Below are 288,358 nucleotides of genomic sequence, written 5' to 3' on the forward strand. Positions count from 1 at the left end.
AAAGTGCCAGAGCCTGACTCAGTGCTAAGGAGGCTGGTCACAGGAGGTCCAGACAAGCCCAGGGTAGTCTGTCGCTCTCCTTGTCTTTCCCCCACCCTCCCTGGCTGCTCTGTTAGGCTCTCACTGTGACCCGCTTTGTTCTGATCACTCCCACCACTCCGGACCCCACAAGTATGAACTGCACTGGCAACATCCCCGTGACCCCCTCCCTAGTATGTGGCTCTGCAGCACCAAGAGGTAGCTCATCTGCCATCACTGTCTCCATTATATGGTGAAGACACTGAAGCCCAGAGAGGCAACTTCATGAAGGTCACAGAACTCAGGTTTCCAGAACACTGCCTGAAATAGGACTAAAGTTAAGTGGAAACATGGGTATCAGAATCCCGCATAGGACACCCACATTTGAGCCTGAAGAGGACACTCCCCAAAAGTGAAAGGACAGAGAAAGAGACCAAAGTGTTAATAACGGGTGTACTGGAGGTTGGGGTATGAGTAAAGGCATTTTTATTTTCTTTGGGTTCTCCAAGTATTTTAGTACAAGTATGACTGACGTTTACATTAAAACTGAAGTAATTTTAAAGGGAGGGGGTTGGTTGGAGGTAGGGCTCACTCAGTTGGTGGAGTGCATCCTGGAAGAGCTGGATTTTGATCCCCAGCACTGCATAAACCAGGCATGATGGTGGCACACACTGGAATCCCAGCACTTAGGAGGTAGAGACAAGAGAATCAGAATTTCAAGATCATCTTCAGCTACATAGAAGCTCAAAGCCAGTCTGAGCTAAACGAGACCTACGATGGAAAGGAGAGAGGAGGAAAGAGCGGGGGGTGTGTGTGTGATCAAAATGAATCTCTGACAGTAGAATTTTAAGAGCAAGTATTTGGGAAGGGACAGTGCCGAGGTGTTTATTAATCAGCCCTTCGAAGAGTCTAGTCCTTCCTCCAGGTGCTCAACCCAGAGTCCTGCCGCTAGAAATTCCAATTTAAGACCTTATATTCTTCATTCTCTTCTGACTTGTTCCATCTGGATCATCATGCTGATGTGTGTGGGGGGGGAGGCAACATGACATGCCCTCTCTCACCCTCCTGGGACCATTCCCCAGCCCTTGAACACAGGTATATCTTTACCTTCAACCAGGAAAAGCTGAATGCAGGGGGGTCCTTTAACCCCCCCAAACAATGGTTGCTTCCATTGCCAAGGGAACAGGTTTCCTCCCGGAAGCCTTTTCTCATTTGTTACTTTGACTCAAGAAACTTTATTGACACATTATATCAGTGACCACTCATGCGCAGTGTTCTTGAGTAGGAGATGTTTGGGATCCTTACTAAGCTGAGATCCTATGACCTGTTGTTGTCTTTTTTTCCCTTTCTTCCTCCTCCTCTCCATCCCCCTCTACCCCTTTCTTTTGTAAGGAGAGGGAGCAAACCTAGGCCTTGCATACTAGACAAGCATCCTACCACTGAGCTGCACCCTCAGGTTCCTCCTCTTTCTTTCATGCCCACAGTTCCTGTAGAGGAAGACTTGATCTTTGGCTCCAAGTTAAGAGATCATTAAGTATTAGAACATCAGTTCTCACCCTGTGGGTAGTCACCCCTTTGGTGGTCACATATCAGATATCCTGCATACCAGATATTTACATTATGATTCATAACAATAGCAAAATTATAGTTATAAAGTAGCAACAAAATAATTTTATTGTTGGAGGCTGACCACAACACGAGGAACTGTGTTAAAGGGTCACAGCATTAGGAAGGTTGAGAAGCACTAGATTAGAATGAATTAATGAATGATTGACCCTGAGCAGTCAAACTTGACTTACTGATGGTTAGAACTCCTGCCCTGGTCAGGCTCACCTTTAATCCCGGAACTCTGGAGGCGGAGGCAGGCAGATCTTGGTGAGTTTGAAGCCAGCTTGGCTTGTATAGGAAGTTCCAGGCCAGCCAAAGCTACATAGTGAGACCCTGTCTCAAAAAAATAAATAAATAAAAAGGAAGAGAAGTCCTGCTATGGCCTTCATGACATGACACAGAGGAAGAGTCCTCTCTTTTAACATAGGTGACAGCAGACAAAATGTTCTCAGCAGGCCAGTTCTGTAATCATGGACACACATGAAAGTAAGAAGTGACCCAGAGAGGAAATCCCATCGTCAAAGAATCTGCTCCATGGTTGCCAGTGAGACCCATAAATGGCAGGTAATACCTATGTCTGGCCTCTGCCTGGCCACTGGGCTCACTGGGGTATGAATTCCCCTCTCCATCCCTGGTGGCCGCTTTCAGAAGCATCAGAATACAATAGGATGCCTGGGCCAGCAGTGTGGTGCAGCCGGCATCCGTCCTTCACCATTGTGATACCCAACAGAGGTCTTCCGTGCAGGGCACCGTCACTGACTCTGACCACAGGAAAGAAAGAAAACTGAAGGAAAGCAGAGGGGGAGAAAGGCAAGGGCACCAAGCACCTCGGGAAATGGGAGTGAAGAATGAATACCAGAAGGAACACCCAAAACAAGCAACTCTGCACACAGGCACCCTCAGCGTCGTTTGGTTGATTTTCATCCTCTCTGCAAAGGACAGGAACTGCAGGTACAAGAACATTGGCAAGAAGTCTTGCCAACCATCCTGCTTGGTAAATGATTCAAGACATATTCCTACACTCAGAGTCAGGTGTCGGGGGTGTAGCTAGACTTCCTTCTTTTGACTGGGGGTGGGGAGCTAAAACTGAGAAACAGTAAAGTTGGAACCCATATGTACACATAAACACACAGGCCAGGTGGACCTATGCACACCTGCAATCCCAGCACTTGGGAGACTGAGGCAGGCTGATCTCTGAGTTTGATCTCTGAGGCAGTTTGATCTCTGAGTAAATTACAGGCCAGTCAGGGCTGCATAGAATCTGTCTGAAAAAAATTTTTTTGTAATCTTATATAATGTATAATTTTATATATTGTATCTATACGTTGTAATTTTATGTGATTACGTATAATTTGTAACATTTAGTATGGTGTGACCACCATGTAAATAGCTGTTATGTTGTTTAAGAAATAATGACAAACTGGGTGTGGTTGCGCATGCCTTTAATTGCAGCACCGGGGAGGTAAAGGTAGATGGATCTCTTTGAATTCAAGACCAACCTGTTCTACATAGTGAGTTCCAGGCCAGCCAGAGAGACCATCTCAAAAAAAAAGAAAAAGAAAAAGAAAAAGAAAAAGGAAGGAAGAAAAGAAAGGTAAGTCCATGCATTCAGAACAGACATTTTTAAAAACGTCTCTTTAGCTGTCCTGGAACTTTCTCTGTAGACAGACTGGCCTTAAACTTGGAGTTCTATCTGCCTCTGCCTTCTGAGTGTGGGAATTAAAGGGGTGTACCACCACTGCCATCTGTCTAGTATTAATTCATTTAATCCTCGCATTTTACACACAAGAAACTGAGGCACAGGGCTGGCCTGTTTGTCAGCCTAGAACCAGGAACCCTGAACCCATGGAGCTGGTGTCAGAGAGCATGTATTTAATTACTTGCTACAGTAAAGAGAAGAAAGTACTAAATAAGATGAGGAACCAGATAGGAAGACTATTGACCCACTGTCTCTGGGAGGCTGTATAAGGCAGTACTGAGATGCTGTTGTGTTTTGACCTGGATCTTGCAGGTGACTTTTCTGTTCTTTTTTACTCGATTTATCCACTGAGACATCACATCCTACTCTGCCACAGAAATACTTGAAACAAAAGGTGGGCCTCACAGTCTGGGCTCCTGATAAGCAGCCTGTCGGTGTCTACACTGACATAGTTGCAATTGCACATGCTTCCAATAGGGATCGCTAACTCCAACAGAATGGAGCCTGGGATTACACGGAGAGAAACCTGGACCATAGCAACTCCATCAATGGGTTATTCTGGGATCTCAGTTTCCTCACTCATTAGATAGGTTAACATTCTCAGTCTGCCGCCCTCTTAGAACGGAGAGGGGTTGTGTGAGAAATATGAGGACCAATACCGTCGCTTTCCAGCGTGACTGAGAACTTTCTTCCAACTCCTACCCGTATGTGTTCAAAACCCCATTTCTTCCAGTGTTTTGAGTATCACTCACTGTACTATAGCCATACACAACCCAGAAATCATTTCTATCTTTGCATAAAAGGACTTTGAATAACCATATAAGTCAGACAGTACTCTGGCCATGCCTGCAGGTTCTTCGAGGGAGGTAGAAGCAGACACTCTTGCCCTGCTAAAGAAAATGGCTATGAAGCAGCAACATAGCTAACTCCTCTGTGTCTGGAAGTCTCTCAATCATACCTAATTGGGGCCTGGGGAGACTGAGGCACAGAGAAGCAAGGATCTAGTTCCAGTGATTTCCCAGCAAGTTAACTGCAGAACAAGCAATAGAAAGGGCAGTGTGAGAAGAAAAGTGTCCGGAGTGGGCTGGGAGGGAAGGAGTGGTTGGAAATACTTTTAAGTTCTGACAATCCTTCAAAGGTGACAAGGGTGGTCAGCCTTCTGCAGGAGCGCCCCCTGCTGGTCAGCGTGGCCTGCGGCGATTGCGTGGAGGGCAATTGTGAAGAGGACAACTCAAGAAACTCTTACAGCACAGGTGGAGGAGGGGCCTTAATGCCTTTGTTTTGCACAGGGAAACACAAAGCTTTAGGGGAAGTGACCCGTTTAAGGGAAAGCCAGTATATCTGGGATTTTTCCGGAATGCCTGTCCTCAGGAGAACACAGTAAAGGCCCCCCTCTCCACCCACTTTCCCACCCCGGAACCCCCTTTAGTCTTTTCTGCTAGCAGACTCCTTTCCTGTAATCCATTTAGCTTCACCAAGACCCCACTAGAATGCTGTCTTTCACCATGGGCTGAAAGGGAAAGGCGGGGGGACTAACATAACAAAGAAGATGCCCTTTAGGAAAGGGAACAGGCCGGGACACTGAGTCCCTGGAGAACCTAGCGCTTTTACTTCTTGCACCCTGCCAGGCCCAGGGTAGGCCGCTGCAGTCCCAACACCTTCCTCCTACAGGCCCTGAGCCCTTCTTCCTGAAATCCTGCTCTTTGCAGTTCCCCAGCTGAACGGGCTCTCAAGGGGTTTTTGTTTGTTTGTTTTTCTTGTTTTGGTTTTTCAAGACAGGGTTTCTCTCTGTAGTCCTGGCTATCCTGAAACTTCTTCTGTAGACCAGGCTGTCTCTGAACTCAGAGATCTTGGGAACAGGGTCCTCTTCACTGTGAATTATCATCCCATCTACCCAGTCTCTTCCCCACTCCGAAGAGTCTTTTCTTTCTTGGGGGATGAATATTGATGTGTGACTCAACACCCCCATCCTACTTCCCACAAGGTGGCCAGCAGGACCTTTCTGGCACTGGCCAGTACTAGCTTTCCTTCCTAGGGGTGTGACCTTGGACGATTAAAGTCTCTCGATATGTCCATTTTCCTGACTTTAAAACGCTGCTGTTTGTGTTGAGTGTAAGGGGTGCAGTGTGCCTGGCACGTAGTAGGACTGGGTGCCCACTCAAGAGTTGACCTGGTCAGTCATGTTTCCAAGAAGGCGAGGGCTGGTCTGTCCTCCATGACATCCTCTTTGTTGGATGTGAATCTTCCTACCTTAATGGTACTAACCCCTGGCTCCCATTGAAGGCAGGCAGTGTTCTGGAGGAGGTCATGGTTGTTACAGCAGGACAAGAAAGGAAGGTGCTATTAGCAGAAAGTACAACAGGGGTAATTGGGCCACACTGTCAGCGAATGTTCCTGTGAATCACACGAATTCCAGATTTTAGAGTCTGACTTTCCAATTTGAGCTGGCTTCCTCACCCTGTGGTCTTTCTAAACAGTCTCCCTGCCTCCATTGCTACTTGCTTCTACTTCTTGCCTCTTTGAACTTGCAGCCTGTGCAGTGCTCATCATAGCCATTCTGGCATCTTCTCTATGCCATAACTATTCAGTGTTGGGGCTCAGTGCACCCAACACATATGACTAACAAGAGAGGGGACCTCACATGTGTGCTGTCTGGACCTGGTCAAGTGCTTTGGGCAGCTGAAGACTGGCTTTGGAAAGGCCATGTGTTTGCACCTATTCCCAGGGGACTGTGACCATGGGGACACAGGGTCAGTGCTGTGAAGCATGGCTACAAACATATGTATCCAACAAAATAACTATAAATATTATAATATATTAACATAAATATTACTCATTGTTATGAGTAATATTTGAAATCCGTGAAAAATTATTTGAAATTCTTTAGAAAAGGAAATCACCTTTGCAAGCTGTTACATATGGTAAATAAATCCTCTTTCCCCAGCCCCCACCCTTATCAAATTGTGCCAGACTCGGGGCTCAGGATATAGCTTAGTTGGCAGAGTGCTTGCCTAGCACACAAAAAGCCCTGAATTCAATCCCTAGCACTCCGTAAACCAGGTATGGTGGCATATGCCTGTGATCCTAGTATGTGGAGATACAGGCAGAAGGATCCTAAATTCAAAGTCAGCCTCAGTCTGAGGCCTGGACTAGATAGAACCTGTCCATAAATAAATAAATAATGGCCGGGGAGATGGTTCAATCAGTAAAGTGTTGCTACGCACACATGAGGACCTGCACTGGACCCCAGCACCCACAGAAAAGTTGGGTGCAGAGGCATGCCCATACAATCCCAGATCTGCTGGGAGTATGGAGACAAGAGGATGTCAAGTTCTGAGAGAGCCCGTCTCAGAAAATGAGGTGGAAAACAGCTAAGGAAGAAACCCAATGTTAACCTCTAGTCTTTACACACATTTGTACATCCACATAAGCGTGCACACACACACACACACACACACACACACACACACACACACACTATGGGGGGGTGAGTCCAGATTTGTATGGACTCTATCTGCTTAAGGGACGTAGCCAATATGGCCCCAGGGGACAATCTCCCACTGCAAATAAGACAGATGGGTTGGGAGATGTGCTTTTTCCTTCCCCCAGTGATCTTTGAAACAGGATGAGTTTTCTGGGGTTTGTTTGAAATAGGATCTCACCATGTGAGCTTATGGCAATTCTCCTGCCTCAGCTTCCTAGATGTAGGATTATGGGTGTGCATATGTACCACTTCTGCTCATTTTTGTTTCCTTGTTTTTAAAAAGATTTATTTTCAATTATGTGCAAGTGAGTGTGTGTGGTATCCACATGTGAGTGCATGTGCAAGTGGAGGCCAGTAGAGGGCATCAGACCCCCTGGAGCTGCAGTTGTAAACCCTAGGCTGTATGTACTGGGAGCAGAGTGAACTCTCAAGAATGGTATATGCTCTTAATCACTGAGCCATCGCTCCAGCCCTACTAATGTTATTTTTTTTTAAACGTAGTCCCTTGTGGTCTCTCCATTCTGTGGCTTTTTCTTACTTCCTCTCCCTGTTTTACTCTCCGTCACCAGGCTAGCCTGAATCATTACCAGATCACCTCTGATAGAAAACAGGTAGGGGCAGGGAATTGGTGGCTGTGTTCCTGTTGTTTCTGTAATACATTTGGTGGGGTTTTGTTTGGTTGGTGTGTTTTGTTTTTTAAGATTTATTTCTACTTTATGAGTGTTTGCCTGCATGTATGGATGTGTGCCGTGTGCATGCCTGGTGCCCATGGAAACCAGAAGAAGCCATTAGATCACTGGAACTGGAGTGACAAATAGTTGTGAACTGCCATGTGCATGCTGGGTCATCTTCAAGAGTCGCAAGTGCTCTTAATTGCTGAGCTATCACTCCAGCCCCTTTTTTGTTTTGTTTACTTCTAAGTTATTTTAAAAGATTTAAAAATTTTTATTTTATGTGTATGTGTGTTTTGCCTGCATGTATGTAGGTACACCACCTGTGTTGTGTGTCTGGTGCCTGCGGAGGCCAGTAGAGGGTTCAAATCTCTTGAATCTACAGCTACAGATGGTTGTGAACCACCATGTGGGTTCTGGAAACTAAACCTGGGTCCTCCGAAAGAACAACAAGTGCTCTTAAGCATTGAGCCATCTCTATATCCCTGTAGATTTTTGAAACAGGGTCTTGGATAACTCAGGCTGGCCTCAAACTTACTATGTAACCAAAGATAGCCTTGAGTTTCTGATCCTCCTGCCTCCATACCTAGAGTGCTTCCATTATTAGTCATAGGCACCGTGCCTGGATTGTGCAGGGTTAGTGACTGAATTCGGAGCTTCGTGTGAGCTAAGCAAGAACTCTACCAGGTGAGCTACACCCTCAGCCTCCTGAAATGACTTCCTGAAACAGTAGGAAGGACTCAGAAAATGAGAACATGCTCTCTATCTTCACCCCAGCACAGGGAGTTGGAGCCATGGCTTGGAGTTGCTGAATGCACACTCATTCTCTTGCTTGGAGGCAGATATGCAATACACAAGGGCAAGGCTAGCAGGACACTGTCCTCAGAGTGATTGAGAAGCAGATTTCCTCTCTAGGTGCACCATTTCCAGTTGGCAGATGCTGGTCATTGCAAAAATGGTCACAGTGTCCATGGGTTTGCCCCTTAGAGCATCCTTCAGTGATGCTCAGTAGGATTGTACCTGTCCACTGCAAGGCACACACCAGTTCTGTCCTCTGCGAGGCGAATGGAAAAGCAAGTCTTTAGGACCATTACCTGTCCCCATGCATGTATCCTCAAGGAGATGTCAACACCTTCCTAGGAAGCGAGCTTCAGCCCTGTGGAATGACCCCATGCCCTCAGCTTTGACATAAAAGGTGGTCTAGACTCACATCTCAGCTCCTGAATTTACTAGGACAGTGACTTCCATCAGCCCTCCAGCCTCCCTCGGCCATATGTCCCTTACTTGTGAAGCATGACTGGCACCAACCAGCCCTTACTTGGGGCTCTATTGTAGACTGTGAGGAAACAAAAAGGATAGAGTGAGACCAGGCCTGGTACTCACTGAGCCCTCACATTGGTCTCATCCCTCCAGGACATTTCTCCCATGATGGCTCAAAGCTCCATCTGAGGGGTGTCAGCATCGGGCTCCAGGACAGTGTGTATCTGGCACTCAGGCGCCACAGCAGGATTGATTCTATATCGGAAGGGAGAATGTGGGAAACAAAAGTGACCTGACACACTGGCAAGAGTCCTTTCTGCTAGGACCTTCTGAAAGTGGACGGGTTCTTTCGTTTGCTTCAGCACAAATGTGTGTGGAGATGCAGGAGACAGTTCTTTTACAAACTCAAATCCTCATGTGTAGGTTTCTTCATCCACACATCCCGCTTTTGAATCCTGACAGTAGTCAACGAGCAGCACACCTGGGTGTCGGGGCAGAGGTCATCAGGATAGCCCCCAGTGGTCTAGACAAGCTTACCTCCAGCCTGGCTCACCAGGGAGGCCAGCCACTGTCCCCAAAGTCTTCTGGATGAATTGCACCAGCACTTTGAATATGTCAGGTGTCAAGCCCGGTGCTATTCATCTCATTACCCTATTTATTCCTCCTGGTTCCTTAGCAGTTGACATTTTTAACCATTGATGTCTGGGCGGTGACAGCACTGAACTTTGCACCCCCTTATCAGGGCAATAAAACACAAAGGTATACAAAGCTTGTGCCAGATATGAGTTTGTCCTTTGCCCTCAAAACCTATCACACACAAGAATACAAAGAACAACCGGCCCTGCTTCTGCGGACATGGAAAGCAAAGCGGATCCTGAAGCTCTCATTTCATGAATGAAATGCAAAAACAAACAAACAAACAAACAAACAAAACAACCCAGCACCAATGCCAAGGATATAATAAGGACCCTGCCTTTTCCTGGACTCCCAGGTGGAATTTCAGTCTCCTTTCCTATGCACCCACCTGAGCCTCTCCCTAGGGAAGGGAGGGGGACTCAAAATCTATGGTGAGTCTTAGGATCCAGGGGGAGGTGCTATTATTAATTGCCCCCCAACAGTCTCTCGATGCTACTCCTCAAATCTCCAGCAGGTGTCACTCTCATCCTTACCATCCACCCAGACCTCAGTCCTAGGTTTGTTAGGGAACAATTTCCCAGGTAGCCTTGTCGCCACTTTACTGTCTCATGGGATCACTTCAGAGAAGGGCTATGGATGAGAGAAGGTGGTTCAAGGTCATGGTCTCAGTGCTGGGCAGAGTGGAGAGTGGAGAAGGAAATTGGCATCCTGGACTACCCTCCCTTCCTGCCATCCTGAATCAAGAGAGACCCTCCTGTTACTAATGTCCCACTCACCTGACTCCCAGCCCTGAACTTTGGGGGACAAACCTTGGTGACTGATCAGGGCCACTCTGGGTTAGTAAATCACTAAATTGATGAAGATTTGGAAGCCATAGAGAAAGTGGCTGAAGTCAGGGAGGTTTCCTGGAGGAAAAAACTAAGATATCAAGAAATGAAGCCATGATTTCAGCCCCGATTAAGACCCAGAAGAGGGATTGGGTGTGTGACTCTGTGCTACAGCCTTTGTCCGAGAACACAGTGTCTGATTTTGTCCAGCACTTCACCCTACTGCACTTTTCCTGACTCTTTCATTTTACCCATGGAGCCATGCCTGGGAACAGCCTGGAAAGCAGGGCTGCGGGGAGGGGGATGTGCACAGGGGTGCCAGCTCATGGCAGCCTCCAGCAGTGTCCCCAATGAGAAGAGAAGTCAGTGGTGCAGCTGGGGAGCTGGATGGAGGGCTGTTCATTTCCTCCCAACACCGGCACTGAATCTCAGGGCATTGATGATGTGCCCAGAACTAGAACGGGGCCCACTGGCCTTGGCCCAGGGGACTTCTGCTGTCCATCAAAGGAACCTGGAAGGGCTTCAGCCTCGCTTCCATGTGCTGCTGCAGTCTTGCTGATAGCCCCCTGAGGCCCCTGAGCCATGGCACCTGTCCCACTGTACACATCTCCCCATGGATAGGCAAGGATCTGGATCACGTGAGACCTTCTTTTTGTCAATAGTATGCATCTGTTTGCCCTCCTGACTGTGGAGTGGACCCATCTGACCACAGGCCTGACCACTGGTAGCTGCAGGTAGAGTCTCCAAGTACTAAGACACTGCCCCACTGACTTGTTTTCTCCATTGGGCCAGCATATCAGTCCAAGAGCCACTCCTTCTGAGTTCTCTGTTTAGGATTCTGAGAGTTCAGACACCCGCCCCCATGCTTCGTCTGAACCCCTACATTTCACCCAGAACTGACAGAAATGCATTTCCATGGAGAAACATATCACAAGCCCCTGGTCCCAGTGCGTCTACACTGCTGGCTTCCTGGGATCCTGGCTGGTGTGTTGTCACCTCAGAAGTGGCTGGGACATTTCAGTCTCCAGGACCACAGCCTTCTGAGTCTTTTTCAGTTACACTGCAGCCCAGCCCCGTTCATCTGTAACCTCCAGGAGGGGGGAGGGCTGGGGGCACAAGAGGCTCATGGGGCAGCAGGTGGGGGGGCCGGGGTTCCCCTAACTGCAGAGGCTAGCTTTACACACCCAGCAACACATGTCCCCCTTTATGGCCCGGGCTTTCTCTCGGTGCTTAAAGGCGACTGTGAAAAGAGCAGGGCTGATTCTGGCTGCCTGGCCGTCTCCTGGCAACAGGCCTGGCAGGAGGTCTTTCTTTCTCCCCCCAACCTCCCTTCTCTTCTCCACAACCCCCCTTTTCCTTTCCCCCCTGTGTCTTGTGTTGTGTATCATTAAAACTTCCCTCCCAGCCACTTGGCAGCCAGCAACCAAGCCCTTCGGGGGCCAGTTCCCTCAGGGCAGATCAGCTGGCCCCAGGGGTGCAGGATCCAAGGGGTCAAGCCCCCAGAGTGGCGGCTTTGTGTGATGGAACGAGGTTTAAACTCCAGTTGGCAACCTTCAGCACACTCAGAGGGGCAACCACTACTGTGTGCACACAAGCTCATATTCACAATACACCTCGGCTTTCTCTCCTCCCCTCTCTTCCAGGACCCCAGTGTCTTCCATAAGTGCTTGGAGCCTGCCAAGAGGGTCAACGGGCACTGCCCAGCCCTGTGACTGCAATCCTCACCCAGGACAAGTGTCCATGGAAGGCTGGGGCAAACACTACCAGGGACCCACAACTAGCCCATATCCAGTGTCTGCCCTGAAAGGCAAGGGCATCAAGGATAGTGGCCATTAGGGAAGTTGGAAAAGTAAAACATTCAATCACCTGGTATTATGAGCAGAAGGACTCAGCATTTGACCACTTCAATCTAGAGGAACAGTGATGGTCAAAGAGGTTAAGTGCCTTGCCTGAGAACACACAGTCCATCAGCAGAGAACTGGGTTGCCCCCCCCCCCGCGCCATCTTCCCAACTCCTGTCTACTTCTAGAAGGGTATCTGAGGTATGTATCTGAACTTGACCCATCCTCTTCTCCTTCCTCATCCCACACCTGAAGAAAGGCTCTCGTAGACCAAAGCGGGGTGATCCAAAACCTTGTCCAGCTCGTCTGGACAGCTGAGAGGCCGTCAAGCTTCCTGCCCTACTAAGAATACCTGGGTCACAGAGACCTCAAGACTGACCCATGCTGTCACCCAACTCACTCATAATGCTGGATTGTTGTCCCCAAATATATCTGATACTTTGAGGCAGGGGTGATGCTCATGACCAGGTGATTCCAGATGCTACCACAGAGAAACTCAATGCTATCCTTAGCTGCAAAGAACAGCCTCAGACGGGACTAGGAAAGCACATCCTCCTGCATCACAAAAAGATTCCAATGCAGTAAATGTCTACTATAGACCAGTCAATTGTTACATAGCATTCCACCAAGATATAACAATGTCCCAAAGCAGTAAAACTGAATAACAATGTCTCAAAGCAGAGAACCTCTTGCTCTGTCTCATTCCCCGCCCCCATACAAATCTCAAATCCTCCAGCTGGCTTCCCTTCATGTCCTTACTGAGTCAGTGTAACCCAAACCCTTGCAAATTAACTCATACTAGTCAAGATTTATCTCTGAACCAGGCAGGGGAGAACAAACTTGGGCTACTGAAGCCTACATAAATCCTTTAAATATGTATATTTGTGTTTGTATGTACCAATGGGTTATAACCATCAGAACTCCGGTTCCAGAACCCTGACCTCTGCAAGCATCAAGCGTGTAGATGGTACACACACATACATGCAGGCAGAACACTCACACACATAAAAATAAAATAAATAAATTTTAAATTAGGGCTGGAGAGATGGCTCAGAGGTTAAGAGCACTGACTGCTCTTCCAGAGGACCTGAGTTCAATACCCAGCAACCACATGTTGGCTCACAACCATCTGTAATGAGATCTGGTGTGCAAGCATGCATGCAGATAACTGTATATATAATAAATAAATAAAGTTTTTAAAAAAATAAATAAATAAATTTTAATTTAAAAAAGGAACTCAGCTGGGCTTTAATCCCAGCACTCGGGAGGCAGAGACAAGCAGATCTCTGTGAGTTCGGGGCCAGCCTGGTCTCCAGAGCAAGGGCCAGGATAGGCTCCAAAGCTACACAGAGAAACCCTGTCTCGAAAAAAAACAAAACAAAACAAAAAAAAAAACAAAAAAAAAAAGAAAGAAAAGAACTCAAAGGAAGCTTTCTAATCACTCAGCTCAGCTCGTGCAAGGTTCCATTTCAGACACAGCATCACCATTGCCAGTGAGGGAACAGGCTCATAGCACATAGGAGATGGCCCAGGGTGACATGGTAAGAGATGGAGTTGGGCCCTAAGGCAACCATTCAGGCAGTATATCCCTAGGCAGACTAGTGAAATCCCATCAGGACAGAGCCTGCTGAGATGTGAGCAATGCCAAGCAGGGTCCTTAGTTTGCCCAAGGCCCCACCACACAGGTGACAGCCACAAACATCTGCTCAGGGGTCTTTGCCGGTGAGGCAGCTAGTGACTGCCCACTGGACCTTTTACTCGTGTTCAGGCTTTCCCCAGAGCCCAATTCTGGCCCAGCTTCAGGTTCTAGCAGTGGCTGCTGGCCATACTAGTCTGTGGAGAGATGATTGGTGAACAGAGCTCTGGAGGGTACAAACCAGGGCTGGGGGATTGTCTGTGCTGTCTCCAAGGATAATAGCAGGCTTATTCTATCCCGTTTTCCTATAATGCCCCTATCAAAGTCTTCTCCCAAAAATCTTCCCAGCTCTTAATTTTTCTGTTTAGAAACAATTGCTCCTTGGGGCATGACTCTCCCTCATCAGATGACAAGCCCCATATACTCAAAACCTTGTTGGGATTCAAGGATGTTTACCTGGGGGCTGCCCACATACAGCTCTTCTCAGTGATGCCATGAATGAGTCACACACACACACACACACACACACACACACACACACACACACACACACCTACACACAGAACACCTGGGAACCCTGTAGCAGCACACAGCCAGTTTGCTATGCACAGAGCCCAGGTAAAGGGGAGAAGCTCAGGCTGACTGAGGCAAGAGACTGTAGAGCCCAAAGTTGGTTCTCATCCACCTTGGATTGCAACTGCCTGATAAACAAGTGAGCCAGAAAAAAAGGCTCTTACATCCCAGCCAAGAAAGACCACAGCAGACTTACACAGTCAGCTTCAGAGGAGTGGCTGTGCACAACTCCTGCATCCCCCACCCACCAGGTTCACAATGAAGCCGGGAATGGGAGGCCTGCAGTCTTGAGGTTCATGGTTCTGGGTGAAAGGCAGGAAGCATAGACGAAAGGAACGAGAAGGGGAAAGAGGAGAGAGAGATGGTACAATGTAGCTGGAGGAGCCCCTAAACCTCAGAGGCCTTCAGGTGGCAGTGATTTCTAGCCAGGTTGCCAAGCCCTCATCTCAAACCATCAGGCAAGGTGGGTGTTTTCATTGAGAAAAACAGGGCCCCAAAGCCAGCATAGTAGTTGGAGTGGACAGATCTCCAGGGAGCATTAAGTGCCTGGAAATACCACAAGGAACATAAACCCAGGGTCCTCCCATCTGACACCTCAGTGCCCTTCCCAGGCCCCTCACCAATGTTTATCCAGGGCCATCATGAGCCCATCCTGCTCTCGGTGCTAGGAGTTCCCCTGATTTCAGAGCAGTAAAGGGCAACACATAGCAGACAGGCTTGGTATGTGCCGTGGGTAACTTCATGTCGATGTTAGGGGCTTCATGGAAAAAGATAGTTGCTGGCTGTCTTAGGGTTTCTAATTGCTGTGAAGAGACACCATGACTACCACAACTCTTAGGAAAGAAAAAAAAATTAATTAAGGTGACTTACATTTTCAGAGGTTTAGTCCATTATCATGGTGCAACATGGTGTCGTGCAAGCAGACGTGGTGCTGGAGAAGGAGCTGAGTATCTTATATCTCTCAGGCAGCAGGAAGTGAACTGAGACACTGGGTGGTATCTTGAGCGTATATGAGCCCTCAAAGCTTGCCCCCACAGTGACACACTTCCTCCAACAAGACCATACCATCTCCAACAAGGCCACACCTCCTAATAGTGCCACTCCCTTTTGGGGAGCCATTTTCTTTCAAACTACCACACTGGCTCAGAGGGCCAGGGCCATAGAGTAGGGGTTGGCCACCAACGTGTGGGGAGACACTCCAAAGAGATACTGAGGTGGGTGGTGGTGTTGAATAAGTCCTACAAGAGAGGCCCTGGGCTCCTCACAGATTCTAGGTCAGGATAGTGGGAGAGAAGCCTTTCTTATCACAGGAAAAAAAAAAAAAAAGCGAAAGCCAGAGTTTCTTTACCATCTAGGTCAGGCAGCCTGTTGCATTAACATTTAATGTTGTCAATTCCCCAGGAGACAATTAAAGTCCATCCCCACATCCCAACTGAGGGTACTCTCTGGGCACAGTTGCTTCCACTAGTGGAGCTGTTCTTCATTTCACGGTCCCTTTTCAAAAGGACTCTGGCTCAGTATCCTCTCCCAAATCACCCTCGGTCTCTGGGGCCGCTGCTGGACAATCGCTGGAATAAGGGGACACCTGGCATCTTGAGGCCTAATAGACCTAGACCAAGAAAGAACAACTGTTCTGGGAGTGAGGCACTGAGGCATCACAGGGTCCACTCCCAGAAATGCCAACCTGTGCCACACTAGCCAGTCTCCCAACTGTCTCCAGGACCTGCAAGTCCTCCCTGGTGACCCACGGGTTAGGAGGAGAGGGGAATGGGGGCGCACCTGATCCCCAGGTAAGAATGGGATTGCATGGTAGATTAAGGGAATTCACTCAGAGAATGCATCACTAGCCAGGATTCCTAAATGTCTAGGCTGCTTAGGACAGAAGGCAGCCTGACTTCTTCTGCCTTCTATCAGCACCTCCTCTCTGGGGAACCTGGGAGGCAGCACAGAGGAAGGTCTGAGCTCTGGGACAGATATTCACATGGGGGGGGGCGTGTTCGGGTTCTCTACTCTGCTACTTGTATGCAGGTCACAGGCTTCCTGGACACGGAAACTTCTGCCTCTCCACCTCTTAGGATGGGGCCCGCATGAATAGAATCGTGCCCAATTCATTTCTGTGTCTGCAGGCCACCAATGGTCCTCCTACTTCCAAGGCCACCCTCTGCTGTCCAGTATCCCAGTGGCCTCCAGGGAACTCGCCTGAAATCGTCCAGGAGGCTCCTAGTGTTATTAGGAGACCCCTTTCTCCAGGTCAGAGGCCTTGGGGTCTCCCATTCTCTTTGGTGCTATTCTGAGAGTGTCTGCTTAAGGTCCCTTGACCTTCGCACTTGGTGTCTCCCCACTTGCCCACAGCGGTTTTCCCTCTTCTCCATTCCCACATCGGGCTGGGCTGCTTTGAGTCCCCCACCCCCATCCCGCAGCGCCCAGAGAACAGTCCCAGCAAAAATGAATGGCAGTCAGTGTCTGGGTGGGAGATTTCCTCCTCCCTCCTTGCGACAGACTGGCAGCCGCGTGAGGGCGGGCGGGGGCCTGGCTGCCGAATTCTTTGTCTTCGAGGTGCCTCGGCAGGGGTCCGGTGGAGCCGCGCTGAATACACAGCGGCTGACCGAGGGCTCCTGGAGGGAGTGCACTTCAAAAGGAACCTCCGGGCAGCTACAGAGGTGGGGGGTGGGGGGTCCCCATCCCAGGTCTGAAGTCCCTGTCAGTCACACACAGCACGCCGGCTTCCCACGTGCCACATCTTTTGCTGCAGGTCCCGGGCCCCGGTTGCCTACCCCTCCCTCGTCCAGGAGACCACCCTTCCTGTCCAAGGGCGAGCCTCGTGTCCACTAGCTGGTTTTAGATTGCGGATTAACCCTTTCTCGCCATGTGCAGCCTACCCTGAGCTTGGGGTGCCTATCAGAGAGAAGATACTCGTGGTAAGGGGGCTCCCTCACTGCCTGGGCAAGGTCCATTCCTGCGTTGCCACCCGCAGGCAGGAGGAAGAAAATTAAGCTTGTGTTGAAGGAAGGACACCTGGCAAGAGAGACGAAAGGACTCCGGAATCCCCTCCTCTGGGGAACTTTCAAGTGGGGGGAAATCCCCACGCAGGCCTCTACACTCTGCCGCCGCAGCGTGCGCGGCCACGCCCCGCTTCTGGTCCCCTCCTACTTTACTTCTTGCACTTTCCCCTCTGTTTCCTACCCGCTCAACAGCACCTGGGGCTGCCTCGGGCTCTAGGATGCATGTAAGAGGCACCTGCATACACACAGCCCGTCAAGGAACGACCAGTTTTAGCCACACCGGGACAGCTTCCCACACATCTCTCAGGCAACCAACATCTCACCCAAAGCCACCAAGAGCCTTTGCCACCACCTTCTAAGGCTGGCACCTGTGGAATCTTCAGGTTCTAAATGACCCTAAGAAGCCATCTAGATCAGCCTCCACACCACAGTGTTGAGTGTTGCAGGCCAGGGAAGACAACTTCCCAGCGCTCAGAAACACTAGTGTTGGGCTGTTGAACCCCAAGTTGTGGTGTAGGATCTAACCCGCATTGATGTTCGTCAAACTATGGGGAACACCCTCCCCCCTCTTGGGAAGAGCTGCAATCTAGTACTCATCTAAAGGGTACCTAGCAGCCAAGAGCCTGTGGAAGATCTCTCTTGACTGAAGCGTCAGCCCTGGGGCTCTACATTCCCAGGTAGTGGTCAGCCCCCTCCTACTGCCCTCCCAGGTGAACCAGAAACGGGACTGCAGAACCCAGGGGGGCATCTTTGGGAATGCCCAGCCCCTGGAGGTGTTCCTAGGGGTGCTTATCACAGTACCATCTTCCAGCTCCAGGTGGGGAGTTACCATTCACTTCTCGCCTCCTTCCCCTTTCTCCACACCCACCCCCCTCTGTCTGGGATCTCAACCTCGTCCTACCCCACCCCCGCCCCTGTTTTCTGTCTCAGTGTCTCTAACCACTTGTCTCTATCTCCCCTTCCTCCCCTCTTTCATCTCTCCCTCTACCCCCTCCAGCCGTGGATCGGGCTAGGAACTCGCAGAAGCAGTGACAAGCCCAGGCGGCTCTCCCGACCCTTGGTGCCCCCAGGGGCCAGTTCCTCGCTCTCCCTACACCAGAAGCAGCCGCGTGCCGAGAGCAGACCAGCAGGGGCAGTGGATCTGAGCTGTGGGCACCAGCCGCCCCGATCAAAGGCTAGGAATGTCTACTCATCTGTAGGACTTCCCCCAATCCTGTCCACTCCTATGAGCGGAGAGCCCGCCATTCCTGGCCAGGGAGGTTTGGGTGGGCACCTTCTCTGGCCCTCTACACAGTTCGGGGAGCAAGTCCCGCCGAGGGTTCTTCTCCGTAGGCTTGCTTTCTTGATCCCAAACCAGGAGCATTTCAAGGCTTAGTGTCTCCTGTGACCCGGGAGAGAGGCTGAGGGCAGGTACCTAGGTGAGGGGACTGAGTCCTAACAACTTAGCTATAACCTCGGCTCCACTTCTGGGGCTTAGACCCTAACGCCCAGGCTCTGGAGAACAGGAAGGAAGAAGGCCGCTTTGAGGCCTGGACGCTTCCCCCTGCATATGGGCTACAGTAGGTCGCGGGGTGAATCTGGTGTCTGCTCGGGACAACGCTAGTTTCTCATCCACAGAAGGGCCAGGAATTTGGGTCAGAAGACCTGGGCATAGGGGAGGGAGGGTATTCCTGGAGGTTTCCAAACACTACGGCCAGGGCTGACATGTTTCACTTGTCACAAATGGTCCCACTCCAAGATCTAAAGGAGACTGCAGGTGCTGCTGAGGTCTGGCCTGCAGGCCCGCAGGAGAAAGTGACCGAGCCCTCCCGCAGGAAATGCTAACGGCGGCTGGTGTCAGTTGCAGGAAATGCAAAGGCTGCAGGAGGTCGCGATACCAATCTGACGCTTGACAAAAGACTCAAATGACACTAGCTCTGTCCCCCGGCGCCGCCGGCTGGCAGACCTTAGAGCCTCTGCGGACTCTGGCGTGCGTGCGCCCCTCGGACACCCTGGAAGCGACCTGCGGCCGGCTGGTGGGGCCGCCAGCTCGCGGGCTCGGAAAGGCGGGAGGCTGGGAGGGGTTGTATTTCCCAAACCCCTGATCCCAGCCGCGCGATCTGCAAACAACCTCTTGCTTTCTAGTCTCGATTCCTTACGGGCCCACGATCCAAGGAATCAGTTCCCGGCCAGGAAAGTGAGCAACCCATCAATGCCCAAACCGACCACTTCACCACGTGAACGCCGGGTCAAAGCCCCAGTTCCCTAAACCTGGCTCGTGTGGTTTGGAGAGGGAGCGTCTCGGGCCGGCAGAGAATCCAGCGTGCTGGGTCCCCCCGAGGCCTCCGTGCGCCCGGGGCGCAGGCTTTGCCCAAGTTTGCCGGGAGATGCCCTTCCCAGAGCCGGAGTTGTGGGCCGGGAGGGAGGGGCGCGTGATTGACAGGCTGAACTACAGACTCATCTCTTACCTTAGGCCGCGGGCGCTGATTGGCTGCTCGCTGACATCCTCAAACCCGGCTGCTCGGCGCTGGGCTCCGAAGGGGGGCGGCTGCGGGTGGAGGTGCGCTTCTGAAAAGCCCGAAAGTCATTTCCAACCTCAAGTGGACTTTGTTCCAACTATTGGGGGCGTCGCTCCCCCTCTTCATGATCGCCGGCAAACTTCCTCCTCGGCGCTGCTTCTAATGGAGCCCCACCTGCTCGGGCTGCTACTCGGCCTCCTGCTCAGTGGCACCAGGGTCCTCGCCGGCTACCCAATTTGGTGGTAAGACTTGCCTCCTGTCTGCTTGCGGCCCCGATCCCTCGGCCGCGCCCGGGGACCGTGGGGCCTCTGGCCGGGTCTGGACAGCCGCAGGCCTAGGGCTCCTTTCTCCTTGCTTCCCTCCAGCCCCCCAGCCGTCCACCCCTCCTGGATTTTCTGCTGGTGTTGCCTACCGAATCCAACTCCTGGCTTCTCCGATAATCACCATTTTCCCTGCTACCCGCCGCAGAGGCGGGAGGGCTCTCCCTACCCCCGAAGGTCTCTCATTCTTAGTCTTCACCCTCTCCCACTCTAATTTGGGGGTCCCGGAGACCCTTCGTTTGCTTACAGTTGAATTTCTGTGCTGTCCCTGGGGCCCGGCCACTCCTCTTCTCCATTTTAGGGTCTATACATGGGCAAAATTATCCTGTCCTTCTTCGCCACCCTACCTCTTCGGTGTCTCGGTCAAGAGATTTCCCCCCACAATACTCGCGTTTGCCTTCATATTTCAGACCCTAAGGGGGCGGGGGGGCATTTCACCAGATTCCCCCCACTCTGCTCTAGATTAATTTTGAGCCTCTGAAGTGAATGTAGAATTTGCTGGTCCTAGATGCCATTGCTGATCCGGGTGTATTCGTTCTTTGCTTGTCCATCCAAGAGAAAAGGGGGTTGGGGGCAGTTTGAAAATGTAGTTGCTTGGGAGGGGTAGGATTGTTGTTCTCTGAGTGAAAACCCAATTCTCATTGTCAAATTCGTTGCTTTTGGAAGACGAAGAAGGGAAGAAAAAGGGAGAGGGAAAGGGGAATTCTGTCCCTGAGAAATACGGATACAAAAGGCATTTTGGTAAATAAGGCTGGGAAAGCAGGCGGAGTGAGGGCACTCATTGGAAGATAAACAGCCTTTTGGGAGCCCCCCCACCCCCGGCTTTAGGGACTCCCCTGTTTTCCAAGCCCCATTGCTGCTCCCCCTCTGCAGGTCCTATAGGGGAAGACACTAAAACCAGTTTTCTAAATTATACCCCAGCTCTCCCAGTCTCCAGCCCCCTGCATTCCGGAAAACTTTAATAAAAGAACCCTCCCCTCCTGGACAGCGGCAAGCGGCCTCGGGGTGGGAGGTGAGGAGGAGGAATTTGGGACCTGTGAGTAAGAAGGAGACTGGCCCCTGGGGTGAAAGTTAGAGAGGAGTGCCACCAGGGTGACGTGTTGCCTGAATGCTCCCCCTCCTTGCCTGCTACCTGCAAGTCTGAAACATGAGGCTTAGAGCCTACAAGATGCCGGGCCACACCCCAAGTCTTCCAGCTGCTTTGGGGATATTGGGTGCTAAGGGAGGGGACAGTCATGAACCCAAACCTTCAAGCTGGCCAACGGTCTATTTAGAGGGTCCAGGCATTGCTCCTCAGGCAGATTACCCCAAGGACAGACAGGCTTTCTTTGCTGTGGACTTGGGCTGGTCAGGGCCTCCCATGTGTATTCAGAGCCTGTACACGCTGGGGGCAGTTGGGGATTCCAGGGTGGGGCTCTGCCAGTTGGAGAAAGGTTGCCTCTTGACTCTTTTTTCATCCCCCAGCCGAGGCAATGCTCTACCTTTTCTGGGAGCCTGGGGATGCACAGGAAGAGATGCTTGGAACCCTGGGGATGACATGGATAAAAGAGGAGCGTGGGCTTCCTAGTTCTGCGAACTGGACAAGAGCACTTCCTGGGGCAGTACCAGTGTTAGATGGTGGTAGCAATGGGGTCTGTGTGTGATGGTGTCCAGGAATGTCTAGATAAGTTCCCCAACCAACAAGAAGCAATACTAGGAAAACCTAGAAGGCTGATACAGGCCCTAACACAACGCTACACACACACATGGCCTGTTTGGGGGTCGAGGGGGGACTAGGTGGCTGCTTTGTCTGAGCCAGAGAGGGGGATTTTAGAGATGGGCGGTTTGTCAGTTCCTGTGGCTGCCTCTGTGTGTGTGGTGCAGTGTGTGTTCTGGGTCTGTGACCCTAAGAAGTATGTCTGTGCACCAGTGTGTCTCTGTGGATAAGAGTTGGTAGTGCCTGAGACCCAGGCAACTGTGCATGTGAAATCTTGTTGCCTGCACTTAGGGGGTGCGTGGCCCACAGCAGGGTGCTCTGTGTCTGCATACAGGTATCAGCAAGTGTGTGATTCTGTGATATGAGACTGGTCTGCAAGTTTCTTTGCTTGTGTAAAGGGGACCTCCGGGCTTCTGCTTGTGATACCGGACGTGACATTATGTGTGTTTGGACCTGTGTGTTGTTTGTGCATGTGTCTGTGTAAGTCCCTGCACACTTGAGAGCATGCCTTCTTGATGGTGTAAGGGAGGAGGTTCAGCAAATGTCTTTGTGCATGATATCAGTGTTTGTGGCATGACCTGCTTGTGGTTGCAAGTACAAGAGTGAGCCTTGTCTTGGTACCTGAGTGAGGGCTGTTGTCTAGGCCTGCTTCGGATCTTGTCCCCAAGTGCCAGTGGCATAGTTTTGTGCCAGTGGCTATGTGTCTGTGGTTGTGTTTGCTGACACCTGACTTGTGGGCGTGAAGGACACCTGAGATGGGGTGCTTGGTGGACATTCATGACCCTGAGGGGAAGGAACAGGCAGGAAGTGGAGGTCTCAGAATATGGCTGCAGACACAATTGGCCTGGGTTTCCAGCTAGATTGGGGGCAGGGCCTTCCTTGGCCCCAGTGTGCCCTGTCTGCTTGAGGTCTATGACCATTGACCCTCCTTCTTCTGCAGTTTCCTTTTGGTCTTGGAGCTGGGGTGAGGCATGAATCACCTTTTCAGAGCTTGAATCGGAGAGTGGGTAGGCCTCAAATTCTTGATTCCCCCCTTTGCCCCCAGGCAGGCAGATTCCAGTCCTTTTAGCATTTGAGTCCATCACTGCCTGCCCTTCTTGGCCCACCCAGCTCACACATTCCCCAGGAGGGATTTACAGGGGAAATCGCTTAGCTGGGATTTCGGCCCACATCACCTCAAGGAAGATCCTCCACCCCTGGTTACTTGTCTTTGCTCTTCCTTGGTTGGGCCCCAAGACTGACAGAAAGCAGATGAGAAGGGGGCTCTGAGAGAGGCCTTTTACTCTGAAGGAAGCCCTGTGCTCCAGAGCCTCCCAGCCTGGTAGTGGCTTCTCTGGACCAGGACTAAGTGACAGTGTCACTAGGGCCAGTGACAGCAAGCCTGCTTTGTAGAACTCTCCTTGTTAGTACCAGTTAGTGGCTGGTAGAGAAAGCTGCCTTTCTCTTTCTTGGGAAAACTATCTTTCTCGGGCCTTGCTCTGTGTCATTTCTGTTCCACAGGAGACTCCTGATAAGAGGAACTTGGTTGGCTGGGTGGCTCATCTCATCACTGTGTGACTGAGGACCACTGACCCCTCCCCTTTCTGGACCAATTTTCTCACATTTTACCCAGGGTCACCAGCTCACCCAACCTTGTAGTTTAAGGGAAGATGTTTGCCTGTTAGAACAACGGAGCTCTTATTCCACCACCCCAGAGCCCATCCCCCACCCAAGTGCGTATCTGAAGCCCTGCCTCAGTTTCTCCATGTGTCACATCCTGCTGCCTCTCCCCTGCTCAACACCCACCCAACAGCCAGTTCTCAGAGGCTTGGGAACGTGTTCAGTCAAACCCCAGTGGGGGTCAGTAGGCTGGGCCCAGGGAGGCACCTGGAGACTGCGGGGGAGGAAGGCCCCAGGCCAGGTGTTAACACTTGTAACAGGCAGGAATTACAGCTGGCTGGGGCTAGAGCTGGTGAGGAGCTGAGCTGGCTGGAGGCTGTTGATCCCACAGACAGACAGACAGATGGGAGATACCAGATCGGATGGCCAAGGTTTAGCAGGGTGGTCGCCCTTGCAGAGAAGATCTTGCCTTGGGGGGATTCGTCTAGGGCAAATGAATGCTGGCCCCTTGAAAATGAGTTCACGGCCCTCCTGCCCAGCCCACCCCTATTGTGGGTGGGGTCTCAAGCTCCAAAGGGAGCGCAATTGGTGGTGGATCTGTTGGTATCCTTCTGATGGCATCATACATGATTGCTAAGCAAACAAACAGAAAAAGAACACAGGTCTAACGTTATGCTAATACCAGGAGTTGTGTCCTTGGGAAGAACCTACTGGAATATACAGAGAAGAAGGCATGGGGGCAGAGGGAGACACAACTGTGTCTAAGTGTCTTATTGACAGCTTCGGGACCAACAGGTAAAAGCTGGGCATGACCTGCTGCTCCATCCAGGAGATTCTGAGGTCTTGGAATTCTGGATGTCTATCCTGCAATGGACCCTGATGGCAGACTCGGGGAGTCTAGGTCTGGTACCTGTTGTGGTCGCCCCACTGTAAACTCAGCTGGAGCTCTCCAGGGCCCATACTCTCTCATATCTGGACTCCTTTTCCACCCCTGATTATAGAGGCCAGAGGCAGACAGGGTGGGGCGGGGGCGCAGGTAAGAACCCCCGAGGAACAGACTGGTCCAAGCAAACTTCTATCTTGTCATACAGAACTCAGTGTCTGCTGAAGGATGCAGTGAACTGGGGAAGGAGAGCTAAATCCAGCAGCCTCCTACCAAAGCTGAAAGAGAGAAGGGCCTACCCTATCTCTACCCAGCACCCCACTTGAAGGCTGGGTCTCCACATGTATTCTTTCTTTTTCCTTTTTTGGTGGGGTTGGAGTGGAGTTTCTCTGTGTAGCTCTGGCTGTCCTGAAACTCACTCTATAGACCAGACTGGCCTCAAACTCAGAGACCTGCCTGCCTCTGCCTCCTGAGTGCTGGGATTAAAGGAGTGTGCCTCCACCGCTGTCCTGCTATATATTCTATTTCTGTATATTCACACTGGGTGCTGGAAATTGTCCGAGCTAAGAGTAGAGAGACTCCTGTCTAAGTACTGAGCTTACCACCCATGGGTTGTGTGACCTGGAGTGAATCTCTGTCCTCTGTGCCTTAAGGTCCCTGCCTCTCTCTGGGCTTCATGTCCTTCACTATGCTGAGGGTTGTTCATTCATCTCCTCGGTGTCCCAGGCATATGATGGGGACTCCACAGCAGATACCTGGGACCTGCCTGGACAGTGCCCCCCTTTATGGCTATAGCTTGGTGTACTTGCTCTAAACCCCAAGCCCCTGCCCCACTTCTGCCAAGCCTTCTTGTTGCACTTCCAAACCTCTCCCCAGCACTCCATCCCTCTGTCTTCAGGCTGCTGGCACACATATCTGTATTATTTTTTTTCATGTTATCTGAGTAACCAAGGCAAAATGACCCCTCCTGGATTCAGTTTCCCCATATGAAGAATAGTTATAGCTCTACCTCGTGAACATTGGTGATGGAACACAAGCCCCTAGAACGCTGTCCACAGACAGGAAGTACGGTTGAATGTTTGAACTTCTGTCTGGTCTTGAATCCAGACTTGCCTGCTCCCAGGCTGGCCTGCATGACTCTTATTTCTCCTTGTCCCACAATGTTTGGCATTAGAGCCCACAGACTTGTAACTTTTGTTCAAAGTAGAGGAAGTTCAGCTTCTTGCTGCCCAGGGAAAGAGGGGTAAGGTGGGCAGAGGTGCTGGGTTCTCCCCTAATCTTCCTGACACCCCACAGTCTCCCAAGCTCTGAAACCACTGTCATTTCCAGATGGGACATAGAGCACATGGGCCTGGTGGGGAGGGCTAGGCTTGGGGGACTGGCTGCTGGAGCAGCCCCAACACGAGGTGAAGTTGCTTCTGGAGCTGGGGGATGACTCAGAAGGTGATTTATAGACGGAAGGCAGAAAGCTTGGCTCCTGGCAGAAGCCTGCTGCTTAATTACATTCTTTGGGGGGTGGAGGTATGTGGGGCGACAGTAAGGAAGAGACTTCCACCTCATCCCCTCCGGGCCTGGGACCTGTGATGTCCTGGCTCCTAATAGGGTTCTTCCTGGAGAATGACTCCCCTGTACTGAGTGCTAGGCCACTGAGAGGAAGAAGAGGTGGGAAAGAAGGACAGAGTCCCTTGGGGACCCCCTCCCCCAGGACAGGCTGGTGGGACCCAGTAGAAGAGTGGGATGCTGAGAAGGATTACTGGGTCTCCACCCTGCTTCTGCAGAAGAATAGCCACCTGGACTTCTAGAATCTCCTCCATGCAGCAGCTCTCTACTTCCCCTTAGGGCCGAGTCTATGGTTGCCTGTGAAGACCTTCAAGTTGGCATCTTGTCCTGTGGCTTGAGTCCTGGTGGCCCATGAGGATGAGAGACCAGGCCTGGTGTCCAGAGGCTCAAGTCTAAGTCTTCGTGTTAGACAATCTGTTGCTTGGAAGCATGGCTACTGCCTTAGGGCCACAGAGGCACTCCCAGTAGGACCAGCCTTGTAATAGGTGGGAGGAGGCCCACTAGCCCTCCCTTAAATTAACTTTTCTGGGAGCCCCATGGCTCACCTGGCTGCCTGGTGACAAGCTTCTGTCTGCCTGTGCTGACCAGTGTCGTCACTCCAACAATCTGTTGTATTTTCAGCCCCAGGTACTTTGTTTCTGGTTCAGGGGCCAAGAAAGGTATGGGGCAGGCAGGAGTAGGGGTGCCTGCAGCACCCATTTGCCTGTTTGAGCTCAGTTAGTACAGCTGGCAGGACTTGGCAGGGGTCAGGATGGGGACAGCAGACAGTTCTCTGGTTCCCCCTGAGGCAAGCCTTCTCAAAATGGCCTCATTAATGCATGTGGAGTGAATTCCAGAAATGTCAGGCACATTCACACATCTAAGGAAGGGATGGGGTCCCAGAAGTGTGCTGTGCTGGAAGACAAGAGGAGTCATAGTGTGAGGCAGTTTCCAGGTCTGGGGTCAGCGACCTGAGCAGTTGGACATAGTCTTCCTCTTCCAAAGTGATGCTTTGTACACAGGGTCAGTGGATATTTGAGTGGTCTGTGTCTGGTGGGAGACTGTGAACTGGTTCCAGGGCAAGGTACAGACCATGAACTTTACACTGAGCAACTGTGAAGTGCTGGCTGAGTTGCCAACCTTCCCAGAACTCAGCTTTCTCATCTGCCAAGTGGGCATTAACACACCTTCCCTGCCTGTGGGGCTGCTGAATGCTCAGAATGCCAGTCCTCCCAGGGTCAGCAGCTACCATTACTAGCAAGATGCCACCCCCTACCCAGAGGAGGTGCAAGAGTAGCTGCAGTGGACCCCTAGTCTCTGAGTAGAATCTGTGAGGAGCAGAGCCCTTGCTTGAGTTTAAGACCAAGTGACAGCAGGTGTGCCCCAGTTTCAGCTCTTGAGGTCCACTCAGCCTGCAGAAAGCTGGGGCAGGAGGTCTGGGTGGAGGTGAGGGATGTGAGGGCAAGGTGGGCAGTTGGAAGGGCCCTTTTGAAGCCTGAGGTCAGCAGGAAATTCAAACACCCCCCCCCCCCCCCAGGGAATGCCAAGAAAATCCACACCAGCCTGGCCCTGTTCCTCAGGCTGGGCTGGCGAGACCAGAGGAGAATGTGGGCCCCTGTGCTGGCAAGGGGGATGGGAGCAACAGGACCCGGTGCCCAGGTCTGTCAGGAGGGCCTTTCTGCCAAACCTGCCCCTCGGCGCAGAGTTCCACTTATCTATCAGAGCCAGCTGGATCAGCAAATGAAAACCAATCTTCCAGTGCCTGTTATGAATGCAAATGGGGGCTTGCGACCATGTGAACAAGCTTGCCGCCTCCCTCTGGCTTTGCCACACTTTATAATGTGGCTTTCTGAGGGTGGCACTCCACTCCTCTGAAACCTCCCATGGCTCCCCACTTCCAGTCTAGACTCCCCCTTTGTTTTGTTTTGGCCTAAACCTACACAACATGCTTTGGGAACCCCTCTCAAACTCCTCCCTCAAACCCAGCATCAAATAAAACATGAGCCCTGTGCTTATTCACTGACTTCTTCCTCTCCCTTCTTCTGGACTGGGGAAGGCAGGAGACTCTGTCCCCAGGTTGGCCAGGGCTTATTTCCACTCCATTCAGCATGGATCCAGCCTGGCTTGGGTCACACAGCTGATGGCCCTGCACTGTAGAGTGCTGCCAGTATTTCCCAAGGCAGTGGGACCACCACCTGAGCAGGCTGTTGCTACTGTTCTAGATACTGGGATGTCTGTCTCCACCATGTCCATTCCCTTGGCCTTTGTTCTCTCTCAGCCTGGATTGCAGTTTTTCTATTTATGTGTCCTTCTTCCATGTTCACCCAGCCTGTGCTGCGCATCTAAAGTTGGCAGGACCTAGGGACAGGTGCCCTTGGATGCTTCGCACTGTGTAGTAGTCGACACAGACCTACAGGATTTAGATGGTCTTCCGAGCTCAAAGATGAGCAGCTATGTCACATAGGCCACTCATGGTGGTGGGAGGGTTGGAACCTATGCCCTTTCTCCCACACTCCACTCAGGCTTGCAAGAGGACTTCCTAGTTCTGATGAGATGCTGTTTATTGCTGTAAACTTGGTTCTCCAAAAGATCATTCTGATGCCAGATCTTACTTGACTTTCAACTTGAGAGCCACCACTTAGTGTGCATGGATCCCACTATGAGGAGTCCAGGAAATCTTACTGGGGACAGGCACCTGTCACTGGAGGTGATCAGACTGTCCTCAAGCTGGGATGGTACAGTGTAGTTATGTGATAACCTTGGTCAATCATTGGGCCTCTGTTTTCTCAGCTGGAAGTCAGTCAGTGACTGCCAAGGTTGCTGCCTACTATTAGTGCCACCATCCTCCTGTTTCCCCTTTCCTCTTGGCATTTAATCTTCACCCTGTGTGGGCCAGAAGCAGTCTTGTCTTTGTGTGTGGGGGGGGCGGGGGAGCTATGTATGCACATGTGTGGGGGAGTATGTTCATGTGTGCTTTGGAGTGTGAAGCCACAACCTTGAGGGTCGTTCCTCAGTTACTCTTTGGTGTTTGAAGCAGAGTCTATCACTGGGACCTTGGGCTCACTTAATAGACTAGGTGGCTTGGCTAGTGAGCCCCAGGGATCTTCCTTTTTCTGCTTCCCCAGCTCTGGGATTGCAGACACACCACCATGCCCAACTTTCCCCCATGGGTTTGGAGCAATGAACTCAGGTCTTGGACAAGCCATCTTACCTCCCCAGCCTCAGAATCCATGCCCATGTCCTATTCCTGAGTTGGCGTCTCTGGGCTGTTGATTTTTCACTTGGCTTTCACAGTTAAACATTCAACATTATTTCCCACTGAGAAACTAGAATGCATTCTCCTTTCTTACAAAGCGCGTTCCCTTCATGCCCCGGCCGTTAGGAAACACAGAGCCACATTTGATGCCTGATGCTTACACCTACGCTGACCTTGAGAGACATATTTGTCTGCCCCTTTGCCAGATCCAGCTCTTCAGTCTGCATTCTGCTATTTACCCAGAAACATTTTGCATTCTAAACTCCTTGCAGGCAGACCCCATGCCTAGTTTGTCTAGAATTCTCCATGCTTGGTCCCTGTGTGGTGGCTACTGATGCTCCATAAATATTTTTTGTCTTTAGACGGATGTTGGCTGCCAGCTGTGCTGAATTCTTTCTGAAAAGAGGCAAGGCACACACACACACACACACACACACACACACACACACACACACACACACGATGAAAAAGCAAAATACATTTTTTTTTGAGACAGGGTTTCTCTGTGTGACATCCCTGGCTGTCCTGGAACTCGCTCTGTAGACCAGGCTGGCCAGGCTGGCCTTGAACTCACTCCATCTGTCTAGGATTCCATTAGCACTAGGATAGCATTCCAAGGGCTGGGATTAATGGGCTGGGTAGCAAAGTGCATTGTGTCAGCATGGTGAGCATGGTGGCAGCATGCCTGTGATCCCTGCACTCCAGCGGCTGAGGCAGGTGGATTGCAAGTTTAAAACCAGCTTGGGCTATACAATGAAATCCTGTCTCTATAAAAGAAAGAATGGAAATAGGCGGGGGTGGGGGGGGGGGGAGAAAAATTGTCATTTCAAAGAAGCAGTTCTGGCCAAACAGTTTGGGGTCAGAGGAAGTGTAGTCAGTTCTATCATCTGCTTCCCCTGAGTCTTCAGAAACCTTGTCTTTAGGGATGCTGCTGGCAGGAATGCCACCACCACGTACTTCAGTCTAAACTTGAAGGTGGCATCCTACCTCCTGGGAATCTGTTTCTCTTTCTTTCAAGACGTCTCCAACATTGTAGCCAAGGATGATCTCGGCTTTCTCATTCTCGTGTTTCCACTTCCCGAGTACTGGGATTAGCATGCACCACTGTGCCTGGTTTTATTTGGTGTTGATGGTTGAACCCAGGGCTTCGTGCATGCTAGGTCAGCATTCTACCAACCAAACTATGCCCCTAGTTGGGGACTCTTCCATGGCGATGCCTTCCCTTTGCTTGGTCCCCATCACACCTGTTTTGTGCCACCTCCCTCACCTTGGGATCTAACTGGTGCTCTCCAGACCCTTTCACAGGTGACACACAAGTGCCCGAGTAGCTCTTTCCCTCTTTCCAGTCAGCTGCCGCTGTTCCAGACGCCACTGTGGAACTATTACCCCGTAAGGAGAGTAGAGGAGATAGGTTCAGGATCACACAGGATAGCCTCCCTCAGGCCAAACTTTCCTGTTAGCAAAGCCCTGGGGGAGAGCCTGACTAGGCCTGGGCTGAGCCACACCACTGCTGTGCTGCAATGGGAGCCTCATCCTAGAGAGGAGCTGCGTGTTGTGGTACCTTTGACCCTGACACTCAGGAGGCCAAGTCAGGCAGGTGTCTGAAAGTTCAAAACCAGCCTGACCTACATGGCAAGTTTCAGGATGGCCAGGGCAACAAGAGAGACCCCGTCTCAAAAAAAAAAAAAAAAAGCCAAATAAACAGAATTTAAAACCTGGCGAACTTTGGAGGGAGGGGGCAGTGGCAGGTCCTTGAAGCTAGAGCATTGCCCCTGACTCTAGAAAGTGAGTAGCTGGTGAACTGGACTTAATAATCAGCAATCAGTCAATGCTCCAGCCTCAGCCACGTGTGCAGAGGGAATGACACACACATCATCCCCAAGGGTCTAAGAAGCATGTACTTGTTCTCCCCATTCTACAGGTGACAAACTGAGGCGCTATGAAGCACACTTCAGTGTCCAAGGCCTCTTAGACAGTAGACCGAAGCTCTAGTTATGATGCTGACTGCTGGAAGCCAGGCCCTCCAGGGTTCACAGACCCTTAATGATATTACAATCTACCCCAATAGCCAGGAAATTCCCTAGAGGTCTATCTGCAGACTTAATCTAAGCCCAAATGATTTCATTTGGTCTCCAGGGACATGAGCATTACTGAAAGTTCTCAGTTTGCATTTGAGGACTGGATATATTGTTCCTGGGGTCTCCTTTCTCCGGAACAGTCCCTTGGAGGTAACCTGCCTTGAACTACTTGTCCTTCAGGTCTTTCAGTGCATCATTCCCTAGTCCTGTGGTCCATAGAACTGCCTTTAGCCTAAGTTATGAGTGGCCCTGCCCAGGCCTTTGAGGCAGAGGGTTCTGCTCTACTGTCTGACCATGGAGCCTCTCTCTATGGGTCCAGGAATCTGGAGTCCCAGTGCTCACACCCCCAGGGTCCACACCACCCTGGTCATGCGCTAGGTATCCCAGTGTCTGAGGACTCCTTCCCAGATGACCGTGAGCCTCCTTCTGAGCACTGTGGGTTTCTGCCTGAGGTTTTTCCTACTGGGGCAAGGCACACCTGCTGATGGCCCCAAAAGAGGTCAGCAGGCTATTTGCAGGGATGGTAGATACCTATAGGTGTGGCCAGGTGTCTAGCAAGGGATGATGGAAGGATGAGTACAGTTGAAGCCAGGGGCTCTTTTTGTCCATGCCATCATTTTCTGGAATGAACTCCTTGAAGAACTAAACCTTTGTGGTATTTTTCCCAGATAGGAGGTTAGTATTGTTTAAAATTTTTATATTGGTATAACACACACACACACACACACACACACACACACACGCCACGCACGCACGCACGCACGCACGCACGCACGCACGCACGCACGCACGCATGCACGCACGCATGCACGCACCAAGTATGTGGCTCCTGTGAGTTCAGGTCAGTGAGCTCAGTAGAACGTGAATATAGACATTTGCTAAGCCGAGGTGAAAGTTTTTAGTCCCTGGTACTTAATGACTGAGTCTTCATTTAGTAGTCCCATCCCACACACTCCGGCCAGGCCAAGGAAGTTGGATGGGAAAGTGTGTCTCTCTGGGTTCTCCCAGCACAGAATCTGGGAGAGGGCTTGGTCCCTGCTCCAGCCTTGCAGCATGGGCTCACCTCAGCTTGTGAATCCCTTGTTCAGCAGCAATCCTGGGGGCTGTCCCAGCTGTGTTTACTCCCCACTTCAGGGCCTTCTTTGCTAATCTTGGGTCTCATCTTGACACTATCGGTATCCAGTGACCTTCCCTGGTTCTCACCCAGTTTTGTTGCTTTAGATTGTGTGGTCAGAGGGACAGTGACATCACCAGGTGACACCTGACTGCAGTGTTCTCTAACATCGACCCTGCGCCACCCAGCTTCCTCCTGGCTCTCCTCCTGACTACCCTGCTTTCCTTCTAGCCTCCTTCTACTAGCAAGGAATAGAGCATGGCTCCGGTGGGCGGCGGGGGGCGGGAGGCAGGGGGTAGTCCTAGGCTGACCTTATTTTCTCCAAGCCTCAACTTTTCCCTCTGTAAAACGGGGATCGTGAGGATTAAAGGATGTAGCATGAGACAGACAGGGTCTGGCGTCTACACAGTGAGTAATCCTCCCATTTGCCATCATTAATCTCACTGTACGTTTTGTTCCTCTTGTGACGCATCACCTCCCTGTGCCTTTGTGCATGTCCCTACCTTCTCCTGGGGAGGCTGTGAGGAGGTGAGGACCTCTCTGCAAAGTGAGGCTGGTACCACTGCCTCACTGAAGCTCTCCACCAGCACCTGCCCCACCCAAAACCTTCCTGGAGTCACAGTGGGACAGGGTCTTCTTCGTCTCTACCCACCCCTGCCAGGCAGCACAGAACACAAGGCATCCTGAGGATGGCTCCTAGGTTGAAGGGACAGTGCTGAGTGAGCCCTGCTGGACCAGACTCAGTCTTTCTGCTCTAGGTGTGTTCCCTTCTCCTCCCGACATCTTCCTCCTCAGGAAGATCTACTGTTTCTCAGCTTCCCAGTCACATCTTATGGATGGGCATCTGTCTTACCCTCCTAAAGAGGGGCTCAGCTCTTGAGGGCATAGATTTGTGTCTTTGTGGCCTCATAGAGCAACCCGAGGGATGCAGAGCACAGCTGGAGGAGCATTGTCATTCTCCACAGAAGCGCTGGTGGGTCTTACTTGCTTCCCACACATTGAATAGCATCTCTCTCACTCATGATGCCAGCAAGGCCCAGTCTTGAGCTTCTAGCCTGTGCCTTTCATTCACACACACACACACACACACACACACACACACACACACACACACACACACACACACACACACTCCTCTTGTTGCATTTGAAGAAGATCTGTTCAGGGAAACTGGCATGTCTCAGACCTGTCACTTGGTGGCTCCCAGACTTTGAAGGGAAGGGTTACTTGAAAATTTCTGAGCCTCCATTTCTTCTCTGTAAAACGGGGTGGGGGCAGTGTGATGTCAGGGAAGTTGTGAAGTCCCCGCTACATGGGGGCTGAGCTGACAGTGACTGACTGACTGGTCATGGGCGTGTGCGGGTCATTCCAGTACATCGAGGGTTGTCCAAGTACTCAGTGCCAGGAAAGAATGCAGGTCATTCTGCTCTAGAGAAAGGGCCATGCTTGGGGAAAGCCATACACCCTGTGATGGTGTGTCCCAATTATCACCTTATTTGAAAACCAGAGTGGGAGAGGCTCAGGGCAGGATGCTAGTGATTCAGTGAGGACACTGGCCTGACCCTGTGTCCTGGTGTCCTGCTCAGCCCCTGGCTCCTGGGAAGGGGTAGGCAAGTCAGATGTGGCTTCGGGGAGTTTTACTGGGGCTCCTGGACTGGTCTGTGCAGGTTTAATACGGCTGAAGCACCGGTCATTTCAGTCCTGCAAAGTGTGGTGAATAAGCCTGGCTGGGACTCCTGGGAGTCTGGGTTGCTGTGTGTGTTCATCTTTTAGGGAAGAGGGCCTTGTTGAGCTGCTTGGAGGAGGATCACAGCCAAGAAGAGGTAGGGTGCTAATGGTATGGCTGATATGTATCCTACACAGACACCAGCTGTTTCGCCGACGACTGGCGAATGAATATTCTTTTTATTATATGGCAGTTCACACACAGAGAGAGCAAACACGTAGATGGGATGCCATAACAAGATGAAACCCCGAACTTCCCCACACCCCGAAGAACCAGAACGTCGGCATTTGTCCACAGGCTTCTCCCTCCCCACCCCTTCACCATCTCCCTCCAGATGTGACCACGTCCTGAATTCTGCCCTTTTTGAGAGAGGAGAGGGCAGGTGTCTCTCACCCAGTATGGAGCTCACTAATTAGGCTTCACTGTCGATGAAGTCCTGTCGATACCTCCCCAGTGCTGGAGTTACCATCGCACTTGGCTGTTTACATGGCTGCTGGAGACTGAATTCAGGTCTTCAAGCTTGCAAAGCTTAGTAAGGGAGTTTTTGCCCCAGCCCTTGAGTGTCTCCAGGCAAGAATGTCTACACTACATTTTTCACTTTGCTTATTTTCAGAAATTTTTTAAAAAAATGTAGTTAGTTTGTGTGTGGTCTTCTGTGATTTTCTCTTCTTTTTGAGACAGAGTCTTATGGTGTAGCCTTGGCTGGCCTGGAATTTACTATGTAGACCAGGCTGGCCTCCAACTCACAGAGATCTGCCTGCCTCTGCCTCCCAAGAGCTGGGATTAAAGGTGTGAACCACCACATCGGCCATTGTTCTTCCTGTATTAATGTCTCTAAGTTCCATACTGTTGCTGTCTTCCTGTATTTCCTCCACGCTCACAGCCGTAGATGCTTGGTCTGTCCACTTTCTACCATGGCCTCACATCTTTCTGTGTACTTGGAGGAGAGCTCTCTGAAGACACTTGCTTAGGAGAAGAGCTGAAGGTTGTGGAGGTGTGGCTATCGAATGTTCTGCTTAGATTGATGTCCAGCTGTTTCCTAAACGATGATCCCATCTTCTTCTCATCCTTCCTCTTCCTGCCTGTGACCTTCCAAAGCTTTTTCAAATTCTGGCTCAGAGCCTCCCTTATCCCAGGTCTTTTGCCAGCTTGGCTTCTGTGCCCCACCCCCGCACCCCCAGCTCTTCAGAGCATCACCTGGGTCAGAGCACTATGTCTCCAAGTATGTCTCTTCACCCCAGCCCTATATGATCCTACAAGGAAAGGCTTCTTGGGTCAAATAAATTTAGAAGTTATCATTGTTCACTGGAATCCCAGGGGCACCAGGTGAGCTGAGAGGTGATCCTTGTTTTCATTTGTCTAGTCTGTTTCTCCAAAGTAGCTAGCCTAGGAACCTTTCCTCCCCTTAGGTATCAAGTGTTACTCGTTTTGGAAATTTCAGTCCTAGAAAATCCTCCTGCTTGTTTCGTTTCAACTCTCTGTTTGTTTTTGTGGTCTTAATTTCCCAACTGGGAGGCTGTAATTTTTTTCCAAGTTTTTTTGGGGGGACCATCCTGCATGAAGTGAATGAATTTAGTCCAGTGTCTCTATCCCAGAGGGGCTTGAGATGAATGAGTGATGCAAGCGTGAGTGGTGAACGAAGCCAGCAGTAAAGCAAGCTCATTGCTCTGTGGTCCAGCTGGTTCTCTTGTCCTATGAGGAGTCAGAAGCTAGGGACACTTGAGGCTGTTTGGCCAGTGTCCAACCCTGCCCACAGTATTTCTGCAAAGCCTTCCTCTAACACCCACGTGGAATGAATCACTCAAATTAGGCCTCCTGTCACTGGTTTTTAGGCATCTGTTTCACAGGGAGGCCTGGAGTCCTTGCAGGACAGAGGCTTGTTTCCATATGTCCCTCCAGTTCTCAAGAGTGGCCGCTTACTGCCTGGCTGCTGGGTGAATGCAGGCAGGGAAGGTCGAGTGTTTATCCTTCCCAGGGACTGAAGGGCACTATGGTGAAGTCTGCAGTCCTTTACCTGACAGTCTCTCCCTCAGCTTGGAGACTGGACAGATCCTCCTCTTCTTCCTGCCCACAATCACTCACTCCACTGACTATGTGAGCAGGCTTTTGTTTTATAATCGGTGAGACAGGGTCTCTCTTTGTAGCTCCGACTTAACCTGAAACTCAATATGTAGACCAGGCTAGCCTCAAAATTATGACAACTTCCTGCCATTGTCTCCCAAGTACCGAGTTATAGTCATGTGCTACCACCAGGGCTTTTTGTTTGTTGGGAGTTTTAGTTGTCCATTAGTTTAAATTGAGACAGGCTCTCACATAGCCTAGGCTGGCCTGGGGCTCACTGTATAGTGGAGGATAAACTTCTGACCTTCCTGCCTCTGTCTCCAAGTTCTGGAATTACAGGACCACACTCAGTTTATGTGATGGCAGAGATGGAACTCAGGGCATGAGACAAGAACTCTGCCAAACAAGCTACACTCCCAGACCTTTTTTTTTTTTTTTTTTTTTTTTTTTTTGGCTTGTTTTCTTTGAGACAGAGTCTCACTGTGTTGCTCTGGCTGGTATGGAGCTCACTGTGTAGGTAAGACTCTTCTTGAACTTGTGATGACTCTCCTGCTCCAGCCTCCCAGATGCTGGGATTACAAGTATGCATCATGCATGACACTGCTGGGTTTTTGTTGTTTTGATCCTTTATTCATCCCTACAAACTGGAGCCCATAACAGTGTGTGGTTGGGTTTGGAGTGGGGGTGGGGGGGTGGGAGGAAAAGAACACACAGGCAAGCAAGCAGGAAGTTGGGAGGCCCAAGGGTGGCCAGTGCTTTCATGGCAGACCCAGGAAGCTAAGTATACTGAGACAGAGATCACTTTGACATGGTGTGGCTAGAGTGCCTTGTGCTGTAGCAGTGTCCTTGAACAGAGGGCTTACAGAGCGTGGCTTCCTGCCATGGCCCTCAGCCTCCTGCACAGGACTATGTGTGCTGGGAGATGTTTGCATGCCGAACTCTAGGACCACTTTCCCCCAGGGTTAGAAGCTCCAGGAGGTCAGACAGCAAGGACTGAGGATGTTAGGAGTCCACTTCTCACGCTGGGGCACACACCACAGGATCCCAGGCTTGGCCTTGAGCTCATGGATGCTTGTCAGACCTCATCATTCCCCACTTACAAGAGGAACCCCACAAGCTTCAGGGCAGCTGCTCCCTTCTCTTTACACTGGCCAGCCTGCATTCTAGACCTGTTTTAGTTCTGGCCACTCAACAGCAGGGAGCAGGGGTCTTTGCTGTGGTGAAGGGCTGATACGACACATGGATGCCAGGGTTGTTCACTGAGGAGCAGCGAAGGCTAGGGGCTTTAGTGACAAGTTATAGTCCCCTCAGCAAGAGAGGGCAGAACACAAGGTGGTTCGGAAGGGTGGAGGCAAGTAGATGAGATTGCCTAGCAGGTGTTCCAAAGATGCTATTGAGCTGACAGTCAGAGAATCTGGTGCAGAAAGGCTGAGATCTTTGTGGCCTGGTTAAGGACGGAATTTAAAACGACTCATAGACCTCTGGTCTGCTGCTGAAAGCTTGGCTAGTGTGAGGAGCAGGGGAGGTGGAAGTTGTGGGGTTTTTTCCTCTCTGCAGTGGTACAAGATAACAAGTGATAACCAAGGTCAACCTGAATTTCCCAGAGATACAGAAGGACCCTGTTTGGTACTGACTCCTCAGCCTCAAGAGATACTTTGCTAGGCTAGACTCAAGAGTGCCCTGCCAATGTCCTTCTTTCAGACTCACAGATGGTCCCCACATTGATGCCTGTGGGTTCTAAACATGTCAGCTGGCTATCAGTCCCTGCTTCTGTCTTCCCTTGTACTTGTGAGTTGGTTTGGTGTCCTGCTTACATTTCTGTGTCTGAGGTCCCTTTCTTCTGAGAGCAGAAAAATCTGCATAGAGCACCCCCCTCTCCCTCTTGCCTCCCAGTCCAGGTCTCACCCACTGGTGACACCAGATTCTGGCTGAACGCATTTATTCTTCACCCACTGAGTGTACCACACATGAAGGCTTGCACTTGGTTGGAATGAATACATGATTTTAAAAACAACAGTGCCAGGTGTGGTGGTACAGACCTATAATCCCAGCTTCTGGGAGGCTAGGGCAGGGTGATTTCCATATATTAGAGGGCAGCCTGGTCTGCATAGTGAGTTCCAGGCCAGCCATGCAGGTCTATACAGTGAGACCCCATCTCAAGGTAATATAATACAATACACCAGCCCCCTAAGGGTCACCCATCCCATTCTGCCCTGTGACCCCCCTTCTCTAGGTTTTCTCGGCTCTTCCTGGAAGCTGGCTGTGTTCTTGTCCTCTATCTCCTGTGTGCACAGCCCCACTATTAGAATACACAGTCCTCTGGTTGAGGGACCATGACAGCATTGGGTTAGTGTAGTAAACACATCAGGTACAGAATAAATGCATTTTTCCAGAATGAGTTATTACCAGCAGATGGATCTAGACCATCCAACAATACGGCATCAGTGCAGGAGGAGAAATCAAACCGTTTCCTGTAGTTCCTTCTGAGCCTCTACTTTCTCACTGGTGCAATGACGGCAGCCTGAACCCTTTGAGGCTTTTGAAAGAGTGCATCTGAAGGGGGTTCTGGGAAACAGCTTTGTGGTCTCAAAGGTGCCCAGCTCCCCCTGAGAACCCCATATTCCCATTGATTCTGAGAGCCCACATCTTCTGGGCTTGGTATCTTAGAGGAGATTGGGTAAACTGGAATTTTCTGTGGTTACTTGAGCCCGTGTGTTTTCTCCCTCTGATCCCGGGAAAGGGGTCTCTTGTCCCCTGAGGATGCCTAGTACACAGCCCTCTGTATTAGAGACATAAACATCAAGGATAGAAGATCTACACCAACATTCTAAAGAAGAAATATCAGTAGACAGAGGTCCCTGTGTGAGTCCAGTGCTCAGCCTGAGCAACAAGACAGGCTTGAGTGTGTCAGCTCACCACTGACACGCTGTAGAGACCTTGTCCCGATAAATGTCTCTTCTTGCTTTCTTAGCAACCTTAGTACCACTATCACCAGCTACATGACCCTGGACATGTCACCTAGCCTCTAAACCCATATCATCACCTGTCAAATGGAGATGATACCATCATTGGGTTCTTTGGCAAATTAAAGGATGTATTTCATGTAAAGTGCTTTACCTGGTACCTGGCACAGAGTCAGGGCTCAATAAATGCTTTCCTTTACAAATAATAATAACCACTGTGAGTGCCCTAGAAGTAGGTTCCCTCACTCCTTACACCAGAGCTCAGAAAATTATTTCTTCATGGTCTTATTAACTACTGTCTCCCCAGATAAGTGCACCCTGTATTAATCTTGTTCACCACTGAGTATGCACCTGTAAAAGAACGCCCCTTTATTTCATTTATAGCTGTTTCCACAAAGAGGCCCTCATTACCTGTCACCCCCTGTTTTGTGGGCTCCTGTCTGTGGCCAATTGGCCAGAGTGACTCCTGAGGGATCCTTAGCCATCGGTCTGTGTTGAAATCTGCCCTCATGCTGAACACACAGCTCCTTTGTAGAAAAATCTATAATTTGTCCAAGCTCTGAGGCACAGCCCTGTAAACCCACCTATTCAAGAGTCTGAAGCAGGAGGATGCAAAGTTCAAGGTGAACACACGCCTTTAATTCCATCACTGAAGAGGCAGAGGCAGAAGCAGGTGATTCTCTGTGAGTTCCAGGCCAGTCTGGTCTACTCTGTGAGTTTTAGATCAGCTAAGACTATATAGTGACACCATGTCTTACCAAAGGTGGTTTAAAAAAAGAAAGTTCAGCTGGTGGTGGTGGCAGAACACACCTTTCATCTCAGCACTCAGGAGGCAGAGGCAGCTGGGATCTCTGTGAGTTCGAGGTCAACCTGGTCTACAGAGCTAGTCCAGGACAGCTAGAGCTGTTACACAGAGAAACCCTGTCTCAGAAAAAAAAAAAAGGAAGAAAGAAAGAAAGCTCAAGGTAGGCTCCAAAATTTAGTAAGACTCTATCTATATATTCATATCTATATAATAGGAAAAGTGCTATTATATATTATATGTAATATATTATGCATTATAGGGCCATTATATATTATATGCATATATATTATATGCATAGCACAGCAATTGAGGACTTACCTAGCAGTGTGAAGCCTTGGGTTTAATCCCCAGTACTAAAAAGAAATCTGTAATTAGAATTCCTTGATTTAAATATGTATGTGTGTATATGAGAGAGAGAGAGAGAGAGAGAGAGAGAGAGAGAGAGTGTGTGTGTAAAAGAGAGAGCACAGGGTCTTTTGTGCACAAAGCCCATTCTCCTCCAGAAGAAATACATGAGACTGTAGAGGCAGAAATACTTCTGCGGTTTTCTGGGATGACAAGGTTGGGCACACTGAGAGGAAACGGGTGAACAGGGTGGACTCAGCCTGCATCCTTTCCCTCCTGGGTTTTGTGAAATACTCAGACAGATGTGGACCCCTGTAGGAGTCAAGTCTTGAGACCTCGAGCCCCACCCAGGACTGTTTTCGGACACCCAGCATGTCTGAGTTTCTGTACTCACAGACATGTAAACCCCATTGCAAAGCTCAGAAATCTGGGTGGAGAAATCAGGGAGAGAGAAAAACTGCAGGGGAAGACAGATAGAAGGAGGAAAGTAGTATGGGCAGGGGTTGAGGTCCCCCACGGTGCCTGAGACAAGGTTTCTTTAAAAGTAATTTTCATTGGGACCTTCCTTTTCCAATGGATGCTAGTTAGCAAGCGGTTAGTAGTAAGGCTCTTAAACTCCAAGCTCAGAGGCGCCTGTGATTTATACCTGGCCTATGTAGATGAGGGACATGCCCAAACACTTTTCTTCACTCGGCGCTGATGATCAAAAAAACAGTTTGGCTGCTGAGGTTGTCAAGATGGAGGCTTGAGAAACCTGGAGCACTAGGATGAGGACAACACCAGGGCTTGGGAAAGAAAGGCAGGCCCACTATGGGTACCAGGAAAGGATGTGTGGCGTGGGGCGGGGCGGGGCAGACAGGGCCCAACTGTGGTCCCAGTCTCTGGCTCTTGGTCTGCTCCTTGAAATGCAGGGAGGACCCACTGAGCACCCAAACCCCTCACATCCTGTGGATGCGAGGTCTAGCAGACATCGTTATGTGAATTTGAATTTCGCGTGTACGCCTCTGAGTACAGGAATACCTACCTACCTAATGGGGTCCTGCTTCCATCTACCAGCAGCTTGGAGTGTGAGTGGGCACTCACAAACCCAGAGAGGAAAGGCCAGGCTCAGTGGAGGAACTGGAGGCAGGAGCTCGGGACTGGTGTGGGTGTGGGGCAGGGAGAAAGGAAGGTGTTCAGGCTCGCTCCGGGAATGGGACTGGGAGGGAGGAGCAGGCAGCGCTTTGAACTTGCGCGCAGTCTCCAGGAGGAGGGCGGGGGAAGTCCAGGTGCCGGCCGGCTGCCTTCACCTGCAGATCCTTGGCGCTGTGGGGGACGAGGAGCAAGGAAGACCTCCTGGGAATGAGGTGGAAATACCCACCTTGAAAGGCACGGAGCAGGAACGTAGCCCTGAGCGCCGGGTGTGGCGAGGCTCCCGCCCCCATCTCCACCCGCCCCTGGCTGCAGCCTGCGCACCTGCTGCCGCTGCCCAGCTGGTGCCGGTGTCAGCGCGGGTGCCAGTGTCGATTCCAGGACCCGACCTGGGGGTGCTCTCAACAACTGGGCTATCGCGGTGCCAAGCCTGGGCCGATTCCATCTAGAAGTCACCACAAATGAGTTGGGAGTTTATGTTGTTCTTCAAAGTTTTATGAAAATTGTTAATGACGGCTGTGGATGTTGCTTAGAGGTTTAGGGTTGGCAGAGCATGCTACAAGGGCCTGGCGTTCAACACCGCAACGCAGCGGGAAAAGTGAACCAGAAACGTCGAAAGGGGGCAGGAGAAGTAGCTCAGTGGGTAGAGTGCTTCCCTAGCATACCTGAAGCCATGGGAGCCGCGAGGGGCATAGCTAGTCCCGGGCTAGCCAGCGCTAGCTACATAATGAAAAATAATACATGCTTCCTAGTGCAGCCATCTTTTATGTTTTACACATGCACTTTGATTTTGCTGAACAATTGCAAAGTAAGTTCTATTCATCACGAACTCTGAGATCCGGATAGGTGAGGCTGGCCCTGTCCTCAAGACTTCATGCTGCTTAACAAAACCGCTTAACAAATCATTAGGGATTCCTAATGATTTGGGTTTTCTGGCGGTGTCCCCTACTGCCTTTACCCTAAGGGTTTTCAACCCAGTTATTTGTGTCTCTTGCCTTCATTTTAACCTAAAAGTATTTCTCCTCTTGCCCAATGCACTTTTCAAAATGACATTGGCTCTTCAGAGAGGTATGGCCTATAGTCTTCCATCACGTGACCTATTTTCAGGTAGTCTGCTCGCCTCTGGCATCATATGGCTTGTTCCTCTGTCTCTCATTCCCCTGGCAACCGAAGGTTACCTCTTAGGTCAAACATGTTTCGCTGGTGAACTTTACAGAGGAGGCCGAGCATCCTGTATTGCGCCATCCCCGGCCATCCCCGGCCATCCTGCTGTCCTGCTTCTCTGGAGGTGTTTAATGGTGTTCCCTAGTCTCCTTCCCTGATGGGCTGGTCCAGCGGGTTAGTGTTGGAGTCCATATGTCTGGGTTTTGCAAATCTGCCCTTGATAAGCTGGCTGCTTCAGTGTCTCACCTGCCTTCCTGACCCAAGCGTCCAAGGGCAGTGATCATCTTTGGCCCTCCAAAGGGCATGGTATGGGAGGTGTAAAGAAAGGTGAGTTCCCAAGGCTCTGGCTCCAGCAGTAGCTGGTATCTGGATTTGAAATGGCCAGGGAGGCACGTAGGTCTCAGCCAGCAGCTCTACGCTGCTCTTGGAGTCAGTAATTCTTGCAAGATTATATAAGTACACCCACTAAAATCTGTATGCTCTCAGTGTCTAGCACAGGGCTGGCCCAGGGTAACTGCCTCTGAAATGAAGATATACAGCAGGCTTGTGGCCCTCATGGATCCCCCAGAGAGATGATCTGGAATGAGCGTCAGGCAATAGCTTAGCTTTCTGTTTTGGACAACTCAGATAAGGACTTCCCAGGCTGTGTGCAGCAGCTGTGGAAAAAGCCCAGAGAACCAGCAGGGTGGCTTCTGCCCTCAACTTGTCATAGTGGCAGCCCGAGTGATCTGGGGGTTGGGGGGAGAATGACTGGGGAAGTCTTTGGGTGCCACTGGGTCTAGTCCAAGGAGGCCCTCCCAGGGCTCCTGTGCCCACTGGAAAGCCAGACTCTCCACTGAGTAGTTTTCAGTGAGTGAAACAATTTGTGCTCTGAAAAGCGTCACCATTTAATGGGGAAATAGACTTGAGAGGTAGCATGGGAGGGTGTTTAGGGTCATGTCTTCCTCCAATAAGCTGAAGAGATGACCAGAAGGAACAGTCTGAACTGGAGGCAACACTCAGAGAGAAAGGGATGACCAAATGGATCTGGGCTTTCTGGCCTAGAATACAGATGCTGCTGCACTCAGCGTCTCTCCACTAGACACTCTGTTCTTTAGAATTCCTACCCCAAATGAGACACCTCACACTTGGTCAACTGCAGGATGCCTCTTCTCATAGCGTGGGGAACCCCATCCTATATACACAAGTCAGGAAATATGCTGGTAACACAGAGTCCCTGTGTGCTGACTGACGATGCTCCGTGAGATTTACAAGAGGTTCCATGTGGTGTAAGGGCGATGGAGCTCTGGCTGGAGGTTGGAAAGCCTAGACCATCTTCCCTTCACCACTTTGAGACAGTGAAGGACATTGGATGAGTCACGTCGCTTTTGGAGGGCCTCAATTTTCCCTAAGAAAATGAAGTTAATGGTCCCATCAAGCTTTGACATTTCATGACTTGATACTTTAATGGATTAGCTGGCTGTGTGACCATTTACAGGAGGATTCCAGTGGCCTTTCAGGGCCATATATGTTCCACATACCCACTCCAACCAGCCAGAGGCCAACAAGGGACACTTTTCAGGTAGAAACTTCTATTCTACAGGCCTTTGTTTTCTATCATCCAGAGACCCCTGTTCTTGCTGGGGTTTTAGATGTTCAATATCTCCTCCCTAGAAAGACTAAGTGCATCTAGAGGGAACTAGGACAGTCATTGCAGCTGCCAGGCAGGGATGATATGACCCAAGTGAGCCTTTGATCCAACTGTGGTATCTGAGGCTAGGGGCCAGACCATGGTTTCCAAAGGCAAGGGCCTGACCTGCTCAGTGGGGGTGGGGAAGGGGAGATCATGGGATTCACTTGGGAACTGCCTGATAGGAAATGAGTCAGTTCTTAACCTAAGCTCCTGGAAGTCATGTCCCTGAGACAGCTGGCATTTCTCAGAGTGACCTCGCTGGGGTCTGAGGTGGGAGACCGCTGGCCTGGCCCTGCCATCTCTGGATGTTCTGAGCAAAGGAACCCTAGAGAAGGTGAATCAACCGGAACCTGCCGGAACCCCAGGCTCATCCCTCTTTTTCACCTTCCACCTTTCCCCTTCCAGTTCTCTGGATCCCTCCTTCTCTCCCCACATTTTCTAACCCTCTTCCCTGCTCTTCAGGAGCCACCAGTCTAGTCTGCTCCATGCTCCAACCCTCAATTTAGCCAGGAGGGACAGTCCTTCCTTCCATCCCCTCCTCCCTTCTCCACTGTGATCTGACTCCACCTTCCTGTGAAATGGGGTTGGGGGGGGCTGGCTCATGCTCACAACACCTCAAAAAACAGGTTTCAACATTTCACAGGTTTCAACATTTTTCAGGCGGCCTTGTCACACCTTATCAGATCAGGGCCTGAAGGCCCGCTATGGCAGAGAGTAGACATTGTTACATTCCATTCAGGCTGGGCTGTCATGGGTGGAAAGAGTCCACCTGGCTCTTTGGATGGAGGCAGAGTAGCTACCGCTTCCCTCTGATAGGGGCTCAAGAGTGACCCTTGGCTGCATGCTTCTTCCTACATCATCTTCCATGGCTGTCCAGCATCAAGACTCTTTGGGGTCTTGAAGGGCTCCACTTGGCCCCAAAAGAAGCTTCTAGAAGTAGCCAGTAAAAAACGAGATGGAATTGCTCCCAGAATGCAGGCAGTCTCTTGGCCAGCAGAGCCAGTAAGTTCTGTTGCTTGAGTTCCATGGGACCCTCAGGGAGAGAGGAAGAAGGCCACCCCACCCTTCTCAGTGACTGCTTCCTTCCAGAAAGAATGACTTTGACTCTGGTCTTCTTTCTTCATGCCTGTGGGTTTCACCCCATGGTGTAGGCTGCTAGCCTGGAGTCCCCCTTCCTTCATGTTCTCCAAGAAGCTCTGCCTCCTAGCTCCTGCCATGGTTATGATGGTCTTGGTGGCATGGGAAAGACTAGCCGAAGTCCAAAGACCTAGAGTTCAGCTGAGCCAGCCTGAGGAAACAGACACAGACACTGGTCCCCAGGCAGCTCTCACTAGGTGGAGGTCAGGCTGGGAGTAGATCCCACTTTTTCAGCCAGAAAGGAATTTCCACAGGAGGGGGGCATGAGATGATGGCTACACCTGGCTGAGGTGATGGCTTAGGGTGAAGCAGAGCTTTCGCCTAGGGAGGAAAATATAGATAAGGGACAGTCGAGGAAGGAACAGTGTGATGACTGCCCACACATACAGGCTGTATGCCTCTGTAAGGACCAGGGGACATAAGCCAGTGACATAACCCATGGTCTCACAGGTTTTAGGCCTATTCCTGTGAGGTTTGGGCTGGGCCAGCGTCGAACCTCCCTGCCCGGGTATCATGTGGTGTCAGCGCCCCATCATGAAGCTTCCAGCTGGCCCAGCTCCCCCAGGTACCTGTTGGGGAGATCAGGTCTAGAGTGCCATTCCACTCCACCTTCTGAACAACTGTCCTCAAGTGGGAATGACTGCCTTCTGTCTTCTTCTTAGTCTCTGTACGCCCCTCCCCCCACTGCCTGTATATAGGATCTACAGCTGTCACTGTCCCCAAGGTTTCCTTTTCCTTTCTAGCCTTGATGGATGCTGTCTCCATCTTCCTGGTGACTCTGCACCCTTTCTCGCCCCTTCCTCTCTTTTCGTCCTTATCCATGGCCTTCTCTCTGTCCCTGAAGCCCTTGTGAGACAGCCAGCAGACCCATCCCCTGCCACAGCCCAGGTTAACCTCTCCGGCTCACCTGAGGCTAGGGGCATTGAGGCCTCTGGCGGTGGCTATGTGTTGCCAGGTCTCAGAATCTCTTTAGTGCCAACTGTCACACCAGCCTCCCAGCTGCTTCCCAGCTTTTGATCTCCAGTGCTTCCCTTGTCCCATTGCACACGTGACTGATAGATCAACAGACCAAAGTCCAGCTCAGGATGCTTCAAGCTCTGCCAGCTTACCTGGAGTGGCATAAAGCTTGGCAGGTGGGGCCCCTTGCCAGCTTTTCTCCCCTCATCTGTTCCTCTGAATAGCCCAAGACTTTAGGTGAAAGATAAAATGGTAACCCAGGTATACCAGCTGTTCCGAGCCCGCTCTCTGTTCCAGGTACTTAAGAGAACCCGGATCTAGTTACCAGGTGCGTAGCTGCTCCTGATCATGGCATCAGGGACCTATTGGTCCCACTCTGGAAGATTCAGTGATCTTGCCCTATGCTATGACAAAGATGACAGAATTGTATATGGCAGGTGTCTAAAGACCATTTCCTGCCCATATGTGGCTTCCATAGTGCCCTGAGTTGGTAGGTGCTTGAAGAGGGATTGTTGGTCCGTCGTTGATAGATGCCTCCTGGCCTGGGTGCTCTTCTGTGGGGCTTCATTCATCTCTGTGTTCCTAGCACCTGGAGCTCTGCCAGGTTTGGAGGCATCATTCAGTAACTGATGTTGAGTGAGCAGGCGCTGAGTGAATGTGTTTACCAGGGAAGGACTTGAGCCCAGCTGCTGGGACCAGGCCCTGCCTTTGCTTACTCACCCTGGGCCCAGTCTGCCTACCCAGACACAGGCAAGCTGGAAACCCAGCCCTACCCTGGGCTCCTCCCTCTTCCCCTCAGCCCCCCCCCATATGTGAGCTGAATATCTCTATTCTTGCTAGATCCAGGAGGTGAACCAAACAGCCAGGGATGGAGAGAGGTCCAGGGGCTCCCCACTTCTGTGAAGGTCAGCATCTAGGTGAACTGCTAGACATGGCATCACTCAGACAGCCCCTCCTTGGCCATGCACTGTACTGCTGGGAAGGGTTTATAGTGGCACGCTCGGCTTGCACAGGGCCCTTGGACATCTGAGATCAGCACGGATTCTAGGAAAGGTGGCAGCAGGTGCATCTTGAGTTGTATCCCTCTTCTTACTTTGTCAAAGCTTCTTGCTGGGGGGCCAGGGCAAATGTCCCCTTCCAGGGCCCACAGAGAATCCAGGAATTGAAAGAACCCACCAGGCTCAGCTCCTTCCCAGTCCTTGGCCACATAGGGAGCTTTGTTCCCTTCTTTGTAATATTCACCAGCTCTACCTTGCCTGAGTGGAAAGGCCATACCTTGTTGGCTCTTTCTTCTTATTTCTCAAGATTGTCTTCTAGAAGTTTACATATTGCCCAGACAGGGTAGAGTTCTACTGGACCAGAAACAGGTTGGGTCTTTGTCTAGTATTGCCTAGAAGTCAGCAGACAGAGTACCTGGCTCCATGCCTTTATGGGGCTTTTGAAAAGTCTGTGGTCTGTGCAGGAGAAAGACCTTGGGGGAGTGGGGCCCTCTTCTCCCTCCCAATACCTGGGTGTTTTTTTATGAGGTCCTAGACTTGTGGATCAGAATCTCATAGTCACCCCTCTTTGAGGCTGGAAGTATGGTTACTTATCTCCATGAGAAGGAGAGGGCAAGGATTCCCATGATCCCAAGAAGAGCAAGATGAGCATTGCTTGACCTCAGAACTCACCCCAAGACCAATGGAGAAGTCAGCGAGTCTTCTCCCTATGTTGTGGCCCTGAAGTACATTCTGTCCACTCCTCTGAGCCCTAGAGAAGCTTCTGAGAATGTGTCTTTATCATATCCTGGGACTCACAGGAAGGGACAGCGGTGCAAGGAGAAGAGCCTATTGGCAGTAGAGAGCTGTGGCCATGGCTCCTCATCTTTCCAGTCAACCGAGTGACCCAGAAAAACAACAAACCTCTCTGAGCTTTGGTATCCCCATAAAAATAGAGCAGACTGGTGTTCTCCAAAAGTTTCCTAAAAAGTTGAGGGATCCAGTTCTGGGCACTTTAGCTATTATTAATTTTATAAATCAAAGTGTTTAAGTACATTCCAATGTCATGCAACTACCACCATTATTTCTAGAACATTCTCATCACCCTAAACATTCATTAATGTGGAATATGAGCCTAGGCTGGGGACTGCTGGATCTTAGGGAAATTCTGTGTGTTCGTTTTACACACACACGACACACACACACAACACACACAAGCAAATCCCTCTCCTTAGGGAGAGGAGGGAGGTTGTGTTTGTGCCCATTTTCAAACAAGAATAGCTAACAGTTAAGACAGACTGAACCTGGTGACCTCAAACATCTCCCTAAGCTCTAAGATCATGCACTGGGAGGCTCTAAACTTAAAAGCAAACAAAACAAGCTAGGCTTGGTACAGGCTACCTGGTAGGATGAGCCTGGTGTTGACAGGCAGAGCCAGCCTGGCCTCAGCAGGGCTCAGTCATGCTGGGGAGTAGTGGGTAGTCTGCAGGTATTTAAGGCCACAGGGACACTTCTCTTTGTAAGTCAATGCAGCAACTAGGTTGCCCTGAATTCTCTGGCTGGGCCTAGAGACTTAGCTCAGTTGGTAGAGTGCCTTCATAGCAGGCACAAAGGCCTGAGTTTGATTCCCAGCACTGTATAAACTGGGTGTGGTGGCTCATGCCAACAATCCTTACACTCAGGTAGAGTCAGGAGGTTCAGGAATTCAAGGTCATCTTTGGCTACATAAGGAGTTCAAGGCCTGCCTGGGATACATTCAACCCAGTCTGTAAAAAGGAAAGCAAAACAAAGAGTTCTATTTCTCACTATGAAAAGTATTAACAAGCCACTTGCACTTTCTTTGGGAACTGTAGCAGGTCTTTCACCCCCTTTCCTCCTAATTAATTATATGTGTAAATAAAGAATATAAATTAGCCCATTAAAATTGTTGTGTCTGAGTTGGATGTGGGGCGCACACCTGTGATCTTAGTACTCAGGTGTCTGAGACAGGAGGATTGCAAGGTTAGGGCCTGAATGGGCTACAGACTATGGTCTTGTCTCAGATCACTGATTTCTAGGGCTGTGGCTCAGCAGTAGAGCCCTTGCCTACCATGGGCAAGGTCTCAGGCTCCCTCTCCAGCCAGGAAAACTTTGTGTGTCTGATCTTGTCACATGCACACCCACCTACAGCCCTCTATCCGCAGGTGTCTGAGTAGGTGAAGAACTGGGTGGCAATGAGGACCTGACAAGGCTGTGGGAATGTTTTCATTCTGGCCTAATTGGAGAGTGGCATTTCTCTCATGGGGTCCCTCAGGTCCTTATAATCAGCCTATGGCTTGCTGCCACCTATGGCCCATTCATCTATCTGGCTGCTCATATCTGTCTGAGCCCAGCTGGATGGTGGGTAGTTGGGATGAAGAATGAGCTGTCCCTGGGGCTGAAGGCAACAGGGTCTTGGGCAGAGCAGGGTAAGAAAGGGACAGGAGCTGGGTATAAATAGCCCCTACTCAGCAGGGCAGGCCTGGCAAGCCGTCTTGTCCTCCCCCTCACCAGCTGCTGGTGCCAGCCATGCCCCAGCCTCTTTTAGGAGCTTGGCCATCATCTCAGATCCTCACTGTAGGAAGTCTCTCAGCGGAACCGAGGAGTCTTGTCCTGTGTGTGGGTGCAACCTCCGGCCGCCTGGAACCTGCCGAGTGGGGGCATCAGGCCCGCTCTTTGGGGCATCCTCGGTTTCTTGCCTGGGAGACCAAGTGTTCGGGTATATGTGTGAGGGGAAACAATAAAAGGCATGCCCCTTTGTGTGACATGCTGCAAACAAATCAGCCAGCCTTCTGTGGTGAGGTGCGGGAGAACGCAGGCTAGGAGAGGTTACTTCTGCCTGGGAGCTCATGGAAGTCTTTAGCAGTGATTCAGGATGGGTTTGCCTTGGGTGTGGGCTGCAGAGGGGCACGCAGGTGGGGGCCTGACATGTGCAAAAGGTGTGAAGCAGTTTCAACTGGCCTGAAGGCAAATCTAATCAAAGCCACTCACACTGGGGAGAGAGAGAAGAGGAGGCTCTCATGTTGACTCTCCCAGGGGGGCAAGTTTTTCTGTAATGGGGACAAGAAGTGGGTTACACTGATATGTCTGTGATGATGGAATGCCAGCCATGCTGCGTGGGCACAGCTCAGGGCCGGCAGGGCATGTCTGGGAGGGCAGCTGTCCTACAGAATTCAATCCCAAGGCCACAGCCTCAAGAGGCCAAAGCTGTCCGTAGATCTGAGCCCCATCCCCAGAGGCCCTGGCTAATTACCACAGGATGTCCAGATCCACTGAGACCTTTGACCAGAGCATCCTGGAAATGCTCCCATGCCCTTTGGTTAGTTTGAACATTCATCCAAGTCACACATGGCTTTGCTCAGCGTGGCCTGTCAGTCAGTCAGAGGGATGTGGTCTGCCAGCCCTGTCAGGGTTGTTGGTGAAGGGTCTCAGCTCTGTCCTGAGGCCTCCTTCTCATGTTTGATGGGAGGTGGCTTGGGAAATTCTGGTGTATTGTATCAAGTCAGGGAAATGAGGTCATGGCAGGGACAAAATACTGAGGGCATGGAACCTGGGGTGGCCACCATTCCTTGGGGGATTTTGATATGCCTGGCGCTGAGCTGTCTACCTCCACTCCTCCTGTGAGGTCTGTCTCATAGATAAAGAAACAGAGTTGTGGAGAAGTTAAGGAAATTGCTTGGACCAGCAGCGTGAGGAAGACAGCTAGGTGTGAGCTAGGCTAAGGGGACAGGTTTGGAGTGAGCATAACTCAGGGTGATGAGATGTCTACATTGAACTCTTGCAAGGTTTTCCTTTCTAATGACTTGGGCTTGGGGAGGGTAAGGGCAGACTAGGGCTGTGTGCTGGGAAAGGGCGTGGCAAAGGGTGTAAGGAAGGAAGAGAACACATGCCAGGAGGGGGGCTCAACTCCGAGACACTTTAAGCCCTGCAGATCCAGACAGGTTACTTAGCTTCCTTGCCTTGGTTCCTTGTCTATGAGATGGGCTGTTAGTGATGACGACAGTTTCTATGTCACAGATCTATGGGGATTAAATAGGTCGGAGGCATAAGCATTTAGAACTGTGTCCAGCCAGGTCAGAACTATAATACATGTTAGGTGTTTTCTTCTATACACAGGGTGGGCTCCCTCCAGGACTTCATGTGCTATGTGCCATCAGGCTCGGGGCTCACCATTGTCTCCCATTTAGACATGAGCCCACCAAGGTGGGGACGGGTTAGGCCTGAAGTTACACCATCTTCCTGGGAACCTAGGCAGGCATTGCCCATAAGGCAGAGAGGTAAGTGGCTTGTCCCAGAGCTCTGGAGCCAGTCCAGTTTCTAACATCAGTCCTTTGGCTCTGTGGTCTGTGCAGTGAGTGAAGTCCCCACTGTGTGCTGGGTTGCTATCAGGCAACTCGAGGAAAGGGCACTTAGTGAAGGGAGCCATCATGGAATGGCACTAGTGCTTCAGGGGCCACCTCGTTCTTTCTCACTCTTGTTCTGTCTCATTGAGACAGTCTCCTGTAGTCTAGGCTAGCTTGCACTGCCTAATCCTCTTGCTTCTACCAAGTGTTGGGATTACAGGGATGCACCACCAGATGCTTTTCCTTTTCAAAGGGGCTTGTAATGGGGAGAACTCAATGGGAGATCACTTGCCAGGCATGTATGAGGCCCTGAAAAGTGGGGTTGGGGACACTCAGATCTGGACATGGCTCCTTAAGGTCACCAAATGCAAAACCCCCAGTTCTGCTTCCTCAGTCTCTTTTCCCAATCAACAAATGATTGGGGGCTTCTTCCCCAACAACTGAGGTCAGAGGCTGCTGGAAGTGATGGTGCCATGTCTCCTGGAGTCTCTGGATTGAGCAAGACTGAGAGCGTCTAGTGTGGGGGGGAGGGTCTGGGAGGCAGCTCATAGCATATGCTGATTGGCCACACACGTGTTCCCAAGAAGCCTGGGGCAAGCATTCTGGAAACCCTGGTTCATCAGGGGGCAGAGATGTTCAAAAACTGATCAGGCCTGTTTCGTGCAAGATGCTGAGCAACCTGAGCAACCAGAGTCCGTAAATGACCAATGTTTAGTTCACCAGAGCCTAGCCAAGGAAGCTTTTGTATTCTTTCTTCTGATCCTCTCCAGAGGCTTGCACCCTGCCCTCTTCCCAAGGCTCCTACATCCAAGACTTGACCTTGGCCAATGCCTAGGTCACCTTCTTCTAGGACACTGCCCCCTATCATGGGGCCACCCACAACGTCATTTCTGCTGTCCCTTTCTTGGGAAGAGGGAAGGAAAAAGTAGACTCTGGCAGTACCTCGATTTTTCTAGAATATTTAACCCTGCCCCCCACGTGTACTTCCCAACATATAAAAATCCCTGGGGTAGAAGAGTGGAGGAGCTAGATTGAAGCAATAGAGTTGGGGAAAATGTCTGCTGAGATTTTCCTTTTGCTCTTGAGTTAAAACTAGTCATGACAAAAAAAAAAAAAAAAAAAAAAAAAAAAAAAAAAAAAGGTCTGGCAGTGGTGGTGGCACACACCCTCAGTCCCAGCACTCTGGGAGGCAGAGGCAGGTGGATCTCTATGAGTTTGAGGCCAGCCTGGTCTACAGAGTAAGTTCCAGAGAAACCCTGTCTCGAAAAACAAAACAAAAATAGGCATGAAACAGAGTCTGTCTCTGGTGGGAGGGGAGGTGGCACTCTAGAAATTTCTGGGGAACTATAGAGATGGTGGTGGAGACAGCATTTGATGCCACCAGAGACAGACAAACTCTTGGTCAACTATGTCTAATCCTGGGGAAGAGGCTGGGAAGCTTTGTGGTATGTGTGTGTGTGTGCAAGCTCTGCTGAGACTTATGCTTTTGTTTTTTGTTTTTTATTTTCCTAAGAGGTAACTGGAGTCACGATGGCCTCTGCTTCCTTTGTCCTTTTGTTTGGATTCCTTCCCGTGAATGGCTGTTAGTCTCCACATGAATCCTAGAGTCCCTGGGAGATGGCCCAGTGGGAGTCCTGCAGTTCCCACCAGGCACTGGGCAGAACTTGATCTCAGCCCCAATGCTACATTTCCAGTCCAGGGTTATTTTCATGACATAGTACAAACCCACAAAGTCCCTCCTCCTCCAGAAGCTTTGTTGCTCCAAATACCCTGCAAGTCAGATGTGCCCATGTCAGAGGGACACTGCCTAAACCAGTGCTATGCGCTTTGTGGGACACTGTGTCTGCAGCACCTGAGGTTCCAGGCTTCTCAGAGCCATGGAACATCCCATCCCCACCACCTCCCTCCTCTGTGAAGAAATGACATCCATACTGGGCCACATGTTTTGTGTCTACAGTGCCATCCCCATTGTCTGCCTGCAGGTCCCTGGCCCTGGGCCAGCAGTACACATCTCTGGGCTCCCAGCCTCTGCTCTGCGGCTCCATCCCAGGCCTGGTCCCCAAGCAACTGCGCTTCTGCCGCAATTACATCGAGATCATGCCCAGCGTAGCAGAAGGTGTGAAGCTGGGCATCCAGGAGTGCCAGCATCAGTTCCGGGGCCGCCGATGGAACTGTACCACCATAGATGACAGCTTGGCCATCTTTGGGCCTGTCTTGGACAAAGGTACTTGTCTGGGGCTGGGTGGGAGGTAGCTGGGAGAATGAAGGTGGCAGGAAGGGTCCCAGGACCCTGCCCCCTTCCTACCATCGTGGGAAACTCTTGAGTCCAAGATCTCCCTAGGAGGGTAATAAAGCTGGTGGAAAGTGGGTGGGGTCCATCTCTGGACAAACCAGGCTGTCTCCTCATCGCATCTTTTCCAGTGCTGCAGGGGGCTGGGTAGCCCTAAGATGCTGCAGGGTCCTGAAATTGGAGGGCAGGCACCAAGGAACCCAGAGCCTTCCTTCCTGGCTGACACAGCGGGAACCCAGGCTTTGATGTGGACATGTGCGACATTTCCCTTATGCTGTGTTAAGTGCTATGCAAATAGAGCTTTGGGGTGGGGGTGGGATGGTGCCAGGCTTGGGTGTTATGCCACGGAAAAGTCTCCAGGATCTGAGGAAGCTGCCTGGTGCACTGCATGGCCTCCAAGGATCCCCTGGGAGTTCCTTTTGGTTCCCATGTCTTGAAAGCAAGACATGCCCATAAACTGGTGGCCTGTAGATCGCTCTCAGCTATCTTGAGACCTGGAAGTGTAACCAGCTGTGACCCTAGTGGATGACTTTGACCATGGGGTGTGAGAGAGGGATGAGCGGGGCAACTACTCCTAAGAAGGGGACTTTGGCTTCAGAACCTCTGTGCTCAGGAATTTAATGACCCTAGCTGGGATGGCCTCGATTGGAGTTTTGCCAGCCGTGGCCGGGGGTGGGGGAGGTAGGGGGGGTAGCTCTTCCTCTTAGAAGGAATTGGTAAAAGCTGCATTCACAGCCAGGAAGAGGAGGGGTGAGCTGAGTTTGGGAGAGGGGAGGTGACTACCCTCCGGATTGGAGTGAATTCCGCTCCCTCCCCCCACCTGTGCTTCAAGTGCGAAGGGTCTGTACAACCTACAGGCAAAAAACGCTGGCTATTGTCATGGGACAGGAGGGCAATTAGCAAATCAATGGATGATGATTCTGTTTACGCTTCTATTATCAAAGCTAATTATTCCTTGTTTACATAAAAGGTTTGGCCTCTAATTGGGGCCAAGTGGCGGCGGCGGCTGGCTTTTCAAACCTGATCTCGCCCGCCTGTTGGTCTCACTGCCTTCCGGCGCCCCACCTCAGTCCAGGTAGCGCCTAATCAAACAGCCCGGCGTCCCGACGCCTCCCCAAAAGCAACACTGACTTTCTGATGACGCCTCCCGCCCAGGACATCGTCCACCCAGACCTTTCAGCTTTATACCGGTCCGCTGTGGGTCTGGCGTTTGGCTTCGCCTCAATGGGCTGTGCCACATGCCTCGGTCCCACGGCAAGCGGGCGGTTTGGGTCCCGGTGTGCAGAGAGTACGGGGCTGAGACACTGGGGTTTGATGAAGGCAGTGGGGTGAGGTCCCGGGAAGGCGTACGGGTTGCCCCGTGAGCAGGCGGTGGGTCCTGTGCACTTTGGCTCACGTCCCACAGCAGGTGTGGGGTGGGCTGCCGGAAGGCTCGAGGCCGCGGTCCCCCGCGGCTCCCCGAGGGCGCGAGCGCCGCCCCCGCCGCGCGCCCGCTGCGGTCGCCGCGCCATTCACACGCCCTCTGGCCGCCGCCTCCCGGGGATCGCGCTGCCGCGCGCGGGGCTGGGGGCGCGGCCCGCCGCGGGAGCCGCCCGTTGCTACGCGGTGGCGGCCGGCCCGGCGGCCGGGGCCCGGCGGCCGCATTATGCGGGTAATGCGGTGTGACACCGCGCGAACAAAGGCGGATTGAGCGGCGCAGCGGGCCCCGCCGGACGGGGACCGGCACAGCGGGGCTGGCAGCGCCGCTCCCAGGCTAATCCCCGCCCGCCCCGCCCCACCCGCGGCCTCGGCGCTGGGAACCGAGCGTGGCGGGGCCAGGTCGCCGGAAGCCAGGGGCGCCCTCCCCTGGGGCGCGCGGGCCCGGAGGCCGGGATCACCACCGCGCACTGCCCGCGGGCCCGGCCGCGCTGCTCCAGTTCCCTCTTCGGGATCCCCTCCAGGCTATGGGGAAAATGGGACGAGCCCCTGCTGTGCAGGTGGCGCTTGAGGGCGTCGTGCCAGCAAAGGCTGCTGTGGCTATGAGGACCTTGCATTAAGGATGGGCCAGGACCTAGCAAAGGAGTCCTGGGTCCGACTACCTGTGCAATATGGCACTACCTGCTCTAGGGTCCTATAAGAAGAGATGCTGGGCCTCTGGCCTCGCACTGCTGTCTATAAAATAGAGTTTAAAACATTTTAGGGAATAAAACACCCAAAAGACAGATCTGTGCGTGCGCAGCATTCAGGGGGATAGCTCTTACTGTAACAAGGCTAGCGACATTTTCTCTTCCCGGGACCCTGGGACCAGAGGCAGGAAAACTACCCTGTGTTTCAGCCCTTGTGGCTTTTAAGGATGTGGACAGGGAATGGGCAACTATGACGGGAGAAGCTGCACCCATTTTACAGAGTGTACAGATGAGGAATCTGCCTTCAGGGAACCGAGATTCGGGCAGAACATGGGTGGATTAGTAGGTTTAGGCTGCAGATTCCAGTCTCCGAAGTAGAGGGCTCAGAATTGTTTTGGGAAGGAGTGCTTATGAAAGTGCAAGGTTGCGGGGTTAGCGAGATGGTTCAGTGGTTAAGAGCACTGACTGTTCTACCAGAGGACCTGGGTTCAAATCCCAGTACCCACATGGCAGCTCACAACTGTTATTTCAATTCCAGGGGATCTGGCACCCTCACACAGACATGCAGGCAAAACACCAATGCACATTTAAAAAAAAAAAAAAAGCTGTTTTTTTTAAAGGTTGGAGATCAAGAGCCAGAACAGGGCATGGCCATCTTAGCTCATCAGTGATCATTCCCGTCCCATCATAGCCCCTTCTATCATAGCAGTGTTGCAGCCCTGGACTCAGTTTGCCCATCCGTAAAGCGAGAATACCAACTAGGGTCTGAACTCTTTAAAGAGGAGCAGGAGGGCACCTGGCTCTTCCCTCGATTGGCGAGCCCTTGAGCTCTTTCCCAGCCCTCAGAGGCAAGGCTGTGTTAGACTCCAGCCTAAGCATCTTCTCCCGACATCCTCCTGCAGCCACCCGCGAATCAGCCTTCGTGCATGCCATCGCCTCGGCTGGTGTAGCCTTCGCTGTCACGCGCTCCTGCGCCGAAGGCACCTCCACCATCTGCGGCTGCGACTCGCATCATAAGGGGCCACCTGGAGAAGGCTGGAAGTGGGGAGGCTGCAGCGAGGACGCCGACTTCGGGGTGTTAGTGTCTCGGGAGTTTGCGGATGCACGGGAAAACAGACCTGATGCCCGCTCGGCTATGAACAAGCACAATAACGAGGCAGGCCGCACGGTGAGTCAGCTACCCACAACTCTGGGGCGGGGTGGGGGCGGGCACCAGGTATCTCTGGCCCTCCTGGGCCAGGATTCCATCCACACCCCCACAGTAGCCTTTTTGACCACCCTCCTTTCTCTCTCCCAGCTGCTCCTGAGTGGGTTGTCATTTTTCTGTTTAAGTCCATTTGCTTATTTGTTAGGTGTATACATGTCTGTGTGTATACATATGTGTGCATACATGTGTGTGTGTGAAGTCAGAGGACAACTTGTAGGAGTCAGTTCTCCCCACTATGTAGGTTCTGGTATCAAATCAAATTAACCCGTTCCTGGTTCTTTGGGGGAAGTAAGTCTGCCAAGGGAGTGTGGCTGCCTAATGGGAGAAAGCGACTGCAGACTATACTACGGGGCTTGGCAGGCTTAGTCTGTATAGGTCTGTGATGTGGTTGCGGGGTGGGGACTGACTTTGACTCCAGCCTTCCCTGCTTCCTATGGTTGAGGAACCTTGAGCCAATCATTTAGCTCTCAGCCTGCCTCAGCCTTGCAGGAGGCACAGCAGTCCCTGGTTTGCACCCCTTGTGTGGATGAGATGTAAATGTGAACCCCGACTGCCAGGGCTTGAGGTGTGACTCGGGACACTGGTTTCCACCCATTCTTCCTGACATCCAGGAAGGGGTAAAGGAGGGGGTGGTACAGAGTGGAAGGGGCCCCAGGTGGGTCAGTCTGGGCTGCTCCTTTCCCCTCAGACCATCCTGGACCACATGCACCTGAAGTGCAAATGCCACGGGTTGTCAGGCAGCTGTGAGGTGAAGACCTGCTGGTGGGCCCAGCCAGACTTCCGTGCCATCGGCGACTTCCTCAAGGACAAGTATGACAGCGCCTCAGAGATGGTGGTGGAGAAGCATCGGGAGTCCCGAGGCTGGGTGGAGACCCTGCGAGCCAAGTACGCACTCTTCAAGCCACCCACTGAGAGGGACCTAGTCTACTATGAGAACTCCCCCAACTTTTGTGAGCCCAACCCAGAGACGGGCTCCTTTGGCACCCGGGACAGGACTTGCAATGTCACCTCCCATGGCATCGATGGCTGCGATCTGCTGTGCTGTGGCCGTGGCCACAACACGAGGACGGAGAAGCGGAAAGAGAAATGCCACTGCGTCTTCCACTGGTGCTGCTATGTCAGCTGCCAAGAGTGCATCCGAATCTATGATGTGCACACCTGCAAGTAGGAGCCAGGTAGGGTGCAGGGCTGGGTGCAGGGCTGCCCTCCCCTCCCCTCTGCTAGTTCCTGTTCCTAAGTTTCCCAAGCCAAACAAGTTCCCCCAGCCAAAGTAGGACTCCAAGGCTTCCCACACTTCCATGGGAATAGTCTTGGGCTGTAACATAGCAGATTTATACCAGGCTTAGATAATAACTGACAGTGTGCTCATAAGCCACAGGCAATTGGTTAAAAATCTTACACAAATTAGCTATGATGAGCTAGACCAGATTTTGTTCATGGCTGCTGGCTGTCATTACTGAGCATCTGTGCAGCCAGAAGAGAGATACTAAGGTCTGGTCCCAGCTGTGCCCCTAATTTTCATTTCTCAGGGCTTCAGTGTCTTTACTGTCCAAAGAGGAGGGGTTCAAATGCCAGGAACAGGAGCTGGGTATGGTGGTCTTGGCCTTTAATCCCAGCACTTAGGAGGCAGAGGCAGATGAGTCTCTGTGAGTTCAAGGTCAGCCTGGTAGACATAGAAAGTTCCAGATCAGCCAGAAATCTTTAGTGAGACCCTGTCTTAAAAAAAAAAAAAAAAAAAAAAAAAGCCTGAAACAGTGGGCTGTAAAGTCTTTCAAACCCTGGGGCAGAGTCATTTCACATCAACCATGGACTAAGAGGGCAAGGTTTGACCTAGCACAAATCCTCCAGAGCTTGGGGAGGTGGGTGGGGGGAGCAAGATCTGAAGCTTGGGTGGGGCAGGGAGCACTCTCACCAAGTTTATGGAGGGAGATGGGAAGGAGGAAGGATCCCAGTTCAGAGTGACTGTGGTGAGTAATTGTGGGATAAAAGGCTGGTGGATTATGCTCCCAAGCTTCCCAGGGGTGGCCTGCGTGGGAGAACCCCAGGGAAGGTCAGCCTGGAAGCAGAATGGTCCTAGAGTTTCTGGCATGGGAGGTGTCTCAGGCCAGTGTGGCCCTTCTCCCCATCCTCCTCTCCCCTGAGAAGGGGCTGCTGTGCATTGCAGGCTTTGTAATTAGGTCCAACTATCAGCCAGCTTATCCATTTGTCAACCAGCAACTCTGGCTTCAACATCTGTTACCTCTCCTGAGCTGCTGTGAGAAAGGAGGAAAAGAACACTGGGGACAGGGCCTGAGTGATGAAAAAGCATCAGTTTATGGCTGGCCGGAGCAGTGTGTTCCACCTGCTTACCTTGAGTCGTGACACACGGAAGCTGGTGGCTTGTGTCTGCACTGGGTAGGGCTGGGGGGTACCTGACATCCCAGGAACTACCTTTGATTGAAGGGTGACACCCTTCTCAGCCCATCTAAGAAGCTCCTATGGAGCTTACATTCCATCCCAGGAGGGTCTAGACCATACCTGAGGGGTGAGTTTTCTGTATCAAGGTCAAGGGTGGGAAGGATGGCGGTTGAGCCTGAGCACTCACTCGCCGGCTGTTGAACCTTGCCTGCCTCACAAGCACAGTGATGGCGGGATGGGGACCTTGCTGAATTTTTATAAGGCTCACTTTAGAGGCTGTGAATGCTCCTCTGAAGCCAGCTCTAGTCAGAAATATCAGAAGCCATCAGAGCATTGGCACGGGGCTGCTACAAACAAACAGCATCACCTTAGCATTTCTGGTTTTTGAAAGGATAGGAGAAAAGTCAGCAACTCACAGGCTAACCTAACAGTAGTGTTGAGGTGGAAGGAATGTCAGAAAACCATGGGTGGTCACCATCTCTGATACCCACTATGGCAAGAAGTAGCCCTGTAGCCCCAATCAGATGACATTAATTTTGGCCATTTTGAGGAGCTGTGGGTGTAGTCTCCTACTGGCCAGGAAGGTGGGCCATTTGTCTAGCCTGCCCATTTCACTGAAGGACAGACTGAATTAGTGTGGCCTAGACAGACTCATGTGCTTGCCCCCTATGTCAGCTTGCTGAGGTGACAGCATCAGCAGTCCAAGCCTCATATTGGACCCATGGGGGCAGTGTGGGTCCCATGTACAGACCCTGTGACTCAGTCCTTGCCTTTGTGGGCAACTGGGCTCCTCCAGGCAGAGAAGGAAGTTCAGGGTTGGCCTTTGATGTCCAGAAAATTGCTGTACTCCAACCCTTTACTAAAAACAATTCTGGTGTAGCTGGGTAGTAGAGCACTTGTCACTCTCGAGTGCTGTGGAGGAGAGAAAGCAGCCTCCTTTCTTTACCTTTCTACCATAGACACTTGGTGTTTTTCTAGTATCATGCAGGCATGGTTTCAAGACCATGTAGATCATAGCCTTAATCTTGTCACATGGTGGGGCTGGCTCTCAAACCCCACACTTCCTGATAAGAAGGGAGCTCTCTCCCACTGTGATGTTCTTTGCCTCTCTGATCCCTGGTTTCCTCTTGATAAGATCTGTGCCCTTCAGGACTGCTGGGAGCCTAGACACAGTCATGAAGAGCCTGACCTGGGGTCCAGTGCTAGAGGCCTCTGAGACTCTGGGGTCCAGCAGGGCTGGCCAACAGTTACTTTTTCTAGACTCTTGCAGCCTGGTTTGCCTGAAGCTGGTTGAGACCTGCTTCCTTCCCACTCTCTCAGCCCTGTACATGCTGCTACTGATGGAACCCAAGAAACCAGCAGGCAGGGAGGCAGGAGGCAGAGAGTCTCTGGCATTTTTCTTGGCAGAACAGGCAGAGAAGGAGCCACAGAGCAGAGTAGGGCAGGGCACATGCCCTCCATACTGCACAGGGACAGCATCCCTGTCCTTCCTAAGTGGGGAAGACTTTCTCCATTGCTCGAGTTTTGCTCACTGTCTCCGGATAGTACCCTGCTTGGTACCTGAATGCTGATAATTGCAAGCATCAAGTTTATGCTTTTTATCCCAATGTTGGAAAAGCTATGGACCCAGTCGCCTTATCTAACTGGCCATACATCCTGGGTCTGTCACCAGTCTTTTGTGGAAACTTGGGCAGATCCAGGTCATCTTTCTCTGTCTAGTTTATCTCTGCCAGCCCTACAGCTGAGGGGGTCTGGGGGTACCTGGGAAGTGGCCTTGGTACTTCAAATCCCAGGGACAAGACTGTACAGAGGGAATAAGCATTCTCAGTAGAGCGTTCTAGGAAGGCATTCATCATAACTAGATACATAGATTCCCTTTCTTTTGGACAATTCACAGCAAGCTGCTGGTGACCGGGCAGAAACACATAGCATATGTCTGGTGGCACTAATCCTGCTGGGGACTGACTGGTGGTCCCTTAGACTACCAGGTTTCTTCATCTCTACATAGGATAGTGCTTCCATAGTTACTAATAGAGGGCTTTCTCGGTTAGAAGGAGGTTTGAGTTTTGTGGATGCAGGCTCCACTCTTCCTGCAGATGGCATGTCCTTCCTCCACAGCAGGCTCTGAGGTTAGGTTAGGAGGGAGCAGAGTTAGCAGTGTCAGCACCCTGTGATCTTTGCATCCCAGGGGGTGATGTCAACAGCAGTTATTAGATTTCTGATTCTTCCTGTTTATTTCCCAAAGGCCACTGGGAAGGGGTAGATTGTGCGGCTGGATCCATTCATCGAAGTCCCGTGGGAAGCAGGATCTAGATCTGGGCCAGTCTTCGGCACTGGCCACAAGGAGCGCGGACTATTTGCCAGCTGCATGTGATGAACGACCTGGACCCAGCCTGCCTCGGACGGGAGGCCCCTCCTTTCTCATCTAACGTTTCTCACCCTGCTCTGGATGGTGGATGGCTTTACAGAGGGGCTTTCTGTTCTGGTTTTCCAGGGTCTGCTGGGGACAGACCTGAGGTTTACCTTTGCACATGTTAAAGAAAATAAAAATGAAAAAAAATTCTACTGCAACAGAACAGGCTGGGCTAATGTGAGCTCTTGGCCTGGTGGGAAAGACAAGAGCATGGCAAGATTCTGTCTCCAAGCTGCCTCTACCAGTGACATTCCAAGATGCCTCTGAGGTGGGAGTTGTGAAATAGGACAGAGCCCTGCAGTCCCCTTTTGTCCATTTACTTCCATTCAAATTGGACACACTTTCCCATTCTGAGAAAAGCCATAGGTATAGCTGGGATGTAGCGTCGGGGAGGCCCTGGGCTGTTGTTGGAGCAGGATCTTGAGTTTTGAAGAACTTGGAATTCTGGGCCTCCTGGGAAGCCATTGGAAGAATAGCTGAGTTCGTCTTAGCCTCCTTTTTTTTCTATAGCCCTGCTCTGCATTAGAAATAGTCAGATCTCAACATCTTTTTCTGTCCTTCTGCAGCTTCCACCCTTACTGAATATGTTTCTCATGGTGGGCCTTGTAAATAGGTTGGATGTGGAGGCAAGTCTCTTCCAGCTCCATCTACTACCTGCAGAAAGAGGGGACTGTTCTGCCCTTCTCAGCCCTGCTCACCAGCAGACACTAGGGAGAACAGCTGGGCACCTTAGCTAACTAATGGCACCAGTGAGGGAACAACTATCTTGCAATTCTAAATTAGTGGCTGACAGGTGTGTGTGTCGGGGGGGGGGGGGGGGGAAGAGGGGGTGAAGATTCTCAGCTTCATTTTCTCCTTTTGGCTTGAATAGCCCAAAAGACAAGAGATTCCTTACCCGGCCCATCCCCCTCCTGTGAATGACGTAGCCTATCTCAGTTCCCAAAGGTCTGGATTAGATGTTTGAGAGAGGCAAGCGGCTCCCAGCTCAGTTCTGATGCACGGTGGTCCTGGCTGGGGTTAGTGAGATGGGCCTGGCAGCATGGATCAATCCATCAACTCTGTCTTAAGGAGGATCAGAAAGAGGAGATGAGACAGAGGAATGGAGCAGAACAAAGATTTGTCCTTTCCCTTTCTGTCTGGGGTCTACTAACTCTTTCCTGTTGTGCAGTTGGCTTGCCAAGCGGGCCCAAGTAGGCCTTTGCCTGCACTGTCCACCCTGTGACCATGAGCACTGCTCAAGGTACCCCTCCCACCCCTTCCTAGCATCCCAAATGCTCCCTCCCATCTCTCCTTCCAGAAGTCTGAAATCAAGTCAACTGGATAATGCTTGCTCATATGAGGACACTTCAGCAGAACGTATACAAAAATTTACAAGTCTTTTCATATCTCTGTATTCTATATTAAAAGTGATAAAGTCATGTTTCTGGGGCGTATTCAAGTAGCTGACAAGTAATTATTTAATAATAGTACATGAGTGCATTGTAATTATCCTCGCCATAGTCAGGTAATAGTATCCAATGGGAATTTCCTATCAACCTGCTGTATCCAAAGTTTTGTAAAAAGTTGTAGAAGTTGTTGATCTTTTTGATTTTATATTCAAAAAGTCTCTTTTTATAAATATTATTTATTATACAATGTATATACCTTTGAGTTAACTAAGATTATATATTATATAAATATATATATATATTTGGAGAAAATCTATTTCATCATGCAGTTTTTTTCCATTAAGTCATTAAAGAAAAGGTAAACTTCAAACAGATACACTGTACAGTGTGTGGAGTCTCCAGATTCATCCTTAGGTCAAGGGTATCTGAAGGTCGTGGCCAAATTAAGATCATTTCCTCTGCTCTCTAAGCAAGATGAGATGTCACAGACAGCAGGTGTGACATGAGACTTAAAGGATTTGCTTGATACTAAGTCAACATCAAACAAGGAATTTCCAATTTGGGAAGAACAGATTTGGCCAGTAATTGTTCGCAGACTTGAACATTTTCAACATGCATGTTGAGGTCTCAGATGTTTCTACAAGATTTGGCCTGGGTCAGCCGGTCACAGGGACAGCCACTGTCTTACCTCCCTCCTCACCACATTCCCAACTCTGTTGGGGAATGAGGAATTGCTCTACTGAAAACGAAGCTGGATCAGAAATGGCTGCTCCCTTGCCAGCTCCGAGTAACAGCTGAACTGTGGAAGAGGTAAGTAGGATGGCAAGATGGTGTGTCCTGCCCTGGCTCTGGGCCAATTGGCATTGGCATTATAGGTTGGTTTAGACAAAAGACTTGCTGGGAACTCTGGGAAAGGACACTCTCCATGGGCTGGAGTTTCAGGAAGACTCGCCTGAGGCTCTCATCCTGTCATCTTTGTTGTTGTTTTTCAAGACAAGGTTTCTCTGGGTAGCCTTGGCTATAGAACTAGCTCTGTAGACCAAGCTGGCCTTGAACTTACAGAGACCCACCTACCTCTGTCTCTCAAGTGCTGGAATTAAAGGCATGCAGTTATGATGATATATGGTCCTTTAGTTCTCAGACCTGCCTACAAAACATCCTGGGCCGCCAGTGTTCCTGGGCACAATAATTCAGAGGATAGCTAAAGAGTTTTTTCTTCCTTTCTCCTGGTCTACCACTATTAGAAATAACTGTTACTCGAATTGCATCATCAGAAAATTAAGCAATCTATTTTTGATGGTGGAGATGGGTTGTCAGTACCAGGTCCCTTGCCTTACAACCCCTTGGTTGGAAATGACCACAAGAGCACCTTTTGCCCCTGGAAATCTTGCCCCACCTGTGTGGAGCACCTCGAGGGTAGGTGCTGGTAGAGGCAGGATGTCTGGCTATTTTTTTTTTTTATTTCATTTCATTTTTCCATGAGGTAAATACTCTTCTCTCCCAGCATTTTGTTTTTTGTTTTTAATTTACAAGATTGCCATATGTTTAAATGGTCTCTATGCATAACTAGTCTGTCTGCATCCTATGGCCATTGTATTCTACTAAGGAGAATTCAGTTTATAGCTGTACTTGAACATTAATCAGCAACACTGGAAAGAGGAAGTGTTAAGTTGTGCATGGTGGTTCATGTCTTTAATTCAAGCACCTAGGAGGTAGAGATGGGTGGATCTCTGTGTTTTAGGCTAGCCAGTGCTAGGTAGTGAGACCCTGTCTTTAAAAAAAAAAAAAGTTTAAAGGGGACAATATGGTGAGGTTTTCTTCAAAGCCACATTATTCTGTTGTGTTCATGGATGAGGCATAAATATAGGGAGAGGAGCTGAGGAGAAAGCCAGGAAAAGCCAGGCAAATAGGGTGAGGCTGTTCTAGGTGGGCTTCATGGTTGTCTCGTGTGTTACTAAGCATGTAGCATGAATGGCAGGTCTACACTCAGGAAGTGAGTTCAGGATAAAGTATGGCATTCCACTGCTATGCCTGGCTTAACAGAACTTGGGAGGCAAACAACTATCTCAGCACTAATTAATCCCCAAACAATGGCTGTCCATTATGGGGACTGTGCTGGAGAATCACAAATACATGCCATTGCAATTTCAGAGTGGACATAGCCTCACTCTGTAGTACTGGCTATCCTGGAACTTTGTAGACCAGGCTGGCCTCAAACCAGTGCTGATCCTCCAGCCCCGGCCTCTGGAGTACTGGGATTTTAGGTGTGCACCACACCCCATCCTGCTCATTGATCCCATTCTCACCTCCTTGGGTCTCCTGCTGTCACAGGTTTAATCTATGTATCTTGATGCCATGGCGTCAGTGCGCTCACACCCTCCTGGGCTGTCTCTGGGACTCAGCCTTTGCAGTTGCCAGTGGCTTTCATTTTGCAATAACTTCCAAATTTTATGTGAATTTTTGAACTCTTCACAAACCTTGCCCAGCCCCTTGTTTGAAGAGGGTGGCCCAGCTGCCAGGCGAGCAAACTGAAATCTTGCCCTTACCTTCTGTGTTTGGTCAGGTGGCTATTTACAGTTGACTCTGCTTCTGCAGGTCTGTTGATGAGAGATTGATTATTAGACATAATTGATTCTCCTCCATAATTCCTCAAACTTAGAGGCTGCTCACTGTATTTTTTAGGCTACAATAAAGACAAAGTTAAAACACATTTTGGATATTAACTACAAATATTACATGGAGGGGCTAAATGAAGAAATAAACATTTAGTAAGGATAAGATAATGTCTTTGGACGACTTAGGACTTTTCTTTCTTTTTTTTTTTTTTTTTTGGACTTAGGACTTTTTGATACTAAGTGAAAAGCTATGTAGGAATGGTTCATCAGAGTGGCCATGCTCTGGGCTGGAGAGAAGGAGACCTCTGGGTTTCCTCCCAGAGCTGGGGTGGGGCAACTGTTATCCCCAAATTTGCTGGAGCTAGCCTCTTCTCTACACAGCCTTCATTTTCTGGGCTTACTTGTGCAAAGGACTGGGGCTGGGCAGTTGATGTCTGAGAAATGCAAAAAGTGTGAAGGAAAAAAAGAGAGCCATGGAAAGACATCGGGGTGCAGGCATCTTCCGGGTGGCACATTTAAGAGGAGGAGCCATGTCACCGAGAGCAGCTTCCCTCTACTTTCTACTAACCGAGTTCATGGCCTCAGAGCTCAGATTTTTAAGGTAAAATAAGTATCAAACACGAGTATGAAAATTCTTGTATATTTGCATATGTCAAGGAACTTTTTCTTTTTAACAATTTCTCTCTCTCTCTCTCTCTCTCTCTCTCTCTCTCTCTTTCTTTCTTTCTTTTGAGGCAGGGTCTTTCTCAACCTTCCTAATGCTTTAACACTTTAGTTCAGTTCATGCTGTGGTGACCCCAACTATACAATTGCTTTTGTTGCTATTTTATCACTGTAATTTTGCTACTGTTATGAATTGTAATACAAATAACTGTGTTTTCCAATGGTCTAGGTGACCTCTGTGAAAGGGTCATTTGACCCCAAGAAGGTCAAAACCCACAGGTTGAGAACCACTGCTCTACAGATCCCTGGCTGTCCTGGAACTATGTAGACCAGGCTGGCCTTGAACTCACAGAGATCTGCCCGCCTCTGTCTCTCCAGTGCTGGGATTAAGGGCGTGTGCTATCAGCCTGGCCTAAAACTTATTTTATGTGCTCTGCTTGCATATATATCTGTGTACCACATGTGTGAGTTACAGACAGTTGTGAGCTGCCATGTGGATTCTGGGAACTAAACCGGGTCCTCTGGAATAGTAAGTGCTCTTAATCACTAAGCCATCTCTCCAGCCCCCTTAAAAACTATCCGTCTCCTGTGCTAGTTGTAACAAAAAAAGGAGGGGCTTCTCCTCGGAGACCACTCTTCTTCATAGTTCCATCAGTAATCGGTACTGTTTGGTATAAAATACTGGTCTACACAGCATTTCAAGTATATTTACTCTTTATTGCATTCCTTCAATTTGCATTACACAATATAATATTTATCTTTTTCAATATAGTTTTGGGCAAAAACACAAGACATTAACTTCATTGAACAAGAAACATAAGTTAGTCCATATACGGCTTTGTTGGGAGGAGAAAGTCAGGACCACAGACAACAGGGACCATGGTGATGGACAGGGACCACAGTACTGGCCACAGGCATCACAGTTTCACAACACAATTCACTCTTAAAGCCACAAAATAAGCCAGGGATGAGAACCCAAAACAAAGTATACAGACAGCAAATTAGGAGATGATTTGCCTTCTACTGTGGGGACAGTGTCAGGATCATACCTAGGTGCCCCTGCGGCATCAAGCCTCCTGGCTGACTTCTGATCACTGTCTTTGTATTTTCAGCAGCAGCGGGGAGAGGGGCATGCTCCCTAAGACTCATCACCGAGAATGACGAACTAATTAAATTTCTTCTAACCCACTGATTAGACAAATCACCCTCCAAAGGGCTGGGTGAGCCCCTCCTGTTTTGGAAGAACTGAGTACACTGGAATGGATATTCAAGGCCTGAGGGAGAGGACTAGGAGGTGGCTTGTTTTGCTGGATAATAGTGTTTTACTTATGTGCTTTAGACATTACAGATCACTTGAGATAGAGGAGAGTAAATTATAAGCCATTCAGCTGAGGAAAAGGAAGAATATGGCACTAATAAGCCTCTGACGTCATCCCAAGGAGCTGACCCACTTAGAGTTGGACACTAATTAGAGCTGAGAGGCTTGTAAATTATTTTAATATTTTTTTCTGTTTAGGGATGTACAGCTTTCCATATGTATCTTTCATAAGGTTTTAACAGCATCTACCAAGTGGTAATGATTAGCATATCTCTTACCACAGAGCAAACTAATTACACTCAGGGCATATCACAGCCACCACAGGAATGATCGGACTTCCGATTAGGAAAGCTCTCCTGATTGCAACTTGGAAATATCTCTGAATATGATTGAGAACAGCATCTTGGATATTCAAAGCCTGCTTCTCTAGGCAAAGATAATAGCCCATTCTATGGAAGAACCTTTTAGCCAGACACACAGCTGTTGGCACAGAGGAACGCTAAGGGAGTCCCTCGGAACTTGTGCCTTTGTTCTTGGTCACATCAGGAAGCCTACCTTCTGCTAGGCCAAGTGTCTTCTGGGGGGTGGGTGTGGCAGGAGCAATGTGCACAGGTGCAGCATGCCTCCCACATAAGCAGGGATCACCTGAGCTAGCACGGGAGGGTGAGCAGAGCAGTCTAAAGCAAGTCAACACCTTCCGGGAAACACTAGGATGTCTCAAAAACACGAGGGAGTTCACTGCGCTAGTCATGCTGAGCAAGTGTGGGGAGGGCGGTGAATGTTTCACTTAGTCTGGTGTCTTGAGGACGATGAGTGACGATCCCAGGCCATCTTCACCTTGGTCACTTCCCTTGGTCACTGCTGTAAACAATCCATTTTCAATCAAAGTCCAGGGGGCTACTGCAAAAGAAATCCCAAAACACACAAAACCATGAGCTCTGCCAAAAACAAAACAAAACAAAACAAACAAACAAAAAACATCCACCAAGAAGTCACTAAAAGCTTCGTGTTTTCTCTACATTTTCCACCATGCATTTGCTAGTTGATGGGCACTCTCTGAAAGAAAATGGTCACAGCTCCATGCATTTTGAAAGCAGGTTCCAATAAATGTGTACCACCAAGTCTTCCCTGTGCCGTGACAAGGAAGCTTTGAGAAGCAAGACAAGGAGAGTGGACCGACAGAACAGTCCACTTCCTCGCTTGGTCCTTAGACCTACAACACAGAAGATGCTAGTAACTTGGAAATAAGGTAGTACAGGAGAGAAACTGTCATACTCGTGCACTGCACTGCATCAGTCCTCGGGGGAAGCCCTGGGACCTCACAGATGGGGACCTGCAGTGGATGCTCCTGAGCGTGGCGTGTACTTACGCGCCTTCTTCTCTCAAGAGGGCCAAGAATTTCCTCACCCGATACTCAGGGTCCATCTAAAATCATCAGAAGAAACAAAGAGATGTGTCGATGGCACTTTTCACAAAAATGCACTCTTTTCCACCAGGCGAGGCCTTGTCACATGCTTCCAGTGGCACTCAGAAATGTGTCACTGCTCTGTGGCCAAAGCTTTGAAGCACAACAAAGCAGATTATCTCATTTAGAAGCCACTGTGATTTCCCAGTATGGAGAAGCCACTGGTCACTCATGGGCACCTCAGTCAAGTGCTCCCTCGGCTGTTTTGGTGTGAGGAGGAAAAGCATACCAGCAAGGAAAGCATCAGCACACACTAGCCTATGGTCACTTGTGGGGTGGGGTGGGGAGTTCAGACATGTCTGGACGCGTTCAGGGTGCTATGACTCATGGCAGCTCAAATCCTATCTAATCCATACAGCTTACTAAAGGAGGAAGATACAACTTGAAGAAACCAAATTGAGGTTGATTAAGTGACCAAAATACAGTTATGAGTTTCACATACTCAGTGATCTGGCTTTCTTAGTTGCAGGGCGCCTTTGGGATTGGTGGAGATGCTGCCTCACCTAAGAGAGGAGAAAGGGCTGTTGGGCTCTTGGGACACCTGGCCTCTGGCTGCCAGTGTGTCACAGACCAAAGACAAGATGGTGGGTTTTGATCCTGGAGCTCAGTTCAAGTCATTATTACTAATCTCTCTCTTGATTGTCATTTTGTATCCAATTTACTCCACCTTGTTAAAGTGTATGGTTTTCTTATTGGCCAGATTGGCCTGACGGAGATGGAGGTGATTTGGAAAGCTATCATTACAAAGGAACATCTTTAATTCCTTAGTACGAATTTTTATTGTAAGAAACACCTCACTTTTAAAGCATGTTGTAGGGCAGAAGTCTGTTCCCAAGAGGACACTCCCTGCCCTCTAGGAGCAGTTTACAAATGCTCTGCTGTGTGCAACTGTGTGCAACTGTGCAATCAAATTCCCCTCCAACCACTTTGCAAGAAAAGATCCTCTCTTCTGTCCCCAGCAAAATATGGAACAGAAGTTTCAAATGTATCAAAGTTAGGGGGTCAGACTACAAAGAACCAGGAAAAAGTGTGAACAGCTAACAAAAGAACCATTTTCTCTCTTTGGGACTAGAATTACACATGAATCAATTGTCAAAGTTCTTTCTAAAAAATGGAACTGGCTGGAGCTCGCCGTAGTCAGTACATGCAAGTCTTCGCCCATTAACTATATTTAATATGTGTGAGGGACGACTTACTGACTTGCCTGTAGCTATGGAATTAAAAGTCAAGAGAAAGGGAGGAAAAAAGTAATCTAGATAAATGACTTTATTCCCTCAGGTGACATCCAGTCAGAGCAGATCCTCAGCACTGAGCAAGTTTTAACAAAATCGGGTACTGCGAGCAGCAAAAGCATGACTTCTTCCATTCTGCTGAACTACACGCCTCTCCACTCAGGCTCGGCTCCTGAGGCGGATCTAAAGAGAAGTCACTCAGCTGCACGGAATCCATTTGACGTGAAGGGGTTCAAACTCCAGGCCTATGGAGTGTCAGTCGCTGGAGATTAGGCCAAACGCCCCACTCTCACTTTCTACCCCACACACATAAGAGGTATTAACTTGATCACTGAGCTGCAGGCATCAAAGGAGGAGGAAGAGGGGGTGGGGAGAAAAACTTGCATAGTTTCTTCTATGCAATTATTTTAAAAGATTGTCCCGAAACTGAAAAGAGAAGGGTAGAGCTGACTTTCTGACAGATTTATCTTTTTTCAGGGACAGAGCCAATGCACCTGTATGTACGCATTTACCAGGAGTAAGCCTGAGCACCGCGCTCAGTCGACAGTTCTAATTTACTGCCCATAATGCAAAATACATAAATCGACTTAAAAACAGTTGCTGGAAGCTCGGGAAACTTTTGGTTTCTAAAAACCACAAAAATTTAATTTTAAATTAAGTTTATCAGAGAGAATTAAAACAATTCTCTCCATACTTCTTATTTATTAGTCCTAGAGCATCCTTCAGCTGTAAATGTGAAGCGAGGAACCCCCGCTGTTCACACTGGGAAGGACAGGGCTGCCCAGTGACACACAATGCTTAGGATAACTCCAACCTTTTTACTCAAGTCTGGGGATTGATCACTCACGCATTCATTCATTCATTCATTCACGTACCCATTCATTCATTAGAGGGAGATTTATTGAGCACTCTAGTTACATTCGGAGCTGGCCCTGGGGCCATGCACAGTGGGTGGCAGCCCGGGTGTGACACACAGACCTTAGTCTGCACACATGTGTGATGTACATGAGTGTGCACATGTACACGCATATGGAGGTAAGGAGTTCCAGAAGAAGGGAAGGAGTTGCCTTAGATACAAGGAAGTTCCAAAGCAGTCTCATCTCCCTGTGGGGATGACCATAGTGGCAGGTTTGGGCTGAGTTGTCTATGGGAATCTGGGTGCTTTAACCCTACAGTAGTCTGCATGAAACTTAGGGAGCTGGGCATGGTGGTGCACGCCTTTAATCCCAGACTAGGGAGGCAGAGGCAGGAGGATCTCTGAGTTTGAGGCCAGCCCATCTACACAGAAAGCTCCAGGACAGCCAGGACTACACAGTTTCAAAAAAACAAGAAAACAAAACAAAACAAAACAACAACAAAAAAAGAAAAGAAAAGAAAAGAAAAGACATATCTAGGAGTTCAGTCAGGGGACACACACAGAAGCCATGTCTAACCTGTACAGGTCACTGCGTCTGCCCTTACACGTCTCCAGGTCTGTGCAGGCATTGACTGGCCCTGACGTAGGGCACCACAGTAGAGAGTGTGTGACCTGGGCTAATTCACTGACAACCTGTGGACGTGGCACTCATATTTTCTAGATTGCTCTTTTGAAGTCTCTTCTAATCTTTAGACTTAATAACTCTCCACATCAAGACTAAAAGTCACACTGTGCTCTTCTCATCTGTTTCTGAAGATTAAGGGTGGCACCAGTGTCCCTGGGCCTTGGGAGAGGAAGGAAGGCCCTGCTGGTGGTTCCTGTGACTCACACAGAGGAGTTGCCTTACCTGCAGGGACATCTCAATCAACATTAGTAACTTCTTGATTCCTATCCAGACCTTCTTCCCTTTGACTTGCTGAGCAATTGTGGTGCGTTCCTTATCTTTGAAGTTGCCCAGAAGCTACAAAAGCAATAAACAACAATAAAGACACTTTTACAGTTCACATACCAACACATTCACCTTTAAGTGAAGAGTGGGAGGAGCTACCTGACTGGGTTGAACTGACTTCCCTAGTCATTTGTGACCACACAGGGCAAGGTCTTATTCCAGAGCCCAGACTCTCCTCAAACTCATGGAAATTCTTCTGCCTTAGCTTCCCTGTTGCTGAGATTACCTTGTCTGGAAGAGACGTGTCTTAAGCTTTTTTTTTTCTAGAGACCTCCAGTAAACTTAGACACATATTTGCTGGGGGAAAACAGCTCCAATCCATAATAAATATAAGTTAAATGTGTCAAAATAGACTAACTTTTTCTCTTACCCATCCCAGCTATAAAAGGCTGCTCAAACAAGTGACCCAGAAATACTTGTCATATGGACTTCTGCTCTGCTGGGAGCACACAGCCACTCCTAGGTACTCTGGGGAGCACAGCAACTCTTACATGCTGGGACCTTAAGAAGCCTCCCTGACTCTCCTCCACCGAACAACTTACATCATATTTTCCAGCAGATCTCATCTAGTCACTTGTGGACATTAATATTAATCAACACTTACTGAAAGACTCAGTTTTGAAATTAAAGGCTTCCAAGACTAAGGAGACATTTCTATGCAATAAAGTTGGGAAGTCTGGGTAGCTGTTTTGTAGTTCCAAAGCTTTAATCATTGTTCTGGTTTATTAAATGCAAAGAAAATGTGTTGTCAGTCATGATGAAGAAACAGTGCTGACTCCCCACACTGCACCGGTCCTGTCCCTGTCCCCGCTGTGTCATCTGCAAGCACTGAATTCTGGGAAGAGAGTGACTGACCCCTGCAGTCTGTGCTGCCCACACCCAGGAATGAGAAGTTTATCTGCTTTCCTTTGTGTCCTGATCTTCCTCTAGCTTCTGAAAAGCCTTGAAGGTAACACCCCAGAGTCCCGCATTCTAGTTTGATGTGCCACTAAATGCCAGTTGCTATGGCTGAGGACCCTTCGGCATTATCTCAGGCCTCAACTCCTTTCTGATAAACAGATTCTAACAGCGACTCATCTTTACCTCCAAAGCTTCCAGCAGCTGCTCTCCTGTGGCAATGTTGGGCACGTGGATGGTGGTGCTGAAGGCATTCAGCATCTCCATTTCCTGAAGGACATCTTTGCGGCTGGTGGTCCCGATGATGAGAAGCTTGCGGCCCTGGTTACCGAGAGAAAGATGTGTTTCAGTGCACCAAAAAAGACTAATGAGGAGACTGGAGGTAGCTTGAATTAAATGAGCAGAATCCACTTATTTGTGTATGTAAATGAGTATGCAAAACACACATAAAACCCCAGGATTTTCCAAATAAAACTAAACAAGGCATAGATGCCATAACTCAGAAGCAGCAACAATGAAGCTGGTCCTTCCTACTGATGCCAATAGACAAGGGACCAGTAAATCAAGAAATATTAAACCAAAGACACCAAAGTGAACACAACAGTGTTTCAGCATGGTGCAGTGTGATGGGAAGTAGGGTTTTTCTTTAGACAGAGTCTCACTATGTAGCTGTGGCTGGCCTGGAACTATGTGGACTAGCTGATCCCTAACTCCCAGAGATCTGCCTGTCTCTGTCAGCTTGGTCTACATAGTGAGACCCTGTCTACAAAATAAAACAAGCCCTTCTGCCCCCACCCCCAACCTCTAAAAACTTCAACTTGGTCTTTGTACACATTATAGCACTGTCAACAAAGCAGAAAGCTTTTCTCAAACTTACTTGTTGTTTTCGTCCACTATGTGCTATGAGTAACAGTGCACCACCATAAAGTCCCATAAGAAACAAAGTGGAAGGCAGGGCTGTGGCTCACTTGCCTCCATGCACAGAGACTAGGTTCAAGTTCTAGCATATGTATGTGTGCACACATAAAAACACACACAAGCAGAAACCCTCCTGTGTAGGGGAAGCTGCAGCCATGCCTACTTAGGGGCTGGCTACAGCTTCCCCTACAATTCCCCTTTTAGTCTAACTCTAAACTTTCTTAATGCCAATGAAAAAGGACAAACAGCTGCAGAAAGACACTGGACTACGGAGAAAACTGCTGAACTCAATCAGCCGGTATACTTCAAAGATGTACTAACCTCTGTATGGAAACCAGGACATGTGTTACGTTGGGGTAGGGGTTTTGCATTGGTTTCTACAGGAGAAGAAAAACTTTGAACACCATCAAAGTTGATCAAGATTCGAGTTGAAAAGGAAAAACTCAACGAGGACAAATGACAGGTATTCTACTAAGGTATATCTCATAAACTAAATAGAAACCTCCCAAAGGAAAGGGAAGTGTTTTGCTTTTATCTTCACAGGAAAACTCATCTTCAGAAGGTAAAGGACACTGCATGGGTAGATACTTAAGAAGAAAAGGTAGCTATAACCATCACACAAAAGGAACGTGCCATATGGTAAACTTTACAGCTGTCTCTCAAAAAACTCTATTTCTCTTTATTTCCTAGTCCCTATTCAATTAAACCAATGCTGGATTTAGAGGTGGATTTGGCTTTCCTCCTCTAAAATCCAAGCACGTTATTTAACTAAACTTTAGTGTTTCTGTGTTGTATCAAGAAGCCAATTGATGTAATACAGAATAAAAGAAGAATTTGGGGACTGTCTTTGTCTTTTCTTGGATCTTTCTCTCAAGGTGTACACCCTCTCATAATTGTTATGCTCTCATGGTTGCATTCCCCAGCATGTGAACATATACAAGCAAACATTTCTCTGCTGTTTATGTTTGAGTCCCACACAGCCAATGAAGACCTGCCTGACAGCAATCCCTGGACACCCTGGAAAAAAAACGGGCCACACCTCCTCGACTGCACTGGATCCAACTTGCTCCATTTCAACTGACACTCCGGCCAGAGGTTCGGGTACTGACTTTAATCAAGTTGAGGATTTCAAGCGAGATCTTCAATCAAGTGAATCCCATCTAACATGGACTGGATACAATTCATTCAAGACTTTCACTATACTAACATTTTCTTCCTACAGGGCCCCACATGACTACCATTGTCCCATTTCAGCAGGAAGTAACTTGGAGGATGCTACACCCCCTTTCCCCATTGTTGTCACTTAGGATAGTGTATATACCTAGTTAGGGATAGCTTCTTATTGTTTATGGTTGGGATTGGAAGGAGGTGTTCAGGCTTGGACGCCTCTTTCAGATGACTTCAGGGTTTAGTTAAAATAGACAGTTAGGATGTGACATAAGCAGATTGTTGTATCTTCTTATATTTTATCTTTATGATTGTTAATTTTGGATACTTTACACTGTTAAGTTTTAATCCTCTTTTAGACTAAAAGGGGAATTGTAGGGGATGCTGTAGCCACGCCTACTTAGGGGCTGGCTACAGGTGTGCCTGACCATGCTTGTGAGGGTGTGGCCAGGGTGACTTAGAGTGACTGCATTTTCTCTTTCGGTTTCACTTTGGTACTTGCTGTACAGACTGCTGCCACGCTGGCTGGCTAGGTCACTCTGTAAGTAAGGCTTTTCCCTATTAAATACCCTTATATTTCTACCTGACTCCATATTGGTAATTTCCCACTATTCTCCTGACACTATTAGCTCTTTAGTTTAATAGATGTCTGTGCAGAGATTGCACGGTAGAAATTTATTTATGATGTATAAAGATTAAAGGATAATCTTTATTACTGGTCAATAAGTCAACTAGGAAAAAAAAACATATCAACCAAAAAAATCAAATACTTATCAACAGACCCTTGCCAAATTCCTGAATGACTGTGGAATGACCATGTATAGAGAGGCAGAAAGATAAAGACAAAAGGAGACCCCACACACTATGCCATGTGGAAAGGAGGCATATTCTACACCAGGAAGAAACCTGGAGGAAGAAGCTACGCTCTCTGCAGGGAGGAGACCTCAGGCCAAGCCTTAAGCAATGGGTGAGCTGATCCAGTTGACAGCAGGAACCACACTGAGTCAGATGGAGGGAGGTCCACAGGCAAATCTAGTAATCACACACATGAACACAGTTATATGTATTTCTACTATACCGAAAAAGGCTTCTATACTAAAAAACAAACAAACAAAAATAAACATTAACAATACATTCTAATGCTAACCTTGAAACATATTCCCCAAAGCTAATGGATACCAAAGCTGGAACAGTCTCATTACGATTGTGACTGTTTTTGACAGTATCTGGCTATGTGCCCAGGCTGGCCTTCAACTCCTGAGCTCAGTGATGCTTCTGTCTTGGCCTTCTGGCTCATCATAACTAAGAAAACTTAGCAGCTTTCCTCCCCTTAGGTGTCCAGCGTCCTCTGCCCAGCTCCCTCATCTCTCCTCTCATGGAGGGAACATTGGCCTCCCTAAAAGAGTAGCTCTGCAGACACTTGTTGCTCACTGTATATGGAAAGCTGGACTTTCCAAACACCACCACTTTTTCCTACAGCCACTCCGACGTGTTCAGAGTGTTGAAAGATTGGGAAGTGTGGGGTAACTTCTAATGGAGACGCTAATTTATGTTTTGCCTGTCTTCTTGTTTAACAAGACTGCAAACACCGTGGAGAGGTCATGACCCAGGCAAGCTCAGGCCTTGACTTGTAGAGCATCATCTTTAAGAAAACACCGAAAAACATTACCAAATAATTAAATTGTGCTGGATGGTTTTGTGTATTAATTAGTGGTAATGTTCATCTGGAAGTGTTCTCATGGAAAAACAGCTGTGGATGTATTGTAAGGAACCACTCTGGGTCTCACTTGAAGGATAGGAGCCGCCAGCAGCATGCCATGGGAGTGTGGCTCTAGAAGAGGCGGGTTCGACCCAAAGGGGAAATCTATCTTGCTAATGTGTGGCTATGCGTTTAAAGTCCATGGTGCCTAAACATGCCCCATGGAAGGAGGAAACAAAGCAGTGGTAGCCTATTTGGGGGGCAGGGAGTTGCTCCCAGCATCCTCTCCTGAGATTTGCTGGTCCTGATGAAACACAGAAAAGGCCTAAATAAAATGACGATCTGCCAATCGGATTACGATGAACATTGTTCCAAGGTTAAATAAGTATTAGTTAACCAAGTCTTAGTACTATAAGAAGCAACTCAGGTGAAAACATTACCATGAAAAAGGCAGGGCTCAGTCAGGTGTTGATCCTTCAAAAACCCACTTCTTTACAGGAGAAGAATGAACCAAGCGCCAAGCAACATCTAAGCCTTTTGCCACACAAAGGGCTAACCAGATAATCCACACCCTTTCAGAGGTCTGCCATTGATTGGCCCCAATCAACTGATTTGTAACAAAAGTTCATGTGGAATAAAGCTTTTTTTTTTTCCTTTCCTAAATAAAAAAATGCCACCAATATAATAACTGCAGTGAAATGGAAGGGCTGGCTTCAACCCACCAACAAAAGTGAAGTCAGTTATGCGGGAAAGAAAGGCTGTTCTTTTTTACCATTCAATGCAGCCAATGTAACACACCCTCGGTAAGAAGAATTAACCCCAAACAATCGGAAACCCTGGGATGGATTAAGAAGTGAGTTTAAAAGCGAGGTTCAAATCTGCCATGTGTGATGGGCCTCTATTTTCTAATGATTACAATCTGATGTTTTTGTAAAAGAGTGAAAAAAATGTCAGAATATTAGGGATTTGTAAACCCAGTGAGAAAATGATGAAATTAACATTCACTAACCAGAACATTAATAAGAATTTATTCTTTTTAGGTACGTGGTTGATGAAATTTAGTTTGTGCATTCAAAGTGACTGCAATTTAGCTGGCCAGCACATAGGGACCACACCAAGTCACACACCAGAAAACATTATGTGGCAATGGCTATGGAGACTTGGAGGGATGTGGAGTGTCTCAGAGTGGGGTAACCTGGACTAGCAGCATGGAGCTGCCAGGCCAGTGATGAGGGGGCACTGACAAGGCCCGAGAGGAACAGGGTAGGTCTCTAATGCTACCAAACCCCATGTGGGTGGAGGGAGCAGCTGAGCCACAGTACCAAGTCTCTCTGGAGAGATGAGGGCAACCAACGAAAGGAAGACTTGGAATGCAAAAGGAAGGAAGGAGATTTAATATAAAAAGCATCCGGAGAAACCAAAGCAGGGTCTTGAGGAGAAAGAACCGTGGTGGAGAGGAAGGATCTCGGCAAGTGCCTGCAGGATGCTCTCCTCTCATGGCCTGGGAAAAAGCAGCCTCATGGGTACCATGCCAGTTCTGAGTAAAACTCCGCAAAAGGTCCTACACCCTTTAGCCCATAGCTTACACATAATGGGGTGCTTCTGATGGTAGTCTGGGGACAAAGGGGGACGTAATGGAGTTCTCCTGAAGGCTGGGTAGCATGTGCAGTAGAAAAGCGACAAACACCATCAATTGCAGCTGTGTGACAGGTGTCAGGGGTAGATTATCTCAGGACCAGGTTCCTACTCAACCATAAGAACGGCATATTCTTGAGAAGGGTATATATAGCTTGTGTTATTTGCCACTGAGACTGATCTCTGAAGCACTTGGGTCCAGTGGCCTTTCCCCGTCAGCATGGCTCTTTCCCTCGTCAAGGGCTGGCTTGAATGCCAGCTTTTCCACAGCTTTCTCAAGCCCCATGCCCATCCTGCTTCTTCTCCCTTACTCTGCCCTACTGCCCCATGATCAAATCACCTTTTACATACTATCTACTTGACTCCTTCCCTGTATTTGCTTATTATTGCCTGTCTCGTGAGTGTTTTGTGAGGGAGGGCTGCAGTTTGGTTTTCCTGAACTATCCAGGAATAGCGCAGGGCCGTGTGCAGTGGACAGTTAATAAGTATATATTGAACAAATGAATGACGTCTCAGTTCAGGTTTCAAGGGTAGTAGATCTCTCTATTGTTAACGATTTCTTTTCTCACCCTAGAAAAATGTATGTTACACTGAATGTTTAACAGGAAACCATCATTTCAGAGCGTCTATGGCCCCGGGCCCTAAGTGTTGAATGCTAAGACATACTAAGCTTTAATGAAAATACTCTAGAATAGGTGGAGCGTGTGCTTTATTTACAACTTAAGTTGATGCCAAAGGCTGTCACAACATTCTTTTAAGCTGATCAACCACTTAGCGATTGACTGCATCCTACCAGCTTCACTAGCACAGGAAAGAGATTTATGGGAAGCTAGGAGCCCAAGTTATTGAGATAACAAGTACTAATGCCTCCTTCTACTCTTGGTTTGCTGTAAACCAAGTGAAAACCAGCCAGTAGCAGGATTGAGGGTAGCTTGGTGACAGACAACTTGCCCACATGTGGGAAACACTGGCTTTGAGCCCCAGCATTGTAAACAAATAGCAGTGATGGCCTCTTGGGTCTCTCTGTGGCCTGTCTGCATTTTGGATCATGGGTCAAATGTCTGGCGCTGCAATGACTCCTTCTCCTTCTCTTTTTACTCTTCATCCCCTTTTCCCCCTTCAGTTAAATGCTGAAGTTGAATACCAAAGGAAGGATGTTTCAAATAAATCATGCAGTAACTAGGCAGACAACTACACTTAAATTCTCCATTAGACTTTACCCTGGAGCGAATTCTTTGCCCAGCCCTTTGTAGCCAACCTGGTGCTGTAAGCAGAGCAGAGCAGAGGACAAGGGAAGGCACTCACGGCTGATGGGGTAGAAACTAGAGCCTGAACTCCAGATGATTTTTTAGACGGGCAAAAGCAGACAACTTTGTGATGTTTAAGAATCTGTCAAATGATTCACACAAAGACCCAGGGTCACTTACACTTGAAGCAGCATCTAAGGAGGCTCCTTCTCCCTTGTCCTCACTCTCTTCCTCATTTGGTAGCTGAGGAACCTGGGTGGGAGGTGATGTGTCTGGGCTTTTAGCTCCAGGAAGGACTGAACTGGGAAATCCATGCTCACCAACTTTCCATTAACCTTACAGGGTCCATCATTGGCTGCTTATTTGTCTTTGTGATGATGGGAATTGAACCCGAGGATTCACAGTAGCCAGTACTGTGTATAAGGATACACAGTAGCCAGGAGTGCCATCATGTGCAATCCTATTTATTTATTTATTTTTAATTTTTATTTTTGTTTGAGACAGGACTTCTCTGTGTAGCACTGGAATTGCTTTGTAGACCAGGCTGGCCTTAAACTCAGAGCCTCTCTGGCCTCTGCCTCCCCAGTGCTGGGATTAAAGGCCCATGCACCACCACACCTGGCACCATGTGCAATTTTAAACCCTTGTCTACAATAGCTGTCCTACTAATTACTAGTTTGGGATAGACATCTGCTAGAAATGACCTCTGAACTCTTAGGAGAAAAGGTTAAATAACTTAAGAAAATAAAGTTGTACTGACCATGCACACTGTTCTTAATGCCAAAGGAATGGCTTGTGTAGACACTGCTTCCCTAGGCTGTCCAGCCGGTCCAGCCTCTGATGTACCTGGGTCAGTTTTCAGCTTGGTATTGGTAAATTAACCTCTGTTCTGAATGCATCACTGTTCTAAACCATATTTCCACCTCTTTGGTTTTCACCCCAGGGAACCTCTCTTTTTGCACAAGCTGGTAGGAGTGTTGCACCAGTCTATATCAGTGTCATGTTCACATTTCAGAACCTCTCTTCCCCCGTACTCTGTCCTCATTTAACCACAGAACATGATTCAGAGTGTTCAGCAATAACATCTCACCTGCAAAGAGGCAACCTGCTAAACTATTTCAATTACCCAGAACACAGACAAAAGCTAAGAAAGAAGCAAAGTCTTCTAATGTCTAGGACTGAACACAATGAGTATAACCTTACAACCTGCTCATGAGGACAGTGTCTGAGGCCCCTAAGACTTTGAGGGGCCAAGAAAACATTTTAATTTCTTTTACAATTAAAAGCGGGTGATGGGGTCGAAGATGTTTCTAGTACTATGGTAACATACAGCAACAATAAAAAATTAAATTCTAAATATTTGTTCCTGGACAAGTCTTCCACTGTCCCCAGTCATTGTGTTCTTGTTCTGCTAACACCAGGGGCTTGTGACTCTTACTATAAGACATTCCTGAGCCCTGGTGGCTTCTCTCCTTAATTCTTTCAGACAGAAGCATCAAATTAGGTGAGGGACCCTTCAGAGAGCACTCCCTGGAGTCCTGCAAGTAACATCTGTCAACAACATCACCAAGGAATTAGGAAGCACAAAATCCTTAATACACTGGTGTATACCTTGCCCACAAACTCCACAACTGAGCAGGTATCATATTAATCTTCATTTTTTCTATACTGTAGAATAAATGGTTATTATATGTAAATTCTAACAAAAGCAGATATTCCTTAAGGTAGTGAGTATTTATGTTTTTTATTTTTCACAATATGGTTTCTTTGGCTGCCCTGGAACTTGATCTGTAGACCAGGCTGGCCTCGAACTCACAGATCCACCTGCCTCTGCCTGCTGAGTGCTAGGATTAAAGGTGTGTGCCACCACTGCTCAGCTGGTAGTAAGTGTCTCAATCTCAAATATCTAAAGACATGTTACAGATGGAAAGAACAACCCTTTTATTAGTCATTCATGAAACATGACGACTGCCATTTACCTTGGTCACCTTTAGCTACACAGGTGTTCAACCATCATCCATTCAGATGTGAACCACAGCACTGAGCGGAGCCAGGGACAACTGTGAGAGCCAAGGGGCCCTCTCACTACCACAGGGTACCTTACAGACAGTACAGCGGTTATCGTAAAAAGGCAAGGTTAGAGATACACATCACACATACTCCAATAAGGCGGTCTCACCGGATGCTTTCGGAGGCCGTCCTGAGCTACACAAGACCCTATCTCAACAAAGCAAACGAAATAAAACCAAGAGTTCACTGCTAGGCTAAAAATGAAAGTAACTATATATAAAAATTACAATTCTTTTTTTTTTGATTATTGAAGTAAAACACAATTACTTCAGAAATCTTATAAAATGTAAGAAATAATGAAGCAGAAAAAAAAAAATCACCTACAATCCAGGCAGAGCAGCTCTGCTTAAGATGTAAACAGTAGAACGCCCATCACCATAAGAAACTGCTTTTTTGTGTGTTTTACAGAGAACACTATCTTACAGAATTAATGCGTGTATGAGAATTTAGGGGATGCTGAGCCCAATTTTCCTTGTTTGTAACAGTATCGGAATGTCTCCGAAGATCTGGAGACCAATTGATGGAAAGGCAATTATCCCCAACAAACAGTCTGGGGATGTCTATTCTACCCCTTATGATTTTTTTTGAGACAGGTCTTGCTATGTAGGCCAGGTTGGCCTTAAACTTGCCATACTCCTGCCTCTACCTCCCAAAAGCGAGTCACGATACTTAAAAGTACCCTTTCTCTCCTCTCATTTCCTTGCATGTGTGTATGTTGATTCTGAGATAGGGCCTCACACTATAACCCAGGCTTGACTAGAACTCACTATATAGCCCAGGCTAGCCTCAAACTCACTTCAGCTCTCCTACCTCTGTCCCCCACATTTGGGGGCTGGGCACAGAGAGCTGTCTGCCTTGCTGCTGCCATTGTGAATGGCTCCCTCTCTTCTCTTCCCGTACCACCATTCTTTCTTGAGTTGGCCCCACTGCATCTTGCTCTGAGCTGCTAAGGCAGAATGCTTGGCAGCTAGGGCTACAGCACATGGCTGTGTTATTTCCTGTGACCTTACTTCCTGGGCACAGATCCTGAAGCCTCGTTCATTTGATAGGGTGGATTTCCCTGTTGTCTTTATTTATTTGTTTTGAAAATGAATAATGAGGTGATACTTGAGCTGTGCTTTGAGTTAATGAAGAACTAACTAGTTCTTGATCCCAATGCTCGCTTGTTCTCCTGATAAAAAGTGCTCTCTCTAGGGCTGGAGAGATGGCTCAGAGGTTAAGAGCACTTGCTGCTCTTCCAGAGGTCCTGAGTTCGATTCCCAGCAACCACATGTTGGCTCACAACCATCTGTAATGAGACCTGGTGCCCTCTTCTGACTTGCAGGAATCCATGCAGACAGAACACTGTATACATAATAAATAAATAAATAAATCTTTAAAAAAGTGCTTTCTATGTAAATACAAGGCCTTGGGTTTGATCCCTAGTACCCGGGTGGGGGGTGGGGGGTGGGGGGTGGGGGGAGCTGTGTGTGTAGCCCACTTTCCCATACCAGCACTGAGAAGAAGGACACAGACTGATTCTTGGGGTTCACTGGCTGGCCAGCCTGGCCTAGTTGGCCAGCTCTAGGCTACAGAGAGAACCTGTTTCAGCAACTGAAGAAACAGCTGGAGTTGTCTTCTGGCCCCCACATGTGCTTGCACAATGCATACACAGAGACCATAAACATGGTTCATATTTCCCATGACATCAATACCATTCCTCACACATCTTTTTTGAGACACTGTCTCATGTAGCTCAGTACAAGTGTGACCAGCACCAGTTCCTCATGGACCTCAGTGGCTAGAAGCCACTACACCCTGCCTTATTGAGCTCTGAAATTCTTGTCTCTATTTCCTTCTTTTAAAACAATAATATCTAAAACCCAGACAAATACATTTGCCTTAAGATTTAGCCTGAAAATCTCACTGAATGTGGTGAGATGCCCATTTCCTTCCTTAATACTGCACAGGAGGGGATATAAGCTGGAACTCCGAAATCACTCTGTGTGGACATTTTCTCTACACAGCAGGTGCAGTCCTCTGTTGTCTATCTCACCAGCTGAAAAGGTCCTGTGGATACCTAAAGGTGTTTCTGAGTGCTGGGATTAAATGTGTGCACCACATTTATAAAGACCTTCACTATATAGTATCTTTGTTGACCTTCAATTAGATAGGAAAAGAGGAATCCTTTTCACTTTTATAGATAAATACACAGAAAGAAAATAAGACCCCAGTTTAAGGCAATAATGCTAGAAGGTGTCTGAGCTAAGACTTGAATTCAGGATTTATGACCCTAAGCCCAATGCAAAGAGCAAATTCTTCAGAGAAGGTACTCCTAGGAGGTGAATGGTGCCGATGGATGCTAGGTGCTGTATACAACACCTCCAGAGCTGGTGTCATGGCGGGGAAACTGAGCTGGGATGAAAGAGGTCAAGGCCAAGTTCTAGATGTGAGGCAAAATTTTCATTAATATTTCTCTGCTGATTAAAATGTAGATATTCTGAGTTATTGGAAGATGGTACATATACCACAAACATTTGCACGTGCATGCTCACACACACGCACATGCATACATACCCCAGAATTGATCTTGGTACTAATGCCTACCATATATGTATTCTTCCAAAAACAATAAAAAAATTAAATCCTTTCAGATATTTTTTTTTTTTTTTTTTTTTTTTTTTTTTTTTTTTTGGTTCTTCGAGACAGGGTTTCTCTGTGTAGCTTTGGAGCCTGTCCTGGCACTCGCTCTGTAGACCAGGCTGGCCTGGAACTCACAGAGATCTGCCTGCCTCTGCCTCCAGAGCGCTGGGATTAAAGGCCCAGTGCAGAACATATTTGTAACAATGTTTTATAAAAGGACTCATCAAATGTCTTTTACTACTTTTTGATATATTTGAAAACTATTCTACACTTATACATTTTATTCAATTTACATGTAACTTTCTAAGAAAACCTATTTTAAGTGCATATAAAATAGTCTTATAAAACATTGACTTCATAAATGGAAAAATTAGGCCACTGAACTATCAGTCATTTTTTAAAAAATAGTAATTAAAAAAAAAAAAACAAAACAGAGCCCACTTCGAAAAGTCACCCTGTCAAGTGGTTACAATGAATGTGTCTGGCAAGACGACTACACCTCTCTCCTGAAGTGGTTACACATCTTATTGAGTCACACTGTAGTCATTAGCCAGAGTTAATTTTAAACAGATAGATGGAAAGATTCTCATGTTTAGGCCTGTAGGGCTTGGAGTCTTCCATTATCTGTGTATTCACTAAAGCAACCCAAAGCCTGAAGAGTTGCCCAATATTACCAAGACCTTCCCAATAACACAGCTACTCTAAGACTGTACTGAAATGTCCTGTAGGAATTACATAAAAACAGTGCTGTCCATAGACAGGTGCTGTTAAAACAAAACCCATGGAGAAACATACACACCTAGCCAGAGATCTACAGTTTTTTTTTTTTTTAAGAATATTTTTTAAAAATGTGTGTGCATTGGTATTTTGCCTGTATATATATCTGTGTGGAGTTACAGATGATTGTGAGCTGCCCTGTGGATGCTGGGAATTGAACCCAGGTCCTCTAGAAGATCAGCCAGTGCTCTCAACTGCTAAGCCGCCTCTCCAGCCCCTAAAGAATATTTTATTGGATACTTTCCCAAAGAGTAGTAACCAGATGAATGCCTGCCTAGCTATCGTTTTTTTATTGGCCCAGCTATGCCCCAACAATACCATCCCTCACATACCTTTTTTGAGACACTGTCTCATGTAGCTCAGGATACATGAGGATGACCTTGAACTTCTGATCCTCTTGCTTCTACTTCCTAAAGGCTAGGATTATATGTGTGAGCCCACCACGCCTAGCTTGCTTGCTTGCTTGCTTGCTTCCTTCCTTCCTTTTTCTTTTTTTCTGAGACAGGGTCTCACAATGTAGCCCAGGCTGGCCTCGAACTCAATCCTTCTGCCCCTGCTTCCTGGGAATTAGGATTACAGGCATGCCCCAGCACATCCTGTCTCCTTTCCTTTAAAAAAACAAAAACATTCCAAGGCACTAGAGCAATAGAGTCCTTGTAGTAAAATTCAGTTTAAGGTCTTAACTATTAGGTTTGAGTTTTACGTCAGTAATATTGCTAAGAATTTGGAGATTATTCTTTTTAAAGTTTATAGTTTCCAAAGAGTATACTATTGCTATGGCACAAATGAGTTATATATGAATTAATGTGTTGATTCTCATCAGATGAGGAGAAGGCATGGGTCCCTGGGGCATGAGTCCTTGGCTACTTACTCACATACATGACCAGGTGCCATTTTCTATGTGCTATATTAAGAATGTCAGGAGGCACTGAAAAGGGTTTGGCTTTCCACAAACTGCAAGGCTATTCTATTCTATTCTGTTCTGTTCTGATGGGGCTTCCAGTGTGATTCCAAACAATGTTAGGAACACCCAGAATTAAGAAGCCAATTAATGACTTGACTGCCCTTAGACATGTTGAGGAAACTGGGAAATCATGCTGTCTTATGGCCTGAAGATCTCCTTTTTAGGCACTTGTCTTCCAAATGGTGAAACTATTGTTTTAACTGTGGCATTAGAGACCCCAGAGGGAACATTAAAGCCCCAGGTGCCACTGGTTCAGGCAGTTCACCTGGCCTTCCCGCTTTACTGGGGCTCTTCCCTGTCAAGGAGACCTGGCTTTCATCCTGCAGATCTGGAAGAGAACACCCCCCACCCCCAACTTCCATAAATCTGCAAACCTTGAAAAGAGCCCCAGTGTCGTGGAGTAAAAGCGCCGGCCGGCATTAGGATCTCACTGCAAGGAGGGGTGTCTTCAAGCCTCTCACTGCTAAGCCGGACATTTCCTAACACTGGACAAATTGTACGTCCAGCTCAGGGAGGGTGAACTGCAGTGGTCTTTTACCCTCCAAGGCAATTGTTAGCTTTTCACAGGAATCAGCAGGGAAGCACATGTGAAACCTCTGTGTGCCGGTGAGCGCCCCCATGCCTTGTGTGACTCTGCATGTAGATGAAGCAGGCCGGGAGCTTTCTGAGCGGCTGCGGCTGAGTTCTCAGAGAGGCCTTTTCTCCGGCTCGGCTCCCTGCTGGGACAGCCCTTTTCAGGCTTTCTATCCCCCCTCGATCTCTTCTCCCGCAGAACACAGGGAAACTTGATTGAAATAAAGACCTAGGGAACATGTTTTATTTTCTCCTGCTCAATCCATTTTAGAAAAGCTTTTAATTGGTTTTAAAAAGATGCTAAACAAAATGTGATGATGTTTCTCAGTCTTCATGAACTACCGATACCACTTTTTATACTTTCAAAGGGCTAATAAATCAATCATGAAAGTAACTCTCCAGATAAATTTAAAGCAAATCCACTGAATACCAGGTTCATTAAAAATCTATGCATTTGCTTAGAAAAATTTAAAATTCAAAGAAAATTATCCTAGTAACTGAAATCTGCCTTGAATTTTTAGTTCTACAAGGAAAATCCAAGAACAAGGAGATCACAAAGGAAAAAAAAGAGGGCTTGAGACCCAGTTTTAATAAGCCAATTTACAAGAGGGGAGGGTGGGGGAGGGAAAGGGAGTATCTGGATACATAGCAACACGGCCGACGGGATTCTGTCACTGGAACATGTGCACACACGCACACACAATATTTCTGTGAGAAAACTGGAATTACAACAAACGCAAAATTAAGGCTCCTGTGACTGATACGATTGCTGGCTTGTAAGATGCACAGTGTTTCCTAAAGAAAGTTGCCCACAGCTTTTGTTTTCTTGCCAAAAAGAACAGTTTTCTGTGACCCACACTCTCTACCTGACTCAGTCAGTGCCTCTAGCTTTAATATTAAATAGAAAAATCCATGCGGCAATGGTTGGCTCAAGGGTACCTTCTTACTATCGAGTCGCCAACATTCTCTGCACTGGACCAGCTTAGAAATATTTTCATTTTCTTCAGACAATGTACAATGCATTTACAAAGCAAAGTGGTGTAGTCAAAGCATATTTTTATTCTGTTAAACTTGTGCCAACTAGAAATATTTCCAATACTAATTTCTTCTGCCACAAATTCACTTACACAGTAGGTCACCTGGCAGATGGGGTCAGAGTCACCAAGTTCTGACTAATGACAGGCCAGTGTTCCCTTAAAAGAGAATCCCTGCCATTCCCTGTCACTAAGGTAACCAGGTTCCTTACTTCTTACATACATCTTTACTTCTTAGAGAAATTCATTCCACAGCCCTTTTTAATGATCCAATTGCTGGGTGTAAGATTGCTCCCAAGCTGGGATTTCTCCATGTACCCTGGTGACTTGCCCTCTACTTTTAACCCTCTATATAATTCTTCTTTCATCATTTACATGGTTTGAAAAACTACATTTTAAAAATGTGACCATTTTATTAAGATATAATTTGCAAAGCAGACTCATTAACTTAAAGTGTATATATCGTGACAGTTTTCAGTCCATTCATGGATATGGGCAGCTCTTACCACACTTGATCATAAGATATTTTCATCTTTCCAAAAAGAAATCTCACGCTCATTAGTTGTTACCTCTTATTCTGAGAATCCAGCCCTCCCAGCCCCGGGCAATCACTGACAATGGACCATCTATCTCTACAGACTTCACAGAAATGGAATCATACTGGGGCTGGAGAGCGCCGGCTGTCCTTGCTGAGGACCCAGGCTTGATTCTCAGCACCCACACGGTGGCTCACAGCCATCTATGACTCCAGTTCCAGGAGATCTAATACCCTCTTCTGGTCTCTGTGGGCACCAGTAACACACTTAGTGCACAGACATACATGCAGTCAAAACCCCCATACATACAAAAGAAAATGAATAAATCTAAAAATAAAAAAGAAATGGAATAATAGTATGTGGTGGTTCTCTTTTCTAACGTAGCACGTTTTCCAAGGTCCCTTTATGCTGAAGCGTGTTCTGAGTGCATTCTCATTGCTGCATAACATGCCACTTCATGGCTAGACAACATTTTATTCTACTTAGAATCATACTGTTTTCCTTCTGAGTTTCTATGAATAATCCTGCTATGAACATTCAGGAACAAGCTTTGGTGCAGGTTGTGTGTTCTCCCTTGTTTTGGGTGGATTCTAGAAGTGGATTGATAAGGCATCACCTGACTACCAGTTGAACCTTTTGAGGAACTGTTAAACTTTCCCAAAGGCAACATGATTTTAATGTTTTTTTTTAAAAGATTTTATTTATTTATTATGTATATAACACTCTGCTCCATGTATATCTGCACACCAGAAGAGGGCACCAGGTCTCATAACAGATGGTTGTGAGCCACCATGTGGTTGCTGGGAATTGAACTCAGGACCTCTGGAAGAGCAGACAGTGCTCTTAACCTCTGAGCCATCTCTCCAGACCCCATTTTAATGTTTTAACTAACAGTTTATATGGTTTCCAGTTTTTCTAACTCTTCACTAACACATTTCTATCCAACTTTTGGATCATAGTCATCTATTATCCAAAATATAAAGTACTTCACTGTGTTGGTCTTGGTTTACAGCCTCTGATGAACAAGAAAATGAATGTTCTACTTAAGTTCTACTGGTCATCTGAATTTCACATAAACTGTTTTCTAAAAAACTAGTGTGTGTGTGTGTGTGTGTGTGTGTGTGTGTGTGTGTGTGGTTGTTGTTGTTGTTGTTGTTGTTGTATTATGGGGGAGAACACGTGCCATGGGACAAATGTGAAGTGGAGCCAGTTTTCTCCTTCTACCTTTTCATGGACTTGGGGAATTGAACTCAGGTCATCAGGTTTGCATGACAAACACCTTTACCTGCTGAGCCATTTTGCTGGCCACTTTTAAAAATGTTTGAACACTAAACATATCTTGTTTTATAACCTAAGACCATGAGCATGAGAAGATGCAAAGTTATAGATATGTATTCAATGTGTTTGTTGAATAAACTATGAGGGATGGGCATGTGTGTGTGTGTGTGTATGTGCTGTGAGATTTAGAAGCATAATTTTCCTTCCCTTAAGAGTCTTTAATTATTTTAAGAAACAGAAACAGTTATTCTTCAGTCTCTAATCAAAATGCAGCAAGATGTTTTGGGGGCAAACGTGCCTTTGAGGAAGCCTAACAACCCAGGTTCAATCCCTGTAACCCACATAAAAGTGAATGGAGAGAACCAACCCCTCAAGTCTGTCCTTTGACCTTTGACCTCCACAGGGCCTATGGAATGAAACCCCAATTATGAATACAATGAAATGATATTTGAAAACATGCCAATTGTTAGTATTTCCTACTTATATATCTATTTTAGATATGAAGAACTTTCAGGGAAGAAATGCATCTTTATTGAGACTCACGTGAACACATGACCAGGTAAAGGAAAAATTTGAAAACAACATTGAAAAGCTATTTGTTCTTCTCCTAAGTGAACCTTTGCACAAATTCTTTTTAAACAAAAAGCTGATTATAGTATATTTAAATGCCTGAAAAAAATTTCCCATTCTAAACATTTAAAACATGCTAGTTTCATAAAATTAGTATATGAGTATACGGAAATTATTGTTTTGTTTTAGCAACTTTAGACATATGTTTCCGTTTACTTATTTAAAAACAGAAGGAATCAAGAGAAGCCAAAAACAAACTCAGTTGTCTTAGCATAGGGAAAACTTCAATAGGCTGAGGCAGGAGACTCACTGAAGCCCAGGAGTTTGAGGGAGCCTGGGCAACATAGTAAGACCCCATCCCAATAACAAAACAGAAACTATGGAGAACCTGCCTAGTATGCATGAAGCTGGGTTTGGTCCCCAGCACAGGAAAAAGAAAATCCTTTCATGTTGCATATACTGTAAAATTTCAAGGACGTTATGCATCTTTTATGACTTCAGAAAAAATTTAAGAATCACTAAAAACATGGGGCTGGAGAGATGGCACAGTGGTTAAGAGCACTGAGGTGTTCTTCTAGAGGACCCAGGTTCAATTCTCAGGACCCACATGGCAGCTTATAACTGTCTGTAACTTCCGTTCTAGGGGATCTAACACCTTTATACCAATGAACATAAAATAAAGTTAAACTAATTATTAAAAAAAATCACTAAAAACCTAGAAAATCAAGACCGGTCTTTAAGTGTAAAATATGTATGCATGTGTATTTTTAACTGTTAAATTACATATTAGCACCACAAACTAATTTTATTATTTCTTTCTCCACATAGAGTATCATACATGAGACTGCCATATGGAGACTAAGATGTTTTCAAATAACTGTTCATCTTCTTTGTGTCTCCCTTTGACTGGCATTTCTTCAATGTTCAACCACATAGAATCAACCTAGAGAATGGCTTGTGACACAGCCGAGCATACCCCAGCAACCTCAACAGAAGTGACACATGTAAACTGTGCTCACAGGACAATGGTCAAAGTCAACCACTTCAGCAGTAAAGATGCAACCAAATAAAGGGTGATCCCAGCTCTGCTCCTGGAGAGCAGTGTGTGGCCCAGGAGAAACTTCTTCATGTCATCCTCATGAGCTAAAACCTCAACAGCAAACCTGCCGGCTTAGTAAATTCACCTGTAATTCTCAAATACAAATCCTCAGGAAAACCGTGAAATGCTAAACGAAAGGAACAGGAACACATATTTAATCCCTTCTACATTTGTATCACTATCTCCTTCTGAGGGTGATGAGGTTAAGGTTGTGGAATATGCTGGGGAATTCACAAAACAAGTTCTAATACGAACTGAAACTGTCAGATCTGGGTATTTTCAGAAAAGGGAAAAGGGGAAACAAAATCTGTTAAGAAAAAAATTTACCTTAAGACAGAAGGTTAGATCAAATGACCCTTCTGGAACCTTCCAACAACAGAATTTTATGTCTGTGATAACCTGCATATTCAGAGTGTGCCACTGTATATAAACTTCCTGGGAGATTCTGCAGAAATGGCCCTTTTCATTACTAATTCATTACTAATTTACCTGAGGAGGTGCCTTCTTTAGTAACACAAGAAGAGCTTGCAACACCAGGTTGGAGAACCGGGGGCCAATGGGGACATAATCTGAAAGAGAAACATGTCTGTGGCTCAGGATTGAGATCTTGGGGCACACGTCCAAACACGCACATCTGTCTGCATCAAGACTAACCCTCATCTGTATGTAGTAAGAGGCAGGCAGTTCTGCTGTGAAAAAGACACCCTGAATAATCGACATTCCCAAAACAGTAAGAACTCAACTGTGCATTTTATAAAACCTGCTAAATGTCCACTTTGATTCACGTAGACTTATTTTCTGCTCTTCAGGCACATGACCGGAAATGACTGGAAACCTTTACATATATTACAGTGTTGACAAAGTTTGCCACAAACAATAAGTAGAAACTTATTGTGGGATGAGACTCAGTGGCAGAGATCCCAGGAGGAGAAAAAGGTGCAACTGAAAATGAATGGAAAGAAATGCTAATATAACTGCAAGGATGGAGAATCGTTCAGCCTGGTCTTCAGAAAACTCAGAGCAGGTAGGTAATTAGGGAACTTTCTACCCCGGGAACTTCAGCATGAATGCCACGTCCCCAAATTCCTCTGCGTGTATATCTAGTCCTGTGCTTGGAGCCCTGTTGGCTTTGCCCTGTTTTCTGAACACCCAGGATATAGGTTTACATTACTTCTTGCCATAAAGGTTAGGTAGTATCATTTTCTTCTGAGATCCTTCTAGAACAGTTAGTTAGAGTAGTAATACTTGAATAAATGAACAAAGTACAAAAAAAAAAAAACCTATTCATACAAGTGAAAATATACTCAGAGGGCATACATTACTGACACTGTGTGTTGCTATGAGCACATGCCTTAATTGTGTTCAGATAAAGGGGTTTACATAGAGCGGCAAACATGGCTAAAAGTTCTGGAAGAAAATCCTATAAACTGGACTAAGATGTCCCAAACATGGGGTACCCAATCTTGGCTACTAGGTAAACCATATTAACTTAAAGAGGCCTCATAGATATACCTGCTTTGTTTTACAATTAACACTACCAACACAAAAAGCAAACAGCAAAGGACACAACATGACGTTGAACACCACGGGGAAATGAAGAACGGTTAACTTGACATCATTGCTGCACCATCTTAGCAGCCAGTGCTGGGTGCTTGCTCCATTGTTTATTAGGTTATCGGATGCTTCTGGTTCAGTGGTGTTGGTCTGGTCCTGATCTACTGTTATAATGATACACACCAGGTTGACTTAATTTACAATGCACAAGATGTAAAAGAAACAAAACTGATGTTTACTAGTTTACTGCTGAGTTGAGTGCAGGGACTAAGTCTTGTTCATCTTTGTGTCCCCTGTACTTCAACCTAAAAGATACTTAATTAGTATTTTTAAAAATTACTGTAGAGCACCTTTAATTTTCAGAATTTCAGCACTGATTACCCTACATTGCTCATTTACTATGGACAGGACACACTGTAGAAAATGAGGCAACTCATCATGACCACTGATTTCATATTGGAGACACTGTTAGCATGCCTGTAAGACAAGGCATTTCTATTGCTTCATAGTCTGCAAACTGCCACACATATACTTTTCTCCTGTAATTCCATGGTTTCAGTTGTCATTTGGCAGAGTACAGCACCCAAAGTTTCAACTCACCAAGTAGCCTTTCGATGTCATCCACCACCACACAACTGAGTTGAGATTTGTAAGCATCATCAAAGATCTGGAAGAAAGAAAACCATCTGTGACCTCACTGTCCTCCACAATGGTGACTATTTCAAAAAGATTAAATTTGGTTAATTTTTTCCCATCTTTTTTGGGACAGGGTCTCACTATCTATACCAGGCTGGCCTTGAACTCACAGAGATTCATGTATCTCAACCTCCTCAATGCTGGGATTAAACGTGTGCACCACGATGATACCTAGGTGAATTTGGTTAGTTCTTGAACAACACCTAAACAAAGCACAGTGCAACACAAACTGCCCAGACTACAATCCATGAATAGATTACATGACCTTAGAACTTCAAGAGCACTTGTGGGGAAACTGAAAGCGGTTAAATGACTTGATCACGATAACACAATAAGGTGGCAGTCAAATACAGTCAGGGAATTAAAGCAAGCTGTTATGTCCTGGCAAACGTAGATTAGCAGTTTCCAATCAGACAGAAGAATCTGTTGATGTAAAAGCTGAAGATCAGTGCCCATGCCTTCAGGCTGGCCTCCTACGAATGATGACTGGTCTGTTCTAGACACTGTAAATAGTGCTCAGCGCCTCCCACCAGTGTCGAAAATACAAATTAACCTCTGCATCCACCTGATCTCTCTGGTTGATACACAACCTTGGTGAACCACAGTGGCAAAAACTGCCCAGCCATGCCACATAACACTTTAGGTGGAACAACATTCCCTGGTTGGTATCCTTAAACCATAGAAGATTTAGAATTATGTATAGAAATAAAATAAAAACTAACATTTTTCATATTAAAATAACCTGCACAGAGTTGGTCCTTAAAGAATCCTTCACAGATAAGAAAGGCTACCATGGAGAGTTTCCCAGTCATCATTAGTTCCTTGTTACCTCTTCCGTGGCATAAACACAAACACAATTTTCATCTCCATATTCTACAGGGACGTTTCTTAAGAAAGGAGGCAAACAACTCAATACCACCTAGGAAGTCCCTGAAACCAACCAGATTATATAAACAGGAAAGACTGGGTGAATCACTCTCAGGCAAGCCAAGCTGCAAAGAGTACTCTCAGATAAGCCCAGCATTCAGGAAGCAAACACCAGGTCATCTGCCTGGAAGAGGCTCAACCCAATTGGACCATCTGGAAGGGACACTCTCCAACCTGTACAGCTGCCTGTAGGCTGTGCAGTGTGCCCCAGGTTCCCAGCTTGGTAAACTGTCACCCATGCTAGAGTGGGCTTTGGTGATGCAGCTGTCATTTCTGCTCCTTTAAGTAACCCCTCACCTATATTCCTGTAATTAACTGCAGTAAAACTCATAGATTCTGTCACACAACATTGTCCCACACTGTGTCACAACCCCACTTAGCCTTTTTCTCTTTAGCTACCTGTCTTCCCACTGGAATGTGAAATGTATAAAAAAAATATCACCCTTTAGTACCCAGCACAAGACTGTCCAGTACTCATGCCCACTCAGCAGATTCAATAGCAGAGACAACACAAGTTCCAAGTCCATTTTGCCCACATCATTTTTCTTTCTATTTTGTTGGCCCAGCATTTTCTGTACTATGTATATATTGTAGATTCACTATATTTTCCCATATATTACCCTAGACTAGAAAAACCCAGAAGGCAAGTACTATTTCATTATCTCTAGGTCCTCAGATCAATTAATTAATTAATGCTGGACCAGAAAAGTAACAAGTGTAAAAAAAATAAAATAAAATTTGTGTATTTATATTCAAGCGGAATATCAAGTAAGTAGTTGGAGATGTCCAAGTCAGGATAAGAAAATGCTCTCAGGATAGTGGCAGGTGAAAGTGTGACTGGACGAGGCTTTCAGGGAACAATGGTAGAGGAAGAGCGTAGTACGAAGGGAGGTGTTGGCACCATATTCAGTCACTTAGTCAACAGATATTTTTTACTTCCTGTCATATGTCAAGGGTTAATGAAGCCACTGGAGAGAGAGTAATGAGGCAGATAACTGTGCCCTCTCAGAAGTGAGAATGGGGGATGATCCCGTGTGACTGTGAAAGGCAGAGTCAGTGCCTGAGTCACTGTAGTCCTTCCCCTGTCTTGGATGCAGTAGAGCCACACATTACCTACCTGCTTGAGTCTTTGAGAAACTCCAGTGAGCAAGGGTCACCTTCTGAGCCACAATGCTCACATGCCCTAGGAGTAAGACACATGGCACAGTGTGTTATGGCGCTGAGATTTGGGGGAGTTCCTTAGTGCTGCATCACTGAAGCTATCCCAAGTCACACAGGCATGTAGGGGACAAGGGTCAAAGGTCAAAGCTGGTTTCCTGTTACCCCCCTCAAAAAAAAAAAAGACATTTAAGCCAAAATGTAAATAAGGAGGAGAACATATTATGAGTATACCAGAGAGAGGAAATTTGGAAAGGCTATAGGAACCAACTAGAATTTAGTTGATAAAATGAAGATGTGAGGATATCAGTGCGGGCAGAGTGGTGGGTGAGAGGTGGAACAGAAGAGGAGCTGGCAAAGGAAAATGGACCCAGAGCATCTCTAACTAAACCAAACCAAACCAAACCAAAGACCCGGGGTCTCACTACGTAGCCTGGCTGTCCTGGAACACGGTCTGTAGATCCACCTGCCTCTGCCTCCCGACAGCCGGGGTTACAGATGTGTATCACCACCACACAGCTTGGCCAAAACGATCTTAAATTTTTCTGTGAGCTAAAAATGTATTGTAAAGGCAATTAAAAAAAAAAAGCCACTCTAGAGTTCTAAGCAGTTGATGTGAAGAAAGCAAGAGGAGAGAATCTGAGGCTATTGAACTTGAGGTGAGAAATGGTGGCTGGGAAGTGACTGTGTGGCGCAGTGAGTAGATACTGCAGGGATTGGCGCAGTGAGTAGATACTGCAGGGATTGGCGCAGTGAGGTGATACTGCAGGGATTGGCGCAGTGAGGAGATACTGCAGGTATCGGCGCAGTGAGTAGACACTGCAGGTATCGGCGCAGTGAGTAGACACTGCAGGTATCGGCGCAGTGAGTAGACACTGCAGGTATTGGCGCAGTGAGTAGACACTGCAGGGATTGGCACAGTGAGTAGACACTGCAGGTATTGGCGCAGTGAGTAGACACTGCAGGTATTGGCGCAGTGAGTAGATACTGCAGGTATTGGCGCAGTGAGTAGACACTGCAGGGATTGGCGCAGTGAGTAGATACTGCAGGGATCTGAGCGGGGACAACTTAGTGAAGAATGAATGAGTGTGGTGAGGGGAGGGAAACGGGTCAAAGAATCAGTTTGGGAATGGATGCTGAGTACATCTGAACAGAAGGCGAGTACTATTTAGCTAGCCCACCCCATCCTCGCTTGGAAAAGGGAGAGGAGATGGGATGAAGAGCTGTTCTGTTTCCTGATGGCTATGCTACTTTTGGCTTTGAGTTAGTGAGTTCAAGATCACGGAAGGACCTGGGAGCAGTGGTTCTTTGCTCTTTCTGGTCTAGATTGGTATGAAAGCCTGTCATGTTGTGTAAATGCAGGGAATCACTAAAATAAAAAAAAAATACTTTGCTTTGCAAAACATTTTCAGAATGCATATCATTCTGTCACTCAAGCTGTGAAATCATAGATCAGAGTGATGGAAGCCCGGGGCACCAGGGCCTGGCCAGATGTTTTAAGTCTACACTCCCCCTGAATCAGCTCTTCTCCTTTCTCAATGCAATGTGTAATTTACATAGTAAACTTGGGACACCTGTGGGTGTGTGATAGTGCCCACTTATAATCCCAGCACTTGGGAGGTAGAGGCAGTAGGCTCAAATCTAGGCCAGTCTCAGCTGCATAAGAAAGTCTGAGGCTAGCCTGGGTTACATGAGGCCCTCTCAAAAGAAAAGAATATATACACACATATATATGTGTGTGTATGTGTGTATTCATATATATTAATAAGTAATAGATTGTCTTGTGTCATGTAGTGGGAACAATTTAGGGACTTTACAGTTCATTATATAGGCTACCTGGAATTTTAGAAGAAAAATACCAATGGTATTCATTTAATATAAAGTGTTTTGTACTTTTATGTTTTAAAAAACAGTTCTCAGTGCAGTGATGCAGTGAGGGTTACAGAGAGAGGAGAGCTCACAGCTAGCCCTGTTAACAATGTACTCACTAGGACAAAGGCTGTGCCAAAGCCAGTTGACTTGACTAGCTAACCCAGACCCCTCTGCTCTAATTTGAGTGTGCACGCAGGCCCCTTTCGCTCTCTCCACACACAGGCCCCTCTTTATTTGGTCACCGACTAACATGAGGTCTTCCCTCTTCCCCTGGATCCACGATTTATGTGTAGTCTTCACAAAAACTGCTTCCTGGCCCGGCCCCCAGCAGAGTGCTCGCTAAGTCAGACTCAGCCTTGACGGGCAAGCACAGGAGATTAGCTGCCAGCCTAAATCTAATGAGAGATTTACATACTGTGCTGGAAAGTTCTACCATAATTTTATGTAAATCAATTCAAAAGGAGGTGAGATATTGGAAGAAAAGATACAGAAAAAAAAAAAAAAAACAAAAAAACAACCACAATCATGCAAATTGCCCCGGTTAGAATCCTAGCACAGCTTGCCACCAGTAGCAGCACACGACAGATGCACCATGCCTGCTCTAGATTAGATAGATATGCCCCCACCCTGGGGCAGTCAGGTGGGCTGAAGCTGCAGCTAGAAGCTACCCTCACAGACTCTGAAAAGATTAATCCAAGGGCTGTGCGATCATTCTAGAGTCACCAGGGAGTGTCCTGTAGAGCAGGTGAATTGTCAGCATATAATGACAGAGCCTAAGTAAGTCAGGTGGGAAGCCTGGAGAAGGGTTGGAAGGAGGAAAAAGGACGGATTGAAGAGGGGCCAGAGGGAGGAACACTCAGGGTTTGTGTGGAGATGATGAGATTCCCAGAGTCTGCTTCCAGTTGTGGACACGGAGGAGCCCGTCACCGTTAAACACACTGCGTCACTTCCCTTCCTTGTGAAGAGGTCGGCAGTACCCAGACCTGAGGGTCATGAGAGACAACCAGACCATAGGCAACCCGGGGCTCCACAGGCGCATGCTGAAGACACAGAGTAAGCACTGAGGAGCAGGCTGGGTAGGGGGCAGGGCACTGCGAGTGCTCAAGGCACAGAGCCCACAGGGCCTTGGACTCTTCAGACAAGCTAGAACCACCTGTGAGGAGGGGCGGGGCAGCAGCTGCTTCTCGGGTCTGACAAGAAGGCTTGAGGGAGGGTGCCAGCATTATTAGCTCCACGTTAATCCCAGCCTTTCAGAGCCACAAGCCACAGCAAAGTATGCTTCAAGGAGCTTCTGTCCTTCATTTGCTATAACTGCTTTAGTGCTCTTAAGTAAGTAAAGCTAAGCTCTTCCTCTTGGAGACTGGAAGGGTTCACTTCAATTTTGGAGTAGCTGGAGTGAAGTACCTCAACCTAGTTAGCAGAAATCTAATGACAGGAGGAAGCTCATGGCTTAGAAAATCCCTAATGCAGTAAATCTGTCAGCAATTAGTGGAAAGTATATGCTAATCATATCTGGTAGCATATAAAAACGTAAATGAGCAAATTTAAACTGGCACTATCAGTAATAATCTCTGGTCTCTAAAAATAATTTGGGAGCAAACCAAGCAAACAGGCCATGCAGGAAGTGGACCTCAACTTTTGGCAAAGCACTAAAGCTTCTTGGATTGGCCTTAAAATCCCTTATTTGTTCTCCCCGATTTTCAAGAAAAAGTCTTACATTTTTCACTATCGTGATCCACAGAGAGGGTATGCCTCATCATCTAAAAGCCACATGGTCTCAGAGCTGTGCTCCCCCTTTATGTGCATGGCAGAAGACAGTGTGTTCACCCAAAAGCCAACGGACACCCACCAGGACTGGAGCACCCACACCGCTCAACTCAAACTTCACTGAATTAGCTCCTTGATATATTAGGATGTCAACCCAAAACATCCAAATTCTGTTGCTTAGTAACTGCTGTCAGAAGATCCAGTTTCCAGCTCTTTGTACTGACTAGAGCATGAAAGGAGGAGGATTAGGCACCATGACTGTCTGTACAGACTACAGTTTGCAGTGGATTTACAGTAGGATATTCACACAAGATTATTTCTTTCTCGGAAAGCTAGTGGGAAGGAAAATTTCTTCCGCTAATTTTCAAGCCTTTGAAAAGAAGAATAATCATGCTATGAATAGAAATTCCATAAACTGCCAATGTTTTTTATTTAATTTTGTTAAAAAAAATTTAATAATATCTGGCTTGTCTATTTTATCTCCATGCTAAAAGTGACTGAATGTGTACTCAGAAATAACATGATTAGGTAATTAGTTAAAATCTAATCCTATTGCTCTGTTCTCTTTATTTAATGTTATTAACAGCCAGCAAAATAAGAGTTTTGCAGTATAGATGCAAAAATGGATAAAGGAATTAAAATTTTAGGATAGAATAAAGTTTGGGAAGCAAACATAAAATAGGAGAAAAGAGAAATATCTGCAAATATTTCAAATATCTTAGCGAGGCATATGGCACGTCCCCCGCCCCCACACCCAGAATGAGAAGCTAATGCTTCATAAATACTTTGACAGGGTTGGGTTTATCCATGCAGAAAGGATTTATTGAAGAAAGTAACAGAAGTCCAAGGTGAATTTTAAATGAATTGGGAACAAACTATTTTCATGTATTTTTGTTCCATCATTTTAGGGGAAAGCAATAGTATAATTAACTCCCTCTTCATAAAAACTGTCTGCTACTGGTCCAAGTAATAAAATGATAATAAGGATATTGAATGGACTAATTTAGACCACTCCTATTTAACAAAATTAATCTACTGCATTATTTCTGAGCTTATAAACTATTATAATTATAGCACATTTGGGGACACACACACACACACACACACACACACACACACACACACACACACACACACACACGAGATGGAACACCAGGCCTTGTGTGTGCTAAACAGGTAGGTATTCTACCAGAGTCATTAAAATGTAGCTAAAGAAAGAATTAAATGCCTAACATTTAATTTAAATTAAAAACCTAACAAATTGGAAAAGAAAAATTTAATGACATTAAGCTGGGGGCAAAAATCCAAAGAAACTCATTCTTTTCATTTTTTTCAAGTATAAATTAGCATAACTTTCTGAAGGAATGGACCATGTAAAACTTTATATAAAAGGTTTGATAGCAATACATGTAAAAATCTCCACAAATATTGAGGTTTTTCTTTTTTTTGCTATGAGAATATGTCTCCTAGAAATGTCAAAAAGCTAAACCCACGAAGTCTCACCAACATGGCTGCCTAAACATGACCCGAACAAGGATTGTACCAACAGACACACTAATATGAAAGGAGAAAAGCTCACAGGGCCTCAGACCCAAAGGACCACAGGCAACTAAGAAATGCTGAGATTAATAATTGTCTCTGAAAGAGCACACCAATTGCTTATCCAACACCAAATTGTCAGCCCTGAACACATACCTACAAGCAATATTATATGCACTGAGCAAGTTGTATTTATATATGTAGGAATATGTATGCACACACACACACACACCAACAATTAAAGGAAAAGAAGCCATGAGTTTGAGAGAGAGCAAGGGGGTGCATGGCAGAGGCTGGAGGGAGGAGAGAGAAGGGGGAAAGGGTGTAATTTTATTATAATCTGAAAAAATAAAAATAATAGTGAATATTAACAACCCAAATCCTGAAGATTTATCCTAAAGTCACAAGCATAAACCTGTACAATAATAAGTAAACTGGCCACCATACTTAATTAAGAACACATTCTGTCCAAGCGACGCCATGCTACTTTATGTAAGCTACTATCTCATTCAATTCTCACACGGCCTCTATGTGGCAACCCTACTGCCTCAGCTTACTGAGTGCTGGGACTGAGAGATGCACCAGCATGCTGTAAATAAACATCACCTTCAACACGAAAAGGCAGAGGCTTTCAGGTTTTTGGAGACAATAATTTACTCAAGGTGACAGGAACCATGACTGTAGAGGGGATGGGATTCCAATTCAGGTCTATGTGAATCAGAACCCAAGTATTTAGTCACATCATGTTAATAACGCTAAGAAAAAGCTAATGAAAATGTTGGCACTGATCTCTCTAGTTTGGTAATTCTACACTATATATTTATATATTATATATTTGTTTGTTTTCAAGACAGAGTTTCTCTGTGTCCTGGCTGTCTTGGAACTCACTCTAGAGACCACATCAGCCTAGAACTCATAGAGATCCACCTGCCTTTGCCTCCTGAGTGCTGGGATTAAAGCCATGGGCTACAATGCCTAGATAGAATATTATTTCTCTTTCTTTCTTTCTTTCTTTCTTTCTTTCTTTCTTTCTTTCTTTCTTTCTTTCTTTCTTTCTTTCTTTATTGGTTTTCCGAGACAGGGTTTCTCTGTGGCTTTGGAGACTGTCCTGGAACTAGCTCTTGTGGACCAGGCTGGTCTCAAACTCACAGAGATCCCGCCTGTCTCTGCTTCCTAGTGCTGGGATTAAAGGTGTACACCAACTGGCTTATTTCTAACTGAAAAAAACAAAAACAAAAAAAACTTGGAAACAACTTAAAACAAAAGTGATTTTAAAAATATTTGCATTACTTTTAAATTATGTGTAAGTACCTCGGTACATGAGTGCAGGTCCCCTTAAGCTGGAGCAAGGGTTACAGTGGTTGTGACCTGCCTGATGTGGGTGTTGGGAACTGAACTCAGGTACTCTGCAGTACACGCTCTTAACTTCCCAGAGGGGACTGTTTAAATGGGTATTAGTCAGCCATTAATAATACTGACATAAGCTGTAGTTACGTGTTATTTATTTATTTATTGGTTTCTTTTCCTTTTTTTGAGACAAGGCCTCACCATGTAGACCAGGCTAGGCCCCACCTCACAGAGATCTACCTGCTTCTGCCTCCACAGTGTTGAGAATAAAGGTGTGTGCCACAACAATATCTTGAGTTTAAAGTGGTATGTCCAATATGCTCTTCAGTGCATTGTGATTTTGTATGCACTCATGAACATATGTGCATGTATGTGCATGACATGCACTAAAGGATAAGTGCAAATACAGACTACTTTACTTTTTTTTTTTTTTTAACCGAGACAGAGTTTCTCTGTGTAGCCCTGGCTGTCCTGGCACTCGCTCTGTAGACCAGGCTGGCCTCAAACTCACAGAGATCCGCCTGCCTCTGCCTCCCGAGTGGTGGAAGTAAAGGTGTATTTTACTTTTCTAATCTATTATTTTTGTATTTTCTCTATTATATTTGTGATTAAGAAAAGCTACATGGAGGGGGGACACTTAAAAGGAAAGAAATGCTTTTTTTCAGAATAAAACATTACAAATTATCTGTAGTTTGAAAAGAATGTTAAAACACCCTTTTCTGATCCTCACACTAAAATTGTGCGGACAAGAACAGTGGAGAGAGGCAGCTAGAAGGACTGAGGAATGGCATTTACATTTCATTTTCAAAATCAACCTGGGAGACCTAGAGTATTTAGACTAGTTTGAGCCCGCAGGCATTGTCAGCCAGCCATCGGGTAACAACATGGAAACTGTTTGCTGGCCAAGTCTTATAATATTTCTAATATGTTTCTAAGATACCTATATTTCATTATTTTCTCTGTTCTGAAGTTTAGTAACAGGAAATAATATTTCTCCCACTCCAAGGAAAACAAAAAGTCTAATGTGGATTTATTTATTATTCTGCCGAGACAGATTATTATTTTCTTTTCTTTCTTTTTTTCTTTGTTTGTTTCTTTTTTTTTTCTTTTTTTTTTTTTTTTGTAATTTTAAGAGCCCACAGATGATCCAGACAGTGAATCATGAATCAGAACAATTTTGAATAAGCTCATACGGACTCTTAGTTTTATATCCCTTAGCTTTCTGCTCATCTGAAACTCTACCTTGAAAGGCTCCAGCAATTTAAAGATTAAATCATAAGTTATTAAGTCATTAATTTAACCATTTAAGCCTCTAAAATCAGCACACATTACCTTCCCCCCCTCAAGTCAATTTGCAAGAGATTAAAATAATAAAAATGATACTATCTCACACTCACAAGGTGGCTTTGATCTGCAGAAGCCTAAAGTACTTTTTAAAACTTTATAGAAAAACAAGGGCCATCCACCCACATCTCAGAGCACTTCTGAGGTAGGAGCTGGCAGCAGCTGGAAAGCCTGGGAGTCGGTTGCCATCTGCACAGGCTGCCATCTGAAGCACGGAAGTAAATGGTTTAAGGCAATGTAAATACAACCAGATTTTGCCTAAATGCCCAGTTCAGTGACTACAGATTCCAACGGTTACTTCAAGTTTCAACACAAGAAGCTTAAGGGTCACCTTCAGAGGGAAAACACTAGCTTGAAGTGGGGAAGGGGCTGGAGAAAGAGTTCAAGTGGTAAGTACTTGTCTGGCATGTGCCAGGCTCACTCAAACAAAACTACAACCAAGAGCAGGCAAAAATTTTAGACTATCAACATCAACACAGGCTACCAAGTGAAAAGAGACAGGGTTTCTCTGTGTAGCCCTGGGTGTCCTGGAACACACTATGTTGACCAGGCTGCTCTCGAACTCACAGAGATCCACCTGCCTCTGTCTTCCGAGCGCTGGGATTAAAGGCGTGTGCCACCACTGCAGCTGCCACGCCTGAGATCTTACTCAGTTCTTGCCTTGATGCGGGTGACATACACCAGATGACCCTAATTCTACTCTGTGTAGAATGGCTCAGAGTGGTGGTTCCAGAAGTGACAACTTAGAGACAGGGTGAGGAAGAGGACATTCAGTTGAGAAGCAGCTTCTTCTTTAACACACAATACACACTGTCCTGTGTAGGGCTCTTGGGTAAATGCTTCGATAGGCATTCCAACCTCTGCTCTTTTCCCAACTATAGTCAATTTAATTGAACCTGAACAGTTCGGCTTTGTATGTTAATAAAGAGCGAAAGAAATCAAACATAAAAGAATTTGTTCCATTCTATCTGACCTTCTTAAGTGATTTTCCTTTAACCAAATTGATATAGACAAGACATGAAAATTAATGTTGATATGTACTAAGACAGTAAAATTTGGAAAGCAAAGAAACTCAATAAAACCGAATTACGAAGTTTTAGGATCTGAAACAGTCACCGTCCACTCTCAAGTTCTGCTGAAAGTTCTAGTTGAGGTCAGAGTTTCCCCAGCCCTGTCCTCATGTGTGTACAGATATGTGTGTGTGTGCACATATGCACACGCTCACCCAAGACTAGAGATTAAAATCAAAATCAGAATCTTGATACCTTCTTCATGGCCTGACACTTGGCTGTCTCAGAAAAGCCAATCATCTTATCGGGGGAGCAGATCTTGATGAAGGGAAAGTTGGATTCCTCTGCGATCTTTGCAGCTAGGGCAGTCTTCCCGCTGTGAGGGGGCCCTGCAGAGAAAGATAGGTGGAGGGGAAAAGCCAACCTAAGCACAGGGCATCAAACAAGTTCAAACTTTTATCCACAAGGCTCTGAGGTCTCAACTAGTTGCTCATTAACATTTCCTGACAGTTTCACAGCAGACATGTTTCCTTTTATTTATTAGCAACTAAACTTAATGAACTGATTAGCATTTCTCAAAAGTATGGTGAAATGCATGCCTTCCCGCTTTCTCACATTCCCTTAATCTTCCAACCTTCTGACTAAGCAAGAACACAAGGGTTCTGCTTCTGAAAAGGAAGAAAACGTATCCAAATGCATATCAGTACGTGAATTATTAGTTGTATCAAATCTTTCTTCCTCTTGGTAACAAAAACACAGTTTTCTTAGGAGATGATATTGGGTGCAGGGGAAAGCTGCTTTATAAAGAGACAAACGTGTCATGAGGCTAGAATGCTGAAGACTCATTTGTTCTCACAAAGACAATCAAATACATAAAGTCGCCAGCACTTAGACACCCCCTTCCTGTGTATTGGAAGACACGGCCCTCCTTCCAGTCATAGCCAATCAATCTTTCCTTGCTATCCTCTCTGGAAAGGGACATTAGTGACAGTTCCTCCCTCCTCTGAAGCCCTCTTTCTGGACTTCATACTCTTCAACATTAGCCCTTCATTTCCTGTTAGAGCGGAACTTCCCTACGTCTCTCCCTGGCTGTTTAACCTTTCGTCCCTCACCAGCTGCAGGGTTTCTGCTCACACTGGTCAGACTCTCTTCAGGGTCACCAAACTCCACACAGGTATTTTTCTGGCCTGTTAGGAGCATTTGCTACAGTTCCTCTGTCCTGAAGTGCCTCTCTTGGCTCCCTGACAGCACACCCTCTCCCTTCCTCCTCCCCTCCATTATTCTTGCTTAGTCTCCCTTGTCATTTTTTCCTGCTCTATTTAGTCCTGAACTGTTAACAAGTCTCAGATAAGAGTTCCAGGCCCTGTCTGCATCTTATCCACACCCTTTCTTTAAAGGACTGTCTCCACTCCTGTGACTACAAGGGCAGATCCCGATCTAGGGCAGCCATACTGCTCCCGAGAGCTACAGACCTGCAAATTAAATAGGTTAGCCAACACTGCTAATCACACTATCCTCCAGGAACCTGGACTTTAGCTGCCCAAAAGCGACTTCATGATCTGTCTTCTTAAAACTTGTCTCTGTGCCAGGGTTCTCTGGTGAACAGCCCTGCTGACCAGGCAAGGGCCATATTTGACACTGCCCATGCTTATTTAGCTTTTTATTTTTATGTTATTTTATTTGTTTTTTGGTTTTTGTTTCTCTGTGTAACAGCCCTGGCTATCCTGGAACTCACTCTGTTGACCAGGCTGGCCTCGAACTCACAGAGATCCTCCTGTCTCTGCCTCCCAAATGCTGGGATAAAAGGTGTGAACCTCTCTCTCTCTCTCTCTCTCTCTCTCTCTCTCTCTCTCTCTCTCTCTCTCTCTCTCTGTGTGTGTGTGTATGTGTGTGTATGTGTGTGTGCGCACAAGCACTGTGTCTGAAGAGGCCAGAAGGAGGTGTCAGATCCCTTGGAGCTGGAGTAACAGGCTGTTGTGAGATGCCTGACACAGACACTGAACTCAGGTTGTCTGCAGAAGCAGAAAGCACCTGTAACCACTGAGCTACCTCTCCAGCACCCTGCCAATATTTAATCTAACCAGGGTTTCTAAGCTTCTGCTTCCCTGTGTAGGACACAGGGATAAAAACAGTATCTATGGCTGGATATGGTGGCACACACCTTTAATCCAGCACTCAGGGCAGGCAGATTGAAGCCAGCCCGGGCTACAGATAGTTCCAGGATAACCAGGGCTACACAGAGGAACCCTGTTTTGAAAATAAAAAGTAATAATAACAAAATAAACAGCATCTGTGCTCACAGCCTGAGGTGAAGACTAGCAAGACAGTGCATGTGAAGTGCTAACAGAGTAAGTGGAAAACAGAAAGGGCGAAAAAGTGTGATTGCAATAGTAATTCTCATCAGGCTTTTATTCTACCTACCGCCTTCACATTCTCAGATAAACCCACTTCCCTGGGCACCACCGTTACCACACTGCTTCCGCCCACTGGCAGCCCTCATTAGGCCAATTTACCTGCTTCTACCCGGCAGCTCTCTGTATCCTTTTGCTCCTCCTATCCTTTTTCCATCATAAAGCAGCCATAGCTATGTTTTCACAATACAAATCTGCTTATGTGACTTCCGAGTGGTTTCCCAGAGCCCCTAAGACATGGTCTAAATCTTTTCTTTTTTCCCTTCTGCTTTTGGAGATCAGACTCGAGGCTTCACGCATGCCAAGCAAGCACACACTTACTCACTGAGCTTCAACCTAGCCCTATGTAGAACAGGTCTTTAAGCTATCCTGTTCGATTTCTATCATTATTGTTATTAATATTTGAATGTGTATATTTGCATGCTGTGGTATGCCTGAGGAGGTGACAGGACAACTTGGTGAAGCAGTTATCTTCTTACTGTGGGTTCTGGTGACACCAAACTTGCATGGCAAGCACTTTTACCCTCCAAGTCATCTCACCGGCCCCTCCCATCTGCATCTTCAACCCTAGTTTTAGCTAATCTTTCTGCTTGTAGGTCTTTTCTGCTAAGGAACTGTCCACATGCAGGTCTCTTTTTGTAGACTATCATTCTCAATTCTTTTGCCTGGCCAGCTTCTACGTATCCTTTGGCTCTGGGCTTAGCATGCTTCTCTCAGAAGCCTTCACCTTTAGACCTTAGAGGGAGCTAGGTTCTCCTGTCCTCTGGTCTCACTGGACTTTTCCACTGTCACATTAATATTAAGCTAACTGGTTATGAATGGAAAACCCTTCCCTTTGTCTACGTGAGAAATACGAACTGATCCTTCAATGTCTAAATTAGGCATCATCTCTAGTTATCTGACCACTCCTGGGCAAAGCAACTTGCACCCCACACATCTTTACATGTGTAAGCTAAAATTAGGTATTTCTTTTCTGTCTTTTTTCTTTTCTGTCTTTTTTTTGGGGGGGGGCTTCAAGACAAGATTTCTCTGTATAGTCCTGGCTGTCATGAAACTCACTCTGTAGACCAGGCTGGTCTCGAACTTACCAAGATCTGCTTGCCTCTGTCTCCCAAGTGCTGGGATTAAAGGTGTGTGCCACCACTGTCCTGCAGGATTTCTTTGCAAGTCTTTTCTATGATAAGACTGATATTCGAATGCCTTTGTATCCACGTTACAAGTTCCTGCACTGAGCTATGCAGTATTAATCTATTTAGTACCAGAGAAATACATTACTGTAAGAAAGCTGGTTGCTGTCATTTATCAGTGACATTCTACTCCCTGTTTCAATCTGTCCCAATATTGGCACATAGGCTGGGATATTACTTGCAGATCATGAACAAAGTTTAGAACTGAAAACCATTTATCTTTCTGAAATGTACTAAGTACTTTTTAAAAACAAATGCTACCTTTTCTGTGTTTTTCAAACCTTTGTGGCCACCACATCATTCTTCTTACCTTCCAGAAGGACGCTAACCAGAGGCGTACGGTCACTGTTTTTAGTCTGCTGGACCAGCAGCTCTCCGTCATCCAGGACACGGGTCACAGGGTCACCCCACTTGATGATTCCATTCATAATGTAACTGGCATAATCCTCTTGGTTTGTGCCAAAAGCCTATTGAGGTAAAGGACCATTTAGGGTATTTTAGTCATTAGTATTGAAACTAAAACGATCTTATCTCTCTCTGTCTCTGTCACTGCTGTTTGAGTCACACAACCCTTTCCTTGCTATGTCCTCTTGAAAGACATTTTGGACTAAATGATTTCTGATCAAGAAACAAAAAAACTGTCTCATCCCCCAATGCATTGGGTAAAAACTGGCAATAAAATCAGCTCCGACTCCACAGAGACTTTGGATAAGAACCAAACTGAGGGCTGAGATTGACCACAGTGGTGGGGAGCTCAGGTAGCCCATGTAAATCCCTCTGCACAGTGGCAGAAGAGGCAGGCAGATCTCTGAGTTTGAGATCAGCCTGGTCTATAGAGCAAGTTCCATGACAGCCAGGGCTATACAGAGAAACCCTTACTTGAAAAACCAAAAATAGAATAAAATAAGATAAAAAATTAAAAAGATTAGTATAATTCTGATTACCTGAGATTCATTTATGAATGACAATAAAAAGCTCCAAATAATATACATGTATGAAGATGTCACAATGTAACTCATTTTCTATGATAAAGGAAAAAATTTCAAAAGGACAAAAACCTAGCTTCACAATACGTGTGTGTGTGTGTGTGTGTGTGTGTGAATAAATATGAAGTAGGCTTTTTATCAGTTTTTATTCGATTAGCATTGCATTCCAAATAATGGTGACTCAAATGTCAGTGGTTATTTTATAGAATAATAAGTTAACCTTAAAATATTTTCCAGTTCTAATCATGTCTGATTTCAGTACATTTTAAGACAATCCAGCATTTTCCCCCAGAGGTATCTAGGATGGTTAAGAATCTTAGGAACTACAGCAGTGAGGGGAACCTGAGGTGCTGAGCATGAATTGGGATGCTCTGGAGACGTGAGGAGACAGGGAGGGAGAAGCGAAGATATGACTGTGCATTGTCTTTCTTTTCCAAAACTCATTTCATTATTTACTCATGTGTATGTGTGAGTGTGTGTGCACATGTGTGAATGCCATTTGTATGCAGTGGTCTTGGAGCCAGAAGAGGGCATCAGATTCCCTGGGGCCGCCTGACAGGCGCTGGGAACTGAACTCAGACTCTCTGTAAGAGCAGTGCACACTTAACCATTGAGCCATCTTTCCATATCTCAAGGGTTCATTTTCAATGTCATAGTAGCTGTCATGGAATGGAAGCATGGAATTTAGGTTTCTGCAGCTTGAGGTTATGTAAAAACATAGAGAACCACCTCACATTCCATATGAAGAAATAGAAAGTCTGAAAACTGAATGGGCTGCTTTGCAAGATAGTAAGGTCTCCATCACAGGAAGGATTGGTCAAAGACCGAGCACTGATGTGTCTACAGTAAGATTTTCTCATGTTATAAAGCCATGGGTAACAACAGGTCCTGCAGCTCAAAGTGGCAGGGCACTGTCCCTCTTTGATGGTAGCAGTCATCACTGTGGGCCACGCCGGCTCTGCAGGGCCACGCCCACTCAGCATGCACACTCACTGGTTTGATGTCATTCTCCAAAGAAGCCAGGAAGTCTCCTCTTGTCACCTGCAGACTCTCTGCTTTCTCCATGTCTACTTCCACTTTCGTACTGGCCTGAGAAGAGAGAAGGCAAAACATAAGAATTTAGAAAACTTAAGCAGTATTACCAGCCTAAGAAGAGTTAAAAGAATATTTTCACATATAAAATTCTCAAATATCTACAGATCATATATGTTAAAGGGGTTAATAGCTAGAACACATACGGCTCCTAAAACCCAATAACAAAAATTAGGTACTTGAACAGACATTTTTCTCTAAGGAATGGAGACAATGGTATCTGACCTTGACCAAACATGTCCTCTCGAGCCCTCCCAGACATGATGCAAATGCCCAACAGCACATGAAAAGATGGCCAACACCACTAATTCTTAGAGAACTACACAAAGTGAAGTGTGCAACAGCAATCAGGAGGCTAAGGCAAGAAGGTGGCAAGTTCAAGGCCAGTATAGGATACATATCAATAACCTGTTTAAAAAAAAAGCCAAATAACAACAACAAAAAAAAACCACAATGCAATTCCACCTTATATTACAGGGTAGCTAAGACTACAAAAAAAAAAAAAAAAAAAAAAAAGCAACCCCCCCCAAAAAAAAAAAAACTAGCAAATAAGTGACAGCAAGGATGTGGAGAAACTAGAACCCTTGGGATGTTGATAGAAATGCAAAACCCAAAAGCTCCTCACAAAAATAAAACCAGGACTGAGGACAGGGGTGGTACGTCCCTTTGATCTCAGCACTGGGAGGCAGATGCAGGCAGATCTTTGAGTTTGAGGCCAGCCTGTTCTATAGAGTGAGTTCCAAGATAGCTGGAGCTACACAGAGAAACACTATGTCAGGAGAAAAAGAGAGAGAGAAAGAAAGAAAACTGGGACTACCTTATGATCTAACCACATGCCCCTTGATATATACCTCAGAGAGCAGAAACTGGGTCTCAGGCATTTCACAGCCATGTTCTTATGAGCATGGAATGGGGCAGCTAAGGTAGGAAGCAGCCAGGTGTCCACCGACCGGTGAGCGGACAAACAAGACATGCTATGGACACCTAGTGGAGTATTGTTCAGCCTTAGAAAGAAGAAAATCTGAGTATCATGTAACACAGATGACCTTGAAGACATAGTGTTCACAAGGCAAGCCAGCCACAAAAAGACAAACACTGAATGACTCCACTTGAATGACATATTTAGGGTACTCAGGGTCCTACAGAAAGTAGAACCCAGGTTACCCTGGGTTGGGAGGAGATGAGAACAGAGAGTTACTTTTTTATTAGATACAAAGTTTCAGACTCACAAGATGAAAAGAATTCTGAATATGGGTGGTATTGATGGCTGAATAATATGAATGTATTTAATATCACTGAAATGTGCAATTAAAAAGGTTACATCTATTTTAACACAACAAAGAAATACTCAGGGACAATGATGCCCAGCCTTGGCTGTATATCAAGATGCCCTTTAGAGTCTTTCTGGGTGTGCAGATGCCAGCAGCCCCACCCTGCGGGATGCTGAACAGTTCAGTGGAGGGCCTGAGCACCTCTAGTTTTAGATGATGCCACAGATGACTCTGGTACTGGGCCGAATTTAAAAACCACGAGTTATTCCTGGAGACCTAGAAACCAAAACTTTGATTAGTACTCAGGAATCTACGTGCCAAATGCTCTGCTCCCTGCACCTGGAGCTGACACTTGGACATCTGTTGACACATCAAGGCCTCTATCAGCACTTGGAGCTGCCTGCACCTGAGGAGTGATTAAGGTAACAACACTTCTTTTTTTTTTTTTTTTAATGTGACTGGGCGCACTCCCAATAGCACAAAACAAGAGAATTTCGTTTTTTAAATTGATATCATGGCTTTTTTTTTTTAAAAAGGCATCTTAAAAAACAGTGATTATAAAACAAAACTATGTTAGGCACATATCAACCTTCCATCAATATTATAAAATATGAGTCATGTTCCTTTGGGAACAGACTGCTGAGATAACCAAAAAAAAAAAAAAAAAAAAAAAAAAAAAAGACATTTAAAAAGAAAAACTCAGCCTTGAAGGATAAAAAGAACTATGTCAGGAAACTGGATCAAGATGGCAAACAGAAAACATATATTTATTTGCTTTTCTGCTTCAGATCCCAACAAGTGACAGTAGCAAGAAAGATGAAAAAGCATGGACAATCTCCCACTCATCCAAACAGTCTCGAAGCAGAGGATGGAGAGACTAATTAGCACTGAGGAAACAATAAAAGGGGAGGGGAAATTTTCCACAGCTGAAGAAAGGTGTGTCTTCTCAGTTCAATGAGTGCTGATCGGGATCAATAGAGAGAAATCCAGTCTGTCTAGACACACTGGTGCAAACCCACTGAACATCAAAGGAGAAGACGAAGTCCCAGAGCTTTTCTGAGAAACAAAAACAAGCCCGTAAACCTGGAACAGAATTGGTGTGATGGTTCTTGCTGGCAATATCAGGAGACAATGAAACCAGTACTCACAGACACAACTAAATATCCATTCTAGAAAGTGGCTCCCTTTCTGTGTAAGGAGACATAGACGAGCACTGTTCTCATACCATTTTAAAAGAGCCACAGACCAGAAATAATTTAATGTTATATAAATCATTAGCTCATTCATTCATTATATTTATCAAGTGCCTCCCAAAAACTAAAAATAAAGCACAGAATCAGATGTGCATATTCTCTGGCCTCATGGCTTGTGCAGGCTGACCTCAAACTCCTGGGCCCAAGTGGACTTCCCCATAGCCATCTTCTACAGAAATTCACTACCATGCCCAGTCTCGATATCTTGTTTGTGGTGGTGTTTTAGACTACTGTATATCAGTCCAAAATAATGTAGGGACCTTGCAAGTACTGATATGCAAAATACACTGGAAAATGAAAAGTAAAAATCTTAGTACAATTACACATATGTCCCCTTCTACAAAGTAAGCATGTCTATGAATCCGAATGTGGAGAAAGCAAATAGCAAAGGTATATCTCAAATGCTAGGTAACTCTGGAGAGGGGAAGGGAAGGGCTGTTCAAGCTTTTCTCATTTTCCCTATATATCTGACATCCTTGAATCCTTAATACCTAAAACAGACTGACTTTATTAAAACAAACTAAAAAAAAAAGAGGTTTATTGATCTCGGTTTGGGATGCTGAAAAGCCTAAACAGCATGGCGTAGGCTCTGGCAAGGGCCCTAGAGTAAGGGCATGTGTAAGAGGAAGAATTCCCATCTCCAAAAGAGAAGCTGGAGGACTTGCTTTTCTAGAACCCTCTCTTGAGCACTAACAACCCCTGGAGTGATACCTCAGTTTTTCCTAAAGGCAGTAGTACCCCCAGGGACCTAGCAACTAAGAGACAGAGGCAGGAGGCTCTAGAGTTTGGGGCCAGACTGGCCTACTAAGACCTTGCCTTAAAACACAAACTCAAGTGGTTCCCAGAGGTCTTGGGTGTGAGGGGATGGAGAGGGTGGGTCCCAGGGCTGACACACTAGTGTTTATTTCCAAACTGCTAGTACAGAGATTCTGAATGTTTTCTAAACTAAGATGTGTACAAGTATGCCAATTACCCCAATTTACTCTGTATTAAAATAAGCCTATCATTGTATGGCTAATTGTTATATGTCAGTTATAATTTTTTAAAAAATTTAAGCCAGACATTGTAGCTTATATGTGCAATCCCACCACTTGGGAGGCTGGGGCAGGAGGAGAGAGTTCAAGGCCAGCCTCGACTACACAGTGAAGATAGTTAGGGCTACATGGAAGACTCCGTGTCAACAACAGAAGATTATAAATGAATTAAAATGTCTAGGAGTGGGGGTTGGAGATTAAACTGTTTTCAGACACTCCAGAAATTCTTAAAGTTACCTAACTATAAATAATATTCCAGTGATAAATTATTTCGGGTTGTTCATTAAAATAAAGGTTGGGTTTTTTCCTAGCTAACACCTATTATTTTATCAATATCAACACAAATTTATTTTTAAAACTCAATAATTCTGTACTTCTACACATTCAAAAACCCATTTTTCCCCATTTGGTTGAGCTAATAAGCTATTTTCTGCGTTTTATTTGTGTCAGCTAATCAATACAGAAGCAGTGACACCTTCCAGCTTAGACACAAACTCATAAGCTCGTATTTCAACACCAGCAAATATCAAGTGGTCGCCCTTACGCTTCGTAACCTTCTAAACCTGACCTTTCCAGGCTCTTATCATTCCTCTGAAATTAAGGGAAGAATGACTTTAATCAACCAAAAGGTCTCTGGAGAAGAAGTTACTTTATTGGAGCTCACCAGCACAGCACAGAGAGCTGCTCCAGCTGTAACTCCTGTATTATTCCTTTCTCTGGGTTATAAATCTTCTCTACCTGCAGCAGAAAGTCCTCTCATTGAAAAAAAAAAACAAAAAAAAACAAAAAAAAACAAATGTGGAGGTTTAGTTGACCAAGACCCTGGGTGTCAAGTACAATGGCACAAACACCAGGCAGTTCATGTGGGAACGTCCCACTTGTTTCAGAAAACCTGACGCCACTGCCCACCAGGCAGGCTCATCTTGTAGACCTAGCTCAGTCTTTGTGCTGGCCCAAATATTTTGAAAAGGAGATACAAATAAAACTTAATTTTTGTGTCCTCAAGACTTGAGTATCATAATGAATTGCTGAATGCTGTAGATGTTTTAAAGTTCTAACCAACTTTTAAAGTTTATTTCCTAAATGTATTATTAGTATGGCAGGCAGTAATTGCAGCACTTGGGAGGCAGAGGCAGGTGGAGCTCTGACTGTGGATGATGCGTACGTGTGGGCGGGGCATGAATGACACTATGTGCTTGTGGGGGTCAGAGGACGTCTTACAGGAATTACATCTCTCCTACCAGGTAGATTCTGGGGGTAGAACTCAGGTTGTCAGGCTTGGAGGCAAGCACCTTTACCATCTCACTGGCCCCTTAATTTACACTGTTTATAGCAAGAAGGAAGAATGAAAAAACAAACAAACAAACAAACAAAAACCAGGATCTTCATGGATGAATGGATCCATATTATCCAGGGCCCAATTCTATATCCTCAGACTACCTAAACCTTTGGGGAAAATGTACTATAAGAGTTACTTACTGCTACTATGTAGGGAAATTATGAATATGACCAAGTTTGATTTAAGAAGACATTTATTGGGCTGGCATGACAACTCGGCCAGTGAAGGTGCCTGATGTGCAGGCCTGGAGACCTTAACACTCTCTGGACCCACACAAAGTGCAAAAGAAGCAATTTCTGCAAGGCTATCCTTTAGTCCCTGCACAAGTGCCCTGACATGTGTGTGACATGTGAGCATCTCACATCTCTCCTCTTTCTCTCTCTCTCTCACACACACAAATAATAAATGAAAATTTAAAAACAATACATATGTAGGTTTGCTTCTTTACACGGATGGTGAGAAGATTCAGCAAGCAAGGGTGCTTGCTGCCCACGCCCCTCCAAACACACACACAAATAAATAGAAAAGTTCAATAAAAATTTCAAAAACTGCATGTACTATGTGCTCAGTGTTTAAGGGAACTGTGGGAGATTCCAAGATGAGTAAGATGTGAACTTAAAGGGTAGAATACTGTAAAAGTCTTTACAAGTCACATAGATTCTGCTGCAAAATAAGCTTTGCCATTATAGCATAAATACAGCCATAAATAAACACAGTCATAGATATGACCATGTTTTTTTTTTTAAGCTTTATTCAGAAGAACTAGTGGTTGGCTGGGTCTGGTCAAGTGTAGTCTAGAACCAATGACAGGATGCCCCCCAAAAATAATGCTCAACCTCACTCTTCAGGCCGTTACCTCCTGTCTGATCTATTGTAAAAGTCAGCATTACTCTCCTTGGCCCACACGGTAAAGAGAGAAAGAAATGGCGCACAGCACTCACAGGCCATACGCATCACCTGGTCATCGATTTTCCTGACCTTTATGTGTCGGTTCATGGCCGTCGACTGTGCTGCTCGCACCAGACCTTCCAGCTCAGCGCCACTGAAATTCTTAGTCTCCACGGCCAGTTCCTTAATGTCCACATCTGCAGACAGTAACTGATGTCCTCTCATCCTTGCTGTGTGGATATGAAGGATCTGCAGTCGACCCTTCTCATCTGGCAAGCCTGAGGAAACAAAAACAGACAGTTCTCTAGGCTTCAGAGTCCATCAGAGGATACAGTTACAATCCTAACACTTTTCTCCCAGGGAATCTGACAGTATTATTTAATATGACATTGCTCTCATTAATGAACTCTGAAACCACATATGAAAACACAGGTGCCAACCACACCACACACTTAGGCACACATATGCATTCATATATACACACACTCATAAAACATACCATACACAACACACACACACACACAACAGACATATATACATGCTCTCTCTCTCTCTCACACACACACACACACACACAATCGTACACACACACACATACACATACCAAATGAAAACACATGCACACACCCATACACACACCAAACACATCCCCACATGTACACACACTGCACACAAACACACACACACATGCATGCAACCCACACCAGTGACCTAACTTTACTTACCTATCTCCATTTTAACTTCCAGTCTTCCAGGTCGAAGGAGAGCCTCATCTATCAAATCTGGTCTATTGGTCATCCCTGAATGCAGATATTAAGAACAGTCAGCAAATGATCAGAATTAAAGTAAGGTAAAATGTACTTCAGTCTATGTAAAAATAGTAATTCCCAGCTGGACCGTGGTGGCATACACCTTTAATCTCAGCACTCAGGAGGCAGAGGAGGCAGACTCTGAGTTCAAGGCCAGCCTGGTCTATAGAGTCAGTTCCAGGACAGCAGAGTCTACACAGAGAAACCCTGTCTTGAAACACCGCTCCCTCCCGCCAATAGTAACTTCCCTAAGGACATTTTATAAAAGTCAAACACAACACAAATAACAATAAACTAAAAACAGCATTTACCTTTTATCTAGTAGAAAATACTGCAAGACTTTGTAATGAAATGTCTATTAAAAAGAGAACTTTTTTTTTTAAGATTTTTGTTTATTTTTTTAAGATTCAGCAAGAGCAAGTAAGTGGCTAAAGGGAGAGAGGGTTACGGCCTTTCCAGCTTGCAGGTCTCCCCTCCTTTATGCAGTAGTTTCAATGTCTGTGAAGCAGTAATGCTTTTCCCTCCTAAAAAGCATCTTAAACAGCGGCTCCAAACGTACAACAGGAAAAATGCTCTGGGAGTGTAGTGTAGGCCCCCAAGCCCAGCTGGAAGAGCCAGAAGCTAAGGTGTAGGCATGGGCCACACCATCCTGTATTGTAGACGTACCAATAACCAGGATGTTGTTCAGCTGCTCAACGCCATCAATCTTGGACAGCAGCTGGTTGACAACGGTGTCGTGAACTCCGGTGCTGCCAGCCATGCTCCCTCTCTGCTTGCAGATGGCATCGATTTCATCAAAGATGATGATGTGTAAGCCACTGTTAGCACCAAGCTATGATGGAAGGAGACTCTGTTAAAGGTCACAATCTGAAGGCATAATTAAACAAACTAATCAAGAAAGGCAAAACAAAGCACTCTGCAGGTTGTTTTGCTGCATTTTGACTAATAAATACAGATGCGTATAAATTAAATCATGGTTGTTGCCCTCTCAAAGGTGTTGGAATTGCAAAACAGCTAATAATTCATTAGCTAAATTAACATGGGCTTTCTAGAAATTTCTATTTAGTAATTAAGCCTCCTGTGAGGACCACAGAGAGGAACATGCTAAAATTTTAACTGACATATACTAACCCCACGGTTATTATGGGGTGTGATGACATGTCAATGGGTGCACACGTCAAGGTAAATGACATATCCACCATTTCAAACATGCAACACTTCTTCGTTTGGGAGGCAATCAAAATCCTCTCCACTGTTTTGAAATTTAGAATTAACTGATGTCAATCATGATTCTTTTACTTTCTATGCTTAACACTAAAAAGAACAAAGAATAACAAAACAGAAGAGAATGAACATAACCTAAACATGAAAATACATAAATAATATAAATTAAATGATGAGCATAGTGAACCTAAGGATAAGATATGATTAGAATTCACTAATCCCGGTTTTTTTTTTTGTTTTTTTTTTTTTTTTAATTCTCCTTTTAGGGCATGAGATGTGTGTTTTGTTTGAGACTGGTCTCTCTATGTAGCCCTGGCTGGCCTATAGCATCGATTCACCTGCTTTTGCCTCTGTACACCCAGCCTGTGAAAATACAATCTTTCAAAGAGGTTTAAGGGGCCACTGAAATGGCTCAGCAGGTAAAGGCTTGATGACCTGATTTCAATCCCTGTATAAGAACCGATTCCCACAAGTTTTCCTTTCACCTCTACACACATGCCATGGTAATACATCTCCATATTCACACACACACACACACACACACACACACACACACACACACACACACACACACACACACACACAATTTTAAAAGAGATAAGTGATAGCTCAAGCCTGATTATCCCATTAGATCCCTGAAACCTCTACAATGGATGGCTGGTTCCCAAAGGGAAGACCCTCCCAGAGATGTTAGAGGTCAATATGCACACAAACACACACAAAATAATCATAATTTAAATTAAGAGATTTTTTTACCTTAGAAAATGTGTTGCCTTAGCAAAAGTTGTAAAACAATTAAAATCAAGTTAAAGATCACTCTTTTTTAAAAAATGATTTATCTATTAATTTATGTGCATTGGTGTTTAGCCTGTGTGAGGGTGTTAGACACCTGGAACTGGAGTTACAAGCTGCTGTTAGATGCCATCAGGTGCCCGCTGAGCCATCTCACCAGTCCTAAAAACTATTCTTTTTTTTTTTTTTTTTTTCCGAGACAGGGTTTCTCTGTGTAGCTTTGGAGGCTGTCCTGGCACTCGCTCTGGAGACCAGGCTGGCCTCGAACTCACAGAGTTCTGCCTGCCTCTGCTTCACAAGTGCTGGGATTAAAGGCATGCGCCACCACCGCCCAGCCTTATTAAAATTATTTTCATGCAAAATATTTTGAGCATATTCTTTCTCCTTCCCCAACTCCACCAGGTTCTCTTCACCTTCCTATCCACCCAACTTCATGTTCTTTCCCCCTCTCAAAAAAGGGGGGGGCTGGAGAGATGATGGCTCAGAGGTTAAGAGCACTGACTGCTCTTCCAGAGGTCCTGAGTTCAATTCCCAGCAACCACATGGTGCTCAAAACCATTTGTTATGAGATCTGGTGCCCTCTTCTGGCGTGCAGGCATACATGGAAGCAGAATGTTGTATACATAATAAATAAATAAAATCTTTTAAAAAAGTCAAAACAAACCACGCCCCCCCAAAAAACAGTAGGAAAAAAAAAAAAAAAAAAAAAAAACAACCCAAACAAACAAACCAAAAAACCAAGACAAAAAAGCACACACACATATAAACCATGGAGTCCATTTTGTGTTGACTGTTTCTCCTGTGTGTGTGGCCTGCTGAGTGTGGCTGAAATATCCAAAGGCAGTCAATCCATTGGAGAAAACTGATTTGTTCTTTCCCAGCAGGTACCAAGTGCAAATAGCTTCTTGCTTAGGGTCCACTTCCTTTTCTCCCAGGTGCGGTTTTGTCTACTTTGAACTTGAGTAGGTCATGTGTGCACTGTTGTGGTCTTTGATTTCACATGTGCGTCAGTCCTATCGTGTCTGGAAGACTGTTCCCTTGGAATCATCCATCACCTCTGGCTCTTACAATCTTTCTGCCACTCTTCCCCATTGATCCCTGAGCATTGGGCAGTAGGGTTTGATAAAGACATTCCACTTAGGGCTGAATGCTCCATAACCTTTCACTCTCTAACTGCGAACACCTTTAATCCCAGCATTTTAGAGATGGATCTCTGTGAGTTCAAGGCCAGCCTGGTCTACAGATTGAGTTCCAGGACAGGCTCCAAAGCTACACAGAGAGACCATGTCTTGAAAAACCAAAACAAAAAACACAATTAGAGAAAATTTGAGAAAATATGTGAAAACATAAAGAGATTATAAGTACCAAAGGCAACTAGCCAAATGTCCTATTATGTATTACCATGTAATACGCTCAGCCTGCTTGCTGTTCCAGCCCAGTTGCCTTAAATCCATTTCCAACCTACAATAGGATTATTTGTAGCTCTCTAGTATTTCATCATGACTGGTTTCATAGTTCAACCCCCATACTCTACATTAATTCCTTTCTGTTAGATATTTAATTATTTCTAATTATATATGTTGCTGCAATTAACGTTTTTATACCTAAATCCTTGACAAAATACATAATTACTTCCTAAATACAACTGTTAGGTTAAAAGAGATACTGAATATTTTAAAGACCTTAAAATAGAGTGTCATATGCTTTTCTAAAATAATTTATTGCTGCTGTTTTGTGGTCCTGGAGATAAATTTGGGTTATAACCTCAGCCCCTTCAAAAATTTTTTAAAAAAGTTTAGTAAGACTGTGCCTATTTTGGAATGTTCTCACAAGTAAGAAATATCAAAAACACTAAAAATTAACTACTAATGTGTCAAATCAATAGTAGTATCTTTCTGTGTGTGTTTGGTACTAGGAACTGATTTTTCTGCTTATAAATCTATTTTTGTAATTACTGAAAAAGCTGGCACATTTCATAATTTATATATTTTTGAGCTGGAGAGATGGCTGTTTAAAGGCCAAAAATAGAAATTACACGTTTTTTTTTTTCACCATTGCTAAATTTTCTCTTATTATTTGATTTGTTTCCTATATATTTTTATTACTTATTTATAAAAATAATTTTTAATTAAGCCTACTAATATATTTTGTAAATATTGTATTTCAGTTTGCTCTTTGTCATCTTACTATTATTTACAGCACAATTTTTGCTAAGTAGAAGGTGAGTGTTCTCTTTGTTTTTAGTATTTAAACAGTGTCTTAGTTTGGGATTTTATTGCTATGAAGAAAAACCATGACTATGTCAAACTCTTATAAAGAAAACATAATTGGGGTGGTTTGCTAACAGTTTCGGAGGTTCCGTTTGTTATCATCATGGCAGTATGCAGATGTGGTGCTGGAGGAGTAGCTGAGTGTCCTTCATCTTGCAGGCAACAGGAAGTTGACTGACACACTGGGTGGCATCCTGAGCATAGGAAACCTCAAAGCCCGCTCCCACAGTGACACACTTCCTTTAACAAGGCCACACCTACTCCAACAAAGCCACACCTCCTAATAGTGCCACTCCCTATGAGATTATGGGGCCCAATTACATTCAAACTACCACAAATAGCCAATATCAGTTTTTATTTTTATTTTTTGTTACCTTTTAAAAATCCATCATTACATAAGTTGATAGTCACCTACATTTTCTTCTCTTTAAGAATTTACAATGCATATTAATTTTTAACTGTTGGGGGCTTCTCTCTCTCTCTCTCTCTCTCTCTCTTTCTGTGTGTGTGGTATGTGTGTGTGTGTGTGTGTGGTATGTGTGTGTGTGTGTGTGGTATGTGTGTCTGTGTGTGTGTGTGTGTGGTGTGTGTGGTGTGTGTGTGTGTGTGTGTGTGTGTGTATGTGTGTGTGTACACACAAGTGCGTGCTCTTGCAGAGAACTCATGTTTGATTCCTAGCACATATAACCATAACTCCAGTTCTGTGGGATCCAATGCCTTGTTCTGGTTCTGAGGGCACCAGACAAACACATGGTACACATGCATACATGCAGGATTTGCTCTGTAGACCAGGCTAGCCTCCAATTTACAGAGATCTGCCTGTCTCTGCCTCTTGATGGCTAGGATTAATTCTGCACCGATTACAACCAAAAATTTGAAAAAGGGAAAATAAAGTGAAGAATGGGGCTGGGACAATGACTCTGCAGTGTGGCTCACTTCACAGGAACAAGGACCCCAGTTCAGATACCAGCACCCGTATCAAAGTTGGCCAGTGGTGACATCTGCAGCCCCAGACTAGGTGAGCAGAAACAGGCAGATCCCAGGAGCTGTCAGCCAGCAAGTCTAGCCAAATGACAGCTACAGGTTCAGTAAGAAACTTTGTTTTAGAAAATAGCCAGACATGGTGGCACACGCCTTTAATCCCAGCCATCAAGAGGCAGCGGCAGGTGGATCTCTGTAAGTTGGAGGCTATCCTGGTCTACAGAGCAAGTTCTAGGACAGCCAGAGCTATTATATAGAGAAAATCTGTCTCAAACAAACAAATAACAAAAACAAAACAAAATTATTCTCTTTCCACAAACATTTTAAAAAACTGAAATGAAGTTTAAAACATTTCATTTCTCAGCATCACTGTATATACTCAAAAGATGTGTCTAGACAAATGATACTTTGCTTCTTAAAAAAAAAATCTGCCAGGTGTTGGTGGCACACGCCTTTAATCCCAGCACTCTGGAGGCAGAGGCAGGCAGACCTCTATGAGTTCAAGGCCAGCCTGGTCTCTAGAGCGAGTGCCAGGATAGGCTCCAAAGCTACACAGAGAAACCCTGTCTTGAAAAAAAACCAAAAAACCAAAAAAATAAAAAATAAAATCCGTGCCAAAAATGTACATTGTTCCACCCCCAGAAAAACTGGAACTTCATGCTTGACTTTGCCAGAGAGCACTTCTTCATCGAAGTATAATTAACTCAGTGAAAAGTCAGGACACTCTTGTTTGTGACTGGAACACTGTAGGATTTTAATTTTTAAAAGATATTCATAGCCTGGCTGGGCATGGGAGGCAGAGGGTTGTCTGCCTAATGGGCAAGAAAGAGAAAAGAGCTATACTGTGTACCTGTCCCTGTCTATATGCCCTGAGCTGTGTGGTGTCACAACTTCCATCTCCCTTTAACCCTGATGTCACCTACTCAAGAAGGATGTCAAGGTGCTGTTTGATGAAATGATCACAGGGGCAATTTGTTTCCAGAGCCTTGCTAATCTTGTGACCTGCCAATAATTCCCTTCTCCTACCTAGTGAGAAGAATAGCATCAAGTTTTACAGATATTAGTTTGAGGCAAGCTCTCATTATAGGAGGTTAGGGCTCAGGTTCACATATCAACATAACTGAGTCATCAGTTAACAGTGTACCAAAGGACCGAACTTTCCATAGTGCAACCCTCTTCAACTTACTGGCTTCTGACTCTGCTCTTACCAGTGACAGCCTTTCCCATAGAAACAGGGCCAATGCTATTGAGCCCCTGGCAACAGCTTTCCGCAAGTGGCTGTTCTAAATTTATCGAGTTGACCTATATGGAAGTACTCATCTCTGTCATCCTGGCCTGTCCAGAGTCACAGAGGGGAGGCTTTTGTAACACACATTTGTCCTCCATGGGATCATTAGCTGGGTATACCACAAGAGGCTGGGTATGATTAATATCTATATAGAAATCCTTTGCCAGTGGAGTTTTTCATTAGCAGTGCCATATTTAAGCTGTGAATTTAAAAACAGTACCAAAGTTATCTATGCAGCTACATGGAAAGTCTCACAGGTGAGATTTTATGAGCTGTTCCTCTAGACTACATTTCAACTCATCTTTGTTTAGTGTATAACAGTCAGGGCCCACTAGACTCAATTTTACCTTTTTAGGTATTTTTTTTTTTTTAGCAGTTGACACTATTTATAGGGACTGCTGCCTCATGGTTTCTTCTTTTTCTAAATTTCCAAAGAACAAAAAGAAAAAATGTATTCTTAAAATATACCAAACCTCATTTTATCTTTCAATAACCAAAGTCCACTGGACCTTTTCTTAACTCCTAAGATTTCACCATCCTTGAGATTACAGCATTAGCAATTATTCCCCCTGTGTTCAAGAAGATTATAATGGTAACAGAGTAGAAGAATGCAGAAGTTATGTGAAGAATGATGCAAGAATCCCATTCACAACACCGTTGTTGGCCATACACAGCAAAGAAAATTCAACCGAGAGGAACATCCTGACCTCCTTGTAGTAGGAGGCGCAAATCATTCAAATGTCAAAGTGAATAGGAGATCCCATCATTTATTTTTGCAGCGCTGGCGACTGAACCTAGGGCCTCACACAGTGCTCCACCACTTAGCCCTTAGCCCAATAACTCATATTAAAATTAAAAAAACATTTTTTCTCCCAGGCTCTTCTTAAAATGTCATTCGGTGGCTTCTAATTCTTTTGTTTCTGTTTAGATGACGTCTGGTGTCATTGAGAGGACCATCTGCTCTACTCAGCCTACCAATCCAAAGTTAAGTTTCTCCAGAAATACTTACAAACACACCCAGGATGTACAACCCAACATCTGGGCAACCTGTGACACATCAAACAATTGTCCCAGTTAGGAAACTCAGGTCTGGTTTTTATTTTTTTATTTTATTTTTCTTTGGTTTTTTTTTTCAGGTCTGGTTTTTAAATAATATTTTTCCTAAGGCCCAAATCTAGCTTTTGAGTTTTCAAACTGTCATCAGTTTAAATACAGCCCTTTGAGCCCCAAATAACTTCCACATTCTCCCATCTCATTATAGGTGGGAATATCGGTAATGCTGTAACTTGAAAGATGCTACTCCATAACTGAGCTGACTCAGTGTGACTAAGGAATTTACTTCATGTGGGGCTTTACACATGGAGAATTCCTAAAGTCTGTTAATGGACTTAACGTCCCTCCTTTTCCAAAAGACGAACGAGTTCAAGTGTTTGGAAGCAGTGTGGTCCAAAAGTATCACTTGAAAATATATCAAAGATCTGTTTTTGAACATGTGAGTAACGACATTTCATATCATGTAAACCCCACATAACCTCTAGGCCAGTGGCTCTCAACCTTCCCTATGCTGCAAACCTTCGATATCGTTCCTCATGTTATGGTGACCCCCAATCACAAAATTATTTTCATTGCTTCTTCATAACTGTAATTTTGCTACTGATATGAGTTGTAACATAAATATCTGATATGTAGGATATCTGACATGTGACCCCTGTGAAACGGTCCTTCGACCCCCCCCCAAAAGGGTTGAGAACCATTGCTCTAGGGCAATGCTGTATGTAACTATTGACCAACTAAAATTCTTCCCGCAAGTTGTTTCAAAATATAGATCACAGGTCAGCTCCATGTCTCTGGGTGTCACGCATTGTGTAAGCCACACTAAGGCTTTAGTGTGTTGGTCTTATGCTCACATACCCTCCTTTGCTCCTCTTCGGCATCAGCAAAAAGTTTACGAATGTTCGCCTCCGATTCTCCCACATATTTGTTAAGGATTTCTGGCCCATTGACCACCTTGGGTTCTCTCGCATTCAGCATCTTGCCAATCTGTCGAGCCAAGAGAGTCTTACCACAACCAGGGGGGCCGTACAACAGGATGCCTTTAACATGTTTACAACCTACAAAGGAAAAAAAGGCAGACTTACACCAACTCACTGAAATTAAGGAAGACATCTAAAGGAAGATCTGGCTTCTTCACAAGCCACCAATGTCACTTATATACATTAACATCTGCATGCTGAGGATAGGCAAGAATGAACAGTCAAGCCTGTAATATTTTTCTTAAACAGAAAATCCAGAACCCAGCCCTAACCACTGCTCTATTTGAAGGGGGGAAGGAAAACTGCCAGGTGCTGATTTTTAGAAAACTCTTTTTTAAACTATCACTTAGAATGAACACTTTTACTCGGGAACTGTCTCTTTGACCTAATATCTAGCTAGGAATTATTACTTGCTTCATTTTCCTTTGAGAGCCAGAGGAAAGTCTGCCTTGGGGAAAAGCTAGTGGAAAATACATCTATTGCAAAACAGCAGGGCTATGGGAGCTACATCTTCGTCACAAGATACTAGGTGGACCAGCTGAAACAAACTTGGAGAAGTCAGTGTATGTGGATCGGTTGGTACGTAAGAGTTCTGAGGTCTAGATGGATGGCACCAATTTGTGGATAAGGCTACATGTTTTCCATGTGGCACATATTGAATGACAAATGCATATGTCTTTTTAGGGCCACCCAAACAGAAATGAAGTTTCAAAAACAGTATTCAATTACTTGTCACTAATCAGCCACATTAGCAAGACTGACAATCTAGACTCCCCAGAGCATCTCCCGCTGACTCTACAGGGCTGTTTGTTCAGTTTCTTAAGATGAAGATGACCTGTGATTCTCTTTACTCTTTGGGGGACACTAACCTTCACCATTGCACTGTTATGGTCCATGGTTTCCGTTGAACAGTTTTTCTTTCTACTACACTGAAATAGTACTTTGTGAAGTAATTCATTATTAGACTTCAGTGTTGTTCTCATAACTACAGGTGAAAAAAAACTGGAAATGCAACACATGGTGTGTACCTGTAAAAATGGCTTATCCGCTGGGTGTTGGTGGCGCATGCCTTTAATCCCAGCACTTGGAAGGCAGAGGCAGGCGGATCTCTGTGAGTTCGAGGCCAGCCTGGTCTCCAGAGCAAGTGCCAGGATAGGCTACACAGAAAAACCCTGTCTCGAAAAACCAAAAAAAAAAAAAAAAAAAAAAAAAGGCTTATCCTTTTCGGAGATGAGAGTCTTAAAAATTCTAGCTTTAAAGGGGGAAAGTACAGTGCTACTGTTGACAGACAGCAAGTAAAGTAAATCACACGATACAACTAACTACTAGAAGCCTTAGACACTGAGGTGGAAGATCTTTGGGGTTGACAATGGCATCCATAGGTAACATCTTTATGTCAAGAAATGACCCCATTAAAAATTCTTGAAAACAATGAGTTCCGCACTCATGGTTAAGCTCACAGGCAGAAAGGGAACTTACTACCACAGACTCAGGAAGGCTTGGCACCACCACCTTTTTCATCAGAGAGTAAAGGTCCGCCCTCAAGAACCACAGCAAGTAAAATGTCTTTGACCTCCAGTCCAGCCCTCAAGCAGGAGGCCTGGATTCTGTAGGTCCTCATACTGTATTACCGGGTAAACCTGGCTCTTTCCCTGGAAGCTGGCACCGCCAATCACAGTCCACATTCAAGCCCCAGGGACAACTAGACTTTGGAAGTGACTCCTAATCTTCCTGTTCAAGCCAGCTGTTGCCATTCGATTGTCATATGCACAGGGGGAAGGGCTCATCGGTTGAGAGCACTTGCTGCTCCTGCAGAGGATCTGGGTTCAGCTTCCCGTGCTCTCATGGCAGCTCACAGCTGCTTGTAACTCCAGTTCCAAGGGATTATGCCATCTTCAGGCATGCACATGGTGCACCTATATACATGCAGGCAAAACCCTCATACACATACACACACACACACACGCACACGCACACACGCGCGCACACACACACACACACACGCGCACGCACACACACACACACACATAAATAAACATGAAGAGGAGAGGAGGTGGAGCAAAGTTTGATGAGGACCTACAGAATCCAGGCCTAGTCTCATCTTGCCTCAACTTTCTCCAATTTTGTCAACGTCCTCTTAGGGAGACCCCTTCCAGAATAGGCCACACTTTCTTGGAAAGGCTCTTCACGTCATCTTCTGCTGTCCCCATCTTGTGAGCCCTGAGCTCACAATATGGCCACAGAGCAGAGCAGGAGCAAACTGCAGCCCTGTGCTGACTGATGGCGCCTCCTCCCCCCACTATCCAATTTCAGCTCGGCTCTCGCAGCTTTCTCTACCACATGCCATCCTTTGCTTGTCTTTGTTATCTCTTTCCTAATTCTCCTTATGAATTATTGAAATACTCAGTTCTTCTCAAGAGCTACCTCATGCCACTAATTCTCAGAGATGACCTAGATTCCCACTTCACATATTTAAAAAGAGAGATTATCAATCGTGACCTCCCTTCGGCTTTCTGCTTCACTGGCAGACCCTGGCCAGCAGACACATCCTTTCTTAACCTCAACCTTGGCTCTCAAAGGAGGAGTTTGCCTTTCTCTTCTCTGAGGTTTACATTGCCGTCATTCATTTATATACCTTCTCTCTGGGTGGTATGCTGTTTAAGGGAAAACACTGTTATATTGATCTTGAATCACAACTGACCTAGCATAACGCTTAGCCCATAGCACGCACTCAAAAAAGGGCCAAATAAGTAAAATTTTGATTCCTTTTCTAGAAATTCAAAGAGGGAGAAAAATACTATTTTTTTAAAATTATTTGAAGCTCTTAATTTATGGATCTCACTACTGAACTGTAAAAGTAAAGCAAATAGATAGATAGATAGATAGATAGATAGATAGATAGATAGATAGATGCTGTTTGCAGTGACCAAGCCTTTGCAGGTTAGCAAAACAAACTGTACATGAATACCAGAATAGGAATTTTACAATTTTGTTTTTGTGCTTGAAAAATGCTTAGTTTAGTGTGGTTTTAATTAAACTAACTTGGGTATTATAAGTACTTCACAAAATATTGCCATGAAAATGAAAAGAAAAGGCAGTAATGCATTCTTTATGAAACGCATTATGTTATCTTTGACATGACAATATAGCCGGTGCAACATCAACAGTGCATCTTAGCGGCTTCATGGCAGCACCAGTCCTAGAATCCTTCCTAGCATACCAAAGAGACACACATTGACAAGAAGAGTTTCCAAATCCAGCTCCACAAAAGAATCAGTTATCTGAATAAGCAATGGAAATGAGGCCTTGTTATTACTATTATTATTATTATTACTATTATTATTATTAATAATAAGTCCTGACTTATTAAATAAGCACGGGTGTCTCTAATTTTCAGTGAGTCATATAAACTGATTCCATTCAACAAAGGTGTACTAACTCCGGTTGGGAAGCACTGAGGGAGATGTTAGGGATACAGACATGCAAAAAGCAGTTCCTACCTGCATGGAATTCCTAGCTTAGCTGGAAAGACCGAAGTCAGGCATCTACACCATACCATATTGTATCAGTGAAAAGTATGAAAATATTTTTGGCATCTACCCAACGAAGACTGATTTCTGCTGAGGTGATGGGAGAAAATTAGGACTGGACATAGGAACAGAGAGATGCTGAAAGAGAGACTAAAGGAAGCTGCAGGCACAGAGGTATGGGTATAGAGGCCAGCAGTGACCTGCTATGGCCAGAGCCCTGGAGGTGCCTAGATACTGACAGGCTCTGAGGCTGACCTCCACACCATGCCAGTGAGTTAAAATGGTATGTATTTATTTGGTTGGGGAGGGCACAAGCATGCCATGGTTGAAATATGGAAGTCAGAGGACAACTAGAGGGAGTTGAGTCTCTCCTCCCATTATGTGGATCCTGGGGATTGAACTCAGGTCATTGGGCTTGGCAGCAATCACCCTTGGCCGCTGAGTCATCTCGCCAATTCACCCATGAGTTTTGAACTTGCAGAGGATGGAAGGGTCACTGAAGGGAGAGGCTGCTCACTAGCTGGCTGGATTTTGCCAGCTGAACTTTCGATCACTCCAAGTTCTCTGGGATCAGGCACTCAAGGAAGCCCCATTCCTCTGCTATGCTCAGCTTTTCTCTTGAGCCTTTTCCGGCTCTAATTTTGGGAGCCCTCTGATCCTAGGCTGTAGAACCATCTGTTTTAACTTCTACCCCTGCTTAATGCTGTATAGACCCCCTCAGTGATCAGTACCCTGGACCAGTAACTAAATATAAAAGGGAAGATATAGAAGAAAAAGAAACAGGTGGAAATTATTTAAGCTGACATTCTTTCATTCATTCTCATTCCCATTCTTCCCCCAACCACTGTGTGTGTCTGTCTGTGTGTGTGTGTGTGTGTGTGTGTGTGTGTGTGTGTGTGTGTGTGGCTTTTGTTTCTTTGGGACAGCTCAAGCAGGACTTGAACTCCTGATCCTCTTGCCCGATCCTCCCATGTGGTAGAATTACAGGCATACAACTTCATGCTCAGCTTAGTCCTTTCTTTCCCATGAGTAGTCTAGTGGAACTCCCTAAGAAAAGGCACACATTCATCTCCACACAACTGAGGGGATTCCTAAACTCTCTAAGGTCAACCATGAAGACTACATGAAAGGCTCTGAGGAATGCAGCTCATTTAAAGCACTTGCCTAGTGTGTGCAAGGATTTGGGTTTGACTCACAGCACTAGGGTGGCCATGGTGCATGCCTTTAATCTCAGTACTTGGGAAGCAGAGGCAGATAGATCTCTGTGAGTTCCATGACAAGGTGGCCACCATGCACCTTAAAACTTTCCCTAGCACTACTGTTGTCATGGAATGCTGAGAATTGCATTGTCTATTGTACTTGTGAAAATCAAGCTCCAAATGAACACAGCAGCACATATACCACACCATAACATTACCACAAACATGTCCGTAGCAGTCCAATGAAGTCAGGATTTCCCACAGTGTTAGTTGTTCTTCCAAGTAGAGTACGGGGATCAATTCTCTTGTTTCTCTGGACATCAAGCAAAGCCCATTCCACCAATTTCTCAAATTCCTAAACTACCATAGCATCAACAGGTAGCCCCCTTCATAAAAGCCAAGCCACCACGATGATCAAGTCCACTGATGCATATCCCTCTGTCTTTTCTCCCATTTATCTCCAGAAGGTTTCTTTCCCAAAGTTCTCTTCATTTCCCCAACTGCAAGCCCTCTTAAATGTTCTACTGGGATTAGAAAGATACCACTGGCTCTTAGGGGCACATATTTTCTCTGCTTGAGCTTACCTGACACGACCTGCTTCTACTTGGAACCACATGAGCCATTTCTCAGTATTTGCCCAAAAGTGTATTATTGCAGTCTAGACTAGCCCACTGCATCTTTCCCATTAGTTTGAGGGGAACCAGCGACATATTATTTTTCTCCTTCTAACTACTAGTCTCTTAGCTAAATCAAAAATCCTTCAACAACATACAAAATCAGGATACACATTTAGACCCAGATATTAACAGACCTGTGAAAATTTTAATGGGGATAAACTTCAAAAGATGTTAAGATATACATTGCAGACAGCATGGAATGATTTCTGGTCTGAAAGTCCACATAGAACAGGGTGTCACCACAATGACAGGCATTTCTAGTCCCACTGATGAAGATAATTCACAAAAATATTCATAGGGCACCTTATAAGTTCATTACCATTTCCTAAAATAGCATAATAAAAATTACATAGCCTTAGTTCTGCAACCCAATGAATAAACAGTAATCTTTGCTGTTTATAATATTTGAAAATGCCACCAAAAATGAGACATGTCAATGTGAGTCAAATAACCATTTTTCTCCTAGATGCCACTAGAGGCCAACTGTATCAAGGAGAAATTGTCAGCAAAATCGAGGGTACTCAAAGGGGGAAACTCACTGTCAGGATGTCAATAAAATAGAAATGATCTCTATCAAATTAGCATTGGGATAGGAGTGCCTAATTCATTTCAAGGGTGGTGGCAGGATATGAATGATTAGTGATATTTAAAGGGGAATCCCAAGTGGCTTCCAGCTCAAACACAGACATCGGCTCTTGCCAAGGAGTCTGTCGAGACCAATGCAAGTCAGGGCATCGTCACAAGTCTTGCAAGCTTCTCTAAGCAGGTGTGCAAACCAGGTCTGAATGTTTAACACTCAAAAGTGCATGGACTTGTACAAAGCACAGTCCCAGCTATTATTAATAGTTGATCTCTAAATTTTCATAATTTCCGCTTCTGTGTCTTTAAAAAGTATGAATCGGAACTAACAATACAGTTCTTTCTACTTGACTTCCTCTTTTCAGAGTACAGGGTGATTATGTTAAGAAACATGTCTTTTTTTTTAAGTTTCACTTATTTATATCATTTATTTATTTTGATACAGGGTCTAGCTATGTAGTCCTGGTGGCCCTGGAACTCCTTATGTAGACCAAGCTGGCCCAGAGCTCAGAGATTCACCTGCTTCTGAGTCCTGAGTGCTGACACTAAAGGCACGAGCCCCCACCACCCAGCAAGACTTAACTTTGTGTATGCTGTTGTGTATATGTGAGTGCAGGGCTGGTGGAGGTGAGAAGGGAACATTAGATCCCTGGGAGCTGGAGTTACAGGCTGCTGTGAGCTGCAGAATAAGTGCTGGAAACCACACTCGGGTACATGCTTTAAACACTAAACTTCTCTTCAGTGCCAGCTTTTGTTTTTCTAGCCATGAAGCAGGACTTTCATCAACTTCTGTTTCTGAGAGAGCTGAGCAGCAAGGAAGGTAGGTTACCCTTTGCACTCCTCCATGTGTACTTTCCAAATCCTTAAGGAGACATTTAAAGAGAAGACCACTCACCCCCATTCTCTTTACAGCATTTTGTCTGGTGGGGGAGAGTGCGTGCTGCTGCAAGGGCACACTGGGCTCTTCTATGAGTAGGTGGAAGACCCATGCCCTGAGCACCAAGCAGCTGTGCTAGCTGTCTACCATCTGACTGGTCTATATCCAAATTAGTCAACTGAAATTCAGTATAGATCTTCTCATCAGATAGCCTAGAATGAGAGATGGGATGTGTGGAGCAACCTTCCCAACTAATCTTTGCTGACACCCCCACCCTTTTACACTCCCTCCTAGGGTGTTGCCTGGTATTTCACGAATTCTTGATGACAAAGATCATGCTCTTCTGTAGCAGGTCCTGCCTTGCTGCTATCTGGCATAGTAAGCTTTCTGATTTCAGCAGTCTACATGTGGCCCTCTGTTCCCTCTGCCCCTCCACCTGTAAGCTCTTGCTGCTCTACAGGACATCTGCTTCAGCCAAAACACATGGACTCTGGCAGGCAACTTAGGGCTGCCTTTCCTTTGCCTGGGACCTCTAGCTTACTAGTGCATGCTCGTCTGTCCCTCAGAAATCACAGCCCTAAGTCAGGCATGGTGTTACACGTCTGTAACCCCAGGACTGGGGAAGACTAGATATTGTTGTGATTTCAAGGCCATCCTGGGCTAAAGAAGTGAATTTAAGTGATATATATATCACTTCCTCAATTCACACTATGTGACTAGGTCCTATCTTTGGACTCAATTCTTCAATACTTACAGCAGCAATTGTCAAAACTTAATGTGCACCAAGGCCCTACAGCATTCATTTAAATGCATATTTCCAGGCATCATGCTAAGAAACGGAAATTCATGAAGTCTGAAGGGGATCTGGGGTAGGTGTAACATGTGCTCCTGCATGTCTCTAAAAGCAAGCCACGTGAGTTACAACTGTAATGAACTCAGTTGCCTGAGCACCTTCAAGGTTTATTTCATTTCATGTGTATATCCCTGGCCTCCGTTAGATCATAAGCTGATAAGAATACATTACTTATCCTTGACAATTGTAGCTGCAGAGTCTAGAGAGAGAGGGCCCCTGGTAGTAGATCAGTACTTATCCATAGCATAGGAATGGACTTTGGGAGCCCACTCCACATAGAGGGATACTCCCTGAGCCTAGACACATAGGGGGAGGACCTAGGCCCTATCCCAAAGGATATGACAGACTCTGAAGACCCCCCCCCCCATGGAAGGCCTCACCCTCCCTGGGGAGCAGAAAGGGTATGGGATAGGTAGGGTGTTAGTTGGGGGGGGCAGGGAATGAAGGGAGGGAGAGGGACCTGGGATTGACATGTAAAACAATCTTGTTTCTAATTCAAATAAAAAAAAATGGAGGAAAAAAAAAGAAGTCTAGAGAGATCAAATTATCAGGAGTAGACAGATGTAAGTTTCCTCTACATGAGTGCAGCAGGAGTGATAAGGATTTGTGAGAGATGACTCGTGGTCTTACTCAATGGTAAATTCAATGGAAGTGAAGACAAAAGGAAGATGTCTGAAGTGTTAACGCAGTTCCAGCCTGCACTGGAAGATGTTAAAGTTCAGAGAAGTGGACACAATGGTAAGGGCTAAACAGGCCTCCAAAAGAAGCCGCAGGAACTAACCCCACTGGGACACGCTCTTTGGAGAAACGATGGATCTGAGGAGAGCTGAGTTGGCAGAACTGCTTTCTTTGCAAATTTCAAGAACTTTTACAAGGAAGGAGAAGTAGAATTGTTCTCCTTCTGTGTGGTCTCAGGAAAACCAGAGAGATGCCTCACTTAACCTAGGAAGCGCCACCTGGAACAGAAGGCAGGTGTGTGGACCAGAAGAGCCTCAGGACCTGGTAAATATGGAGACCACACGAAGCTGACCGTCTCTGGTGGGGCCAGCTAGTCCTGCAGATCTGAAGTAAGTATTCCAGGATGGTGTCTCAGTTACTTGTGATCAAATACCTGACACAAGCAACTTAATGGAGGAAGAGTTGTTTGGGTTCACAGTGGGTGTCTGGCTCAGTAACTCTCTACCTAGTTTGGTTTTGTTTTTTTCAATGATTTATTTATTTTATGTGAATGAGTATTGTCTACATGTGTGTATGTGCACCACATGTGTGCTTGGTGCCTGAAGAGGCCAGAAGAGGGTGTCAGACTCCCCTGGAGCTGGAGTTACGGATAGCTGTAAGCTGCCATATTGGTGCTGGGAACTGACCCCAGGTATTTTGCAAGACCAGTAAGCTGTCTTAACCACTGGGACATCTCTCTAGCTCACTGCCTGATTTTTTGAGCCATGGTCTCTCACTAAGCCTGGAACTCACTGATTCCATGTGGCTATACTAACTGGATGGTGAGTCCCAGGGATCTACCTGTTCCCACTCCATACGAACACGTGACCAACTGAACCATCTCCCTGGCCCCTGTTTTAGTAATTTTCTAAGTCAGTTCAAATGGAACTTAAACTCCACCTGTGTGACCTGCATACCGTTTGGTCACTGGGTGACAAAGGAGGTGGAGAGAACGGAAAAGGAAAGGTTCCATTTGTTTTTCAGATAAATTCAGACTGTCTACTCACTGTTCTGTGAGGGCACTAAGTTAGTTGTGGTGTCTATGTGAAGCACAAATGGTGCTCAATGCTGAGACATTGTCGTAGAGTCCTTCTGTTACGTTAGGAGGCTTGTCTTCTGGGAGCATCCACTATTAAGCTAACACAGTTCTGCACTTTCACACTGAGTAGACGGAGAAGGGAAAGGGAAGGCCAGGGTGAAGCCTTTGCTAGTGTCCTCGCACCTACAGACACTTTCAAATAATTACCTCCTTCTATAGACATAATTTATTTTGGTAATGTGCCTGTGTTTATCAGCCCTTATTTCACAACACGAAGCTTTCAGATGTTTACAGATAATAATGTACGATAAAGGTGGAGCTAGTATATTAAACAATTAGCAAATTCTTTTGGTGAAAATTAAGAGAAAAGAAACATCTGGGATGTGGCACTGCTAAGCTACCTCGGAGCCTTGTTATCAATACTCACTAGGTTGTTAAGAAGGAGAGATGCATTCAGATACAGCCACATTTGCACCGTGGTTATAACCACTGACACGTGGTGCCTTTCTTTTGGCTGTAGTATAAGAATACAATATCAAACAATTAAATGAAAATATTGCTTATGCAAATATTATGACAGTGCAAATCTGATACTGAAGTGTCTAAAAAATTTCCACTCTAATGCCATGTACCTTGTTTTAAACTATGAATTACATGAATATAGTATTCAGCTGTCAATCTGCCAGCATGTATCTTCCGAGGCCTAATGGCATTTTTGATTTTAAGATATTTTTGTTTTTGTGAAAGATAATAAAATATATTGTCAATTTCATTGGTATTATATGCTTGGTTATAAAAATGCTCAAGGCTTTTGGACTTGTATATTAGTAAATATTCATGATTTATGGGAAAATGAGATACATACTGCATGAGCTCAGCCATGTAAATATATACATACACACACACACACACACACACACACACACACACACACACACACACGGAATAAAAGGGTACATGAAAATTGCTGGTATTATGCACAGTTTTCTAGTGCTTTGCTTCTTATGGTTTTCAGTATTCTATGAACATGCTAGTCCTCAAAAGTTGAAAAAATACAAACATTTTAAAATAAGTAAATAGATAATAAATGCATATAGGATCCAATAAGCTAGAGATTAAAATTACTACAAAATGGGAAGGACTATACTAAAGGTTTTAACATAGTTTTTGATTTATTTTATTAAAAAAATTAATTGATATTGGCTGCTCTTCCAGAGGACCCAGGTTCAATTCCCAGCACCCACACGGCAGCTCGATGCCATCTGGAACTCCAGCTCCAGTTCCACTCTCACATAGACACACATGCAGTCAAAAGACCAATGCACGCAAAACAAAAATGAAGAAAAAAAATTAATTGACACACAGACACATCAAAGTTGTACCTATTAAGGGATATCATGGAGTGTTTGATGTGTAGTGTCTCAATCAGACTGAGCCATCAGTGTGTTCTTTCCTGCAGTCACAAAGTTCTGTGACCAGGTGCTGTTCCTCCTCTCTATAGGAAAGAACATGGAGCCTAAATGATTTCCTCATGGAGACATCTAGAAAGAGGCAGATTTGAGTCTTGAGCAGGAATCTACCTGACAGAGCTGAACACCCAGGGAGGCTCAGCTACTGCTGGAGCTGGGTCTCAGCTTCGCCTGGCCTCATGTATGGTGTACTTGGGGCAGACCATGTAGTCTTTTAAAGCCTCAGAAATTCTTATGTATACCAGAGAAAGAGATCCCATGTCACTGAGTAGGAACTGCACCAGAAAGGATGGGAGACACTTGCAATAACTCCTCAAAGTAAAGAAACATGGTGGGCGCTATGCTTTGAATATGGTGTCTGCCCTCCAAAACTCATGTTGAAATGTAGTTCTCCAAAGAAAAATGCCAAGAGGAGAGGGGATGTTTAAGAGGTCACTGAGTTTCCAGGTATGGTGGCATACATTTTTAATCCCAGCACTGCGTAGGTAGGTTGATCTCTGTGAGTTCAAGAATAACCTAATCTATAGGGAGTCCCAGGACAGTCAGGGCTACATAGTGAGACCCTGTCTCAAAAAACAAAAAAAAAAAAAATAAATAAACTAGTGTTACCAAATATACATTGGGGGGATGGAGATACGGCTCAGGGGTTAAGAGCACTTACTGCTCTTCTAGGAGAACCAAGCTTGAGTCCTAGTGCCCACATGGTGGCTCACATCTGTCTGTAACTCCAGCTCCAAGGGATCCAACACCCTCCTCTGACCTCTGTGGTTACCAGGCATCATGTGGTGTAAGGATACACATCCAGGCAAAACAAAATAAATAAATCTAACATTGTTTTTGAGGAGGTCACTAAGTTGCTAAGAAGGAACAATGACTCCCTCGAGGGAGTAGGCTAATGACTACACTCACAGTGGGTGACCTTCACTTTTGTGGAACTGATTAGTGACTCTAAGAGCTGCTGCAAGGAGTGCCTGCCATGTCCACATCACCCCTTCTGCAAGTGTCTGCTTGTCCTTCTGCTTTTTCCTGGGTTAGGATACAGCACAAAGCCCTTACCAGTTGCATCTGTCTGATCTTGGACTTCCAGCTCTTATACCTGTGAGCTAACGATACTCCTTTTCCTTTATTAGCGAACCAGTCTTAGGTATTCTGTTATAGCAACAGGAAATGGAGTAAGAAGTGGGGTCTTCAGAAGAGAAAAATAGGTAGGGTATCTGTTTTCATATGCCAGGGATGTGGAGTCAAGGTGTCACACTCAACTTCCATGGATGTTTGTTCAGCCTCTAGAACAGTGGTTTTCAACCTTTGCAGGCCGTAAATCTGATATCCTGCATATCAGATACCTTACGATTCAGAGAAACAAAATTACAGTTGTGAAGAAGCAGCGAAAGGATTTTATGGTGGGGGTCACCACGGCCTGAGGAACTGTGTTAAAGGGTCGCAGCATCAGGAAGGTTGAGAATCACTGCTCGAGTACATAATCAAGAACTGTGTTAAGCAAAGTTCTTTCAGGACACAAGATAGCCTTTGTTAGAAGTAGCTCTATATTAAAAATCAAAGCTACCACTACAGGAAACAAACTTAAAATGCTGTGAAAGCCAAAGGCAGACAACTACCTCTCCTTGGAAGCATGTCTGGGTGATAATTCTTCCAAAGACAGTCAAGTTGCTCTGATGAGCACATGCAGCATCTTCCTGGCCACAGCCTGGATGTGCAGCCTTCATATTTCACTGGAATGAGGCACTCCCATGATGGTGATCCCACAGTGTTCTGATTCCTGCTCTACCGCCCCTTCTATAGCGATGAGGAAACTGAAACCCAAAAATAAATCTCAAACTAAACTAGTGCCTCCACACTGCCCGTCAGTTTTCCTAGACATTTTTAAATATTGCTACTTGTGTATATAAACACACACACAGAAATATAACAAAAACTAACAGAATGACACACCGAAGAATACTAACTTTACTTTTTAAAAACAGTTATTCTCTTACTTTCTTTCTGGTCACCTGTGCTTTGGAAACCTGTGATGAACATACATTACTAATGTTTTCAGAACAGAGATCTATGTGATCCATGAAAAGTCAAGGGACTTTTTATGACTAGGTTAAAAATGACTAGGTCAAAAAAAATTTCTCCCCAAGCCTGTGGGCCCAACAGGGAATCTGCAGTGACTGACAGAAGCAAGGAAGGGCTCTGTGAATCAACCTTGGACTCCAGAAGACTGAAGCTTGCTCTCAAGAATTTCTCAATCAAGTTGTGAAATCTGAAATTTAAAGAAGAGCCAACAATAAATCAGATCATTTGTGTGTCTGAGTCACAAAGCCTAAAGGGCCCCAGACTGGGGGCAGGCAGCTTGGCTCTACCTGACTGTGACTGGAGCCGAAGTAAGGTACTGGGTCTCCTGGGAACCTGGTGCTCGCTAGTGTGAAATAAAAAGGAAAAGAAGTACTTTTTAGCCTGGTGTTCCGTGGAACTCGAAGGGGTGGATCTTTATGTTGGCCCAGAAATGCCAGACTAGAGAGAGATCTCTGAGGTCCCCATTCTAACCCAGTCTAGATCTGAGCCAATGACACAGCTCCCTGATGCACTGAAACCTGGATGTACAGATACACATCCACTTTTGGTTTCTTCACAGAAAGGGAGAGGAGAATTAGATAATGCAGGGTGGATGACAACCCAATTGAGGAAAAAAAAAAAACAAAAAACAAAAAACCCACAGCTTGCCAGCGTCGATTGAAATGAGAGAAAGCAAAGGTTTACTAGTAAGAGGTTAAAACCGTGTCTGGTGAAGAAAATAGAGATGATGGATCAAAACAGTGTCTTTCCCTCAATGTTCTTCCTGTCATATTTCAAATTCTTTCTCGATTTTTCTAAAATCAGAATTATTCCATCACCAGTTGAAACCATTGCATTTTTAAAAACATTTTTTTTAAACAATGATTTTCTTTTTAGAAAATACAGAGAAAGGGCCCAGGCTTTGAACTTCAGCTATAAACTATGGTCTTTCATTCCAAAGATGGACAGTATCACACTAAAGTTGTTCCCACTTATGACGCACACAAATCAACAACTGAGTTCCATAGTCACCTTCTATCATGTGTGGTCAGCCTGCTACAGCCAGATAAAGAAGAGCAGCTACAGAGAATTTGTGATGCAGGTGGCTAATCCTGACCATCTCTCTCTCTTTAAAGCTTACCACAGCCATAATTGGTACATAAATAGCATCTACAGAGGAATCGAGGAAGTGACATGATTTGATAGCAGCAAGAAAGGTAAGAGGCCACACAACATGTAGGGTGGTAGCTTACTCACGACAGGTCTGTCCTGTTATAATCATGCACAGGGAGTCAAGAGGCTCTTCAGTCTAAGGTTTTTCTTAGGGCAGAGTTCTAGACAGGCTTTTAAAACAAAGCACTTTATTGGGAGCACAGGAAGAGGCGGGAGGGAGCTAGGAGAATGAGAAGGGGAGAAGAGGAGGGGTGCCGAGGACATGAGGGAGCAGAAAGTTTGAGTCAGGGGAAGAATACATGATAACAAGAATGGAGATATCATAATAGAGAGAGACATTTTTGGTTTACAGAGAAATCAGGCACTAGGGAAATGTCTGGAGATCTACAAAGATGACACCAGCTAACTATCTCAGCAATGGAGGAGAGGCTACCTTAAATGCCGTCCCCTGATTATGAGATTGATGACTGACTTATATGCCTTCATCCAGCAGCTGGTGGAAGTAGAAGCAGACGCCCATAACTAATCACTGATCTGAACTGGAATCCAGATGCAGAGAAGGACCAGTGAAGAGCACAGAGGTCCAGACCAGGCTGGTGAAACACACAGAAACAGCTGACCTGAACATCCGGGAACTCTTACTCCCCAGTCTGATAGCTGGAATACCAGCATGGGACTGATCTAGACCCCAGGAACATGGGTTTCTGTGTGGAAACCTCAGAAATCTATGGGACCTCCTGTAGAAGCCCAGTATTTATCCCTAGCATAGGTGTGGACTTTGGGAGCCCATTCCACATAGAGGAATACTCCCTGAGCCAAGACTCACGGGGGTGGGCCTAGACCCTATCCCAAAGGATACGAAAGACTCTGATGACACCCTATGGAAGGCCTCACCATCCAGGGGGAGCAGAAAAGATATGTGACAGATAAGGTTTTAGTTGAGGGGGAGGTAGGGGAGGACGGGTGGGAGAAGGGAACTGGGATTGTCATGTACAACAATCCTGTTTCTAATTCAAATAAAAAAAAAAAGTTGGGAAAAAAAGCACTTTAAAAGTCCAGGAAATTATGGAAAATGAGAATAGACACACATGTAAACCGCATAGAGGGTTAAGGAATAGATGCATGGACCTGTAGAGACCAATGTTTAGTCACTAGAGCAGGAACAGGACTCAAACTATGACTTTCTTATACTGCATTCAAGTAAAGGCGATAGTGCAGAGCTCAAAGTCACAAGTAAATCTTTGGGTATTTGATACATGACTTAATCATTTCTTTCAAAGTAAAATTGCACAATGTTTGTAAAATGATACGTAGAAGGGATTTACCTCTGCCTAATGTCTCCAAATCCTCCTCTTCCCACACCCCTTAGCACAACATCCAGTCCATATTAGTTTTTATTTTTAACACTTATTTAGTGCTGTGTGTCTATATGTGGTGTGTGTGGGGGGGGTGGGTGGGTGTGTGTGGGTGGGGGGTGGGTGGGTGTGGGTGTGTGTGTGTACATGTAGCGGTCAGAGAAAACTGGTAGGAGTTGGTTCTCGACTTCCATCACATGGGTTGTATGGATCCAACTCGGGTCATCAGGCTCCATGACAAGAACCTTTACCCACCTCACAGGCCCATGTTAATTCTTTAGGAAACAAAGGAAACTCACGTTCCTTGTAGGCATTTTCAAAGTACGAGCGCATTAAACTTATGAAAGGCAGACTGCTCTAATGACATGTATGGAACGCTGGGAAAGTCTTATTGTATCAAAGCAGTACTGGTCGAATAATGAGCAGCCAAATCCCAGGCAACATTTGCTAACAACGACTAATTCTTTCTGCAATTTCTCTTTCTCTGGCACTGTACTCCCTACTTACTGTATCTACCAATGTGTCTGTTGTTTTTCCAACTCAGTATGTCACACATAAGGAACTCACAAGATTTATAGCAGTGGTAGAACATTTATCAGTACTCTCTGATGGGATGTGACAAAGAGAATACAAATCAGCCCAGGTTTGAGTTCACAAACAGAAGAGGATAAGCCAAGTGTCCCCTTGACTACCTATCAACAAACACTATTCAGAATGGGTAATTACAAAACAGCCTAAGAAGATAATCCCAGGTGTTAGCTTTTCTCAACAGCAAGGAAAGGTTAAGATGAAAAGGAAACATCTCAACACCTGATTAAAGGGATTGGGCTATACATTTTTGCCCTTTATCAAGCTACAACGATGGGCAATGTTGTTATACCAAGTACTGTCTATGGAGTATAAGTACGGTACGAGATATACTTTTGTGGGTTAGGACACAAGGCTCAGAAAGTTTTGGGGACGAGTGCCTTGAAGTATTTCCAGGTCCAGGGTCACACAGTGACAAGCAGTAAAGAGAACTCGAAGCCAACCTTCTGCTGCACCCCAGGGCCTTCTCAGTGCCCAGGATCATGGGCTAACTCACCCCTACAGGACACAAAGACAGACAAGTTTTCTAATGCTATTGATCTTTTTAAGAAAATAAAATGCTATTCATGTTATATCATGGAAAAAAGACCAAGATACACTATTAAATTAAAAAGAAAAGTCACAGACCAGTAACTGTTGTGATCTTATTTAAAAGAAGAAAAATGCCTATGCATGAATAGATAGAGCCAAATATGCATATGTGTATAAATATTCATGAAAGGGTTTGAAAACACTCACTGATATTACAGTAATTACTCCAGATAAAAACTAGGGTGGGGGTCACTAGAGATCTTATTATTATTATTTTTTCTCTGCATATCAGTATTGCTTTACAAAGGTGTTACTTTTGTAATCTGTAAAGCAGAAAATACAAGTGTGTATACAGGTAATGAGTGCTGTGCCCTTCCCCACCCCGGAGCTGATGCTTTGACCCTTGAACTCTGTTCTTCTAACACCCATGCATATGATCAGCCATTGTCAAAGAAACTAAGAGCAGCTGAGCAATGCCTAAGACAACTTGTCCCCTTCCTGTTTCTAAGATCCATCTGGAACCATTCCAAGAAGTCTTTCCTAGAGCAAAGACAAATTGAAGAGTACCTACTCAGACTCAAAAGGGAACCAGAACCACCCTCACTGATCTGACTTGTAGAAGACGGGGTTTGGCATCACTCTTCCTATGGACATGTCCTTTTTTTTTTGAGACAGGGTTTCTCAGTAGCTATGGATCCCATCCTGGAACTCACTCTTAGACCAGGCTGGCCTGGAACTCACAGAGATTCACCTGCCTCTGTCTCTGGAGTGCTTGGATTAAAGGTGTACGCCACCACTGCCTAGCATGGACGTGTGCTTTATCACTTTGCCTTCTTCGTTAGCTTGGCTTGCAGGGTGCCTTGTGTTTTATGTACTGCTCTGCGATATACAAATGTTTTTCCCACAGAGACTGTAAACATCTTGAGGGCAGAGCAGGAAAGTAAGTGTTCCACTTAGTCCAGATTAATCAAGCTACTGGCATTTATTCGTTTCTAGAAAACACATAGGTATGTTATAAGCAACCATAACACAATGCAATAAAGGAACATAGGGGATACACAAGAAGCATACTAAAGCCGGAGCATTCTGGAAAAAGTCAGATCAAAGCTGAGGCCTGAAGGATGAACAAGAATTGAGCAAAATGATGGTCAAAACATGCCCCGAGATACAAAGGGAAGAGACAGTAGCACAGCAAATTAGAGGCACTGAAAATAGCACACTCTGGCTGGAACCCAGCGTGTGGGGGAAGGGTGCAGGCCCAGATGAGGCAGGAAAGTTTGGCAGCTGCCAGAACACTCAGGGCTTGTAAACTGTGCAAGGAGTTACGGGGAGCTGCTAAGGAGTTTGAAGCAGGGAAATGACAGGATCAGACTTGCCTTTTTATAAAAAAAAAAAAAAAAAAAAAAAGGTATCACTCAGGTTACAGTGTGGAGAATGGATTAGAGAAGGGCAAGGCTGACGCTCATGGAGCAATTCAGGCAAGAGATAATGGTGTTCTGAAGAGTGAGTGGCAGGGCGAGGTGGAGAGAAGTTCGGGACCAAGACAGTGGGAGACTGCAGCCCTGATGATATGTTCTATGACTGAACGAAATGGCACCCCATTTCCAGGCAGAGAAGCAGAGCTAAAGAGGAGACCCCAGCTTTGAGTTATCACACTTCCAGGAACAGACCATCAAAAGCGGAAGCCTGCTGGGGAGGAAGGCTGCAATGGGATGAGTTTAATTTGGAATTTTCTGCACGGTGGTGAAATAACCAGTAGATTATGACTATGAGAACCCTGAGCTCTAAACTGAGACAGAGAAAGAATTCACATATTTAAGAGTTATAGCATGAAGATATTAATTAACACTATGGAGGTAGACATGATCCATCTGAGGGAAAATACAGGACCCTCAAGCACGCGTCCCCTGCCCCCAATTGTAAGGGACACAAACGGGATGGGAACCAGGAAGTGAGGAGATAAAAACTTGGGAAAAAGCCAAGAAAAGGGGACACAGCAGGGCCAATGGGCGCTTCCTAAGTATGTGGAGACTGACTGACTGACTGATGTGGGCCAGGTTTGCCTGTCAGAATCCTGCCTTTCTCCGGTTCTGCTTCCTGCTCTTTTAGTGTTGAGAAGATGTATCTCTACTTCTTCCCACTGGCCTACGAGTAGCACCTGGTCATTTCCTTATGTCCCCTATCTTCTCACACGGTCCAACTGTCCCTTCCAAGTTCTGCCAGCCTTGTTTTCACCATCCTTCCCATCCCTGTTAGTGCCGTGCTAACCAAGGTTCTGCACACTGCACAGCTGGGCAAGCAGCACCCACCTTCTCCCAGGCCACCCTGTCCTCCACCTCCTCCCCGGTGGTCCCTCACACAGGGTAACCACAACAACTCCCCTAAAGTTCTAGCTTTCATTGCGCCACTCCACTGTTGAAAAGTCCCTGATAACTTCTCGTTATAATCACTTGTTCAATGATCTCATTTATCTGATAACTGTTTACCTATATATGTCCATCTTTCTCAAACCATCTAAACTACTTACAGTCTATTCCTTTCTTTTAAAAATTTCAATCTATTACAATATGTTTATAAAATACAATGTAAAACATCATGGTAATGTCAAATTGCCATAAGCTTTTCTAGTTGCTTACTCTTAGTCTCTCAGTATTTATCTTATCATAGTGATTCCCAGTCTGACAATGGCTGGTGGACAGTTCCTGGGCAGATGACAATATGGCTTTTCCCCTTAAAGCCTTTCAGCATGTACAGGATGATTCCACCAGCTGGGTGAGACATTATTTAACTGACACAGGGTGGACAGTAAGGAAAGAATCTCCCATCGAGGATAGACGCCGCTAAACATCCTATGATGTGGGATGTACATCATAGCAAACAATTCCCCAGCCTGAAGTACTCACAGGGCAAAGGTCAAAAACCCTTGCCCTAGGAGTGATACAAACAATATGGTTCATTAAGAATGACAAGCCAGGCAGTGGTGGTGATGCACACTTTCAATCCCAGCACTCAGAAGGCAGAGGCAGGCTGATCTCTGTGAGTTCGAAGCCAACCCGGTCTACAGAGTGGGTTCCAGGATAGACAGGGCTGCCTCAAAAAACAAAACCAAACAAAAAAAGAATGAAGGAGCAGCTAGGTTTTAAGTATATCAAGAGGAAGCATAGAGAAACAGGCCAGTCTGTTTGGAAGGTTATGTCAGGGACAGAAAAAGTATCACTGATTCACAGACTCCCACAACCCAACTCCAACTTGACACCTTGACCTTCATTCAAATCTTAAACTGTTGTTGCCAACACCAGGACTGCTGCGCTTCCAGTTCTCTACCTTGCTTAGTCTGCTGCGCTGTATGGACAGCAGGCCTTTGCCTCCTGCTATGCAAGGCCACTGGCATTTAAAGTCCTCATTCAACTTCTTCCTCCTCCATGCAGCCTTCAGTGAGCTTCCTTAAGTTCCTGGACGACTTACTCTGTCCACGCTACTTGGTTGGCACTTAATCACACGCTGGCCTCGACACCATCTATTAGGTTCTGTTTAAGTAGTCATTTGACGTTGGTTATGTTTTCCGTATAGGTCGATAGCTTACTTAAGACAAAGTCTCCTACATGGCATAGTAGTCACTTCCTGCATTATGCTACAATTGGTGCTAAAAACACACATGTTACAAAGTGGCATTATGTGTTAAGCATTGCAGCCCTACTGTGTCCAGTTCATGACACTCTGAACATATCAGAACACTAGAAAGAGTAAGTTACGGTGGGCAGGGCAGCTAGCTTCCCTACGGAATGATTATCTGACCCAACAGATTAATGATACCATGGCTGAAACAGCTGTGGCCAACCCAAAGACCACCTCCAGGGTTCCTCCAAACTGGGTTCAAGAAGATGCACTACAATGATTTCACATAATGGGGTTTCATGAGAGAAGAACAACACAGGAGCCAAAGGCATGGACTCTGAAGCCATGCTGGGTTCAAATCTTCCCTTACCATTTACTATGGGTCTTGTATTAATTATTTTACTTCTCTTAGCCTTAGTTTCTTTCTCCATAAAATGGGAACAATGCAGTACATGCCCCATAAGGTTGTTGCGAGGATTAAGTAAGTTAACGTACAAAACACAAGCGAAGTATTTAGAGCATTGTCTCCCACCTCACAGGTACCAGCTATCATCAACAATCTAAACGTGAGGTGAGTAAGACAGAAGAGGCCGCTGTTTCACTGTGGGAGTCAGGGGGAGTTGAGTCTTCAATTTAGAGAGTCTTTTGTCTTTGAATCTGGGCACAGTTCTTCAGACATCAGAAATTCTGCTCTCCCAAGTCACTCTTCTCCTGTTCTCTACTCAGCTGCCCACCTAAAGGCCTTGACACAAATGCTCACCCGCTTAGGGAGAAGACAAAGGACTAAACACTCATCGCTGTGGGAATTAGTGGGAGGAAGCAGTTGACAGGAAGTTATTACCTATCAAGAAACCCTTTCTCCATCAGTGGAGCAGGACAGGTGTTTCTGTCTGCACTCGGTCACACTGCCACCAGTGTCCTGGAAATCCAGGCCAGGAACCCTATGTGAAAGCTGAGGACAGACCAGAGCTCTGTACTGAGGGGTCACCCTGAGATAGCCTGTGCTAGCATCTGTTCGTTTGCTTACTTTTCAAACTGTACATTAGAGATACAAACTCCCAATAAAATATACAAAGGGAATAGAAAAGAAACACAGTCTTCGTTTGGTCCTCTCCCCCTTCTCCTAGAGGTAAACATCTTCTTTCTATTCAATGTGTCCTTAGGGACTTTTATGCTGCATTTGTTTGTTTGTTTTATACATTTTTGGCTGGGTCATTTGGCTGTTTGCTGTTATTGAGGAGTGAACCTAGGATCTGATGCTTGCTGGTCTAGGCCTCTACCACTGAGCTATATCCCCCAGGGATTATAGTTCAACCCTGTAATGACCCAGTTATTTATTTTTTTTTAAGATTTGTTTATTAAGTATACAGTGTTCTATCTGCATGTATGCCTGCATGCCAGAAGAGGGCACAAGATCTCATTACAAATGGTTGTGAGCCACTATGTGGTTGCTGGGAATTGAACTCAGGACCTCTGTAAAAGCAGCCAGTGCTCTTAACCTCTGAGCCATCTCTCCAACCCATGATCCAGTTAATGACCTGTAAGTCACACCACTGTTACCAGGCAATCTGACCAACTGTATACTCTACCAACTGTACTGCTCTGCCAAAAGATTTATTTTCCAAAGTCGGCTTATAAACTTTAAAACACCAGATGAATTTGAATATAGTCTGACTTTGAGATATAGATGCAACTACATTATTCCTACTCAAACATAAATGTAACTTAAAAGTAAAAAATCAGGATGATTAGATTTTGTGGTATCTGTCTCTAATTCCAGCACCCTGGAGGCTGAGGTGGACAGGTCAAAAGTGTGAGGCCAGCTAGGGCTACATAGTAATTTCCAGGCAAGCCTGGGCTACAAAAGAAAGGGAAGGAGGAAGGAAGAACGGGAGGAGGGGGAGGGGAGGCAAACAATGGGAAATCCAAGTTTTGGATTTCCAAGGTAAAACAGATTTCTACCTGCAGAAGGCTACCGTACCTAAAGGTGTTGTGTTGTGTTTTGTTTCAAGCATATACCCTTTGCCTCTTAAATCCTGCTGTAGAGACTTTGGAAGTTACATGATCATAAACTATTTTCTTTTCTTTAGAAAGAATCAAAACAAAACAAAACCTTTCTAAGGCCTCTGACCTGAAGTGAGAAATTAGTAAATCATCGAATTCCTCATACCCATAGCAAAGGCAGGAAGAGAAGTTTGCATCTCCCAATGACGAGCAACTGCTTGCTCTTCCTCTGCTAATAAATTACAGACAGACTTGAACAGATGTCAGGTTGGCATTCGAAACCTAAAATATAGCTGAAAAGCAAGTTATGACTAATACGAGGAAAAAAAGATGAATGTCAGAAACCTTCGTTTTTTTCCCTCCCCCCCCCTTTTTTTTTTTCAAATTTCAGATAAGCTCTTTAGCCTCAGGGCTCTGTTTACAGAGCCCCGAGTTCGCAGGGATGTGTTAACCCCCATTTAAATTGCAGCCTCTCCTCTTGAGTGGGGGTGTGAAAATGCATTTTCAGTGAGAGTGTTTATGTTAATCTTAGCAAGACTCCCTTTCTCCCAAATAGGGCCTGCGTAGTACCCCATGCCTGTTCTTCCCCGTGTCTTATTTGTGCTGTTCTTGGCATGTGAAAGATGTCTGGGTGTCACTGAAGCGCTCCTTATCTGCTCCCCTTCAGAGGAACTGCAGTCTCACTTATACCAGAGAGGAGCTGCTTTCCTTTTTAATTTCAAAAGAAACCTTAAACAAGGAGGTTGGGAATGGGCTTGGGGGGAGGGGAGGGGAGGAGACAGGGAAAGGGCACAAAAAGAACACAGCAGTCAGTTTCAAAGAGGGGTCAGAAGTCCTTAGGAAGGGGCTTTTGCCCAGACTTGGTGGCCTGGATGCCCAGAGCCCACCGGTCCCTGAAAGGCAGTGACAACCATTCCCCCAGCTCTCCAGACACAGCATCTGCCCACAGGGAGATGCGAACCTACTCCCAAGATGATGCTACGAGCCAATGAGTAGCTTGCCAGCCTTTATTCCAGTGTAAGGATTTGTTCTTTGGCTCTAACATTTACAGCTTCGAGTTATTGCCAGGGACGCCGAAAAATAAAGTTTCTTTGTAGAAACACCCTTTGCCAACATGAGAGCTACAATGAGAATGGAGGTGATTCATCATTCATGTATCCCGAGTATTCTCCACAAAACTGCATGCAAGGGGTAAGTGCAGTAAATGTCTGAACAGGACACCCGAGACCGCTCACGGGCAGCCATTAACCACTGAGCTCACTCACCTAACCTTCCAAGGCCAGCTTCCGATGCTCGCACTACTATGCTAGGACACAAATGGTGCACTGTTGCCCTGTGGAGGAAGGACTAAAGGGAGTTGCTGATTAAGCGTCTGTCATCCTGGGGCTGGGAGACAATCTAACTATTTGATGCTCACTCGGTGTCCAATATAGGTTTAGTTTTCATCATTTCTAAGAATGACCTACTCTACTTGGGTATAAGTTAGACTAATTGCTACAGACAGGAAAAAAAAAAAAAAAAAAAGGAAACCCTGACTAGACACAGTAACAGAAATCTCAGCGATGTTCACCATAGCCGGGCCCTTTGCATGGCTGTCTTCACATGTACTCCTCATCTGCTCTCCAGTTTTTCCTCATAACTGTGTCTCTGGTTAAACCCTCTGGTCATCTCAATTCCATCACAATAGTCTGTATGTTTCTAATCCCTATTTTCAGTTTTTAAAAGGATATATAAATTTTACAACCAAATAAAGACATAAATTACCTAAGGACATGACCATCAGTCTCATAAACATGACGGCCAAAGAAAAGAAAATTATTGATGTCTTGCTTTTTAAATTAGAAATCTTAACATATATATGTACATATGCAAAAAATCCAATTAACAATCTTATTTCCAAGTGAGTGGAACTCCAGACTTTTCAGGAAAGACAATTTGTTAATCCCCAAATAAAGTTTTCTGTTTACAAATGCCTAATAATCTACATAAATTATTATTTTCTAAATATTTTTCTCATTTTAATTGATTTAACCAATCATATATTGTCTAATTATTAAAAACATGCAGTACATTACTAAATCTACTTAGTAAGGAAGAGAAAAAAAATCAACCAATTTTATTCCTAGCAGAGTGAGGAACAGAATATAATAAAGGGACATTGTAATTTTATTTATATTTGGTTTGATTGTTTCAGCCTTTGTCAAAGATCAAGCATAAAAAGATTCATGTGTAACATTTTTCACTTTTTACCAAGCCAAGTGGTAGCTGTGGAGGGCAATGAAATACTTTATTAATTCCCCCCAGATTTAAAGAAACAGAAATCCTCAAGGAGAAGCATCTCCCTAGAAGATAATTATTTCTCTGACATCAAACCCTGAGCAATAGAGATTCCTTTTCTTTCTTTCTTTCTTTCTTTTTTTTTTAAAGATACTCAGGCAATTCCTGTAAGATAAGGAAAACAGCAAATTATTTTTTGTTTTTTGTTTGTTGTTGTTTTGTTTTTAAACCAGCTCAAAAGCCAAGGCAGCTTTACAGTAGGCTGTCATTTAAATTAAATTGATAATATGTGCTTTTTGATAGAAGAAAGTCATGGCAGGGTACTTTTAAAGGACAAAACTTAGTTATTTACTGTCTTAAATACTCTAAGTGTAGTAGAGAAACAACCATAAAAAAACCGGCTCTGGAGAGAGGCACTAAAATTCAAATCCACAGTCCTCGGTCAGCAAGCACAAGTGCACACAAACATGGCCTCCTGCTCATTTCATCTAAAACACATCATACTGATCAGATTCAAGGGTAACCGCCAATCCTGCTTGATTTAACTTCAACTGAGAGGTGGCAGAGTCACAAATGGACTGGCAGGGCTTGCCCCCCGATGCACTAACACCACAGCCTCAGTCGGAGGGCCGGCACACACGGGACACCAATGCCTGAACAACTGGTTCCTCAGTAGTGGGAAGACATTTATAGTAACACACTCACGGTACAGCACCCTCCAGGAGCAGCTGCTCTCCTCCTTGTTGGCTAGACCCCACAAACCATCAAAGACACTGAACCCTCTCCCAGCCCTCAGTCACGAACACGGTAAAAATAGTCCAAAGACTAATGCAACATTTAGAACTATCCCGAGAACTCCATTTTTACCTAAAATATATTTAAATAACATTTTCATGTCTTGATCAAAACACCTTAAGGATTTACCGGTCCTCAAAATACACTTTAAGGGACAGTGAATGCCACATTTCTTCCAACTTTCCAAGCTAGTGGCTTTAAAAAAAAAAAAAAAAAAAAATGGATTTGGCCTTTGTATCTTCCAGATAAGAAGTATGTCACTGCCATTTCAAGGTGTAGAAAACTCAGGTGATGAGGGTCTCTGTCATTTTGACTTAATCCAATTCTAAACTCGACCTTTACCCAGTGAACAGGTGTGTGCTATGCTTGTAATTTACCAGAGTGAGCAACCAGGCAGAAAAGCAGCCGAGCCAGACAGCTAATGCAGCCCAGAGCTCAGCGCCCGGAAAGCGGCTCTCACCCACCATGAATATACTATTATCTCCCGGTAGCAGTGTAAAGAGAAGGACTGAAGGAGAGGGAAGCAGTGCGTTTGTATTCCTCCACCTTTTTGGATCCTGTTTTCACACTTGGTCTGCAAGAAGCTATTATGAATTCCTTTCTCAGATACTCGGCTGTTCACATTCCAACCCAGCGAATGATACGGATATGAAAACAGTTCTGACAGTATTTCCACTGGGCAAAGAAAATCACTTCACACTGATAAATTAAATAAACCTTCAGGAGAAAAGTGACAAATGAAGATAACGAGTATTTCTTCACATGCGGTACGGAAACTCCCATATGTCTCCTGCATTTGTCTTTGGGGATCAGACTTATCTAATTAAAAACCTTGCCAAGTATCCATTTACTAGACTCGAGGAAGTGCTGATGGGGCCATAAGGTAGAACTACACGGAAAGCAGCCAGCGTCCGTGCAATGTCCACAGGGATGGATAGTGACAGTTGGACAGGTAAGTCTGACCCACAGTAGGTCTTCAGAATGAGGTACTGTTTCTAAAACTGCCCACAGAAAAACACTAAACTAAACAAATAAAATGGAACAACTGTATTATTTCTATTATTTCCCCCATAAGAGTAAATATTTTGAAGTTTTTTCATGAAACAAGTTTTTTTTTTTTTTGTTTTTTGTTTTTTTAAAGAAGTTAAAATCAGTATTACTCAGGTGGATTTGAAAAATCATTTCAGAACTACTTTGGCAAGCGTCTGTCAGCTGTGTGCTTCCTCAGGAGCACCAGCCTTGGGTCAGAAACTCACCCATCTGCTCCACAATCTCCGGAGGGAACACCCGAGAAGCAAATGCTCGTCGGAAAATATCTGAAAACTCCTTATCCAGACCGCCGATTCCCATTTTCTCAAAGTTCCAGTCAGGATTGATGATTGACTGGCGATTTTCCTTGGTTTTAGCTTTGCCTGTGTCAAACAAATACAAATCTGTGAGGAAAACAGCGGGGTTAAGTATAAAAAGGACAGATGCCCCCTGGACCTAAGTGAACTGACACACAGCTGTTCCATAAAGTTGGACAGCACGCACTAGGCTGGTTTTTCCAGTGAGAAGGGTATGACTGACTTACCTATTTTGTCTGCTCTCCATTCATGGTCAGTAATAAACTTCCCAAACTAACTAAACGTATGCTAGTCTAGTCTATCTGCAGTCAGCCCACGGAATTCCGATTCATTAACTTTTAATCCAACTAAAGTAACTTAGTTGATGAAAGGAAACACCATGCATGTATCTGACGCAGATCCCACCAGCTCCAGGGATGTAGCTGACGTTGAGCACTGGCTCACAGCCCCTGGTAAGTGGATATAAGATGTATGTATTTACCCGGGGGAAGCGTATGGCGGCAGATAGCCCCTCAGCCTAGGATGTATGGAATGAGTTTGATGTCTTGTCACAGGTACACAAAAGTCTAAAAACATTCTAAAGGCTTTAATGACTGCAGAAGTTATACTTACAAATTCTCTCATAAAGATAAAAATTGTTTAATTTAGATGTCAGAGTGCCACCTAAGGTAACTCAAGAGAACCACACCTTTTTCAGACACAAAGAACAGGGTACCCTGGCACACTCTAAACAAAAGGGGAAACATAGACTTTATGAAGTTGAGGGAGAAAATATCACATTAAAAAATTTGCAGATAATAATTTTCTGGTTAGTTTTGCAGACTTAAGATTTCCTTTAAGAAGGAAATCAAAAATATTTTATTATGCTCTACTGCCCTCTTGTGGTCAGACTCATTGCATGCCAAATTACTGCAATTTCATTTTCCAACTGAAATCACATCTCATAAGTTCCTTGAAAACACCTACACTGTCCAAACGCTATAGAATTGCCTTGGGATAAGATATTTTAACAAAAATCATGCAAAAGTAAAATATAAATAAATCACATCATAAACATCCTGTGTCCATAATAGGAAATTACAATACATCTATCTTAAAAATGGGATATATGTGGGCATTAAAATCATAATGTGAGATATATTTAAGATCCTTGAAACATGTTAAGCAAAGAAAAGCAAATTAAGGGTTACTGATGTGGCTTGCTTGGTGAATTAAGGCACTTGTAACTGGATAACCTGTGTTTGATCCCATCCCTCACAGACAGAAAGAACTGACTCTCCAAAGTTATCCTCTGAGCACATGTAACATGTCACATGTGCCCAAACGCCTATGCCCCCACACAATAACTACATAAGGTAAGTCATAAAATGAAATTTAGAATGTGAATTTTGTCTTAGTGAATGCTTATCCATAGGCACAGTGGCACAATCCTAGCATGCAGAGCATACAGAGCAAGAGGTCCACACTTTCAAGGCGTGTCTGGGCTGGTGAGATGGCTTAGCAGTTACTGTGATACACTGTTCCTGCAGAGGACCTGAGTTTGGCTCTCAGCACTCATGTTCAAAGGCTCAGAACCATCTGCAACTCCAGTTCCAGGGGGATCTGATGCTGTCTTCCGGCCTCCGTACACTGTATTCAGTGCACAGACCACACAATGGAAAAGAGAGTCTTTTTCAAAAAAGGTAAAAGACAAACTGCAATAGAGACTGGTAAATTACTGATTTAAAAAAAACAAAAACAAAAACAATAACCCACATTTAAACAAAGTCAAGTAACTTTGGACAGCCAATGAAAAACTTCTCTGTTCCATTGGGACAGACATGAACATAATTATGTCAACCATAAATTCCAGTTAGCACATCATTATTTAAATGAGTTGCTATTCTGAGAGATTAAACTGCATTATTTTAACATATCAAAGCAAGGCAAGTAAGCAAAAGCTAAATATGCTGGGAGGAGTTTAAGCACACACTCGTCACTCCATCACTAAAGAACAGTGATGGTATTTCATTTAACAAAGCAATTAGCTGAGGGGCTGACGGGTCACAAAAGATCATGAAATTCTGAGGAGGTGTCAGAGATGGGAAGAGTCCCACGGAACAACTCCGTGTAGTGCGGGATGATCTTGAATAAGACTCTAGAGCAGAGGGAGGCCGTAATGGAAAACCTGGTGGAATCTGAGGAAAGATAGCACCTTGGGTGGCAGCAGGGAATCCATGTGAACTTGTCAGCTTTGGTGACTGCATTGTATGACGCTCACACCAGGGGAAACTGGGAAAGGTCACGGGGCTCGTTTTAGCACTTTTACAGATCTTTATGAGCCTAGAATTATCTCCGAGTTTCAAAACTAAAAATTTCATTGTTTCTTTGTAGTCATTTTTGATACGGCTATGAGAAAAGGAAGTTAAAATGTGCCTGTGTGTTTCACATTTTATTTCTGTTGGACTAGGTGCTCCGGGTGGAGGCTTTGGAACCTGTGTCAGCACATCTGACAGTACAAATGTCCCGACTCTAGGATAAGGCTTCCGGGAGGAAGTCCCTCTTCTTTACCACGAGTCATATGTAATATCAGAGACACCTTAGCTTTATCTAAAACTGTAAATCTTACCAATAAGATTGAGCGATGAATTTTCTGCTTTTTCAAATGCAACTTGACTATTTCCAACAACCAGTCCGACTTCAATCTGCACAGAAAGATGGTAATTAGTGGGCTATCAATACCTCAAAGCAAGGCTAGGTATGGGGGGGGGAGTCTCTCTGTGCAAAGCAAACCTTGCAGCCAGTCATCTGACTTACATTTGCTTTTCTTGTGGTTACCTGCTACAACTCCTTCGTGGCAACGTCTACATCTTTACCGTTATGTTCTCCTTGATTTATAATAAATCTCTGTATTCAATTTAGAAGTACAAATTATGGGAGCTGGAGAGATGGCTCAATGGTTAAGATCACTGGCTGATCCTCCAGAGGTCCTGAGTTCAGTTCCCAGCACCCACATGGAGGCTCACAGCCATCTATAATAGGATCTGGTGCCCTCTATAGGCGTTCAGCTGCACTGGCAGGCACAGCATTCATATAAAATTAGAAAAAAAAAAAGTGGATCTGTGGTTAGGTATGCTTTCATTTCTATTTCAGTAGCAGTGACAGCTATAGCCAACAGTGAAGCCTTAGCACAGTGGTTCTCAACCTGGGGATCACACTTCAGATATTTGCATTATGATTCATAACAGTAGCAAAATTACAGTTCTGAAGCAGCAAAGAAATAATGTTAGGGTTGGGGACAGCACACGAGGAACTGTATGAAGGGAATAGCATCGGAAGGTTGAGAGCCACTGAGCTAGTAGCTCAGAGGGAAGAGTGCACAATACGGAAAGCTTCTGCACCATGAGAATGGCCAGAAACACGCCAGCCAGCACAAGTCACATTGGAAAGATCACCTAGTCGAGACCAGGAAGACAGCTTACCTTCTGCCTTTTGCCTGATGCAGGCTCTCCCTTCAGGATGCTAGGGTCCATGGCTTCAATGTCCTTCACCAGTAATCCGAAGAGCTTATCATTAAAGCTAAAGACAAGCTGTGGAGAGAAGAAGCAATAGGAGCAAAGTTATCTCATGCCACGATGGGCTTCTTGCCACATCACCAAGGTTTTCCAAAGACAAAAAACCAGTTTTCTTTTGAATACCCCTCTGGGTTTCTGCTCCTCAATCACACTACTCACAGACCCAAAGACAGGAAAAGGGAACTCATGTACATTAGTATGACAGGAGGTGACACAGTCAGCACTCAAACACTTTGGGAAACTACTAGTAAAAGAGCTGAGTTCTAGTCAGGCAGTGACACACACCTTTGATCCCAGCACTTGGGAGGCAGAGGCAAGCTGATCTCCATGAGTTCAAGGCCAGCCCAGTCTACAGAGTGAGGTCCAGCACAGCTAGGGCTACATGGGGAAATCCTTTCCCAAAACAACAACAAAATAGGCAAGTGTCGATCCAGAAATCCAAGAGTTCCAGGTCAAGCTTGGGACTGTAATTCTAAAAGTCAGTCCTTCCTATAAATAATACAAAACGCTTGCCACACAAGTGTGGGTAGCTTTGAAGGTTCAATCACTCATTTGCCAAGTACCTGTAGAGTGCCTTCTAGAAGGTAGGCCTCTTCTATGTGCTGAGGTGACCTTGCCATCATTACTACTGCAAACAAAGTGACTCGGTTAGGATTAGATGGGTTTTTTTCTGTTTTTTCAAGTATTTTCTTTCACGGTGGTATTGACATTTACATGTTAATTGTGTTTTAAATTATTATAAACATCAAAGAATTTCTTTTTTTAAGATTTTATTTATTTATTATGTATACAACATTCTGCCTCCATGTATATCTGCACACCAGAAAAGGGCACCAGATCTCATAACGGATGGCTGTGAGCCACCATGTGGTTGCTGGGAATTGAACTCAGAACCTCTGGAAGAGCAGTCAGTGCTCTTAACCACTGAGCCATCTCTCCAGCCTCATCAAAGAATTTCTTAAGATGGTACCTTAAGATACCAAAGCTAACATCAAAGGTTAAAATTCTTAATCTGAATAAAATTATACTCAAAACATATAGGAATCCAGAAGGATTATAGCACAGCCAAAAACAAAACAAAACAACAAAAAATCACAACTATGAACAGCCGTCAACAACTAGACAGCCGAGTGGCATCTAGGAGCCTTCTAGACCACCTGACACAAACGGCAGCGGCTTGAGCATGCATAGGTCAGGCTTCTTCCCTCGGTTGGCATTGCTTTCTCCTATTAACTAGAAAGTTCTGCAGCAGCAGGAAGTGTGCCTACTCTGTCCCCTGCTGACCTGCTATGTCAAAGATAATGACTGGGACATTCTTTATGCTATTAAACATTTATTTCACTCTTATCTATGTCACTGGCTGTGCATCCATGGGCCAGGATTCACCTTCTCTGAACCTAAAATTTCTCGTTTGGGAAGACATGAGACATGAAAATCCAAGGTTCATTCTAATTCTAATGTTTTCTTCTTTTAGGGTTTTTTGTTTGTTATTTGTTTATTTGCTTTCCCTCATCTCCCATAGGGCCTCACTATGTAGCTCTGACTGTTTTGTAATTCACTCTGTAGACCAGGCTAGCTTCGAACTCAGACATCCTCCTGCCTCTGCCTCTATAGTGCTGGGATAAGATGTGTGTCACTATGCCCAGCTCATTATAATGCTTTCATTAAAAATACATGGTAAGTTGTTCCTGTACATCAGTAATTCAGGTTCTGTCTACAAAAGTTTGATACCATAATATATGAATATTTAGACTGCTATCCTTGCATATTTATCAGGGAAGACATGAAGTGAAAGTAACACTCCATTCTCCACAACAGGGCTTGCCTTCTTTCCTCTCCTGCTCCCCCTCCTGAGCTGTCTCCTGACACAGAGACCTCGGGGCAGTCTGGGCACATCGGCAGCCACGGCAGTGCTGGTGGCCAGCATTCCCAGACACTTTGCTCCCAGGATCCCGCTATTTACTTCTGAGGACCCAAAGGGCTGTGTTTATATGGAATTTATCTACTGAGATTCACCATATTAGAGATTAGAAGAGAAAAACAAATATCTGTTTAAAATAAAATCACTTTCTACAGCAACAAGAAGAACAGCAAAAAAAACTACAAGGGCAAAAACCGTGCTGTTCAGTTTTTGCAAATCCCTTTCCTGTCTGGCCTCCTGGAGACAGCTGGATGCTTCCACTGCTTTGGCAGTCGGGGGTACCAAAGTACATGAAGTAATCGCTGCAGAACTGCACCAAACTCAGGCAACAGAGGAAGAGAGAGATGGCAAACCACCACAGTACATTATAAAGGTGGTTTTGCCTTTGTAGATGCTCTGAAAAGGACTCGCCTACACAGCTCTCCCACCGATGTTTGAGAACTGTTGCTATGGAGCTGTGATATGAGAAAGGAGTACAGAATAATCGAGAAAGACACAAAGGCAGGTGTGGTGGCTCGGGCCTGTTAGCTCAGCACTACTTGGGTAGGTGAAGGTGTTGGGATGGGTTTAGGGTCAGCCTGGGCTACATGGGATGAACCCTGTTTGTAAAACACAAAAATCACAAATAAGAAAAATATAACAGTAAAAGCAAAAGAGCTACAATCATTTACCGTATAAACAATGTATGAATTCACACTTTCCTTGTATTTTTTTTTTTTTGAGACAGGGTCTCAGGGCAACCTGGCTGGTCTCAAACTTGCTGTGTAGCTGAGGACGGCCTTGAACTCCTGAACCTCCTGCCTCCACTGTCCAAGTGCTGGGATTACAGACATGCACCATCATGCCTGGCTTTAGGTGGTGCTAGGACTAGTGATAGAACCCAGGGCTTCGTGCATGCTGGGAAGCACTCTATCAACCAAGCACACTTTATGTAGTTAAAAGAATGTTTTTCCTAGGAGATTAATCATCTGGTATTAACTGAAACACTGGCAAACCTTATCAGTGAAGGACTGAACTTCAGGGTCTCTATGATGAATTTATTCTGGGAAGTCCACCCTCACCAGAAGTTCAGACATACTGTGTGTGTGTGTGTGTGTGTGTGTGTGTGTGTGTGTGTGCGTATCCGTGTGTGTCCGTGTCCGTGTGTGTGTGTCCGTGTCCGTATGTGTGTGTGTGTGTGTAGAGGCCAGAGGTCAGCTTCCAGGATTGTTCCTCCATTGCTCTCCATCTGGTTTATTCCACCTTATTTCTGAGCCAGGGTCTCCTACCTGGAGCTCACTGATCTGCCTAGGCCAGCTGGCCAGGAGCCTCCAGTAATGCTCTGTCTCTGCCTCCTGGGGCGGGATTATGAACAAGTACGTTCATCCCATCACTCCCAGCTTTTTGCCTGGGTGCTAGAGGTCAAACTCAGGTCTTCAGGTTTGCTTAGCAGCCCCTTTACTGACTGAGCGATCTCCCCAGCCCCAAGTGCTGCTCTTCTACGGAAACATACTAGTAACACAGGAAGATATCCCAGAAACAAATCACATGTCCCATAGCAAGAAGAGAAAAAAAAAAAAAAGAATTTAACTATATCTCTACCATGTTCCCAAATTTGCAGGAAGAAAAGCTGTTGTGACTATATATGACATCTTAACATAATCTAAAAGATTTTTAAATTTTATGTATATGTGCCTATGTACCATGTACAGATACCCTTGGATGTCAGAAGACAGCACTGGAGCCGGAGCTGGAGTCACAGGCAGTTGTGAGTTGTCTGAAATGGGTGCTGAGAACTGAACTCGGATCCTGCAGAGGAGTAGCCAATGCTCTGACCTGCTGTGCCATCTCCCTGGCCTCCTAAAGCTGTGCGAAGGCTTTTCTGAACAGACTGCTATCGGTTCAGTAAAGTCACTCCACAGTTTGTGTGGAACTTTTCCTAGGAAAAGTTCCTCTAAGTTCTTCCAAAGCTGAATTCTGGACATTGGCATTTGGATGGCTATAAAGTGTCTACCTGCTGTCCCACTGAGAAGGCCTGGTTGTTGAACTGCTGGATGAATTCTGCTGCCATCTTGTCGGTATCATATGGGTTGGAGTCGATGTTTTTTTTCTGCAGAAAGTCAATCTCGATGGTCATGGTGCCGATGCATTGCTTGGCTTTGTCAAATGAATACAAGGCGACTAGGAGAAAAAGGAGCATTCTTTAAGAACCACAGGAACACCAAAAACTTAGGTTCCTAGTTACAAAGAGTTCAACATGAGGGAATATAGCAGCACTTGACCAAAAGGGAGCTTCATGTGGGCTTCCCTGGAGGAGCACACAAGCACAGACTTAAAATCAATAGGCAGAGATTTCCTTACTCACCTGAGTTAAGAAGAAAATATTAAACGACATTCCGTCACCTTTGACCCCTCATCCCTCCATGACAAAGAAAAACACATCACATCCCTCTCTTCACAGTCCCTGTACCTCCCTCCTCCTCGTTTAACAGAGGACAAAGAGACAGTATGGGTGGCCTCCGTGGAGTTGGCGCAGCATGTGGCTACCAAAGATGATTTTGTTTGATCTAGGAACATGCTGCCATGAGAGAGGTGGGACAATTCCTTGCCCTAAAAAAGTAAAGAAGAGGCAGTGGGGGGGCTGGGGGGAATGGCGGGTGGGTAGGTGGCGGTCTTGAGAAATGATACTTCCCAGGGGTTATATCCTGTGGTGTAAGTACTAACTTACACTTCTTCGTAACACTGCCAGTGTGTTTACTGAGCACCACTGTACCCAGGAGCTGAAGGCATGTGCCTACAATCCACAAGACAAGCATATATAAAGCTCTGACTAAGAAAATCCCTACTTAAAACTTAAAGAGTTTTAAACTGGCTTTCATGAACTTAAATATTAAAGCACTACATACAATTTTATATTATACAGTAATTATTCAGTCCCAAATGCTTAAGTGTACAACTCGCTCATGCCCAGTGAATAAAGAGCCCAGCCCTGCTCTTCAGTTGAACTAATGTCTGTATGTTTACTTCCTTCTGGTGTTCTGAAGGCCAGTTCTAGAGTGTGCGGATGGCCACTAGGAACATAGCCAAAGTGCTTTTAAGCAGTTGCTGAGTTTACCTGGCTGAGCCCCTCTACAATAGCCCCTCTACTTGCCTATGCCTTACCTAATGTCCTGAGTCTGCAGGTCCCCAGGCCCTGGAGCTATGCACACCATGGGTTAGCCATGCTCATTCTCTAATCTGTTTATGCTAGTGATGCTTAGTAGAGTTTATACAATGTAACTAGTTAGAATATGAAATTTGGACATTCTACTGTGAGAGCCAAAGTTAGGTTTTAAGTTTTAATTACTATGCCATAGAGATCCATGAAACAAAAATGCCTCTGATCTGCAAGCCCCTAGCCCAAGGACAGATAGTTCCTAAAATGCTGGAGGCTGTTGTTTATGAGAGATAACAAGCCACATGTTTTCACTGCCCTAAATGAGTTTGTTTGCCCCATCTGTACTGGATGTGCTCGATCACTTGTGGGTGGGAGGTTCACAGCCAAGAAATAGGTCAGGGTATAAGCTTGCACCTAATTGGACTGGAAGGGAAATGAAATGAATTGTGGGTTTTCCTTTTTTTTTAATTTTTAAAAAGTATTTTTAATTTATGTGCATTGGTGTTTTCCCTGCATGCATGTCTGTTTGAAGGGTGTCAGATATCCTGGAATTGTAGCTATGGAACTGGAGTTACAGATAGTTGTGAGCTGCCATGTGGGTGCTTGGAATTGAACCTGGAAGAACAGCTAGCATTAACTGCTGAGCCATCTCTCCAGTCCCTGGTTTTCCTTCTCAAGCCCTTACCATACTTGATTCTGGACCATTTCCCAGGAACCTGGGTATGGACCTGGCCAGAGGACCCATCCACCTGGCCAGTATTTAATTAAAGTTTGCTTCAAATTTGGCTTGAAACTGTGGTGGGATTAACATTTTCTGGAGATTCAGACTACCCACCCAAATTCTAAAGCTAGAACTATGGGCCTGAGGGGCTGCTTCAGGAGGCACGTGCCTTGAGATGTTCCAAGGCTGCAAGGTTCTGTTCGTGGATTATCGGAGTGAACTTCCATGCTGAGAAACACAGCAAGCATCTATGGAGGCCTTCTATTGAGTCATAGTCTGGTTCTGTTTTTGTGAAATCCCTATCTGGGACGTGGAGGGATTTCAACAGGATCCCAATGTTCTCCCATCCAGGGCATATAGAGACATCATCACCTGCCCATCTGGTTCTGGTTAGAAAGTTTTGTTTCCCGGGGAAAGTTATGTTCGTCTTGTTGGAAAATTTTGTCTGTCTATTTCTTGGGAAAGTTTTGTGTCTCTGTATTCTCTTGTATATCCATAAGTTTTGTTGTATTGTCTGTCTTGTTAGAAAGTTCTCTCTGTCTGTTTCTCATGAGAGTTGTGTCTCCCTGTTTTCTTGTAAAGTTTGTCTATGTTTTCTGGTGTGTTTGGAAGTTTTGTTGCAAGCATGGAGTTGAGACAGAAATGCGTCGGATATTTTTGTTGTCTTTGCTGCTGACAGCAGCCGGTCACCACCGCTACCATGGCTGCATTTATGGCGGGGGCTCAGAATTTATCTCGGAGCTCTCTGGCCACTGGATTTGGGTTAGTGGGAGTTCATATGTCTTTTGGGTGTGGGTAATAGTAAAATTGTTTTATGCTGTTCTATTTTGGTGGAAAGCTGGCTCTAGAGTTGGAAGTTTCCTCTATGTCCCAAGTCAGTCTGAGCTACCTGACACAGTAACAGAGGGAAAAAAAGCAAAGCAGACTAGCCAAAAAAAAATTATACTTGGTTTATGTAAATATTCTGTACCTTAAGATTTATAAGTTTATTTTGTTGTATATAGTTAAAAATGAAAAAAAGAAAAGTAAAACTAATAATACTGGATGTTGATAGTTAAAACTCTATGCATGGGTAATTTTAAAGGAACAAATCTATGCTTGGGTAATTTTAAAGAAACCATGTGGCATGATTCCATTTTGTGATATAAGCAACACATGGATTGCCACCATCTTTGGGCAGCCACAGGCCTGTCAGTCATCTTTGCTAGGGTTGGAGAGGGCAGATGTCATATGACTTCACCATGTTTGGACAGCCACATGCCTGGCCGCCATCTTTGCTAGAGTTAGAGAAGATGGATGTCATGTGATTTCATCACCATCTTGATTAAAGGTGACCAGATGGAGTGGGCCTACCAAGGAGGCAACATCAGGTCTCCAAGATATTTTGGATTAGGATACATTTTTATATGATAACTCCTGACCTGTCCTGAAAACAAGGTTTATGAAAGATAGGATTTAAAAACAATGTTTGTTTAATAAGGCATCGAAGCTTCGTGCTTTTATATACAAGAATGTTCCCTTGCTCTGGCAGCTAAAATTTGTAATGTAAGAGTCACCAGGTGACAATGGTTTTAAAGACAGGAAGGGATCATGTGGAACAGCTAGGTTTGAGAATGTGTGACTCAGAGAATGTGTCTCTCAGTTTCTGAAGAGAGTCCAGCTGCAATGGTGGACTTTAGTTTCAGAAATGCTGGTGCCAACTGATAGTCATCAGAAGCTTCAGACACAATGAAATGGAGCAGGCTGGGATCTAGGAGACAGGTTATGTAGATGCTGCTGAGGATGGGGCCAAAGAAGTGATCCAAGCCTTTCGAGGAAACCAAAAGATAATGAGCTTTGGATTGTTTGCACTGTTGGAGCTTGGTTTTGCCTTATGCAGATTGTGGTTATGCCCTGTTTCTTCCTCTTAAAATAAAAGAAAGGGTACTTTATTTTTGATGTTGCAGGAACACACAGTTGAGAGATTTTTAAACTTCTTTAAGAGGGAATTAAAGTTTTACAGAAAATTTAAAAACTGGTATGTTTTAAAGAACATCTTTAAGGATATTTAAATTACAAGGCTATGGACATTCTAAGTTTATAAAATGTTTTATATTACTAATATTTGAAGTTAAAATAAATAAAAGGTTAAAAATTAAGGCCACAGCTATGAGCACCAAATGTTCCTGTCTTATGATGCAGCAAGACAATGACCTAAGCAGCCTGGTAAAGAACTTGAAGTAGCTTCTCAACCTGTAAGTCTCATCTCTATGGGCTTTGAAAGACCTTTTAACAGGGGTAGCCTGGGACCACCTGTTGGATGCTTGCATTGAGATTCATAAGTAGCAAAACTGCAGTTGTGAAATAGCAATGGGAATGATTTTGTGGCTGGGGGTCACCACAACACGGGGAACTGAATTGAAGGGTTGAAGCACTGAGAAAGTTGAACCACTGGCTCAGAGAATGCCTCTCCTTACCTAAGGTCTATTCATGACTAAGAACGTATGTCTAGCCTCCTTGTCTTTGCTAGCTTGGTTAATCTTAAGCGATTTTGATAAATCATATAAGACACTATTATATGCTGTAATGGTATACTATATAGATAGGGGTCAGGAAATTTCCCAGTCTTTCTGTGGACTATGTTTATGAGTTAAAAGATTTATTTTGAGACTAAAGGAGCTTCAATTCAGAAACATTTTTAAGGCCCAAACTTAGCAGAGATAAAGCTATAAAATCCTTTCCCAAAGATCAGGCATTTAGACAACAGCCCCCATTCCCTCTGAGGTTTGAAGAAAGTTCCTGCTTGCTGAAACAGGAATCATTCTTAACTCTGGCAAAAGAAATTTATGGCCCTTTTATTAACACATGGCTATGGTGCCTATTAACTTGTCAAGGGCAATGTTAGCCTCTAGGCTCCCCCAGTCCCTGCTCACAAACCCTACCCCAGCAAGTCCTAGTCTTAGGAAAGCTAATAAGTTACTGTAAATTGTTAAAGATAATTAAGAAAAACCAGACTACATTTGGCACCCAGCATGGGGTATGGCCACCTGGGAGAAGTCATGCCAGTCAACATCACTACAACCTCTGCCTGGGCTTCTCTGCAAGCACTCTCAACAGTCAGCTGTTGCTCACAGGGACTCTGTAAAGTGGGCTGAACAACTTCCCAGAGCTGGGAGCAGTAAATGTGACTCCACGGGAAATGAAAAGATATGGATTCCTTCAAAACTAAAAAAGACACCGGGCATCGGTGGTGTACACCTTTAATCCCAGCACTCAGAAGGCAGAGGCAGGCGGATCTCTGTGATTTCCAGGCCAGCCTGGTCTCCAGAGTGAGTTCCAGGACAGCCTCCAAAACAATACAGAGAAACCCTGTCTTGAAAAACCACACACCACACACACACACACACACACACACACACACACACACACACACACACACAAAAAAAAAAAAAAAAAAAAAACTAATAAAGAATAAAGATAAGATTTGGATGGAGGAGACTTCCTAAGGATCTTGGCTGCAGGCATGAGGAAGGAAGTCAGAAAAGATTACGGGACAGGTGACGTGTGCTCTGATCCCTCTGCATGGGAACAGCTCTGAGACTGGATGAGACATGATAAATCCTGTTGGCTACAGAGTCCTCACAACACTTTGTCTATGCAGTCCAAATGGACTTATAAAGTTGACAGACGACAGATGTCTTTTACCTGCTCAAACATAAAACAAATCATTTTTAGCTGACTTGTGCACACTGCACATTCCATACTTGTGCTAATACAGATATATATGTTATCTTTAAAAGTTTGTGTGCTTTCAGAACAAAAGGACTAGACACAAATAAAGACAAGACAAGTAGCCCAAATGATCCAGCCTTTCAGAATGCCTTAGTTACACTTTCCTCCAAAATCTCCATCCAGAATAACTTCAAAGCTGCTAGCTGAGATGGTCCAACCTCACAGACTACTCCAGCCAAGACTTCAGATAAGCTCTACACTTTTCCATCACACAGAGATTAAATTAAAAAAATAATAATACAGTTAGCTCTCCCAGAACTGACAATTATCCCAATTTTCGAAGGGTCCCCTAGAGACGCCATCACCCCCAGACAACAGGAAACAATCTAGAGAACAGAATACCCACATTCCTAAGAGGTGGGATGGATGGTTTCTGGTGATTTGGTGGATGTTTGTCACTGTTTAAAGGGGTTGGTTGCAAGTTGTTATTGGTCATGATCATGGAGGAAACTAAACAAAGGAGGTTAGATTCAGGGATTTTTTTTTCTTTCTTTTTTTTTTTTAAAGGGGGGATATTAGGAAGGGGCAGATTATTGAACAACTTTAAAAATAAAAATGATAGGATAAAAAGGTAGATTATTGAATTTACTTTTAAACTAAAAAACAACTACTAGTCTCAAATATTTCACATTAGTATGAACTTTCGTATACTGATACAAACAAGGTTATTTCTGTTGTATTTGTATATATGTTTCTACTCTTGTTTAAGGTATTGTACCTATACAGCTCATTTTAAAATGTACTGTATAGGGGGCTGGAGAGATGGCTCAGAGGTTAAGAGCACTAACTGCTCTTCCAGGGGTCCTGAGTTCAATTCCCAGCAACCACATGGTGGCTCACAACCATCCGTTATGAGATCTGGTGCCCTCTTCTGGTGTGCAGATATACATGGAAGCAGAATGTTGTATACATGATAAGTAAATAAATAAATCTTTAAAAACATGTACTGTATAAATAAGAAATACATGAAAGTAGCTAGTCATCTATAATAATCAAAATTTTAGTCATCTTAGATATATTTGTTTAGCTTAGATACATTTAATAGATAATGGTCCTCAAATTTGTCAGAGATCTGATGCATATGGCATTTAAAATGTTTAATGGGAAAAGCTTGACAGAGAGAGACTCCCAGATCCGAGGAGTGACCCTGAGGTCTTCAGAGAAGATGATGAGGCATCATTATGTCTCCACCTGGATTGTGCTAACACTAACCACTGGGCAAGACTACCCCAATGCAGCACCTGCCACCACGACCTGACCCAAACTATGGACAAGCAAGACACTAAAGATTTGATTGCTCTACTTTGCCTAGACAAAGTAAGGTCAGTTTCTCTCAGGTTCCTCCTCCATGGAAAAGCCTCTCACCTTCTGGGTTTGGCAGCTGAAAACTAATGCTCTGCTCCCTATACCATGGAGCCACAGGAGCCTGGGATGACTACCTAGGTAATAGACTTGTCTCTGCTATTTTAATTGATACATAGACCATTTGGGTTATGCTGCATGCTATAATTTATCCTCCTCAGATCTCTGATTCTATTGATGGCTAGGATAACTATAGCTTTGTCAGCAGGCAGTCAGGTCCTTCCCAAGGCTGCAGCCACCTTGTTAGTTTATTTCATATGTAAAAACAAAGCCTTGCTTTTCTAGAAATACTAGGTCTCCTGTAGAGAAAAGGTAGACAGGGTTGCCTTGCTAACAGGCTTCACATTAAAAGATAAACAGGTTTCAGATGTAATTTTCCACTAAAGGAACAAGATTTGCATGATTGTTCTCAGTAATAACTACTTGTGTCTCTGGTAAGGGATTAGATGGAAAGAAAAAATATTAAAGTCTATGTAAGTACAGGGGTCTAAGGTATTATGACGGTCTGAAGATGTAAAAGCTTAAATAAGTTTTGAGGATCTCAGAAAGTGATTTAAGATGTTTAAATGCAAGTTACAAAAGTATAAGTAAATGATTTAAGAAGAAAATGGGAAATGTATTAGATTTCTTTCCATTTCTATGCTGTTGTTACATAAGATTTCAAAAATTCAGAGTTTTACCATTGACCAATGGAGTTCTGATAAGTTGGTAGAGCAGTGACTACTTACTGTTTAGTCACAAGCTCAAGATTTTAAATTTCCTTTGGCTGTCTTCTAAATATAGACTTAAAGATGCTTTTCATCCAGCCAAAGACATCTCTGTCTAATCTATATCTGGCTCTCTGGACAAAGGAAAAATGCTCATTTTTTTTTAACCCAAATCTATAGCTTTGCTAGGGCTTAAAGGTATGAATCTACTCAAGCCGTTTTACACTTGTTACCTGCTTTTTCTGAAATGTGCATTTCAGTGAAGATTGGTAATGCTATAATATATCTAAGACTTTTATGTCTTTTTGTAAGCTAAAAAAATTCATGTAAGCTTCAGAGAAAGGAGGGAGTCATAGGACTTGGATCCACCTCTCACAGGCCAAAAGGACTCCAGATAAGTGCAGGTAAGTTTCCCCGCCTGTCTATTCCCAAGAATGGTATTTTTCTCTCTCCTGGTCTTAAGACTCCTCCCTTTCTCCAATTACTAGGACTATGGGCCTGAAAGTTCCAAATGTAAGATTTTCCTTTAAGTTCCTAAATTTTAACTTCTGTCCACAGTCTGTATCCGTTTCAGCAGATTTCCACTCGGCTGACAGGCACATCCAAGCATCAGCTGCTGGCTACAACCTGCTCCAAATGACTTCGAGCCCTGGACTTGCTGGAAGCTGATGTGGACCAGTCCAGCCTATGTAAATGCTCCCTGTCTTTCCCGCTGGGTCAGTGAACCAGAGGCTTCTGCCTGAATCCCCTCCCAGCCTTTGACGAGCATCCCAGCCCTCCTGGACCCTGACAGCAACATCCTAGTTTCAGCAGGAAGTAGTTACAGAAGAGAGTACATCACCCTTTGCCCCCAAACAGGCTGGAATGTTAAATCAAAAGGCAACTCCCTAGCCTGGGGGACAAAATAGCTACCTATAGTGCCTATTGGCATACCAAGAAAGGTTAAAACCAAATAGATCCAGATCTATCAATGGGTAGATTCACTAGCTGAAATAGTTCTGTAGTATGATAGGACACTCAACCTGCTCTATGTAAAACAGAGAGGTCATTATATAGCTTTAAGAGAAAATTGTTGTTTCTATGAATCTACTCAGGAATCATTAGAAATAATCTGGCTGTACTCAAAAAACCACTGCAAAAAAAGACAGTAACTCTGATGCCAGCCATCACAGGGCCTTTGGCCCTTCTGTTTCTGATGTTGGCTCTTACATCATGGATGCCTTAATTAAACACTAATTCCTGTCTGGGTACCATTACGCCGATGGTCATTAGATCTCAATATATAAACAGGTACCCACCACTGAGTCAAGGATTTGACTCAGGATGCAACTGGGGGTAGGGGAAGTGTGAGAGCCAAAGTTAGATTTTAAGTTTTAATTACTATGCCTTAGAGATCCATGAAACAAAAATGTCTCTGATCTTCAAGCCTCTTGCCCAAGGACAGATAGTTCCTGAAATGCTGGAAGTTGTTGTTTATGGGGGATAACAAGTCACATGTTTTCATTCCCCTAAACAAGTGTGTTTGGCCCATCTGCACTGGATGTGCTTGATCACATGTGGGCAGGAGGTACATATGCCGGAAATATGTCAGGATGTATGCTTGTCCCTGACTGGACTTGATGGGAAATACAATGAATGATGGGTTTTCCTTCTTAAGCCCTTGCCATACTTGATTCTGGGCCATTTCCTGGGAACCTGGGTATGGACCTGGCCAGAGCCCATCCACCTGACCAGTATTTTACTAAAGCTTGCTTCAAATTTGGCTTTAAACAGTGGTAGTGGCCGGGCGTTGGTGGCGCACGCCTTTAATCCCAGCACTTGGGAGGCAGAAGCAGGTGGATCTCTGTGAGTTCAAGACTAGCCTGGTCTACAAGGGCTAGTTCCAGGACAGCCTCCAAAGCCACAGGGAAACCCTGTCTCGAAAAACCAAAAAAAAAAAAAAAAAAAAAAAAAAAAAAAAAAAAAAAAAAAAAAACCAGTGGTAGTGGTCTTATTCTTGATAAGTGGGATTAACACTATAATTGATGCTATAAAATACTCAGGAACACTTTTAGTTTTTTCTTTAAAAGAAAAAAATCAGCTAGGTATGAGCAAGAAAATTAGAAAAGATGAAATTCATATAAAATCCAATAGGAGGACTGGAGTGATAGCTCAGTGGCTAAAAGCACTTACTGTTCTTTCAGAGAACCCAGAGCTGGGGGAAGAGGTGTCATTTTCTTCAGTTAAGTACCATGCATAAGTTGCCTATGCTCCAGTAACCAACCTACCACCCATGTGCACACAGATGATCCTAAACAAACTCAGGTAGTCATATACAAACACAGAGAGACAGACAGACAGATGGACGGGAACACGGACACACACACACACACGAATGAAAGTAGAAAAGTTGTTGGGGAGAATGGCTTCAGTGAAGAGAGGGAAGAGGAATGAGAGAATAACGGGAGGCCAAGAATGACTGAATTTAATATATACATGTATGAAACTGCCAAAGAAGAGCAATAAACTCTTTAAGATTTTATTATGGGGCTGGAGAGTGACTTAGAGCTTAAAAGCAATGGCTGCGTTTTCAGATGTCCTGAACTCAATTCCCAGCAACCACCTAGTGGCTCACAACCATTTATAATGAGATCTGGTGCCCTCTTCTGGTGTGCAGGCATACATGCAGGCAAAGCACTGTATACATAATAAAAAATAAATCTTTAAAAATATTTTATTATGTGTATTTTAAGAGCTGCTGGGGAGAATGATTTCAATGAAGAGTGGAAAGGGGGGTGTAATAGGATAATGGGAGGGCAAGAATGACTAAAATTTATTATATACATATATGAAACTGTCAAAAAAGAAAAATAAACTCTTTCAGATTTATTTTATTATGTGTATTTAAACTATGTGTATAGTGTGTGTCTCTGCATGTGCATGCTGGTGCCCTCAAGGCCAGAGGTATCAGATCCTGGAAATTGCGAATGGATTGAAGTAGGTCCTGGGAACCAAATTCAGGTCCTCTGCAAGAAAAACTGCTGAGCCATCTCTCCTGTTTCAAAAAATAAATCTTAAAAACATACAAAAATAGATTTTTAACATTCATTTTGGACAAGGGGCATGGTTCATTTATGAGTTACACTGGTCAAATAGTAAGGAGTGAAAGCAAAGAGTCACTGTATGGCTTTCGAATGACTCATCACTATTAAACACCTGACACTAAGGTTTCAGTGGTTTACAAAGATGTTCTCTCCAAAGGAATCCTGAGTCTGTACATCAACAGATCTTGCTGGAATCTAAGTAACTCATTTAATCTCTCTGTGCCTTCAACTGTCACAAGTGTCACCAAGAAGACTGGTAAGTCTTAACAATCAGCAAAACTGCAATTTCTAGTCTAAACTTACTTCATATACTATAGCTACTTGAGTTGTGTACAAAGATTTTCTTTGAATGAAATTGCTTACATAATCACATTTAAAAAATACTTTAGCTTGGCATCTTAAATGGGGGCAAATATGTTTTAAATATTTCATAAACAAAATAACAGAGCCCAAATAAGGGCTGGAAAATGTACTAACGATGGAAGAATAAATTCAAGTTTTGGCCTAAAGTTTTCAAATACTCTCCTGCTTCCAATTATGACCTTTTGGTCACTTGTCACATTTTGTAGCAATTATAGGTTAAAGTTATATGTTGAGCAACTTTTTTTAACAAGATTTATTTATTTATTTATTTATTTATTTATTTATTTATTATGTATACAGTATTCTGCCTGCATTATGTCTGCAGGCCAGAAGAGGGCACCAGATCTCATTACAGAAGGTTGTGAGCCACCATGTTGTTGCTGGGAATTGAACTCAGGACCTTTGGAAGAGCAGTCAGTGCTCTTAACCTGAGCCATCTCTCCAGCCCATGTTGAGTAACTTTTATAAGCAAGAGAGATTCACTGTTGAAACATTGTGAAAATGAGTCAGTAATTCCACTACAGGTATTTGTTTCAGACACTCTTGAACATCTGTCTAAAGTGAGATCTACAGGGAGACTCAGTATGGCATCATTTGCAATGGCCAAACACTGAAAAACACTGATCGGTAGAAGAACAAGAAACAAAATGCAGTACACTCATATCATGGAACACTGTATAGCAATTTTGTTAGAATAAAAGCTTGATATAATTTAATAAAGATATATAGCCTCTAAAATGTTGAATGAAAAATATATTTCATAAGGATTTGTATACTGTGATACTATTTTGGGCATTAAAGATTCCAAGACAGTTTAATACATAAGTATTAATACATAAGTGTGCATATATGCACATACATATGAGTACTATCTTCAACTTGAGGAATCTAAATATGTATATTAAAATATCATCACTAAACTGTAGTTACTAAACACATTTTAATTTAAGGTCATGTTCCTAAATAGCAAAACCAAGCTGCTAAATTTTCTAAGGCTGTGGTCAGCACCACGGACAGTGTTCCAGGAGGTCAGCACCATGGCCAGTCCCATGGAGACAGGTGTCTGAAGGTTCAACACAGAACAAAGCGAAGGTGCTGAATTCAGTAAAGAAAAAAAAAAAATTATACTGCAGAGGCAGGCGGATCTCTATGAGTTCAAGGCCAGCCTGGTCCCCAAAGCAAGTGCCAGGATAGGCTCCAAAGCTACACAGAGAAACCCTGTCTTGAAAAAAAAATATTATACTGATTAAAGTGATTTCTACAAACGCTGGAGATACGGTTCAGCAGTTAAGAGCACTGGCTGCTCTTGCAGAGGATCTGCACGTGTCATCTCAGTTGGTTGTGACTCCAGGTTCAGGGAAATTGAATTAAGTCTGATAAAAAAGGAGGTGACCCTCCCAGAAAACACTCTCACACTAAAATGACTGATTTACCTCCCAAGCCTCACAGACAGGACTTCCATCTCAGATCCCCGGAATCGCCTTTCTCCAAAGCACACCTGCATCACCACCCACACTGATGAGCAGTTCCTGCCTTTAGCACCACACCATCCGCATCAGCCAGGTCCTAACCTGTGCTTCACACAGCTGCCCAACCCACCTTCGTCTGGCTCAATCACTTGACTTACAGTTTAACCCAGGAAGTCCCCTTGATTCACCTCTCTAAAGCTCTGACTCTCAGGTGGGTGGTGGCGGCGCACGCCTTTAATGGCAGCACTTGAGGCAGAGGCAGGCGGATCTGTGAGTTCAGGGTCTGCCTGATCTACAGAGTGAGTTCCAGGACAGCCAGTGCCACACAGAGAAACCTTGTCTTAAAAAAACAAAACAAAACAAAAATCATCTGATTCTAGACAAGAAACCATTTCTGGTAGAAGGAAACTATTTTTGAAACATACTGTCAAACATAAAATACATTTTTTTTTTTTTTTTGGTTTTTCGAGACAGGGTTTCTCTGTGTAGCTTTGGAGCCTATCCTAGCACTCGCTCTGGAGACCAGGCAGGTCTCGAACTCACAGAGATCTGCCTGCCTCTGCCTCCCGAGTGCTGGGATTAAAGGGGTGCGCCACCAACACCGGCTTTTTTTGGGGGGGTTCATAAAATATATTTTTAACCCATCAAAGTTTATAATATACTGTTCTATTGCTGTGATAAGGCACCATGGCCAAGACAACTTTTAGAAGAAAACATTTTATTTGGGGGCTCACAGTTCCAAAGGGTTAGAGTCCATGACCATCATGGTAGGGAACGTGGCAGCCAGCAGGCAGACCTGGCCCTGCAACAGTAATAGAGCTTACATTCTGGCCCATAAACACAGCAGAGAGAAAGGCAACTGGGAATAGCATGGGCTTTTAAAACCTCAATGCTAGCTCCCAGTGACATGCCTTCCCAAACAGTTCCATCAACCAAGGACCAAGCATTCAAATATATGAGCCTGTGGAGGCCATTGGCATCCAAACCACCTCATATGCCTTTTCAAACAGAAAACAATTATATTGAAAGTTATGTTTAAGGGCTGGATAGACAGCTCAGATGTTAAGACAAACACCTGGGTTTAGTTCCTAACAACCTCACAGGGCAGCTTGGAACTCCAGTTCCGGGGGGCATCTAATGCTCTGAAGGCACCAGCAGGTATGTGGGTGAACATACACTCACAAAATCATGCAGGCACACACACACACACACACACACACACACACACACAGAGAAAAGTAAACCTTTTTGAAGTTAAATTTAAAAACATTCTTGCCCTTCTATTTAAACAAATAAATTTAAGGAAACGACAAACTGGCCCCACAATCAAACACATTGCCTCATTAAGTATCTCACTGAGTATTTGCTCTTGTCTCTGCTGAACAGGGAACCCTGGCTTCACGAACTGACCTACTTCGCTCAGGTGCTAACTCCCCCACTTCCCCAGCTTCGCGTGATGCTTCAGGTGACGAGGTGATAGTTAAGGGAGTCACTTATGTCAGTGTTTCCAAAAGTATGACTGAGAAAAACCACTTAAAGGTGACTGTTAAAAACACAGACATGTGAGTCAGAGTCCCCCAAGAGCCCGTGAAACTATTTTTAAAAATAACCCTTCCAGGCAATCCTTTCAGGCTGGTCTGGGAGGTACCGACTGTGCGCTCCTCTCCATCCAATAGCCACATCTAAACTAAGCCCCTTCATTTTTACCCCCATTTTTTCTACTCATCTCTCTTATTGGTTCCACAACGAATAATGAGCCAACTAGAGGTAACCTCAATGCTTACCTTCCCTCCAACTCAGACAAAAAGCAAGCTGTCATGTTTCTAGGCAAACACTCCCACTGGGATTCTCCCCCAGATCTTTGCTGTCACTTTTCAGAGAAAGAGGAACAATGTGTTACCACTTTACCAACTTCTCTCAGATATTATCTTCTTTGATCCAGTTTAAAGCTACTACAACTGAGAATATCTTCAGAAGTGCTGGGCTGAGAGATAACAGTGGCCCCATGATAGCAATGAGGACAATAATACCACACACAGTCCCCAGTCACAGGACACCATGAACACTGAATTATTTGAAGAGAGAGATGAGCATACAGAATTCCCACTGCGGGAAAGGAGGAGCAGAAAAGGAGGGTGGGAGGCATAACCACACACAAAACCCAGGCAAAATCTCCCTCCCCTAAAAGGTAAACATAGCACCAAGTGACAGTAAAGCAAAGATTTGGAATTCAGCTAGGCATGGTGGTATGACTTTAATCCAAGCATTCAAAGGGCAAAAACAGGAAGATCTCTGTGAGTTTGAGGCCAGCCTGATCTACATAGTGAATTCAAGCCAGCTAGGGCTATATAATGAGACTGTCTCCAGACAGACAGACAGACAGACAGATATAGGACGTGGCAGTCTACAGCTCCAGATACAGAGAAATTACATGAAAATAAGACTAGAGATAACAACATCGATCTTTTTCCTTTAAAAAGAAAAAAAAACATTTTGGATGTGAGTCCAGCCTTCAATAGCTGAACCATTTCTCCAGCCCAACTGTTTCCTTTTTAAAATTTCAATGTACATATAAGTCTTTTGCCTTTATGCATGCCCATGCATCAATGCATACAGGGCCCTTGGGTCCAGAAGAGGGCTTCAGATCCCCTGGGACTGGGATTACAAAAGGTTGTCAGTCTCTGTTTGGGTACTGAGAATTGAACCTGGGTCCTCTGGAAGAGCAGCCAGTGCTCATAACCACTGAGCCATCTCTCCAGCCCCAACATCAATTATTTTGGAAAATAAGAAAAGATGGTGCAATAAGAACCATGGCAGTGGAGAAAAAAGGGCAGTTAGAGGGATTGGAAACGTGACTGAACAGTTGAGAGCACTGGTTGCTCTTCCGGAGGACATGGGTTTAATTCCTGGCACTCACATGGCAGCTCACAACTGTCTGTAACTACAGTCCAGGGGATCTGACACTCTCACACAGACATACATGCAAGCAAAACACCAATGTACATAAAATAAAAATAAATAGAATCTGTTTTTAAAAGGCAGTTAAAAAAAGAAAATGAAGGATCATAAAACCAACAGAGAAACAGGCCATATCAACCAACCTTCCCTTTCCATTGCAAAAATTATCCATGGTAAAGATTGTACTTCTCTATAGTAACAGAAAAGAATTCTTCTAGACCAATAATATTACCCATAAACCATGAGAAAGAAACTCGCTTGCAAAATCACTATAAAAAGAAAGTAATATGTAACTAAGTACCACAACATTTCAGTTGTGAAGTGTCTTCCTCCAAACATCCATGAAATGGAAAACCAAACCAAACCAAACCCACACACAAAAACACAATCACAATTTGAATGATCTCTCCTTAGACAAATCTTAGTTGTTTTATTATTTGTTTGTACATGTGTGTGTGTATGTGTGATGTGTGTATATGTGTCTGGACACAGTGGGGGGGCATGTGCATGCACATACATGTGAAGACCTTCGTTCATTGATTTCTACCTTGTATAATCTCTACCTTATTATATATAAGCTTGTTATACCTGGAGCTTACTGATTCTGCTGATCTAGCTAGCCAGCTTACTCTATTGTCTCTCCCTCACAAATTCTTGGATCATAAGTAGGCTACCATGCCCACCCCAAGATTTATGTGGGTGCTGGGGATCTGAACTCCCGGTCCTGAATTCATGAGCACTAACCCACCTTTCTTTCCAACCCGTGATTTTGTTTTTTCTTACTTGCTTTTTTTGATCTGGGGATCCAATATAGGGCCATATACACATACAACTGAGGAAGTGCTTCCATTAGATTGGCCTATAGGCAAATCTGTGGGGCATTTTCTTGACTAATGATTTCTTGGCTAATAATCCCAGGCAGGTGGTCCTGCATTGTATAAGAAAACAAACTTTGAGAGCCATGGAGAGCAAAGCTGTAAGCAGTATTCCTCTGACCTCTGCTCTGGTTCCTGCCTCCAGGTTCCTGCCCTGCTCAACTTTCTGCCTTGGCTCCCATCAATGGTGGACTGTGACAGCTATGTGCAAGCCAAACAAACTCTTTCCTCCCCAAGTTGCTTTTGGTCATGATCTTTATCACAGCAACAGAGGGCAAATCAATACATGAGGCAAGCACTCACTGAGCCACACCAGCCTCCTCAACACTAAATCAGGAAACTAAAACTGAGAACAGAAATAAGTGTGAGAAAGGCAATGAATTTAGCAAATTACTCATGAGAAGATGCGTTCAAATGAATTTAAGATTCTGTGAATGAAGAAAAGAAAAGTAAGATTTTAAAAAAGATAAGCCGGGCAGTGATGGTGCAAGCCTTTAGTCCCAGCACTCAGGAGGATCTCTGTGAGTTCGAGGCCAGCCTGGTCTACAAATTAAGTTCCAGGACAGCCTCCAAAGCTACACAGAGAAACCCTGTCTTGGGAAAAATAAAGATTTTTTTTTAAAGATAAAAATTATCAGGGGCTAGGGAGATAGCTCAGCCAGTAAAATGCTTGCCCCATAAGCATGAGGGCCTGAGCTCCAGCAATGCGGTAGAAAGCTGGTGAACTGTAACACCCTTAGGACACACCTTACTAAGAGAAGAGGAAGAGCTACCACACCTGTCCTCTCGTTTGTACAGCTGTGATTAGTACTCTGAAGGAATGAATGGTTAACGAACGATAATCAGTAATTATATAGGACTTAATAACTGTGAGAAAAATACAAGAAATCTCTTTTAGGTAGCTAAAAAAAAATACCTACCTTCTATTTCCTGCCCAATAGAAAGTCCAGCCCATTTTCGCTAAAAAATAAGTGAGAGAAAAAAATGGTTAAAATCAAGCCAATCAAAGTCAGAGAAAAAAGAAAAGATGAACAGCTGCGTGTTTCAGAAAGGCACTGGAAAGCCCAGACACACGTTACGTGCTGAACTGTGACCCCACACTCACCCACCCACACCCCAAAATGCCGGTCTTTAGCCCCCAGAACCTGTGGCTCTATTTTAGGATTAGGGTTTTGTAGACTGCAGTAGGATAAACCCTAAGCCAGCATGACTGGAGATACAGGAGCATGTCACATGATAACAGAGGCAGAAACCGAAGTGATGCCAGCCACGGACTGCTAACCCCACCACCAGCTGGGCACCGTCAGCCTTCCCAGAGCCCTCAGAGGCAGCTTGACTCTGTGGTACCTTTTCAAGCTCCTAGTTTTCGGAAGTATGACAGAATGATACTTTTTCATTTTTATCCATTTTTGTTTTCTTTATCAATATTTTATTTTGTTGAAATTTTCTATTATTTTAAGCTTAACCAAATTGTGGTTCCTTTTTTACAGATAATCCAGAAATGAGTGTATATTAGACCTTATAGGAAATGTATGAAGCTTGACTTTTTTTGTTTTGGGGATTTGGTGTTCATTGTTGTTGCTGTTGTTTGAGACAGGGTTCCACTATATAGCCCAGGTTGGCCTGGAACTTGGGATCCTTGTTAGGGTGTGCTACTGTGGGCCTCTTGTGCCTGGAGTCCCCTTCTAGAGCACAGCTGGCCATGGCGTAGAAAGCTTTATGCAACACAACACACCTCACCATCCTCACTCCAGCAGCTGTGTCTGTTTTAAGGGCACAGTTGATGGTAGTTTTGTATAACTGTTAGAATACCTCAAATGCAAATTTCATTCATGAAATTAAACTAGAACTAGTCAGATGATCCACACTGAAACTTAAGCTGGGACTCAAGCCACAAACTGGTTAGGATTACCCTGTGCAGTCTGACCCCCAAATTTTCAGGCACTTAAAGCCAGTCCCCAGCCCCGAGGACGCTGGCAGGAGGCAGGACAGGATGCATCGAGATAAGAATCCTACCTTGACACAGATTTAAAATCAGCTATTACTAAGAACACACCATAGAATGCTGGGAAAAATAACTTCTGCCTGAAAACCCATGGCTTGTCTACTTTGCCCACAGTGGATTGTGGGGTGGGTGGTTAAAGACGTGCTGTCCCATGAACAAGGGCGATGAACGCTCCCCTTCCAGCTTCTTTCCTAGGGTCACACTCCTTCCTCTGGCCCACATCCCCTAAAAGACCCTCTGTAAAACGCCACCTTCTATCTGGCCAAGGTGACATTTAATGATGCTAGTTAAACCTAGACCTTGGGACACAAAGTGGCTACACGGAGGTTCTGGACTTTTCCTGCCAAGACTGTCTTTGAATGACAATGACAGTATCCAGCGTTTGTCCTGAGGATTGAATCAGTTACCACATTGGAGTGTACTTAAAACAATGCCTGGCTGCGGAGTGTGTCTTGGGAAGAATTTGTTTTGTTTTTTTGAGACAGGGTTTCAGTATGTAGCTCTGGCTAGCCTGGAGCTCTGTTTAAAGCTGGCGAACCCAGTGACAGCCCAAACTTTCATTAAACTAAATTAATTAATCAGTTCATGTATTTTTTAGGCATGGTCAGGGTCTCATATAGTACAAACTTTTAATCTGTAGAGACAAACGTAAATTTACAATGCTAGGGGTGTAGGATCTTGAGTGTCAGGTGTCACTTGTAATACGGAGTGAGCACTGGGGAGCATGACTGGGCTCCTCACAATCTACCCATGGCTACATCCAGCACCTTCCCAGGGCTAAACAAGCTCAGGAAGTTAGGTAGTAATCTAAACAACTACTCTTTGCAGGTTAGGTCTGACACTACAGCATTATAAAACCTCTACTGGGGGCTGGAGAGATGGCTCAGCAATTAAGAGCACTGGCTACTCTTCCAGGACCTGGGTTCAATTCCCAGCACCCACATGGCAGCTCACAACTGTCTGTAACTCCAGTTCCAGGGGATCTGACACCTTTATACCAATGCACATAAAATAAAGTTAAATAAATCATCAAAAATTAAAACCTCTATTATTAGATTTCAATTTATAAATAAGATAACTGAGGTATTTTTTTAATATATTTTCTGTTACCCTGGGATTTAGCATCACACCTTTTCCAAGAGCTAACTGATATTACTTCAGACTTTTTTTTTAATTAGAAAAAAAATTAAGACAATACAAAGGTATTGCTGTAAATAACTGACAACTAAGAATGTATCTTTAGGGTCGGTGTGATGGCTCAGAAGGTTCAAGTGTCTGCCGTCAAACCTAATGACATCAACTTGAGACCCAGGACCCACATGATAGAGTGACTCCTGCCAGCTGTTCTCTGGCCTCCACTATGGCAGGTATACCCTCTCCAAAAACAAAATAAAATAAAAACTTTTTCAAAAAGGAATGTATCTTTAAATTCTTTATGATGCATCTAGGTGTTTTTCTCCAATGGGAGTCAATACAGTTACAGGGCAATGCTTGCTTGAAATGAGTCAACTGCTGTAGCTCCTGGGCTGTAAGAAAGCATGCTGCCTGCCGTTGGTTACCTGAGGTAAGCTGAATGCAACGCTTCCGGGAACCACCGACGGATGGGTCCTCAGTGTAAATATGTATTTGTGATTGGGGGAGGTCCTCACAATCACATGCCTAAAAGACAGAGCACAGTCAGGACTCCAATTCACAAGAACATGTCTTTCCCACCTTTTCTTCCCACACACAGATAGAAACATGAGAGTCCTGACAGAAAACTGCAAACTTAGTTCCCAAACTATAACTAGAAACTTCTTCTAGACCTAAAGACACCTTGGCCCTGTACAAAATCCAGCCAAGTACATCCAGCTCAAGGCATCAACTTTGTGACCTTTACAGGGAACTGAAGAGTGATTCAGAGTCTTTGCTATGAAGTAAAAGAAAGATGATTTCCTCCCCTGAGGGTAATTTCACACATCCCAGTAAAATAAACGGAGGTGAACAGACCAATGGCAGAGGAGCAAGGGTATATAGACAACTGTTTTTAAGGTTGCCTATTAAATCTTTCATCAGACTCTCTCAAAGCTTGAACATTTATGATGGCAATGTATAAAATAGTTATTAGAAATGAAAAATTTCCTCAAACACATCAACTTTCATACAGATGTCAAAATTTCAAAGAACTCTGGACCAATTCCTAAATTATCAGACATTATCCATCACATATATATTATGTAAAGCCATCTGTGATAGTCTTCTTCCCCAGGAAACCAATGAGTCCTTTGAGAGAGACTTTTCAAATCTTGTTCTGTGCCACACTATCTTTTGTATATAAATGACAGTGGGGATCGGGGACAGCTGCAGAACAAACCTGTCAGAGCCTATACATGCCAGGCACACACTCTGCCATTGTGTCACCTCCCGACCCACCTATCTTCCAACAAATAGCTTTTATACAATGTTATGTTATAGTTAGTATATATACATACATACATATATATATGTATATATATATATATTGCTTTGCTACTAAAACACTTAAATCTACTATATTTTAAGTGCAAAGTTTATGTGGAAGAATTCCATAAAAGTCTCTCATTGATCACTGACACCAGTCCATTTGTTGAAAATCTTATCTTCAAATTTAGCATCAGGGAATGCTTGATACTGTCTCCCGCTCATGCTGAGGGTAACTCCCTAAGACCCCAGAGGCAGCCTTTTGATGTAGGTGGCATTGAACTTGCCAACAGTCTTTGGAAGGTCAGTTCATGATGTGAATCAGTTAAGATAAATTATGATGAGAATTCCTTTAAAGATTTAAGGGTTTCATAAATCTTCAACTTTTACACCTCTTATATTATCACAGTAACAATGATCACAGTAGTGAAAATTATGGAGGGCTTGCTAACGTGCTGGGCACTGCTGTAAATGTTTCTTTGGAGTAAATTATTCCTCACAACTGCCCCATTTTATAGATCAGGACACAGGAACACAAACATGGCAAAAACTGTGATCATCAGTTTGTGACTGTCAGAGCGAGGATCCAAACTTGGGCAATGTGACTCCAGAGCAAGATGACTACCAACTATGCTATGTGATCCCTGTACCCAGTGTGTCTGTGATAAGAAAACCAGCTTCTGGAAAGGTTCTATGTGGTATGTATACTGTATCAAGTTTTGACATAGTAATGACTGAAATAAATGACTCTCATCTCCATTTTCCAAGTCAGCAAGCATAATAAAAAAGGGTAATTTCCCAAATTTTCCCTACAATGATTCTTTGGAAGTTTCTAAAACAAATCTTAGCAAGTTAAAAGAATCAAGTCAGAGAGCTAGCTACTTACTGTCCAGACTGGTAATCCTTCTCGCTCACAACTGCACAGTTGCTTAAGGACAATTCATCGGTAGGGCACCTCGCAGCTTGCATACTCTGTAAGGATCAATGATTAGAAATACAAAATTAAGTCATCCTTCCTTCCTTCCTTCCTTCCTTCCTTCCTTCCTTCCTTCCTTCCTTCCCTCCCTCCCTCCCTCCCTCCTTCCTTTTCTTTTTCTTTTTCTTCCGGGACAGGGTTTCACTGTGTAGCCCTAGCTATCCTGGAACTAGTTCTGTAGACCAGGATGGCTTTGAACTCACAGAAATTCACCTGCCTCTGCCTCCCAAGTTCTGGGATTAAAGTCAAGTGCCGCCACCACCTGCTTTAAGTCAAGTTTTCTAACCAGAAAGAACATGGCATCCGTCCTGCTCTTTACTCTCAATCACCACAGATGCTGTAGTAAGCATTCCTCCTTTCTAACTCTTGCCCTTCTTCCTCCTGGGTAGCATCGAGCCCTTCATTTGGGAAGCTGCCCATCTCTCATTCCCTGTGGCTTGTGTGACCTCTGCAGCCACACACACTCCTATCCCCCCTCCTCCATGGCTCTAGAAGAAAGCACTCTTCCTTGACACACTACAGGAAGCCTTTCCACTTTAAATGACAACAGTGTTCTGGAGAAAGCATAGGCTACAGACAATAATACACACTTGGAAACAGAGACCGGACAACCCAGTTAAAGCCCTTGAGGCCAGTCCGAACTATTGGGTAGAGCCAATAAATTCTTTTTTTTTTTTTGCTCAAGCTTATTTGAATTGATTTTCTATGTCTTTCATAGAAAAGAATCATGACTGATAAAATGGAATAAAGTCAAGTAGTAAATTTGATACAAGGTGTTATGAAACACACCTTTTTATAAGAGATCCCAAGTGGCTATGAATTGTATTTCATCTCTAGATGAAAGAAAATCATCTTCCAGCCTGAGGCAGGAAGATTACTGCAAGTTTGAGGCTCGCCTGGACTACATAGCAAGACCCTGCCTCAAAAGAGAAAACAAAACAAAGACAAAATCACAAAGAAACTTCCAAACATTTCTCAAAAAAAAATAATTATGAAGTGTACCCCGAAGGAAAAACAGCAACGAATAGCCTTTTTGGTCAATATCTACTAGCTAAATATTCTTCTAAATAATGTTTTCTGTTTGTTTGTTTCTGAAGCACAGCCTTGTGTAGCTGGAACTCAATATATAGCTTATGCTGGCCCTTGCATTTCTAATCCTCTTGCTTCCATTTCCTGAGTGCTGGCAGGATGGGAGTGCACCACCTTGCCTGGTTTATGTGGTGCTGGGGGTTGAACCTGGGGCACCAGGCATGCTAGGCAAGCTCTCTACCAACTGAGCTACATCCCTAGCCTCAGGAATGTTTTGTTTAGTAACCTTTTGTCAGTCCTGGCTAGGAAGCTCTAAAGAACATCCATAGCCATTGCTTTGTTTACTCTTCAAACTTCAAGCCAAAGCCGACCACCTATAAATTTATATAATACACTTTGACCTATTTTTCTTTGAGTTTATTTTATTTTCATGTTTTGACTATTTGAGACATGCTCTTACTAAGCTGCTCAAGCTGACCTTCAATTAATGAGCCTCCTTCCCTTGGCCTTGAGTGTTGTGACCAGAGGTGTGCATGCCCACACCAGGCTTTACGGGTAGGTGTGTGTGTGTGTGTGTGTGTGTGTGTGTGTGTGTGTGTGTGTGTGTTGTTTGTTTTTTGAGACAGGGTTTCTCTGTGTAGCCTTGGCTGTCCTGAAACTCTCTCTGTAGACCAGGCTGGCCTCAAACTCAGAGATCTGTCTGCCTCTGCCTCCCGAATGCTGGGATTAAAGGTGTGCACCACCACCACTACCCCTTGGCTCCAAGCTTTTGCTTAAAGGGCCACTTTGAGTACCGTTATCTGTTGTTAGTCTCTAAAGTGGGTTATGTGTTCTCAAAGAATTTGCAAGATACTCCTGAGGGATACACGATGATATTAGTACTTTAATGTTTCCAGACCTAATGACACTAAGAAAGCCCTCAAATTCTGTCAGGACTTTTAAGTTCTCATAACACAAGATGAACTTCTCTATCTACTGAAAGGAACAGGCTAGTTAATCCAGCACGTCACAAAACTATTAATGTTAATTAGATGCCCAGATAGCTGTTTCCCTAAGAGAAGAGACACAAAGTCCTGAAGTGCAAATAAAATAAAATAAAATAAAATGGCAATTACTGCCTTATTTCACAGGTAAATTACTGCCACAGGTTGTTCAGAACCAAAGAGGTGTGCAGGATGCCACTGAGGTCACTTTTATCTAAACAAGGTCTTTATTGAATCTTTCCTACACTCCACATAGTGATATGCAGTAACGATCAAAATATTTTCTTTTTAAAAAATATTCTATTTTTATGTACAGGCATGAGTCTGTGTGATATATGCCATGTGTTGTGGTTACTTAAAGGGCCAGAACAGAGCTGCAGCTGGAGTCACAGACAGTTGTGAGCCACCCAGTGTGGGTGCTGGGAGCCAGAGTGGTCCTGTCAAGATCAGCAAGAGCCCACAACCACCAAGCTATTGCTCTAGACTGTCTATCCCTTTCTTTCTTTTTAAAGATCATACAAGGATTACAGGTAATTGAAAAAAAACTTAAAAGAGCTGAAGGTGATGGTGCACATCTGCAATTGCAGCTGTCTTGAGATTGAGGAAGACTACAGCTTTCAGGTCAGCCTGGACATCACAGTGAGTTCCAGGCAGGCTAAAGCACAGCAAGACCTGTCTCAAAAACAAAACAAAACAAGGGGCTAGAGAGATGGCTCAATGGTTAAGAACACTAGCTGGTCTTCCAGAGGTCCTAAGTTCAATTCCCAGCAACCACACATCTGTCCACAACCATCTGTAATGAGATCTGGTGCTCTCTTCTGGCCTGCAGGGATACATGCAGACAGAACACTGTATACAAAATAAATACATAAATCTTAAAAAATAAAACAAAAGAGTTTGAAAATAGGAACGAATTATATAGTTCATATATTAAAAAGTGAGTGTTTCAAACATGATAACTGTTTCTAAAGAGTATAGTAGCATATTACCAAAAAGATACTAAATAGACAAAAACTTGCCCTGCACCTCTCCATAAAATAAAAATGTTTTGCAAAATGCAAAAAAATACATTGTTTTAAATGAATGCTGCATTTCAAAACTGTATAGCTACAAACAGTGCCATTGCTAAGTGACTGTACTATTGAAAAGAGTGTCCTCAGGCAGGTGGCTCAAGAGATAGATTAAGGCACTGGCTGCCAAAGCCGACCACCTGAGTTCCATCCCTGGAATCCACACAGGAAGGAAAGAGCTGACTCCTGAAATGGTCCTCGACCTCCACATTCAACCTAAAAACAAATCCCAAACTCCTGTGTGTGTTTTGAAGCCAAGAACAGAATAGAATAGTTGAAGCTTCTAAAACAATCATTCACATGACGGCTTGCAGGAGTTTTTCTGAACACATCTATTAGCACTATGAAAAGGGTAATGCATTTTGATTAATTTGCAGAAAAACAAGTAGACAGATGGAAATGTACTAGTCACATTTCAGCAAAACATTTCCATAAATGGTAATTAGTCTGATTAAGAAAAAAAAACAGAGAATATAATTTCAAAAGTGCAGCCAAATTCCCTTACTTTGCTCTAGGCTTTGATTGCCATTAAAATGGAGTGTCTTAAAAAGTAAGCTAAATTTAGGAACAGGCCTTTGAACAGATGTATTGAAAAACATTTAGGCAAGATATTAAAGAACAGTCTGGCAGTGCTGGTGATTTTCTTCAATCCCAGCACTCAGCAGGCAGAGGCAGGTGGATCTTTGTGAGTTTGAGGCCAGCCTGGTCTACAAATCCAGTTCTAGGATAGCCAGGGCTGTTACACAGAGAAACCCTGTTTCAAACAAAACAAAACAAGATATCAAAGAACAACGGCTCATCACTTTATTTTATGGATTACTAGTAAAAATATTAAATTATACATTTGATTGTTAGCTTGCTTATTCTTTTCTGTATGTTTCACTATGTGCATAAAATCTTAGTATAACATCAGTGAATACATAATGTAGATATACTGAGGTTATACAAACACGTTTCACATGTGGGATTCATGATCAAATGTTTGGAAGTCACTGATTTCCCGTGACATGAACAAAGTCAGGGTCACAAGTTCACCTTCCAAATGATACAGCCTTTTACTTAAGATCACACCTTGGCCATTGGTCAAAAACACATCGAGCAATTTAAAGTTTCTATCTTCCCAGAATTTCTTCACCTTCAAGTTTCTTCCTTTTAGGATTCCTTACTTGGCCAGTTCCTACACACTCCACAATTTCCAGTGTAGACAATTCTTGTTCTAAGAGACATCCTGGACAGCTGCCCCTCCCAACTCAGCTGATAAAAGGTAAACAGAGAAGCCCTGGATATGTCCTTATTGTCTTCCTGCAAGCCTGAATCAGACATACGACAAGTGTTAAGAGACACTAAAGGTCATTTAGGATATGACTTAATTAGACTCAAATGACTTAACAATTCAAAGTTACACAACTTGGAGCTAGGAAGGTGGGAACAGAAGATCTGGGCTCTCTGAGTTTGGCTGAGAGCTGCTATCTCAATGGATAAAGAGGAAGAGCAATTGAGGATGAATCTTGGCATAATCTTCCTGCTTTCCCTTCTGTACACGCAGAATATATGCACACACACACAAACAAGTGCACCTACACACATACAAAAACATGCATTTGCAAATGCATACCACACATACATATACACTGAAGGGACCAGCTCCCCCTGTCAGCAGCATAACAGCCGAGCATGTGCTTGCTTGACCTTGCCTTGGTCACTAGGAGGTCAGATGCTTGCCTCTTGGCAAGGAACCAATCAGAAGTTAGCTGGTGGTGCTATGCTTTACGGCTCTGGGTGTGCTTTATAGACAAGTGCACAGCAATGACGCGCAGAACATAGCAACCACCCTGGGAGGGCCTATGGGCCATAACAACCAGTTGACCAATCAACACAGGGCAAACCCTGCAAGCCTGGAGGCACACCAATCCTGAGCCTGTGCGTACCCCTAGACACTCCCCTTACGCTGCCCTATAAGATCTCCATGACTTGGCTTTGCAGCATCTTTCCTAGCCATCCACCATGGTGGATGGATGAAAGGTCAGAGCTAACATGGGGTTAGCTTGTTAAACAGCTGCAATAAAGTCTCTTGCTGTTTGCATCAAGGTTTCGCCTCCACCTGGTGATTGGGGTGGCCACGGTCCTGGGCTGAGATCCTGGGGGCCTGAGCCTCCGGCGGGGGGGGGGGGGTCTTTCACACAAACACACACAAATGGAAAAACAGAAAACAATAAATAGAACAAAAACTACACAATCAATAAAGCCGACACAATAAAAACTCTACAAACTGTTAAGGTGACCTTTTCATTTGTAAACCTGTTTAACTGTCAATATCCTTTAATAAGAAGGGGGTGGGGAATCTGTGGAGATCAGCTGGCTGGCCAATTGAAACAGATGCTACGGCTGAAAGGCCTCCCTATTAGAACCCAGAAGCATCTGTGTTTATGGTAAGCCAAGCAGGGGATCTCATTTTTAAACCAAGTGTAAGTCCCTATAAATAGTGAAGCTGTCTACTTACCATAGAAATGCCAAGGGAAAATTTCATGATTTTTCTAACTCTGGCTTTGTCTCTAAGGAGCAATAATAAAAGCCAGCCACCACAGACATACAGCCTTTTAAACATGAAAACACAATCAGTGATGGGTAGTTTTATTAAGTTGAGTTGTTTGAACCTGTAACTGTTTAAGGATATAAAACTGTCTTAAATAATAAACATTACAAACCACTGTGGATCACTGGCTATTTGAAAGAATGGCAATGTGGCAATGTCCACAAACCAAAGGAAACTGCAGTGAAAGTCATGGGGCCATTGGCTACTCCAGAACCTTTAAACCACAGAGAATTCACTTCTCTCGAAGGAAAAAAAAAAAAAAAAAAAAAAAAAACAGTGTGTGTGTGTGTGTGTGTGTGTGTGTGTGTGTGTGTGTGTGTTGGGTGGGTGGGAAGGGGGCTTAACCAAGACTTCTCTGGACAGTATTTAAGAATTTAAATAACACACTCTTGTGTAGAGGTTCCCTGAAGAAAATGGATTACTTGAGTAAACTTTTAAATCAAATAACAGTACAGCAAAATAAGCAAAGAAAAATATAGTGTGAGGCACAGAGTGGTAACACTCTCTTGCAATCTTAGCTCTTGAGAGGTGGAGGCAGGAAGATCAGGAGTTTAAGATAACCCTCAGCTACACAGGGTTTAAAGTCCAGCCTGTGCTATGTGAGACCCTATCCGGAAAGAAAGGAAAGGAAAAGAAAAACGGAATGTGCCAGCAGACTAGAAAGGGCTCATCACCAAACAGTTCCTCCTACCCTGACTATAACCCTTTAAAACATGACATCTCTTCCTCTGGCACCTCAGGCCTTGGTTACATTTCTCCAGAGATGTGCATATTCATTCCCACAGCGAAGAGGAGAGCAAAATATAGAAACTTGCCTCAGGGCCAGGCCAGATGACAAGCCCTCAGTTATTTCTCTAGGGTGGTCACTCCTGAAAAAAACTAACAGTTGAGAATTGCACTTTCACTGTGTGTGTGGGGGGGGGGGCAGGGGGTGGCTTACATCTGTAATCCCAGCACTGGGGAAGTTGAGGCAGGAAGAAGTTGACCACAAATTTCCGACCAGACCATTTCAACGTGAGACTGTCTCAGAGAAAGACCAAAGGAAACCTTCACTTTTCAACAAAGTAACCCCCAGACATATGACTGGTAACATTAATGAAAACTTAGAATTCCATTTGGGACTATCACTACCCACATTTCAAGCACCACAAGTGCCTAATCACTACCACTACAGATAATTCCAATGGATAGATTGGTCCAGAGCAACACAGAAATGTCATTGTAAATGCCTTCCGGCAAGCCTATAGAACCTCATACTATAAACTCCTACGAGAATTTCTAAACCACCTTCCTGAGTGCTTGAATTTCAGATGCACAACTACCATACCCGGTCTTCCTGTTAAAATGTTGAAGACAGACTTGTTGGTGAGAAACCTCAGTGGATAAATGTGCTTTCCCTCCAAGCCCATGGACCAGACTTCCATACTCAAGACACATACAGTGGGAGGAGAGAACTGACTCCCATTAAGTTGTCCGAATGCAGGCTATGGTACACACAGATACCTCCCCACCCCTACCCCCAACCCCCTGGCATAAATAGATGCAATTTAATTGTTTTTAAAAATTCTGAAGATGTGGGGTATTATAAATGATGGGACGGAGGGGGGAGCGTGGTGTGCCAGTTATTTTCAAGTCTCTTGGAATATCCTTGACATTCCCTAATTCAGGGGAAGGCTATGCTTATGAGTGAACCTCTTGACACCTATCAAGTCCTTAAGATTCCTTTATAAGTTTACATTTTAAAAAGCTTCCACTTTGGTCTTTCAGCAGAAATCCATGCCAGAAAATAAGAACATTAGAGGCTGACAACATCAAATATGGGCACAGTAAAAAGCAGTTTCCTAATGTTCATGTCATTTAGCAAATGTAACCCCATGTCTTTGGCCAAGAAACTGAAAACTATGTCCACACAGACACTAAACATAAAGGTTCATAGCATCTGTAGACACGATAAACCATACCGTAAACATCTCAAAAGTCCCCCAAAGGGTAAGAGGGTAAACAACTATGTCATAGCCACAAAATGAAATACTACTAGCAACTAAGTAGAAATTAATCATTAGTATGTTTACCATTCTAGGGGCAGTGGGACCTAGGAGAATGGAGCCAATCAGTGAGATGGATTAAAGTCTCATGCAATAGCCACCTTTATTCAGAGCATCAGACAATTTATACTCTGAGGGTCAAGAAAAATGGCCTGAGTAGAGTTCTCATCAGTTCAAGCTGTTAACCCCAAGGACAAGCTGCCTGTAGACATGCTTAAACCTTTACTAGAATAACAGCAACAGGCACCAGTGAGTAATCTGAAGTGAACTCACTCCTACCTGCTACACCTGGGAGGAGCAAGAAAAACATGTTCCAAGAACAATTACATGTTTTGAAGAAACTGAGGTCACAGGACCCTAGTTTTCTTGAAGTTTTCTCACAAGCACTCAGAATTCACCTCACAGGACTCCAAGAATGGAGTCTTGGACCATGTTCTGACAGGTATATACACAGTGACTTCAAAAATGTAATGCTGAGTAAAAGAAGCCCTCTGTGAAAATGCAATCATGGTGTTTGTGCTTTGTGTCTGCCTATTGCACTTGTAATGTTTTCAAGGTCCAATCAGGTTGAAGCACGTCACTACATGCCACTATTTTCTAGAACTGGGCCATATCCCACTGCAGGGACAGATCACATTTTGTTTATCATTTCATCTTCGATGAACGTTCAGATTGTTTCCATCTAGGGGCTTTAAGAATAATGCTGCTATGAGCATCCGGGCACAAGCATTATGTTCGATTTGGGGGTTTTGTTTGTTTGTTGAGATGGGGCCTTGCTACACAGCCAGCTGTGGTCTCTAACTTGTGATTCTCCTGCCTCAGTTTTGGAGTGGCAAGATTACAGTGTGCACCTCCATGCCTGGCTCTACACCCAAGTTTACATAGGAACGTATGTCTTGAATGTTCTGATAAATGCGCACCAGATATTTCATTTACAAATGCTTTCACCTGTTCTGGAAGTTGTCTTCACTTTTTTTTTTAAAAAGATTTATTTATTTATGTATATGAGTACTCTGTATTCCTGTACACCTGCATCATAGAAGAGGGCATCAGATCCCATTATAGATGGTTGTGAGCCTCCAAGTGGGTGCTGGGAATTGAACTCAGAACCTCTGGAAGAACAGCTGATGCTCTTAACCACTGAGCCATCTCTCTAGCCCTGTCTTCATTTTCTTAATCATCTCCTTTGACACATGAAAATTTCAATTTTGATAAAATCCTATTTTTCCCAATTGCTTATGTTTTTGTATCCACACCTTTAAAAAACATTGCTTAATCCATGCATTTTTAAAATCTAATCTTCCTTGGAAGAATCATGGTTAGGTCTTTGAACCTTTCTTAAGTTTATTCTTTCTGATGCTAGTTCAGGGAACTATTTCCTTATTTTCACTTTTAGATTGACCATTGCCATCGTATAGAAATGTAGCTGATTTCTGGATACCGCTCTTCTATGGTACAGCTCTGCTGAACCTAGTTACTAGCTCTTATTTATTTATTTATTTATTTATTTATTTATTTATTTATTTTGATAGACAAATTCTTTAGGAGTGTCACCTGGGGCTGGACATGTAGCCTGATGGTAGAGCACTTACCCAGCATGCACTGAGTCTCTGCATTCAATCCCCAGTACAACCCAAAACAACACCATCAAAGGAAAACCAGCAATACCATGCCATCCACAAATTGGTGGTAACAGATACCCTAAAGTGAGACACAATAAATGAGGATTGCTATGGAGTCAGAGCAAGTTTGATGAGCAGATGTTTTATTGGGAAAGTACTCACTCGATGAAGTCAGTCTCACACCACCAGGCAGGTCAGGGAGAAGAGAGAGCCCCCTACGGGCGACCCTCATATTTAAGGTCTTGCTACTCACTCTGACCACGCCCAGATGTGCATGGTCTGTGTCACTGATGCCAGCCTCCAAGAGGGCGTGGCTAAAATTTCCCCTACAGTGCCCTTTCTTTCTTTCTTTCTTTCTTTCTTTCTTTCTTTCTTTCTTTCTTTTCTCTCTCTCTCTCTCTCTCTCTCTCTCTCTCTCTCTCTCTCTCTCTCTCTCTTTCCTTGCACATTGATCCTACCTAAAACTTGCAATGGTGTGAACAGAAGTGGCCAAAGGAGACATCCTAGTCTCAGTCCTGATCTCTAGAGGAAGCTTTTAAGCTTCACCATGATGTACAGCCGTGGGGCTTAGTTGGCTGAGTTTTGTTTTGTGAACCAAATCTTCACAGTGACAACTCATAAGGTTGCTCTGAGAATCCAACAAGAAAAGATCTGTGAAGGTGTTTTCAAAACTGCAAAATGCCAGTTCATTTTAGGGTTGTATTCCACAACATAATGTTCTTATTCGGAAAAAAAATTTACTCCAAATATTGTTAAAGAAATCAAAACAAATTGACCCTAGTTTTTTTTTTTAAACAAATGAAAATATAGTGATGCACCTAAGACATTGAGAAGTCTGAGGTCTAATGAGAACTGTGTCTTCAAAGCAGCAAAATACAGTCACAGGCCTCATGATAGTTACCTTAATTGCTGTGTTGATCTGAAGCCCTGTAATTACATACGTACACACACACACACACACACACACACACACACACACACACACTCACAATGTATTTGTAAGACTGAGAGATTTCTCACTTAACACAGCTTTGTAACAAATATAAGCATAACATAATGGGATCATTTACATATTTTAGAATTTAGAAATTACTTTTAAATACTTATGTCCAAATGGCTGACTTTCATCAGGTCTACTGATTTTCATCAGTAGACAGGAATTACTAGCCTACGTCTGTTCCTTAGAAAGGATCTTTTGGGCAAGCTGGTAATACAGCTCAATGCTAGAGTGTTTACCTAGCATACAAAAAAAAAAGGAAAAAAGAAAAGGGGGAAAGTTCTACATCTTTCTTAAACTGGGCGTTGATCTCATAATGGATGGTTGTGAGCCACCATGTGGTTGCTGGGAATTGAACTCAGGACCTCTGGAAGAGCAGTCAGTGCTCTTAACCTCTGAGTCATCTCTCCAGCCCCCACTTTCTTAAATTTTTAAAATTCAATTTCCCATTGTTATTCATATTTTATTATTTCAGTAGTTACCCTGGAAATATACACATTAAGCCAAAAGCCATTCAAGTAGCTCTAACACCTTACTGAATAAAACAAAAATCATAAAACACGTAAGAGTCTACACCTACCCCAACCCCATCATATATTTAGTTCTAGTGGTTAAAATTTCCACATGACATCACTGATTTATTTTAACTACTATTACTGCCCTTGTTCTTATTTTGAAACGGGGACTTGCTATGTAGCCCAGCCTGGCCTCACCTCACAGCAACCCTTCCACCCCCAAGTGGAGGAGAAGAGCCTGCACATCCCGCTACTTCAGACTTTCTGAATTTGCAGACAGGTCAGGTCTCCTGCATTCTCTCTTCAAATACAACCTTTGCCTCGCTCTTCCCCACCGAGAGCCTGGCTGGCCCAGACCTCCTTTTGTGTTCTCCTAAATGCTTTCCATCCCTTCCCACTGCCCTGGAACTGAATTCGGAATAATTCTTTTTTCAAATTTTTATTTTCAGTCCAGAAGTGGTTAGCCAATATAAAATGAACTCAATTGTGTTTTCACAGATTTTTGTCTAATTTTGCTATGTTTAGGCTTTTTTTTTTTTTTCCTTATTGGTCTTTTGCTTGTATATTTTGGTTTCTGTTTTTGTGTTTCTGTAGGGTTTTGTTTTAGTTTGTTTGGTATGTTTCTTGGGCTTGTTTGTTTTAAAGAGAGTGTAGAGTTGGGTGGGTGGGGAGGTGGGAAGGATCTGGGAGGAGTTTGGGGAGGGTGGAAGCGTGATCAGAATATAGGTATGAAAAAAAAATCAAGCTGAGTGGTGGTAGCACACACCTATAGTCCCAGCACTCAGGAGGCAGAGGCAGGTGGATCTCTGAGTTCAAGGCCAGCCTGGTCTACACAGTGAGTTCCAGGACAACCAGGCCTACACAGAGTAATTGTGCCTCTAAAAACCAAAAGGCAAATTTATTTTCCAAATCTCTTCACATTTATCATTTCGTACTCTCGTTCAATTCCAGGGATTGAACTCAGGTCATCAGGCTTGGCGGCCATCACCTTTACCCAACAGCTCTCTAACCCATTCTTTATTGCTTCTGCTGACTTTCATTTGCTGAGTCTTGCTTGTGTCATTTGTGTTTATATTTTTCCAAAACTTCATTTTTAGGACTTTCCTGCATCCTGGGGTTCTCGGAAGATGACTTCTTCCAAGAAGCTTTATGCTCGATGCTACTGGGGCATCCAAGGCTCGTAGGGGCGCTGCCAATATTATATCTCTTTACACCTAATTATTGGCTTAAGAGTTTCATACCAACCAGGGAGTGTGAAATCAGAATTCCAAACTTCAAGGTGATCCAGTGGATAAAAACATTAAAGAAGACTTGTTGTTGTTGTTGTTGTTGCTATTTGATTTTGTGACCTTACCCGGCACCAAAGTGAAACAGAAAATTTTCCTTTCAGATCCCTGGGTGGAACAAGTTTACTCCTAGCTGATATTTATTATGAGATGCATCCCCTGGAGAAACCATCTTTACTGGGGGGATGCTACCAAAACTGCCAGTGTTTATTTCCTGTTCTCTGAGCTATGGAGGCAAAGGTGAAATAATTCCCTCAAGGCAAAAGCTCTTGTCTGATATTTCCCACTTGTACACAGGTTTTGGCCTGATTATTCTTTAAGCTCTGACTGGCTACCACCCTGAATTCAATTATTTCTAAGACTTATTTTTTTTATTGTTACTTATGTGTATGTGTGTGTGTTCATCACACACATATAGGAGCCTGCAGAGGCCAGAAGAGGACATCAGCTCCCTGGAATTGAGAAACTGGTGCTCGTGATACACCCAATACGGGTGCTGGCAACCAAACTTGGGTCCACTGAAAGAGCAGCAAAAGTGGTCTTCACCTCTAAGCCATTTCTCAAGCTCTGAACTCAGTTTTTTTTAAAAAATGTATTTTATCTAATATTTTAAAAGTTTTATGTGGGAAGATTGATGAGAGGACCTAATTCTGTAAGAAATAACTACAACTTCTCAGATATTTGAAAAATTGGGTGCAGGCAGAGGTCTTAAAGAGAAGAAAGGACAATCTTGAAGTTTATGAACATTAAGGTTACATATATGTTTTTAAAAAAAGAAAAAGAAAAAGAAAAGAAAACCTTCAACAATCCACAAAGAACCACATTGGAGAAGTAAGATATAAAGGCAACAGTTCTCAGCCCACTGTGCACCACAATCAACCGAGAGTTGTTAAAGGAGACTGTGGAGTTCCAGACTCAGCACATCTGCAGAGTGGAACAAGCCTGAGAAGCTCTTTCCACAAGCTCTCAAGTGATGCTATCCACTGGTCTGCTGGTCTGCAGAAACACTGTGACAATCCTTGTACCAGGAATACATAGATTTCATTTGAAAATGTAATGCTAAGGGGCTAGAGAGATGGCTCAGTTGGCTAAGAGCATTGGCCACTCTTCCAGAGGGTCTGAGTTGAATTCTCAACACCCACCTGGCAGTCAGTACACAACTGTCTATAACTCCAGTTCTAGTGGATCTGATCCCTTCTTCTGAACTCCTCAAGCACACATTCATACACAGAAAAACACGAATACAAGACATATACACATAAAATAATGAATTAAAAAAAACCTGACACACATACAAACAGGTACTATGGCAGCCTGCACAGGGCCTGCACAGGTTCAAGCCATATAGGGTTCCCAGTACTGAGAGAGGGGAGTGGACACAGGCTCCCATCCCTAACCAAGACACTATCTCTAACTGACATCCACTTGTAAAGGAAAACTTACTTTATTCCAATTGTGCCTCATGGGTATATTAGCCATACTTATGGGTAGACCCTATAGGACAGTAGATGGCCAACATGAAATGAACACAATGGTATTTTGCAGAATTTTTGTCTCCTATGGCTTTGTTTGGAAATCTTTTATCTTACTGGCCTAAAAGCTTCTATATTATGGCTTCTGATTTTGTGTTCTTATGAGTTTTGAGTGTGTGTGTGTGTGTGTGTGTGTGTACATATGTTTTCTTTTTTCTTAATTCTGGTTTGTTTCTTTTGTTTGCCTGTTTGTTTTCTAAAGAAAAAGAGAAAGGAAGGTTATGGAGTTGGGTCAGTGGAAAGGATCTGGGAGGAACAGGAGGAGAGAAAACCATGATCAGAATATAATGTATGGAAAATGATTTTCAAATAACTATTTGAATATATTCAAATATATGTGTATACATCTATAACATAGACCAGTTCCTTTTATTCTTTTTACAGAAGAACACAAGCAATACAGAGACTTCAGTGTGTATACAAAGGCTTCAGTAATACTCAGTATACTGTATCATTTAATTTATCAAACACAAATTAAGCTTATACTGTCGTTTAATTCATTGTAAATTGATTGGAAGGCTAAAAACAAGACTCAATTTATCTACAGGTAGAGAAAAAGAACTATAGGAGTCAAGCAGTTGTTTACATTTAGTTCTATGTTATTAATGATTTGGAACTCAAGAAACAAAAGTATTACTTAGGATTATTGGCCAGCTCAGTAGAGAAGATACCATTAAGACTGAACCACACTTCACCGGTGCTGGTTTGTTGAGCAATCACTTACTGAGTGCCATACATCCATTCCAGGCTCTTTCTAAACAAGGGGAATTAAATCTGTTATCTCACAAAATGTTATCAGTATCATTCCTTAGGAGAACAAGTCCTAGTAACTAAGACTAATTAAGAATAAAGAAAGGAAGAAATCCCCAACAAAGACAGTCTTTAAAAGACCCAGAATTTGGTGATAGTATTAGCCTAGCTTGTCAAGTCACATATGAACTTGTATGTTTATAAGCTCTTAATACCAAAACCTCTTTGCAACAAAAGTAAATCCCATCACTAAATCTGTAAAACATTCTATTGGTCTAGTGATTTCAAAACTCACTATTATTTCTTACCTGAATGGTTTCCTATTTCCTCCTCTATTCTACTAGTGTAAATCCACTGACCCTTAGCACCTCATTCTGAGTAAGGCAGAAATAGCCTACGTGATTCATAAAGAGCTGGTGCTACGTCATTTGGTTCAAATGTACAGCTTCAAGTGGTGGTAAACTATTATAACTTTTGCCTTAAAACCAAAAGCCAAATAAACAAAAAGAAGAGAAAATTGGTTTTAAACATTATTTAGCTGAATTTTATTAAAGTCTTTGTATCTATCTTTGTAAAACACGGGAGGAAAATGTAGGTCAAAATTAATAGATACAGGGGCTGGAGAGAAGGCTCAGAGGTTAAGAGCACTGACTGCTCTTCCAGAGGTTCTGAGTTCAATTCCCAGCAACCACATGGTGGCTCACAACCATCCGTTATGAGATCTGGTGCCCTCTTCTGGTGTGCAGATATACATGGAAGCAGAATGTTGTATGCATAATAAATAAATAATAAAAAATCTTTTAAAAAATTAATAGATACAGAGTGTACACTTTCTTCTGAAGAAGCAGGGGATGAATTACCCCTAAAATTCACATGGAAAGGGCTGAAAAAGTAAAATGTGGAAAAATGCAGAAGGGCTGGCCAGGCAAGATGGCTCCATGGGAAAAAGGCAGAGTTTGATCCCAAGACTCACACAGTGGAACGAAAGGATGGACTCCTTCAAGTTGCCCTTTGACCCCCACATATACACGCATTGACACATGTCCAACCACACACAAGCACACAAAAATAAACAAGCAGATAAATGGAATTTAAAATTTTTTTAAATGAGGACGAGACACTCCATGAGACAGCAAGGAGTAATAATGAAGTAATAAAGTGTGGACTCAGACCCACACAGAGAGAACATGCCAAATCAGAGGGGATAGAGGATGGACTCAATAAACATTGGGACAACTATTCTTGAATATGGGAGGATAAAATTAACTTCATAATTCACACCAGACACAAAAGTAAGTTCCAGATGAATTAATCATCAAAATAGGCAAAACAAATAAAACTTTAAAATAAGATCTTTATGATTTCTAAGTAGGGTAAGCTTTCTTGAAGATCACACAAAAGTACAAACCATATGGGCCAAAAAATGACAAACATACAATAACATTTAAATCTAAGACTTTGTAAACAACATGAAAAAATGATCATCTATAAGCTATTTGCATCTAGAAGCTATCTACAACTAATAAATTGAATCTAAAGCAAATCCTTTGCTCCTCAAAAGGAGAAACTACATAAACTATATAAATAAGAAAATATGAATGTCCCAACTAAAAAATGGACAAAAGCTGTACAATGGTCATATATTATTTATGATTTAATAAAGCCACAAATGCAACGCTAGCCACAGCCATAGAGCCAGGCAGTGGTGATACACACCTTTAATTCTACCAGCCACACTAGTGAGCTATAGAAGCTGGGCAGTGGTGGTAGACGTCTTTAATCCCAGGATCAGGAGACAGACAGATGGATCTGTTAGTTCAAGGCCACACTGAGCTACATAAAACTGATCCAGTCTAAAAATGAAACAGCTCAAACAAAGGAGATCTCAGCCCTTGGGATCCCACACCATTAATCCCAGCTCTAGAGAGGTACAGAAGATAGGAGTGGGGCATTCGGCAGTCAGTCTCAGAGATTTATTCTCCAGCCACAACGAGGACAGGACAGCCCTTTCGGCCTCAGGTAGAGGAAAGACTTAGTGGCCAACTGCTTTGCTTCTCTGATCTTCAGCTTGTTACAAATGATAACGCGTGGAGGAACTCTCCAGTGACCAACAGGAAAAATGCTTAACCTCACCGTGGTATTCAAGACAAAATGGAAGCCGGGCATTGGTGGTGCACGCCTTTAATCCCAGCACTCAGGAGGCAGAGGCAGGTGGATCTCTGTGAGTTCGAGGCCAGCCTGGTCTCCAGAGCGAGTGCCAGGATAGGCTCCAAAGCTACACAGAGAAACCCTGTCTCAAAAAACCAAAAAAAAAAAAAAAAAAAAAAGACAAAATGGAAATTACATTGATGAGATCATGTTGCATTTCTTATATTAAGTTTAATGTCAGCAACACAGAGTATAGGGGTTTACAAACTGCATTTAGTGCCAGCATTCAGATGCAGAGGCAGAGGCAGGCAAATCTCTGTAAGTAGGTCAGCCCATTCTACAAAGTGAATTCAAGGACAGCCTGGCCTACATAGGGAGACCCTGTCTTAAAAACAAAGAAAGAAAAAACAACCAGCATTATAGCAAGTGTTTGTTTGCAAATGCAGGTATTACCAAGTGGTTACTCATCTGTCAATTAAGGAGTTTTTCTATAGTAAAATAATACACCTCTAGATAGGTCAGATGCTTCAACAAGTAAAGGCATTTGCTACCAAGCCTCACAACCTGAATTTAAGTTGGGTCCATGTGGTGGCAGGAGAGAACTGACTCCCACAAGTTGTCCTTTGAGCTCTACACATGTGCACTCATAAATAAACAGATGTGAAAACAACAACATACTTTCACCTTTACATCTTAAATACTTGAAAAAAATAAATTCATGTATCAAATAGTACTTTAAGGAATTAAACTTTATTTTCTAAAACTTACTGCACTTGATGATTCTTTTTAAATCTCTACTAAACTGATGCACAAAAGCAAGTGTATAAAACAGAGATAGTAATGAATTAATATCTAACATGGCCTCCGCTTTCTTGAAGTGGAGGCAAATAATAACATTAATACTTTATTTCTGAGTCAGGGTCTTATTCTATTGTAGCAGGATTTCTTGGACCACCGGTCCTCAAATCACAACATTATGAATGTTTGGCCTTAGTTTAGGCTTGTTTCTTGTTAGCTCTTATAACTTAATTTAACCTGTTTCTCTTCATCTACATTTTGCCTCAGGGCTTTTTATCTTTCTTTCATTCTGTACGTCTTACTCAAGTTTCTGGCTGGCTGGCGGCTGCCTGACCCCAGGTCCCTCTTTTTCTCCCTCATTTTCTCCACTTCTCGAGCCTAGATTTCTCCTACTACTTATTCTTTCTGCCTGCCAGCTTCACCTATCCCTCTACTGACTGCCTATTGGCCATTCATTGTTTTATTAAACTAACCAGGTGCCTTAGGCAGACAAAGCAACACATCTTTACATCCTTAAAGAAATGCAGCATAAATGTAACACATTTTATATAGCTAAACAAATGCAGCATAAACAAATATAACACATCTTTACATAGTTAAAGTAACATTCCACAACATTCTATAGCTCAGTATGTACACCAGGCTGGCCTCAAACATACTGTGATCCTCCTGCCTCTGTCTCCCAAGTACCAAGTACCAGAATTACAGACATGTGCCAACACACCGGATACAGCACATTAACACAGTTACAATGAGAAACAGATAAATCTCTAAGATAGGAACACAGGTTTTCAAGCCTAAATAACAAAGTATCCTGATTTACAGCTAGAGATCACAAGTGTTCTCTGAGTAGGAGGTAAATGTTTGGGGGCAGAACATTACAAAGAAAAGAAAGGGCCCAGCAAAGACCTTGTGGTAAGAGAAACTACTATAGCTTCAAGGAACTGAAAGGCTTATATAAGCTGAGCACAGACAGTAAAAGTGAGTGGAGGGAAACAGTAGCCAAACCACAAAGAGCCTCAAGGTTAAGTATTTGATCTTCTCCCAAAAGGAATGGGATGTTGCTGAGGAGGGGTTTAAGCAGTAAGGGGCACAGGAGAATGGAAGTGGGGCAGAATGCCAAAAGGAGACAACTTGCAAACTTCCTGCAGTTATCCAGACCAGAGAAAGAAAAGAGGGTGGAGATGAAAGTGCAGATGGCAAACTGATCAGGGAAAAGCTGCCACGACAGCAGTGGAGGATTTTAGTATTGAGGATGGTTTAAAGCAACAATACTCCCAAGCCTACCTTTTCTGGGCCCAAACTAAATGACTTTAAAAATTACTTCTATTATCCTTAGTGTGTGGGTAGGAAGACAATGATGAATTGTACAGAGAGCAGAGGAGGGGACATGGCAAGAGGTATAGAGAACAGGGTTGGGGAGACAGCTGGGTGAATAAAGCACTTGTCCTGCAAGTGTGAGGATCTTAGTTCAAATCCCCAGAACCACTGTAAAGCCAGGTAAGATGGCTCATGTCTACAATCCTAGGTAGACAGATTCTCCAGGAGCTGGAAGGCCAACTAGCCTGGCATGAGCAGAGGTGAACAGAAAAGAAACCCTTCTCAAAGAGGGTGGATGGCAAAGCCTAGCCCAATGTTGTCCTTTGATGGCCACATATGAGTATGCATGTGTGTGTGCACACATGCACACACACACGCACACACATATGCATACACACACACACACACACACACACGCACGCACGCACGCACGCACGCACGCACGCACGCACGCACGCACGCACACATACACACACACACCATACCTGTCAGGTTTCCACTGAATGAGTGATGGTGTCATTCAATGCAAGAAAAACAGAAAAGTACCAAGTAGGTAGATCCTGGCTTTTTGAACAAGAATTCAAGTGGTCTTGAATTTATTTATTTAGGTTTTTTGAGACAGTGTCTGTCTATGTAGCCCTGGTTGTCCTAGAAATCACTATGTGGACCAGGCTGGCCTCAAACTGTCAGAGATCTTCCTGTTTCTGCCTCTGCTTCTGTGGGGTCCAAAGGTATGTGCCCAGTCTTGCTCTTGAATTTAAATAAGCAGTTTCACACATCAATTTGGAATTTAGAGGGCAGTTGTGTGGAGGATGGGTGAAATCTTGAGAACCCCAGGCATACACACAGTGGTAGCTTTGGCTCAGAAGGGATTACTGGGGATAAGACAGAACACGGGAATTGAATGACAGGATGGAGAAAGATGAATCTGCAAGAGAGATGAGTCAGAACAGTAGCAAGGCATCACAGAGGCAAAGGAGGCAAAGGTTAGGCCAGGCGGCAGTGGCGCATGCCTTTAATCCCAGCACTAGGGAGGCAGAGGCAGGCAGATGGCTGTGAGTTCAAGGCCAGCCTGGTCTACAGATCGAGTTCCAGAACAGCTAGAGTTGTTGTTACACAGAGAAAAACCCTGTCCCCGAGGGAGGAGGGAGGGAGGGAAGAAGGGAGGGAGAAGAGGGCTGTCAGGCGCTGCTGAGATATCAAGTATGACAAGGATTGAAAAATGTGTATTAATTTTAGGGACTCGTTTCAGTCAGACTGTGGTGGGCCAAGGTGGGAGCAGGTGGTAAATAAATGGGAGAAAATAAGCAGAAAAAATAATCGGGATTCATCGCTGTAAAATAAAACAGTAAAGGTGACGTGTGTGGGGGCAGAGGGAGGAGGGTTTGTTTAAGATAAGAGAAGCTCCAGCATGTTTCAAAACAAGTGATGATTCAGGAGAGGGGCTCCTTAGGAGGCAAAAGTAGACCCTAAGGTACATTTGGAAAGGTCAGCCTGAGATAAAGGGGGGTGGGGCGGGAAAAGGAGTAGAAAGAGATAGAACTAGACGGATGACCTCTAAGGTCTCTTTGGGACTCTAGAATCTCATGAGCTACAATTCTCTTTAGACAGGGCATTTGCATATGTACATGCATGTATGCAAACTTATTCAAATATTCAGGTGTACGTGAATCGGCCAAGCACGTCGTTAGTCTGTAATGACGCAGTTAATGTCCCCAGGTTTTCCACCAGTGTAATCTCTGGGCCGGATCCATCCACCAGCGCTCTTAGCTCTAATGCATACCGCAATAACAGCAGTGACCTGGCCCCATCTCTCCTCGCCAACCCCGCGATCCTACAAGCTTAAGGAGGAAGTAAAATGTAAATCCCTGAAACTACAGCACTGCCTGGGACTGTCACTCAGAAAAACAGAACGTGACACCCCAAAATCCTTCTGCACTCCTGGCTAAAGACATTGCAGCCTCACTCGAGAGTTGGCAGGTTTCTCCCCAGAGGATGGTCTGTGATTAGCCCTAAAAGTCATCTGCAGGCCCCTCCTCTTTTCATAACATCATTCATTTGGGGCATCATTCATTTGGGAAGAAGGAGAAACGGGTCCCCACAGCCTCGCCCCGACTGCAGCAGACTACACCCCGCGGTTATCCAGCAGTGCCACCTCAGAAACCCTCGGAGGACACTCGGCGCTCGTCAGAGGGGGCTCGAGTGGCCACCACCCTCAGGGTGCCTGGAGGACGAGGGAAACGAGCCCCGGGGGACGGGCCAGAGAGACGCGGGAGACCCGGGGGACGAGGAGCCAACCTCGGGGAGGACAGCGTTCCTGAGCAGAGCTAATCCCCTGCCGCAGCTGCCCTGTCTCGCCTCCAGCCCTGCTCTGACCTCCCTTCTTTCAGTGTTCCCCGGTGCTCAGCCTCGCGTTCCCTCCCCGGAGCCCGCGTGGACCTCGCAGCGGTCGCGAACTCCGCGATCCCGCCGCGATCTGGGGCTGCCCGGCCGCCACTCACCCGGCCCGCCATCTTCGCGGACACGTCCGGTTCCGAGGCTGCAGCTCCGCACTCGGCTGAGCCCGCCCCCGCCGCGCGCGCGCCCGCCTGCAGCCGCGCGCAAGCCTTCGTCCCGACGCCCTTCCCCAGGCCGTGCGCGCGCGCGCGCGGGCAGGCCGAGCAGCGCCATTTTGGCTGAAGACAAGCTGGTACCCTCGCTGCTTCCCTGGTTCCACAGAAGCCATGGCAGTTGGCCACGTGGCCTTTAAAGGCCTTTTAGCTTTCCGCTTCCAGACCTCTTAAACGGGAACGCGCCGAGAAAACCCTGCGTGGTCCCTGGCCTTTCCCCCAAGGAAGGGCAATAGCGAGAAGCTGGTTCCCAATTCGGATTCTGTTCCAACCCAGGCTTTTCTTCTGCAGGAGCACTTGTTTTGAAAGTGAATCATAACTCTTTGTTAGCTTTATGGGTCAGTATTTTCAGTTACAAGCACAATTTATATCTTTAGTAATGTTTTCCAGTGTTGTTAGATTTTTAGGGTACTCTGGTTCAGTCTGTGTATGAAGGTTTATGAGTGTGCCTGTATGTGTTTAGGCCAGAAGACAGCAAGATGTCTTCTTCAATCCCTGTCCACCTTATTTTCAAGATAATTGCTTGGATACCCTGCAATTCCCAGGGAATCCTCCTGCCTCTACCTCCTCAGCACTGAAGTTACAAATACCTGCTGCCATGCTCATGGATGCCAGGTGTCCTAACTGAGCTCCCCACCTGCTGAGAAAGCATGGTACTTAGCACTCAGCCTTCTCCCCAGACCCGAGTTCAGTCTTTTAACCTCCATTTAACATGTTGCCTTCCTTCTCACGATTTCTGTAAGGATTCAGGCATTATGCTGGCCTGCCCCTGTCACCTGGGAGAATGCACTCAGGCTGTACCCTGGTCAGCCCAGGGTTCCATAACTACTAGTCTGCACACAGGTGCAAAGGACCCCTTTAAAAGAAAGACCCGGGGCTGGAGAGATGGCTCAGAGGTTTAGAGCACTGGCTGCTCTTGCAGAGGTCCTGAGTTCAATTCCCAGTAACCACATGGTGGCTCACAACCATGTGTAATGAGATCTGGTGCCCTTTTCTGGCCCGCAGGGACACATGCAGACAGAGAAGTGTATGCACAATAAATCTTTCAAAAATAAGTAAGTAAAAGAAAGACCCTTGCCCACTCACGATCTCTCTTTCTTGCTGTTCCCCTGGAGTAGACAGGACTTTTCCAGTCTCCCTCTTCTGTCCTCTCTCAGTTTCTGTCTCTTTACCTTATTTTCTTACCTCCCCCCTCAATAAAACTTTCAATATGAGTCAAGTCTACAGGTCTCTGTTTCCCATCAGCTCCCCTCTCCCATCATCCGCCCCTGGACCAGGGACCTGCCACCTGCCATCCCAACCCACGCTGCATTATCCTAACAATTTCTTCACTGGAATCTCAGGTCTAACTTTCAGGCTGCAGAAAGAATTCTACAACAGATGCTTATAAAATCCCCTGTTGATGTTTCTTTTCACATTTGCCTGAGACAATGAGAGATATCAGGGCTTAGCTTTAATGTCTCGCTGAAGAAAATGAGATATGAGCACATGACCACTCCAAAGTGTGGTTGAGAAGGGTTTTATTGTAGTCATGGGACCGAACATAGCCAGAGGTATCTCGGAGAGTCCAGTCTGAACGTGGCCAGCAGAATAGGGTGGGCTATGAGGGGAGAAAGAAGTAAGGAGAAAGAAAGGAAGAAGAAAAGAAAGAGGAAAGGAGACCAGAAGAAAGAGAAGAACCAAGAGGCCAAAGATGAGAGCCAAGAGAGAGTGTAACCAAAATGGTTGAGTTATATGGGAATTTGAATCTGGGAGAAGGGAAGCCCTGGGTTGGAGCGGCTTAGGGTAAGGAGTGGAATGAGAGATGCCGGGGGAGCCACAGATACTGAGTGAGAATTGTCCCAGGCTTCTTTGGGACCTGACACTTATAATTAATTGGGGAGGGGGAGGAGTTTTTATCCAATACGAAAGAAAACAAGCAAAGAACTAAAGCTCAGCATTAATAGATTTTCTGTCTCACAATAGGTTTCTTTGCTGACAAAGTAAGTGAGATCAAGCCAAACTGAGAGAGTACAACAGGTTTATTTGAGCAAAGCAACTCCCAGGCAAGTTCTCCAATCCCAGAAATGAAGGCTGGAGAAGCCTTGCCCACAAACAAAAGCGGGGAGATTTTATAAGACGTAGGTGAGGCATGATGACATGTCCACCACAACCTGGGCTTGTGCCCAAGTGTGCTCAAAAGCTGAGCATTTTAGGTGGGGACTTGGGCATCTGGCAACTTCAGGGGAGGAAGCTGCTGTAGCCACCAAGAATTTGGAACTGGGTTTTTTGATGCTTTTCTTTTATTCCAGAGATTCTCTGAGTGGACTGAGTTTGAAGAGACAGGGATGGGGCTTCTCCAACCATGCAGGAATGAGCTGGAGATTCTAACTGAACAAGCATGTTTAGCAATTTAAAATTAACTGATAAAATCAAGCCAGGCATAGTGGTGACTCTTTTAATTCCAGCACTGGGAAGCAAAGGTGGGCAAATCTCTGTAAGTTTGAGGCCAGCCTGGGGGAGGAAAACAGTTGAACTCTGATGTTAACTTGGAAAAAACGCTGTTTAGAAACAAAAAAAGAAAAGAAAAATATCCCAGAGGAAATGAAGACCCAGACGCTTTCTTGTCATCCGCTGTCCTTTCTGAACCCCAGCCCCCTAATGTAAACTGAGAAGTACAGATTGATAAACTTAATGATGACATCTTACTTTTTTATTGTTGTTACTTTGAACTTAAAGCTATAAATCACAGTGATTTTGCCCAGTTACCAGATCCAGATGACACTGGCTCTCAGCCCAAAGATCTAACATTACTTCCCAAGCTGGTGTTCATATCTCTACGATGGGCCTGTTTGTCTTGCTTTGCTCAGGAAAAGAACTGCAAGGGGGAAATTTCTTCCATGTCTCCAACAAGGATAAATGCTTATCATCTTGGAAGGCCCAACCTACTTGTGAGTGGTTAAAAACTAAAAACAGATCCCGTACCCAGCTCTGCAGTATCTGCCCGTGATGTCCCGGGCGAACACAGCTTGTTCTTTAAGCCAGAGGGGAAGGACTTGGAGACCTTGCTCCAGATCTCTGTGTGTCTGTGCAGCCCATCTGTGCCTTGCTCTGGCTCACATTCAAGGTCATCCTAGAAACAGAGAAAAGCTAATTCTAAATTACCTTCTCAATAGCCCTTATAGTGGTAGTGAATGGTAGCAAATGCCTTTGCCTCCTCTGGTTCACTTTGCCTAGTAGCAGCTTGCTCACTTCATGTGGCTTTGGAAGGATGCTCAGACCCATGCTGGCTCTGGTATGAGCACCTCGATTCAACCAGATTCGTTCCAAAACAACTGCAGTGACTGTCCTTAGGAGGAAAGAGCCAGGGCTCCTTTACCGTTGAGATGATACTCTGGCAAGGCCATCCTCTAGTTCTCCAGTTCCCTGGAGGTTGCCTCTGTTCTGTCCTCTGCAAAATGTGTTTGCCCCCTTTGCCTTGATTTGTATAACACACGCGCGCACACACACACACACACACACACACACACACACACACACACACACTCACAAAATCAAAACCTTACTTCCCTAAGCTCTCCATTGATCTCTAAAATTCTCTTAATATGTTTTCCTTTTACAGTGAGAAGATAGGTAAGAAAACTATTCAGGGGCTGAAGAGCTGGTTCAGTGGTTAAGAACACTGACTACTCTTCCAGAGGTCCTGTGTTCAATCCCCAGCAACCATATGGTGGCTCACAAGCAACCATAAAGAAATCTGGCGTTCTCTTCTGGCCTGCAGACATACATGCAGGCAGAACACTGTATATATAACAAATAAATAAATACATATATCTTAAGGAAAAAAAAACCTATCCAAATGCTTTAAATGTACATTGAAGTGGAAATGGCTAACTTCACTTTCTACAGGCTAGAGGCTTTTTTAGGGAGCCAGGAGAGAAATAAGGCTAGGATCAGAGACAAAAGGTACCTGAAAAGTGGGGAAATGTATTGGTTTGCTTTTCTATTGCTGTGCTGAAACACTCGACCAGAAGCAACTTGAGAGAAAGGGTTTATTTAACTTACAAATTGCAGTCTATCACTGAAGGATGTTAAGGTAGGAACTCAAGGCAGAAACTGAAACAGATCTCAATGGAAGATTTGCTACAGACCTGTTCTCCACGGATCTCTAAGCTTGTTTTCTTATACAATCCAGGACTACTAAGGGGATATAGCTTTACCCAGAGAGGGCTGGACCCTCTTTCATCAATCATTAATCAAGAAAATGCCCCACAGATATGCCACAAGACTAATCCAATAGAGGCAATCCCTCAGTTGACATTCTCTTTTCCCAAGTGGCTCTAATTTGTGTTAAGTTGATAAAAACTAATGAGCATAGTAAAGAAGTTGTTAACAAAAGATATAGACACAGTTGGGCATAGTGACACACGCCTTTAATCCTAGCACTGGGGAGGCAGAGGTGGGCGGATCTCTGAATTTAAAGCCAGCCTGGTCTACATAGTGAGTTCCAGGACAGCCAGGACTATTACAGAGAGAAACCCTGTCTCAACAAAACGACAACAATAAAAATAACAACAACAAAAAAGAAAGAAAGACAAAAGAAAGGGGAAAAACAAAACAAAAACACAAAACCAGAAACAAACAAAACCAAAACCCAGAAGAATCCAGGATAAAGGACAGTGAGACACAAGAAATAGGGACAGGGTTTAACCACAATCAGCTCTTGCTGAACGTAACTATTTGCCAGCCAGTGTGAAGGTTTGTTTTATATGTTTAGGCCATGGTACTCAAATACTTGCTCAAACACTACCCTAGGCTTTCTATGCGAATCCTTTTAGGATGAGAATTACACTTAATCTGTGGACTTTGAATAAAAGATCGCCCTCCATAGTGCTGGTAGGCCTCATCCAGTCAGGGGATAGGTCTGGACAGAATAAAAGGCTAACACCAAAGTGTTTGCTTGCATGCCTGATGACCTTAATTTAGCTATGCCAAGATTTTACTTATGATAATAATCTAATTTTTTAAAGACCTACTTTGTTAGGTGTGGTGTTCCACACCTTTAATCTACCACCCAATCAGCAGAGGCAGGCAGATCTCTGAGTTCAAGACCAGCTTGGTCTACATAATGATTTCCAAGCAAAGCAAGGCCATGCAGTGAGACCTTCTCAAAAATAACAAACAAAAATACACTCACTTCTTTTTAGACTAAAAGCTAATTCAGATTACTGCTGGGCTAGATCTTCAATTTAGGCAACTCCAGCCTGTCCTGTCAAACTTGACTTTGAACTTGCCAAGCCTCCATAATTACATAAGCCAACCATAACGTCTTCCAAGCTGTACACACATCCTTCAGGCCTGTTTCTCTGAAGAACTCTCCAGAGTACAGTCAGTCTCTTGTCACTGAGTCATTCCAGGTATTACCCTATAACACCGAGTATTTCCACTTGCTTCTTGGGAGGTCACCAATCTAATGACAAACCATGATTCATTGATAAATAGTTATGTTTCAATTACAACTCCACAACTGCCTAGTAAGCAGTTCAGTTAGAGTTGACTAAGGTTTTGGTGATATAGATGTTTTGACTTCATTTCACAGGGGAAAAGCACTTTCTCCTATGTCCTGAGGAGGTGGGGTAATATTTTGTGGACTCGCTGATTCCTGGGTGCGGGTCTCCTTCTACGAAAATACCTCTTCGGGGGTCTTTCACAACAACAGGACCTGAGCTGATTTATTGTGATACACTTGGCTTATCATGCTACATTTTGGTTTTTTTTTTTCAATACTATGGCTTGATACTTTCTACCCTAACAGAAGGGGGGAGTACCTTTGCTTTGTGGAAACTGTAGAATTAGAGGAATGGTGTTGGGGACAGAGTTTAGGGTCCTAGGAGGGTGTAGATTTCAAAGGTCTTCCAGCCGGCTTGAATGCAGATGATTCAGGAATCATTCTGTCTGGCAAATTTTCCCCTGCTTTTTAATTTTCAGAGGCATCTGCAGTGGATTCAAGAGCCTAAAATCGGAGAATGCCTCGCTGGTGTCATTGTGCAGAAAACGCAATCTCCATTGTTCCTTTTACAGCCTTCCCTCTGCACCTCGCATCTTTCCCAACAACATTCCACATTGGTAACCTAATGTACTCGTAGGTGCAATTTAAAAGGATACCGCCAGGAAAGCGGTGGCTTCGTGGAAGAAACAAAGCTGTAATAGCAAAATGGCAGAGACTGTGACACTGTGTAGGCAGACAGCCTTATGCTTGGCATTCTAATCCTAACCCATGGGTCAGCCCACCCCGGGACAGCTTCTCAGCTCCATCACAGCAAGCTTGGGATGATGCAGTTGCCATCTGTCTGTTTTCCCGTCAGTGAAACCTACTTCCTGAAGTGATGCACAGGGCTAGCAAAGGGAACAAAATGGAGAAAGGCTGTGGACTTTGTAAAGAACCTTTGATGCAATGCAGCATTCCGGTTGTGCGGGGATGGGGACAGGGAGAGCTGCTGTCAAAGGAGTGGCTATTTGCTCTTTGACAGATAAAGACAATAACCTAGAATCACAAAAATCGATTCATTCTGCAAAGTCTGAGTGGGCAGGATCCATGATAGCCTTCCCTGTGGAAGGGAAGAACTGTTGCTATGGAAACCAAATGATTCTGTTCTGTGATTGGAGCCCCAGTGCATTTGCCAGTCTGCCTAACTCTGTACATCCACACTGTGGGGCCAGAAAGCTGTTTGCATCTTCTTGAAGGGAACGTTAAGATATTGGTCTCCTGAGCTTTCTTACATCTGGGTCAGAGTCCCTGCAGAGGGGCTGAGACATTTAGAACCTTAGGTGCTCACCTCCTGCTGTGAACTGCAGTACCTTCACTGACTGTATGGTTCTCAGTTAAGACTCCCAGGGCCAAGTGGAGGTGTGTCTTAAGGTTTTATCTAAGGGGTGCATGTCCTGTAGAACTGTTTCTAGAGCAAAGACAGTGTATAGAGCGGTTTCTCAACAGGCAGAAAACCATTGTTAGGGAGACAGTGCTGAGGAGAGTTAGTTTGGATACATTACCTGTTTGGCTGTTGTTTGGTGCTGAAGAGCAAACCCACGGCTTCATACATGCTAGATAAGCACTGGGCCACTGACATACATGTCCTATTTGGCTTTCAAACTCTCTAAGCTCTAATGTTGCATGTAAGAAGTAGAGAATTGGGACTGAAGAGATGGCTCAGTGGCTAAGAGCACTGGCTGCTCTTCCAGATGTCCTGAGTTCAATTCCCAGCAACCATATGGTGACTCACAAACATCTATAATGAGATTTGGTACACTTTTCTGGTATACAGGGATACATGCAGGCAGAACACGGCATACATAATAAATAAATAAATAAATCTTTTTTACCTTTTTGTTTTGTTTTGTTTTTCAAGACAGAGTTTCTCTGTATAGCTTTGGAGCCTATCTTGGCACTTGCTCTGGAGACCAGGCTGGCCTGGAACTCACAGAGATCCGCCTGCCTCTGCCTCCCAAGTGCTGGGATTAAAGGCGTGTGCCACCAACACCCGGCAATAAATCTTTTTTTAAAAAGTAGAGAATTACCCAGAGAACCTTTGCACTCAGCAGTTGATCCAGCAGACACTCAATTGAGCCAGAATCTATACCGTTTCCTCAGTTATTACAACTAATACACTCTATTATTTTTTTCTCATTGCAAGCTAAGGAAGGAAAGTGTCTGGCTCGCAGTTTAAGGGATGTAGTTCACCATGGTGGGGGCAGCATGGCAGCAGCAGTGTGAGGCTGCTTACTGCTCACTTTGGAGCTGCAGACAGGAAGCAGAGAGACGAATGCTGGTGCTCAGCTGTCTTCCTCCCTTTTCCCCTTTGTATTCACTGCCTTAGTTAGGATTACCATTGCAGTGATGAAACACCATGACCAGAAGCAACTTGGGGAGGAAGGGGTTTATTTCACTCACAGTTCCATATAACAATTCATTATCAAAAGCAGTGAGGACAGGAACTCAAGCAAGCAGGAACCTGGAGGCAGGAGCTGGTGCAGAGCTCATGGAGGGTGCTGCTTACTGGCTTGCTCCCCATGGCTTGCTCAGCCTGCTTCCTTACAGAATGCAGAACCATCAGCCCAGAAGTAGCCCCACCCACAGTGGGCTGAGCCCTTCCCCATCAATCACTAATTAGGAAAATGCCTTACAGGCTTGCCTACAGCCCAGTCTTAGGGAGACATTTTCTTAGTTGAGGATCCCTCCTCTCTGATGACTCTGGTTGTGTCAAGTTGACATAAAACTAGCCAGCATCCCAAAATCCCAGCTCATAGGATGGTGCCACCCACATTCAGGGTGTGTCTTCCCTTCTCAGTCAATCCTCTCTGAAAGCATCCTCATAGATAAACCCAGAGGTGTATTTCCTAGGTGATGCCAGATCCAGTCATGTGGACAATGACGTTTTCATTATATATACTTGCAGAGGTTCCACCACTGAGCTACATGCACCCTCAGTCCAATTAACAGAGGTTAAAGTCTGACCTGGAGTGGAGAGCCTTCCCCAGTAACACATTACAACTTTGTTCCTCTTTTCCCGAGAGCACCTTGTGTTTTTCATGCTTTGCAAGCAGATGACTGACAGGAAATATTTTATTAGGAGAAATGCTTCTGCTGCCACATCAATGTCACCACAAACAATTCATGCTTATTGTAACCTACTTTTCTTTCTTTCTTCCTTTTTTGTGTGTGTACTGTAAACGGAATCCAGACTTTGCACATGACAGGAAAACACTCTACCAATGAGCTACATCCTTAACTCGTTTCACTTAAAAAAAAATGCTGAGTTTCCTTTTATAAAATCAGTACACAATTTTTCTCTCGACTACTTTTTTTTAATGCTTTTCAAGACAGGGTTACTCTGTGTATCCCTGGATGTCCTGGTATTCACTTTGTAGACCAGGCTGGCTCCAACTTGCTGAGATTCACCACCTCTGCCTCCCAACGGCTCGGATAAAAGGCATGTGCCACCATTGCCAGGCTCTCTCAACTACTTTTTAAAAATTATAACCCTGCCTCTTCACTCCCATCACTGGTAAGTTAGTCCTATTTTCTTTTTCCTTTCTCTGTCTCTTTTTCCCCCGTTGTGGGGATGGTTTGTCAATTTGACATAAGCTTATTTTCTTCTAGCCTTCCCCACTGCACATCCTCCAAGAGTATCATTAAATAGCTACAGTGTTGTAAATCAGATCTAGGATGTTCCCCCAAGGCCCAAATGTTAAAGGCTTTATCTCTGGCCTGACGTGCTATCAGGCAGTTATGGAACCTTTGAGCTGTGGGACCAAATGGAGTGCTCTAGATGGAGATTATGGGAACTCTGTGTTCTAGTTTCCTCTCTGCTACTATGATCGAAACTTTCTGACCAAAAGCAATGGGCAGGAAGGGATTTATTTAGTTTATACTTCCGAGGCCACAGTATATCGTTGAGAGAAGTCAAGGCAAGAGCCTAAAAGCAGGCCGAATGGTTATCATCATCTCTAGCCAGGGAACTCACTCACAGTTATGGAAGTATAGCAGAGATGAGGAAAGAATGCTGTGCCTTGCTTGCATGCTCATGCATAATGTGTTGGATTCTGCCACATCAATTAGCAATCAAGACAAAACTCCACAGGCACGACCACATGCTAAACTCATCTGGGGGAACCCCTCAATTGAGACTCTATCTCAGGTGAATTTAGGTTGTGTCAAGTTGATAGTTGAAGGTAACTAGGGCACTTTCTCTCTCTCTCTCTCTCTCTCTCTCTCTCTCTCTCTCTCTCTCTCTCTCTCTCTCTCTGTGTGTGTGTGTGTGTGTGTGTGTGTGTGTGTGTGTCTTCCCAGCTATGACAAACTGGTTTCTTGCACCATGCCATCCCTTCGTGATTGCACCACAATCCAAAACAACGGGGTTAGTCAACCATGAACTGAACAAAAACTGTGAGCCAAAATAAGCCTTTTCTCTTTTTAAGTCAGTTATCTCAGATACTCTGTTATAGTAATGGAAAGCAGACTAATATAGATGCATATATCTCTATCTATCTATCTATCTATCTATCTATCTTATATTCGTAGAGATGCAGCTCAGTTGTAGAGCACTTGCCCAGTCTGAGCAAGGCTCTGGGTTTGATCCCCACCACTATAAAAAAAAAAGCAAATAAGAAAGAAAGCATATATAATATATACAAAACACATGCTTTTGTGATTCCAATGGTTCAGCAATTGAATTTCAAGTGGACAGGGATGTTGCTTTAAGTATTTTCATTTGCATTCGTGCGTGTGTGCCTATATGTGTGTCTGCATGTGCGCATGCCCCACATGTGTGAGGGTGGCTGAGGAAGCCTGAGAAGGGCATCAAATTCCCTGGAGTTGGAGTTACAGGAGGTTGTGATCCACTTGACATAGGTTCTAGGAACCAAACTTGAGGCCTCTGCAAGAGCAGGAAGTGCTCTAAACTTTGGAGCTATCTCTCCAGCTCCCCTCCCTCCAGTTTAGGGTGCAAAACTGAGAGGAATGTGTAAAGATCTCCTGTCCCCCTTTGTAACATCCTCCCCAGATACCAATAGCCCCCATTAGAAGCACAGCATAACCAAACATTGAAAAGCACAATTCTGGGCTTGGACACCTGTGTAATGGCACTGCCCATCATGGTTACCATACAGAATACATTTGCTTTTCTATAAGAGCTCAACCTATTCGTCCCTCCTTCCTTGCTAAATCCTTGAAACCATTAGTGTTTTTACTGCCTAGTATACATTAAGCCTTTTCTGACTAGCTTCTTTCACTTAGTAATGTACAATTAAGATTTCATCACGTTTTCGATAGTTTGTTCTTTTGAGCACCGAATAAAGCTGTTAACTGGTGTAATAGTTTCTGTTTACTGTGCTAGGGGACGGAACCCAGGTCATCACACATGCTGGTCTAGTAGTGCTCAATCACCGAGCTACACCCTTAACCCTTAATTATGCAACATCGACAGGCCTTCAGAAGCATTTTAACTAAATTTTAACTTTGGTTAAATTATTTCTATTATTAATTTAACCTACTGTTAATTCCCTACTGTTCAAAGTCTGTATACAAGAATGGCGGCAGTCTAACTTCATACTAAATAGGAAATCGTCTTTATGTCTAATTTCGATGTTGGTATCTGGGTATTTCCGACCAGGAACTCTGCTCCAAACTAGTTTCTACTTTTAGCTCAACCGCAGCAAATTTCCTTAAATATCTCTGTCAACTTTGCCCCGCCCACATAGCGGCACTGGGTTGGTCAGAATGCTCCCGGGGTTAGTTCAATCCTTGCAGAGTTCCCGGAGTTGATTGGCGGGGCGAATCGGAACTCTTTCTGCTTTTGTGATTGGTCGCTTGTAGCCTTGGGGCGGGGCACGTGGGCGCGGCTCGCCCGGATGGGGTGAGCTCCCATTGGAAGATGAAGCCGGCATTTCCAGAGCTTGGTGCCGTCGCCTAGGTCGCGGGGGTCGGGCCTACGCTAGCCCAGCCTTTATTATCCTTTCTATTGGTCAGACTTCCTGTCACTCAATCTACCTCCAGGTCATTGGCTCAAGGCTCCCAGGAGGCGACGGATGATTGGTTGGTTGCTGTTCCCGCCCCCGACCAGTCGCCATTTTATTGAGGAGAGCCGACTGCTAGAAGGCGGAGGGAGCAGCGGTTTCGGGACTGGCTTTGTGGAGGTGACCGCGGCAGAGACAGGTGAGTCGCGGGCTGCAGGGGAGGACGGCGGGGCTCGAGGCCCGGCTGGTTTCCTGCGTGTCAGCCGGCAGGACACCAGAGAGCGGCGGCGGCGGCTTTCGGAAAGGGGCTGGGTCCTCTGGGTTCCCCGCCCCTGTCGGGCCGGGCGGCGCGGAGCGGGTTGACACCCGGCGGGCTCTGCGGCGTAGCGGTCCGCTGTCCCGAGGGAGCGGCCTGGAGGCCAGCGCTGACAGAGCTCTCACGGGCCCCAGATTCCCGGCGCGCGTGCCCGTCCCCGCACGCGCTCGCCGTGGCCACTGCTGTCGCTCGTGCCCTTGAGGTCTGCCTATCATTGTCACTTATGATTTTCCTCCGCGGACATTTGGAATCTTCCTCCAGAGGGTCCCCCTTGCCCACCATGCGGCCTGGGACCTCGGGCATCGGAGCGGGGAGACGAACGAAGGGAAACGAGCGGGACAACCATGAGTGCTCTGTGCGGTGACAAGGAGAATCTGGCACTGGGCCTCCGGGAGCCTGGAAGCAGGAGGTTCCTCCCTTTCCTCCGAATGAATGGTCCTTTGAGTTTCCTGGTCTATGACACTACCCCTCCACCCCCACCCCCCCCCAGCCCCGGAACCATGAAAGGAATCTAGGAAATTTGAATGCGTCAAGGTACTGAGCGATTTTTAGAGCATGACAGACCTGTGAGTGAGGAAAGTAGTCATTCTTTCTTTGATCATTTGGCTCTCATATGTGTACAGGAGAAATGTGCTCGCCGTCTCTCGTGGCAGAATGGAGTAGTGTGTACTTGGCCATAGTCCATGATATTAAACTGTTGTAGGAACTGTTGACTTTCAAAGATGGGACTTCTGGAGTCAGTCACCCGCCCCTCTGAGTTACTAGAATCTAGCTGAATGGCTGTCTTTTACACACACACACACACACACACACACACACACACACACACACACACACACTCACTCACTCACACACTCCAATAAAGCGTTTCTTGGCAAACAATTTGAAAAGGAAAGCCATAGTTTCTGAAACAAAGGATATTGTGGGGATTTACTTTGTTTGGGTTTTGGGACTCTAGCCCCAGCCCTAGAATGTCTTTTTGAATAGACATTGTTGGTCAGAGTGTACAGGGTGTGCACATAGTTCTGCTTTTAAGTCTTTGAAATATCACATCATTCAAATAGGCTGATCTGTTAAGAGGAAGACAAACTTTCTGCAAAAATTCATCTGACCTCATTGCTTTGTCAGATAACCTGCCAGGTATTCTACTGAAAAATAAAACTATTGGTGTTTAAGCTGTTAGAAGTCAACAGAATAATTACCTTCTAGGGAGTAATGACTGAAGGAGGCACAGGGAGGATTAGTTTGGTAATTAATTACCTTTTCTTTGACCTGGTTACAGTAGTTGTCTTTAATTCATGAACACTCTCAGACCTTTACAGTCAATCATATTTATATCTGTTCAGAAATTTTAAGTAGATGATCAACACCATTGATTGCTGGTTGCTAAAATATTCTCTCAGCTCTGCCTACTCGATGTGTGTCACTAGTGTATATACCAGTGAAGTGGTATCTTCAACTCAGAAACTTCCTAGTTCATCTCTGGGTATTGGTATTGTCTGCCAGCAACGGGCAATTGCAGTTTGCTAGGGGTATCTATATTTTACCTGCCTTATGAACTTTGATGCATATTGTGGAGAACAGGGTGTCTACTTCATAATTTTTCATTTTAGGTGGGCTTAGAAGAAAGCACAGTTGTATGTTGTGGCATTTCTTCCATGCTTAAGGTGACTAAAGGCTGCCGCCAGAGCATGGCATTGAGGCTGTGCTTCTCACATCCCATTTGGATGCTGCAGTGGAAAGTACAGTTTCTTGGCAAAGCATCAGAGGATGGCTTAGTGGCGTCTCCTTTTGAAAACATGACATGCTTTTCCTTATTGGCCAAAGTGTACTTAACTTTTACTAGGAACCACTACTAATTGTGCCATGTATTTTATGTGTGTTTTACACACACACACATCTCCAAGAGTAACTGTTCAACTTGCTTTTCATTCAGGTTACAGAATTCATCTACAATGGGGAATGTTTTTGAAAAACTGTTTAAAAGCCTATTTGGGAAAAAGGAAATGCGGATTCTCATGGTGGGCTTGGATGCAGCTGGCAAAACCACCATCTTGTACAAACTGAAGCTGGGAGAGATTGTGACAACCATCCCTACCATAGGTATGTCCGTGACTGTGGTCTTTCCAGTTCATAGTTTAGCATGTTATCCTTGATGTGTTGCTTTTTAAATTTTTCATTTGCATGCATATGTGTCATATGTGTGAGTGCATGTCCACCTCAGGTGTTTTCTCTATCGATTTCCACCTTATGTTTGAGACAGAGCCTCTTCACTGAGTCCAGAACCTGCCATTTTGACAAGGCTGGCAGTCTACACTTGAGGATCTTCCTGTTCACACCCCTCCCCACAGCACTGGTTGTAGACATGTGCCATCAGATCATCTCTTTTTATTGTTTTTTTGAGACAGGGTTTCTCTATGTAGCCCTGGATGTCCTGGAACTCACTCTGTGGACCAGGCAGAACTGCCTTCTGAGTTCTGGGACTTAAAGCATGCACCACCACTGTCCAGCAGGTTTTTGCTTGTGAGCTGGAGATCCAAATTCAGGTCCTCATTCTTGATCGACAAGCACTTTACCTTCTGAGCCATTACTCCAGGCTCTGATGTGCTCCTTATATTGAATATTTGCTTTTTTTTTAAACCTTGACTACTTGAACATAAATTTGAAGCCCCAGATGTTGTTGTGTTTTTTTGACTTTTGAGACAAGGTCTTACACTATAGCCAGGCTGACTTTGAACTTGTGACACTCATTCTGACTCATCCTACTAAGTGTACCACCATACCCAACCACACATATTTCTAAGTGCTTCTTAGCATCCCTGGCACATTCTTTGGCTTATGGGGGAGTCAAAAACAAATTTAGGTTAAGCAAATTTAGCCCTATTTGCTTGGCAAAGAGGAAAAGATAGTACCACTGAGATGGTAAGTAAGCACTACCTTCAACCCTTTCTATTGGAGTGGGACCTAGGTCAAGCCTTAGGTGGGAGCCAGCCCAGCCTTTCTCAGCCTCCTTTCTACCTGGCTTCCCTTGGGAGCATCTCTCTGAACCAGGTGTGTCTGTCGTGTTGAAAGGTAGATTTTGTGCTCTTCTCGCCCTGTCTCAAGACATGGACATGAGGTGAAAGAATTCAGCAGTCTGTCTTCACTGTGAACCCACGCTGTGTTTCATGGGCTATTTAAGAGATTTGCAAAAGCAGTTTTGACAGAACTTAATCTTTGCCTTGTGACTTGCCTACAAAACCAAATCCCCAGGCTATTGTGTGTGTGTTTCTGGTGTGACTGAGATGGGTCAACTTTCACCTGAGGCACTAGCTTCAGAGGTTGCAGCATTTGAAGAAAATTGTAAACAGATAGAAAATGTTCACAGATACAATTTGAAAATGTTTTTGTTCAAAATGAAAACAGCTCTCCCCAGTTATAAAAAACAATATATAGGCTGTCACATGGTTCAGCAGGTAAAGGCTCTTGTTGCCACCTGACCACCTGAGTTGGAACACCACAAAGTTACCCTCTGACCTCCACATGTGCTATGTGGCACAGGCATAGCTTCTCTCTCTCTTTCTCTCTCTTTCCCCCTCTCTCTCTCTCTCTCTCTCTCTCTCTCTCTGTCTCTCTCTCTCTCACACACACACAAATAAAAAAATAGATGCTTCTATATATTTTATATTCAAAAATATATACAAAGTTTTGAATAGTCTTTTAGTGTCCTGTTGAAAGATTTCGATGGGTGTGTTTGTAAAATAAGTGCTGCTTTCCCAGTCTGCTCTCAATAGTGATGAATTTTCTGTTGATTTTCCTGCCTTCTTCTTTTGTCCCTTCCCTTTTACCTAGTGAATGCTGCCAACCCACTTTTTTGGAGCTCAGTTTAAGCATTATGTCTCAGAGGCTCCTTTCCTTTTCCTTTGCTCTAAGTGTCCAGAGTATCTTGAAGTCCTTAGTAACCCTTAGAAACCCTTAGTAACCCTTAGAAACCCTTGTTGATTGTTCACTGTCTTCTTCCCAACAGTGTAAATGAGAAGGAAGCACAGGTGTTTCTTCACTGTCCCCAGCTTCTGGTAAAATGCCTGGCCATGTTAGGTGTCTGATAAATCTTTGATGAACGAATTGCATACTGATGTGATAGTTTGTTGAATTAATGGCCTCCAATGAATCATGCTCCTTAGTGTCTTACCTCTTTCTTCATGGTGCTGAACTTGGCTACATAACTTGCTTTGACTAGTAAAACACCAGTGTCACTGAAAGCTGCCACCATCAGTTAAAGAAAAGAGCCAGTGCTTCTGGGGATGAAAGACCACCTAGAAAGAGAGCAGTCTGGCCTGCTGCCTCACTAGGTAAATGCAGCTAAAGAGGAGGCCGAAGCCACCAAAGAAGAGGTGCCCTATAGACTTAAATTGAGATCAAAAGAATGAGCTGGCTTTCACTAGATTAAAAGGGACAGCAGCAGGATGTTTTTAATAACTGGTTTAATATTCTATTATATGGCTATATTTTAAACTAATATTCATTGATAGGTGGTTAGGTTATTTGTAGTTCTTTGTGAGTGTTTGGGTGTAAGTATGCCCATGCATGTATTTCAGAATGTCAAGGCCAGAGCATGGCCTTGAGTATTCTTCTATCGCTATCCACCCCTACCCCAGCCCTCACCCCACCTCCAATTTTGAGACAGAATCTCTCAGTGACATGGAACTCTCCTGATCAGGTCAGGATGGTTGACCAGCAAGCCCCAGGGACCCTCCTGTCTCTGTCTCTCCAATTCTCTGAGATTACAAATCCTCTAGCCCATCCCAGTCCATCCCACCCCACCCCAACCCCAACCCACCCTCAGTCTGTGGATTAGATTTAGGCCCTCATGCTTGCAAGGCAAATACTTTACTTCCCAAGCTATTTTCCCAACCCTTAGTTTTCTTTGTTGTTGTTGTTTTAATCTTTGTAAGACACAGTCTTGTTATGTAGGCAGCCATTTTCCTGCTTCCTCTCAAGTGCTAAAATTTTAGTCCTGGCTGCCATGCCAGGCTCATTTGTTTGTTTTTTGTAAATATCTTTCACTTAAAAAAAAAACATTTATTTTGCTGGGCATTGGTGGTGCATGCCTTTGATCCCAGCACTCGGGAGGCAGAGGCAGGGGGATCTCTGTGAATTTGAGTCCAGCCTGGTCTACAGAGCGAGTTCCAGGACAACCTCCAAAGCAATCAGAGAAAGGCTGTCTTGAAAAAACCAAACAACAAAAAAAACCTCAAAAATTATTTTCTGTTTTATGTATGTGGGTGTTTTGTCTGCATTTATATCTGTACACCACTTGTATGTATACCTGGTGCTTTTGGAGGCCAGAAGAGTGCATCTGATCACTTGGAACTGGAGTTTCAGACTATATGGATGCTGGGATTTAAACCCAGGCCTTCTGGAAGAGCAGCCAGTGCTGTAACCACTGAGCAGCTCTCCAGTCCTATCTTACATATTTGAGAACAGGTATTTCATTTCCTTGCAGTAAACTCTGGAAGAAGTTTTCCCATGAGAAGTTAATAATATATATATTGTATCAGACTATTCTCCAAAAAAGATTGTGTCACCAGCAGTGAAAAGTGGAATTCTGCCATCCAATAGGGAGAAAACACTGACTTCTATTAGGATTGTTTTTGGTATAGGTGAATAAATCAAAATATCTTCCTTTGCTCTTTGATTTGTTTTTTTTTTTAATTTTTAATGTTCAGTTGTTTTTTGGTGTGATGTTTACTGTCTTACTAACTGGAAGAAGAGCAAACTAGATCATGAACAACTCTTGACAAGTACTTATTTTCCAGTTGATAAATTTGACTTTCAACCTTGTTTTTTGCTATGTTAACAAAATTTTTAATTATTAGATAACCAAATTTATGTTGTTTTATTTTTCTCTTTTCTGAGTTTTATGGTATCTTTAGACAAATAAAAATATTAGCTGGTATTTTTTTTCCTACTAACTTTACAAGGTTTATATTTTTCATTAGAAAAACAATTGAGGGGGGCTGGAGAAATGGCTCAGCCGTTAAGAGCACTGGCTGCTCTTCCAGGGGTCCTGAGTTCAGTTCCCAACAACCTCATGGTGGCTCACAACCATCTGTAATGGGATCTGATGCCCTCTTCTGGCAGGCATGCATGCAGACAGAGTGTACTCATACCAAAAAGAAAAAAAAAAAGTCCTGACTGTTGAATAAACACATGAAGGATGAAGGTGGCATTGCCATGTCACTTAAAAACAACAAAACAAAACAAAACAGCCGGTGGTAGTGGTGCATGCCTTTAATCGCAGCATTCGGGAGGTAGAGGTGAGTTCAGGGCCACTCTGGTCTACAGAGTGAGTTCCAGGACAGCCAGAACTACACAGAGAAACCTTGTCTTGAAAAAACAAAACAAAACCAACAAACAACAAAAACGGACTAAGAGATGACTTAGCATTTAAGAGCACTTGCTGGCCTTACGGAAGATCCAGGTTCAGTTCCTAGTACCTAAATGATGGCTCACAGCCATTTTTAACTGGGATTCAGTACCCTTTTATGTCCTCCTTGAGTACCAGGTGCAAATGTGATATACATAAACATGCCAACAAAAATTCATGCACATCAAATAAGCATAACTAAAATTTTTGAAGAGTGGATAATGTGACCATTGGCTAGCTGTTGGACTTTCAAGAGTGAAGTACAACAATGTTTACTGAGTTAATGTGAAATGCCTTATCATATACTAAATTGTTATTCAGAGGTGTCTTTCTGCACCACTTCCTGTTATATTTGTTTGAACTTTATTCAGGTATTATTAGAAAGAATTCATTACTCATTTCCAGCAATTTCCCTGACTTGAGAAGAACAAACAGAAAGTCATAACATAGAAGGTAGAGACGTGCAGTTAACAGGGTCACCTGGGTGTTTAATGAGGCACTGCCCAAGCTGCCCTTGAACTCTCTAGGTAGCTGAGAATCACCTTCAACTCCTGATCTGCCTTCTTCTGTCTGGAGTGCTGGGATTACAGGATGTGCTACCACACCCAACTTAGATTTATTTTTTAAGATGTGAAATATGAAGAGCTCAGGCATGCTGAGGACAGACAGGTTGGAGATGACTCAGATAGAGGAGAGATTAGTTATGTGTACAAGTTGAAACTGTCTGGGTAGGTTGAATCCAGCACATAGGTGGAGGAAATTGGCATTACATACTCCATGTTCTAAGATGGAGGGAGAATAGTGTGGGGAAGAAGTAAGTACACTCTTACACTGTGTGGTGGGAAGTGGAAATCACTTCCGGGGATGGTTTCTCTTTGTTTGAAAGTTCCCTGGAAGTTCTGTTAGAGGAAGCAGAGCTGAGAGGTTGCTGATTAGATGGTGGTTGGCAGTAGTAGGTGGTCAGAGTAGAGACGTTTTGAGAATGAATGGAGTGAGAACTTTCTCTTTGTGATCTATAACTCTTTGGTTTACAAGTTGCTTTGTAAATCAACAGTACTCTCCAAATGTTAATTGAAGTTATTTTGAATTGTTGAACCAGTGAAAGTCATAATTAAAGTTTTCTAACTTCCCTTCTTAGGTTTCAATGTGGAAACTGTAGAATATAAAAATATCAGCTTCACAGTCTGGGATGTTGGTGGCCAGGACAAAATCCGACCTTTGTGGCGACATTACTTCCAGAACACTCAAGGTAAAGACTGGAAGTGTGTGTACTGAATGGGTCTGAACATGGGAACTTGTGATGCCTGCTGGCACTGAGTAGCCAGCCATTCTGACTGGGGAAGTGTCTGTGACATTGTTTCTAGACATATCCCAGGAAAAGGACTTGGGTTTTAACCCTTTTTAAAACAGAAAGGTTGGGAAATAGCCCAATAGATTTCATCTTTCAGTCAATTTAGGGATGTTTGCTCTTAGATGAAGTGCTAGTGTTTGAAGAATTTTAATTCTGTTAACTCCTTTAAATCTCCTGAGAATATCTGAAAATGACATCCATAGGGAAAGGGATTAACAAGGATGGCTAGAACCCCAAATCCTGCCACCCTGTGTGGCCACAGTGCTTCCCTGATGGCCCTCCTACTCCAGGTGTTTGTGAGTAGGCATGGACACCCACCTCAGACCTGCACCTTGTTTCCTTATCAGTGAGCTCTGGGAAGTAGTTCTGATCCACTCCTGTTTCCAGGGCTGTGTTTTCAGTAAATGGTGCCTTACTGGGTCTTGCCAGTTGAAACAGACTGTTCACATGGTTTTCACACCCTCGTTGCCATGTAGACTCCTTACTGTATGGCATCTACAGATTTGGAGTCTACTTAGAATATATTCACTTTTGAAGATTCTGAGGCTGATGGAGTTTTTGTTCCATGTGTTTAATAGTAAATACTTCAACATTTGCCGGTCTTTAGGACCAAATCCCCAGGTTAGTTATACCTTTGTATCTTAACAGTATTCTTTTAGGTGTTACACTTGACATGTAACTGTATTTGTAGCTATTTTCTCAACTTGTAGATTTTAGAATATCTTCCCTCAAAATAGGGTGGTCTTTTAAAAAGTTTTTCTTCTTTGAGACAAGATTATGTAACCCAGGATGGCTCAAACTTAAAATGTTGTTAGCCTTCACTTTTTTGTTTGTTTTTTGAAACAGGCTCTCTCTGTATGTCCCTGGCTGTCCTGAAACTTGCTTTGTAGATTCAGCTGGCCTTGAACTCACAGAGATTCACCAGCCTTTGTTTCCTGAGTGTTGTGATTAAAGGCCTGTGCCACAACCACCTGGCCCTGGCTTGTTCATGTATTAATGGACAGTTAGGTTGCTTCCACTATTTTGCTCTTGTGAACAGTGCTGCTATGAACAAAATTTCTTCGGCAGGTATTGGAGTTCTTCCTGCCTCTGCCTTCTCAGTGCTGCAATTAAGGTATGTGCCACTGGGTCCAGCATAGTCCTTATTTCAATTATTTTGATTTGCCTATGAGCAGAATGATTGGGTGAAAGGTTTTCTGTAGTTGTTTTGTACTTATATTCTGTTGTTGTTGTCATATTATATGTATATGTGTGCATACACACACACACACACACACACACATACACACAGACACACACACACACACACACACACACACACACACACACATTTCTTTGTGGGGAGGGTGATGAAGACATGCATTTGTATGTAGTCAAGGATCACTTAAAACTCAGGGTCTTCCCATTGCAGCCTCCCTAGCTGAATTAGCCAGTTTTGTCCTATTTTGTTTCTGCCGTTGGAAACCTCAAGAATGCTAAGTAAGCACTCTGCCACTGAGCCTCTAGACACGTGTAAACGACTTTTAAGCTTACAGGTCATTGGTATTAAATGCATTCATAACGTACAATCATAATGCTGCGTATCTTCAAAAGCTTTCTCATCTTGTACACTTGTACTCATTAAACACTGTCTTTTTCCCACCCTGAGCTCCTGGAAGCCACTGGTTTTTATACTTTGATGCCACGTGTGCTCACATGATATCAGCCTAATTTTCCCAAATGAAACTCCTATCAACCTTTACCATGTAATCCTAGTGTATGTTGAAGAATGTTGAGTACTCTGTTGTTTTGTTAGGAGTTGCAAAATGGTAATTTCTTTAAGTCATGTTATTCCTTCTGAGAGGGCCCTGCCTAATCCAGGCTGGCCTTGAACTCTTTTTTTTTTTTTTAAAGATTTATTTATTATGTATATAGTGTTCTGCCTGCATATATCCTTATACACCAGAAGAGGGCACCAGCTCTCATTACAGATGGTTGTGAGCCACCATGTGGTTGCTGGGAATTGAACTCAGAACCTCTGTAAGAGAAGCCAATGCTCTTAACCTCTGAGCCATCTCTCTAGCCCCCTGGCCTTGAACTCTTTATTGTTTTTTCATTGTGTTGTTGGGAGTTGAACCCAGGGCTTTATGCATGCTAAGCAAGGACATCGAGCCACTCTTTCTCTATTTTGTCTGTGAAATCCTTTTAAATAAGGAATTTCCTGAAATACATTCTATACAAGGAAGTCAGGAAAAATACTTGAGTTTATATTTTCAGAGAAACCACATCACTTCCATGGTGAAGTGTAGACTTTGACATTGTGATTTAGTGCATTGCAAATAGGATACATTTTTTGATGCTCACTGGAGTATGTATTTATCTTGGACTGGTGCTTGGCAACCTGGCCACTTTGCACCTTCTTATCTGTAATAAACTACAACAGCTGGGTTTGAGCCACAGCTGCTAAGAAACCTCAGGAAAGTTAGGTGATTTCTTCTGCCTTTATCCCTTCATCTTAAAAAGAGGATAATGCCTACTGCCCAAATCCCGGGGCTAAAATGAGAATAATTTTGTTAAGTGCTCAGTTGGGCGGCTGAGAGGCAGCAGCAGTCAGAAGCCAGATGGACAGCATTCTCTGGCTGAACTTCTTGTCCGCCCTATTCAGTTTTCACATTTAAGCATCAAGCTGAGATGCAGTTCATCTTCAGTCTTCTGTTTGCAACAAGCCTAATTTTATAGAATTTCAGTAACTATTGCTTTGATGGAGGAAGTCACTGTGTTCTGAGAGTTAAGAGTGGTAGTTTGGCTCTTCATGAAATAGCAAGTAGAGCTGTGTGAAGAATGGACTTGCCGTCTCTGGCTGTGCCACATGCCTCATCTGTGAGGAGTCTTGGATGCAGCCCCTGTTTTGTCTGCCAACTTCCCAAAGGTCAGGCTGTCTTTTAATTTAAATTTTCTTCATCAGTCTGTTGAGTATGACAGACCTTAATGAATGCTTATAATTCTCTATTAAGACATCAAAAGCTGGGCCTGGTGGTACAGGCCCGAAATCCCAGTTACTCAGAATGCTAAGGGAGGATCACAAATTCAGGGTCTGCCTGGGCTGCAGAATAAATTCAAGATCAGCCTTGTCAACCTTGTGAGATGTTTCAAAATAAAATAAAAAAGCCTGAGGCTGTAGCTCAGAGCTCAAGGCTAGAACACTTTTCCAGTATGCAGGAGGTCCTAGTCTCTCACATCCCTGTTGGAGTTTACCTGTGTAGACCAGAATTTAAACTGTCTGATTTCCTGATAACTGTAGTGTGTGTGAAATAGCTCATTAGTTCTGATGTGGATTTATTCTCCTTGATTTATGGGTTCTGGGTGGGAGTGCAGGTTGAGACAGGGTTTCTCTGTGTAGCTCTGGCTGTCCTGGAGCCTGCTCTGTAGACCAGGATGGCCTTGAACTCAGAGAGACACCTGCCTTTGCCTCCCAAGTGCTGGGCCTAAGATTGTGAGTCAATACACTCAGCTTGGTTCATTTAATTATTGAATGGCAGTATATTTGTATCTAAAAAAAGAGAAAGAAATAAAAAAAAAGTTTTATTTCTCAACTTACCTCCTATACAAAACCACCTTAATATTTTGTGTCTACACATAAGTTTTCTACAATTGTAAATAATATAATAAATGTAATACATTTATTCCCCCTACCTTCCTCCTTTTTTTGCAGGGTAAGGGGCAAGGCTGAAATCAAACTAGAACCTTGCATATACCAGGCAAATGCTCTACCACAGGGTGTTGTATTTGGTCAGGCTTGCCTGAAACTCTTGGTTCTGCAGCTCTATAGGGCTGCTTTACAAATTTTTCTTGTATGAGTGTGTCTTTCCTCTTACAAGTATAGGTATTCTGATGGTAGTTCTTAGATAAGGACCCATATCAAAACAGTACAAAGTAGGGTGCACCTTAAAGTCTGAAGTAATTCTCTTTTATTTTTAAGGGAAGAAGTATGTATTTTGGCTCTTGATTTTAGAGGACTCCATCTCTGGCTGCTTGGGTGTCATGCACATGGGCAACATCTTGGTGGGAGTATTCAGGAAAGGACATAAGTTATACCTGTGTTAGGACTAGCAAAGCAACAGCACTCATTTCTGCTCTGTGGATTTTGCATGTGCAGCCAAGGATCTGATTGAATTTCCACATCAGCTAGAGTATTTAGTCAGAACTGGAGTTCAGAACTGCGGATAGCACACCAAACCTGTGTGAGTGGGAGCTTGAGTGTTTTCCCTTTTTAATCTGATGATATACCAGATACAGCTTTCACTCAAGTGAAGACTCTAAATACATCAGAAGTCCTGAGAGTGCTTGTCTGCTGGAGGTCCTGGAACACACAGAGGCCTGGTTTCTCCCTTGGACTGTTGGGAAATCTCAGTGTCATCTGACCCTACTTCCTTTTCTCTACCAGAGTCTCTCTGCCTTCAGTCCCTATGAAATTTGCCTTAAGCTGGGCACAGGCTGGTAGAGTCCTCACAGTGGCTCACTTCCTCTGTTGTCCTGCCTGTCCTGGGGACTTCCATGACTTCTTCCTGCTTGTCTTCTGTCTCTTCATTGAGCTGTCCAAAGCACCCTGACTCAATGCCATGGCCCTTCTGACGTCTGAAGATAGCTGTCAGTCTCTCACCAAGTGTTTTCTTCTCTCACCAAGGAGTCTCCCTGCTTACATCACCTGACCAGTGTCTGATACCTTGTTTGCTAGCTCTTTGAGACCTCCAGTGTGCCTGTGACTTAAGAGTGTTAGGGTCCAACACTGGTAGTGTAATATTCCAGGATAATCTGATTGATGCCCAGAAGAATCAGCTTGTTATCGCCCACATCCCAGAAATGAAGTAGCTGTCACTACTGGTAGCTCACTCTAGGATCAAGTAAGTTCTTTTGGCAGCTGCTTCACATTTTTGTCTCAAAGGCCTTGCTTTTAGCCAGACATCAGCTTGCTACTGTTACTGTGAACTCTTACTCAGTCTGTCTGTGCTCACCCCTGTATATTCTTCCTGCCTTACTGCTTCCTCCAGCACTGTGGCAAGTCTGTGCAGGCTTCAGCCATTCCCTTAGGTGTAATGTGGTAGCTTGAGGTGGTGCCTCCTTCAGTCTGTCCTGAGTTTCTCACCTCCTGGGCTTTCTCTGCTGATCTAGTGGGAGTGTTAAGGCTCTGACACCCACTACCCAGAAATGGGTTGCACTTCACAATTTAAGGACACAATCTTGTATAAGATTTCCTCACTTCTGTCATCAGCTGTAGCAGGATTGGGGTCCCCCAGCCACTCTTACTTCTTGCTGGATGGTTACAATTTGGCAGTTTTCACCCCACTGCAGTTTTTATAGCTTGCAAGGATGAATCACAGAACTCAGAACAGAGCTATACTTAAAACTACAGTTTTATTGCAGCAAAAGGACATAAATGCAACAGTCAGCAGGAAAGACCCCAGAGAGTACCTGCCAGCCACAGCTTCTGTTGTCCACTGCCCCCAATTCAGTGAGTGGCACCTGATTTCTGCTAGTGCACAGATGTGAGACAGTGAACAGCGCTGCCACCAGGGAAGTTTATATGAGTGCTTGTGAACACTGTTTTTATTGGGACTTCCTTAAGGAGGAAATGGAGCTGCCTCCCTTCCCCAGAGGCAGCCTTATTAGTATAAACTAGCAGGGGTGGACTCCCCACCACCTAAGGCTCCTCTCCCATCGAAAGTTGTGGTGACAGAGGAGCAACCAGATTCTTTATTGTAGGTGTCCATAAGAATCTCTGACATTCTTGCAGATGTGGCCTACAAATGTTGAGGGTTTTATAGCTTTTAGGTTCCTCTTGGGTTTGTGTGAGAGGACAATATTTCCCCCCTTTTCCTCATGGGGGGACAAAGGCTTTAATATAGCTTGGAATGTCCAACAGCATCCAGCACTGTTCACCTGGGAGTTACCAACTTGACTACTCGTTTTATGTTAACTGTTCTTCCTTCAGTCCTCTGCTCCCTCAAGCCCTCACCCCTGCTTCCCTGACCACCTCCAAGACAGCGTACCTACTCCTCTGCCTTCAGTGCAGGCCCCGTTTTAGGGAGCATCCTCAAATACTGTTCATTGTAAAAACCATGACCTTCCAAAATCCTCTTTCCCTCTGAGGTGGAAATTAAGTGACTAATAACTAGGCCTCACTTTTCCTTGTTCCTTCTGGTTAGTCTGGTAAGGGGCTGTGACCCTTCTGAACTAGACAGGGGAGATGAATGTATGATAAGCTTCCTAACTTTGGAGATCATGTAGACTTTCTAAAAAGAATAATGGGGGGGTCTCATTATGTTAACGGCTCAGCCTGACCTTGAACTTGTGTGTGGTATTTGTGCCTTAGCCTCTCGGAGTGTTGGGATTACAAGCCTGCACTGTATTCTTTCTGTTGCCTGTCTTCAGTGTAGCTTTGCTGTGAGCAGGCTGCAGCTGTGTGGATATATAAACAGCTGCTCTCTCCAGGTTCATGTTACTAACATGCTTGGGATTTCTTTTCAGGTCTGATTTTCGTGGTTGACAGTAATGACAGAGAACGCGTCAATGAGGCACGGGAAGAACTAACCAGAATGTTAGCAGAAGATGAGCTCAGAGATGCAGTTTTGTTGGTGTTTGTAAACAAACAGGTATGTAGCTGTTAGCATTCTGAACACTCAGACTGAAATTTGCTGCCAGATGGCTCATTTAACTATATAGATATCTAAATTAGATGTCTGCCTCCTCCTCATCAGTCCTAACCTAGCCTCTCCTCCATCTCCTTTTTATAATGTCTTATTATAGTCACTCTGTAAATACTAATGGAACATCTGCTAAGTTCCAGGCTTTGCTGCAGGTATTGGGTACTTAGCAATGAATAAGACAGAAAAGACCCTGCTTTTGTGTTTACTTTGTAGTGGGAGGAAAGGCGGTGAATAAAGACTTTTTAATATGTCTGTTAGTAAGTGTTGTGGAGGGAGTGCAGACTGACTGGGAAGTGCTGGGCATGACTCTTATATCTGAGGCAGGAGGGAAGGAAGCCAGAAACAGAATTTTGAGGGGTGGACACGGGGAAGATTGGGTCTTAGACCTGTTTTGGGGGAGGAAGAGGCTCATCAAAGGAGAGGCCATGAAACGTGGGAGGAAGGCTGGTGCAGCACTGCCTGACCACTGGATATGAGCAGAGCCAAGTGCCAAAGACAGGTGGAGCTGGGCTCTGGGAGGCGACCTGTTCACAGGGCTGTGCATCTCCTTTCTACATTCCTTATGCAGCTGAGATCACACTGTAATGACAGTGCCGCAGTCAGGTTTTGTCACTTCAGACTTAACAGTTGCAGTTTTTCTAGTCACCACCGCCCCATTCTATAAACATGACTTCCTATGGTGGAAGGATCATGAGTCACTCACCTGTTACTGGTGGGATGCCAGGCAGCTTCACTAGTGGACATAACAGGGTTAAGCAAGAAAAAAATGGTTTTGTTTTTAATGATAAAAGCAGAACATGTCCAGGGTAGAAATTTGAAAAGCGGTTTAGAATGTCAAGTGAACATCTTTGCTGTGTGCATGTGAGCCTGTGAGGAGACCTTGGGACTGTGGCTGGGAGTAGGGGCAGCTTTCTCACACAGGTTGTACAAAAGCCAGTGTTCCATTCTGATTGCTACCTTCCATTCCTGTAGCTTTGATTGTCAGATAAAATGGTCAATTTTTTGTATCTCTTTCCAGAGATAAGACTTTCTATGCCTATACAAGCAATTACATGATGATAGCTTTGTCGCCTGTATTTTCATTTAGCATATATTTGGCATTCTTACATATCAGTACATCTAGATCTTCCAGTGATGCTAATATAGTTTACTGTGTGGGGTAACTCAAAGAAAAGAGAAAGATTCCGCTTTACATCCTAGTTAAAAGAGACATAGTGTATAATTAATACACAGAGTAAATAACTTTTACCAAATGGTCATGAATAGGGACGCTATGATAAAAAGATGAAGTAAACCAGTTAGAGGCCCCAAAGCCTGGCAGTCATGCTGGCAGCTTTGGTTCTTCTCAGAAAGAGGGGACACTGGTGTGGTTTTGGTAGGAGGATGGGATCTGAGACTAGGGGTTAGGGGCAAGCATGGAAGCAGAATGAGCTTGAAGAAGTTGTTTCCATTATCCAGGTGAGAAACTGTGGTGGGATTAGATCAGGGTGGTGGCAGAGAGGCTGGAGCAGGTGGTCAGATTCTGAATAAATTCCAGTGGTAGGGCCATTGGGGTTTCCTGTTGTGTGGACTGAAAAAGAAAAAGTGAAGATTTTGGGCCTGAGCAACTGAAATAGGGACAGTGGGTCAGGGTAGGTTTTAGAGGAGAGTCCGGTTCTATCTCATGGATAGAGGTTGGTAATCTGTTTGCTTGTTTTCTTTAAGGATCTTCCTAATGCCATGAATGCAGCAGAGATCACAGACAAGCTCGGCTTACATTCCCTTCGCCAGAGAAACTGGTACATTCAGGCTACCTGTGCCACCAGTGGAGATGGGCTTTACGAAGGCCTGGACTGGCTCTCCAACCAGCTCAAAAACCAGAAGTGATCAGAAGCAACCCATTCCCTGTGCATTGTGGCAAAGCCAGCTGGCTGTTCCTGTGTGCATGTGAGCGTGTGAGGAGCCCATGGGGCTGTGCAGCTGGGAGTGGGGGCAGCTTTCTCACACCGTGCCTTATACATGCTATACGAGAACCAGTATTCCATTTTAAGAAAACCAGTGTTACATTTTGAATGCTACCTTCCATTTCACTAGCTTTGATGGTCATTTTGCTGAGGCCCCCTGGGTGTGATAGCTAGAGCAGCTCCAGGCTAGAAAAGAGAGCTGGAGCCAGACAGGTCCTATTGTTGCAATCCTGGGTCTGGCATCTCCACACACCCTGAATCCTGTTGGATTTCAGTGTCCTTTTGTAAAAAGAAAGGAAGGAACTGTCATTCTTTCCCATCGTGCCAAAGCTAGCAGCTCACTTGTACTTTAAAGACATCCTCAAGAAGAGAAGATATGTGATTACCACAGGTTGAAGAGGCTCAGGGAGGGTGCTTCCTCCGAGTTCTGTTAGTTCAGACCGACTTGTTTAGCTTGTTTTAGTCAAAGGAATCGGTGACCTTTTTCATTAGAGTATCAGACTGTAACACTAAAGAAGTTTCCAGCCTGTCCCTGGAAGTTGCCAGATGGAGACCCTGTGGGCTGGTGGCCCAACAGGAGGCCAGGACTCTTCCCCGAAGCCGCCTGGTCCACAGTGAAGTGTAGGCTGGCTGGAGGAAACGAAGTGAGGTGGCTCTTGTGTTCTGGCATCACTGTCTCAGGCCCTAGAGGCTGCTGCTCCCACTTCCCTGCTCTGTGCTGAATGGTCTTCACACGAAGCAGACAGCTGCTCCTGGGTGGAGTCATCACTGTGTCCAGTTGTCCTAGTCTACTGTAGGCTTTTGGTTAGTATCTGTTTGCAGAACTGCACACCTATGAGTTCTGAGAGTTTGTGAGAAAGTTATGAGGTTAATGTAGGGGATGAAGTTCCCAGTGACCCCCTGGTACTCCCTGGGTTGGTGCTAAACTTCGCTCTGACAAGCATCTTTTACCTAGACGGCTCTGGTGCATGGACTCCTCCTCAATGGCAGTAGTGTCTGAAGAGCTGTTTGGAAATGTGTGCTGTGTTGTCCTGCAGATAGTGATAGATAGGAAGGTCCGGAGAGGAGCTGGGCTCAGCCCATGCCCTCTGGCCACACAACTCTTGGCCACATTTGTACCTAGGCCCTTCTGCTTAACCTTTAAACCCCCTCTCAAAAAATCTTGATTCCTATTTTAGGAAGGGGACTACAAGCTGAATTTCAAGGAACACGATAAGCCTTGTTCATTGGTAACGAAGTTATACTAGGAAAACAAAAAAATCTTTGCCATTGTAAATGTGGGCTGTGATGATTTTCTCTAAAAATCATCTTAAAGAATGTTCATTGCAATACCGGCGACTAAGTCCAGTTGTGATTTTTAACCACAGATAAACTCCTGAGAAATGTTGAAATTGTACACCTCCCATCGGCAGGGAGTTTCTTGCCCTTTGTAATTATGCTTAGTGTGCCTGGCCTGGTGCTAGGCTGCAGTAAATGTGGTGATTGGTTAGACAATAAAGAACTTACTTGGGAAGGGGGAGACATGGTCATGTACTCCTGGATGTCTGAACTGAGTCAAGTCTCTTTCCTCTTATTTCTGACTCTCTCCTAAAAGCTCTCAGGACACACACACACACACACACACACACACACACACACACACACACACACACACACACACACACACACACACACAGGACACAGCAGGGGGTGCTGCCCCATCCTCAGACCCCTGCCTACCTCCTCATTGGAACTTCCACACCATGTCTCTCATGTGACTTTGGAACTCAGGCATCAGTAAAGTGCAAGTAGAGGTTCTTCACTCTGGTGGTTCTGAACAGAGACCTGCTCTTTGAAAGCCACTTTTGCATCCAGCTTGCCTTGTTCTCCAGCCATTCACTGTTTGCCTTGGTGTGTCTCAGCTTGTTTGTCAACTTGAGATACCAGTACTGATCTCAGAGAGGCGAGGATTAAATGATACATGCCTTAAATGCCTTGCTCTGCTCTTTCCACAGATAAAGGACAGAAGCACTGTCCCTAACTGGCCAGCACTACTAATAGCATGGGGGGGGGGGTTGCTTTAGCTGCCTTGCCTTTTCCAGTACTGCAGAGAGCTCTGTTGTTTTCAGCATTCTTGGTGCAGCAAGACTGGTCCAGATGTTCCTAAAGAAAGCAGATTTTTATTTTTATTGTACAATTCAGTGAGTCAGTGTGGTCAGCGTATGCCACTGCCAATTTTAGATGATTTCCATCAGCACCAAAAGAAGTCCCATGTCCCTTGGCGTCTGTCCTCTCTTCCCACACTGTCTGGGAAGCTACTGGGTGTTTCAGGAGTACTGAGCTGTAAGTGACCATAAACTTCACTGCCCTAGGAAGGACAGAGGTGCCACTTCGACATGACATCAGGTGTGAAGGGGCTGTGGTCGTCCAATCAGTGTGGGCTGGGACAGAGAACACAGCTCTGCCATGTACCAGCTGACCCTGGCCCTTCTGTCATAGAAACAGTCTGAGGGCTTATCAGGGGCACAGGTCTTTGTGAATGTCAGAATGTGGGATGTCATGGGTGATTGGGCCTGTGAGTCAGCAGTGTATTGCAGAGCATGTCATGTGATCTGTAGATGTAGGAAGAAGATTACCATATTCGGGGTAGGGATGTCATAGGTTATTTTATTTGGGAGAAATCACTTACATGAGAAACCATGTAACCCAGGGTCAGCGCTCTGAGCATCCAGTCTCAGCTGCTCTCTGAGACCCAACCGGAACCCCAAGAGAGACCCGAGCCTCCTCTCCCCAGGCCTATATCCCACCTGTGGCCATGCCCAAATGGGCGTGGTCAGTGTCTCAGGTACCTAGTAAGATCTCTCCCTTTAGTGATCTGTTAAGCATCATACCTTGGTGTGGTGATATTTCCACAGTGTTAGGAAGAATATGTGGTGTGTTTCAAAGTAAGTTTGACCAAAGTGACCTATGTTTTTTGGCAGGCATCAGGTAGACATTGTCCTGCAGTACATAGAAGCCCTGGTGACAGGCCTGGAGAGGCTTTGGAGTGTCCAGTTCAGTGATGATTCGTATACTCACGGATGTGGACATCCATAGTGAGATTTGAAGAGCTTCTTTTTTAAATTTTGTTTTACAAGTTTGGGTGTTCTGTCTGTGTACTGTGTGTGTGCCTGGTGTCTTCAGAGGCCAGAAGAGGGTGTCTGATCTCCTGGAACTGGAGTTACACATAGTTGGGAGCCACCATGTGGGTGCTGAGAATTGAACCTGGGTCCTCTGGAAGAGTAGCCAGTACTCTTAACTATTGAATCATTTCTCCAGCCTGAAAAGTCTTTTCTATAGGAAAGACTGGAGAGATGGTTCAGCAGATTAAAGCACTGGCTTCTTTTCCAGAGGACTTGGATTTGATTCCCAACTACCCGCATGACAACTCACAATTGTCTGTGATTCCAGTCCTGGGGGGTCCAGCACCTTTTTCTGGTCTCAAAGGGTACTAGGTATGTACACACAAGGTACACAGATATACCTGCAAACAAAACACACAAACGCATAATTTTTTGGAAAAGAGAAGACAATGTAGATCTTTTAGCAGTACAAGCCAGCCCTCCCCCACATCCTCCATACCCTCTAGCTCACTGTTCAAGTCTCTGGAGATTTGGTGGAGCATCATGCTGTGAACTTTTATGGCTTTTTGTTTGCTTGCTTGTTTGTTTCATTTACACCCCCTGTCATCCTTAATGTGTGGCATGGGACAGCTAATCTAGAAGGATTCTCTGGGGCACAGGCATTAGACTTACAAAGGTGTACTCTGCACATTCCCTTGTGTATAACTTGCTTTTATTTGTTGCCACTAGGTGGTGCTGCTGCTTCACCCCAGTTCCTCTAACAGCCCTGCCAGAATGAGCTATGTATGGGGTTCCCAAGTAGAGGGGAATCCATCTCCCCTTTGCAGGTAGTAAAGGCTGGGCACCAGGAGTGACCGAGTAAATGGGTGTCTGGAAGAGAAGGGCGAAGAAGGCATCAGAGCACAGAGCATTGAGGCAGTAATAAAGCTGTCAGAAGCTTGAGGCTGCCCAAGCACCATGGCTTCCCTAGGTACATCCTTTTCCCCAGCTGGGCACCTGAGTGGTATCTGCACTACAAAGGAGAAACTCAAGTATAAAAAGATAAAGTGAGGCCGGGCAGTGGTGGTGCACGTCTTTAATCCCAGCACTCGGGAGGCAGAGGCAGGTGGATCTTTGTGAGTTCGAGACCAGCCTGGTCTACAAGAGCTAGTTCCAGGACAGCCACAGGGAAACCCTGTCTCGAAAAACAAAAAAAACAAAAAAAAACAAAACAAAAAAAAAAGATAAAGTGATCCCAGCAATGGGGGGAGGGAGGCAGAAGCATGTGGACTGCTGTCAGTTCCAGGTCACCTGGGCTATATAGTGAGAGCTTTTCTCAAAAAAGAAAAAAAAGAAAGAAAGAAAAGGGGCTGGTGAAATGACCTGGAAAGAGTGCTGGAAGGCAAGACTGAACCTGAGTTCCACTCCTGCAACCTTTATGTGGTGGAAGGAAAAAAGCATCTCCTGCCTGCAAGTTATCCTCTGATTTTCACATGTGTGCCATGGCATGCCCGTGCCCACTTGCATATATATTCACACAATGTAAAAAAATGAAGGGAGGAAGAAGTTAGCAGGATTTTCTGGAGCCACCTGGACACCATTCAAATGCATGTCTGTGACAATGGGACCCAAGCTCTTCCGAGTTCTCATTGCTGCTCTAGAATCCAGGGAAGACCACACAGCTGGCCCCCAGAGGCTAACGTGGGTTGGGAGGAGTGGAGGGAAACCAAACATTCAGAAATGTGGCCATGTTAGTAGTTACACAACGAGAAGTTTGGTAAGACTTAACAGTAGGTGAGTTGTATGGTATGGAAGTTGCACCTCAGTCAAGTTGAAATGTACAGGCATGAACCCAACAGGCATGAGGGAGCCTGTACTGGAACAAGAATCTGTTCTCGTTGGCCATAGCTATGAGGAGAGAGAGCGTTTCAGAGTGGAGCCAGGCCCCTGCTAGTCTTAGTGCTGGGGAACTTAAGGCCTTCTAGAGCAGGCCCTTCAAGCTGGGGTGAATTCCATCACTCATGCCTGTTATGCTGTGAGTAAAGTAAGCCCTTCTGTTGCCCTACAACATGTTTCAGAGTTGACAGCCATTGCCTTCTCTCAATTCTTTTTACCCCAGAAAGAAACTCAGGGTTTTCACACTGTGAGAGTTCTTGATGCCAGTTTTCTACTTGCTGGGCCTTCGCAACATTGTTAAGATGCAGGGGCTTGGATATGGGAGTCAAGACACTGGATTTAGATTCTTGCTCCATCACAGGCCAACTGTGTGATCATGGGTAAAAATACCTATCTATACGCTGGGTGGTGGTGGTGCACACCTTTAATCCCAGCACACGGGAGGCAGAGGCAGGAGGATCGCTATGAGTTCAAGGCCAGCCTGGTTTACAGAACAAGCTCCAGGACATCCAGGGCTACACAGAGAAACCCTGTCTCGAAAAACCAAAACATAAATAAAAATCTCTACCTCTGGGAACATGGGACTTGACCCAAGTTACTGTGGGGATTGTGCTAATGCGCACTGTCTCCCTGTGTAATCTTTGACGGGGTGGGAGCTCAGCTTGGCCTGGTGGTGGCTAGCCAAATACAACAGTGAAGGCCTCAGCTGATAGTAAGACACGGCATGGAAAACAGCAGTTGGAGGGCCCTGCTGAGCCCTGGCAGGCAGAGGTGAGGCCACAAAGCCTGACATCCACAGTGCTAATGTGCCACTTCGATGCCCAGGACATACATGTTTAACAGTACCTCCTTACACTTCTTCCCCCAACAGTTTTCCTTCGAGACAAGGTCTTGGCTGTGTAGCCCAGACTTCCCTCTTACCTCGTGTTTCTCCTTATTTCACCTCCCCAGTGCTAGGATTGATTACAAGCAAGTGCCTGGCTTTCCCAATATCTTTATTCGAAAAGTTTCAAACATGGAAGTTAAAAGTAACTAGAAAGTCTTTTGTCCAGATACTGCTGCCCATTTTGGCCACAATTCCTCTGTAAACATCCATTTTTGTTTTTCTTTTGCTGAATTCTTTAAAAATAACACAGACGGGCCTGGCAGTGGTGGCGCATGCCTTTAATCTCAGCACTCAGCAGGCAGAGGCAGGTGGATCTCTGAGTTCGAGGCCAGACTGGTGTATAGAGCAAGTGCTAGGATAGGCTCCAAAGTTACACAAGGAAACCCTGCCTCAAAAAACAAAAGAAAACACAGACGATGTGAACCTTTGTCCCTGAGAACACCAGCAGGGGTCCAAGCCTTCTTCATCAGAAACAGAAGAAAATCAGGGGCTGGAGAGATGGCTCCACAGTGAAGAGTACACAGGGCTTTTCCAGAGGACCAGAGTTCAGTTTTCCCACACCCACAGCAGGTGGCTCACAAGTGCCAGTAACTCCAGCTCCAGGGATCTGATGTCCTCTTCTGGACTTCACAGACACTGCACTGAATGTACACTCATCACCCCATACACCTAAATAGAAGTAAAATACGTTTTTAAAGGAAAAAGGGGGACACACAAGACTAGTGTCAGTAGGCTGAAGCAAGCCTGGGTTGCATGGAGGTGCGGTGTGGAGGAAGGCAGGGAGAGAGCATGGAAGACTACAGTTCACTGTCATACTCAAGGAAATCCTCTGTCATTTTCTAATGTCATCTACTTTCCAGTTGTCTCCCGCTGTTTTTTATAATGGATTTTCTCTTCCCAATCTAGGATCCAATCAACTTTCATCCATTACATGTAATTATATTTTCTTTAATCTTCTTGATGACAGTTTTTTCCAGTCTTTTGATCTCACCTCCTATAAACTACTTTAGGGCAGAGCCAGCCAGGACACATCTCTCCCACCCTTGAATTCCTGTTGTTCCAGACATTGATTACATCGTCTACCTGAGGACAGGGCTTCTGAGGGGATGCTCAGGTCCATCGTGGCCAGGACTATGGCTCCATTCCAATGGAACCCAACTTGATTTCCCTTCTCCTTGAAGGGGGTTTCAAACGTGTTAACACCCAATGGTGTGGTGGCCTATGACTTCAGTTTGAGGTCAGCCTGGTCTAAAAAGCAAGTTCTAGCCAGGAATATACAGGGAGACTCTGCTCCCACAAAACTAACAAAAAATACTTAAAAACCCAGCAACCTCTTCTACGGCATAGTTTGTCCCTTCTAATATTGTCCCCAGTCTTCTGACTCTGCACACCATATTTGCACTGACTTAATTTATATAAAACAGATCTTTCCCCTTTCTAATGCAATAGACATACTTTGTGTTGTTGGCTTTAGACAGGCTATTACTATGTATCCCAGGCTGCCTTCCAACCCCGGGTCTGTCTGTCTTAGTCTCCCAAGGGCTGGGATTACATGTATGTGCTGCCATACTGGCCTAGGAATTTTTTTTTTTGGAGATAGAATTTCATAGAGCCCAGGCTGGACTCTAATTGATATGTGGCTGGGATGACATTTAACTTTTTGAAATTAACTTGTTTATTATGTACAGTGTTCTGCTTGCATGTACACCTGCATGACAGAAGAGGGCACCAAATCTCATTGCTGAGAATTGAACTCAGGACCTCTGGAAGAGCAACTAGTGCTTTAAACCTCTGAGCCATCTCCAGACTGATGTGTAATGTGTAACTTCTGATCTTTCTGCCTCTATCTTCTGAGTACTGAGATTACAGGCATAGGCCATTGTGCCTCAGTTTTATGTGGTGCTGGGTCTTGAACCCAGGACTCAGGAATGCTAAGCAGGTACTCTACTAACAGAGTCACATCCCCAGCTCTGGGCATCCTTTGGATCAAAACTATACCACAGACATTGTGAGTTGGTGCGTGTGAACACAGCACTATGCAGGCTTATAGGAAGCACCCAGTGTGTGCAGGCTTGCCCTGCCTCCTCCTCTCCTCTAGCTGAAGGTTGTAGCTGTGTGTCAGCAGCCACTTCATACCATCAAAATGCACTGAACATTTTGGAGCGAGGCCCGGCCCTCTGCCCACTTGTCTGCGTGTGTAGCTGCTCTTAGGGGCCGAATGAATGACTTGAATTTGTTTTGTTTCATTTGAGTTTCCACCCATCATCCTAACCTTTTGGCTGCTTTGCCAATCTTGGGTTTCTCCATAGAATGGGTAAGTTCATCCTCCAAATTATGCCTTCTGCAAATTGAGACCATTACACACAAGTTATCTTTTTTTTTTTCATTGAATGAGAATGGGGAGTGCTACAGAAGTTTCTCCCAGCTGGGTTCATTAGTGGAACATACACATCAAACATCTGTAATGTGCTTTGTGGTGGGTTACACATGCATGCTCAGCCCTGTTCAATTTGGCTAAACATAGTTTAAGTCTCAGCCTGTATGTCTTCATCTTGTTCACCAGGAGTCCTGAAAAGGTCTATCAGAAGTCAGCAAGATAGCTCAGAGGGTGAAGGTGCTTCCTACTAAGGCTTAGAACCTGAGTTCGATTCCTGGGATCCCCATGGTAGAAAGAGAACTAACCCTTGCAAGTTGTCCTCTAGTCAATCTCCATGTGTCCACCATGGCATAGGCACACTCCCATACACAATAAACTAGTAATGTTTTTTTAATTTTTAAAGTACTTAAAAGAGGTTGGAGAGATAGGTCACTGGTTAAGAGTACTAACTAGTGGCTCTTTCAGAGGACTGTGGTTCAATTCCCAGCACCCACATGGCAGCTCATAGCTATATTTAAGTCTAGTTCCAGGGGACTCTCACACAGACAGACATGCAGGCAAAGCACCAATGCATATAAAATATTCAAAAAAAATTTAAAGTGATTTCAGTAGGACTGGAGGCTGGCTCAGCAGTGGAGAGTCTTGCAGAGGAGGGTTCAGTTACCAGTACCTACAAGGCAGTTCACATCCATCTATAACTCCAGTTTCAAGGGACCCGGTGCCTTCTGACCCTCCAAGGGCACCAGGCACACACACACACACACACACACTTATACACACACAAAAGGAATAAGTATGTCTTTGTTTAAAAGGTTCTGTTCGATGCATTGCTGCAAGTGAGCATGCAATGCGGTGAAGGATGTCTCCACCACCAAACTATCAACAGTGGAGATGAAGTTAATTTAACTAATTGTTGAGTTCCACTGCTCATTAGTCATACCTGCTGTTTTATAAAGGCCCAAAGCTCATCTGATTACAGAGCAGTGACGGATGTAACAAGGGGCTGGGGCTGTACCTCAGGGTACAGTACCCTTTTACCCATGTGCGCCACCTGGGTTCCACCTCCAGCACCAAAAGAAGACATCTGGTCTATAATTTCCAGAATCTTCTCTCCATCTTCCTCAAGCTGGGCAACATTTGCTCCTTCCCACTTCCTCCAGCTCTCCTGGCTTCTCAGTGTTTATCAGCAGGGGTTCTGCAATCACACTGTCAAGTGCTTGGTTATATTAAGGGAACTGAGCTCAGACAGGGTGCTGTCTCGGCTCTCCTGGGCTGCAGCCTCCCTACAGTCATGTTTGTTACTCTTTCCGGTTGCCAGTCCCTCTTTTCTTTCCTCTCCCCCCCCCATTCTCCCCTTTCTCTTCTCTCCCTCTGTCTTGTTCTTTCTTTCCTTTCTTATTTTTGAGACAAGGACTTTCCATTTATCCTAGGCTGGTTTTAAATTCTCAGCCATCCTGCCTTAGCTTCCCAAGTGCTAGAGTCACAGGCCTATGCCACCAAGCCTGGTCACAGTCTCTTTAATAGAGAAAATGGAAGCAGCTAAATATGAAGAGCACATCTGTCTGCCAAGTACTCAGGAGGCTGAAGCAGAAGGGTTGCTATGACTCCAGGGCCAGCTGGTTTAGATAGTGAAACCCTGTCTCAGACCTGCCCCCAAGAAAAAAGAATAAAAGGAAGTCGTATTAGGAGAAAAGGGACATGAAATTATTTCATACTTCTATTAAAATCGTGTCCTCTGTCTTATCAGCCATCTAGAGTCTGTCTCTGTTATTCTTGCTCTGAAATTGTTCATCTTTTAAAAGCTGCTCTTGTTACACTTGTGTCTCACTGTGAGGCCATCTTTCTGAGATTCATTACAGTACTATTAACTACACCCAGCTTCCATCAGGTGCTGGTGGTGCACACCTTTAAATCTAGCACTTGGGAGGCAGAGGCAGGTGGATCTCTGAGTTTGAGACCAGCCTGGTCTACAGAGTGAGTTCCAGAACACACACACACACACACACACATGCACACATGCACGTAGGCACACACAACCTTTACTGGACACTTGCTAAGTTTGAAGCACAGTGATCCATGGCTTACACATATTTATATCTAGTAAACACTTCCAAAGCCACCTTTTCTTGTCATTTGCCCTTTAGCTCCCTACTTATGTCCTCTTAAAAATCTACTCAGCTACAGCTCTGAATTAAAAATGACTGTATGTCTTCACTTTCTCCTGGGTGACTGGACCTCTAATGAGAGTCCAGTCTTCCAAGACCTGCAGGAGTGGCGGTTCTTAGGGCCAGCTGGATAATGCAAGGCCTTGACTTGGAATAACCAATGGCTTCATACTGGAAGACAAAAGCCAAAATGTGTTCATGGGTGTGCAGGACAGAACAGGGTTGAACTGGAGCAGTGGAAGCCAGAAAGTTAATGTCTGGGAACTCTGGGAAAGATCTGGAAGTGGAAAGAAGGAAGTCATTCCAGATGGAGTTCCTTTGCCACCAATGAGAGTCACAGTGTTGGGTCCAGAGTGTCTCTCTCTCCTTTCTTGAGCTCTATAGGCAGAGACTGGTAACAGGCAGGCGAGACTACACGCGATGCTTCCCTTCCTGCGGGGAGAGCCTCTGACAGTCTCCCAAGAGCCACATTTCCTCACCACTCCCGATGGCGCCTCTGTTCCTTTCTGTAATTTGCATGTTTAAAAAAATTGGATGTAGCCTCCCTACTGTGCTGTCAAATCCGAGGTAAGAGCTTGTGTTTTTGCAAAACCCTCTCCTGGGGCCAAGCTGGTGGAGGTGGGTGTTCAACAAATAGAGTTAATTAGTGAAGTTGTAGGGATCTGAGGAACCTGACTCTCAGAAGTTTCACTGGAATGGGCTTACAAATAAATACGTACAGCTGATAGACAGCTTTACTGGGTGTGCATGGATCTAACATGACCAAGCAAAAGGCAAGAGGGCTTTACATCTATGTACCTTCTTCAGAGGGCAGGTGGAGGATGTAGACCATTTAGATGATAAACAATTTTAGAGCGAACAAATAACCCTAAAGATGGACAATTGCATATGTGTTTGTGTGGGTGTGTTTGTGCTTGCCTGTGTGTGCATGCGTGTGTACAGACCAATCTGGAGTTTGGCAAGATTGGCTGGTGAGTGAGCCCCAGGGAGCCTCTAGTCTCTCACTATTGTGCCCAGCTTTTATGTGGTTGCTAGAGATTCGAACTCAAGTCTTCATGCTTGTCAGCAAGCACTTTACCACTAAGCCATCTTCACTGCTCCCTGAATATTTTTCTTTGGAGGTGTGAATGGAGCTGGGAGATGAACAATAGCCTGAGGTGGTCTGTCCAGGCCTGGTGGTAATCCTCAGTTTCTCTTCCTGAGGTATGAGTCTGAAGAACCCTCAGAGAGGAGACTGAAGGCCAATGCTTTCCCCTTTGGTGGGTTTTCAGTAGAAAGGCCATCACAGTAAATGCTCTCCCTGGTCTCTACAAGCCTTCCCTTAAAATAATCAACATAGCAGACCGTCTGTCACGTTTTGTGCTAAAACTCCCTGTGCTTCAAAATCAAAGTGCTCTACATTCCCCTGGCTGAGTGAGGTAGAGAAGACCCTAGAATAATGTAACGTGTTTTCTTTCTTATTTTTAACCAACTGTAGAAATTCTCCAGTGGGCATCCATTTTCAGATGTATGTGTTTCCAGACATGTGTTTTTATACAGTGATGTTCAATATGTGTTATCTAGTCATCTGACTGAAGACCCCAAGAGACCAGCATCCAAAGAAGCATATATTTTCTTTACACCACTAAGCAAACATCCTAGGGATGTGTGTGCAGTAGGCAATTACTAAATGCTGTTGGCTAATTAGGGAGCATAACATATGGGAGATTGTGAGTTAATGAGACAAAACTGCAGTATAGATAACCAAAAAGCTAAGTTGCTGGGGCTAGTCAAAGCACTTCTTAGGCCCTGTGTGGAGACGGGAGAGGAAGTGCTAGCTGACGAGCAGGGCTGCCTTTCCAGTCAGAGTTCCATCAGGATAACATGGCTTTTGCTTAGCGACTGTAGCAATGAGATTCTGCCCCCAGGATAAACTTCTGCCGGGATGTTGTCCTGGTTAGTTTTTGTCAACTTGTCACAACCAAGAGTCACCTGGAAAAAGGGACCTTCAACCAAAGAATTGTCTTGATAAGATTGGCCTGTGGCCATGTCTGTGAGAGATTGTCTCCTTTGATGATTGATGAGGGAGAGCACAGCCTCCTGTGGGCAGCACCATCCCCAGGCTGTGTAGGAAATCCAGCGGAGGGCTGGAGAAATAGCTTTTCCAGAAGACCCAAGTTTAGTTCCCAACATCCATGTCATGCATCTTAACAACTGCCTGTAACCCCACCTACAGGAGATCTGATGCCCTCTTCTGGTCTCTTCAAGTATCAGCACACACACAGCATACACTCACACAAACACATATACCTAGTAAAGTAAAAAGTAAATCTTTAAACATTTAAACAAAAAGAAAGCTAGCTCAACATGAGTCAGCGGTCGAGCCAGCAAACAGCATTCCTCCCTGGATTCTGCTTCTAGTTCCTGTTTAAGTTTCTGTCCTAGTCCTCAGTGACAGACTGGGGCCTGGAAGAATTATGCTAAAATAAATCCTTTCTTCCCTTAAGTTGATTTTGTTTGTGGTGTTTGTCATAGCAACAGAAAAGCAAACTAGAACACTTGTAGAGGTGTTCCAGAGATACACTCACTGTGAACCACCTCTGGTGGACACTTCTCATGTGACTAATTGAACACTAACCACCAATGTTGACCCTATTGGGCTGCCAGCTTTTTTTTTTTTTTTTTTTTTTTTTCTGACAGTACTTAAATATGAACTCGGGAGTCTGCATGGCCAAGTACCAACAGAGCTCAGGAGATTATAGGTTTTATATTTCAGGAAAATTGGGGAATTTAGACAGCTTATGCATCTCCTTCCCATTAGGGAAGACAGCCTTGGCCTCTGAGTTCTGGCTGACAAGGGCTTGTTACTGAGACAAGCTCTGGAAGGGAAAATATAATGTCCTCAATTATCTTGCCAGCTTTTGAAACGTTTAGAAAAAAAAATCCATGCGCTCCACCTCGACAATCTTAAGTAGCTCAATTTTCCATGTGTTGTATTGTAATTGGCTGTTCTGCCTGGGGAACCATTCTACTTCCCCACTGGAGTGGGTGGGGGCTTGTCCTGTTAGGCAGCCAACACAAATTCTGGCTCTCAGGACCCTCCAACCTTCAGATCTTTGTTCCATTTTCCACCTACCACATGCCCCCCTTCCTTGTTTTCTGTGTGGGGAGAGACAGTAGAGCCCAAGAACGTTTAGCAAACACCCCGGTTGCAATCCTGACTGGCCCTGCCACCGGCTGGCTGGCTGGCTGGTTCTAGCTTTCAGGAGTCCGGTTTCTCTATGTTTCACATGGGTATAGTAATACCTGCCCAAATCACAGACAGGGTTGCTGGAACGGGTTGGGCCTGGGAGATGAGCTTTTTCCTCTATGTTTGCTGTCCACAATCATGATAGACTCTTGGGACTGGCCCTAATAAGTCCGGAGTTGATTCTGGGGTTTCCCTGTAGGTGGTGCTGTGGCCTGGCAAATGCTGCAAAGGTAAACCTGGGGCTGCTCTTGTTCAAGAGGTTTTGGAGACTGTAAGTAACACTAGCCTGGATTCCCTGTACCACGTGTCCTGGGTATGTGTCCCTCCTGAAAGATCTCCAGTTGTCACAATTGGTTTCTCCTAGGGCCGGTTACTTGGAACAAAGATTCTCTTATATCTCCTTTTCGGTCCTCTCCAAGGGATGGAGCTGAAGGTCCTGCCTGACTCCCCTGCCCCATTTGCTAGACCCTATATTGACAGGCTGCCCACCTCCAAAACCGAGCCACTTAACCCGCTGGTGGGAATTATAGCAGGCAGTGTGTCTGCAGCCCCCTCGATCCCCAGGGATCGAGCTAATTAGCTACCTGGGAGTCTACAGTGGGAAACCTTATTTCAACTTCCTTTCCCAACCATGCTAAAGCTAGGGAGTCTGGGAAGGAGGTGAACCAATGCTAAAAAGCAAAAAGGCCTGGGCAGGTGAGCCAGCTCATGGAGGTAAGAGGTTTGTTCAGAGAGCTGAGGTTGTGAGTTCAATCCCTGGGACCCACATGGCAGAAGGAGAAGACTCCTCCATGTGCACACTGTGGTCAGCGAGTATGCACACTTATGCTAGACAGACAGACAGACAGACAGACAGACAGACAGACAGATGAATAGATACATGCTTCCTTTTTGTTTTGTTTTGTTTTTTGAAACAGTTTCTCTGTGTAACCACCCTAGCTGCCCTGGAACTAGGTCTGTAGACCAGGCTGGCCTTGAACTCACAGAGATCCTCCTGCCTCTGCCTCCCAAGTGCTGGTGGTGTGTACCACCACTGCCTGACACATGTTTCCTTTTTAAGGGACAAAGGACCCAGCGTCCTTTGTGGAGCTCAGAACTCAAAGGCAGAGCTTTCTGGTCCAGTCTAAAGAGTTCTTCCTTTCCCATCTGAACTGGGGATGACACCTTCCTTGAACTCCATGGGATGAGTTATGCAGCAGGCGTGGTGTTGTGCCGGGTACCACTGCTTTCCAAGTAGTGAGCTGCTATTCAATGAGGAGCAGGTATAATGGGGTGGGAGGGAGCTAATCAGGCTAACTACTGAAGGAGGGGTGTGAGAAAGATGGGATGGTGGGTTCTTCGGAGGAAGACTTCTGGGCAGGGTTTTGTCAACCCACCCTTTATTCTGCTGACATCCAGGGATTTTGTGGCAGTTGTCTTGGCAGCAGGCAGTGAGCTGACTGTCTGTCTCCTTTTATTCTGCAAAGCAAATACATGGGATCAGACTCTGAGGGTCAGACTACTTTGGCCCTCAGTGGACAGTGGAAATGACCACTCTTTCCATCAGAGTTTTCTAGCTGGAAAGCTGCAGAGCCCTGGGGACAGCACCCAGTCTCCATGGTGAAGCCTCCACTGAGCAAACTGCAAGCACTCTGATTCTCTCCACCACAGAGGAGAGCCGCCTGGAGAGAGGCCCTGAAGATTGGGACAGCCAGCACACAGCAAGAGACATGGCTGCCTGGCTCTCAGCCTGCAGGAACATTTAGGATTCTCTCTCCTAAGAGGAGAGCAGATTGGGCATCAGATCCAAGTCTGGGACTGGTGGTTGCCAGTATAGCTAGCACATCTCAAAGCTCCTTATTTGGGGAGTGGAGGAGGACAGAGTCATCGTTCACAGAACAACATGGATGATGCTGGACCAGACACTGCTTGTGACAGGTGTCACAGAGGCCTGGGAAGCTCTATGGCAGGGTTGGACAACCCCTCCCCACCCATGACATCCCTGGGAATCACAAAGGAATGCTCTTACACACCTCACCCCCATGACACCCTGGGATCACAAAGGAATGCTCTTACACACCTCACCCCCATGACACCCCTGGGGATCACAAAGGAATGCTCTTACACACCTCACCCCCATGACACCCCTGGGGATCACAAAGGAATGTTCTTACACACCTCACCCCCATGACACCCCTGGGGATCACAAAGGAATGCTCTTACACACCTCAATGCCCTTGTGCATGCCCTCCCTGCCTCCAGCTGTTTGCATCTGCCGGGGTCCAGCTGCCTCCCCCTCCTCTTCAGTGGTCTAGGACAGAGGGGCTCTGCCTCCTATGAGTGGCTCTCATGCCACCTGCATGTTTCCCACCACTGCTGTCACACTGGAAGATCATTATTTGAAGCCAATGCGGCAGAACACGCCTGAATCCCAGCACTCAGGAGGCAGTGGCAGGAGAATCACTGTAAGCTTGATGCCAGCCTGGTCTACATAGTGATTTCCAGATCAGCCAGCCAGAGCTGGATTTCTGGTGTCAAGAAAACAGAGGGATGGAGAGAGAGAGAGAGAGAGAGAGAGAGAGAGAGAGAGAGAGAGAGAGAGAGAGAGATCATGGCTTATCTAAGTGTCTCCCCATCCTATAGATACCGTATTCTTGAAACAACAGCTGGGCAGGTTTTTCTGTGGGTTGGACAGGCATGGCTACCACCTGCCTCTGCATGTGTCTTGACAGTACCTCACCCTGTTAGAAGCTTGGCATAGAGTCATAGACATGTTTAGAAGGTTTTTATAAAACTCTAGCTGGATAGAAGGATCTAGAGGAACTAGGCCTCCTATTGGAGTCCAAAAATCTACCCCCCCTTCCTAATAAGTAGAAAAGACCAGCTTGGATTGATCTTTAAATGCCAAGTTTGAGCTCCAACTAGCTAAGCCTATTGTTCCTATTTGAGGCAACCTACATATTTTAAAGTATTCCCACTGGATGAGGAGGGACACAGGGCTTCCCAGGCAGAAATCCAGGGGGACACCTCAGAGGCCACAGAAGGAAAAGCACAAAAGCATCTTAATTTGATTTCGTGATGCAGAAACAAAGTGTTCCACTTGTTTTGCTCTTAAAATGGAGAGCAGAGAACAGAAAATGATTTAACAAATAAAGGAATGAAAAGCCCTGTCTTGTGTGATGTCCAGTTTAGGAAGAGACAGGGGGTAGACAGGGACAATGGAGGGGATGAGAGGAGGCAGGAGGACAGTGTGCAGAGATGACGGTGATGGAGATGGTAATAAGTGAAGGTTAAAAAGTCCAAAGAGGTCAAGAGAGAAACTTAGACGTGTGCTTGTGCATGCATAACACACACACACACACACACACACACACACACACACACACACACAAACACACACACACACACACACATAATCACAAGATTTACTTCATAAAATTAATATTTTACTTTATTTGTTTTTCTTATAATAAGAAACTCCTCTCTCTCTCTCTCTCTCTCTCTCTCTCTGTGTGTGTGTGTGTGTGTGTGTGTGTGTGTGTGTGTGTGTGTAGGCTAGAGGACAATGCTGGGTATTATTATTCATGCACCATGTTATGCAAAACCTGGAGAAAATTCTATGATAGCTTTATTTTTGGTTTTGTGTAAGTGAGTTTATGAAATATACAGCAAGCCAAAGTAAAGGAATAAATATCAAGTATATGGGTAGATAGATAGGGAGACAGACAGAAAAGCATCATTAGATTGGGTACTAAAAACACCCAGCAGAAACTGACTAGGGGAGTCTCTTTAAGCCAGCCATCTGGAGTTTCTAACAGAGGGAGTTCTGGGCAGATCGGTATCCCCTTGGGTGATGCGTCCAAGTACAAGAATAAACAGCAGCACAGAGAGTTGACAGCATCAGTCATGAGTGCGTAACATCTAGCAGAAACCAACTGGGGAAATTGAGGCAGCCAGCTGGAGTTCCTGGTGCAGTTTTCCCCATGGATGAACTTCCTGCTTCTCTTCCCCTCTTCTTCAGGCACTTTTACACTGTGAGGTAAACAATAGCAACCTCTGTGGAATGGTTTCCATTCTAGCCAATTTCCAGGGCACAGCGATTTCCCTCTTGGGTTGCTTTGCTGTTCTCTTCCATCCCCGTCACAGAGTTAGGGGGCCAGTCCATCCCCAGGCAAGGGGCCTTGGAGGACACCTTGAGACAAACATTCTTGGGTCTGAAATGGGGATGGGGCAACCCTGCTTCCAGAGGCAGCTTCTCAGGGAGCTCAAACAGTACAGGGCAGCTGCTTACCTTCCTCAGTGAGTTCAAACAGCACACGGCAGTTTAGCCATATAAATGTATATTAGCATTCACATTTTTTTTTTTGAGACGAGGTCTGTCATTGGCTTGGAACATGACTAAGTAGGCTAAGCTAGCTGCCCAGTGAGCCCCAGGGACCTGCCCATCTGTCTCTGCCTTCCTGGCAGTAGGATTATAAAAACACATCACTGTGCCCAGTTTTTTTTTTTTTTTTTTTTTTTTAATATAAGTTCTGGGTATTGAATGTAGGTCCCTGTGCTTGTAGGGCAAGTCCTTAATTGAGTCATCTCTTTAGCTCTAAAACAGTAGTTTTGTTTTTAATTCATTTTTCAGAGATACCACACCCTGCTTTGAATGGTCAAGTGTCCTTAATAAAGGACACCCATGCCTTTATTGTCTTTCATTCAGGTTCTTGGGTGGTACATCTTTTGGCTTTCTGTACTTCTGTAGCTATCAGTGATCAGTCCTCTGGTATTTTCTGTCCAGGTTTCTCTCTGTGCTGTTCTAGTATCTGTCTTTTATGTTTGAGGTGGTCCTCCAGCTCTTGGCTATCTTTTGTAGCACCAAGAGTAAATTAGAGTAATGTGCTAAAATCGAATGGACTCTGCCTGGGTGTCATCTGCCGTTGATGAATTTCACGCTCAGAGCCAGAGGTCCTGGCCCTTTCTTTGGAAGAATCCCCAGTGTCAACTGCAGTGAGTCTTTTCTGGGGGGCAATTTTATGCCCCTGGGGGTATTGCATAGGAAATAGGAGAGGAGAAAAGATTCTGATGTCCTATAACACAATAGGGAGACTAGAATTAGCAATAATTTGTTGTGTGCTTCAACATGTTTGAACAAAAGGATTTTGACTGTCTACAACTCGAATAAATGATACACATTAGCTGAGCGGGCATGTGAATTGCCCTGATTTTACCGTTATGCATGGTATACATTACACTGTGAGGGCTGGAGAGATGGCCCAGTGGTTAAGGACACTTTCTACTCTTGCAGAGGACCAGTTTGGTTCCCAGCATCCATGGCTGGTGGCTCACAATTGCTTGTCACTCCAGTTCCAGGAGGATCCCATGCCTTTTACTTCTACAGCCACCTTCTCTCCCATGCACATACTGCACCCAAAACATGCATATAATTTAAAATAATGCAAAGAACTAGAGATTTGGGGAGTTAGCTCAGTTAGCCAAGTGCTTGCGGTGAAAGTGTGAGAGCCTGCATTCAACCCCCAGAACGCATGGAAAAAGAAGCCAAGGATATGTGGTACATGTGCAGTTGTAATCCCAGCCCTGGGCAGGCTGAGACAGGAACATTCTTGGTGCTTTCTAGTCAGTGAGTCTAGCCTGCTCAACAAGCCCCTGGCCAGTGAGAGACCATCCTGTCTCCAAAAACAAGTGGACAGTGTCTGAGGAACAACATCTGAGATTGGCCTCTGGTACATGCATGGGTATGAACAAACATATGAACACACACACACACACACACACACACACACACACACACACACACTGTATTGTACCCTGAAAGTAGGTACAATTATGTATCAATTTAGAAAATTAAAGTGTGTGTGTGTGTGGGGAGGTGTAAAACGATGGCTCAGCACTTGCTCTGCAATTGTGAGTACCAAAGTTCAGATCCCCACAGCCATAAGACAAGTTGGGTGTCCTGCACATACCTGTAAACCCAGCTGAGGACCACTGAGGCTTGCTGGCTTCTAGCCTAGCCAAGAAAGTGCAAGTCCCAGGTTGAGGGAGAGACTCTGTCTCAAAGGAACAGGTGGAGAGTGACAGAGGACCCCTGGCACCCTCTCTTCTGGCCTCCACATGAATGTACAAGCATCCCCCGACACATGCATGCAAGCATAAATAAATAAATCACAAGACTTTAAGTACTTAATATAAAGCCTACCAATAAAAAGAATTAAGAATCCATAAGCCCTCAAGCTTTTGTCTGGAGGGGAAGGTATGGATGAGTGCTGAGTGCAGTTCTGGCTTCTTGCAGCTCTGCTGTGGCTTGGTGTTAGAGGTGGGGTGGGAGGTACAAAGTCTGGTGTTAGAGGTGGGGTGGGAGGTACAAAGCCTGGCGGTAGAGGTGGGGTGGGAGGTATGAGCATCCAGCAGACAGACTTATCTAGTCCACTGGCTTCCATGATGGTGCTTTTCTTTTCTATTCTTCCTGTTCATGTGGCTTTAGACCCTCAATTTCTCCACCAAAGAGACTTCCTAGTGGGTTAGAGAAAGGTGGGTCACTGGGCTGAACTGAATGGGACGGGAACTTGGGGTGTCCAACTTCTTTCTTTTGTTTGAGCCATTGTCTCACATATCTACAATGGCCTTCAACTCTTCATGTAGCCAAGAATGGCCTTGAACTCCTGAGCCTCCCGCGCCCACCTCTGGAATACTACGGTTACTCTGTGCCCTGTATGTTCCTTATACCAGCTTCAGCCGGTCGCCCAGTTTTCCTTTGTACACCTCCTTCCGGTCTCTGCAGCGCCGGGTGCCTGAAATTTCAGGCCTTGCCAAGATTCCACAGCTTGTCTTGGCTCCATCCTCGCTAGTGTCCCCTTGTGTGGGCACATGGCCTTCTGACGCCTCAGTGCCCATGACACCACCCCCTGCTTCCCAGCGTCACAAATCTGTTGACAGCTTTGATCTTCTGCTGGAGTTCCCCCTCATTCCTTTTTTCTCGCGGACAGAACCCCCCACCCCACCTTTCATCCCTTGCTTATGTCACATTTTAGTAGGGTTTCTACAAGAAACAGTCTATCGTGTGTTCTGTTTGCTACATTTGAAATATGCGGTCAAAGAGTTAAGAATTTAAAATTTGAATTACATTTATTTTGTAAGCTAATGAGCCCATACATAAACATTAGACACATTTATGGGGCTCCCTGGGATGTTTCTATACACACATGCAGCCAGGCTTAGGTCAGCTTCAGTATGTCTCCTAAAACATGGATCATTGCTTAATGCTGAAAATGCTCTGGATCTTTTTCCTCTGGCTTCTCCCTCATCCTACTTACCCTACTGGGCAACTGCACTCCAGAACTTCTCACTGTGTCTACAGGAATTTAACACCTATGGCTCAACCTCCCGCAGCCCCCATTGCTTCTCTCTCCACTCCCTGGAAATCAGTATTCTTACTCTCAACTTCCAAGAGAGCAACAACTTTCTTTCCTTTTTCTTTTTGGATTCTGCATGTAAGTGAGACAATTTTTTTTTTTTTTTTTTTTGGTGTGTGTTACACGTGTGTGTGAGCCAAAGCTTGATGTTGGGTGCCTACTTCGATTGTTTTCCACTTTATTTTTAAGATTCTCTGTGCCCCCTCAAGCTCTGGTATTACTGTTCCTCTGAGCTGTTACCCATTCCCCTCAGCCCTCCCCCAGCCCTTAGGTTTTTGAAGCAGGGTTTTGCTATGTACCCTAGGCTGACCTGAAATACATGATCTTCCTTGCTTCTGGCTCTCAAAGTAGTAGGGTTATAGGGCTGTGCAGCATACTTAGCTTATTTATAATGTAACTAATTCATTTGATTGTTTTTTTGAAGCTTGAGGACAATTTTGTTAGAGTTTAAAAGAAAAACCCCAGGTAGGCAAATAGGAAAACCTCCAAAGCTTCCCAGAGGAGGAAGCTGTGAGAAGAGAGAACATCCATGCTGTAAGCAGCCACATGGCAGGAGATGAAGGTGGTGGCATCAGAGGGAAAGAGGAAGCCCAAGAGTGTCTGCAAAAGCATGCCCAGGCTATGGCCAAAATCCAAAAGAGAAGTTACGCTTTTCCAGTTAGAAGAGTGGGCAGGCTTAGCATAGCTACATGCTTGTAGCGCCGTAAGACACTGCCTATTTTGATATATTTATATATTTATTTATTTTTAGGAAGCCCCATATTGTTTCCCATATGGCTATACTAATTTACATTCCCACCAGCAGTGCACAAGCCTTTTCTTTTCTCCATATCTTCCCTGCCCCTGTTATCTTCGGTGTTTTCAGTACTAGCTCTTCTTTGCCAGAGTGGGGTGCCAGCTCCCTGCTGTTTTAGAAACTTAAATCTACCTTGTGTTTTTGCAACACAAAATACACAGCGGGAGACTTACTTACTCTGTACTGTGTAAAGGCAGAAGGACTTTTCAAATCTCAGTGACTAAGTTTTTTGTTTTTGTTTAGTTTGTTTTCTGAAACAAGGTTTCACTATGTAGCTTTGGCTGGCCTGGAACTCATAAAGAGCCACGTGCTTCTGTTTCCCCAGTGCTGGGATTAAAGGCGTGGGCCACCACACTCAGCAAAGATTTCTTTTATTTAATTATGGGTATGTGTCTGCATGCAGATATGTAATGTGAATACAGGTGCCTGAGGAGGCCAGTGTTGGCTGCCTCTGAGCCAGAGTTAGAGGCAGTTGTGAGCCACCCACCATGGCTGGCTGCTGGGAACAGCAACCAGGCTCTCTGTAAGGTCGCTACTCACCCATAGCCAGGCTCTCTGTAAGGTCGCTACTCACCCACACCCGCTGATCCATCCCTCCAGCCCCATACAAAACAAAGATTTTAAAGAAATGGCTCAGTGGTAAAGCAAATACTGTTCTTCCAGAAGACCCAAGTTCAATTCCAAGCCATCCATAGAGGGTTGCTTACAACTACCTGTAGCTAGCTCCAGCTCCAGAGGACCCAATGCCTCTGGCCTCTGCAGGCACCTGCAGTCACACACACATACCCACCACGTACACATAATTAAAAATAAAATATTTTTAAAACGAGGCTGGAGAGATGGCTCAGTAGTTAAGAGCATTACTGCTCTTGCAGAGGACCGGGTTTCAACTCCCAGCACCCATGTGGTGGCGCACAACATTTTAACTCCAGTTCCAGGGGATCCAGTGCCCTCTTGTAATTTCCACAGGCACCAGACATGCACATGGTACATAGACATTAACATGCAGGCGAAATGGCCATACACATACATTAATTTTTTAATGAAAATAATGTCAGAAAATGAAGGCAGTCCTGAGAAGGGGCAGGAGGTGTTTGACCTGGAGAGAATTGGAAAGTGTTGGTACTCTTTAACTGGGAGACTAGGAGACTCTGGGGTGCTTGAGTGATTCACTGGGATTCAGGTTCCTTAAAGTGACATCTGCCCTGGCACCCTTGCCACTGACTTGTTTTGTGCTCAAATCAATGTCTAAGCTCCCATGGAAAGGTAAACTTGAGGGTAGCTGGGGATGAGTGGTCAGGCTGAGTTCAACAGTCACAAATGAAAAGTGAAATTTCAGTGATATGCTGACACAGTAGCCTGTATCTAAACCTTAGCACTGGGAAGCTGCAGCAGGAGCATTGCTGTGAGTTTGGGGCTAGTTATGCAGTTAGTTTATGCCAGCCTGGGCTTGAGTGATTTTGGGTCACACAGACCCAAAACACAAAACACCCCTGATGGAGATGTCCTTCTGTATGCTGTGACTATACCTTTCTCAAAGTGGTTAATGAATAAAGCTGTTTCAGCCAATGGACAGGCAGGATTTGCTAGGCAGGAAATTCAAACAGGGATAGAGAAAGATCATAAGCAGAGTCAGAGAGATGCATGTAGCTGCTGGGGAAGCAAGAGGTCCAGGCACCACCAGTAAGCCAAGACTACATAGAGATACATAGTTTAATAGAAATGGGTCAATAATTAAGAGAGAGCTTGCCAATAAGAAGCCTAAGCTATCGGCCAAATAGCTTATAATTAATATAGGTCTCTGTGTTTATTTGGGACTAAATGACTGGGCAGGACAGAAACTTCTGTCCACAAATGGCGCCCAACCTTCAACAACTACATCCACATAAATCCTGAGAAAGCTTGGGAAGGGATTCTAAACACAAAAGAACAGAATCAACAGAAGCATGGCTTCTTGGTAGCAGCATTTTCTTGGGTGGGCTCCCTCTGTTTGCTAGCAGAGGCTCAAGACTCCTTTAAGAGAGGCTTCCTGACTCAGCATCAGCAGCAAAACCCACACAGCTCTTTTAAGAGGCTTTGCTACCAAACAATTAAATGGTGTTTATGAGTAGCCAGCCATGCTTCTTGGTGGTGGCATGGACATAGAAAGACTGCATAGCTGTGGCTATAAACATGGCTCCTACCAGTACTTCCACCATGAAGCTATACTCTCAGGAAGCCAAGGACTAGGGCGGAGCCAGCCACAGCTTTAATCCTAGCCTTGCTGTTTAGCAGATTATAGATTCATGTGGTCAGAAAAAGATAGATAGATACAGTAAAGACTGAGTCTGGTGAAAAACCTCTAAATGGTTTACAGTGTGTTTTAAAAGTATGCATAGGCTTGGGAGAAAAAAAGGATAGAAAAAGTCCTTAAAATAGCTGGACGTGGTAGCACAAGCCCTTAATCCCACACTAGGGAGGCAGAGGCAGGCAAATCTGTGTGATTTCAAGGCCAGCCTGGTCTACAGAGTGAGTTCTAGGACAGCCAACGATACACAGAGAAACCCTGTCTCAAAAAAACAAAAAAATAAAAAGAAATAGAGTAAAAAAAAAAAAAACCACATAAAGATGGAAAATACACAGAGAATCTAAATACTATATATTATTGGGTTGTCTTTGAATTGTTTGCTGAGGAAGGAGCAACAGCTGCTAAAAGACATGTGTGTGAGTGAACATGTATGTACATGCCCAACAGGATGAAGAGGCCAGAGGACAACATTGGTTATCATCTTCAGGAATACTGCTGACCGCCTTTGAAACAGGTTCTCTCTTTAGCCTGAAGCTCATCAATTAAGCTAGAGTGGCCAGCCAGTGAGCCCCAGTGACCCTCCTGTCCCCACCTCCCCAGCACTGGGATTTCATACCACCATACCAAGTTTTTGTGTTGGTGCTGGGGATGGAGTGTGGGTTCTCATGCTTGCAAAGCAAATGCAGTCCTGTAAACTTCTAAGTGCCTTCCCTCAAAAATTTTCCAGCTTCTAGATCATCTTCCTGAATGTTCCCCAAATCTTTAGCCCTGCAGACTTTGTTGAATGCTCACATATATTCGAGGAATTGGGTTGTGCTCTTTCTTACCTGACTCTGGGGTTGGTAAGTCAAGCACTGGCCTGGCCAATTGGTCCTGGTTAAGCATCTGGCCCTAACTTGGAGTCTGAGCACGCAGGTGGTAACAAGAGGAGGGGATGAAAACAGAGCCAGATGAAAGAGCAGCACCATTGGTGATCTGGGATGCAGATGGCCCTCTGCAGGCAACAGGCTGCTCCTGGGTACAGAGAGGCCATTGCCCTGAAAAGGAATGTCCCTGCCTGTGCAGTAAGCTCGGCCACCTTGCAAGGAAAGGCTCAGCTGTTTGCTGCATTCACCTGTCATCCACCCACCCTCTGGAGGGACTGGAGTCAAATGTCACCACACAGTGTCTTTGGCAGCACTGCACCTGGACACTTGGTTTGGAGCCCAGCTGACAGCCCCATCACCATAGTTGTCCCTGACATTGTCTGGACCTTTCTGAGCCGATTGAACCACGGTGTCTGGAAAATTCTAATCACTACAGTCTGCAAACAGACCCAAAAGGATTTTCTTTTCTCTTAGAATTTTTAACCAACAGAAAATTACATACTCTTCTCAGTTTCTGAGGCCTCTTTCCCTTGCTTAATGACCAGGCCTTGCCACAGACTCAGAATGTCCTTGCAGAAGCCCCTTTCCTAAGAATATAACTCTGAAAGGCTATGTAAGTTTCTGAGGTCACGACCAACATGAGCCTGGGGAGTAAAGAGGCAATACAGACACTTCAAGTTTGTCTTTGGCCAAGTTGAGCAGGTGATTGCAGAGTGGAGGTGGGGAGCGTCAGTTCAGTACAGTGGGATGACTAGGCAGCCCCAGATCTGCTTTCTGATTTATACTCTTTTCCCTTGGTTACCCTGAGCTAGGGCCTGACATGGCTAGGGAGGGAAGAAAACAGCCAATATCCCTGAGGTGACCTGGCTCAGTATTCTCTCTCGTGGTACCAAACCCAGACTTGCAGATGCATTTAAAAAGGCTATCTAATGGAACAAAGGCAAAGCAGTCTGACCTCTACAAGCCTCTGTGCAGAGCAGTAGTGGGGGAGAACAGAAGTTGTCCTAGCCAGTGAAGGAGGCTGGGGAGCTGCCAGGATGGCAGAAGATGCTTTGGGATGGGATGTCTGGGTTCATGGTGATCCGGCTCCATCCAGGAACCCAGATACCCAGAGAAATCGCTCCCCCTGTTTACACTAGTTACTTTAAGCCTAAACCTCCTGAGTCTGCCTCTAATTTGGGGCTCTATTTCTTTAGGGTTTTCATTAGGGAATGTCAAAACCTGTGGGTATTGTACACCGAACTGTAAGTATATGAAAAGCTTCCATGTGCCTGGGCTTCTCCTTACTGTTTTGGAAGGAGAAATCATCTTTTTGCCCGATTCTCTAGAGGGCTCAGGAACCAAATCAGAGAGTCTTAGTCTAGACCTCACTGGAGGCAGGAAAAGGCCAGGCTACCCATAACCCAGCAGGGCCTCTGGGAAAGAGGATGCAGGTCAAATTCACCTTTGGAATGAGTGAGGCTGGGTATCCCAGGGAAGGGCAGGACCTAGCTGAACTTTCTTCCTCTTGTAAGGCATGCCTTGTGCTTCTTCTCTCTGGCAAGCTGCCAGGGGGCATCTATAGATGGCCCTACTCAAATCTCTGCGTGTCTGACACTTGTAGCGAGCCAGGTTCTAGGCTGGGTGTGGAGGTCATAAGGAAGGTCAGACATGGGTCTTGTCCACCCATGTGGCTTACTAGAGAAGGACGGATCCCAAAAAGCTCACCACACACTAGGTATGTGCTATTAATAAAGATGAAAGATGGGCTGAACATGTAGCTCAACTGATAGAGTGTTTGCCTATCATGCACGAAGCCTTGGGGTCCAACCCCAGTACCACATTAAAAACAAAGAAACAAAAAACCAGGCCTGGGGAGGTGGAGGCAAGAGAGTCAAGAGTTAAAAGGCATTCTTGACTACATAGTAACTTCAAGGCCAACCTGGACTATATGGGACTCTTGTCTAAAAAGAGGTCTAGGCATCTGGAAGAGAGAAGGATGAATGAACTTAGCTCCTGCTGGAAGTTGAATGAGCACTGGGAAGGTGAGCCATGTGACATGTCTCTTAGGGCCCACCACCAGGATGCAATGCAGGCTGTGATGTCTGAGAACCTTGGACACTTATTCGGATGATGACATAGCAGTTCTTCATCAAGTTGGCAAATCAGCTGAGGTCACATCCATTCAGTACACCTAGAGACTGGTCCTTAGAGTGGGGTCTGGCTTTTGGAAAGATCTAGAAGGGCACAGAAAGCACCAAGGACAGCATGGATAGAGCTGGGGTTGGCATTTGATGCTGACTCAGTGATTCAGCTAGGAGCTGCTTACTCTCGTCAGTCTGGCAGTGTTAGGATTCCATGATTCCGCAGTCCTCGGCCTGACGGTGAAGCAGTGTGAAGATTTGTGGGTACTGACAATGAGATCAGTAGAGAGATCGTAGACCAGAGCTGCCAATCACAATAATAATCATTACTACAAATGAACAAGAGCTTATTAGGGATTGAGGCCCACACAGTGCTCATAGGATAACTTACTAGATGGATCTTTGGACTGCACAAACGGAGGTGAGTTCAGGTAGTCAATACTCCATGGGCCCACCCGGCACTGTCTTCATTTCCTGTTAATCCCTTCCCTGCACGTTTCTCACTCAAGAATCTTCCCTTACTGGGCATAAGCCACGACCCATCTTGGTTGCTTGGTTGCTTGGTTAATTTTTTTTTCGAGACAGGGTTTCTCTGTGTAGCTTTGGAGCCTATCCTGGCACTCGCTCTGGAGACCAGGCTGGCCTCGAACTCACAGAGATCCGCCTGCCTCTGCCTCCCGAGTGCTGGGATTAAAGGCGTGTGCCACTAACGCCTGGCATTTTTTTTTCTTCTTTGAAATGGGATCTCATATAGCCCAGGCTAGTTTTGGGGCTATGGATGAGGCTTCCTTTGAACTCCTGGTCCTCTTATCTCTACCTCCCAGGACTGGGATTATAGGCATATACTATAACACCTGGCCTGACCCCTTTGAAGTGTCCTGAAGGGTAGAGCCAGGTAGGACTCCCCACTTCTCCTAGTTCAGCTCCTCATTGTATGGGAGATAAAAACTAAAACCCATAGATGGCAGAGAGTAGCTTTTTGTTGTTTTTTAAAGACAGAGTCTCATGTAGCCCAGGCTAGCCTCACTATGGACCCCAGAATATTGGGATTACCAGCACTCACTTGTACTCCTGGTTTTGTTCCTTGTTGGGGATTGAACCCAGGGCCTTATGTGTGCTGGGTAAGCCCTCTATTAACTGAACTATATCTCCAAACTGGGAGAGAGTTGCTTTTCTAAACCATAGAAAAGTACCCTGAGCACAACCATGACTGCTTCATGAGCCCAACCAGGAGGGACGCCTGGGTTATCCTGCGCTGGCTACCCACATGATCTTGGCTATAGAGTCTTCTAGGGAAAGGCCACAGATAAGCTGGGTACACACACACACACACACTCACACTGTATCACTCTCCTTTGAAGCTATTTCCTTCTGTCACCCAGGCCACCTGGTGTTCCTTCAGGTTAAGTGGTTACATGGGCAGGTTAAGCCTCCCCAGAGTGAAGCCTTCTTGAAGACATGTGTGAACAGATCTGTGAGAATAGTAATATTGGATATTATTATTATTAGAATAATCTGGATTGACCTCTGTCCAGCCCTGTGTGAGTAGAGAAATACACACCATGACCAGCTTCGGGGCACTGAAGTTGCCATTTGCTTTGAAACCTGCTTCATTGAAACCCTAGCCCGACCCCTACAGTCCTCCATACCCAGGACCAGTTGAGCCTGTCTCCCCTGGTCCATTCCTTGACTGTTGGCCCATGCTCCAGGCACTAGGGTGGGCTTGCATAGCCCTGACCCTTTACTTTCTCCCTGCTCTTTTCTGGTGAGAAGCCTGGGCTCTACCCACTGAATCCATATTGCTGTTTGTCCCTGCCGTCTTGAGCCTCTATCATTGCATCAGCAACTAGTAGGAAGGAAGCATGACCCTCCTTCCTGGGCCTGATCTTCAGCGGTGTTTATCTCCCTAGCCTCCTCAGCCCTGGAACTGCTGCCGTAGAACAAGAATAGGGTGCCATGCCTGCTACACTCAAACAGTATGCAAGGGGTCTCCTGGGGACCAGGTCACTGGGGTCTCCTAGGGCTTCTAATTAGACAAGTCTCTAGAGTGGACCCTAGAATCTGCATCCAACAGCTGCCCAGGTTCTGCTGCTGTTGGCCAAGGGATCACTCAAACCACAGCTGTCAAGCGGCCCTTCTATCTTGTCCTAGGCACCCGGCATGCTGTTTTCTTTCCATATTTGTATAAGACAACATCAGCACAGTACTCCAGGCGTTGGTAGGCTGGGTGGGGGGAGGAACATGGAGACAATGGTCCCTTCCTCCCTGTGTTCTCAGTCCTCAGTCAGCTGGCCTGCTCTGTTCAGAATATGAGCATCCTTCTTAGCCAGCCTTTGCCAGGGCCAGCAGTGTTACAAGAATTAAGGCTCTGCTTTAGCCTTGGATCAATTTTATCCACTTTTTTGCTTGGAGTTGCTCTTGGTGAGAGCTTGATATTTTATTCAGAGTGTTAAGTGGCTGACAGAAACCGAGTGTGGCAAGGGATTACTTTGGAAATACCTCTGCAAGGCAGGGTGTGAGAGAAACAGAAGGAAAGCTGCAGGCTGGCCTCGGCTGAGGGCGGAGGACCTTTCCTCAGGGCCCAGAGCCTTTTGTTGTGCTCTGTACAAGGTAGAAGCCACAGATACTGGCTTTAGCTCGAGAGCCAAGCAACTCTGCTGTGCTCCTTGCCCCCAACCTCTAGATTTTTGGGGATTCTTCCCATCTCTTCCCATCTCTTGTCACTGGTTTTGACAAAGTTCTGGCATCTCAGCTTTTGCTTGTTCCTAGAGCTTCAACTTCCTTCCTCTGTCCCTCCCTCTCCTCCCTTCCCTGTACCAAGAATGGAATCCAGGACCTCATATGCAAGGCAATCATTCTACCAATTAAGCTACATCTCCAGCTGTGTGTTTGTGGTGTGTGGTATATGTGTGTGTTGTATATATGTGTATGGTATGTGTGTGTGTGTGTGTGTGTGTGTGTGTGTGTGTGTGTGTGTGTGTGTGCACGCACTTCTGATAGAAGAAGCAATCTACAGAAGAGCCGGCATCTATTTCATGGTCCTCTGACAGTCCATGTGAAAGGTTAGTGCAGGCCCAGAGAGGGTGGGAGCAGCAGTGGAGTGTGAGCCACACACAGGGATATACTGTCGATCAAATTTCCTTCCCGTTCCTGAAGTCAGCCAGGGAGCATGATGGGCAAACCTAGTCTGCACATCATCCAATCAGAAGAGAGGCCCTTCGCACACTCTAATGTGAGCCAGGAGGGCAGAAGAGAGGAAAACAGGCAGGCTTGGGAGAGCTGTTTCTCTGAGGGAATAGGTGGGGTGGGGTGGGGGATTGCATTTATGAGGCTCGGGTGCACACACTCTTACTCTGGGAAATGTGATGCCCAGGCTTCTAGATTTATAGAGAGGGAGAGACCAGACTGTAAATCACTTCTGAGGCCCTGATGGGGGTATCTGGGGCTAGAATACATTCCAGAGTGAGAGTATCTCCACCCATGCACCATAAATTGTGTTACTGCAGCCGCTCCAGTGGCACTGCAAATATCCAAAGGGAAGAGGGAACAGAGGAGCCAGGCCACAGCCTGTGTGAAGGGGGTGCCCAGGAGACGCGGGTGAAAACAAAGATACCCCTAGAAGATGCTGGTTACAATTCCCTCCACTGTGGTGCTTAGCTTTGTAAACTCAGCCAAGGCCCCTGATCACAGAGCGGGAAGAGCTTCACAGCCAGAGATACATTTAAATCCTGTCTCCACCTGGGACAGGAGCGCCAGTTCAAAGTCACAGAGGGCACCCTGGGCTAGTCCGTGGGATCGGGGGTGGAGGCTGTGCATTTGGGGTTGCTGGGTGTGAAGGGAAGCAGGCAGAACAGGATTGCGATGCAGCAGGGTCTGAAAGTCTCGGCCTGCTCCACACAGCCCTGGAGCAGCTCCCTGTTGTTATGACATGTGTCCAGGGTCCAGGCAAGATGACAGTACCTTTATGTCCCTCCTTTCTCATTTGTTCAGTAGCCAAGGGAGGGGTCTGATCTGGAGGTTAGGTCAAGAAGGAAGGACAACGGGTGGATGGGTAGGTGGGTGAGTGGATAGACGGCTGGGTGGACGGAAGAATGGAGAGGTGGGTGGATGGGTAGGTGTATGGATGCGTGATTGAGTGGGTAGATGCATGGGTAGTGGGTGGGTGGATGGATGGATAGACAAATAGACAGACAGACCAGTCTTGCCCCGAGTGTCAACCTAGAACTTTGGGAGACTTCAGCTCAGTGAGTGGAACAGGGCTTGGAGAGGGAGCCAAGCCTGGGACCTGTCCATTTCTTCAGGATCATCAATGATGAGGACCAGGAAATGACAGCAGTCAGTTTTCTCTACACACTGGGGACAACGAGAAACAGGCAGGAACAAAAGGCCCAGGCTTCCTTGTAATCTCTCTCCCCTCACAAGGATGAGAGATGAAGGACAATGTCTACTTCTGGTCCTGGCCCTGGCACTCACTAGCAGGTGGCTCATAATGGGTCCATTCCTCAGGGCTGACAGAGAAAACAGAAGAGGCTCCACTACAGATAGCCCCCCCCCCCACCGGGCCCCCAGGCCTCTGCACAAAGGGCGTGGAAGCAAGGTTAAGAGCCCAAATAAGTAGCCTCAGTACAGGCGTCTGTGTGTAGCTGCACGCAGGGTTTTATGTTTACAAACAAATGTGTACATCAACTTAAAACGCAGGTTGAGGGCCAGCAACATGGCTTAGAGTGTAAAGATGCTCACTGCAAATCCTAATGGCCTAAGTCAATTCCCAGGGGCCACAAGATAGAAAGAACCAACTCCTACAAGTTCTCCTGTAACCTCTGTATATAAGCTGTGCCAGGTGCATGCCCTTCCACTCACACACACACAATACATTTTTAAAAAATTTAAAAAATACCTCACTATGAGTCGGGCAGTGGTAGCGCATGCCTTTAATCCCAGCACTCAGGTGGCAGAGGCAGGCAGATCTCTGAGTTGGAGGCCAGCCTGGTCTACAGAGTGAGTTCCAGGACAGCCAGGAAAACACAGAGCAATCCTGTCTCAAAAAACCAAATAAATAAATAAATAAATAAATAAATAAATAAATAAATAATCCTCACTATGAGAAAGATGGAGTCTGACCCCCGTGGAATGCACCGCTCCCCTCATCAGTTCAGGCTGATGTTTTACAATGACCAAGTCGCCCTGTCTGGTTGCCCTTAGGGCTTCTTCCTGCAGAGAAGGGGTGCAGGGTCGGCACATAGCCACCAGTGATCTGAAAGCAGCCACAGGCAAGGTGGGCATAACAATACAGGCACAGAGATCAGAGCTTTGAGCTGGGCACTATCCCGTCTGAGAGGTGGAGAAAGGATAGTTGCAGTTGTGGGAGTGAGAAAAGAAAGAAACAGAACTCCATTCAGAGCTGTGTTACTTGAGACAAGTTGCTTAAGCCCTCAGAGGCTTTGCCTGTTTGTAGAAGAGGATGACAAGAGCGCCTGCCTTGTAAGAGTGTTGTAGGGATTAGAAGTGTGTGTGTGTGTGTGTGTGTGTGTGTGTGTGTGTGTGTGTGTGTGTGTGTGATTGCTCCTGGCACAGAACCAGGGCTAATAAACAGCAGCTATTATAAGCCAGTATTTTTATTTCATTTTGGTATCAGATCCACTTCTGTGCCTTCCACAACCTTCTGTGTGATATGTTTAGCAAAGTAAGAGGCAGGGAGCCAAACTGCAAGGTGGAGGAGATGCCAGACATGTGGGGATAGTGGCCGCCCCGCTTGCCTCATCCTCCACTCACCTTGCTCAGGAGAGGGGTCACCTTCTGCTCATCCTTGTGTCCCTAGGCTATGTGCCAGGTCATGGTCAAGACACACTTCTTTTTGTGTGAAAGACAGTCCAGGCCTCAAACTCACTATATGTAAGAGAATGATCCTGAACTTTGGTCCTCTTGCCTCCATCTCCTGAGTGCTGGGGTTACAGATGTGCATTGATCCCACCCAGTGTAGTTGGTTGTTTTTAGTCTTTTATCTTAGCTCTTTGGAGGGCCTGCCACCCAGCTTCCAAATAAATCACATGGAGGCTTATTCGTTTTTATGAATGTCTGGCCTTAGCTTGGTATGTTTCTAGCCAGCTTTTCTTAACTTAAATTATCCCATCTATCTTTTGCCTCTGGGCTTTTATCTTTTTCTATTTCTATATACCCTTTTTCCCCTTCTTACTCTGTTGTTGATTGTGTGACTGGGTGACTGGCCCCTGGAGTCGTTTTCTCTTCCTTCTCTTGCTCCTTTGCCTCTTTTGCTCTTTTTCTCCTTCTATTTATTCTCTGCCTGCCAGTGCCAGCTGTCCTTTCTCCTGCCTAGCTATTGGGCATTCAGCTCTTTATTAGACTAATCAGGTGTTTTAGACAGGCAAAGTAGCACAGCTTCACAGAGTTAAAGAAACTCAACATAAAAGAATGCAACACATAAGCCAGGCAGTGGTGGTGCACACCTTTAATCCCAGCACTCGGGAGGCAGAGGCAGGTAGATCTCTGTGAGTTCAAGGCCAGCCTGGGCTATAGAACAAGTTCCAGGACAGACTCCAAAGCTACACAGATAAACTCTATCTTGAAGAACTAAAAAATAAGAAAAGAATGCAACGCATCTTTGTGCCATTAAACAAATGTTCCACAGCATAAGCAAATATAGCACATCTTTAACTAATATTCTACAACAATGCAGTGCTGGGGATTGAACCCAGGGCTTTATGCATGCCAGGCAGGCACTGTAATGACTAAGCTCCAGAAGAAACACTTCTTGAATGGATGAACACATGAATGAACAAACTTTTCTTTTGCCTGGATTTATGTTCACCTTCCTCTTGGCCTGTCAAGGTGTTTCATTTATTTTGAAGCCTGAGTCTTCCCAGCAGCCTCTGCAGATGTCAGACTCTGAGTCCTGAGCACTAATGTTGGATGTATGTCTGTCTTCTAGATAGGTTGATCTGTCAGAAAAAGTGCACGTCTTGTGACAGTAGGGGTATGACAGTAGGCATGTCCTTGCTCCTCAGTGGGAAAAGCTAGCCTAACATGATATCTCTGCTTAGGGTGGTTTTAGATGGCTCTCAGCTGGCTGATTCCAAGATACATCCAAATGCTCCAGAGGGATTTCCCCTACTCCTCTGACAGCTTCCTACCCAGGTATGGAGCCCACAGGATTGTGGCTAAGAAACCAGGTTAAACAGGAACACCCCTGGGCAGCTGAAGATGGCAGTGATGATGAGGCTCCAGGAGGGGCCAGACATTTGAAGTTTTGCCCAGAGGAGGATCTATTACAATCAAGAAGTCACTCTCCTATACAAATATGCAGGTTAGTCTCCTCCCAGTGAAAACGGGGAGGGCAAGCAGAGATGCTGTGTGCATGGCACCATCACAAAGCAACGGCACACCAAGATAGGGGTGTCCATCCTGGCATTCAGCAGATTGCTTCATAGGACACCAGCCTCAAGGGGAGGACTGCTGGGAACCCCTTCAGATGAGCTTTAAGTGGACAAAGGAGGGGACAATTAGCAGAGAATGTGGAAGGGTGGGTGTGGGTGGGGATGCCAACTCCCTATCTCCTGTGGGTCTCGGGCTAGATTTGCAAAATGAAGAACAAATCCTGGGGATGGGACTGTAGTTCTGTTGGTAGAATGCTTGCCTAGCACACAAGAGGCCCTAGGTTTGATTTCCAGCACTATAATCCCAGCTCTCAGGAAGTGGAGGATGGGGACTGGAGGTTCAAATCAGTTCAAGGTAACGTCTCAATACAAAAACAAAGCAGAGAACAAATGCTAATTCAGCCAGGGGACACACAGGGGTGACCTCTTAGTCCATTAGGACTGTAGATTTCAGCTCATGGCTGTCCATTATACTTCAGTGCAAAGTATGGAGACGACAGGGCTAGGAGGCACCCTCGAGATGCCCTCCAAGAAGAGAATGGCTGGGCCTTGGTTTCCTTATCTGTGACATGGAGACAATCATTCTGCCCCAAAAGTATGTGACAGCTAAGTCAACCCTGAGAGGAGCATTCTACACACAATAGATATAATGTACTCACTGGCCAGTAAAGACAGTCAAGGGTCATTCAGATGGCTCAGTGGGTAAGAGTGATTGCCAGCAAGTCTGTGACATGAGTTCAATCCCCAAAGCCCATGCAAAGGTGGAAAGAGAGAACCAACTCCACAACGTTGTCCTCTGACTTCCACATATATGCTATGGCATGTGTGTGCACACACGCACGCACGCACGCGCACACACACACACACACACACACACACATAAAAATTAAGAGATAATAAAATATTTTCCACATGGTTTGATTGTATTAAGTTCTTGTTCTGAGTCTAGGAGGATTCAGTCATGTGGAATATCCATTCTCTGTCCTTTTCACAAGCTTCATGTTCAGAGCGATAGAAAACTGAACAGGCTGGGACATGCCTGACTCTGAGAATAAAGATTCTGGGCCCAGAGGGTCCCTGGTACCCCTAAGCCTTTATGTTAAAGATTTGTTATTATTTTGTGGTGTGTGTGTGTGTGTGTGTGTGTGTGTGTGTGTGTGTGTGTGTGTGTGTGTATGTGTATGTGTGTGTATGTGTGTGTGTGTGTGTGTGTGTGTGTGTGTGTGTGTGTGTGTGTGTGTGTCTGTGTGTGTCTGTGTGTGCTACCTAGGCACACCTATGTACTTATAGGTGATTGTCTAAGAAAGCACATACAGAGCTTCATGGGCTAGCCGTGGGTACTGCTCCACAGGAGCTATCTGTACAGCTCCTGACAGCTCAGGAGATTTTGAAGACAAAAAACTCTCACTGGGACCTGGGGCTCACAGATTAGGCTGGACAATCTGGCCAGTGATCCCCAGGGATGCACCTGTCTCCACCTCTCAGTGCTGGGCTTATAACTGTGTGTGACAATATGTAGCTTTCTGTGTGGGTTCTGAGTGTCAAGCTCAAGTCTTCATGCTTACACGGTGAACGCGTTATTGACAGGTATCTCCTCAGCCCTTGGGTTTTGGTTTTCGGAGACAATGATTTATATAGCGCAAGCCAGCTTCAAACTTGATGTGTGTCTAAGGATAACCCAGAGCTCCTGATTCTGCCTGCCGCTCCCAAGTGCTGGGGTTACAAGCATGGACCACGGCAGCTGGCTGTTTGGTTTTAATAGGGTCTCATCAGTCCAGGCTAGTCTTGACCTTGAAATCCTCCTTCCTCTATTCCCAAGGCCGGGGTTACAGATGTGCGGCATCACACCGGTTTACCTCTGAGCCTACAGACTTGATGCCTCTTGGCTTCTTGCCAGCCTGCATCCCGCAAGGCACAGCTGGTGACGGTATTTCTGGCTCTGAGTCTCATGTGTTCTCCCAACCCCGGCTCCTCTGCACAGTATTTGACATGCAGCAGATGATCAAGATTCTCTTTTGACCAAGCAACCCTCTCTCTACCAGTGGGAGGGAGAGGCAGCCCCACTCCACAGCCGGCAGTAAGTGGAGTCAAACAGAAACTGTGTAATTACTGGCCTTGGCATGCAGGGCTCTCATGTAGTGGGCGGCCACTTCAGTCGCTTTCCTCACTCTCTAGCCTAGCCAGAGGGTTCCCCACCTGGAGAGACTTATTTTAAATCTGCTCCAAGACTGGCTTGCTGGAGCTAAGGAGGGCACTTCTGTAAGTGAGCAGCTGGTGACATCCCCCAAGTAAGAGAAAGCTGTGTTCGTTTGTTTAGGGAGTGGGGTGTAGTATGCTTCAGTTCAAAAGAAAACACACACCTAGTGTGTTTCAGCACCCTTTTCTGCTGCGTGCCAGACTGTGACCTGTTTTCCTGAGCCAACTGGGAGTTCTTGGGGTTGGGGAGAAGAAACATCTCTCTTCCTTGTTGCGGAATACTGCCTACCCCTAGCATAACGGCTATTGCTGTGTACATCAGAGCAGCCGTGGGTACGCGCAAGAGATCCTCAAGATCAGGACTCCTGATGCTCCTGCATAGAGTCAGTGGGTAGAGAGAGTCATAGGCCCTCACTTGAGTTTTCAGCCTACCCCCGTGGCTCCCTGATAGTTGAATATCATCCTGCCCTAGTTACACATAGTCTTGTGATCTCAAAAGGTGCTAGAATGTGTAGTGTGAGAGGTCATTGGGACACTCAACAATATAGCTGTGGCAAAGTCATCATCCATGCTGTGGTGAGACTTGCTGGTGACTTGCCTGCTTTGGAGGTCACCCATGCTCCTGGAGACAAGCCTAATCAACTCTTTGGTTCACCGGCTAGACTTGAGTAGAATCTAACTTGGGCCTGTCATTGGTGCCCTACCTGGGGGGGGGGGAGCAATCATTTGTACATGTTTTCCCAGGAAAAGTTCACACAGCACCCCTCAACTGTGGTGGTGAGGGACCTAAGATCTGATGACTCAGGGCTTCAGAGAATATCTTATTCTTCCAGTAACTGGCAAGATTGATGCATGTTTTACAGACGGGAACCTGAGGCTTAAGAGGCCATAAGGACAGCCAGGATGTCCTAGAGCCATGGATTAGAATACAGTAGAAGCAGAGGACTCCAAGTGCAGTGGTCTAAACAATCCTGGTGGGTACTTCAGCTTCATATGACATCATGGGACATTAGGAAAGCGCGATTTTCAGGCCGCCATTCAAAGGACACAGGATCCTGCTCTCGCTGCCTTCCCAGGTCCCTTAGAACTGGAGTTATGGATTTTCTAAAGAGAGCCAGGCAGCAAGCATTTTAGGCTATGCAAGGCACATGGTCTCTGTGTTTACTTAACTCCTGTCATCCTGATGGCAGCCATAGCTAATTTGCAAATGGAGTGGCTGACTTTCAATAAAAGTTTATTTACAAGAACGGGCTGGATTTGACCCAAAGACCAGCCATAGTTAAGCTAATGGCCCTCCTTTAAGCAGTGTGTTTTTCCACACTGTTGTTCCAGGCAAGCAGCTGCATCAGTAGCATTTGGAAATGTATTAGAAATGCAACCTTTTGGGGCTGAAGAGATGGCACAGTGCTTAAGACAGTATACTGCTCTTGCAGAGGACACTGTTTACCTGTCCACCCCCAGCAGCTCAGGTGATCAGCACACTGTCTGGTCTCTGTGGGTACCACTGAACTCATGTGCAAGGACCCCATATAGACAAATGCATCACATATACCCATTATTAAAAAGAAAACATATTTCTAAAAACAAGCTCTGTTGATGCTTCTTGAGCATGCTGCGGGTTAAAAGCCATGGCTCAAGTCGGCTGTATCTGCACACTCCTGTACCCAGCACTTGCTGAATGAAACAAGAAGTTGCTGTTTATCTTCTGCACAGTGGCTGTGTCTTAATCTACTGCTATTTCGGCCAGCAATTGCAACTCCATAGTTGGCAGAGCCTGCCGGCTCAGGCCACAACCTGGCAGAAATTCTTTTTCCATAGGCACTGCCTCTGCCACTGCTGCCAAAGGTAGCTTTAATTAAACATCTCTCTTCTATTTATAAATAAAATTTGAAACTCAGAAGCTGGGGTGAAAACCTGCCAGTTCAGAGAGGTTGAGTAGCACCTAGATAACCTTCTCTCCTTGCTGGCATCTCCCAAACAGCCTTCAGCTCAGCCAAAACAGAAAAAAACAAAACAAAACAAAACAAAACCCCTCCCTACTACCTCTGGTGAGTCTCTGTCTCTTCCAGATGCCCACTGATGCTCTGTGATTACTTTCTGTTAACTAGTTGCTAACTCAGCCTCCTGACCCAAGGTTTATTTTACTTAGTTAATGCAAATGCAAACTCAGGGGTTCACAGTGTGATCAAATGTTCCCCAACAAGAGGATCAGGAGTTCACAGTCTTTTTTTTTTTTTTTTTTTTTTTTTTTTTTTTTTTTTTTTTTTTTTTTTTTTTTTGCTGCTTAGAAAGTTCAAGGCTAACCTGGCTAAGTGAGAGCCTGTATCAAACAAAACAAAACAAGCACCCGGGGTTCCAGAACCTGGCTGTCTGGCCCTATAGAAGGTGAGAGAGCATCATGGATCAAGGACAGCTCTTGATGCCACCCACATCCCAGGTGAACTCAGGTAGATCCCAGGAGGTCTGGGCACCTTTTAAACTCCCTGATGACTCTGAGGGACAGCTAGCACTGGGAAGCAGCACCCTGAAACCCAGTAGAGCTGATTTACCACTGGGTCAAGACTACATCTGCTCTTCCAGTGAGAGGAGCACTGTGTCTCTTGAGATCTGTCTGAACTGTGGTCTGCTTGTCCTGCTTCCCAAGCCCATAGCACCACGCTGCCTTCCTGGAACTCTATAGAGTTTCATCATAAGAAAGACCTCAGTCCAAGTTTGTCCAACTATTCAGTATCCCAAAGAAATGAGACAAGAGACCTTCCTTGCAGGGAAGAAAGGGTTTGGAAGGGATGCAGGGCAGGAGAAAAAAGAAAGGAGGTGACAGAAGGAGGACTTGGGTCAGGCAGTCCACCAGAGAAGACTGCTCAGACATGGGTTCAAGACAACAGAAAGTCTTTATTAGCTGGCTGCCAACTACACTGGGTGTTCTGGACCCCAGTGCAGCCCTGAGCCTTTCTCAGGGTGAGCCTTTACACACAAAAACTACATCCTGGGACAACACGCTTCAAGTAGCAAGAATACTTACCCAGAAGTGGAACTACAGATGTCTAAAAGCAAGATTAGTACATTCAGAGACTTTCCCAAAACTATGGACTTTGATGAATCAGGTCTTTGTTTCATTTTGGCTGGTGGTGCTGTCTATGTGCTGAGTTTTACAGCCTGTATGGCACTTCCATCATGGAGTCAGTTTTGCTAGGTCTGGAGGCCTATTACACTTGGAGTGAAAACACCTAGAACAGTGGCTTGACACCAAGGGTTCAAGAAAGGCCAGTGCCTCTCTCTTCTTCTCAGACGCCTCCAGCACCATGCTTCAGGAACCCTGGCAGGTGCATATAATGGAAGCCACTGAGCACTACAGAGGGACAGGCACACTCCCCAGGGCTCCCTGACCTATAGTGTATGCACCTGGGCATGGAGTATATTCTGCATGCTTACTGTAGGTCAGCATACTGAGCCTCCACAGCTGTCTGCCTTAAAAGTGAGGGGACTGAGGCTTCAGAGTTCAGGTGACCTCCAAGGCTCAGGTGACCAGATCCAGGATTCAGCTCAGACAGACAGTGTCCAGAGCTGAGCTGGCAGCCACCACACCCTGCCACCTTTCTTCAGTCCCGTTTTACAGATGAAGAAGCGGAGGCCACACAAAACTAACTCTTCATGGTCACTGAGCGGGTGACAGTGGAGGCAGGGCCAAACCTTCCTTTTGTTGATTTCTCTTCCCACACAATTCTTGGCTCTGCCAGTTTTCACCCAGCCTTGTTTGGTTCCCTCCCCTCTCCCTGCCATCTGTCCCCCCAACATATTCCGGGCTTGCACGTGCAGCACTGACTCACAGGGGAGCTTGAGAGCCCCTCTGGAGTGAGTGGCAGGTTTTATTTCTGTTCAGAGCCATCTTGGGTGGATGCGGGGGAGGGGGGAAGCTGCCAACTCTAGCCAACACACCCACCCCTACTAAAGCTGTTGAGGGTGTGGGCAGCCCCAGAGGGGCTCCAGGGAGCCCCATGACACCAACTCCCCCAGCACAGCTAAGCACTCCAGGGAAAAAGGAGCCTGCCTGCATCGTCTGCCTCATCTGTAGTCTTCTTTTCCCAAGGGAAGGTACAGGGCCCCATAGCCAAGGAAAGTTCCTCTTGGGAGTTTCCTGATTCTAAGCTCTTGGTTCCTAAGCTCTTCCTGCCTTCTCCTTCTGGTATAGTGTGGCCTGATCCTCCTCTCGGTGAGTGTGGATGAATTAGTGATTCGATTCAGAGGCACACGACAAGCTGGAGGGAGACAACGGGGACGTCTGCGATGGGTTGAAGGGGCACATTCTTGGGCTATCCTGTGAAGGTGAATTTTGTCAACTTGACAGGACGCAGACTCACCTAAGAGACATGCCTCTGGGCATGTAGATCTCTGAGGGAGTTTCTGTAGTGGGTGAGTTGAGGTGGGAAGACACGCTCTAATGAGGGCAGTACCGTTCGTTGAGGGCCCTGGCTGAGTAAAATGAGATTGTAAACTGAGCACAGTATCCATCTGTGGATGCTGTTGGTCCCACTGGTCGAGAATAAAACCACTACCACAATGTAAAGCCGAATTTGAATCAAGTTTTAATTAAATACTGGCCAGGTTGATGGACTGTCTGCCCAGGTCCATCTCCGGTTTCCCAGGAAAATGGTTCCAAGTCATGGTTTGCATCAGCTTAAGTAGTTCCCATCAGGTCCAATCAGGGCCAAGCATACATCCTGATGTACCTCTGGCCTATATCCAATCAGTGTACATCCTGATGTATTTCCTGCCTGTGAACCTCCTGCCCACATGTGATCAAGCACATCCGGGGCAGATGGGTCAAACAAACTTGCTTAGGGCAGTGAAAACATGTGGCTTGTTACCCCCCATAAACAACGGCCTCCAGCATTTCAGGAACCACCTGTTCTTGGGTCAGGGGCTTGAAGATCAGATGCATTTTTGTTTCATGGATCTCTATGGCACAGTAATCAAAACTTAAAGTGTAACTTTGGCTCTCACAATGCTTCCTGACTGTGGATGCAATGTGACAGCTGTCATGCTCCTGCTTCAGGACCTTCCCTGTCATGATAGACGGTACCCTTGACCTGTAAGATAAAATAACCCCCTTCTATCTTTAAGCTGCTTTTATCAGGCATTTTTTGATAACAATGAGTAAGGTGTTTGATGCGCTCCCCTGAAGGAAAGCCAGGGAGGCCTTTTCCAAGTGCTGTGTGAGGGCATCATCTTGGAGGCAGATCCTGTAGCTAAGTCTTTAGATTTGCAGCCCCGGCCAATGAAACAATTACATTTATTTATTTGATTGATTGATTGATTGTGTGTGTCTGTGTGTGTGTGTGTGTGTGTGTGTGTGAGAGAGAGAGAGAGAGAGAGAGAGAGAGAGAGAGAGAGAGAGAGAGAGAGAGACTTAAAAGCGTGGCGATCAGAGCACAACTTCCAGGACTCCATTCTCCCCTTCCACAATATGGGGCCCTGGGATCAAACTCAGGTCATCAAGGTTGGTGGCAAGCACCATAACCTTCTGAGCCACTTCATTGTCACTCTAGGCCAATGTTTATTAAGAAACTTCGCAGGAGATGGACTTTTCTTTGGGTTACCAGCTCACACACACACACACACACACACACACACACACACACAAAAAAAAAAAAAAAAAAAAAAAAAAAAAAAAAAAAAAAAAAAAAAGACAAAGAGACTTATTATTATGAAAGTTTAGCCTTAGCCTAGGCTTGTTCCTAATTAGTTCTTACAACTTAAATTAACCCGAATCTTTTCATCTACATTCTTTTACGTGGCTCAGTTACCTTTACTCTGTACTGCCCAAAATACTTCCTTCACATCTGGCTGGCGACTCCACCTTCTTCCCAGCATCCTCTCTCTGTCTGGAAATCCCACCTGTCTCTCCTGCCTGGCTACTGGCCATTCAGCTTTTTATTGCACCAATCACCGTAAAACGTCTACATCTTCTCAGTATACAAATATCCCACAACACTTCACTAGAGACCCTGGGCCAGAACCGCTTATTATTCATGCTGCTTCTGAATTCCTGGCTCAAAAATCTGTGCTATAATAAAGAAAAAAATGTCATTTTACTAATTGGTGGGTCAGTTTTGAATGCAACTATCAATGACAGATACTCACAGCATGATCAACAGCCTTCATCTACAAGGTGGAAGAGCTGAGCAAGATGTATGGCTTGAAGATCTAGCCCATCTAGAGGCCAGTGATGAGCATTTCGGGATGAAAGGCTCTGCTTTTGTAGTGTCCATCCATTGCTAACAAGGCTGCCAATGCTCCTGTGGTTCAGGTTGGGACACTGAGCACAGCTGGTCACATTGCTTGGCCAATATTGCTGGCTGATGGAACAGCCAGGATCTGGGCCCAGTCTCTCTGCCCTGGCCTCAGCTTTCCCATCCTTCTCTGTGCTGCCTTGATGAGTTTAGTGATCTTGAGCAAGCCCCTCCCCTTCTAAGAGCTTCTCCTTGAACTTGAGCAGGCTCTGGGCTTGCCAGTGAGAGGGCTGAGCCTGGCAGCCTATAGCCCTGGATAGTCTGATGCAAGGTATGTAGACTGTATTGCTCTGTAAGAATGCCTCCAAGAAGGGCAGCCCTGTTTGCTACGGATCTAAGGATGCTGATGTGATAACTAGGCTTTAGTAGCCTCCTGATTCCCACGAGGACATGCCACCCCAAGTCTATTTGTCAACCACTTCTGGCACTTTTCTTCACCTTTACCCTGGCTCCTCCTGAAGCATGCCAACAGTTGGCACTTGAGATACATGTACTCGGGGTGGTGTAGCCTGACAATCATGTCACCTTCAAGTATAAGGCCCTTGCTGCCTGGAGGGTTTGACGGAGGAAGTGGTGGCCATCGGGGAAACGCAGTCTACAGAAGGGTTGCTTTCCTAGGTGCAGAGGCTCTGAAACACAAAACTGCAGGCTAGGACCTGTGGCAGTCTTGGAGAACTCACTTCTGGGCAGCTGCCTGAAGTCTGTGTGTCTTTGCAGGGACCAGGGGCTTCACTTTCAACCCCTCATGCTCTTACTCTATATGCTCTGGGTGGTTCAGAGCCCACTCAAGGGCTCCTGTCCTCCAGTGCTTATCCCAGCCTTCAATTCCCCGTCTCTGCCACCTGTAGCTTCTGCAAAGACAGAACTGGGCTCTCATGGAAAGCCTTCCCCACAGCCCACAGCCAGCCCCTATGGGCTCCATGTACATGTGAAAGAACCACCAGTCGGGAACATTCCTGTCCCCTGCTTTCCAAAGAAGATCCTGATCATTTACTATTTACCCATCTACCATTTCCTGAGGTTTCCCCAGGCTGAACCACTTCTGAAGACACCCATGCACCTCTATCCATCACCCACCCAGGAGAAAAAAGGGGGGTGTCTGTAGTGGGCATGGGGTGGTGTCCTGAGATGGACAGATGGACATAGTATGGAGCTGCCCCTTCTCCTGAATGGCCACAGGAGGGATGAGGTAGCTGCCCCCATGCCTCTTGCATAGATGCTGAGAGTGTGAACAAGAACAGCTTGCAAGGGGCTCTGACGCAAGGCCTGGTGCGGAGACCTTTTTGTGCCCTTCCGGATCTGGCCTGGAGCCAGAAGACGATTACATGACCCACGTGGTTCTGCCCTTTTAGCCTTCACAGCTCATTCCCCCATAGCCCACACTCTGCAGGGACCCTTAGCCTGGGGAGAGTATGGATTAGGCTGGGGATGGCCGCTGTCTGTGTCAGATCTGTGGTTCCCTGTGTGTGTGTGTGTGTGTGTGTGTGTGTGTGTGTGTGTATGCCAGTTTTATTTTCCTGGAGTGTCTGCATCTTCTCATAATGTGATGTTGGTGATGCTAAAAGGATCTGACTTAGTGCACACTGCCCAGGCTGGGCTCTCCTGATGTTCACTTCCAGCAAGTCTGATATCCAAATTCAGAGGCAGGCAGTCAGCAGCCACCCAGATTCCTCTCTCACCTCTTCACTCTGAAACCTTGACATCAGCTCAGGAGATGAGAGGTCAGTCTCCCTCCCCTTCTCTCTGTCTCTCTCTCACACCTGCAGGCAGAAGTTGGTTTCTCTCTACCTAAGGCAGGTCAGCCTCATGTTACAGACACATGCTCACGTTTCCAGCAATGGGAGAAGTCATTCACCCGTACACACATCGTGCATCCATCTGAGCAGTCTGTCCCAGAGGTGTTTTGTCTGGGTTCCAACATTCAGGCTCTGCCTGTTAGTGTTAGTGCGATGCTCAAAACTGAACTTATCTTCCCAACAGGAAGTTCAAGAAAACACGGGGTTGGTGGCTCATTAACAGCCCCGATCCCAATAACAATGATTTTGGTGTTGATCTCACCTAGAGTCCCCTCTAACTCGGGATTTAGAAATCAGCCACACTCCACTCCTCAAAGCTGGGCAGCAATGAGGGAGGCACTTTCCACAAGGACTTCACTGTCCCAGTAGAATTTTACTGTCACTATCAGTTTTCACATGTGGCAAGTTCCTGGGAGTGTCTAAGAACACCACATAGATGTTGGATATTGGTCCCAGGCTAGAACAGGACCACAGCGTTGACACTGGCTGAGTGGGCAATATTCCTGGGTGTAGGGCTGAGTGAACTCTTGTGCCTCAGTGCTCTCAAAGTGGGAATGATTACTGTCACCACCATGGAGTACTCTTGTGCAAAGGGATAGGATATATTCAAAGAGGAACTGGGAGAAAATTCAATCAGTAAAGTACTTGCTATGCAAGAGTGAGCACATGAGTTCAATCCCCAGCAGCCATGTAAGCCAGGTTTGGTGACACACACTTGTAATCCCAGCACTGGGGACATAGAGACAAACAGATCTCTGGGGCTCATTAGCCAGCCAGCATGGTCTACTTGGTGAGTTCTAGACCAATGAGAGACCCTGCCTCAAAAATAACAAGGGGACCGCCCTGAAGGAATGACAACCGAGGCTGAGTTCTGATCTCCATGTGGATGTACACATACACACACCTGCACACACCAACACTCATCTGTTCATTCATTTGCACACACACACACATGCACACACTTAAGAATATGTTCAAAATTCTACTCCTGTGATAGTGGGCATATTTTAAGGTGAGTTCTGAATTCAAGGAGCTAAAGAGAAGAACAGATCATGGACTTCAAAGCCTGTCTTCTTTCATCTCTTGAGTCCATGTAACACTTAGCTGCAAGTAAAAGTTTGCCACCATCAGAGCCCTATGGATGCCAACTTCTAGGGAACTTTAATTTCTTATCACTCATACCTGTACTTTTATTTTCTTATTTTTGTGTATTCATTCATCTATTTATTGTTTTAAGACAGGGTCTCTTTCTTTGTAGCCCTGGCTGTCCTGGAACTCTCTGTGTAGTCCAGGCTGGCCTTGAACTCACAGAGATCATCCTGCCTCTGCCTCTCAAGTGCTGGAATTAAGGGAGAGTGCCACCATGCCCAACTTGTTCATATTTTTGCATCAATAAACACAGCAGTCTACTCAGACAATCACACTGTCATCTTGTGGTACAGGCCAAGGAAGCAGCATTCCCTTCATTCATGTGGCACTGGCTTTGAACCCATGGCAACACGCATGCTAGGCAACCACTCGACCACTCAGCTATATCCCCAGTGGAACTTCTCCCTGTGACTTGAATCACCTTATGTCAACATGCTTTCGGGGGTATGGGGAGCAGGGGGTGGGGGGAATCCAAATTTTTTGAAGGAAAACCAGCTTAGGGATGCCAGTCTAGCCTATGGCCAGGGAGATGATTCCAAAGCCAAAGCCAAAGACCATGCAGGCCCAGACATGTATCTAGGTTCACATAACAATCTGCTTGTCAAAAGACAAATTTGTTACCAGTAAGTAGGAGGCAGGCATCTTCCCTTCAACAACTGACCCATTCTGAGAGAGAACACTACAAAGTATGTGAGTCCACTTGCCTACATCTTGTCCTTCCTTGAGCCACAAGGCTTTCTCCTGGTCATCTCAGTCCTGGAAGCTCTCGTGGGCCTCAAAGTCTTGTCCAATCCTCAGACTAGGTAGTTCTAGGAACTCATTGAACCCCCTCTCTCCTCAACTCCCACACAGTTTCTGGGGCCAACAGTAGATGTCACGTTCCCTGATAGGAACATGTGCTTGTTTCAGCCGTGCTTCCTTCTGAAAGCATCTTGAGTCGAGAGAGTTCTAGAAACCAACCATCGACCATCTCATCCACCCAAGAAGCCAAGAGTTTCATATAGTTCATCGGCTTGCAGGAGGCTGTGAAGCCAGGTTGGTGACACACACCACCAAGGCCAGCACTTAAGAGGTGGAGGCAGGAGGACCAGGAATTCAAGGTCATCCTTTAGCTACATAGTGAGCTATATGACATGAAAAGAGAGAGAGAGAGAGACAGAGAGAGAGAGAGGAGAGAGAGAGAGACAGAGAGAGAGACAGAGAGAGACACACAGAGAGAGACAGAGAGAGACAGAGAGAGAGAGAAAGGAGAGAGAGAGAAAGAGAGAGAGAGAGGAGAGAGAGAAAGGAGAGAGAAAGGAAGAAACAGAAAGAGAAGGGAGAAAAAACAAAGACTGTCTAAAAATTATTCAGACCCACTTGGAAATCCATTATGGCTGGCATTTAAAGAAATGATTATTTTGCTGATTATGTGGGTAATACATGTTCACTGCCAGGAATTAAGGGAACACAAAAAGAGTATGTTAAAAGAAATAAAACCTCTTAGGATCTTACCTCTCAGAAATATTATTAGCGTTTAATGGGCTGACTGTGTGTGTGTGTGTGTGTGTGTGTGTGTGTGTGTGTGTGTGTGTGTACAGTCACTTACAAAATTACTTGGTACTTTATCGACAATTTTACATCTTCTTTTTCTCACTTCACACAAGCAGACATTCTCTCACGCCGGCATCTCATTGTCAAAAACACCACGTTAATGATTACCTAGTATGTCATTGTCTGGTTGGGCCGGCATTCACTCGGTCAGACCTGCTGGTAGGTGTCTAGGTAGCTCTCTATTTTCACTATTATAAATGCTAGAATAGAGAGTATTTGTGTCCAGGAAATCTTTATCCGAGTTTCCGATCATTTCCTTAGAAGAGATTCTAAGAAGAGGCACAACGGTGTCTCAATCTGCCTGTGCCGCAGCTACTCAGGGGTCAGCAGAGGTCGGCTGCTTGGCAGGATCTGAGGTCTCCTAGGGCCTCTGAGCAGAGAATCTTCATTCATGAGGAGATGCAAAGGGGCCCCTAAACCTCCCCAGGAGACTCCCCACAATCACCTGGATGTGTGCCATACAATGCAGCTCTCCCTTCCCCTGCCTCCGTTCATAATTAACTTAGAACTAAAGCATGTTTAATGAACCCAGGAAATTCTTCCCGCCATCTGCCCGTGTTTTCATATGGGCAAGATGGGAGTTGGCTTTCTCCGAGCCCCCTCTTTTTGAGGATGGAGCTCGTTTCCAGTATCTTGGTTCTCCTGAGGATGAAGCTGGATACCCTGTCTTTCTAGGGCTCACCCTTAGAGAGGCAGAGGCAGCGACTCATTGTAGGTGGTAGGTATGGTCATTAGGTCTCAAAGCTCCAGGGTCTGGGGACACCTGGTGTCAAGTAGCTTTGTACTTTAGGGGAATCATTCCCACCCTCTGAGAGCCTGCTTCTTACTGATGGGCAAGTTGACTGAGCCTCCCAGTTGTCAGGCTCTGTGACCTGTGGCTGTTAATAATGACCCTTGGCAGGGGCCAAGAGCAGCTTATTGGGACCAGTGCAAAGTGAGTGAGAGTGAACTCCAAGTACACAGGACCTGCCCAACTGGCTGCAAAGCCAACTGCACGTAAAGGACACGAGGTGCAGCTTCAAAGCTCTGGGGCTACCTTCCAAGTACTGGCAGGCTGGAGATGGCTCTCCTTTAGGATGTAAAAGATTTGCCGGCTGAGCCTTACCTCTCATCATCTTCCACCCATCTCTCCAGGCTGCCTTGAATATTATAGAGAGGGGAGACAAAAGAAGAATCTGTAGAGATCCCTCCAGGGTGGCACATGTTAAACCCAAAGTAGGACTCAGCTCCACCGAAGTCAGATTAACGAAGAGGCAAAGGAGGCAATGAGGGAACCCAAGGGATCTGTACAGCAGGCTGCAGCCTCTCCTGCACCAGAGTGCTCTACAAATCACCTGGCCCTCTGGCCTCCGAAATACAGCAAAATGGGAGTAGAGAGCTTCTTTTATTCCATTAAGGGTGTGGTCCACAGAATGAGAAAATAAATCAATGGAGAATGATGAGAGGCACAAAACAGCTTCATTCTAGGAGCTTTGAGGAGCAAGAGAAATTTTTAAAAAATGTTTCAGTCATTTGCTTTCAAAAAGCCAAGATGGGGAGACTGCAACTCTCTGTAAATACAGCCTGGAATGGAAATGCCGCTGTGATCCTTGTTCCTAGGTTTTCTTATGTAGCCAGTTAGTGGAGAGAGGCCAGGGATGAGAGAGAAGGGGCTCAGGGAGCGAGGGAGGGGTGGTGGGAACTGGAGACTGCAAGTCGAGGACAGTCAGAACTGCAAAAAGACGGAGCACAGGGGTGAAAGATTTGCATTCAGAGAAGCACAGAATTACAGCAGAAAGAGAGAGAGAGAGAGAGAGAGAGAGAGAGAGAGAGAAGCAGACGCACAAAGCATACAGAACTCAGACAGCTGAGGTGTGTGGAGGGGGATGGACACACCAGAGCTCAGAAACGATTTGAGAAAGATCACCTGGGGCTGACTATTTTTTTTTCTCTGTAAGAGACAAACATTATTAAAGTTACCTCTTTTTTTCTAGAATACTTTTTAAATTTGAACTTAACTCTCTCTCTCTCTCTCTCTCTCTCTCTCTCTCTCTCTCTCTCTCTCTCTCTCTCTCTCTCTCTCTTGCTTTTCACACAGCCCAGGCAATCCTCAAACTCTCTATGTAACTGAGACAGTCCCTGAATTCCTGATTCTGCCTTCCCATCCCAAACGCTAGGATCACAGATGTGTGCCTCTACGCCCCGCACATAAATTGTACGTGCACATGTGTGTGGCGGGTACAAGTGCATGTGTTTAAGAGGACGTGTGGAGGCCAGAGGATGACCACCAGTGTCTTTCTTAGTGTACCATCCACTTCTTGTTTTGAGACATGGTCTTTCACTGACCTGGAGCCTGCCAAGCAAGCTAGGTAGGCTAACCTGTGCTCCCCTGTCCTCTAGAGTCTTCCTGCTTCCAACTCCCCAGCATTGGGTTACAAGTGGGAGCCTGTGGTACCTGTTTTTTTTTGGGGGGGGTTGTTTGCTTGGTTTTTATTTTTGTTCGTTTGCTTGTTTTTGTTTTGTTTTGTTTTGTTTTGAGACAAGAGCCTCACTTTTTGCTCTGACTGTAGACCAGGCTGGCCTCACAGAGATCCATCTGCCTCTGCCCGCCAAGAGCTGGGACTAAAAGCATGTGCTTCCATGCCCAGCCCTGTACCTGGCTTTTACAATGTGGCTTCTGAAATAGAACTCAGTTCTTCATGCTTGCAAGCCAATCACTTTACTGGCTGAGCTATTTCCTCAGCCCTAGAATTATTATTAAGTAGGTTTTTACATCCCTGCAACTTTGAGAAGCATGGGCCTCCTTAGAAATCCACTATCCTCTTTGCTACCTTGAAGATGCCTAGTTTGCAGCTTGAGCAGAAGCCTCCAACCTTGGGCCTCAGCCTCCCAGGAGACCTCTTCAAGTTTTCAAGGTCCTGGTGTTTCCAAGACTGCTGACCTGGGTGGTGTCCCCCTCCTCCACCCCCATGAAATGGCAAAATGGACCCTTAATCCTGTCTCCCTCAAGATGAGACCTGCTGCTTTCAAAGATCAGCAGTCTGAAGTCAGAATGATTTAAGTGGGACCAGAGTCAACTGTTCAGCTCAGCTGTCACCCGACAGTGGACTAGTGACTCACAACCAAGATGGCAGTCGTTATGCCCATCGTGTGAAAGGAACCAGTGCCAGGCACAACAGCCACCTCCTTCATGTCCAGTAACAGCTTCTCAGCTCTGCCCTACACTGTCACACCTTGCTATCTGGGACTGCTGTATGTCATCCTGACTCTCTCTCATCCACAGTACTCTGAGGGTCCTATCCCAACAGCACTCCACGCCCCCAGGCTAGGTCTTTCTTCCTTGCTTGCTTTGGTTACCACACTGTTGCTACATCTCCAAGAGCTCTTCAGCCCAGTCCTTGAGAAGGGACTTTCTCAGCCTCACACACTCATTCCTGACTGAGCCCCATTGTGTGGGGGAGGCTGCTCTGTCACACAGAAGATTGAGTGCTTCCCTCGCCTCTGCCTGCTAAGTGCCAGCAGCCCAGGGTTGACTACAAAAATGTCTCCAGTCATTGCTAAATGTCCCCTGGGAGACAAAAATCACACCCAGGGACACAGTGTTAGAGTGAGTTGTTTGGGTGTGTCCTCCAAATCCTCCTTGATAGATGATGTCTGCTCTAGAGGAGGTGTCTGGATTCTGCAGCTGCTGAGACCATGCCCATGGTTGGACAGACGATGAATGGGTCATGGCCCTCATGGCCCTGTTGGTCACGAAATAGGAGCATCCTGGAACCTCAGCTCTGTAGCTGGAGCCAAAGCTCTACTGAGGGCATGCGTCAGGGATGTAGAAGGAAGTCCGTAGTCAAGGCCCCACAGTCACGCACACCCCAACACACATATGCACACCTGCATACACACACACACACACACACACACACACACACACACACACACACACACACACACACACACTTCAATCACCCCCCACACACACACCCTCAGACAACCAGTAATCTGCTCCCTCTATTCATGGCTTTGCTTATTCTGGACACCAAATACAAATGGGTTTCTAAATTCCATGTTTTTGTGTTTGGATCTTTCCCTGAATGCAATATTTTCTAAGTTTACCCTTGTCATATCAGGACTTTGGCCCCCCATCTTCATTTTTGTTACTTCAGTACTTTTTATGGCCAAGTAATGTTTCATTTGATGAGTATCCAATATTTTCTTTATATAGTCACAAGAGGGTGGGTGTTTAGATTGTCAATTTTAGATAATTGCACTGTGTTCATTGACATGTGAACTTTGTAGTGACTATAGATATCTGCTTCTCATAGCTGCAGACCCAGGAACGGATTATTTTGGTCCTTCTTAGTGCTATGCTGAAAGTTTTCGTTGCTTTCCGTAGTGGCCGCCTCACTGGCATCTCACCAGAATGCTATGAGGACTGCAGTTTGCTATGTTCTTGTCTGTACTTTGCGATTAGTGCTTCCTTATGTGAGGACTGGTTTTTCTCATGGACACACCCTTCTTTGCAGAAGAAGAAATTCTGGCTGACAGAGTTTGTAGGGGTCACTCCGACCACGCCTCCTGTGGCTGGCTACAGGTGTACCTGGCCACACCCCCTAGGGCATGGACGGGGTGACTCGAGGGTAGTTTAAGAGGGACACATGTGGGAAAGCCCCTCTTTTCCCTGCTGCTTCGGCTTGCTCTGCTTTCCTGCCGGTTGGCTAGGTGTACAGTAAGTAAGACATTTTTCCCCAATAATATTCTAACCGTTACCTGACTAGGTACTGGCAATTAACATCATTAAGAGGTGAAGCTCCCTGCTGGCATTAGCCCATAGCTAGAGGTGAAGCCAAACTTCTCAGCAGTCACTTCCACCTGCGTGGATGGTCTGTGCCTGTTGCATTTTTGAAGTTGCACAGGTCCCAGTGGGCATGATGCAGCAGCTACAGCCTGTCCACCTACTAATCATCCCCCCCTATCAGTCTAGAGCTGGAGCTCAGTGATGGCCCTACTGTGTGCCTGGCCTAGAGCCAGGGGACTGAGGAGGGCCTGGTTCCTGTTTTCTAAGCTGCCTTGACTTCTACCAAAAGGAAGGCAAACCTGCACCTGTTGGCTGGATTTGACACTGTGCCAGAGCGTCCAAAGCTCCTGAGAAGGTAGGGCTGGAGGGCAGAAAGGGACCCCAGTATGATGGGGGAGTGGTAGACTGATGGGGGATTTCATTCTGTATACATGTTTCTCTTATTGATTGATGAATAAAACACTGTTGGCCAATAAGGCAGGAAGCTAGGCAGGACTAGGAGACTAGGAGAGTTCTGAGAAAAGTAGGCAGAGGGAGCCCGCCAAAAGAGTCGCCATGTAAGGACTGGCAAGAAAGGACACACCAGACATTCTTCTGTAAGCTAAGACCACGTAGAAATACATAGATTGATAGGAATGGGTTAATAATTAAGATAGAGCTAGTCAATAAGAAGCCCTAGGCATCGGTCAACAGTTTTATAGATAATATAGTATCTGTGTTATCATTTGGCTTGAAGTGGCTGTGGACTAGGCGGGACCAGGCTGGAAAGAATCTCCAGCAACAATGGACCTAGTCATAGCAAAAGGACTGATGCCAAAGAGAGCACATGAGCAGAAAGAGACAGCAGAGCCAGAGCGGTAGTTGATCTGACTTCTTTTTGCTGCTGTTATTTGAAGCAGGGTCTCTCATGTAGCCCAGGCTGGTCGGGAATGCCCCAATCTTCCTGCCTCAGCTCCCAAGTACTGGGGTTACAGCATGGGCCACTTGCCCTTCTGACTGCCCTGGTTCTGGGACTGGGTTTTACTAAGTATCTAAGGAGAGATTAAGAGGTAGAAAGATTGAGGAGGAAAGGGGGGAGGGAGGAGGAAAAAATGAGGGGAGAAGGGGGAGGAGGGGAGGGGATATGAAAGAGGAGGAGGAGGCACTGCTGGTCAGTGAAACAGCTTCAGACACACACATTACAGAGCGGGGTCCCTTGTGTTCCAAGGTGTTCCAGCAGTGGCATTTTCTTTGTCTAGACGAGGATACAGCTTGAAGTCTGTATGACTTTGAGGCCTGTTCCCCAGTAACCGAGGGATGCTCCCCATCAGGGCTACTGGGTGGCACACTGGGTGGCTTTCCTTGGAAGGTGCAGAGTTTGGGAACGGAAGAGATGTAGGGCTGCAATGATTTAAGGCTGTCTAGGGGGTTTTACACTTCCATTTCCTCTCAGTCACTGCTGTGTGCTTATTTGTATATTCTTTTTTTTAAAAAAAGGAGAAAATGTCAATGAATTTTTAATGCAGTTGAGCTTGAATGTTTGACCAGTGACTCAGAAAGACCTGGGAGTGGTATAGCCCACACAGTAGGCAGGACACTGACAGTTCCTGTTACACACGCAGCTTGCCCACCCCAACCCCATTCTTCCTTTGGTGATTTAAATGAGAAATATCCCCCACAGGCTCCTGTATTTGGACACTTGGTTCCTAGTTGGTGGCGCTATTTTGGGAAGGTTGTGGAACCTTAGAAGGAAGAGCCTTGCTGTAGGAAGTAAATCACTGGGGGCGGGCTTTGAGTGTATATAGCCCCACCCTACTTCCTGTTTGCTCTCTCTGCAGTTGAAGCTGTGAACTATCAGATTTTTTTTCCATCATGCCTTCTTGCTGCCATGCCTTCCTGCCATGATGACCTCTTAATCCTCTGAAACGGTTAAGTCCAAATAAGTGCTTCCTTCTGTAAGTTGCTTTGAGTCATGGTATGAAATCCTGAGTAAATGTGTATTGCTGACATAAGCATGGTCATGTCAAGGACACCAATGTCTTAGACACATAGAAATGGCAAGGCCTTCCTGGGTCGGGCTCAGAGGAATGGCATAGCCTTGCTCTGGTCTGAGTATGGATATTGATGAGCAGTTGGCCATTGTCTAAAACCAGTTTGTGCAGCAAGTACTGCAAAGCATTGTACCAACCGCAGCTTCTGCATCCTGGATGCCTGCAGCCTATGCCCAATCCCCTACAGAGACCTGCTTACTGAGATGAACTAGCCTGCCTCCTCCTTCATGCTGAGTTTCAGGGCTGCTGCTGGTCTGTCTTCCTCTGAGCGTATGACCTATTCTGTGTTACTTGTGTCATTTATTCATCCCACTGCCCTACTCAGGTCAAGTCCGAGTCCAGGTCACAATAGTGTTTTATCACAGCAACACAAAAGTAACCAGTACATTTCCTTTTTCTCTTCCAGAACCATCCAGAACCTTCAAGCCTAGGGATGTGGTGATGCACAACAGTAATTCAAAACTTGGAAGGTACAGGCAGGCAGAAGGGCTTGAAGTTCAAGAGCAGCAAGCTCTCTTCAGTCCCTGGGGAACCTACAGGGCCACCACTGTCAAGTGGGGACAATGATGCCTTCTTTGAAGGATTAAATAGCTTGGGGGGGTAAAAGGACTTGGGAAGGCACTCTATAACTGAGCTCTGGAGAGCTTAAGTTTTGCCTGTTTCTGAAGAGCTGCTGATAATATAAAGCTACAAGGAAAGCAGAGATGCTGACACAGGCAGTCAGTATGTCACATGCAGCAGCTTGTGACTGAGTAGGGAGTGTGTCCCTTAGGAGCTCAAAGGGATAGAGACTCAAACAAGATACATCTACTTGTCTATCTCATTTAAAGTGGAGGTACTAGCCTAGAACATGAAGTATCTCACAATATCACAATCTCAAGATACTCTGTATCAGTTCCTTTTTTTTTTTCACTGAAATAAAATATCAGGCAATAGTCACTGTCTTGGCTGGGGTTTCTATTGCTGTGAAGACATGCCATGATTACCACATCTCTTATAAAGGAAAACATTTAACTGGGGCAGGCTTAGGGTTCAGAGGTTTAGTCCATTATTATCATGGCAGGAAGCATGGCAGCACACAGACAGACTGGAGAAGGAGCCTAGAGTTCTACATCTGAATTGACAGGCAGCAGGAAGAAAGAGAGAGAGAGAGAGAGAGAGAGAGAGAGAGAGAGAGAGAGAGAGAGAGAGAGAGGGAGGGAGGGGGAGGGAGACTAGGCATGGCTTGAGCATTTGAAACCTCAAAGCCAACCTCCCAGTGACACACTTCCTCCAACAAGGCCATGCCTCCTAATAGTGCCACTCCCTGGTGACCGTAAATTCAAATCTATGAGCCTCTGGCAGCCATTCTCATTCAAGTCACCACAGACTCTTAAAGAAAGATGGCTATGAAATGAGCTTTCTGTCCCGGCTGGTCCTGCAGCCCTTGAGCCCCAAAATAAACACACAGATGCTATATTAGTTATATTAGCCAAAGACTAGGGCTTCTTATTGGCCAGCTCTGTCTTAATCATTAACCCATTTCTATTAATCTATCTATTTCTGCATGGTGTTATCTTACCGGAGAACGCCTGGCACCTCCTGGGCTCCACATAGCGACTCTGTTGCAGGCTTTGTCTGCCTCCCTTCCCCAGAATTCTCTTCGTCTCCTAGTCCTGCCTATCTTCCTGCCTTATTGGCCAACAGTGTTTTATTCATCAACCAATAAGAGAAACATATACACAGAAGGACCTCCCCCATCAGATGGGTTTGAGTCTGATGATTAAGTCCATGGTGATGGGGGTGGTAACAGGAGCAGGAGGCAGCTGACCATGTCATGTCCACATTGAGAGATGAATGCTGGTACTCAATTCTCTTTCCCCTTTTTATTACATCTGGGCCTCCAGCCCATGGGATGGCACCACTTACATGTGTGGTAGTAGGTATTTCCTCCTCTCTGGAAAAGCCCACACAGCCAAGGTCTGTCTCCTAGAGGATTTGCATCCATCAAACTGACAGTCAAGATCAACCACTACATTTCCCCCCCTGCCCCATCACCCTTACACACAGCTTCCACTCAGTGGTCATCCCACAGTCCAACATGGCTACTAGACCTCCATCAATCAGATCTGAGTCCAATCGTGCAAAAGGAAAAAGGAACAAAGTAGGTTAAAGGACATATATGAGGAGTCTTTCAGGGAAGCTAATTGGGAGCTGGCTCCAAATGTTGCTATTTGTGCCTTGTTTGCCTTCCCTAGCAACAAGACTCTGTGAGAATCAGTCTTTATTCTCAGTGTCCTGTGAAGACAAAGACTACTTTTTTTTTTTTTTTTTTGAGAAACTGGCTAGGTCCACCAGAAGACTAAATTTCCAGGGAGGACTGATGTCTGGCTGCTGGGGCAGGTGGGTGTCACTGAGTGAGTGGAAGTAAGTTGGCCTTGAAGAAGAGGGTGTTGGGGTGGAGTGCAGTCATGGAGAGGGGGTGCTCTGGAATGGAGGACTGTGAGCAGAGAGGACAGAGGCAGAATGCAGGGAAAGAGTGAGTGAAGTGGTATAGTTTAGAGCATGGGGGGGTAATTAGAGCATGGGGGTTAATCTGAGGATTAAACATTCTCTGGGAAAGACAAAAAGAATTATATGATAACCAGCTGGGGACCTTGGACAGCACACTGCCCCTCCATCTTGGCCCCTGGAACCCTGCTTCCTGCTTCTTTCAATGTCACCCCATAGACTTCTGTCAAGGCTGCCATGGCCTTGAGTGGATCCCCAACACAGTTCACCCTTCCAACCTTTCCTTGTGTGAGCCTATTCTGGGTAGCGTCCCCCCACAGTCTACTCAGGACACCTGCCCCTGCACAGCACTTACTCTCCTTGAAGCTGCAGGCACAGACGTCAGCAGG

At 45.3% G+C, this 288,358-nt stretch overlaps 3 protein-coding genes across 5 annotated transcripts; 2 read left to right on the top strand and 1 right to left on the bottom strand.

Annotated features, from left to right (window-relative positions):
- Positions 1-19,915: 19,915 nt before the first annotated feature.
- On the top strand, positions 19,916-58,309 carry LOC100774849 (proto-oncogene Wnt-3). Its single transcript, XM_027427917.2, has 4 exons — positions 19,916-19,995; positions 53,520-53,761; positions 56,835-57,100; positions 57,828-58,309. The coding sequence occupies exons 1-4, from the start codon at positions 19,916-19,918 to the stop codon at positions 58,305-58,307; spliced, it is 1,068 nt and encodes a 355-aa protein (XP_027283718.1). The 3' UTR covers positions 58,308-58,309.
- A 9,002-nt stretch (positions 58,310-67,311) lies between these two features.
- On the bottom strand, positions 67,312-202,953 carry Nsf (N-ethylmaleimide sensitive factor, vesicle fusing ATPase). 2 transcript variants are annotated; one of them, XM_027427915.1, is made up of 21 exons: positions 202,865-202,953; positions 181,586-181,671; positions 179,820-179,919; positions 177,176-177,215; positions 159,804-159,970; positions 155,797-155,904; positions 154,944-155,019; positions 152,246-152,401; positions 125,532-125,731; positions 117,732-117,897; positions 116,982-117,056; positions 116,347-116,534; positions 110,373-110,468; positions 108,704-108,860; positions 105,051-105,184; positions 93,736-93,802; positions 92,071-92,150; positions 73,579-73,713; positions 72,394-72,507; positions 69,303-69,358; positions 67,312-68,833 (listed from the first exon to the last, which is right to left on the bottom strand). In XM_027427915.1, the coding sequence occupies exons 1-21, from the start codon at positions 202,874-202,876 to the stop codon at positions 68,812-68,814; spliced, it is 2,235 nt and encodes a 744-aa protein (XP_027283716.1). In that variant the 5' UTR covers positions 202,877-202,953; the 3' UTR covers positions 67,312-68,811. The 2 variants fall into 2 exon arrangements, with proteins under 2 accessions (XP_027283716.1, XP_027283717.1); XM_027427916.1 differs by lacking the exons at positions 67,312-68,833; positions 69,303-69,358; positions 72,394-72,507; positions 73,579-73,713 and adding an exon at positions 87,616-87,783.
- An 11,552-nt stretch (positions 202,954-214,505) lies between these two features.
- On the top strand, positions 214,506-232,717 carry LOC103163515 (ADP-ribosylation factor 2). Of its 2 annotated transcripts, none has more exons than XM_027427913.2 (5): positions 214,506-214,661; positions 216,715-216,881; positions 222,326-222,436; positions 229,043-229,167; positions 230,926-232,717. In XM_027427913.2, the coding sequence occupies exons 2-5, from the start codon at positions 216,734-216,736 to the stop codon at positions 231,085-231,087; spliced, it is 546 nt and encodes a 181-aa protein (XP_027283714.1). In that variant the 5' UTR covers positions 214,506-214,661; positions 216,715-216,733; the 3' UTR covers positions 231,088-232,717. The 2 variants fall into 2 exon arrangements, with proteins under 2 accessions (XP_027283714.1, XP_027283715.1); XM_027427914.2 differs by lacking the exon at positions 214,506-214,661 and adding an exon at positions 215,177-215,312.
- Positions 232,718-288,358: the final 55,641 nt, after the last annotated feature.

This window comes from Cricetulus griseus, chromosome 7 (genome assembly GCF_003668045.3).
Source record: "Cricetulus griseus strain 17A/GY chromosome 7, alternate assembly CriGri-PICRH-1.0, whole genome shotgun sequence".
Lineage (NCBI taxonomy): Eukaryota > Metazoa > Chordata > Mammalia > Rodentia > Cricetidae > Cricetulus > Cricetulus griseus.

Coding starts and splice junctions, on each gene's coding strand:
- LOC103163515 (XM_027427913.2), top strand. CDS start 216,734: ATGGGGAATGTTTTTGAAAAACTGTTTAAAAGCCTATTTGGGAAAAAG. Junction 222,437..229,042: donor TTACTTCCAGAACACTCAAG/GTAAAGACTGGA, acceptor ATTTCTTTTCAG/GTCTGATTTTCGTGGTTGAC. Junction 229,168..230,925: donor TGGTGTTTGTAAACAAACAG/GTATGTAGCTGT, acceptor GTTTTCTTTAAG/GATCTTCCTAATGCCATGAA.
- Nsf (XM_027427915.1), bottom strand. Junction 125,732..152,245: donor GGAGATTGTGGAGCAGATGG/GTGAGTTTCTGA, acceptor TTTCCTTTGTAG/GTTGTAAACATGTTAAAGGC. Junction 73,714..92,070: donor TAAAGAAGGCACCTCCTCAG/GTAAATTAGTAA, acceptor CTCGGTAACCAG/GGCCGCAAGCTTCTCATCAT.
- LOC100774849 (XM_027427917.2), top strand. CDS start 19,916: ATGGAGCCCCACCTGCTCGGGCTGCTACTCGGCCTCCTGCTCAGTGGC. Junction 19,996..53,519: donor GCCGGCTACCCAATTTGGTG/GTAAGACTTGCC, acceptor GTCTGCCTGCAG/GTCCCTGGCCCTGGGCCAGC. Junction 57,101..57,827: donor ATAACGAGGCAGGCCGCACG/GTGAGTCAGCTA, acceptor CTTTCCCCTCAG/ACCATCCTGGACCACATGCA.